The sequence below is a fragment of the Vulpes lagopus genome, chromosome 13, assembly GCF_018345385.1.
Source record: "Vulpes lagopus strain Blue_001 chromosome 13, ASM1834538v1, whole genome shotgun sequence".
Lineage (NCBI taxonomy): Eukaryota > Metazoa > Chordata > Mammalia > Carnivora > Canidae > Vulpes > Vulpes lagopus.
The window spans coordinates 31,548,148-31,836,505 of NC_054836.1; the positions used below are offsets into that span (position 1 = coordinate 31,548,148).

Here is a 288,358-nt window from a genome sequence, read left to right on the forward strand (position 1 = left end):
ATTAACATAATTAGAATTTACCTTGAATTCTAAGTGAGTATCTGTTTTTTGTAGGTATTAATTTCTATTGCCTTTTAAGCCACTTCCCTTCCTTCTAATTGCATCAACGGATGTAAAAAAAAAAAAAATCCAGACTAGCTGTCTTTGAATACTGATGGAGTCATTGTCCTTAGAAGGAGGACGTTTACCTTATTGTCAAGAACTGTGAGTAGTCTGAGAGTTGACCCTACATTCAAGCTAACAAGTGAGCCAGCCACAGTTTTATCACTGCTAGCAGAAGGACATGGCATACCTGTGCCAGAGGCCAAGGACAGTTTATTACTTACAATAGCAGCAGCTGTTCTGTCTGCTGGTTCTCCACAAGAGCAGCAAACCTCTTCACAGGCATTAACAGGAAAGAAACCTGAATGGAGGCAATCCAAATCTTCTTTAATGGTATTAGAGATACCTGACCCTTTGCTCTACAGGAAGACATTACCTGTATCTTCAAAGGCTGCTCACTATACAAACATCTTGAAAAGACTGTTCGAACAAAAGCAGTCAGTGCCTTCTGTAAGAACCACAAGAGACCCACAGAAAATTGTCTCCATCACTTATGACTGGTTCTGATTATTCTTTCAAGCATAACACCTTCCTTGCTTGACTGCCTCCCCATTCTTAACTGCAGAGACAACTGTTTTTTGAGAGGGATAACATGGTAGACCAGAAATATTCTCTATCCTCAAAATACATTAGTCTAAAGCTTCTTGGAAATTGTTTGGAAACCCTGACTTTAACACTCTATTCCAAGTCCCTGTCCTAATGTACTATTCCAGGGTACATTATATTTGAACTCTGGCTCTGCTCCCCTGTTGGATGTATGATATAAAGAGCTCATTTAAATTTTCTGTGCCTTTACTTCCCTTCTCTGTAAAAATAAGGATATACAAAGAATGACTTCACCTTATAGGATCTTTAGGAGAACTAATGAAATAATACACATAAAGTGCTCAGCATAGTCATTGGCTCATGATAATAAGTGTTAAAGAACCGTTAACTCTTATTATTTTTGGAATCTGTATTAGCTATGTTAAAGATGAAGCAGTCTAACAAAAATACCAAAAATGGTAAAAAATAGACTTGGTCTAATATAAGTAGGCTTTGCTCCACAAAGCCACAGATGGGTGGGGCAACCCTTCCATCCTCAATATACTCTAGCCACTACCTCTTCCAACCAGGAAGAAGAAAAGGAAGGAACTTGTCCAGGCCAAGGACCTTTGAGAAAGTAAGTCAGAAATTACACACATCAATTCATCTCACATTCTGTACCCATAATCATAGTTATGTGGTCACACCTGGTAGCAACCATCTGCCCAGCTACAATTCTATTTCTATGTAAACAAAACAAAACAAAACAAAACAAAACAAAACAAAAAAACCCCAGAGTTGGATAAAGTATTTAGGAAAAAATAAATAGCACCTTTTCATTCAAATTTTGAAACTATTGAAAAATAAGAAAAAAATATCAACAGAGAAAAAACTTGTCATCATTAAGCACAAGAGTCAAGCATGGATCACCCACTGTATTCCCCAGTCTCCAATCTCGGCCTTAGAACAGACAATTCTGGGATAATTTGAGTATCCAGTCCATGTCCACTTTTCCATGTCACTGCCTCTTATAGTTCCATAAAGAGAAAAAAGGGAAACGATCAAATCCCTCATGCCCAGGAATATTGACAGATTTGTTTCACATATTGGAAGAATGTGGACAGTGGCTGTCATCCATTTGGCCTTTCTGCTACAGAGAGAATCAAGGGGTAAGGCAAAATAAAATGTTGCCCAATAAAACTTAGGAGCACTTACAGCAGATAAACTGGCTCAGCCAGTTTATTTATTTCTATTTATTTATTTCTATTTCTATTTATTTCTATTACATAGAAGTAATGCCTTACGATAAAGTGATGATGACTATGGATAAGGGCTTCAATCCTGTCTGCCTTTCTAGAGGCTCTGACATTTTCTTCATGATCATTTTATTTAATACTGCTAATATGAAATTACTTGTATTGTCCATGAAGTTTTTTTTGGTTTTGGCCTCTCTAATATTCTCAATCATAGTTGTCTTATATATTCTACTGTTTCCTATCCTACAGATTATCTGTTTTCTTTGCTGGACCAGTGCACAGTGGGAAGACTTGAGAGCTGATGTGTGGAGACATGAGAACATTGCCTTAATACTCCTATAAATAAATGGGTGGCACTGTGGGCCCATTCTTACAGGCTGGTGAGAAAACCCAATTACACAGAGAGATGAGGAAACTGATAGGAAGGAGTGTCTGTTCAGGTCACACAGGCAGTAGGGGATCCAGCATATGGGCTTTGCAGTTTTAAATTAAGAGGACTTTCAAAGAGTAGCATTTTCTAACAGCCATCTTTCAAGGGCTTTGCTGCATTGCCTAATCCAGGTTTTCTCAATGACTCTCTATATTCCATGAGGCAAACATAATTGTTCCTATTTACATATGATATAAGTATTTTATTTTATTTTTAAAATATTTTATTTATTTATTCATGAGAGAGAGAGAGGGAGAGAGACAGAGACACAGGCAGAGAGAGAAGCAGGCTCCATGCAGGGAGCCTGACATGGGACTTGATCCCGGGTCTCCAGGATCACACCCTGGGCTGAAGGCAGATGCTCAACCACTGAGCCACCTGTGCTGCCCAATAAAAGCATTTTAAAAAGCAATCAAAATGACCAAGATGGTTCTAGTAGACAGAATAATGCTGCCCTCCTCCCTGCACCCTACTGAATATTTTCATATTCGAATCCCCAAGCTAAATGGCAAAAATGTCTTCCCAGATGTTATTAAGATCAGGACCTGGGGAAAGGATTATCTCAGTGGAGCCAGTGTCATCAAGAATCTCTGTAAGAGGGAGTTGGGAATGTCAGAGTCAGAGAAAGAGATGTAATAACAGAAGCAGAGGTGAATGAGAGAGAAAGGAGAAAGGGAGAGAGTGTGTGATTTGAAGATCCTCTGCTGCTTGCCTTGAAGATGGAGGTCCACAAGTCAAGGAATAAAGGCGGCTTCTAGAACCTGGAAAAGGCAAGGAAACCAACTCCCCCCCTGGTGTCTTCAGATGGAAGTCAACTCTACTGGCACCTTGATTTTAGGACTTCTGACTTCCAATACTGCGAGATAATACATTTGTGCTGTTTTAAGCCAAGAGAAAACTAATATAGTGATTAAAAATTTTCAGAAGGCAAGAGAGGCAGTGGAAAGAAAATACTGACTCCTCCATTAAATCATATTTAGAGAAGAATAGAAAAGCTGCTCTACCTATCTTTCCCTGGCCTTTGCGGGGGATGCGGATCAGGAAAATCTGGCAGTGTTCTCCATCCTTCCTCTCCACCCTCAGATACATCTGGGCCTACAAAAGGACCTCCACTTTATGAGGATGATAGTGGTGCCTGATGGGCTCCAGGCTTGTGCTGGCACTGCAAGGAAATGTGCAAGAATACAGCCAACTCACAGTTTCATTATAGCTTTGGCTTTTCCAGATGTTTTGCTCGTGTCAGAAGCCAGGAAATACATTGCTTACAGTCCTGCATGTGCTTCTAAAGAAGGGTCCTGATAAATGTGTCTGGTCTTTCCAAATAACCCTAAAAGTTGGCTTAATTCCTAGGAGGAAAATGGCTTTACTTCAGTAAGTTAGACATTACTCAAGTAGAGTCAGATATATGTCCTTACGTGTTTGTTCTGCATTTAAAATTAACAAAACTATTTTGAACATGCCTTTTACAGCTATGTATCTTAAATGCTTATGTGTGAAAAACAATTTTTTTACTTGTACCTAAACCTTTCAAGTCATACAGTCTAAAAAAAGATCATTTTAAGAGAATAAGTGGTAAGATAACATATATTTAAGAAATAGAATTTAAAAAAAAAATAGAGTAAGCAACCCAAAACTGTCAGTAAAGCTCTTTTTTTCTGAACACAGTACAGCATACATTTGTTCGATGCTTTATTTGCATAGCAATTTCACACCCATTTTCAAAATTGATTCTGACTACTATACTATAAGGTGAGTTTTTAAGGGAAAGATAGACTCCAAACAAGATTTTCAGCACACACAGCTACTAACTGGTAGCATCAAAGACTCTGGCTCAAGTCATTTGTCTTCCAACTTCAAACTTTTTTTTTTTCATAAATTGAAACATTAAAAAAATATATATTTTAGGGTGGCCTCTGATAGGATACCATAAGAGTTGAACTACTGGTTTGACTACATGAACCAAGCAGCTACAAGTTCCCTTGAAGGTCAGGTGCTAAACTGGGTTAATTCTCAGATAACAAGACAGGATTACTGCTTTGGAACCTATTTAAGAATTATTATTGAAGGATTATTATTCCTATAGTTGAGGAAACTGAGGTTAGAATAGGCAATAATTAATGCTTGGTCTGCTTAAAGTGTCTTGCAAGTAGCACCAGATTTAAGAATGTTTTGACCATTTGACTCATCCATCATTCAGGAGGTTTCTCACCTTTACTCAAATGAGACATGAACTATAATGTCTCCCACTGAACATTCATATCAGCTAGGAAGTTCAAGATGGCTCTTCACTCTTGATGGAATTTAATCATTCCTGGAAAATTAATGTAGGCCTCTGCACCAAGGCTATTTACAAAATTTATTCTTATATTTGTGTATGTATCAAAGTCCTTAACTGCAAACTGGACACTGAAAAAGTTATGAGAACATTTCAGTTTAAAACAAAAGTATGAAGGACACCTGCGTGGCTTAGCAGTTGGGCGCCTCTCTTTGGCTCAGGGCATGATCCTGGAGTCCCAGGATCGAGTCCCACATCAGGCTCCCTGCATGGAGCCTGCTTCTCCCTCTCCCTATGTCTCTGCCTCTCTCTATCCCTCTGTGTCTCATGAAAAAATAAATAAAATCTTAAAAAAATGAAACAAAATTATGAGAACATTTAGATAGTAGATTCCCATGCTTTCCTTGAATTTACAAATGACAGCATTTAAACATTCATTTAAAAACTCATTTAAAATTTACCTGTTTGGTAAAAACAGATTTTTTTAAATTTTTTTATTGGAGTTCAATTTGCCAACATATAGCATAACACCCAGTGCTCATCCTGCCAAGTGCCCCCCTCAGTGCCCATCACCCAGTCACCCCAACTCCCTGCCCACCTCCCCTACCACTACCACTTGTTCATTTCCTAGAGTTAGGTGTCTCTCATGTTTTGTCACCCTCACTGATATTTTCATTCATTTTCTCTCCTTTCCCTTTATTCCCTTTCACTAATTTTTATATTCCCCAAATGAATGAGACCATATAATGACCAAACAGATTTAATAGTATAGAAAGAAACTCTGACTTCTGGTTTTCTTCCATGTTCTAGATACTCAATATCCAATTTTTCACTAGCCTTTTGGTATTTTGAGGAAGCCATACTTCCATCGTATACTTGTTTGAAGTAGATTTACCAGAATCCTATTCTGGCTGTGGGTGTGCAGGAGCTGTGAGTTAATGTCTATTGTTTAATTTCCTAGAACATTATTCACAATGGCATTTTTAAAGCTATTTTACTCTTAATAGCACACTGAGTCAATGTCTTCTGAAACTACACGATTTTTTTTGATATGCATTTTATAGAATATTAGTCACACAAGATGTTAATATGTGGATTTGATGACCAAGTAAGTTGGAGACATTAGGCAAAGAAAAGTTAATCAGATTTCTGGATTACAGGTCTCTAATGTATTACTGTACATCTTAATTATCTAAGACTTGGAACTGGTGTGTATTATTTTCCAAACTTATTTGACAATAGAACCATTTTCAGAGTTCATCACATGATGCTAACTATTCCAAGGAAAATATTTTGAGAAAAATCTGAGCTGTGGTAAAAGATCCCAGGTTCTTCTCTTGGACTGGTCCTGTGGCTCAGAGTCCTTATTTTATAGATATGATTAGAATACCTATATTGTACTCATTTACATTAAACTTATCTGCCATTTCTCTGCACACAGATTCCCCAATCCATCTTTTCCCTAGTGGGAGAGTTTAATGTTATTTTTGCACCTGAATTACTCATTGTATGGGCTCTTATCTGTATCATATATAAACATATTCTAAATTTTTCTTTTGGTCAAGACTGACCATCAAAAAACTCTTTGTAGTTTAGCCCTACTATTTCCACCATCTGCTGAGAGAATCTAACTGAGTTTTCTTTTGGTGTTTTTGATCTTAGTTTTTGTTGAGGGGTACTAGGGAAAGCAGTTTTAAGAAATATATTATGGCATTTACTGTAGGGGATGTATTTAAGTTCCTTAAAAAGGATCCATATGCTTTCTTTAGTGTTAGAACTAGGAAAACAGCATGTTTTCTCCTCATCAAACTGTAATTGACTTTCTTTTTATTTTGAACACCAGGAAACTTAAAACCAAATCAGAGAACAACAAGGCCAATGATTTATGCCTTTATAGCCTGCACATTTGTGTTACATTTTTACCTCTCCCTAGCTTGCATTAACCTCCTTCTCTGATTTATATTTTTACTGCTGTTATTTATTTTACTGCTATTATTTATTTTTCTTTTCGTGCTATACTATTTTATATGTTCCTATCCTAATCAAATTAATTTTTACTTGTTGGAATGATTGCTTTTAAAAAGAGTGTGAAAAAATAAAGAAAAACAATTCTGACTGACTTAATCACTACATGCTGTGGTACCAGATATAAGTGATACTGGGAGATCATTTAACATTCGTAGTTCAATTTGTAATGAAATTTCAATGATGTTCATGACAGATGATTTTTTTCATGTTTTTATAATGGTGCCAGTGTATGCATTTAAAGTATTCAATTTCTTTAATATTCCTTAATTGCTTTGGTTAAAAATCCATGAGTGTCTAAAGGTTTGACATAAACCATCAAGATATTTATGAATGGGGAGGTCATTCAAGCTGGCAGGAGGCTCTTGAATTCTCCCCACCTCCCCTCTCCCCCCACTCCAGACACATCAAATCTACAGTGATGGAGGAATTACCTACAAAAGAAACCTAGAAATGAATGAACTCCTACACATCAGGCAAATGAGACAATCTCAACATCAAAATGGGTAGGAAAGGTTGAGATACACTCTCGCCATACACTCTACCCCTGACACAGCATCACATATTTGGGAGCGAACTCCAAATCTCTACCTTCTCCCTGAGGAGCACAGGGCTTGGACCCAACATTTAGTACTGAACTTTTAAGACTCCCAACTGAGGGCCAGGCCCCGAAACATGTAGCTCTAAAAGCCAACAATGATTGTGTCCATAAGACAACAGAAAACAAAGGAGCCATTGTTAACAGTGTGCAAGCACTTGCTGTAGGGCACTCCCTCTAGGATTCAATGCAGAGAGAGCAGGAAAAATTGCCCATCTCCTAGTATTTCTCTAAAATGGTCCATCTGCAAACCTTGAAAGCTTCTACCTAAGAGTTAGGCTTCTAATATAGCACACACATAGGGGCTGGCTGTATTCATCCCTAAAGACCAGGGAAACTCTGGTCTCCAGACACCTCTCCTACTACCTGTAGCCTGCTCCAAGTCACCAGTATCTCCCTGGAAGGAGCATGTACACATGTCTGTACTCCAGCTTCTGACTAAGGGATGAGTCCCTGGTATACCTCCTCTAATAGCTAATGGGGCTTCCATTTACAAGTCCAGGTCCAAGTCAGGATCACCTTCCTGTGGCTATATACCTGAGTCCAGAACACGGATAGCAGGATAAAACACCCACCTCCAGGTTTTTCCCTGAAAAAGACTTAACTACATACATCTTCAGCTGCTGCTTGAGGTTTCAGCTTCCATTTAATCTATATCTGGACACTGAAGGCAATCATTTCCTTTGGACATTGATGAGTCTTGGCATACCTTCAACAACTGGGAATCACTAAGAATAAAAAAAAAAGGTACCTTGGACAATCACAAAGCTTAAAAGAAAACTGAGAACTTGGGCCAAGATGCCAAATGAAGTTCATTTCCTACTTCAGACCACTCTGTCCAGACCTGGAAGGTGGCTATTTTACCTAATGCACAGAAACCTATGGAGAGTCAAGCAACATAAAAAAACAAAACTATGTTTTAAATAAATGAACAGGATCAATCTCCAGAAACAGATTTTTAATGAAACAGATATAAGTAATTTACTTGATATGAGAGTGAATTCAAAATAACAGTCATAAAGATGTTCGCCAAGGTCAAAAGAGCAATACACGAGCAAAGGATTTCAACAAAGAAACAGAAAATATTAAAAATTACCAAACAGAAACCATTAAGCTGAAGAATATAATAAATGAATTAAAAATTTCAATAGAGTGGTTCAAAAACGGACTAGATCAAATGAAAGAAAGGCTCAGTAACTTGAAGCTAGAGCAGTAGAATTCATCCAGAGGAGCAAAAAGAAAAATCCATGAGAAACAGTAAAGATAGCTGACAGAACTTATAGGACACAATCCAGTGGATCAACATTCACATAATAGAGTTTCTACAAAGAAAAGAGAAAGAGGCAAAAAGCTTACTCAAAGTAGTGACTAAAATCTTCCCTAATCTAAGGAAAGAAGCAGACACGCAGATCCAGGAATCCCACAGAGTTCCAAATAAAAACAATCTAAAGAGACCTGCACCAGGATACATTATAATTAAATGGTCAAAAGTTAAACAGAAGGAAATAATCTTAAAAACAGAAGTAAAAAAAAGCAACTTTTTCATACAACAGAACCCTCATAAGACTATCAGCAGATTTTTCAGCAGAAACTTTGCAGGCCAGAAGAAAGTGACAAGATATATTCAAAATGCTGAAAGGAAAAACAAAATGCCAACATGAATATTCAACCTTGCAAAGCTGTCCTTCAGAACTGAAAGACAAATCGTTTCCCAAACAAACAAAATCTGAAGGTATTCATCACCACTAGACTGGCCTTACAAGAAAGGTTTAAGGACAATTCTTCAAGCTGAAGCAAAAGAATGCCAATTAGTAGGAGGAAAACATATGATAGTATAAAACTCACTGGTAAATGTAAATATATAATTAAGTTCAGAATACTCTAGTGTTATAAAAGTGGTAGGTAAATCACTTATAACACTAGCATAAAGTAAAAACGTATTAAAATAACTATAACTATAATCATTTGTTAATGGATACACATGGTAAACATGTATAAGTTGTGACATCAAAACATAAAACATACAAAGGGAGAATTAAAATTCAGAGCCTTCGTATACACTCAAAGTTAAGCTGTTATCAACTTAAGATAGACTACCATAAATACGAGATGTTTCATGTAAGCCCTAGGATGACCACAAAGCAAAAACCTAAAGTAAATATACAAAAGATAAAGGAAACTAAGCATACCAGTATAAAAAAAAAAATCACCAAATCACAAAGAGAGCAAGAGAGGAAGAAAGGAATGAATGGTCTATAAAACAACCAGAAAACAGTTAACGAAATGCCAACAGTAAGACCATACCATCGATAATTACTTCATATAAAGAGAGAGAGTGGCAGAATGGATATAAAAATAAGACCCAACTATATGCTGTCTACAAGAGATACACTTTAGCTTTAAGTACACACATAAGTTTAAACTAAAGGGAGAAAGAAGATACCCCCATGCAAATAGAAGCCAAAAGAAAGCAGGAGTAGCTATAATTAATATCAGACAAAAAAGACTTTAATCCAAAGACTATAACAAGAGACAACAAAGATCATTATACAATGATTAAGTGGTCTATCATCTGGAGGATATGCCATTATTAAAGATTTATGCACTCAACATAGGAGAACCTAAATGTACAAAGCAAATATTAACACATCTGAAGGGAGAAATAAATAATAATATAATAATAGTGAGGCACTTTAATATCTTTCAATAATGGATAGAAAATAAAGATTCGGGCAACTGGGTGGCTCAGTCAATCAAGCATCTGACTCTTGATTCAGCTCAAGTCATGATATCATGGTCCTGACATCAAGTCCCATGTCAGCTTCCATCCTCGGAGAGTGTCTGCTCAGGGATCTCTCTTGATTCTCTCTCTCTGCCTCTGTTCCTCACCCTGGCTCACTCTCCCCATCTCTCTAAAATAGACAAATAAATAGAAATAAAGAGAGAAATAAAGAAAGAGAGAAGAAAGAAAGAAAGAAAGAAAGAAAGAAAGAAAAAAAAAGAAAGAAAGAAAGAAAGAAAGAAAGAAAGAAAGAAAGAAAGAAAGAAAGAAAGGAAGGAAGAAAGAAGCTCTATACACTAAAATAGTTAGATCTAATAGATATTTATAGAAAATTCCATTCAAAAGCAAGAGAATACATTCTTGTCAAATGTACATAGAATATTTTCCAGGATAGATCTTATGTGAGGCCATAAAACAAGTATTAATAAATTTAAGGATATTGACATATATCAATCATTTTTTTCCAATCACAATTTTAAGAAACTAGAAATCAATTACAAGAAGAAAACTGAAGGGGTACCTGGTTGGTTCAGTCGACTCTTGGTTTTGGCTTAGGCCATGACCTCACGGTTGAGGGATTGAGTCCTGTATCAGACTCCAAACTTAGGGCAGAGTTTGCTGGAGACTCATTTCCTCTCCCTCCCCCTCTGCCCTTCCTCCTGCTCATACATATCTCTCTCTCTCTCTCTCTCTCTCTCTCTCAAAAAAAAAAAAATCTTAAAAAATTAAAAAATAAATGATGAAAATTCAAAAATTTACAAATACCTAGAAATTAAACGACAGACTCCTAGAAGCCAGTGGGTCAAAAAATAAATCAAAGTGCAATAAGAAATATCTTGAGACAAGTTAAAATGGAGACACAGTATACCAAATTTATCAGTGTAACAAAATCAATTCTAAGAAAGCTCATAGAGACAAATATCTACACTACAAAACAAAACAAAAAAAGATCTCAAATAAGATAATGAAAACATTATCTTGAAGAGATATCTATACTCCTTTGTTCATTGTCTTTCAGTTCTGATTCCTTTACAGTTCAAGGAATTAGAAAAAGAAGGAACAAACTATGCCCAAAGTTGTAGAGGGAAAAAATAATGATCAGAGTGGAAATAAATAAAATAGGGACTAAAGGGACAATAGAAAAGATCAATGACACTAGGAGCTGGGTTATGAGGAGACAAAAAATATATACCAATCTTTACCCAGACCCAACAAAAAGAGAGATAGAGAAAGAGGATTCAAGTAAATACAACTAGAAATGAAAAGGGGAGACATTGCAATGGATCCTATAGAAATACAAGAAACTCTCAAGAGACTACTATGAACATGCCAATAAACTGGACAACCTAGAAGAAATGGATAAATTCCTAGAAATGTATAACCTACTAAGACTAAATCATGAAGAAATAGAAAATCTGAATAGACCAATTATTACCAAGGGAATTAAATCAATAATTAAAAACTTTTCAACAAATAAAAATCCATGACCAGATGGCTTCCCTGGAGAGTTCTATTAAACATTTGAAGAAAAATTACTATCAATCCTTCTCAAACTCTTCCAAAAACCAAAGGAGAATATTTCCAAACTCCTTTTATGAATAGAGCAATACCTTGATTCTAAAGCCAGAACTCTAAGAACATCTTAAGCCAATATCCCTGACAAACATATATATGCAAAAATCCTCAATAAAATATTACCAAATTAAAAAATAAATAAATAAAATAAAATATTACCAAACTGAATTCAACAATACATTAACAGGATCAGACACCATGATCAAGTGGCATTTATTCTAGGGATGCAAAAACTATTTAACATTCATAAATCGGTGTGAAACACCACATTAACAAGATGAAAAATAAAAATCATATGATCATTTCAATAGATGCAGAAAAAGCATTTTATTAAATACAACATCCTTTCATGATACAGTCATTCAACAGTCTGAGTATACACAGAACATATCTGAACATAATAAAGACCATATATTATATGCTCACAACCAACATTATCCTCAATGATGAAAAGCTAAAACTTTTCCCATAAGATCAAGAATAAGACAAGGATGCCTACTCTTGGTACTTTTATCCAATATAGCACTGAAAGTCCTAGACAGAACAATCAGGCAAGAAAAATAAATAAAAGCTACCCAAATTAGAAAATCTGAAGTAAAATTTGCAGAAGACAAGGTATACATATAGAAAACCCTAAAGATTCCACCCCAAAATTGTTTGAATAAACAAATTTAATAAAGTTGTAGGTTATAAAAATCAGTTGCATTTCTATATACTAACAATGAATTATCAAAAAAAGTTAAGAAGTTAAGAAAACAATAAAATTTAAAAAAAGAAGTTAAGAAAACAAAATTTATAATTGCATCAAAATGAATGAAATACTTAGGAATAATCTTAACCAATCAGGTGAAATATCTTAACAATGAAAACTATAAGATATTAATGAAATAAATTAAAGATGACACAAATAAATGTAAAGATATATGTTCATGGATTAAAAGAATTAATATTTTTAAATGCCCATACCACCCAATGTAATCTACAGATTCAATGCAATCTCCATCAAGATCCAAATGGCATTTTTCACAGAAATATATATTAAAAACCTAAAATGTTTATGGAATCGCAATAGATTCTGAAGAGCCAAGAAATCTTAAGAAAGAAAAACAAACCTGGAGGATCATGCTCCCTGACTTCAACCTACATTAAAACCTATAGTCATCAAAATGTATGGCGTTGGTAAAAAACAGACAATAGATCCAGTAGATGAATGGACCAGAATAGAGAGCCCAGAAATAAACCCTTGCGTAAATGGCCAACTAATATTTGATGAGGGTTCTAAGAATACTCAATGGGTAAAGGATAGTGCCTTTAATAAATGGTGCTGGAAAATTCTATATCCACATGCAAATGAATGAAACTGGACCCCTATCTTACACCATACATAAAAATAAACTAAAAATGCATTAAAGATGAAAAGCCCTGAAACCTTAAATATCCTAGCAGAAAACATAGGGAGTAAGTTCAACTCCAGTCTTGACATGATTTTTTGGATTTGACGTCAAAAGCAAAAGCAGCAAGAGTCCAAATGGCTAGTAACAGATGAATGTATAGAGAAAATGTGGTACATATATACATTGGAATATTATCCAGACATCAAAAAGGATGAAATCTTACCATTCACAACAATGTGGATGGAACTGGAGGGTATTATGCTGAGCAAATTAGGGCAATCAGAAAAAGATAATCATATGATTTTACTCATCTGGAATTTAAGAAACAAAATAGAGGATCATAAAGGGAAGGAGGGAGAAATAAAATAAGATGAAATCAGAGAGGGAGACAAACCATTAGAGACTCTTAACTACAGGAAGCAAACTGAGGGTTACTGGAAGTGAGATGGGTTGGGGGGATAGGGTAACTGGGTGATGGATACTAAGGAAGGCATGTGATGCAATGAGCACTGTGTGTTATATTTAACTGATGAGCTACTGAACTCCACATCTAAAACTGATACACTATATGGTAACTAACTGAATTTAAATAAAATAAGTTTTTTAAAAAGAAAAAAAAGCAAAGGCAATAAAAGCAAAATAAACAAGTGAGACTATTTTACACTGAGAAGCTTCTTCTCAGCAAAGGAAACAATCAACAAAATTCAAAGGCAACCTACAGAATGGGAGAAAATATTTGCAAACCCCATATCCAGCAAGGAGCTAATATCCAAAATACATAATAGCAAAAAAGGCAAAAAACTAAATTAAAAAATGGAAAAGGACATGAACAGACATTTTTCCAAAGAAGACACATAGTTGGCCAAGAGGTGCATATAACGATGTTCAACATCACTAATCAGGGAAATGCAAATCAAAAGCATAATGACATCACCTTATATCTGTTAGGATGGTTATTATCAAAAAAACAATAGATAACAAATACAGGCAAAAATGTAGAAAAAAGGAAACCTTTATACACTGTGGGAATGGAAATTGGTACAGTCAGCATGGAAAATAATATGGAGGTTCCTCAAGAAAAAAAAAAAGAAATATCATATGATTCAAAAATCCCACTTCTGAGTATATATCCTAAAGATATGAAAACATTATCTTGAAGAGATATCTATACTCCTTTGTTCATTGTAGAAGGGATCACAATAGCTAAGGTATGGAAACAATCTGTTTGTTGAAGGATGAATGGATCAAGAAAATATGTTCTATTAATACAATGCAATATTATTCAAACTTAAAAAAGGAATCTTGTCCTTTGCAACAACATAGATGACCTGAAGAGCATTATGCTAAGGGAAAAAAAGCCAGACAAAGAAGGATAAATACTGCAATATGTTTCATTTTAAAAAGTCAATCTCAAAAACAAAGAGTAGAAAAGTGGTTGCTAGGGGCTAGAGTGTATGAGAAATAGGGAGAGGTTGATAAAAGGGTCTAAACTTTCAGCTATAAAATAAATAAGTTCTGAGGATATAATGTATGACATGCTGACTAAACCTGATCATAATGTATTCTATAATTGAAATTTGCTAATAAAGTAGAATTTAAGTGTTCTCATTAAAAAGGGGGGGGATCAGGGTAAACACATGAGGTCATGGATGCATTAATTAGCTTAATATGGGAATCTTTTCACAATCCATATATGGATCAAATCTAACATATACTTTAAATATCTTATAATTTTATTGGTAAATTACATCTCAATAAACCTGGGTGGGGGGAAGATAGTTATCAATGGTAGAAGCTGACTTTTATGAGGCTAACATAGAGTTTCCCCAACAACTTAAAATGAATGCCCCTTTTGTCTTGATGTGCAGAAAGTTTTCTCACTTATGGCATTATTGACATTCAGGGACAGATATTTCTTCCTTGTGGGGACAGCTGGTCTGTGTACTCTATGATGCCTAGCAACATCCTGGTCTCTATATAATAGATGCCAATAACAGCCTCATCTCCAAATAGGACAACCAAAAATTTCTCCAGATATAGTCCCCCAAGGGGTTGGGAGGGGGTGGTGTTGGGCAATTGCCCTTAAAACCACTAGTAGATGGAGGAGATTTTCAGAAGGGCACAATGTTGGAGATGGTCCAGAAAATGGAATTAAATTGTAGAATTGCCTGAGAAGTCCAACCTAAATCCTATCTCTGTCTCTTTTCCAACTGGCCACATAAAATTAGAAAAAAACTCTTCGCTCTGTCGATCTTGGCTAGAATAAATCACCTGGCAAAGAGAATGAGTTCAAAGGGAGACAATTACTCATAAAGATACCAAGAAGGGAGGCCATGAGGCAATAAATTATTCACAATGATAATGTTCATTATAAAACAGTAGGATTAGTAATATAATCAGAATTGTTCTTCAGTATTTGCTTTAGGTTACAAAATATATGTGCAATATAAAAGGCCAAACATTAATCATGTTTGTAAGAGTTGTACCTGCTATTGAAATCAGTGAGGGTAACAAAACATGAGAGACACCTAACTCTGGGAAATGAACAAGGGGTAGTGGAAGGGGGTAGTCGAAGGGGTAGTGCGGGTGGTTGGGGTGACTGGGTGATGGGCACTGAGGGGGGCACTTGGTGGGATGAGCAGTGGGTGTTATGCTATATGTTGGCAAATTGAACTCCAATAAAAAAATATATATCAAAAAAAGAAAAAGATTCAGAGTAAAGGACTGCATGAAACATAAGGTAAAAGTATCTTCCTCCCTAACCACTCTTCTAAGAATTCTTTTTATTCATAAGCAATCATTTCCACGTACTGTGCATGTATGTGTGAAGCTTTTTCACTTAACGCATTGTCAACTGCATGATTGTACATATAATTCAATTTTTCCTTTCTAGGAATTTGAGTAGTGATTTATGTTATGCATATGCCACGAATTATCCAATCTGTCCCCTATTAGTGGGAATTTAGGTTTATAATTTTTACTATTTTACTGACAATGTGGAAATAATCATCTTTATGTGTACATCTCTGTATGCTTTTGGAGACATTACTGTTTGATCAATTCTTCATATTGAAATACCAGCATCGGAGGATATGTAAAGTATTGAAAGATAATTGCCAAATTGTTTTCAAAGATTGTAGCAATGCAAATCCTACTACAGTGCTTAAAAATGTACCAAGCATTAATAATTACTGTCTATAATTTTTACCATTATGATAGAAGACAAACTGGGATATGTGGGGTTTTTTTTTCCCATAACACATGGTACATACTTAAAAACAAAACAAAAACAGCCTCAGAGATGTAGAGTTATGTGCCTGAGTTTATAGGGATAGTAAGTGGCAGAGCCACTTGGGTAGTTGGTTTTTTAATTCATGCTTTCTTCCTCCTGTGGGGATTTCCAAGCCAAGCTAAGCACCTGAAACACCCACAGATCTTAAAAAAAAAAAATACAGAAAGGGAGACAGAACATAAAGACTCCTAACTCTGGGAAACGAACTAGGGGTGGTGGAAGGGGAGGTGGGTGGGGGGTGGGGGTGAATGGGTGACGGTCACTGAGTTGGACACTTGACAGGATGAGCATTGGGTGTTATTCTGTATGTTGGCAAATTGAACACCAATAAAAAATAAATTTATTAAAAAAATACAGATTTGCTCCCCTATGGATGCATCTATGTTTTTTAAATTCCCTGTTTGATTCAAGAACAGCTGTTTCTCTGCTTACAGAGTGGGAGAGTGTTCTGAAATTCACATTCTAAGCCGGGCAGTTGGCCCTCCTGGGAATGTAACCTGCATTTTTATCTTTCCTGCATGTGTCCCGTTCACAGAAGGGCATGAGGAGTTGGCTACCGGGTCATGTTAGCAAGGAATAAAAGATAAACTTTCTCCTTCTTGGAGGATAGAAGGGCTAGTTTTTTCAAAGGTCCAACCTCTTCCTTATAGGACAGTAAGAGTAGACTAACCAATCTGTGGAAAGCCCCACAGGCCCAAGGAGGAAGCTGGATGCATCTGGGCTTCAAGGCCAGCCACAATGTGTGTGAGCAGAGCCTGACCTGAGGAACAGCTCCAGGCCTGCAGGAGCCACCCAGCCTGGATGCCAGCCCGGGTCTCCTACCTCACCACCTGCCACAGAAGACACAAGCCCCCTGAGTTCTTGAACCATCTGGGGACAGGATTTAAAACTTGAGGCACCCAGCAGCTGGGCTGAGTTCTCTGTCGATTTGGGAAGTGAAGAAATGCGATATTATTTCCATCTCCAGATCACAGAGCAGTATGTACCTGGCTACCTGCACAATCAACTTTTTTTTCTTTTTTGGTATGAACTAGTTTATAGTCAAAATACATTTTTTCTGCTTTAATTAATTCATCTTTTCCAGAGAAAAAAGTAACTTTGAGGATCCCCCCTGCCAGTACTTCACAGGAATGGAGATGTGGTGGTGGCTGTGATTTGGCTCATGGCTGTGATCTTGCAGTCTCTTGAACTGTGCACACAAAAAAGTAAAATGCCACCTTCTCAAATTACTCTTCCGAGGTAGCCCTGGAAAGAAGCTGAATTGCAGAAACTTTTCATTGTTGTAAGTTGCGCTGAAAGATATTCCTACATCTGTATCCATTCTTTCTGCTCTCAAATGACACTGGCTAGATAAAAGGAACTGGGCCATTTCTGCTTTGGGACTCAAGTGAGGCAACCAGGAACAAGTAGGCATTGCTGACGAGCTCCCCCAGGCAGAGCCTGCTTGTGTGGACAAGGATGGTACTTGGAAATGGATTAATTTATCCACAATGTTCATGCAACCAAGGAGGCAAAAAATCTAGAAAGAGTAGGCCTAAGTGCCAACTAAGAGGCGCACCACCACCCCACTTCAGTAGGCTCAGTTTCAAGGCTAGAGGTGGAATATTTTGCATAAGAATTCAGCGGCTATTAATTAACATGGGTCTGTGCATGTATGGCCAGAAACCCTCTTCTTCTCAAGCTTACACTCACCAGGACAACTCAGTTATAAATTACATTTACAATGGAGGAAATGTGTTTCCTACAATGTCAGAAGTGGAAAAGAACTTACAGACCCTCTCATCCTCCCTCCTTCTTCTTATAAATGAGAACACTACAGCTTAAAAGGTAAACCAGCTTGCCTAATATAACTTGTCATAAACAAATGCCCGCATATTTTGATGAGTCAAATCTATTTTGCTCACATTCTAAAAAAATTAGGGCTTCATTAGCACAAAATGAAGATTGTCTAGCAGTGCTTCTTGATCTTTATGTGGGCAGCAATAACTCCCCACTCCTAGATCTTGTCACAATGCAGATTCTGATTTGGTAGGTCCTGGCTGGGCCTGAGATTCCACATTTCTAACAAGCTCCCAGGTGGCACCCAAGTTGCTGGCCTATGCTTTTGACTATCGAGTGTTTATAGGCAACAGCCTGGCCTGTTGTGTGTGGACCTGAGGTTCTAGCAGAAAGGTCTGCAATACTTTCCCATAGAGAATTATTATCTCCTGATATGGTAAGAAGTTCCCATGAGAGAGTTCGTTAGCTATGGCTAAGGGGAAGAAAATTTCTTGTGAGTGCTCTTTTCAGAAAAAAAGTGAAACTAAGAGGATGGATCATTTAAATGCCTTCTATTTGTGTAAGTACATGAATTGGACTCCTGTGTGTCCTTGGCAGAGGAACCTTCTCATAATTAAGACAGTTCACATCTGCATCTCCCACTCAGTCTGAGCATGCTTTGCTTCCTCTTGAGCAAAAATCAACATTGCAAAACTGCAACTAGGCAACTAGCAAAATGCTGCCAGGAAGTACAAGTGCTAGCTCTCTCTCATAACAAGTTTCTTTCCCCAAGCCACATCATTCTCTCCTACATGCATTCACTTACAGGTTTCTCAACCTCAGCACTGTTGACTTTCTGGGACCCATCATTTGTTATGGGGAGCTGCCCTATGCATTATAGGATGTTTGGCAACATCTCTGGGCTCTAGCCGTGTCTGAGTTTAGGGTTCTATTCTCTAGTATTATAGATCGGATGGCTTAAACACAGCATATTTATTTGTCACAGTTCTAGAGGCCAAAAGACTATGACCAGGGTGCTCCATGACTGAATTTTTGGTAGAGGCCTTCTTGGTTTAAAGACTAATATCTTCTCATTGTGTCCTCACAAGGCAGAAAGAGAATAGGAGCTAGCTCGATTTCTCTTCCTGTAAGGATATTAATCCCATTAGAGGGGTTTCATGACCTTATTACCTCCCATAGATGCATCCCCAAACACCGTCAATCTAATGTGAATGAATGAGGTATGTGAACATATGAATCTTGACAGGATACAGATATGCAGTCCGTGACAGCCCACTCACTAGATGCCTACGGTACCGTATCACCAGTTGTGACAATCATAGATGTCTCCAGATATTGATAAATGTCCCCTAGGAGGCAAAATCACCCCCAGTTGAAAACCACTGCCTTGGGCAGCCCCAGATGGCACAGCGGTTTGGCGCCTCCTGCAGCCTGGGGTGTGATCCTGGAGACCCGGGATCGAGTCCCACATCGGGCTTCCTGCATGGAGCCTGCTTCTCCCTCTGCCTGTGTCTCTGCCTTTCTCTCTCTCTCTGAATAAATAAATAAATCTTAAAAAAAAATTAAAGAAAACCACTGCCTTAAAAAATAACTCTACATTGGAAAAAACAACTAACTTAAAACATAGAGTTATGTGATTTTTAGATCTGAAAGGGTTTTCGATCTGAAAGGCTCTTCTGCATTTTGGGGTCACACACTGGCTTTAGGTTAGAAAGACCATTGTTACCATTAGGCACAATTGTTTCTGGTCAAATGGTGAATTCAAGGTATTTCATTTTTCACTGGCACAAACATCAGCTAAGTAAAATCTCAGATTCCTTATCTAGGTGAGTCTTTGCTGCTGTGGCGGGGTGTGGGAAGAAATCAATACTTTTCTCCATTGTCATCAGTACACATTTAGAAAAGGGGAGATGAGAGCTGTGTGGAGGCTCCAACAGGTCCGTAGATCCGGGACCATCCAGCTGCGTTGTGAAACATCTTCAGCTGTATGTAAAGTGCACATGCACAAGCATCACCTCAGGATAAATTCCCCATTCCCTACTCCATGCTCCTCAGCCATCTGGCTAGCTAAATTCCAGTGACAGTAGGTCAGCTTATGATATGCTCCACATGATTTTGAGAGAGGCTTTCTCACTGCAGTATTAATGAAAATGTTTTACTAATACTCTATTGACAAAAGGGAGAGAGAAAGAGAACACATGGCAGAGTGAGGGCAATTTATCAGGTATATGCCTTTTGGCAAATGCTCAACAACAATAATTTACCAAAGTAACCACTTGTTATTAGATTTGTCATCTCACTGTTAAAAGACCTCTGAGGTAAAACACATATTAAGTACTTAAAAACTCATTTCATGTTCATAGATTCTCTAACATTATTAAAACGTGATGGCCTAGAAGTATATGTCAACCTAAGTTATTTATGGTAGCTAATACTACTAGCTTGAGGCCCTGGCACAGAGCCAGGGTAAAGGGGCCCCCTTACCCCTTCTCTTCTACTGGGGAAAGAGGGAAAGCCTGTCTCTCAGACCTCTATGCTGGGGATGACATCCATCGCCTCCCACTGAATACCATCTGCTGCCCCACAGCTGCCACCACCTCTAATCACACTCAGCTAATATTTCCTGTACACCTACCATGTGCCAGATACTGATTCAGTCACTTCTATATAATTTATCTTAACTTTTGTAATATATTTGGACACTGCAGAATATAAGGAAAAGCTTTGATGTTAATAAGGCCAAACCTATTTTGGAGTTCTTTTAGCTCAAAAAATAAAATTATTTTAATTTTCCAATTTTTGATCTTATTTACTTTTTTAATCATTTCCCCCCTTCCTTGATTTCTTCATGTAATAAATGTACTCCCAACATTTGGAAGCAAATAACAGTTTTCTAAGTTGACTCACTTTTGAAATGTTTAGTATGGCTTACTATTTAAGGCTTGTGAAGTAAATCTGTCCCTGATAAACAAAACATGCCTTGATAATATGACTAGCTACCTTTTATCTTATTTCTAATTTTGAATCTTTAATTAAAGATTGGTATAGCATAATGGTACATAGCAGAAAACCAGAAAAGTCTTCAACATTGGCTAAAAATTAATGCAACAGAATGATGAAGGAAACTTTGTGTTAATCAGGAATTGTGACTAATGAAGGAAACTTTGTGTTAATCAGGAATTGTGACTAATGCCATAAAGCTAAAAAAGTGAAATGGTATAAGTTTATCAATTCTAATGATAGCTGCCAAAAATCAGGACCGGCTAAGCAGCCGCAGAACCCCTAGTGTATCTGAGGCCAGGACTGAGAGGTGGGTTGGGGAGGAGGGAGGAAGAGTGGGATGAAGGCTTTGAAGCAAGCAGCTTTCCCCTCCCTCCCTCCCTCCCCCCTCCTTCCCTTCTCTCCTCCCCAAGGGTCCTCCCCAGTGAATGCAAGTAGGTGAAAGGTGGTTCTAAGAGTTATTCCTAGATCTTAGCAATGCCAACCAAAAAGGAAAACATAAGACTGGAACAACTTCACTTGTTTTAGCTTACTCACTTATCTGTATTTTGGGGGTTTTTTTTGTGTTTGTTTTTTAAAAGATTTTATTTATTTATTCATGAGAGACACACAGAGACAGTCAGAGCCACAGGCAGAGGGAGAAGCAGGCTCTCTGTGGTGAGCCCCATCCCAGAACCCCAGGATCACAACCTGAGCCAAAGGCAGAACTCATCTGTACTTTGGTGGCAAGGGAAGAGGAATGAAGAGGGGAGGATTAGGTCACATCCTGCAATGACAGCCCAGAAGATGAAGATAACGATGCTTATTTGGCAAAGTGTCATTTATCACTAAGAACAGAGTGTTTGCTTCACCTCCATAGGTCCTCAACCTAAAGTGATTTGAAAACATACTTGATGCCAAGTCCCTTCCCAAACTGAAATCAGGATCTCTGGGGGTAAAGCCAAAAAGTAGTTTTTAAAACCACTCAGGTGATTCTAATATGCCAGCAGGTTTGGTTATAATTGCAAGCAAAAGCAGCTGAGGGACACTGTACAGGGACAGGGCTCAGTGGTATGGATTTTTGGCCTTGGCTGGGAGGGGATCTGGCATCCTGGAGCTGGATCTTCTGCTTGCTAGTCCTACAACCGTGGCCTCTGAGCCTCCCACTTTTGTCTTTAAGAAGACATTCATGGTAACACTTACCCCCTATGATTGCTGGGAAGAAGATAATCCATGTAAGCCATGAACTGCTCCTGGTAGTGTTTAAGTGATCCAGGATGAGCTGCTATTAGTATGAGGTTATCTTGGAGATTGACACTGCCATGCATAAAGTTCTTTTGGGTTTTCATGCACTTTGTAGATGTATTTTATTTCAGCTGTATTGCAGTATCCAAACAGCCATGCCAGATTGACCTGCTGTTTATCAGATCTTTCTCAATGTCAGAAAAAGCTGTACTTTGCCGAGTAACTAATGTGTTTCCAGTTTTCTTTTCATTTGGATACTATGAATCTTGCAGTCAATTTCTCTCTTTGCTTTAGCAGTTAGAAAGCTAATGTGACCCATATCTCAGAACTAAATAAAACTGGCTTTACTACTATCTCCCTTTTTCTCCTTCCTTGAAATTTGAGCTTTGACTTTATACTTTTACCTAACGTCTATGTACAACTTAAATATATAACGTTATACACGCTTTTACAACATCTGTTTTTGTAAGTTGACTCAAGAGCTTTGTGCAAATGAAACCAGCTTAAGTTAATTACATTAGAAGCACTCTTCTATAATGAGAGCCAGACTAATAGGTAATTGGTTAATTGAAAAATGCAGTGAAATGCAGAAAGTCATGAAAACATAATGTATATGTAGCTTGTTTTTTTTAACATAAAACATATAAATGTGCATCTTTTAATTGATCTTTTGATATGGAGCCAAGCCCTTGTCTTTGGACATAGAAATTTACCTTCTCAAAAGATGGCACTTGTCACTTTCTTGTACCTATTATATCAACAATTAGTTACTAGACCTATATTTTTTAAAAAGATTTATTTATCTGAGAAAGACACACAGAGAGAGAAAGCAGGAAGAAGCGGGAGGAGCAGAGAGTCTTAAGGAGACTCCTTAAGCATGGAGCCCAAAGCGGGGATTGATCTCACAAACCAGAGATCATGACTAGAGCAGAAACCAAGAGTTGGAACCTTAACCAACTGAGCCACCCAGGTGTCCCAAACCCATTTTTTTAATGGATTGAGAACTCAGAGACACCTTAAAAGAAAGCACAGTGCAGAATCTCTCTAGAAATGTTACTGCTTTCCTCCCTGATCACTAACAACTTTCTTGCTCACCCTCATTCAGAAGTATTTTTTAAATTATTTTTTAAGAGTTTGAATTATTTAAGAGAGAGCAAGCGAGTGTGGGGAGGAAACAGAGGGAGAAGGACAAGCAGAATCTGTGCTGAGCACAGAGCCCCATATGGGGCTCAATTTCACAACCCAGAGACCATAACCTGTGCTGAAACCTAGAGTCACAGGCCTAACGAACTGAGCCACCCAGGCACCACCAAAGTATTTTTTAATGACTCCCTTTCTCAAAGCATTTTAAAAGATTTTTAAAGACTATTTGAGAAAGAGAGTCGGTGAGAAAGAGAGCACCAGCAGTGGGGGGGGGGGGGGGGGCCCCGCTGGGGGCAGGGGCAAAGGAAGAGGGAGAAGCAGACTTCTGCTGAGCAGGGCTGGATCCCAAGACTCCAAGATCATGACTTGAGCCACCTAGGTGCCCCAAAAAGTTTAACCAAATTTTCATATGCCCAGTAAATTTTCTTCCTTATTGTATTAATTTAATTTGTAATATTTGTAATTACAGGTTTAGGACAAATAGAATCAATCTCAGTCAAGACACAACTGGAAGAAATAGAAGTGCATATGGCCTATTAATTGTGACTGGTCTGTGTTCTAGAGCTTCGGTCTGTATATTTTTGACAGAATGAAGAATCCTGTATAAATTGTTGACATAGAGAAATAGCTAAATGAATAGTCCTATACAAAGTATATAGCTAAATTTGGCTAAATGGAGAACATTTAGAAGTATGTGAATATACACACATGCGGAGGAATATGAGTGAGTTATGACGCATTGTGTGTATAGATGCCTGTGTGTGTGTGTGGATGTGCCTTGGTTTTGCCTTCCTTCTCTCCCCCTCATAGCATTGTTCTTACAAGGATATGGCAATACTTTTCATTTGGTTGTCATTTCCAGAATTGATGCAACTTTAGTTTTTATTATTTTTTTCTATTTGCCATAGTTCACAAGGTGTTTCTTAAGCTGATATTTGCTGCTGTTTAATACTTCTGGGAATATTTTAGATTTTTTCTCCAAAGTTAAAAAAACCGAACAAGACATACTTAGTAGAGCACATTCTTTTCTCTTCATGGCTCTCTAAATTTCTTGATCATTGTGCCTCAAATTATAAAATAAATAATTATCCACTTAGGGGATTAACTTCATAAAATAATGGAGCTCTTTAAACTAGCAGGTAGATTTAACTTTGACTGAGCAATGAAAACTACTAAATATTAAGAATTAAAGTTTGAATTCTTTTGTAGCCAAGCATTACCTGAAGCAACATGTCATCTAAAACTTTCCATGACTCTTATATGAAAGGAAATCCATGGGAAGGTGGGAGAAATGGTCCTGGTGACAGGGCTGTGAATTCAAGTGAATTCACAAATGAAAATTGCCCTTACTTTTAAATGCTTTTTACTTAGGATTGTATCTAATGGCCATTAAACCAATTGAATTACATCTATAGAAATGTATAATGTTTTAGGTTTAAATATCATGGAATTTTCCAACTGTCAAGTTTATTAATTTATTTTTTTAACTGTCAAGTTTAAAGAGGTAATTTGGAACAAAGTTATGCAAGGTGTCAGATATTGAAGCATTCTTACATTCTCTCTACCAAACATTAGCACATAGGCTCTCTAATCTCTATCTACGTCCACCACTTCCTGTCTTAATGATTAACATGACAAAGCAAAAAGGAAATTAGTGGAAATATAATTTATTAACCACTTTTATTTAACCATGATTAACCATTGTTTAGCCATATTTAACCATATTAAGTTCAATCATAAAGTTCAACTAAATGAGCATCAGTCTCTTGGCCCCAACCATGTAGTCACACTGAGTACTCTAGGGCTCTGAGAACCACTGGGCAGCGTATCCGTGTTTTGCTCTTTTTGAATCACATAGCTCTTAGTTTAGAGGTTTTATGATAGATAAATCCTAAGAATTATTGCAAAGCACTTTCTTCCAATGCTGCTTTCAATATGCTAATACTCCATGGGTAGTGTATTTCTATTAATAATGTCTATTAATTATACGTTAGTATATATACCCCAAATACTTCCAACATGGGGAGAAACGTGAAGGGTTTAGGCAAACTACATAGGAAATAGCCAAGCATTTTAGTTTTCTTTCCTAGAGACAAAAGGACTAATGTTAAGTATTCATATTAAAGCAGAGTTGATCATTATTCACAGAAGCCATGTCAACCAGATGAATAATTAACATTATTTGCATCAGAGCCTCATAAATCAGTCATGGACTGAAGAGTTGGAATGACTTGATCTTAGATCTTAGAATTTTAAAGGAAGAAAACACCTGAAGAGCATTAGTCAAATACTGTTCTCTCCCAGGTAATGCACCAAAGGATCCAATGTGTTACAGAAAGTTAATACCAGATCTTAAATTTAAGTTTTTATATGAATAGAGAACAACCTACACTTTACTAATATTTGGTCCACTGTTTGACACTGATACCATGGTTCTTAGTGCATTTCTGAAGTCATGAGGCGTGGGTTGCTTGTGAGTGTTCTAGGGAAGGGGAGGGCTCTCCACAGCCCAAACACATTCTTAGTCATTTACTGCCTTTTTTTTTTTTTTTACATTTTTAAAATTTAAATTCAATTTGCCAACATATAGTATAACACCCAGTGCTCATCCCATCAAGTGGCCTTTTCAGTGCCTGCCACCCAGTTACCCCGTCTCCCAACCCATCTCCCTTTCCGAAAGAAACCCTTTGTTTCCCAGAGTTAGGTCACTGCCTTTTACAACTTAGAAACATACTGAAGTTTACCTAAGAAAATTTTTGTTGCAATATTCTTCTAGATGTCAAAAGAGTTTGTCTCAATTTTACTAATCACCGCTTCTGTTTATTATAATAATGTTATCTACATTTCCTCTTAGTTCTTTAATAAACCTGAAGAAGACAAATTAGGATAGTTCAAAAGAGGAGTATGTAGCGTCCCATTTCTTTTATTGAAAGGTTCCAAAAATATTTTCAACTTGTAGTTTAAAACTGTGGATTTGGGCTTTATAAGTTTTCAAAAAAAATTATATCTCGTTTAAGTTTGAAGTTCTCTTGTGTCTTTAAACATGTTCTTAAAAGTTCTCATTACAAAAAAAAAATGATTGTAACAACGTGTGGTGTTGGATGTTAACTAGACTTTCTGTGATCATCTTACAACATGTACAAATATTGAATCACTATTGTATACCTGAGACAAATTCTATGTTTGGAGGTGGTTTTTTCACTTGTGAGATTTAGAGAATGAACCTGCTCACAGACAGATTCTGTGTATTTATTAATTTATTTTAAAGAATGCTGTTTATATGTTTTGGTACAATTACACTATCAAAAGACTAATCATGAATGCAGTTAGTCCTTCAAGCAGAATACAATTGTCCAGAGCTGCTCTGCTGAGTGACTATCAGTGACTTTTCACTGATAGAAGGTCTTCAGTTGGGGGTGGTGTGGGAAAAGAATTATAAATCACTCATAGGGTTGTCTGTTTTAAAAGAAACACACAAGAATCACCAATTCATCAGTGATTTCACATCTAGGGCAGAATCTGCAATAATGGACTCTTATTCGATGTTTAATTTATTCCATTTACTACTTTATTTTGCTCACGTTTTCCAACTATTTTGATTGATTCTTTTAAATTTTTTGGATAATTTACAGTTGTTTTTTGAATAGTGACTTTTCCCTGGTAACTTTTGTAAAAATAGATCCAAATAATCAATTTGTTAAAGGATCCTATGATTGGAATGTTCACTATTTGAAGAACACCACATCTTTATCCTGCCCTCTGAAGGGCAAATCTTTTCCATTTATAATGTATTAACAGCAATGACCCTCTCTGGCACTTCAAAGTCATACTAAATACTTGGTTTCTTTTGTTATTCAGGATGTTAGTCTGATGTATTTTAACTTGATTTACGTGTAATCCAAACTAACAGTTTTCCTTATTACTGTCCTACCCAGACTTTGTGAGGTCCTTTGGTCTACAGAAAAAGCACACAGGTCTGTTTTATAAACTGCTTTAAACCACAGACTCATAATATCTCCTGAGAAGTTAAAAAAAAAAATTTTTTAACAGCAGATGCATCTGAAAGAAAACCAAGTGGACTGACATGTTTAATATAAATGTTCTTACAATCCTTCAATTTTAATTAAAGTTCCTTCCAAGTGAGCCCCTTAGGACTCTAAGTCTATCCTGCTTTTCATTAAAAGGTAAAGTCTGATAGAACTTCAGAGGATCGGATAAATCCTAAAAATCCCTTGGGCAGAGACAAACTAAAGGAAAATTTGCAGAGAGTGATTTCTCCCTCCCTGGTCTTCCTCCAAAACATCATTCTCTCCTTCTACCATATCCCCAAAGGTGTACTTAATCTGAATCCCACACACACTTCATTTTAATTTTGGGGTGCAACTGCTCATAAAAATTTAGCCCTGTAGAGGTCAAAGCCTCTTCCTTCTTTTGCCAAAGAAAGTTTGCAATGTTGACTTTAAATTATTTGCAGAGAAATAGCTTCTTTTTCCATAGACCTTCTGCATCTTTAGTAAATTAACCAGCTGTGTGGCTCTAATCACATTTCTCTCTGCTGCCACAGCAAACAACCAATGTTTAGAGGTTAAATCAAATTGATCGAAATAAAAAGAAACAGAATAACTATATAGTGTGATTTCAAATGTGTATCTTCCCTTGGATTATTTATTAACCTCTTATCAGAAAATGGACCAAAGACCAAAGTGCTTATTTCACTAGGAAGAAATGTGATGATTCAGTGAGTTGCTCCCTACACAATCAATAGAAAGCAGATGTCCTATTTTTTCTTCCTGGCAATTGGTGCTATATGTAAGATCATGTATAGCATGATTAAATGCAGATTCGTGTTATTAGAAGTCATGTGTGAAGGATTGTTGCCCCCATATCTATTTGATTTTAACACTAGGTAAGTGGGATGCTTTTCATTTATCCTAACTTTGAGTCAAAATATATTTGTCCTAGTCTGTGCAGTGCCATCATGAGTGTCTAGATTTAGTTTCTTTAGTAAGTGTGCAACTTTAAATTATCATTATGCTTCCATAGAATACTTACCTAGGTTAAATGAATTCTTCCCAAAAAAAACACCCAGCAGGCCAAGATAAGAAGGATCTATAAAATTGGCTGTTTTAATCATATAGTTGACAAAGCATGTCCCAATTGTTTTTTAGATTAAGACCTTACCTTTGTTACTACAAACAATCATCTTGGAAAACTGCCACCTAATACACATAGATGAAAGTGGTATTTTATTACGTTACCTTTTATTATTTCTTATTAAAGATTAATCCATGTCAATTATAGATTAATATTACAGGTAAGGTAAATACAATAAAAACAAATCTGTAATTCCAACAATAGGAAATAAACATTATTAGCTAACCTTATGCTATACATATTTCTAGAGGTCTAGCTCATTCTGTCCTAAGGCCTTTGTGCTGCTGTTACTTCTGTTTAGAATGTTCTTCCCCACATCTACATGAGCCCACCTGACTCAGGATTCCATTCAAACGTCACTTCTGTAGCTAAGCCTACCTTGACTGGTCTACACAAAGTGGCCCCTCCCCAGGCTTCCAGTCACAATCACATCACCCTGCTTTACCTTCTCTATAGTCCTTAACAGTAGCCCCAAATTTATTTGTGGTAGTATTATGTCTCTCAACACTTTTATATCAGCTGATACATTTGAAGTCTATAAACAATGTCAGGCACATTTCTGTCTTTTAGGAAGAATTTGTTGGTGTGTTCATTGGAACTGACCATACCATGAACATTGTTGCGTGTCAAAAACAGTGTATGTTCTCATTCATTTGGGGAATATGAATAATAGTGAAAGGGAATATAAAGGAAGGGAAAAGAAATGTTGGGAAATATCAGGAAGGGAGACAGAACATAAAGACTCCTAACTCGGGGAAACGAACTAGGGGTGGTGGAAGGGGAGGAGGGCGGGTGTTGGAGGGGAATGGGTGACGGGCACTGAGGTGGACACTTGACGGGATGAGCACTGGGTGTTTTTCTGTATGTTGGTAAATTAAACACCAATAAAAGTTAATTAAAAAAAAAAAAAAGTATTTTCCCAGATTATTATGTGATATAATATTATATGATATATCCATATCCAGGAGCTATGTGTTTCTAGGTATATGCATGTCATAAATTATTTTTAATCATTCTAAGGTTGCGGGACATTTTGGTCTTGTCCAGTTTTTTACTGTGTTAACCATGCAGTGATAAGCATCTTATAGCTACACTGGTGTGAACATCCAGGATTATTTCCTTAGAAAAAATTCCTAGAAGTTGAATGGCTATATTAAAGGATATGCTTGTTCTGAAGCCTCTGGCAATATGTAATTAATTATGCTACAGAAATATGGAACCAATCAACATTCCCACTAATGATGTAGGAAAGTGCTCATTTGCTATACCCTTGCCAATCTCTGAGTATTGTCATTTAAGAATCCTTGCTCATGCTATTTGTAATGTAAAAATTGACTTAAAATTACAAATATTTCATGTGCATATCTGTATCAAGCCAGCATTGAGGGAAAGTGATCAGCAGTAAGCCTCACTATTGTTCTGGGGCATTCATTATGACATGCATTTAATTATCTTCCCACTGTCAAGTGGATCTCTCTTGTTAGTTTTATGTATCTTTCTTTATTAGTTGCAAAACTGAGGATGAATTTAATTGTCTCCAAATGGGTTGCTCTAATTTGCAAATATGCATTTAAGTTCAGTTATATTCTAAATATAGATCTCATTTTACATCTAGAGATTATACAAGGGAAAAAAAATCCTCTGAGTCTAGAAACCAAATTGGTTTGGCTATAGTGTTTGGAAAGTATTACTAAATATCTGAAACTCTTCAATAGGAATTGCAGAAACACTAATATCATCTGAAAATTGTAAGTGTTCAATGAGAAAATTAAGTATATTTCCTGACAGACCTGAGCAGAAACAGAATCAGATAGAGTTCTTCTCATATCGGTGTTGCTTAGTAATCCACCGACTTGATAAAAATAAAAAAGAAGCATCATAATTTTTTTTTGAAGCATCATAATTTAATCTTGAACACAAACATGGGGTTAACTACTAAAAATAATTTCCCAACAAGAATACTGAGTGATCTCAAGGCAGTATAACAGGCAGAACCTGGGGCACCTGGGTGGCTCAGTGGTTGACCGTCTGCCTTTGGCTCAGATCGTGATCCCAGAGTCCTGGGATCAAGTTCTGCATCCGGTTCCTCATGAGGAGCCTGGTTCTCCCTCTGCCTGTGTCTCTGCCTATCTCTCTGTGTCTCTCATGAATAGATAAAATAATAAAAAAAAAAAAACAGGCAGAATTTCTAGGTCTTAAAGAAAGCAAGCATAATTATGGAGGACTGCCCTGACAAAGGTGGAACCAGAAAATGTGCTGGGTATAAAAATCAGCATTACACTCAAAAAGCAAGTGTTAGGTCCAAGGAGTTTCTTGACCAAAGCTGGACAAGAGGGAAGGAATATTTATTCATGAGACAGAGGAGAGACCACCATATGTCGGTACACACAGAGAGAGTTGGGGGAGCTGGATGCTGGCAGACCCCAGAGGATGTTGGCTGCTTGTGTGACCAAGTTCACCAGAGAAGCCTATTCATTGTGAATTATCAAAGGGGTACAGTAATATTTTTTTAATTTTATGGTTAAATATCTTTAGGTAGCAGTTGTTATTTCAACCAGAGTTAAAACCTCATCTATCCTTCTCTAGGTGAAGAAAATTAAATACACTCAATTGTCTTCCAACGTAGTCCCACCTTTTAGCTCATCATTTAGAACTACAACCATGGATTCTAGATAGCCTTTGCATTTTCATCCCTTCAAATATCTTATGTTTCAACCAATCAGAGTCACTTGTCAGCAGTTCTTCCTTTCACATTCCAATTTTTGCTTCATTGTTTTATCATTCTGAAAACTAGATCTTCGCATGTACTAAAACTTAATTCATCTAGGCCTTAGTGAAAGACTACCTTCCCTGTAGGTATCTCTTCCAACCTTGCTGGCTCAGTTCCCTATGGTCTTTTTCTTAGTATTAATTTCAGCCCTAAATGATGGCTCCTCTTATTCTTTACCACAGTCCTCTGTTGAATTCCTAACTTCATGAAGGCAATTACAATGCCCTTCTTTCTTAAATCAAATATTTCAATAGTTTCACCTCTTTTAAAAAACACACAGTGTTAGAAATATCATGTCTACAATGTTAGAAATATAAAGTTAAAGATCACTTATTGTTCTACCAACCAAAGACATCTATTTACAGTGTTTGATGTTTACTTGCTTTCAGCCTCTTTTCCAGGATTTTTTTTTTTTATCATGACCTGGCTAAATATAAACTTTTATATATTTTAAGTGTACTAATAGCTAATATTTTTAAAGTGCTTGCTATGAACCAAGTACTGCTTTAATTGTATTCATGTATTAAAGGTCTTCACAAGAAACATATGAGGCAGTCAGCATTTTCCTCCTCATTTACTGATGAAGAAAATGGCTCAGAGAAGTTATGTCATTTCGCCTTAGGACAAACCACTAACAAGTGGGGATTTGAAAAAGGCAAGCTGCAGATAACTGCGCTTTCTAAAACACTCACAGATCTTTTAATATGTGAAGCAAACTGTTCCATCATGTTGATTCACCATGATTTACTTAACCATCTTCAGACATTGACATTTAAGTTACTTTTCTCTTCGTCATTGAAAATAGCACTGTAATGATCATTTGGTGCCCAGCAATTTTTAAAGATAAAGTATCAATCCAAGTGAATTGCTGGGTCAAAAGACATGATCATTTGAGGGTCTACAATGCATATACCTAATTGTTTTCCAAAAGAGTTTTAAAAACCATGGTTCCTGGAGCAGTCACTGAGAAGTACTCTTGTGACTACATATGACTAAGTCTGAATTCTTTTTTTTTTTTTTTAGCTTTTATTGGTTAATTTCATGGGTAAATATTATCGTGGGTAAACAGCTTAAATGAACAGCTCCAGAACGGAATATAATATGCCCGTCGGAATTGCTACATGCCATGTCTGTGTTTGATAGTTTAGCAATCTATTTCAGTTATTTCCAGAAATACACAAGTTCTTTTTAAGTTTATAAAATTTTAAACTTTTGTTTTTTCCATTGTGATTTCTTCTACACCTTTTAAATCTATGAGTCCTTGTTTCTTCAGTTATCACATATTTCTATTTCTTTCTTTTTTTTAATTTTTATTTTTTTCTATTTCTTTTTTAAAATAAGTATATTTAGTTGTTTTAATATTCCTTATTCTACCTCTACTCAATTTACCAATTTGATATTATAATTGAGAAATCATCATTTGAGAAAAAATGTATTTTCTCTAAATATTTAACCAATTAACACCATGACCTCTTAGTCATATATGTGCATTGTGGGGGAGCTCACGAGCCTTACAGAATCCAGACATAACATAAAAGCTTATTATTCTTGGCCTGGGACTTCTGTTTTCTGCCACTGGCTGTGATTCGATGAACCAAACTAAAGTCACAGTTATCAAGAGTTGTTGCTGCTGGAGCAGGGTCCTATTGATTGTCACATATTTGGCTTTGACTTAAGAGAAAATGGAACATTTCTTTCAAGAGATGAAATACCTGAGGAAATTTTTTTTTTAAGAAAAATAATATGTAATGCAGTGGGCAAGAGTTTTGTTGTCATTCTTTGAGTTTCCTTTTATTATCTCATGCTGTAGCAAATAAATGTTTAGGTTACAGCACTGTTCAGTCACAGTGGCTTCAACATGCATGCTAAACTAGGACAAACTTTTACAACATAAAAGCCACATGACTAATACTGAAACATCGACTTCAGGATTTTAAGAAATATTTAGGTTAAAGTTTAATAATATTCTATTTGGAGCACAGAGGATTTTAAAATCAGCTATGTGTCTAGTTCAAATGTTGTGAGCATTATAAACATTTGTGGACAATATGTAATTTTTACTAATATGGCATATTTTATTAGGTGTGACTATAAAGCAATAGATCATATTTAAATATTTTGAGATGATAGCATCATCTTCAAGTGATTATTTTGAAGGTACAATACTCCCTTGAGTGTAAGTTCTAAAATCTTTGTTATGAAGTTATTTTATACAAAATCACATCACATATACAAAAGAAACTTCCGATAATTAATTTTAGCCCTTAATTATTCCTACCAGTTCTCTAAATATTTTACCCACATTCTTTTATTGGAAAAAGCCATGCAAGGCAAAATATTTTGCCAAAAGTGGATTAACAATTCTGGGTAAGCAAATGAAGGAAAAACCTCATTCCTCATCAACAACAAAACAAAACAAAAAACCTATAATATTTTGAGTCTGAAATCAAAATGATACATACACTCCTAAGAATGGAGGAGAAAATAGATTTCTTATGACCCAGTAAAGTTAGAATTTTATATTAGAATTTCATATTAGATAAAATTAAATCAGAATTTCATATTTAGATACCTAGACAGAGCAGATTATTTTTAATAATGGTGTAAATCATTATGAAAATACTCCCACATAAAACACATGCCCAGGTGCATACCTGTAATGCCCACATAAATACATAAAGACTATGTACTTAGAGAGACAATGGATGAAAGATCAATTTAGTTCTGACATTTGTTGAATGATTTGTAGTCAGCAGTCTTTCTCAAAGAAAGTGCTCTTTAATGGCAGAAAAATTCTATCAGCAATTCGTTGACAGAACTTTTCATTTGAAGTATAAGGTACCAAAATTCATTCTCACAGTATAGCGTGTGACTCATTCTCCTTGTGTGCATTTGTGCTCTATATTTGTAAGACATTCATTTCCAGAGAAATTTATGATTTAAAATGACATGAATTCTTTCTCCATCTTGTTTCCCCTAAAATCTTGCTCTGACTTCCAAATTAAGTTGATTTAGGGCTGGAAGCCCTTTGAGCAATATAGTGGGGCCTGTTGTTTTCTGCTCCCATAGTATATTTACAAGCTTTTTTTAAATTTATGTATCCTGCAATGATACCATCATTTTCCATAATCTTTCTGAAAAATTAATCTTTTGCTGCCATCTTCTGAAGCTTACATTCTATCCTAGAGTTTCACATTCATGTTTTATCCAAATTAATTTTTCCTTCAAAGGTCTCATGATTTCAAATTAACCTGTGTCTTTGTTTACTGTATCATCTGCTCTATAAAGCAGAAAACACGTTCCAATGCTTGACTAATAAACATTTATTCAGTAAATGAAGAAAAAAATACCTTTATTCCAATGATGTAGCATTTTCAAAGCACTGTATATGGATTGTTCTATTTCCATTACCCATTCTTCTCTTAACCATTATCAGAACTCCACTTGGACTGCCTGAACATGGTGCTTCTTCCTCAATCCCAGCCCTTCTTTACCATAGACAAGCAATGTGTAAGTAGGATCAGGGCCCCTGGCAAGTTCCTGAGATACTTTTCAGTAGGTTCATTATGTCAAACTATTTTCATAATACTAAGATGTTATTTACCTTTTTCATTTGTTTTCTCACAAGTGCAAAATGGAGTTTTCCAGAGGCTCCATGACATGTGATAATGTCATTCCTCTGATGTCTAATGAAATATGTGCTTGTATATTTCTTTGTTATAAAAATACTATTTAGTATATTAAATATTAATAACTACAACCCACATTAACAGGGCTTTGAGTCCCTCTCCAGACCTCAGGCATGATGGGTATACATGATTTTAGTGAATACCCTATTTATGCTCCAAATAAGCAACTCATAAGTGGATCATAGAAATACCATTCATAAACGCTTGATCTGTTTATGTATGGAAAAGTAGTTAAATCAGACTTTGTTGTCAAAATTCAGCAGAGATTCCTAAAACCCGTTAAATGCCAAGAAACCCAAGATCTTAAATGGAGAGGCATGACCATCTATACAGCACATGCTAAATTGCACAACTGATAATCTATATCCAGATACAGAGAATGAATCCCTGAATGAAGAAGGCAATGATTAATAACTTTGAATCAAGTAGTAAATGTGTTATTTATTTCTCCCATGGGGGAGAAGAAAGGAATCCTTCCTATTCATCTTAAATCAAGTGAAGTGAACTTTTGTAGAACCACTTGGAGAATCTGTAGTGTTTTTCTTGGAGTGTGGGGCTGGGACACCTCTGTCTGGGGACAAGGACAAGCCTATTCTTGGGACCAGCTTAAGAATAGCCCAGAGCAAAAATTTGGCAGTATTTTGAGAAGGCAAAGAGAGACCAATAGTTAATCAACCAATAATTAATAAAAGACACATATTTTCTGTGGGCTAGATAGGTGGCTGGCTGTAAGCTCTCTTGAAAAGGAAGAGGTCTTTTGGCTGCAAATACAACAAATATCCATTACAGAAACTGAGGACGTGTGTAAGCCCAGAGGGCTCCAGATAAAGGTAGTACAAAGTCTAAGAGGTGAGAGATACAGGGTTCAAGGGACTCTGGTCTCTCATGGAAAAGTCAGCTTTTGTATCTGCCATAACTAGAGGGTATCAGTACTCTACTATGTACTTTCCATCAATTGTACTTCCCTTCATTTTCATCTTCTTTCCCCTGCCCTCCTTTGGCCACTGGCAAATGCAGCTAGAAAGAGGTGTTTCACAAGACAGGAACAGTCAACTGTTCCCTTTCCCCCTGCAAGATTTCCAGCCTATGGGAGATTTGGAGGATGGTGGCCAAAAGATACAAATTTCCAGTTATAAGACAAGTAAATGCTGGGGATGCAATGCACACCATGAAGGCTAAAGTTAACACGGATTGATGTGTGATACATTTGCAACTTGCTAAGTCAAAAGATCCTAAGAGTTCTCATCACAAGAACTATCTGTATGAGATGATGGATGTTAACTTACAGTAGAAATCATTTTGTAATATATATAAGTCAAATCACTATGCTTCACACCTTAAACTTACACAGTGCTGTGTGTCAGTTCTGTTTCAATAAAATTGAAAAAAACAAAACAAAACAAAAAAGCACAAACACCTTTCCTGGAGAAGAAAGTCAGGTATATTTGACCCCAGTGGTGAGTTCTACCAAACAGTTAAGGAAGAAGGTAAACTCTTCCAGAAAATAGAAGAGGAGGACTCCCTCCTCAAATTATTTTTTAAGTCCAGCATTTCCTTTTTGTCAAAACTAGACAAAAACATGATAAGAAAAATAACTTCTAACACTACCTTAAACATATTCATTATATTTTCTAAAATTGAAAATTCTCACACACTGCTGATAGGAATACCAAATGGTAAAGCCACTTTGAAAAATATTTTGGCATTTTCTTACAAAAGTTAAGTATATGCTTTTATGACCCAGCAATTCCACTCTTAGGTATTAAACCAAGAGAACTGAAAACATATTTCTACAAAACACCTAGAGGCAAATGTTCATAGCAGCTTTGTTTTATAATAGCCAAAAACTAGAAACAACTCAAATGTTCATCAACTGGTAAATGCATTAACAAGCTGAAGTACATCATACAGTGGCATACTACTCAGCAATGAGAAGAATCTACTGGTACATACAATAAGTTGGATTCATATCCAAAGCATTAATCTAGAGGAAAAAGTCCAATCAAAAAAAATATATATGAATACATATATATACTCTATAATTTCATTTATAGAACATTGTAGACAAGGCCAAACTATCAAGAGAGGAATCTTATCAGGGGTTGAAAGAGACAGAGAGGGGAAAGACCACAAAGGAGCAAGAAAAAGCTCTTTGTTACAGAGGAAATGTCCTATGAATTTATAATGATGGTTGTTAAAAATCAATGAATTGTATATTTAAGCACAGTAAAATTGATTTTATGTATACATCAATGACCCTGAAATAAAAATCACCCTGGATGAAAATAGGTATATATTAAAAATGGAAAAAAATTCCCCACCCAGCAAAGACAGAACTTATAAACTGGATGACAGGTAGAAATGTCGGAGACATGCTAACTCCTGACATATTTGTCCCAACTTTCTAGTCTTAGCTTTCAAAATGACTCTAACCTCTCTTTCCATCATTATCTCTTTTGAAACACTGCCCCCCCCAATTCTACTACCCCTACCCCCAACCTGCCCCATTCTTCTGTATACCTGTATATGATTTCCTCCTTCTAGAATATTCTTCCTATTTTTACCATTTGAAATCTTTTGTGACTTTCAAGATTAACTTCAAAAGCTCTTTCATAAAGCACCTAAGGAGAAACAGCTGGGATGCCTAATCCTAAAATCGTTTATGAGCTGCTATTGGCATATGACACGATCTTTGCATGATTTCTGAGGGTTGTTTTCATGGGATTCACTTCAAAAAAACAACAAAAAAATTAGGTTTCTGATTTCCAGATATGGATTAATAACAAATCTTGAACTGTCTTGTGCTCTCCACACAGAGTGGGGAGATTTGTGTGGGATCCCACCAACAGCCCCCATCCCTTTATTCTAATACCAAGAGTAAGAGTTACCTCCACTTCCAAAATATCCTATCATAGCTGCTGCTTCAGAACACTGGACACTCCCATAAAGATCATGTCTGTGATAGGAGATGGAAGAGAGCACACAAGAAGATTTAAATTCTTCCATCCTCCCATAGAATGAATGAATGCTCCACTCATTATTATATGATCTTAAGTAAACATGTTTGAGGAATTTGTTTTCTGTCCCATACTCATTGTCATATTATTTTTCTATCTTTGGAGAAGGCGGTTTTATTGATTAATTTGTGTTTTGGTGGTGCTTGTGAGCCGGGGAATAGTTAGCTCTTCCCTGCAGATTACAGAGTGATACTAACAAAGCCTTTTCCTGACCACTACCTGAAAGAGGAATATTCTACTTCTCCTATAAAACTTATTTTGCCTATAGAATTGTTATGGCCACTTGCCTTCATGGGAGGCCATGAGGACATAAATTCTATTAAAGCGGGGTCTGTCTTTTCTACTAATATTTGTATCCTCTGTAGACACCAGAACATAGGAAGTATTCACTAAATATTTATCAATGTTAAAATAATTAAAATATTGCTATATTGCAATCTCTCTTGAATATAACTTAAAACATGATTTTCTTGAACTACATTAAGAGGTTGATTTATTCATGTTTCTAGGGACCTTTCTCTATAAAATAATCTCCCTTTAAGACTCTCTTAATATAAGGCCCTTAAAAGGTTATTGTAGGATTCAGCGTAGTAAGTTGCTTATCACCTCATTACGTACAGCACTTAGAAAGTCTGTTATCCATTGTAAAAGTTCTTGTGAAAGTACATAGGCCAGTTTCATTCTACAACTCTTTTGCCAAGTTCAAAACCACAATATCTTAGCAGCTTTTATTTTTCTTCCAAACACCATAAGTTATTACACTATATGATGCATTGCATACTTGCCAAAGCATTTCAGCCAGATTTTTTTTGTTACATAAGCACAAAAGCATCCAACACTAATAAACTATTTTTCTTTCTACTTTCCTATAAATTCAAAGAACCAGTGCATGTTTCTATACCCTTGGATAGGAAAAAAAAAAAAAGCAATCACTAACATTTGAAAAGCATTCTGCCAAACTAAAATTGTGAAACATGTTCCTTAACTGACATAATTTTCTTCCTAAGTATAATTTACCTATAAGTTCACAAGTTTCATAATAATTAAAAATTTGTTGCTTACACAATGACTATTGTTTCGTTGCTGTTTGTTTTCCAAAATGTAGTACGCTTCATTCAGTCAGTATCTTGCCTTTTGTTTTGTTTGCCCTGCTACAAATTTAATAAACCTATGTGTCTGGCTTTAAGAAACTGAAATATACACTCACTAATGTAAACAATCATTTGGGAATCTTCTCACCCATCTAAAGTAAGATGATGAAAATTTTCTGTTAACAAATGTAGCTTCACAAACTATGCTGTGCTCCAGATTCTGCCTAAAGATTCTGCTTAAGGTTCTACTAGGTTTTTTTGTTTTGTTTTTTGTTTTGTTTTAACTTGCACCATTATTTGGAGAAGTAGGCTTACCACAAGAGAATAATCAATGACTAAGGAACTAGTAATGGTGGGAGACCTGGCAATAGCACAAGCTACAAACTGAGGAAGAGCTAGAAGATGGTGTTAAGGAAAGAGAAGCCATTCAAAGAATGGATCTGCAGTGTATCAAGAGTTGGGTTTTTTTGTTTTGTTTTCCAAAGGCTCACTCAAAAATGTTCACAATGAGCAAGGAATGCTATTTGTGAATTAATATGGCAAATGAAACATGTAAAGTGATCTAACTCACATTTTTCAATGAAGTGATGCAAATATTCTCTACCATTCTTCAGAGCTATATTAAGCTTAAGCAATAGATATTCTTTTCTGGGCCTTAGTAAATAGCAGCCGTCACCGTGAACATCTTGAAACGTGACATTTTAAGAGTGACTTTGTCAAGTATCTAAAGTTAAAGGCAGGATCAATAGGACACCAAAATAATTAGCAAAGAGTGAGGAATTTGGCAAATTGCATCCTGATCTGCACAATACAAACCAACAAATGGACTGATTTCATTTTCTACTTGTGCATTACCAGACTGAGTTGGAGAGCCAATGTAGGTGCCAGTTATGGACAAAATGGTCATCATGGTATAATAAAATGAGAGTTTTAAGATTTGGGCTGATCCTGCCAACCATATCTCAGAAAATCATAATGATGATACTGACCAAAATTTAGAGTTAGAATTCTGAAAAATTGCATTTCTAGTGATGTTTCCTTAGCTTACTGGTTGGTTTTTATTTTTTATTTTTTGGTCTTTTTTTAAAAATAATGAATTTTTTTTAATTTTTTTTATTATTATTTATTTATGATAGTCATACAGAGAGAGAGAGAGGCAGAGACATAGGCAGAGGGAGAAGCAGGCTCCATGCACCGGGAGCCCGACGTGGGATTCGATCCCGGGTCTCCAGGATCGCGCCCTGGGCCAAAGGCAGGCGCCAAACCGCTGCGCCACCCAGGGATCCCTTAAATAATAAATTTATTTTTATTGGTGTTCAATTTGCCAACATACAGTACAACATCCAGTGCTCATCCCGTCAAGTGCCCCCCCAGTGCCCGTTACCCACTCACCCCCACCCCCCGCCCCCCTCCCCTTCCACCACCCCTAGTTTGTTTCCCCGAGTTAGCAGTCTTTATGTTCTGTCTCCCCTTCTGATATTTCCTACCCATTTCTTCTCCCTTCCCTTCTATTCCCTTTCACTATTATTTATAATCCCCAAATGAATGAGAACATATACTGTTTGTCCTTCTCCGATTGACTTATTTCACTCAGCATAATACCCTCCAGTTCCATCCACGTTGAAGCAAATGGTGGGTATTTGTCGCTTCTAATGGCTGAGTAATATTCCATTGTATACATAAACCACATCTTCTTTATCCATTCATCTCGGTGTCCCTCGAAAGATGAATGTTTTTTTGGTCTTATAGGGACACCAGCAGGTGAGACATCTAGTGTTGCCTCACTACATTATAAAATTCACTGTAACTTCAAAGATTCTTGTGAGATATCTAGAGGTAATTGGAGGTGAAATGGAGAATTAGAAGCCAAAACAATTTTTATTTGAAAAAAAAGTAAGTAGCATTACTGTACACACAAATATTCTGCTATCAAATGCAGTGACAGGTTCTGAATATACAATAGAAAATAAAGCAGATATTGATCCTGACTTCTTTCAATTGATTTCTAGCAGAAATACATACTTAATTATTATAAACTAAGAAAACAAGGTATCAGGAAAGAACAGTAGTGAGTAATTCACTTTCAGTTGAAGGGTTAGGGATAGACTTTCTGAAGAAGTAACTTTCTGAAGAGTCATCCATAAAGAAAGATTTCAGGCTGACAAATGGCTCAAAGGCAGTAACCAGCACGGCCTATGGGAAAAACAGCGAGGAAATCAGAGTGGTAAAAGATCACCAGGAAACAGTTGGGTGAAACAACATGAGCTAGAGATAAACAGAGCCAGATAACACCAGACCTCAAAAGTCATAGAGGAGGATTGGTCTTTGATGCTGAGTATAAGTGGAAAGCAAAGAGGGCACAGAATAGGCAAGATACAACTTCTATTTAAGTAATTATTCTGGCTATTGAGTGGTGTATGGTGGAAGCAGAGGACAAGGTCAAAGCGGGAAGATGTAAAAGTGTGCATGTACACATGTCAGCATAGATGTGACATGTACTTTCTGCAATCAGGACGTTAAAATGCTTCACATGTCTTTAAAATATTTATGTGTTGGGACACTTCAAATGGCAAATAAAACGTCAAAAAGTAATTAAAAGAGAGGAAAGCTAGACAAAAGAATTTTAGGGGGTAGTTTGCAGGAATTTCTCCCTTTATAAAGAACTATAATTTTCTCATAATAAGGGTAGGCTGGCTTTCATGCATTATTTGTACTTGTGTGTCATGCACTTGTATGGCCAATTTTAGTGCAATTATTCATTTCTTCTCAGTATACTTTTCATAAAGGAATTCACCCTGCATGTATGTGAATTTTATGGTCTTCTCTCTTGGCTTGTTCCTTGGGGCAACATTTCCCCATTCTTGTTTTTCTAAGGTTAATCAGGTAACATTATTATTTCTTTTCATTACATGTTGTTAGGTAATCCCTGTCATAACATGTGTGGGAATATTTTCTGAGAAGCAGTTGTTCAAAGCACAGTTTTTAGCCATGTTGTGGCTTCCATTGAGGGGCTTTCCAGATTTCCACATTCTTTGACTACCAGAAATGTTAGAAGTCTATAATTTGGAAGTCATCTTTACCGCTGCTTACCACTTTTGAATGTTAAAAAAGAACAGTGACTTCAACACAAAAAAATTAAATGTTTTACAAGTGTTTGTGTATATGTATGTGTGATATATATCATGGAGAGTCAATAGAAGCTGGAACATGTGCGTGCAGGCATATGAGTGTATGAAAAGATAGTCATTGCTATTTCATTATCTAAGGAAAAGGAAAGTCCCTTTTTCTTTCATATAATCATTCATTTCTTAGCCGCCTCAAAGAACATGATATTGTTTTCAAAGTCCACTTACAGAGATATACAAAGCTAAGTTTTGAAACTATGGATTAAGAAACTAGAAATAGAACTCCCTTGTGTCTCTGGCCCATGTCATTTTATCTTGAGGGTAATGATCACATTTCATGACACATCATTTTCAAAGATGTTGAATGACAAGGAGCCTATTCTGGTGTCAGATCCTGTTTGGTTGTCTCCAAAATCCTTTTTAGTTGAGAAGAGAAGGAAGTAAGTGAATATCACAACATAAAACCTTCCCATTTAATTAGAAGAGTGTATGGAATAGCCTTAGGGAAAAAGTAAACATTTTTCAACTTCAAATCTCTTTCTGGACACATGTCTTTAGGAGGAAGCTCTAGTGACAGAATCAAAGTAATATTCCCCACCCCCCACCAAATGACAGTAAATATAACTTTCCCAGAGGAAAATTAGTCCAGTCAATTAAAAGACAAGGCTTTAGGATATACTGCCCATTACTGTACTTTTATAATAAGTATAGGTTTTTAAATTCTAAATACAAAATTGTCTCTATGGTTCCATTTTAAGTTTAATACATGTAAATCAAACAGATCCTTTGAGGCAGAGCTTAAAATCTCAGGTTTAGGGGTCAGGCAACTTCTATTTAAATCATGGCTTAACCACTTATTTGCTGAATGACTGGGCAAATCGTTAAATATCTCAGTGTCTTCAACCTTTAAATGGAGAAAAAAATAGAACTGACCTCAGAGGTCTTAGAGGGACTAATCAAACTATCTCACACATGACATGAAGCACAACTTCATATATCTTATAATCATCTAACAAGTAATATCAGTATACTAACAACTAAAGTGACAAATTAATATGTTCAAAAGAATTATTTCACTCTGTACCGGCATGGCCTAAAAAGTTGATATGATTTCCAAGTATTTTAAATTATTCTTGAGACTGTAATTCTTGTAGTAGATCAGATCAGATACCAGAACTTTTTGCTTCTTCCTTACAGCCCATCTCAGTATCCCATAGCAATCAAAGGGACACCCAGTCCAACATCTACAGACTGCAACTGAAAAGCTGGTTAATTTATGGAAGCATCTTGAAAAATGTCTCTGTCTCTCTCATATATATATATATATATATATATATATATATATACACACACCTATATATATACACCTATATATATACACCATATATATATATATATATATATATATATACCTATTGTTCAACATCTACACAATCCAACACTAGACATAGAAATAAGACCTAGAACCCTGGATGCCAAAGTTAAAATCCATCTCATTAGGTAGGATAAATAGTGAGACTACAATGACTTTTTTTTTTTTTTTTTTGCCTTGAAGCACATTTATTACTATTTACTTCTTGGGTCATTTTCTCCCAAGGCAGACCTTAAACAAAACATAGATATGAAAGAAGTGTCATCATTTTGTTATTTTGTTCTCATATGGAATTTTAAAAAGCTACATGGAAGGTCACTGAATCCTGCCTATCTGCAAAAAAGGGAAATGATAAGCTGTCCTCAAACGCACATCCAGCTTCCTTCCAAAGGGTGCTGCTAAAAGGGCTGCGTACACCCTTCCTGTTGCCCCAGGTGCTGAAGATGAAAATATCTGAACACTTGGCAATGAAGATATTCTCTGAGGCAGCTATAAAAAGGCTGGTCTTGGCTTTTGCCATTACAGTGGCACACATTTGTATTTTATTTCATTTTACCATGAGGAAGTTTCTGGAGTTTCTTCACCCCCATGATACCTCAACTTCTCTTTTCTTATCTGTGTAAATATTTTCTACTTCTGTCTCTCAGGAATAGATTTTTCAGTGGTTCAGTTATTTCCCGTGCTGAATGTGGGCAACCTCAGTAACAGAGGCTCCTGGAAACATCCTTTACCTATTTTTCTCAGAAGATAGGAGAACTGTTGATTGGACTTAGGAGAGGAAGTGGTTGGTTGGGGGAATTGCCAAAATAGTGATGGAAATTTCTTTATTGATTTAAAAATAACAACTCATATTTATCTTTTGACCAGGACAACCTAAAGACTGACATCCCTTTGCTTTCTTTTAACTCAAATAGGAAGTAAGAGAGATGTCGGTTTCTAGGTTCTGGGAAGCCCATAGTTTGGGGTCCTATTTCTTGCTGCCTCTGTCTACATTAGTTATAGATTTAATAATGGCTTTCATCTTTATCATTAGATCTTTTTTCTCAAATGTAGAAATTCTAGTGAGATAATTTCTTTTTATATATACATTAATGTTTCTTTATAATAAGGCATTTAGCAATATTCCATTGTGAGGAGCTTTGCTCTAAACTCAGAATTGAGAGTAAAACCTCAGGGTAAAGAGGAATTTAGAAAATACAAACATTTTTAACTTCTTTACTCAGATGTGAAGGAAACATTTCTCATGTCAGAAAATATTGAAGTTGTGTGGGAAATTACAACTAATGATGATGCAGGATTAGTTAAGTCTTGGCCATTTTTAGGCTTTCCTTAATGTTATGGAGCAGTCTGAAAGAAGTTAGCTAGTGAGAGATTTTACTAAGTGCTGGTGTAAAGAGAATGGACAGCTAACAGGTAGGGAGAGAGTTCACTTTCAGTCATGTTGAATATTAGGTGCTTTTTAAAGGACATAACTTAGAACAATTTGAAATTGAACCTTAAACTCAGATGGGTATCGAAGTTAATAATATACCTGTAGGAGTCCACCAGGGCAAATCTGGTAATTAATGTCAAGATCTCCTCATAAGGTGATCAGATGGTATGAAGAGAGATCATGACTGAACACCTACTGGAGAAGAGTAATATTTAGAGGACAGGAACCAGTGAAGGAGCCTGGATGCAAGGAGTTGGAGAGGAAGGGGAAACAGTATATCTGCTTCTGGTGCAGAGGGGGCTTTCCTCAGCACAGGCCTCATACCAGGTTCTTGCCAAAGGCTAAGGCAGTAAGTACAGATCCTAGTATTTATTCTGATGTTCACTGACATTCTTTCTCTGTGTTTGTGGAAATAAAGGTAACATTTCCAAACAAGTATCATTTAAACATTATCTATAAAATTCTTCTTTTTTTAATTGTCTATAAAATTCCAATTAAAAGGAAATTTTACCACAAAATGTGGAGGGGCAAGTCTCATAGGGATGTTCAGATTGACACAAAGCTATCCTCTTTACTAGTTATTGCTCTATAGTCACCGATGAGCCTGCATCTTGTCTCAGTGATGTGGCTAAAAAGTAGACCTCAACTTGGTCTTCTAGTGGTGAAGTCATTTATAACTCTAGAACCTTCTAGCCTAGTTATTCCAATAGCAGTTTTATTCAAGTTGACATTTATAGCTTCTATAGAATTGGAAAGTTGCCATAAAAATGGCAGATAGCCATTTATCCACGAGTAATTTGAAGCAAATCAATCAACTGTGAAGCAGAAGTACAATAAAATCAGCAAGTAATAGGATTTTAAGCAAGAGGCAAATTCTAAGATGGGCTGGTGCATTTTTAGAATAATAACAGAGCGGTCTTGAGAGACACATGGTTCTTTAAAAAATAATAAGAAATAGAGATGTTGAGATATATGTCCAATACCCACTGGACAGAAAAAGGATTGGGAAATTTTCCCTGCTTTGGTAATATTTCTTGGTAGACTTTATTAGGATAGCGAGCAGTATGGAAAAGAAAATCCTATGGGTTGATAATGGCAAATGCTGAGTTAGTGTGTGTGTGTGTGCATCTGCATGTCTGTGTGTATATGCCTATGTAATAAGAAGGAGCTTCTGATAATATAAGGAAGAAAAATGATTAATGGAGAAAGTGGACAATAGTTTCAAAGGCTACAAGGTGAGAAAAAACCTGATGGGAATTTACTTTATTTAGGAATTATGATGTCACTGGTGACCCGAGCAAGGGTAGATTCTACAAAATGCTAAGGGCAAACCCTGGTTACAGGAAGGTGAAGAGTAGACAGAGACTTCCTTTTCCAACAATATTGGCAGAGTAAATATCCTGAAAAACGATCCTGCTGCAAAGCTCCTAAATGTTTGAGTTGGAGGGAGTATGAGAAACTAGCAGTCATCAGAGGCCAAAAGTTGTGGGAAAAACCAACTCAAAGAGTTGTAAGCAATGAAATCATCTGTTAGTGCCAGTAACTTAGAGCTTTGGTTTTGACCTTGACAAACTCAGGTCTGCACTGGTGGGAGAGTTGGATTCCAGTTGTAAGACCTATAAAGAACTGAATCTCCAGTAAAAGTGTGATTTAGAAAAAAAGAAAAAGCAAACAAAATAAAATATGCCTCGAATAAAGAAATAAACAAAATGTCCTTTGAGAATTCATAAGCCAGAGCTAATCCTCATACAGGTCAGGGTTCCACATCTCGCTGCCTGCACAGTCTGAAAGACTCAGCAGTCCCAGGCTTGAAGCTTCCCCAAGTGCCCGTCAGGAGCAAATAATTTTCTCTAGATGAATCAACCTTCAAATCAAGCCTTGAAGAATTTCCTCATACAAAGCCCTTACATCATCTCAGAATTTAAATGTGCAAAACAAAAAAGGAAACAATGAAGGAGTAAATGTCATCAAAAACAAACATCAAATATAGCAACAGTTCAGATATTTCAGATATTCCAACTGTACATTCAGAAGATCAGTGTGCTTAAAGTAAACATATAGATATAGATATATACAAATATATATAAATAAGGAAGAAGTGATTATAAAGATAACTGGGCAGTTGAAATAAAAATAGAAAATAACTTGTACATATATAAATGAAAATACAATAGTTAAGATAAGAATTCAGTAGGTGGGCTTTAGCCTCAGACATGACAGAGGAGAGAATAAGTAAGCTGGAATATGGATCTGAAGCACCTGGCCCCAAGAGAGGGCAGAGAAGCAACATAAAAACAGTTGAAGGATAAAATGTTAAGATGTTAATGTTAAGATAAGTCAAATCAGAATTCTAAAAAGAAAAAGTAAAGAAACAGAAAAGATAATTTGAAACAAAATCATCTCAGTCTTAACAAACTATAGAATGTAAATGAAAAGATATTTTTTAAAAATCCAGAGAAAGGGATGCCTGAGTGGCTCAGTGGTTGGACATCTGCCTTTGGCTCAGGTTGTGAGCCCAGGGTACTGGGACTGAGTTCCACATCAGGCTCCCCACAGGGAGCCTGTTTCTCCATCTGCCTATCTCTCTGCCTCTCTCTGTATGTCTCTCATGAATAAATAAAGTCTTTTTAAAAAATAAAAAATCCAGAGAGAAAAACACATTACCCCAAAAAAACAACTGGAATGATAACTGAATTCTAATCAATGGAGACCAGAAACTGTGATACCATGTCAAAAATTAAAAAAATATATATAGCTATGTACCTAGAATTGTACATTATAACATCATTTCAAGAAAACAAAATTAAGAGATTCTGAAATACATACTACATATTTCAAGAGTAAGAAAAAATTTTAGAAAAACTGAGTTCAAGAGAATATTAACAAATAAAGTGATAAATGTGAGTGAAATTAAACAAATATTAATGTTGTAAAACAATAACAAAGTGTAAATTTAGAGCATAATAGTTTTCTGTTGCTGTGTAACAAAGTACCACAAATTTACTGGCTTAAAACAACAAACAAGTCTCATCCCTGAGTTTCTAAGGACCATGAGGGTGGGCATAGTTTGGTTGGGTTATCTGACCTGGGGTCTCACAGGGTTCAATCAAGGCACAAATAGGCTATGTTCTCATATGGAGGAGCCACTAAGAAAAGATCCACTTCAAGTTCCTTCACATTATTAGCAGAATTATTTTTCCTGACGCTCTACAACTAAGGACTGAGACCTTTTACTGGTTGTTACCTGGAGGCCATCCCATTTCATAGGCCCTCTCACAATGTGGCAACTAAGTTCTTCAAGTTATTAAAGAAAATCCCTTCAGTCTGTGTAACACAATAACTGATATGTTATCCATAACCTTTGCCATATAATGTAATCTAATCAAGGGAGTGACATCCCACTACTCTTGCAATATTCTATTGGTTAGAAGCAAGTCAAGCTCTACCTACACTCAAGGGGAGAGAATTATGAAAGGGCATGACACAGGTCTGGGTGTTTTCATCAGGAGAGTTTGGGGAAAAAATAACCAAGACAGAACTAAAATAGCAAGTAAGACAGAAAGAGCATGATCAGAGTTAAAACATGCTAATGTCCTTGTATGAAGTACAGAAAGGCACAGATTAATTTTAAACTGTGTCAAACATAAATAGAAACCATAAGAGAGTGGAAATACATCTAAAATATACATTTTCCAGTGAAAGAGTAAATAAAAGTTAATATACCTATATTAATAGCAGATAAAATAGATCTTAGGATAAAAACTCTCAGAGGGTCATTACCTAATGATAAAGAAATCCCATGCACCAGATTTCACAATTCATAATGCTTACAATAAAAATTAGCAGAGAGGGATTGATAAATTATAGTGGGTGATTTTGAGGCATATTACTTAGCAATTGATAGATCAAATAGCATCCCCCTCCTGTAAAAAATCAGTAAGTTGTAAAAGACTCTGGGAATACAAACAGGCTTGAACTAATTGTATTATGTAGAATAAAATACAAAACAATTAGAGACAATACATTATTTTCAAGCACTCATGACACTTGCCTATGGAAAGAAACTATGAAATAGCTTTAAAACTAATTTTAACAAATATGAAACATTTACTATAAATAACATTCTATAACTATAATAAAATTAAGCTTGAAGCCATTGATAAAAAGATTATAAAAATATTTTAGAAACACTTCCAAATAACAAAAAAAAATCAGATAAATATTAGAAGATTTTATAATCATGAAAAATTCTATCAAAACATGTAGGATACAGATAAAATACTTTATAGAGAGAAATTTATAGCCTTGTGTAATAAGGCTTTTATATTAGAAAATTAAGCAGCCATCTCAATTTAGAAGAATATTGACAAAATAAACCCAGAAAGTAGGAAGTGATAAAGATAGAACCAGAAATTAAGTAGAAAATAAAGATATAATAAGGAGAGCAACAAAAACAAATCTGATATTGTAAAAACATATACAGATATCTCAGACAAAATTGATCAAGAAAAAAGGGGGATACAAACAATATTAGCAAAGCTTCAGAAGAAATAAAAGCTAGAATGATCATAAAATGTTGTAGACAATACTAAATTTGATTACTTATATGAAATTGGTCCATTTCTAGAAAATTATCTCTTACATAAATGGATTTATGAACGAACTAGAAGACCTGTGGAATTTTATAAGCATTGAAAAAAATTAAAATTGTTGTCTTTTCACAAAAAAAAGCCCATGTCCACAATGTGGCAACAAATTCTACTAGTTAGGCAAGGAGCAAATAATTCCAGTATCAAATAAACTCTTCCAGAAAATAAAAAAATGACACACCTTTTTACTTGTTTTATGAGATTATTATGATCTTGATTCCAAAACCCAATAAGGAAAGTTTCAAAAGAAAAATTATAGGTTCAGTCTCTATTATAAATATAGATACAAAAATCCTTTAAAATATTGGGAAACTAAATCCAGCAATATATTAAAACACAAATACGGGCAGCCCGGGTGGCTCAGCGGTTTAGCGCCGCCTTCAGCCCAGGGTGTGATCCTGGAGACCTGGGATCGAGTCCCATGTTGGGCTCCCTGCATGGAGCCTGCTTCTCTCTCTGCCTGTGTCTGTTCCTCTCTCTCATTGTGTCTCTCATGAATAAACAAATAAAATCTTTAGAAAATAAATAAAACACAAATACAACTTACTAAGTTGGCTTTATCAAAAAAATAGTCTAGTTAACATTTTTACATTATTAATATAAATGAACAATGAAACAGTAAAAACTCATAAAATCAACTTACTTATTTGCAAATAAGATAGACACAATATTCATTCATATTAGAAATTCTCAGCAAACTTGAAGTTTAAAGAAACTCAAGACAAAGAGTATCTACAAACTTTTCATAGGAAACATACTCATTGGTAAAATGGTAAAATCATTCTCTTTCAAGAGAGGAATAAAAGAAAGATGCCCACTTTTACCATTCTCAACATTGAAATAAGGAGCCAAAAATCACATGAAAATAAGAAAATGAAATAAAATATGTAAGAATAGAAAAGAATAGAAAAAATGTTATTTGCACAAGACATGATTACCTTCTCAAAAGAAAGCTACAAATCATCGAAATTAATAAGAGCTTACTTAGTTCAGTGACTACTTAAAATCAATACACAAAAGTTAAACAGAAAACACAATTTGTAGAATCAAACATAGGTAATTAGAAATTAACAAAAGATGGTCAATCCTTTTACGGAGAAATCTATATTTTTTAAAATGTATTTTGAAATACCTAAGTTGAGAAATATACATATTCATAAATAAAAAGACTGAGTATTTTAAATATGTTAGTTATCCCAAAATTAATATAGTGTCCATGAAATTTCTTTCAAATTCTAAACTGGATTTTCCTTGAAATTTAAAAGACTGATTTGAAATTTAAGTAGAAGGGTTAGAGTCATACAAATGAAGTGTAGAGACTTACCCTAATGTATATCATGTCTTCTTTGGTGCAGAAATAGACAAATAGACCAGTAGAAGTGAAGAGCAGCCCCTGTATTAAACCAAAGCTTGTAAGAAAACTTGATACAGAACAGATTCAACATTGAGATGTGTCAGAAAAGATGAACTACTCAATAGGTAGTGCCCTGAAAATTGGTATCTATGTCTTCTAAAAGTGGATTCCTACTTCATATCATATTCAAAAGTCAGTTCTAAGTGGATTTAAAAATTGCCAAAGTCCAAACTTAAAAATTGTCACATAGCAAAACAGAAATATATCTTCCTGACTGTGGAGCAGGAAAGGATTTCTTTAACAATAACAACAAAAGCTACAGAAAACGATTGGTCAGTTGGACTCCATTAACATCAAGAACGCTATGGTGTTCATCAAAAGACACCCTAAAAATTGAGGAAAAAATATGCCACAACTGGAAAGATACTTTGTAATCTACATCACTGAAAACAATTTAGCATCCAAAGCTTATAGATAATCCTTACTAAACAATTTTTAAGTAGAAAAATGGGACTATTAACACACAGCCAATTCAAATGTGAAAAGTATGCAACCTCATTACAGATCAGGAAAACAAAAAACCAGAACAAGTAAAGCCAATTCTGCCCATAAAAAGCTTGAACAATGCCACTCAATCCTAATAACAGATAAAAAACTGATAAGAATGGAAAATCAACAGTCTTTCTTGGATCAGTAAAAGAGAACGAGGGAGACTATTGCACCCAAGATGGAAGAAGTAGGAAAATAAAAGGTGTAGCTACTTATGATAGTAGAGATTCACTAGTGGAAACCACCATGGGAACCAGGGACAGGGTAGTAAAGCCTGAGCTATAACTGATGAGTTGCTAGAGGTTTAGGGTAGACAACTCTGAGTTAAAAACTCCAAGAAACCCAGTCATGGGGAGGGCCAAAATACTATAACACTTACTTCTCAATGCTCGACCTGGTTCCTACAATAAATATCAGAGAAAAATCGTGCTCTGGCAGCAGGGAGGAGAAAAGGAACCATTTAAAAATAAACCAGTTCATCTGTGTGCTTCTTAACAAAGCCTAACCTCAGGAGCAATTAGTTAACCAAAGCCTAACCTGCTGAGATTGTATCAGAACCCAAGGGACCTGGGGCTGGGGGGGCGGGGATGGTAAATTCCAAGTCCAGTCTTCTGTAGTCATCCTGTATCACTTAAGTGTGGGAGAAAAAAACAGACACATTGTGAATTTTACCGTCCAGAGACATAAGACACGAAAACTCTGAGACCTAATCATAATAAGAAAAAAAACAACCCCACTTAAAATGGGCCAAAGGTGGTTTTTTTTAAAGATTTTATTTATTTATTCATAAGAGATACAGAGAAAGAGGCAGAGACACAGGCAGAGGGAGAAGCAGGCTCCCTGCAGGAAGCCTAATGGAAGACTGAATCCCAGGACCCCGGGATCACGACCTGAGCCAAAGGGAGTCGCTCAATCACTGAGCCAGCCAGGTGCCCTGGCCAAAGGTTTTAATAGACTTCTCACCAAAGAAGATATACAGAGATCAAATAAGCATATAAAAAGATGCTTCACGTCATATGCCATCAGGGAAATGCAGAGGAAAACAATGAGATACCACCACCACACACCTCTGAGGATGGCCAAAGTCTGGAACACTGAAAACCCGAATGCTGGCAAGAATATGGAGAAATTCTCATTCATTGCTCATTGTAATGCAAAATAGTACAGCCACTTTGGAAGGTATTTTGGCAGTTTCCTACAAAATTAAACATATTTCTACTGTATGTCCCAGCAATCACACTCCTTGGTATTTATCCAAATAAGCTGAAAGCTTATTTCCAAACAAAAACCTGCAGGCAGGTGTTTATAGCAGCTTTATTCATAATTGCCCAAACTTGAAAGCAACCAAAGTGTCCTTCAGTGGGTAAATGGACAAACTGAGGTACATCCAGACAGTAGAATACTAACACTAAAAAGAAATGATCTATTGAGCCATAAAAAAATGGAGGAACCTTAACTGCATATTACTAAATGAAAAACGCCAATCTGAAAAGGTGTAGGATCCCAACTATATGACATTCTGGAAAAGGCAAAACTACGGAGACAGTAAAAAGATTGGCGCCTGCCAGGGGCTGGAAAAAGAAGGGACAAATAGGTAGAGAACAGTGGGGTTTTCAGGACAGTGAAAACACTTTGCATGTGTTTCATAATGATGGATACATGTCATTATGCATTTGCCAGGACCCACAGCATATACAAGACCAAGAGCGAAACAAAATATAAACTATAGACTTTGAGTGACTATGGTGTGTCAATGTAGGTTCACTACTTACAACAAATGTACCACTCTGAGGGACAGTGTTAATAATGGAGGAGGGTATCCAAGTGTGGAGATATGGAGTATATGGAAAATCTCTATACCTCCTCTCAGTTCGTTATGAACCTAAAACTGCTGTCAAAAAGTAAAGTCTAGGGGCACCTGGGTGTTTCAGTCGGTTAAGTACCCACCTTTGGCTCAGTCATGAACCTCAGGTCCTGGATCCAGCCCGGAGTTGGGAACCTGCTTTTCCCTCTACCCCTCTCTGTCCCATGCATGCTCTCTCTCTCTAAAATAAGTAAATAGAATATTTTTTAAGTCTTCATAAAAACTTTTTTACAACAATGAACTATAATTTTATACCTAATAGATTTGCAATATTTTCCTGTTATACCATGTGATGTTAAGAATGTGAAACAATAGGGCCATTTAGGCACTGATGGTACTGATACTAACTGGAAAATAAATCTGAAAAATAATTTGACATTATGTAGTAAATATAAAGATGCTTATGCAGCTGGAGATATGAATTCCACATTTACCCTGGCCTAGAAAAACTCTCATGCATGGCCTAGGAAGACATGTACAAGAATGTTTGCAGCAGAACTCTTTGTATAGGATAAACCACAACAAATACTGAAAATCAAAATTTTTAAACTACAAAAACTATAATTTCATGTGGTTCAATGTAATAATAGCTACAACTGGAAATAACATCTCTTTACAGTAAATTCCCATGATATAAAACATTATGAACCACAGCTGCTCTGTTTATCAAAATAGATAAAGTGCACAAAACTAATGTGGAAAAATAAACAGCAAACAAGGCAACTCATAGAGAAATACTAACAGGAAGTATTGTAGATTTTATATAAAATCCAAACATATAAAATCAATCATACATTATGGAGATATATGTAAATCATAGAGAAACAAATGAAAAACAGCAAAAATTTATGATTCTAGTGGTATGGGATGGATTGAGAAGGGAAATGCAAGCTAATTTTAAAGGCATCAGTAATCTTGTATTTCCTAAGCTGAGCTGTGGATACATTTTAATTACCCTTCATATCTTATACATACATATCATTTTTTTTTAACATATCATTTTATACATATAAAATATTTTAAAATAAAAACTGATAAAGGAGAGGTGAGGAAGTGGAAGTTAAGAATGCATGTCACTCTTTTTTGGTGGGCACTTAGGTGTGGAGGGAGAAGGGGGAGAAATAGGATAGAGCAGGAACCATAATCAGAAAGGGGTTTGGTTCTTTACCTGAGAGAAACTTGACTATGTTAATATACTAAAAATGAGAGGCTACCGGAAGAGAGAAGGTGATTGATGAAGGTGCCTGAGGATATAGGCAGAAATGAGACCCAGCTGACGGCAGAGGGAACAGCTTTGGCCAGAGGTGGGTATGTCTCTTCCCACAGAAATGGAAGGGGACAGCTAATGATACATGAAGATGTTGGCCGAAGGACACCAAGAAGTCAAAGCAGTGCTGGTCTGATGGTCACTGTTTACTTATGAATTTGAATTTCAGCAATTTGTTGAAACTAATAAATGAAATAGCAAGTCAGGGCATTGAGAAAACTGGCTGGTAGAAGTTTAAAGTGATTTCTGTGAGGCCGAGAAAGAGAAAGCTTAGCTTTGAGTTTTCCTTAGCAGGTGCTGCAAGAGGCACACATGGGCTCAAGGGAAGAATTAAGAAGTCTTTGGGGTTTAGGCAGACACAAGTCAAGAAAAGAAGAAAGGCTGGAAGGATAGAAAGAAAGTGGAGAGTCAAGTGTCGGTGGTCTTGCTGTAGTCAAATTACTAGAGGGGTGAAAATAAGGGACCGAGAAATCTGAAGCTAAGGAAGGAATTGCCAAGAGTTTAAGAATCCAGAACAAGAAACAGGACAGAGCTGGCCAATTCAGGTGGGAGGGCTCCGCAGTACTCCTCGCTGGAATTGAAGAGTTGGGGGAACCATGCAGAGTTTGTCTACATTGACCTTGAAATTGGTTGGGAAAATGGAGGCAAGAAAGAAAGTGGCCAGAGTGCTAAGGTCCCTGATAAATGTGGAAGTGTGACAAGGGTACTGGTGAACAGCAGCAAGGAGGACTCTGGAAGGTGGTAACCAGATAGCAAGACTCCCAAAGTTAAGGGAGTTTTTTTTTTCTCTCTGAGGAATGTGAATAAATGGTTTGAATCTGAGGAATGAGAATGAATGAGTTGTGTTGTACAGCTAGAAGGCTCTAATAGTCACCTGTGTATGGGTGCACACACTGTAGGAGAATAAACTGACTTCCCTTGAGGATAAAGAAAATCCTTGGTCCCAGCTCTATATGTGGTAGCAAAAGCTCCCTGCCTTCACTCTTATTTTCTATTAAAAAAGTGTTTTCCTAGCTATCCTTCCAGTGCTGATTTACATCTGCACTCTGCACTTAACCTCACTTCTAGCACCTAATCCTGATTCGTTGTAATACTTAGTTATACATCTGTCTTAGCCACTAGACTGCACTTTGCTTAAAGGAAAAGCATGTAATATTTATTTTCACTATATTTATGTGCCCAATATAGGGTGCTTGATAAATGTTTACTGAATAAACAAATGGAAGAAATAGAGTAATATTAACAAAATGAAAGGATTGTGGAAGTGATGGAATGACACCTGTGTGTTTGTATTTATGGATGAGTGTGTGTGTGTGTGTGTGTGTTTCTTGCAAGAGTTGTTAAAGATAAAATAAAGATGCCCCAGAGAGCAATTATGAAGTCTAATCACCTCAGAGGGTTGGAGGTGAGAAATATGTTAGAGTGAAACTCAGAAATAGTCAGGAGAAAAATAATAAAGCATTAGAGAAGTAATAAAACCATTATAATAACTTTCGTGTAGCAATGAAGGGGGAAATGCTAAGAGAATCCCTATTGGTATATTCTGAAATTAATAATGATTCAAATACCTCCTATGAAGTTTTTCATTAAAAACACACTTCCATAATCTAAGTACTGTAGACTTTAAATTCAACAAAAGAAACCTTGTTTTACAGTGTTGGAAATTAGTTCTATGAAATCAAGTTGATCTTTAGAAGTCGGTTTTAAGAAACCTGAAAGGACCTTTAATGGTAAAGTAAATATGGAACAGATGTTGCCTCAAGGAGGTCCTGGATAAATTTGTATTTTGATACGAAGCTAATGAAAAAGTATGGTGTTAATGGTCTGATTTTTGCAAAATTTATACTTTTCTTTCTAATCCGCAAGGTGTAACTTCCTTTTAATTTCATGAATAGCTGAACACTTTTAATAATATTAAGTGTGCTTAGATTTTAGATTTAATAGGCCATATATTTTACAAATATTTTAGAAGTACAAATCTTCCTCTTTGTTCAAAGGAAGCATTTCTTATGAAACAATTTGTTCTAGTCCTTACAGTTAGGTCTGCCAGAAGATATGCCTAGAAAGATGATAAATAATAATCTAATAACATGTGATATGTAAGTTTGTAAACTGTAGGGTATCCCACGATGTCATGACAACATTGGTGTGCTATCTGCCCTGTAAAGATTTAAAGAAAAATAAGGGTATATTAATAGAATATACCCTATTCTCTAATACTTAGGAGATTTATTGAATTGTAGAAATAAACAAAACCTTATAGATACTTTATTTCAATATCCTAACTTTTTATATGAGAAAAAAAGGGAGACTAATGATTGATGGCAGAATTGGGACAAAGGTCAGATCTTCTGCATTTCAGGACTATATTTTCTCCCCTTCTCTTTTGCCTTGTACAATAGACCTCCTAATCTTTGGTTTCACTCATTGAGGTTTCAGTTACTCACAGTCGACTGCGCCCTAAAAACAGATGACTTCTAATGACACACCTCAGCTTAATGTTAAGTCACAATGCCTACACCATTCACCTCACTGTACCTCACCATATAGGCATTTTTATCATCCCACATCCTCACAAAAAGAAGGGTTAGTACAGGATAATCAGGTACTTAGGAGACCACACTCACATAACTTTTATTACAGTAAATTGTTATAATTGTTCTATCTTATCATGAACTATTGTTGTTACTCTCTCACCCTAACTAATTTACAGATCCAATTTTGTCATAAATATGGATGTATAAGAAAAAACAGTATATGTAGGATTCAACACTATCCATAGTTCAGGCATCAACTGGGGGTCTTGGAACATATCTCCAGCATATAGAGGGGGACTACTGTATTTAAAAACTGTTACTTAAATTTTATATCTAAAAACTCTACTTAAATTTGATATCTATACTACAATGCTTTGGCTTTTACACACAAGCAAAGTGATTTTTTTAAATTAAAGGTTAAACTTTATTATAGAGGTATGGACTTTAATAGAACTAACAAGTAAAGAATGAAGAAAAGAAAGTTTCAGGTGGAAAATTGTTTCATTAGAGAAATAGGATCCAGAACCAGAAATCCTATCACAGAAACATAAAATGAAAATAATTGATATCCATAAAGGTTCTCCAATAAAATATTTAATTGATCTGTGTTTTTTCCAAAAACAAAAACAAAATTTTCATAATAAAGGATTCAGATGTGCAGCTATATTCCACTACTATAAATTATTTAAAGTATTGAATGCTAACCCATTTGGCCCAAAATTATACGGGACCAGAATTGACTACTTGGGTTGGGAAAACTGGATATTTAAAAAGAACATGGCTAAAATATATCTATTCTGACTTCCCCTAATGGTCACATACAGCCAGAAACTTCTTTCTCCCTTCTTCCCCAGATTAAAGACCTTCTAGGGTTGAAAGCAGAATTTAGAATGTCAAAACCACAAAAATGTTACAGTTTGAGAGTATTTAATCTTGGTAAACTATTAAAAAGATCTGAGTAGGTATTTGGTTTTATTTGGGACTAACAGTAGACTCCAAGCCAGAAAAACTCATCAAGACACTTAACAACCACTTCAAATAAATTTTGGCTTAAAAAATTTAAAAGCCAGACTTAGAAAAATATGTCAGATGATAAAGCATTATATATATATATATGTATATATATATATATATAAGATTATAATATAATATATATATAATTACTTTCTACCACTGAAATTTTGGAAAACTGAAGAAAGTATCCAATTTCTTCTTTCCCCTAGAAAGAAGATAAAATTTTGTCACTTCTCAGATGGTACCCACACTTGTGGCAAACATAGTATAATGTATACCCTTGTCAAACAACTAGAGTGAACACATGAAACTAAGGCAAGCATTGCGTGTCAATTGTACTTCAACAAAAAATAAAATGAATAGGAATACCAGAGGATATACTATGGTAGAGCACACAAACATCGGAAACAACAATAAAGAAATGACTAGATAAATTAGGAATCAGCTAACATTAAAAAAATACACTTTAGTCAATTCAGCAAAAGAAAACTTCCAGTCTAATGTTTGCTCCTCGATCTCCTTCCTGGTGCAGGAATAATAATTAATCTGTTCTAAGCAAAGTTATATTGCTTTCCTCTCTACCTCCTACTTGACATAATTTGTAATAATCTGGCTTAAAGAAAATGATTTCCAAGCTCTTATCCAATAAGAATCACTAAGTCATTTATTATGTACTCAGTGCCTTAACTGTAGGGCAGAGTGTATTTTATAGCTAGAAAAGTATATAAAATACAGGCAGAAATCTTGATGTCAGAACTATTTTCTATAGGGTTTCATATCAATTGGCTCATCAAACTCCTGTAGGTGAAGTTATGGGCAAAACTTCAGAGAAAATTTCACTGGAATGTTGAGTTCTCTGAGATGATAGCTTACTTTTACTTTATTCAACTGTAAGGAGCCAGCCACAGAGTTGTGCTCAGTAAATAGGAGTGTGGGAGGAATGAAGCCTTCCTGATTATGAATCTGTGGTATCATCTTCAGATGACTGTTCCTATGTAGGACAGGCTCACAAACATCATTCGGTGTTCCTTTCTTTTATTTTCCTTACAGTAGTGGACCACATAATGAAGAAGGTTGGCAGATACTAAATTTGCTATTAGTAACTGGGTTATTGATCTTAACATGATTTTTTTTTTCCTGCAAGGAAAATTACAGGCTGGCTCCTTTTCTCCCCCCACCCTCTTGTTTTTAAGAATACAAGTTCTGCATTCCCTGTCTACTTTTCAACATAGTATGCTTTGTAGTTAATATCATAACCTTTGGCCACCCTGTCAATGGCCACTGTTATTTACTTCGCCCAGGAGGAAGTATATGCCTACCTCGATTTTTCCTGAGGGTTGTCAGTTTCTAATTTTTCTTCCCCTGAGAAAGAGCCATTATTACTCAAAAGCCAGACACTTGGACTGGCTGATCCAATGTGTTTTTCAAATCCATTTCTCCCCTGCCTGTCACTACCACAGGACAGTAAGACTTAAAACTCAATTTCCCAGCCTTTCTTTTGGCTTTGAGGGGTCATGCAACCTGGCTCTGGCCAATGAGATGCAAAACTCATTGAGGCTAGCGCTTTCTGTGTCCTTGCCTTCCCCTCCCTGCCTGGAGCAAGGATGGTAGAGTGGCCATCCTGCAAACATGGAGATTAAAATCTTATACTAAGGTTGGCAAAGCAGAAAGCTGTAGCAAGCCCAGAATATTGACCACATTGTGGAACCACTGTCCCAGCCTTGGAAGACCTATTTGAACTTCTTTTTACGTAAGAAACATTAACGTCTTTCATTGTAATTTTGGTTTTATACTGCTAAACACAATCCTGACTGATACACTGAAATAATGTCTCTTGGGTGTGGAGGTCAACAATGAAAGGATGATTTCCAAAAAATAAATTTTTACAAATGATTTATTTCTCTCTGATAGGTAAGACAACAGAGAAAATGCCTCATTAAGATAATTTTGTTAGAAAAGGCAGTTTCTCTTGTTGAATATAGGTACCAGAAAATTGTTAGTAATTCTCACTCATCTGAACGACACCTGAGGGGCTTATAAACTCACAGCTTTGTAAACCCAATCAGGGATTTATGTGAATAACTTAATTGAGTTATCGTACCTGCTTTAGCACTTAATCTGTTGTGATATGTTATTTTTGTTGAACCATCTAAAGAAAATCCACCTTATATTCAAATGTGGCTGAAAAGGGGAGTATTTCAATAATAGCTTTTTAAAAGTTAATTGCCGTATGGAATCTGAAACTGTCAGTAAACTCTTTCTACTTCATTAGATCAAAGACCATTGGTCTCTGTTGCACTTTGAACGGATCTTTTGCCCATGCATAACTTTGTAGTATGATGTACTGGTCATTTGGAAAATGTTGGTTCAGTGAGTTATGTTGCTTTTCTACATGTTGACCCATTTCATCATATAACATAGAAAAATCTCATTCAGTGATATTAAATTGATTATATCAGGAAAGTCTTTAAGTATTGGGAAGCTGTTAAGCTTATAGTGATGGATACCAGTTTCCCAAAACTCTTCCGCTGGAAAGCTCAGATTTTATCACTGACTAAAATACTGCCATTTGTTTTCCTTGAAGTAACAGGTTCACTTTGATCATTTTCAAGGGAATGTCTGTCGAATATACAGCTCTGTATAATCATAGCCCTTTGTCAGTCGCCCTTTCAAGTAAAAATGGTGTCCCATGACAAGAGTGACAATTCAGCTTAGAATTCAATCAATAGCACAAGTGCTTGTCCTTAAGGCAGTCATCATACTTGGTATGCTTTAGGTTTATTTCCTTTTGTGTTGCAGACAATATTAAAAACACATGCACTCAAGGACTGATATTTAGCAAAGTAATTTTTACTGCTTCCTCAAGGACATTCTAAGGTAAATATTTTTGTCTTCTTTTTCTTTTTTATAGTGAGTATATGGTAGCAAAGAAAACAGAAACAACTGGTACAGTTTGGGGTCACTTCCTTGATTCCCACTAAAGCACCAGGAGTTTTTTCCACTATTGTTTTTGTATCATCAGTGCAAATGTCAATGTAATGGAAAAAAACAAATAATATCTTTGTATTATTATGAAAATACTTTTGAATCCAGGAACTGCCAGGGATACACATCACATTTTGAGTACCCCTGCAATATAAAATATTAAACGGATCAATAATTAAACCAAAAATACAAAATATATATCAAGAAAAGCTATTGCCTCAGAATTCCAAGTTATTCGCAAATCAATAGAAAGTGTCACTGATTCATAATGAATTCTTTAGCTGAAGTAATTGTACTTGTATTCTAGAAACAAGTTATTATATTAAAATATGCTTTTTTTCTAATAGAAGTAATATATGCTAACATTTGGAAAAACATGAAAAAAAAAGATTAGCTGTCTGCTACCACCACCACAGATTAACCGTTGTTGCCATTTGACATATTTTCTCAATATTATATTGTAAGCTTTTAACCTATCATTTAAAATTCCCTCAAAACAGGGCATTAAGGAGGGTGCATGATGCAATGAGCACTGGGTGTTACACGCAACTGATGAATTACTGAACTCTACATCTGCAACTAATGATACACAATATGCTAACTAACTGAATTTAAGCAAAATAAGTTAAAAAAATAAAAAAATTAATAAAAATAAAATTCTCTTAAGACATAACTGCCACTAGCAGTAAAATGCCCTGTTTTGAAGTGATATAATAATTTTCCAAAAATAACTATAGGGCTAGATAGATAATTCCCAATTTTCTTCTATTATCAGCGTTGCTGCCATCATTAAATATAGAGACACATTTGGCCATTATTAGGTGTTGTCAGACATTTTAATTGAGCCATGTTCTCATACTTCATCGTGGCTTTAATTTGCATTTCCTTGGTAAATAATGACACAGCAAATTTTTCATGTATCCACTTACCATTCATATATCCTCTTTTGTATATATATTAACATTTTTGTTACACTTTTCTCTTGTATTTTTATAGTACACGTTTTCTGAAAAGTTTCATTCTGTTGCATATGCTACTTTGTGTCACAGTTCTTTTTCTTTAGCAAATGTGTTGTGACTTATATAACTAAGAAATATTGCTCATGGGAAATAGAGAAAAGAATGAAGAAAACATAAAAGTGCCTCATAATCTGACCACTAAGAGATAACCACTGCCAGCCAATAGTTTATTTTTCCAGTCTTTGCCTTAAATAGTTTTCTATAATTGAATCAATATTGTATGTTCATTTTAGAATCCCATTTCTTTGTCATTTCAATACCTTATCTTGAACATTTTTGTGCACCTTTAAGTATTCTTTCCACATCACTCTCTCTTCCTACACCACCCACAGGAAATTAAAGTTTACCTAGGGCAAATCCATGCAATGTAATAAATAATATAGGGAACTCCATTTTATAAGGTAGGTATTGGGGAATAGGGCAAAGTTGATATGAGTGTTAGGGAAGGTCTCTGAGAGCTGGGTCCATCAGGAAAGTGCAGGGAGGATGAAAGATAAGTTAGGCTTTGAGGGGATGGCAGGTGTGTGAACCAGGAAAGGAGCAAAGATGCAGAAGCAGGAGGGAGCAGGGCTGCATTGTGTTAGGGTCAAGTGAGTCTGGGCAAGGACTCAGTGAAGAGAGCAGTAGGACTGATTTGCTTTAAAAGGTATGGGAGTGGCCACATTTCAGAGATCCTTTGGAGGCTGGCTCTCTATAGAACTGAAATGTGGTTGGAATTATATCAAATTTCATGATCTGGGGATCCCTGGGTGGCGCAGCGGTTTGGCGCCTGCCTTTGGCCCAGGGCACGATCCTGGAGACCCGGGATCGAATCCCATGTCGGGCTCCCGGTGCATGGAGCCTGCTTCTCCCTCTGCCTGTGTCTCTGCCTCTCTCTCTCTCTGTGTGACTATCATAAATAAATAAATAAAAATTAAAAAAAAATTTCATGATCTGTTATGGGAGAAAGACCAACTTAACAACAAGACACTTGTTTATGATCACATGACAAGCAAATACCATGTACACACTGCCACTCTCAGAAAAGAATGGTAACACTGTGCTGTTGCTAGAAATTGTATAAGCCTCCTTTGGTGAATGGCTTGTACATTTTGTAATTTTATGCTAATGACAAATATATGGGATGGGTGTTGTTTTTATTGCTGGTACAACTATGATCATAGCAGTCTGTAAAGTGAATAAACTTAGTCCACATTGATTGAGCTTCAGTCTGTGGGTCTCTGGGCACCTGGGTGGCTCAGTTGGTTAAGCGTCTGACTCCGGGTCGGGTCGTGATCTGGGGTCATGGGATTGAGCCCCACCTCAGGCTAGCTGCTCAGCTGGGAGCCTGCTTCTTTATCTCCCTCTACCCTTCTTCACTGACCGCCCCCCCTCACCTCTGCCCCCCACTTGTCTCTCTCTCTCTCTCTCTCTTTCTGTCTCTCACTCATGTACATGCATGTTCTCAAATAAATCATAAAATATTTAAAAAAAATAAAAGGATGGGTCTCAACCCTGGCTATACATGAAAATCAAATATGGAGCTTTTAAAACTTGCAGTGTCCACATCTACAACTCCTACTCTGATTTCCTGATTTAGTTAATCTGAAATGAGACTTAATCACTGGTGGTTTCAGATGTCCCCCCATAATGCTCATGCTTTTGAGAACCACACTGCTTCACCATCACAGTATTCTTCGGATGATTATGGAAAGCATCAAGACACTTTCTCCAGGACATGTTTACATTTGAATTCTTAATTTGATTACTTTCTTATATACATGTTGAATTTCTCCACGAAATTTATTTTCAAGAAATAAATGTGATGTGTACACATGTGATGTTTTCTGCATCATTCATATGTGAAAATGTCCTTTTTATTTCACACAATAAGGATAATTTAGGTAAATGTAGACTTCGGTGGACCAATATTTCCTAAAATTTTATAGATATTTCTCTGCTCTCTCTTCTGGCATTTAGAGCTGCAGAAGGCAAATCTGATACAATCATTTTTTATCTCTTTAATTAATTTAGAGTGCTTGTTTATTCTTGGAACTTGATCCTTTCAAATGTCATCTCTTCATTTTTTTATTTCTCATTCTTTGATTTTACTAATAAGTTCTGAGACAACATCGCATATTTAAATTCTGATTCAACATTATACATATTTAATTCCTTCAGTGACTCCAATAAAAATTCAGCTACTCCTATTGTATTTAATTCTAAAATCCCCAAGTTTCTTTATCTGACATACCTAGCTTCTTAGTGCAGCCTCTTAACTTCTGGCTCTCGTTTCATGGACTTCATATTCTTTTGCTACTATTGATTATGTCAAGCAGTATAAAAAATTATTTCTTAAGTTCTTGGGATAGTAGTCACTTTCCCATGTTCCAAAATACATTTTCCCCTGTTTTGTTTTCCTTTCTTTACTCTTAATGAAATAAGCTGTGGTCAGACTTAATGTTACCTGATAGGCATATGGATTTTCTTGCATGACATTAAGTGTCTGCTGGAAACTAGCTATAAATCAGCTAGAAGGCAGGTCAAGAAATGTTCCTTCTAGCCCAATCTTAGTTTCTAAGAGGTAGTCTTTAATGTAGTGATTCTGTCTGTATTGGGCTGATCTGGGATATTATCCTTCCTGGGTGATGATATTCCAGACAGGTTTAATAAATGTAAATTTATAACATCCAGTTAGAATTGTTACAAGGGCTTCTTGTGTCTTTACCCCAACTTACACCACTTGTATTTATGGGATCATTATTTCCATAATGCAATGAGATAATGCTATTTTCTCTTCCCTCCCTTTCTTCAGTTGACAGATTAAGTACAAGAAGCCAGTTAAGTTTGAATTTCAGGTAAACAACAAATAATTTTTAAGCATAAATATGTCCCACCAGTGTTTAGGATGTACTTACACTAAAAAAATAAAATTATGTGTAGTCCCTGCTTGCTCTTAGGAACACAGTTATATTAAAATGCTGTTTGTAGTTTATGCAAAATTCAAATTTAACTGGCCATCCTGTTAGTATTGGCTAAATTTGGCAAACCTCCCTTCTCTCAACTTGTTTTCTAGGAGCATCAGTCTCTGATCTGTATAGGAAGAATTGTGTTCATGGTAGTGAGTATACCTGAGGCGTGGAAGGCTCTTTGAACATTTATGTCAAGCAGTACACCCACGCAGGAAACAGCTGCTCACTTTTTTCACTGGTGTAGTTCTAGTGTTTTTGAGCCAAAAGACAAATGGTATGTAAACTTCTTTACTTTCTTCAGGCCGGGCAGCATGCTTTGTTGCAAAGACCTGGCATCAGTGGCTTCCAATTACATTACTCAGTCCCATTCTATCCATCTTGAAATTGAAGAGCTCCCAGATTCAAAACATTCAAGTTTTTGGTAGCTTTTGTTGGTTTTTATCTTTTTGTGTGACAAATCAGGAGAGGCTGACTCTGGGGATATTAGCCAAACATTACTGGAAATCAGACTCCTGGCACTATTTAGTGTGTGTGTGTGTGTTTGCATGCTTGGACTACAGCTTCAGAAGCATTTTTAGAGGCCCAAGATGAAGGAGGCAATTATTTTTGGCTTAATGAACCCTGCCAAAATGGGTTCAATTGTGATATCTAAATTTCTCTCCACAATAGCAAGGCAGCCTTTTCTGGAAAAGCCTATAGTATTGCCGGATACAAGATTATGTTGCCTAACGTATGTATTCCAGGTGGTGGTTCGATTTTTGAGCTTTTATACCTGTTGAGTGTCCACAGATATATATTGTAGCCGTTCAGAGCTGTTTGGCCCAGTATTGTTTTTGTCCTAATAAGGAACAGCCTGTCAAAAAGGTCTTTTGCCTGTCTTAGAACTACCCAACACAACACAGGCATTTGTTTTTTACAAGAATTTCTTCTGGTTTTTCTTGGGAAATAGTCAATCATGCCATCCCTGACGTAATTTAAAATCACACCTAGATGAAGGACCATCTGCCACTGGCTGTTTGGCAATCCTCGGAGCCCATAAAAACAGGAGGAGTATATGAAAATGTCTTCAGAATTGGTCTTGACACTCTTAGTTCAACCAGTTCCTGGCTACCAGATCTTCTTAAATAAGTCATGCATTTAGCTCAGTTCAAAGCCAGACAGAGGTTACAGATCTCACTTTTGTGTAAATGTGCAATGCCTCATATTGTTTCATCCTTCCCAACCACAGGCTGACCCACCTGCTTTGCCTATTTGATTTCCTCCAGCTGGCTTCCCATTTGTCTTGATTTACTCTCAAAGTCTTTGTCTAATTGACTTAGAGAAAAGACCTACTCATTTATTTCCTAAAGCTTATCTTTTCATGGCTGTGTTATTTGGTCAGCAGAACACAAATTTGGTAATAATTATATTCATTTGTAGAATAAGATGATGGATTTCTTTTGTAAGAAAAAAATACAAAAAAATACACTCCTTAAAAGGCAGAGACTGATGAGAACTCATGCAGAAAGAATCCTTTCTTTCGCTAGTGTTTGTCAGGGGTGTTGAGATGAGCTGGGGTGATGCCACATAACCTGCAACCCTGCAAGCCCTTTTTGGAACTTCTCATGAGGACAGGCTGTTTGAGAAAGCAGACCTCTTCAATAGAGCTGTGAAACAGAAGGGTGCTCAATTGCGATTCAGAGGTGGAGAGATTAGAGAGTTTTGAGTGGATCCTGTAGGGACTGGGCCCAGTTGGTTCTGTTCTGCCCCTATTTTAATGGGACTCCTTGTTGTCAGTGGGAATATGCTCTGCTGAACAAGAAGCAGAAGCTGGAAAAATCCTGACATGAGTGACTTGCCCCTGGGAACTTCACTTTTCTTGATCTATGTAATGAAGCCAATAATTATTTATTAGCTGAGATAAGGGCTAGGCATCGGAAAGAAGAGATCTCCAAATATAAAGCTTTTAAAATTACTAAACCTTTTAAAAAGGTTAAACTAAGGTGATGCCTGGATGGCTCAGTGGTTGAGCGTCTGCCTTCACTCAGGGCATGATCCTGGGATCTGGGATCAAGTCCCATATCAGGCTTCTTGCAGGGAGCCTGCTTTTCCCTCTGCCTGTGTCTCTGCCTCTCTTTCCCTGTGTCTCTCATTAAATAAATAAATAAATAAATAAATAAATAAATAAATAAATAATAAGTTAAATTGGAGGTTTGTTTCTCTGCTTTTCATGTAAATGTTTTAAGATGAGCATTGGAAACTGAGTGGGCAGTTTTCCTCCTCACAGCCATTAAGGAGCATGGATATCTTCCATCTTGTTGCTGGATCATTCCGTAGGATATATTCCACAATCATAAGGACAAAGCTGGGTCTCAGTATATCCAGGCAGCCTGCATAGAAGGAGAGAAAGAGGAAGTCCAGGATGAGCAATTTTCTTTAAGAAAGTCTGGCATGCAGAGGTTTGACTGCTACCCTCATAGCCCATTGGTCATGTGACTAAGTTTTCAGCAATGGGACCCAAGGGTAAAAGCATGGAATACTGAGAAATGTAATCTCAAATAGGAAGGTCATATGCTGAGGAAAAAGAGGATGGGGTTTTGAGGACAAAGAGCTACTAACCAGAAATACAAATCTCAAGAGCTAAATGTAAAGGATAAACATTTAGAATAATATTCTTAGAATGCTAAGCACATGGTAATACATTTACCAAGAGCTTAATGCTCAATTAATAAAAACTTTGGTAATTATTTTTTCAAGATTTTATTTATTTATTCATGAGAGACACAGAGAGGGAGAGAGAGAGAGAGAGACAGAGGCAGAGAAACAGGCAGAGGGAGAAGCAGGCTCCATGCAGGGAGCCCAATGTGGGACTTGATCCCAGGTCTCCAGGATCACGCCCTGGGCCAAAGGTGGTGCCAAACCACTGAACCACCCAGGCTGCCCAACTTTGGTAATTATTAGTAAAAAAGAAGGGGATTGGAAATTATATATAGCTCTAAATACAGACAGGAGGAGAATGGGAAGAACTGGGGACACCTGAAATTTAAATAACTCTCATTCTGGAATGGTTTAATTAACTGAGTGTCACAATGGAGGTTGAGTATGGAATAATTCTCCTTAGGGACTTCTCTAAAATTATACCAAGATGAGGAGTCATTCCTTTTGGTTTTAGGGATGATGTCTGATACTTTTTGTTTTTAACACACTTCTTTGGACATTCTAGGTGGTATATAATTGTTAGTTTATTAGTTGCTGTTCAATCATACTCAGCATTGAAAGTCCTAAGGTAATAAGCTTAAGAGCAGAATGGACTCTGACTGGAAACTCGTCAGTTGAACAGTTTATGTATAAATTTCTGAGTAAGGAATTCCCCAGATTTCTCTTTCTGTAACTTTGGAATAATCCAAGGGTTGGGATGGTATAAGCTTGATAATACATGTGAAATGTTTGAATCATATAAAATCCATTTATTGTAAAGTATTACTGTGCCTAAAGATAGAAAAATTGAACATTTATGTAGTTGTTTAACAAAAACAAAGCTTGTGAGAAACAAAATCCACAATAGATTTCTGCTTGTGTAACTGTGCTAAGTTAACATCTCTATTCCATTTGTTATAATTTACACAATTTTAATTCTTATTTCAACAAAATATGTTTACATATTTATATGACTGTAAGGGTACGTGTTGAAAATTAAACACAGGTTATTCTGGTAGATGAAGATCTGGAGGGTTGTTACGTTCTTTATCTTTCTCCAGTATTTTCTATCATCAAGAAGGAGATAATTATTGGGGGGGGAAATGGAGGGTGGAAAGAATAAGGCCTGAGACAATCATACCTTTTAATAGATATTCTGACTGCAAGTGTTCCAAAAGGCGTTTTATGTTGTCTGTAATCAAAACAATCCAGTATCCCCATTAGGTGACTAGGGGAAGTGGGTACAATGTTGGTTGTTTTTTCAAGTGTAATATTAAAGTGTAGAGTTATTATGTATAGTCCCCAAGACAGTGGTGGGAACAGGACTGGAACCTGTAACATGTCCATTCAAGGCCCCAAAACTTATGAAATGTATTGTTCATAGAAACATTATGAGTGCAAAAGACTGACATTTCCTCTGCCATTGTTTCTTTCCTTAATGCTCCCTGGTGCCCCATACTCTTCCAGGAAACAGCTCCCCACTCCTTCCGCTTAGTGAACATCAAAAGGCTTAGAAGCCATTTGTGTATCCATATGTGTTCATTGTGGAGACTGAAACCAAACCAAAGTTTTAAGTTCTCAATTCCAGCAAGTGTAGCAAGGCTACTCTGGGGTATGAAGGGAAGGCTCTTGTATTCATTTTCCATATCTAGCAAAATCTAATGTAATCAATATCCAACAAGAAATTTAAATTTGACTCTTTGTTTCCAGAATAGATTTCATTGTTTTTATGGTTTCTTCAAACATCCTCATACTATAGATTGAAATATCTAGCAATGAATTTTTAATACAAATAACTGAGTAGAGGTGGGGGGGGAGTAGAAATTTCTGGTTGTAAATGAAAAGTAGTTATTTAGGAAGTCATACTACAGAATAGTGTTGCTGTTCTGGCCTAGAGTTCTAGTCTCACTCTTTAGCATTTGCTCTTACCCAAACATTATTTTCTCATTTTTTATTAATTGGTAACAACAGTAATTTTATAATACAGAACCATAAAAGCGGTCATATTGGTTCACAAAAAGAGGATGTGTTATATTCTTGTCCTATATACATATCTGTGATTTAATTTACCTATTATGGAGGGCAGGGGGAGTGGAGTATAGGAAATACTAAGAAACTAAGAAACATACAGCTTATCCTGACAGTTTGAGAAGTTTTTGTTTTATTTGTCTTTAAAACCTTAGGTGAAATATGTTTAATTTCCTATTTCTATTACTTGTCTGTAACTCAGCAATGTGGTAAGACAGGGGGCAATGTATGACTGAAATGTTCTCTAGTAAGGTGAATGTATAGTCCTAATCTCCGTTGTTTAGGGCCCATTTGAATCAATATTTATGAGGGTTCTCCAGTCACAAAAAGTTTACTTTTAATAATGAAATCAAATCTGGGTTAAGAAATCTCAATACTTTCAGTCGAAATATATTTAGTAAACTTATATGTTTTTTTTTCAAAGTATACTTCATGAAACACCTGTTCTGAGGCATTAACAGGTATTATACAAAAACTAGCCAATCTCAAGTTTACAGATGTAAATACACACACACACACACACACACACACACACACACACACACACACATACTTGTGAACATAGTTCAGCAAATGAAACATAAATCCAAGAACAGAGCTATGGACATAAGAAATCAGGTTGAGCAAGGACCAGGAAAACCAATACCTGCTTAAGTAACTGTTGAAAGTAAGGCTGTGCAGCTAAATGCCTGAGTTAAAGGATTCTTTTAAAAGAGGGATACATGAGGGGTACCTGGCTGTCTCAGTTGGAAGAGCATGCAAATCTTGATCTCAGGGTTATGAGTTCAAGCTCCACGTTGGGTATAGAGATTACTTAAATAAATAAAACTGAAAAAAAGAAGAGGGGTACATGGGAACTTATTTCAGAACAAGTTATAATTAGCCTCTATCTACCCTCCTGGCATCTTCAGATTTAAGTAGGAAAATAATATCATGGTGCATCTTACCTAGAAGAAAAATGAGACCAGGAATCTGGGAACCAAGCCCAAAGTTGGAAGTGAGAGGTTGCTGCTAGGTCAACAAGGAGTCATCTATGAATTGTGAGTATGCAAAAACCATACAGAGTAAATTTGGACAATCTAAAGTCATTGTATGTCTTATCTATAACATAAAGAATTAGTTGCTTATTTTCTTGAAAGGGGTTATTACTTTGTAGGGGGGAAATAATCATTTCTTTTCTGGGGAAATGCAGACAGATTGTAGAACATTGCTGTGAATTTTCTAGACCATGCAATAGTCCCAGGGAATGACAAGAATAGTACATGTTATGATATTGGCAGCCTAATAAAAAAGTTCAGTTGAAGCTTATCACCCTTCTCCATTCCCCAAAACACACAAACAGCTGTGTTAGATATATACAGAATTATTGTTTTTGGATAGAGACTTGGTTTCCTCTTTTTTAATACTGTTCTATAGTTAGAAAATTTAGGTTTACAGTTATTCATTTTTTACTTGTGGAAAGGTGAAAATAATGCTTGACTTTGTATTTTAATAAGGAATCATGAAATACACATATACTTTGAAAAATAGTTTCTAAAAAAAAAGAAAAATATTTTCTACCAATATATGGGAAAGAGACAAGAAAGTACACACTAGAAATATTTGCATTGAAACATTTGAAATGTAGACTGAAAAAACTTAGCTGATTTTCTAGTTGTAGCTTTGATAAGACAGGCTTAGGCATGGTTAAGACATGTTAAGATACCTTAAGAAAAAGTGGTATTTTTACAAAAAAACTTTTTCTATTTAATATTACCTACAGTTTTATGCTTCATGGCCTCTTTCTATATCTATGATATTTAAGTAGAAGCTGGTCACTCAAGAATCTGTGTAATCAAAACTATTATCTCTAAATATTTAAGGTGTTCCCTAAATTCAAATGTCTATCTTTTTCTCTCAAAATATGTACAAGGGCATCGTGAATGCCCTGAAATCCTTTTGGTGTGTCATGAAAAAAAAGAAAAAGAAAAACTTATTGCAAGATTGATGCTAAAAATTCATAATGTTGAATAGCTTCCTATGATCCCTGTATGCTTGAGAGAAGATAAGAAGCCAGACATTCACTTTCTCCCCATCAAACACCTTTACACACAGGCAGCTTTACAAGTTTAATATTATAAATGTTAAAACAAGCAATTATAAAGAATATACATACCTTAAACCTTAAAATCTCAAATCTTTAAAGAGCCTTGCCCTTTTCACATCATGACTAAAGGGTAAGGATGAACCCTGTTTGAGGAGTTTGGAACATCATGCCTCCAACCCTGAGATGTTGATGAGATGTTTCCTTTCCATACCTGTGGGAACCCTATCTCTGGCGTGACCTCAGTTATATATCCTTCCCTTCATTCCTTTGAAATTATGAGTCGACACAGACCCCTATAGACTTCCAAGGAAAAGAAACATCTTTCTACATAGCCAATTGTTTATCCATTCACCCTAAGCTTGCCTTCTCTCTCCTCCTTGTGTTCCAGCAATATCATCATCATACACTGAATATCTATGAAAACACTGAGCACTGGGCTTGGTGCTCACATTAGATCTCTCTGTTTTGCATGCTGACACCTTAAATTCTCTTATTTAGCCCTCCTCTCCTAAGAGTACTGCCTTTGGTTTCTATGTCTTAAGAAAATTTTCACTCTCTTATCAAACTACAAAAACCTTCTTGGATAAGATGGAGGTGACAGAAAATATGACACGGTAGAAACAGCATGAGCTCTGCATGAAGGAGACTTATACTTAGGCTTAAAAATTGGCTCCTCTATATACTAGACATGTGAACTTAGATGAACTGCTCTGTGTCAACCTCAGTTTCCCTACCTGTTAGTATACCTGCTTCACAGAGCAGTTAGAGAAATTCAATGATAATATTACATATAATATATATAGTCTTTCACAGTGCCTAGAGCAGGGGAAACAATAACTTGTAGAAATTCTAATGCTAAGATAGAGTTTCCAATTGAGTTGATATTGGCATGTTGAGAATGGTCAAGTGACACTTTGTGTTCTTTTACAGGCACATGCATTATGCAGAGAGCCTACTCAACAAACACTGTTACAGTGAGTAAATAAATGAAGCGCAGTCTACACTAGTGTTTCTCTTCATTGTTTTAAGTGTTATTTAAGAAAAATCTCTCTTTTCCTCTTCTTCTGTTATATAAATTAATTGCTGTTTTGTATCCTCCCAATCCTTTTGTTTGATCTTCTCTGTATATTCTTAAATTGAAAAATGCCAATAAATTTAGATTAGCCATAACTAAATCATGGTTTTCCTTTTGTCATTTCCTTCTTTTTCATCTTCTTGTAATTTAAACTTTCCACATCCTAGAGTGAGAAATAGGAGTTCGCAGTTTTTCCATAGCCTCAGTAAGTGGGCTGGAAAATGTTTTAATGGACTGCATAAACCAATGAATTTTAATGGTTTCCCCACATCCTCCTGAAGAGTTTCACATTTAGCTCTTCTATTTCTCTAACATCCCAACCCTGAGTTGTAATGAGTTGAGCTGTGGCAGCAATACTAGAAGAGCTATTCCTTAGTTTAAATGGTAGCAATGACACTTTGCAGCTAAAAATAATTTTGCATTATTATTTTCACATAGTTCTCTCTCATTCTCCCTTTGTTTCTTGCTTGCTTGTTTTGAAATGAAAACTCCTAAAATATTTCTCTCTTTACTTTTAGTGATATCCAGATGTGACAAGGGATCTAGAATTAATTGTTAACTTGCCTGGGGACCCAGTGAGTACCCAGTTTTAAAGATGTTTGTCCCATAACTAAAGCTTACCCAAAATCTTACTCAAACTCTTCAAGAAAAGTTGCACTCTGGACATGTCATGTTTTTGCCAAAGTGTTTAGGCTTTGTTTTTATCATGTCTGGGATATGACTTGTGAGTTTTCCTTTATCTGTGAGAGAAAGTTGACCTTTTGTGCTAATTCCACTTCCTGGTGAGTCAGCCTTCTTTCTTTTGGGCTTGTCTCTTTGCTCAGTGCCAATAATGTCTCACATTCCACTGATTCAGCACCTACCTCTCCTTATCCAGGTTCTTTAAACCTATTATCTCAGCCCTTCTTGATGCAGTGACTTCTTTGTGTGGCCAGTTACTTAATTTTCCAAAACCTCAATTTCCACTTATGAAAAAGTAAAATGAAAATAAAAATAACATATCACTGATCATCCTACTAGAGCATAATAAGTGGGAAAAAATACAAATGAAATTTACTAGCAATGGCAATCTTCTCCAGGAAGGAGGTAATGATAAAATAATGAGAATTCATTTTATCACAAAAATTCAACCTCCGGGCAGTGACAAATAGGGAGTAATTTCTTTCACACTATCTTTTTCCTCCAGGGATTTGGCCTATATTTATCCAGGTTCCAGTTTTCTTTAGGTATTTCCAGTTCAAAAAAGTAGAATGGAAAGAAGTAAAACATAAATTTTCTTAAGACTTTCAAAAATTACTTATGGATTTAGAGTGGAGGGGGGAAAGCAGTTGCAGGTACTGATTAATTTATTAAGCAAATACTCCCTGAGTGCCATCTCAGTGCTATGTCACTGCTTCTATATGAAAAGGAAGTATTCCTCTGAGACATTCCTTCACCTGGTAGAGGTCAGTTGTTCAAGTTGCAGATTACATTTGTTGCCACAACTAGAGGAAAAGTATACACCAAGGACCCTACGTCTCTGTTCACTGATTCTAAGAGCTGAGCTGACCCCTTTTATAAATAGCAATGGGAAATAATTAGATTATGATTTCAGTAGGAATATTCACTGATTTCACAATCTCCTTTACTATGGTGTATTTTTAATAGGGTCTGTCTTTGAATTAGGTTTGAGCATCAGTGCTAATCATTTTTTAAATGATTTTTACTTCCTTATAGTCTAGAATTATCTGATTTTTTTTCTTTTCATGATTGTAAAGTCTTTGAATGAAACATCTAGTATATCAAGATTTTAGAGTAATGCATGTATCCCTACCTTATTAAATTTTTTTAATAGGAAGATACTTAGAATTAAGTTTTTATGCAGTCTAATTAGGTCTCTTTGCAATCCTTAGAGAAGAATGGCATCATATAAATCATTAGAAGAGGTCCTTACATTCATCTAGAATCCCACATCCCTCAAAAATGAGTTTTCCCTTAAGTGAGAACCATCTTTTTAAACTCAGTGTATTTTCCAGCACTTAATACTTTACCTAAGGTTACTGCAATTCATTTGACCTATGGATCATGATATTTATCTTTTACATGTATTTTTACCTCTTTTAAAGAAGAGCTTTAAGGTACAATTAAATTAATGGAATATATGTGCAAATTTTTACAATTGCAAATTATAATACTATTTTGAAAATATACATAATTTATACTTAAAGAATATGGGGTGGTTTCACATGAAAAGTACTGGATAAAGTTAGGAGACCTGAATTCTACATCCTGTTCTTTGCCACTCACTAGTGGTATGAACTTGGAAAAGTAAATTCAATTTCATTTAAATTCAGTTCTTTATCATAAAGCAATAAGGCTGGGTCCTTTCAGTGTTAATATTCTAAAATAATAAGACAGGCATCTTTCATTTTCCAAGTCAAACTAACCAACTATCCAAATACATTGAGTGATGACTGGGCGCCTGAGTGGCTCAGTCGGTTAGGTGTCTAACTCTTGGTTTCCACTCAGGTCATGATCTTAGGTTCCTGGGATGAAGCCCATGTCAGACTTCATGCTCAGCTTAGCACGGAGTGTGCTTGTGATTCTCTCTCTTTCTCTTCCCTCCGCCCCTGCAATTTGTGCTCTCTCTCTCTCAAATAAATGAATAAATATTTAAAATAAATAAATAAATACATTGAGCGATGAAACTTTGCAAGAGAATCAAAGAAGCACTTAGCATTTTTAAATAATATTTCTGTTTGAGAAAGGAAAATGTATAAAAACAATAAGTTCACTGCTCAGATAATCACTTACAAAAGATACATGCACAGAGTTTAAAAAGAAATCTAGGCATTGGAGGAAATTAATAAAATGAAAAATCAAAGTTTTCATCTCCCCACAATAGCCCCATTCCACTTCCTTGGATATAAATATTGCTAATATTTTGCTCTGGCTCCTTTAAAATCATGGCACACTGGGAAATATATGTATGTGTTACTTAAGTATTTCCTAATAGACACAGATCCTACTGTAAAATTGCATGCATATAATATTTTTAAAAGAGAAATCATTGGTTTAGGGAACATTTCATAATATCAGGGAGTGGCTAAAGAATTTTGACTGAAATTTCTTTAAAAAGCCTAAATATGGGGATCCCTGGGTGGCGCAGCGGTTTAGCGCCTGCCTTTGGCCCAGGGCGCGATCCTGGAGACCCGGGATCGAATCCCACATCGGGCTCCCCGTGCATGGAGCCTGCTTCTCCCTCTGCCTGTGTCTCTGCCTCTCTCTCTCTCTCTCTGTGTGACTATCATAAATAAATAAAAATTAAAAAAAAAAGCCTAAATATGATTGTGAATAGTGTTTTCCTGTTTTATGTACAAAGTAAGGACAAAGGCATGTTTGGAAACAGGCCCACGGGTAACCTCTGATAAACTTCCCTCTTAAATGGGTATAGCACCTGTGGGATTGGGATTTTTTTTAAGCAGGTTTGAATATTATATTCAATTTATTAGTCCAAATAAGTTGGGATGTGATTCTTTTTCTTTAGCAAGTAATTATTTTCTTTAAAGTTTAAATGTAACGTATAAAGGACAACCCAAATAGCCAGAACTGGAACAAGTTTAGTGGTCTCAACATACCACCACCAATTTAACAGTTCAGACAGTTCTCTTGGAAAGATCCCAAATGTTCTCTGAAAAGGCAGTGTAGTTTCCAAAAGCCCCACAGGAAGACCTTAATGGTAACAATAGAACCATCTGTTCTGAAAACAGACTCTGAAATGAATTATACTTAGGATGAGAAGATCAAGCCCTCTTCTATATTTGTGGGTAACCCAAGATATATGTCACAGCTGCTGGGAGCAAATTGCTAGGGCTCCTGGAGGTTATATTTGTGATTGGTGATGGCAAGATGAACTCAATATTTAATCTAAAGGAAGTTAGATTTACCAATATTTGGCAAGCACAGGGTTCACATTCTCAAAACAAAAGAAAATAAAACTTTCCTTAATGTAAGGGAGCAATGAAGAGTATACCAGTAAAGGTAATATAATACTATGAGTCATTTCTCTAGTCAAACCAGCATCAGTACTCAAATATAAGAAAAATCATCTTTAAACACAAAGAAAGCTTCTGCTTGTGTTTATTGAGGACCACTGATAACAAGACACCTTCTATGTAAGGGCCAGTCTATCCCTATACTAATAAATATATGACAGTGTGCCTTGGGAGCATAGATTCTAGGGCTAGACTTCCTGTGTTCAAGCCCCAGTTCTGAACCTCACTTGCTGTGCTATTTTGGCAAGTCTTTAGCCTGTCTGTCCTCAAATTCTTCATCTAAAAAATGGGGATGGATGATGATAGTACCTGGCTCATTAGGTTCTTATGAAGATTAAATATGTTAATACATCTAAAACACCTGCCTGGCACGCAGTAAGTGCTATGTGATAACAGTTATTTTCTTTCTTATTCAGTGGATCTATACCAAGATCATAGTAAAGGTTCAAGGAAAAACAACAAACATATCTTTAAGTTGAAAAATAATTCATCCAGAAAAATGTCATCATTGAGTTAATACATAAAAATGAAAATTTTAGGGGAAGGGAAGGAAAAATGAAATAAGATAAAAACAGAGAGGCAAACCATAAGAGATTCTTAGCTATAGGAAACAAACTGAGGGTTGCTGGAGGGGCGGTGGGTGGGGGGATGAGGTAGCCGGGTGATGGGCATTAAGGAGGGCACCTGATGTAATGAGCACTGGTGTTGTATACAACTGATGAATCACTAACTAAATTGTGTTAACTAAATTGAATTTAAATTTTAAAAAATTTTAAGAAAAAATTTAAAATTACAAAGCCTAATATTCTGCATTTAGATTATGAATGGATGTGCAGGACATTTAAATATATTGCACAGAGGCTTATGTGTCTGAGATTTAAAAATCCGTCAGTTGTGAATCCATTTTCTGCACAAAAAGTGTGTGCATACAAATAGAAGGGTAATTGTTGAATTAATTTTAAAAATAAATTTTATAGCTTCTCCTAAGAATCCCTTAATGAAAAGGAAGCAAGAAGATAATGAGGAGGGACCAAACAGATGTTGGTTTCCCCTAAAATCTGCCAGACTTTTACAACATCGTTATGATAGATTTCCATTTAGGTCTCCACAAGTTTAAAAATAAGTGGGACATTTGGATCTAGAAGAGAGCAGAGAGATGATTAAAGCGTTGGAAACCCAAACTTAAGGGGAAGGGATCACGGAAACGATGTAGGTTGGCCAAAAAAGAAGAGAAGGCTGTGGGTGACTTCACTACAATCTTATTGTACATAATATGCCTTAGAAAGGGGTTGGGGAGCAGATGTTGTTCCCCAATGAAAATAGTACAAGACAGAATGGGAGCATTTTCGGTCTGACTTGATAAATATCTTTTAAGAGTTAACAAAAATTTTCTTGTAAAGAGTTGTCAGACAACTAAATCATTGTTCACTTGACCAATATTTATTCAGTTCCTTAGATCCTGTATTAAGTGCTAAGGATTGATTGATAGACAATAATTCACATGTAGACAGAGATATCGAGTGGGAATTTCCCTTTATGCCAGAATTGTTTTTGTAGCTGACTTGGTGATCTATGTGTACTAGAGAATGAGAAAAAATGGACATCCAGGTGGGGAAGGCAGCAGTGGAACATTTCCCATTCCCTCTTCTGTTGCACAAGAAGGGGTGAGTTTCCTGAGAACACCATAGGGAGAAGGCACCTGGTGGGTGCATTGTTCATATCTCACCCAAAGGGGCGGCCCTGAGAGTAAGAGAAACTAGCAGCAAGATCCCTTGTAATGCATCACAGGAACTGAGAGAGCTTTGGGCCAAAGAGGGAAGCAGAAGGTATGACCCAGGTCTGGGAATTACTCAGCGGGCAGGCTTCCTTTGTCAACCCACCTACCTACCCAAGAGACTTTCTGTCTCAGAAGGCCCATGAGAGAGCCATCATCTAAATGTCTGCCTCCCAGAGACACCAGTAACCAGCCTTGGATTAGCCAGAGAAACAATAGCAACCAAAAAACAAACAATGACACAGAGACCAGTGCAGTGATATTATTAGAATGTAATCCTGTAAGACAAAGCAGTCATCTATTATCTGTCAGTCAGGACATTATTAATCTGCACCGCTGTGCTTCTCCTTGCTAAGAAATCTGTTAAGGTTGTATACATTTTGCATTATTTCTTCTTCCATCTGAGTCAACTGGGAAAAAATTAAATTATCATTCACATAGCTTTGGCTTTACATATATTTGTTGTATTGTAATGATTTGAAACTTGATCATCAAACTACTTTGTCTACTACCACTCAGCATATCTGCCTAACAAAATACTGTGTTCTCTTGCACAGCAGTTTCACACACTGAGCAACATGCATACTTACTGGTGATTGTGGTGGATGCTGCCATGTGTCATCCAGTCCACCAACTAGGGGCAGAGGCTACTGGCTGTTTGGCTCAGAGCCAGCCCTCTATAGGAATTTCCCTGAGTTGGAGGGAACCAGTAAGGTTATGCACCCTCACAGGTGCATCAGCATCTAGCAACTGATTGATACAGGGTGGAAGAACAACCCCCCCTTTGGCCTCAATTAAAAATACCTCTGAAGGACCATCAGCTCCAGAGCTCCTCATGACACTGAGGTCTTTGTTTAAGCCTCTGCACTGCAGTTCAGCCTTCGTGGCTCCCTGCACTCCCTGGTGGTCCTGTTTCCAAACTACAACCCATACAGACCTCTGTCTCTGAGTCCCTGTCCTGGGGAATTTGACCTAAAACAAATGAAAAATATATATATTTAGACATTTATATATGTAGGAAGTAAGCAACAATTAATGATCAATGAAAGGTAATATTTTGGATTTTCAAAAATAAATGATACAAGTTTCTAAAATGAAAGCTGATCTCCATCTTGCCTCAATTCTATTATTGTTAGAATTATTTGATCTAAATGAGGAGGGTAGCAAAGAAATCAACTTCTTTGCCAGCAAACAAATCTGCTGCTGCTCTCTACCACTAGCTCCCAGCTAGGGGGAAATGCGGTCAAGTTACCATTCAACTAATGGCATCAGAAACTAACAAATACAGGAACCACCACCACCACATCTCCTTCTCTCCCACAATTTGCCCAAATGTGTCTGTGAAGCAACTGATAATTCATCAGAATCAGGAGAGGTGGAAAGGCATTGCACACTAAGTCATGAAAGGTGCCTGGAAAAAGTTACACCTTTTATTATGTAGCAAGATGTAGAAATTCTTGTAATAAGCCTATTTCATTTAATTTGAAAAACCTTTCTTTAGAAAAAAAGGTTTGTTTTATTATACAGTCAACTGATATCTATGAAAAATGTGATTCTGCTCAACTGCTCTGGCTTGGATAACTCTTGAAGAAGTTTTCTGAAATGGCATTTGGGCACATTTTCCCATGTAAGTATTTGCATTGTAAGGAACATGCAAATGTGTAATTTGGGGATGGCTGGAAGTATTTTTAGAAAGCTTAATTGAGGCAGCATTTAGGTTACATTCCCCACCAAAATCAGACTCTGAGATAATGAGTCTACAGTTTGAGAAGTGAACTTACAAAGCCCTGGTAGGAGAGGGGAAGAAAGGAAGCCAGTAGAGAATATATTAATGAATAGGTTATCATTCTAGACAACTAGAGCTCAATCCCTCTGGGTAAAACACGCCTCCAGAATTTTACAGCTGAGACAGGAGGAAGCCGGAGTATTTCTCTACCAGTTCCCATCACTGGGTTGTTAAGGGCTGCTTCCAGGGATGTTCGCTCCCCAGAGCCTCCAGACTTCCCCACACATGTATGAGCTGAGCTTGTTCTTCCGACCAGAGAAAGCTCATAGGCAGAGGGTTGCAAAGGTTTACAGTAAGAAGCTAACTATATGAGCACTTAGAGGAAAAGAGTGGGGTACCAACAGTATCTGCTAAAGAAGTCATGCAGTAACATGTCCTAAAACCTTTAGAAAGAAATAGGCCTCAGACAAGAATACTTTAAATACATTTCTTTTGGGAAATAGAGAGGTGATTGTCATATTTATGATTTAAAGATTCCAGGCCTCCAGAAAAATTCTAGTGCCATTGATAAATAAAAGCAAGTCATTATTTGGTTACAAAGAAAAAATTTTATCAGGAACTTATAATTAACATTGAATATTTATAAAAAGTATTATAAAGAATTAATATTATTAACATATCCACACTACCCAAAGCCAACTACAGATCCAGTGCAATCCCTATCAAAATTTAAATGGTATTTTTACAGAAGTAAAAACAAAATCCTAAACTTCAGTTGGAACCACAAAAGACCATGAATAGGTAACGCAATCCTGAGAAGGAAGAACAAAACTGGAGGCATCACACTTCCTGATTTTAAACTATACTACAAAGTTAAAGTAATCAAAATAGTATGGTACTGGCATAAAAACAAACACAGACCAAAGGGACAGACTTGAGATCCCAGAAATAAACCCATGCATATACCAATATTTGACAAAGGAGCCAAGAATACTCATTAGAGAAAAGGTAGTCTCAATAAATGGTGTTGGGAAAATTGGATATTTACATGCAAAATAATGAAACTAGAACCCCATTTTATACCACTCACAAAAATTAACTCAAAATGGGTTAAAGGCCTAAATGTATATCCTAAGACCATAAAAGTCCTAGAAAGAAACAGAAAAAAAAACTTCTTGACATTGATCTTGAAATGATTTTTTAGATAAAATACCTAAAACACAAGCAACAAAAACAAAAATAAAAAAAGACTACATCAAACTAAAAAGCTTCTGTGCAGCATAAAGAAATGATCATTAAAATGAAAAAGCAACCCTAAAGAATTAGTAGTTGTGAACCACATATCTGATAAAAAGTTAGTATACAAATTATGTAAAGAACTCACATAACTCAACAGCAAAGGACAAATGATCTAATTTAAAAATGGGCAAAGGACCTGACTAGACATTTCTCCTAAGAATATATTCAAATGGACAACTGGTCCATGAAAATGTGCTCAACATCGTCAGGGAAATGCAAATCAAAACCATAATGAGATAAAACTTCACACATGTTAAAATGGCTATTATCAAAAAGACAAGAGGTAACAAATGTTAGTAAAGATATGGAATAAAAGGATACTTTGTACACTGTTGGTAGGAAAGTAAACTAGTGCAGCCACTATGGAAACAGCATGGAGGGTCCTCAAAAAATTAAAAATAAAACTACCATATGATCCAGCAATTCCACATTTGGATATATATTTGAAGGAAATAAAATCATTATCTCAAGTACCCCCATGTTCATTGCAGCATTATTTATAATAGTTAAGACATGGAAATGTTTGAAATGTTCATCATGGATAAATGGATAAAGAAAATGTTACACACACACACACACACACACACAGAAGAATAGTATTCAAATATAAAAAAGAAGGAAGTCCTGTCATTTGTGACAACATGTATGAAACTTGAGAACATCATGTTATCTGAACTCAGTCAGACTGAGAAAAACAAATACTGTATGATCCCACTTTTATGTGGAATCTAAAAAAATAAAAAGCTCATAGAAACAGAAACAAACTAGTGGTTGTCAATGGGGTTACAGAGTGGAGAGAATGGATGAAGGTGGTCAAAGAGTATGAACTTCTAGTTATAAGATGAACAAGTTGTGAGGATGTAAAATTTAGCATGTGGGCCGCAGTTAGCAATACCATATTGTACATTTGAAAGTTGTTAAAAGAGTAGGTCTTAAAAGCTCTCATCACAAGAAAAAACTATAACTATGTGAGATGATGGATGTTAACTAACCTTATTGTGGTAATAATTTTGACACATATACATATATCATATTGTAGATCTTAAACTTATGTAATGTTACATGTCAATTATATCTCAATACAGCTGGGCAAAAAGTGTATTGTAAATTATAAATATTACAAGAAATGTATACTCGAAATTGAAGGTAGAAAATGTTCATTTTTGAAATGGGATGATAAAACAAGCTGGGGTCTGGGACACCTGGGTGGCTCAGCAGTTGAGCATCTGCCTTTGGCTCAGGGTGTAAGCCCAGAGTCCTGGGATTAAGTCCCACATCAGGCTTCCTGCCTGAAACCTGCTTCTCCCTCTGCCTGTGACTCTGCCTCTCTCTCTCTCTCTCTCTCTCTGTGTGTGTGTGTGTGTTTCTCATGAATGAGTGAATGAATGAATGAATGAATGAAAAAATAAATAAATAAATAAATAAATAAATAAAATCTTAAAACAAGCCTGTGTCTATTCCATGAATAATTGAATGTACTTATTTAGAAGCTTAACACGAATGTGAGTTTATTTGTCCATTGTTTTTATAATTCCGTCTTAGAAATCAGTCTCAGTAATACATTTGGAATTCCTTTTGTGATATACATATACGCTTTTCTTTCCTTGCCTCGTGTAAAGCCCCCAGTTTTCCTAGCTTTGTAAGTGATGAAATCAAGTTCACCCCCAGAAGAGCATATGCTGTTCTTATCTCTCAGGGTGGCTTCCTCCCCAAGTCACATTTCATACAGAGGGCTACAGACTGAGAAGCCTGGAAGGAGCCAGGGTAAGCCAAGAAGTCTGTGATTGGCCTGCATTTGTCTGGCACCCAAGCCAAATGCCTCCTCAGGAGAGAATGTCTGCACTGCCAAATGGCCGTCCTTCTGCTGATCCAGTACTCTGGGCCTGCTCAGCCTGTACAGAGTCAGCAGCACAGTTTGCACAAAACCTTTATTCAGACAGTGTCTTGTGGTTTACAGAGTTCTTTTACATACACTAATTCATTTAATCCTCAAGACATACAGAGTATGAATTATTACGTTTCTTTGACTGGTGTGGAAACCACAATTTAATGGAGATTAAAATAAATTCCCCATTTGGTAACCAAATAGTAAGTGACAAAGCTGGTGCACCAACTCACTTCTTAGAGGGAGAATCAGCTCTCTTTTCACAGCTGGGTCTTCTTTTCTTCAAATTCCTAGGGCACTATATACATCATTGTGCATTTAAGGCAACAAATCACTGAACAGCAAAATCTGAACTCTGACCTAGCTCTACCTTAAAAGTAAGCTAACAATTGCAAAGTAGACATTTGTTATCAGAAATCTGATGGCAAGTTCCTTTTGTTTTCCAAACCTGAGTCCTCAACTCTTCTCTCCTAAGACCTCCACTCAGATAAAATTTGAAGGACATTTACTAAGTATATTAATCATCGATTGCTGCCTAATACATTACCTCTAAATTTAGGAGCTTAAAATAATAATCCATGTCTCACAGGAGATCATCACTATCTTACTATGTGTTAAGGATCCAGGAGCCTCTGAGCTAGGTGGTTCTGACTCAGGGTTTCTCTTGAGGTTGCAGTTAAGCTGTTGGGCAGGTCTGCAGTCACGTGGGGCTGGCCAACCCACTCCTGGGATCACTCATGTCTCTGGCTATTGTCTGGGCATCTTTGTTCCTTGCTACAACGTACCTCTCCATGTGCTGTGCAGGTGTTCTCGTGGTTCTCATGAAATGGCAGCTGCTTTCCCCAGAGCAAGTGATTAAAAAGAGAGAGAGAGAGAGAGAGCAAGCTCCAGGTGGTGATCACAGTCACCTACAACCTAATCTTGGAATGACATAGCACTTTTTCTGTATTCTGTTGGTCACATGGACTATAATCCTGGTACGATGTTGGGGGAGACCATATGTGGGTGTGAACACCAGGAGTGAGGGGCCACTAGGGACCACTTGGATCCTAGCTATCACACTGAGGAACATACATACAGAGGGGGACATTAGTCTTTTGATTGCTCCTCAGAGGCAGGTCAGAGTATATACACATAAAGCAAAATTCTGTCCTATTATTTGTTATGTCATCTCCATGAGACTGAACTCAAAATAGATACGAATATAGAATTAATAAGACATTACGATTCCACCACTACACTCAAAGAACCCAGCCTAATAGAGAAAATATGCCATATAACATAAGTCAAGAGAAGGTCAATAATGACGAAGCAAGTGGGGTTCAAATAATGATGGAAGTCTGAGACAGCAATGATTTGTTATAAAAGCAGCTATCTGGGAAGCCACTTGCCAGAAGGACTGGAAGAAAGAAAAAAAATGTCAAGATAGACTTGACTTCCTGCTTGAATTTCTTCAGTGGCTCCTATTTGGCACCAGGCCAACTCCTTAGCACAGTTTACAAGACCCCTTAGCAAACAGCCCGCACCCCGGGGGCCGCACTGGCAACCACACTGCCTCAGTCACCCCTTGCAGGGCCCACTAGCAGTGCTCCAGCAGCCTTGTCTCCCTGCCTGTTTATCGCTCCCTGCCTGTCCCAGCTAGACAGGCATGCTTTTTCATTCATTCTATTTCTTGCGTGGAATATCTTGCACATCTTTTGTCTGCATTACTACCTACTCACCTTTACAAGTTCCATTCCGAGGTCAAAGAGTTTTGGATTCTCTTCTTTGTGAATCCTCATCTCAGCCCTAATATCATCACTGTAAATGCTTTTACACATAGCATGGCACTTATTTTATTTAATTGATTCTAATACAGATGATCCTTGACTTAATAATAGTCCAACTTAACAATTTTTCAACATTGCAATGGTACAAATGTGGTATGCATTTAGTAGAAACTGTATTTCAAATTTTGAATTTTGATTTTTTTCCCCCCAGGCTAGCAGTCTCTGGCATGATCCCCTCTTGTGGGGGATCCACAGCTTCCATTCAGCCACACCACCATAGTGGTAAATAATTGATACATTTACAGCCATTCTGTTTTTCACTTTAGGTATCGTATTCAATAAAACATATAAGGTATTCAACACTTCATTACACAAAGGCTTTGTGTTAGATGATTTTGCTCAACTATAGGCTAATGTAAGTGTTTGAAGCACATTTAAGGTAGACTAGACTAAGCTGTTTGGTAGGTTAGGTGTACTAAATGCATTTTCAATCTATGATATTTTCAATTTATGATGTGTTTATTGGAATATAACCCCATAGAAATAAAGGAGGGTCTCTATGCACATTAGAATCTTACAATAGAATGACAGAGTTTATCTGACATCTTATTTTTCTCGGTGATAGATAAAATAATAATACATCCAAAAAACAATTGTTTCTTAAATTTTATGAAATTTATTTGCATTTATTTGCATGTTTATTCCTTCCCTGAGACTAAAAAGACCCTGAAGTCTGAGATAATTTCTTATTTATTTTATATCCCCATTGCCTGTCACATTGCCCTATTTAAGAGGTTTCCCATAGGTGTTTAAGTACATAAATGTAGGGATCCCTGGGTGGCGCAGCGGTTTGGCGCCTGCCTTTGGCCCAGGGCGCGATCCTGGAGACCTGGGATGGAATCCCACGTCGGGCTCCTGGTGCATGGAGCCTGCTTCTCCCTCTGCCTGTGTCTCTGCCTCTCTCTCTCTCTCTCTGTGTGTGTGTGTGTGTGTGACTGTCATAAATAAATTAAAAAATAAAAAAAAATAAGTACATAAATGTAGAGGACAGATTTTTAGGTAGCCAATAAGTAAAGTAAGCTAGTCCCAGGAAAGATGACCCTGATTAGCCTTATCATCACATTTAAAAGGGTCAGCTTAATGTAAATGAATAAAGATTTCATAATCTGTTGAGTCATCATTCGAATTACTACAACTCTCTTCTTTTTATCTCATATATACCTAAGCCTTCTTGGAATTGATGTTGAAAACCCCACATCTCTTGGCAGGACACCATGGTTTCCAATAATGTATTTAGAATGGTAAATATATACAGTTAGTGAAATGTCTGATCAATGGAATCAGATAAACCTGAATTGAAGTTCAGTTTTCAGTATTTATTAGTATGTGACCTTGTTGTTTACCACCAAGTACCTTGGCTTTATCCTCTGTAGAACAGGGATAATATAACTAACTTCTTAGGGTAGTTGTAGGGTTAATTACATTAACAAATATATAAAGCCTGGCACAGGGAGATATTCAGTTAATTTTCAGACCATCGTTAGGTCCCCAGCACCTGGCATGTAACAGAGTAAAAAAAAAATAACGAATGAGAATATTTCACATGGTCAGATGAGAAACATGGGCCTAGAAACCCTTGCAAAATCATATGAATCAGGCTGAGGCAATCGTCCAAATTAGTGATATTAAAACACAATGAACCTCAATTCCTGTAGAGGATTTATTCTGCTTTCCACCCATTTATCTTCATGTATGTTTGGGTCATTTTAAATTTGGATCTGGTTTTACCTCTTGTATTCCTATTCACCAAAACATGTTTTACCATGACAACACAGAACTTATGACAATTAGACTGTATTTTCCCACATACCGTCATTTTAGGGACTAGTCTGCTGGTTTTACTTACATGATATTATAATTCAATAACGTACTGTATAATAATCTTTAGCTCCCATTGGCTCTAGTCTAGGTGATGGCTGTCTCTGTCTCAGTAAAACTACTTTATTTTCTCTAAAGCATTCCCATTGGCTTTGCAACTTTCTTTTGAATTTTCTCCAGTCCCTAAATTGCTTGTTTGTATTTCCCTTTCTCTTCTATCATGTATTTCTCTATGTTGAGAAGTCTTTAGGGAAGCAGGGAGTCCTTGTGCCAACTGACAACTAGGAGAGGCATGAAAAATGATCAGGCCTTTTTAAAAAAAAATTAGAACTATGAGAGCAGGGCAGGTAGCTAGAAGAGATGATGAAAGAGGGAGAAAGGAACTGAGGAGTGGTTAAGCTAAATTGGAGAACAAAAGAGTGGAAAGAGCAATAATTGTGATGATTAGTTGCTGAACAAAGACAAAGAGATTAAGATTAGGAGAGAGGAGTTGTGGCTGATTTCCATTTCAAGAGGATGAAAGGGGGTTGCAGATAGAGACAGAGACGTTTAACTAAGAGCCTGACATAAAATACTGAATCTTCACCAGATAAATCCTGCCACCTTAGCTGGGAAATAAGTTCTAGATATCAGTGCAAAAAGGGATAAAAACCCTTTTATCTCACAGTAATCTAGAAACATAATCCCAGAACAATAAAATAAACAATAAATACTATTTTTGATCTTTTGACTCCTTTTGCCCATTTCATAAACTCAGCTGTTCTGTTGGGGGATAACCCTAGCCCAGCAGTCTATGTGGTTGGATGGCTGCCTGGACTAAGTGCTCCGATCAAGTCAGTCTTTTCAACTCTTCTTATAAGCACAACTTTCAAAGATACTCTCTCTAAAAGCCAAGAGCTTTGATTAACAGGTTTAAGTGCTATAATCACCAGGCATTTGAATGCAGATTAACTCATAGACCCAGATAATGAATCCTGTTCTGTCATGTTGTTTTTAGCCAAAAGTTGAAAGAGAAAGCTTTGAAGAATGTGGAGAAACTCAACTATGAAATTTTGATAGCCTTGGGGCAGAGAAACTTAACACAAAGAAATAATCGTCATTCATTCAAAGAGTATTCTTGGCCATGGTGGAAAGATTAATGCCAAAATTCTGTGATTAATTACAGTTATTGAAGAAGCTAAAAAAAAAAAGGCACCATGAGTTCTTAGGTTAATCAAAGACAGAGCAATTCAAATAAACTGTCCTAGTGTCAGCAGTGAGTTCTTGGTCAAATGCTCATGAGCCTCATTATTATTTTAAATCATAGGACTTCACCTCCAAACAGATTTCACCTTCATCCTGGAAAACAAGGCCTGACTGAACATTACTGATTTGATAGAGAAGATGTCAATGATTTTGCTGCAAAGAAGTGACTAATGAAATCTGAGTTGTGATAGGTTTTCTTGCCTGAGAAATTTCATTTCACAGCATCTTCCTAAAAAAGTAAGGACTATATACTGTGATTAGTAATTTTTCTAGAAGAGAAATCAAGAACAAGGATAAAATAATTGAAAGGAAGGACCACCTAACTCTACCAATAGACCATCTCTGCTTTGGTAATCCAGACAAAGCTGGTCTGGGATGGATTTGCCCCCTGGAGACCTACCAGGAGCCCTGACAGAGAGGGACTGGATACTTGATGACATTTTATCCGAGCAGAGGCAGCTAGCTAGGTTTAGAAAGAACTGCAACTTTTCTTCCTTACATTTCTAGGTAGCCTTTTGGAAGACAGGACTAATATTTCATGAATTGAAAAATCAATTCCTTATTATTAGGCTTCAAGAGGGAACTTGCATTGAATAGTTGTTGTGGCCATGGCTTCCTGTGTGGGGCATGGGAAAAAGATATGCCTTATGTCGAGATTCCTTAGAGTTTGGATTAAATTGAAAGTCAACTCTACAGAATGTTAACTACTAAGTTTGAACTTGCTACCATTCTTGAAATCATCTGTTTCTAACATATTGCCTGTAATGCGTAAAGGAATTAAAACAGTGAACTTTACACATTTAAAACCAATAGTTTCCAGACTTCCTATCACTTAAAGAATGAAAATATTCCTGCTATGTTTCAGTTGCTTTTCTAGCAACATAACTAAAATGATTTGTATGTTATCCTAATTCTTCTCACTTTTCTGAATAATCAAAATGAAGGAAATATATGTATGTATGTAGATAGAACTTGTGAAGCCTTAAAAGGCTGACATACTAGAAGAGACATGCAGTTTCCATTCTAGTAAAACAAACCATATGACTAATTAAATATTTAGGTTTTCTATTGCTCTCTTCACTAATTGCTGAAAATATATGCTATATGACTAGTCATATAGTATAGCAATTAGTTTGGAGTCACTCTCACCTGACATCTTATATACTACATCTTTTTTCACCTGTTAATAAGATTCACTAATAATTTTAAGCTTTTATTTGTAGACTTGAGCTTTTTGTACTTTTTAGACTTACAGGTCCATCAAACGAATAAAAACGTTCCTATACGAAAACACTAAATGTGAAAGTGGTCCTGTAAATATACTATATTCTCCTTTGTTATGTCAGAACAAGGTAGAAAAACTCAGGGCTATATGTCTATTTCTGGAGGAACTGTACATAAAACTGAGATTCTTTCTCACTATGTACTGAGTTCCCACACTGCCAAGCCAAGCCCTGCTCTCCCTCCTAATCACTTCTTCATTCTTTCCTCCTTAAAATTCTCCTCCCAAAAGTGCCCATCATCTCAGACACTGTAACTCTCCTCCTAAAAAAAGGAAGGAAACATGTGGAGGGACAAAGGGTGACCTAGATCTGCTTCATCTAGCACTCTTAGAATAGAACTTTCTGAGAAAAGCAAGAAATTATTTCTACACTTTGTATAGTTATAAATACAATTTGGTACAGAATGAACATTCAATAAATAAATTAGCAAGTTCACTCATTATCAACCAAATGTTGAAACTGAACGTTGGCATATGATTTAGGACAAAGTCAAAAATGAAAGAAGGATACTTGGGCCAAATTTCATTCAACCCCATTTTTGAGTACAGCAATACTATGATCTGACAAAAGAAAAAAATGCTTTCAAAAATAGATGGAAGTTTTACATGAAGACTTAGCAAGAGCTTAAGGTAAACAAATATAAACCCTAGGTTTGTTATTGTTGAGATTATAAAAGCTCAATAACCTCTGCTTGCTTCCAGCCTCTCTTTTAAAAGTAATAATGATTTTATTATAAGGTCTGGTTTGGCTGCAGGCAGAGTTGAACACTTGGAGCAAAGAAGGGTGATGTGTTGGCTCTCGTCACTTTCCCGTAACTCATGAATATTAACTTTTTCCAAAAGATCACCGCCCTTGGGAATTTCAGTTCTTGTTTTCCAAATCTATTGTTACACATATTGTTTTGCCTCTCCTTAAAGGAAGGCAATTGAGACTATTCAAATAAACTCAGGGTTTTAAAAAAAGATGGTAAGAAAAAAGAAAAAAACATTTCCAAGTTTTTCAACCTCACTGAATGTATGCAAGCTTCAACTAAAACAAAACCACTCTTAAATCCAGTATTAATGGCATGACATTATTTTGATAGATTCCAGTAATTGCTTCTAGTGTGTCGTTAATTCTCTTCTTAAAAGATCTTCTAATTTAAGCAGGTTATATTTGTCTCTGTTATCTTCACAGCTGGCATACGCTAAAAACTAATTCCTTTGCTCCGGTGCAAAGACCAGTCAGTGGTTTCTCCACACCTGAAGTTGGACATTATCTGAAACATCAGGTCATTGTCAAAGGGGACCTGAAGGCCCCTCTGTAACTTCTGTATTAATGTTGCTTTCCTGGCAAGCAGACAACTTCATCAGAGAAGTCGGCCAAGGAGAGTCTTTAAAAGGGAAGTTCTGCACATGAGGAGCAAATGCATTAAAAAGTTGCTGACGGGCATGAAATGCTTTGATCTGAAGATGGAAAACTCCAAAGCAGGAAGGATTTGGGGCATTTTGAGTCTGATTGACTCTGTGGTTTCTCTATGCAGTTATTCCATGGGCTAAAATAAATGCAGAAATGGTATTTTGAGACCACAGCTGTGAGGGGAGCATGGTGAATTTCAATAAAAAATCCAGTTGAATCTTTAAGTTTAGATTTTAAAAAAGCAAGGGATTTGAAAGAAGTAATATTGTTTCCTGAAATTTCACTGTTTTTATTTAAGAGGTTAAAAAAAGGAGAAAATCCCATTTATTTATTTTTAGGAAAAACGTTGAATTTTTATTGCCTAGAACCATATGGTAGATGTTCTAAATTTCCCCCCAAAAGAGGATCTTATTTCTTTTATAATTAAAATGTTGGAAAGAGACAATTTAATAAGTAATCTGATTGAGGTAAAGTTCAGAGACAGGCAAGCACACATGAGTAATGATTTCTTACATTATTATCATCTCAAATGAGGTTCTTTCAGTGGCCAATTAATGGCAAATCAATTTCATAGCTTGTTTCAGTAAGCAATGATTTTATATCAATATGGTAGTTATTGATCCTCCTTGATTTATTTTTTTTTTTAATTTTTATTTATTTATTTATTTACGATAGTCAGAGAGAGAGAGAGAGGCAGAGACATAGGCAGAGGTAGAAGCAGGCTCCATGCACCGGGAGCCCGACGTGGGATTCCATCCCGGGTCTCCAGGATCGCGCCCTGGGCCAAAGGCAGGCGCCAAACCGCTGGGCCACCCAGGGATCCCAGTCCTCCTTGATTTATGATGGGGTTACATCCCGATAAACCCATCATAAATTGAAAATGCATTTAACACACATAACCTACCAAACATCATAGCTTAGCCTAGCATACCTTAAATATGCTTAGAACACTTAGCCTACAATTAGGCAAAAATCATTTCACATTAAGCCAATGTTATACTAAAGTGTTGAATACCTCATGTAAGTTATTGAATACTATACTAAAAGTGAAAAACGGAATAGTTGTTAAGTGTACCTTTGTTTATCCTTACGATCGCATGACTGGGAGCTATAGCTACCCAGCATCATGACAGAGGATCATACAGTGTATCACTAGCCCAGGGAATTCAAAATCAAATGTATGATTTCTGCTAAATGCATATCACTTCCACAACATCATAAAGTTGAAAAATCGTAAGTCGAGGACCACCTGTATTTTTACCACCATATGCACAAAAAAGAATAAAACTTAAGAAAACTGAAGCAGAACTTTAAACATAGTGTTTTCTATAAAGAATAACGGTAGGATGTACTGAGGTTAAATGAAATTAGATATGTAATGAGACCTCAAAAATGTAACATGGTTAATTATGCAAATATTCATTTGAAATACAGTCTTAAAGCTTGGAACTAAATGGAATGATAAATAGAACAGCATAGTTAAGAATGTGGCCTCCTGAATCTAAGTACCTCGGTTTTGAACTCCAGCTCTGCAGAAGTTACAGTTATATAACTTTGGACAAGATACTTCAGTGTTCTGGGCCTTGGCTTTCTCAGATGTAAAATGGAGATTTTAATAGAACTTTCTTCATAGGCTTAGTATGATGATTAAATTAATGAATATAAGTAAACTTCTTGGAATAGTACCTGGCACCTAGTAAGCACTCAATAAATGCTAGTTTTTATTAGTGGTGGTGTGGGATAGTAAAACAAACAAACACCCCAGCAAACTGCTAGTCAGGCATCTGGCTCTGTGTCTGAAACTAGTTAAATTCCCCAGACCCCATTTAAGTCATCTATAAAATGAAAGAGTTGAGTTAGATCATCTCTCAAGTTCCAACCTTAAAAACCCATTGCTTTCAAACACGTTGTTTTGTGAAGTAGGCTATAGTCTGCCAAGTTTTTAAGTGGAAGGTGATACTATTTTAACAGACCATATTCTAAACCGCTTACTTTCACAAAGATGTGTTTCTCAGATTCTACTTCCTCATCTTGTATTTTCTCTCTGACCAAATAGTGTGGAAGTTCATTTGCTGCTTCCCCAGGGAAATGGCTCTTCCAAGGTCATGGTGATTTTCACAATGCTAAGACCAGTGGTCACATCTTTGACCTCGTTGTACTCCCAGCTGGATTTTTCCCTTTTCTCCATTCACTGGCCAAATTGTCTTAATAGACAAACATATTCTTCCACTGCCTTGCATAAAATCCTGAAATGGCTTTCCATGTCATTTATAACAAATTAAAAACCTTCTCCCTTGAGTTCCATCATCCTTCATGATCCAAACACATCCAATCTTAATTTCTACCCTAGTCTCCTTGCTCATTACATCCTCTCCAGCCACACTACCTCCATTCTGAACTTTGAACACCCTGAACTGATCTTACATGAGCTGGTGCCCCTGCTTGGAATTCTCTCGCCACAGATCATGGCTGGCTCTTTCTTGAGAGTCAGTGTTCAGCTTAAATGTTTCCTCCTCAGAGAGACCTTCCTTAATAATTAGTACCTAGATCTCTCAGTCTACCTTGTCCTATTTCATATTTTTAAATGAAACCTATTATTATCTGAAACTATTTTTATATTTATCATATCTATCTCCTTCAAAGAAAGTTAACTCTATGAAAGCAGGTGCATTGTCTAGCTGAATGCCAAAATTAAAAAAGGTTCTCAATAAATATTTGCTGAATGAAAGATAATCTATTTTCTCTTATGTCATGACCAAAGTGTTTCTTTGGACACTAATCATCCTTCATGTCAGTTCCACTTATTTGATATCTGTCACAAATTATTCTGTATTATTCTGGATTTTTTTTCTACATGTATGTCTTATTTCTCCAATTATAAAGTGAGATGAGACTGTGTCAGACAACGTGTCTCCTAGGAACTAATAGGCTTTTTTGATACTATCCCACCAAATATTTGTTAACATATTAATTTTAAAGGAAGACAAATTGACTGTTAATTTATACAAACTGAGTTACTCATAGCCAAAAGGAGAAAAACAATACAAAGCAAAAAAGTGCTTAAATGTCCAAAACTGATTCATTTTTTTAAGCAGTGGGAAGGAGGGAGAGATGAACTTCAGTTTTGTTAAGGCCCAATGCAAATTATTTTGATTCTTTGAAAAACTGATTTGTTACTTAAGAACTGATCCATAGTCTAAATATTGAGCAATCTAAGGGAATTCTAGTCTTGGTTGAATGTATTTTACTTTACATTTTACATATCTTATGGTAGCTGGTACTTATGGGCAAAGTCTCCATTGTCTTCATTAACAGAGTCATATTTCTAAATAATAACTTTTTTTTTCTCTCTTCTTAGCTTGACACTCTGTGTTGATCTCTCACCACTGTACACAGCCGTTCAAATTTCTTAGGATGTCTTCATAAGACTTTTCAGGTTTAAGCCTCTATTTAAACCTCAGTCTCACCTCTTACCATTCCTTTGTCCCTCTTTTGAATTCTCTTTTGTCCAATCCCCCGACAAACACACAGTTAGCTCTAGACAATAAAGAATGCAGGTCTCTCAGTGAACTCCACCACTTCCCACTTGACACTGCTTTCTCTGGCAGAAACACCCTGACCTTTTTACCCACCCATTAGTTAGCCTGATTCACTCCAACCATCTGTTGGAGAGCAACCCCTCCAACAGGCCTTCCTTGCCCTTGACCATCTCCTCTCCAGGTAGAATTAGGCCTCTCTGTGTGATTTCATAATGTCTTGTGTTTACCTCCATAGAGCACACATCCCAGACTATCAAATATCTCTTTTTACCAGGCTGTCTCCTGCAGTCAAGGACAAGTTCTCTTCCATTATATCCTCAATACTTTACATATAGTGGGTGCTTAAGAAGTAGTCTTAAAGAAATGAATAAATGGATGGATGAGATTTTTGTCATCCACATGGCTTATTAAAATGAGGATTAAATAATTTATTACTTTCAAATGTAATTTGCTTGTATGGAAAAAAGAATCATAGTAATAGTGTGCCAACTGATTGGAAATTTTATATTCGTATCAGTAATTCACTATCTTTGGAATAAGAATAGTCATAGTTCTTTGCTCAAAACTACCTTCTTCAAAATGCCTAAATAGTTCCAACACAATCTTTTAAACAAATACCTTTACAAACATCCCAGGATTGCCAAATAAACACTGAGATTTCTCTCATTTAGCCAGCTTACCTCTATAGATCTTTAATAAACAATAAGAGACAAAACTAGGCTAGGAGAAATCGAGTAAAAAGCCCTTTTTAGGTCTCTTTTGAGGGCATAGCTATTTGACAAATACTACCTAAGAACATCTTTGAAATAACTACTATAGTTTTTTCTTAAATTTTAAATGCATGCTATGTCCTTCTCCAAGGACACAAAACTTGGGAATGGTTCACAGAAACTATATCTAATATGTCACCTTACTGTTAATTGTACTTTGAGTATTTTAAAGAATAAGTGCCCTTGAAGGTAGAAATAATTGCGTTATTTTTCCAGTTTTATTGAGAATTGACATATAATATTGTATTAGTTTAAGGTGTACAATATAATGATTTATGTATAAGAAATGATTACCACAAGTTTAGTTAACATCTACCACTAAACCATTAATATAATCAATTATTAATCTTATAAGAAATGATTACCACAAGTTTAGTTAACATCTACCACTAAACCATTAATATAATCAATTATTAATCTTAATCAACAACAGATTAACAATTTAATCAATTATTAAAATAATTGCCTTATTTTTAATGCAATTACTTCAGGGGAGATAATATACAGATGCCCCAATACTTGAGTCACACTAATTTATCGGTCTTTGTGATTGTGATGATCATCGTTAACAAATCTGTTATCTTTGGGCCTGTCTAACTGGCAGGGTGCATAAAAGAGAAACAACAAAGGGCCCCAGGAAAAGGAAAAATGAAAATCGAAAGAAAGAAAAAAACATCTGACTGTGAAGATGGGAAGATAAAGTCTTTTTTGGTAGACTTGTAAATCAGATAAAGCAGTAGTTTTAGGCACAATAGAAATCACCTACCACCACCACCACCCCATAACAATTTTCCCTCCTTTTCTTGTCCAGAGTTCTTGTTTACCTTGCTAGTAAAACTCTATGCAGTTGAGGGTCTCCAGTCCTACCATGAGATTTCCTCTTGGAAAAAGGCAGTCATGTGAAGGGAAGAAAGTTCTCTTGGGCAGCCTGGGTGGCTCAGTGGTTTAGTGCCAACTTCGACCCAGGGTGTGATCCTGGAGACCCCAGGATAGAGGCCCACTTGGGGCTCCCTGCATGGAGCCTGCTTCTCCCTCTGCCTGTGTCTCTGCCTCTCTCTGTCTCTGTGTCTCTTATGAATAAATAAAATATTTTTTTTTAAAAAAAGAAAGTTTCTCTCCATTCTCCATAGATGGTGAGAAGCCCTGGAGAATCAGTGGATCTGAGGGATCAACAGCAGCAGACTAGGGAGGGTGCAGAGAAAGGTGAGGTTGACCTAGAGACCAGAGACCAGCTTTAATGCTGAGAACAATAAGGATCACAGGCAGAGGCATGCTGAGTGCAGCGCAGACCAGTGAGTGCTAAGGACCTAGCAAGACCTCTTCCTCCTCTGCCTGTCCCATGCACAAAGACCCCTAGAAAGAGACCTCCAGAAGAAAGCCTGGACTTCCTCCTGATCAAGGGCATATAGCTGAGACAGAGATACTGGGAATTGCTCTGAAGTGGTCTCACTATTTAGGAGCACTTCATATGTCCTGCAGGAGGCAGAGCAGGTCTCCTCCTCTGACTCTGCTGTAGCCCACCTTTCTCACCTATGCCCTGACTCCCTCTCTCCCTCTTTCCAGCAGGTGCCCTCTGGGCAACTAACTCCATTATCTGATTGCCACAAGACAAATTCCTAGTTGCTGTCCAAAGTGAAAACACATCTGACTTTCAGTCAAAACTTGGAATCCTTATCATTTTGAGTTTACAGGTAGCATGATAATTAATAAAAAGAAAAATATTTATCTGATCACTAATGATCATTTTATATAAGATAAACAATGCCTATTTTTGTTAGAAGTTATATTCACATAGTTTTTACTAAATTTAAATATAAGAAGTATTACTAGTTTATCTAATATAGTATAAATAACACATAGGCAATGACAAAGAGAACAGAAATATATTAATCACATTGAAATAATTATTAATCTAATTTCTTTGTTAAGAGTAACCAAACAAGTGTAAAAATAAGACAACAGTCCCAAAATGGAGTCACTTATGCTAAGCCTCACATCACCAAACTGAGGGCTAACTTAATTAAAGTTTCAGCCCTCCCAGAAATGGAGTCTTAAACCGATCAGGAATCTCCTTGAGACACTTCTACTGTCCCCTCAAAAGAAAGTAACTTTGCAACAATAAATTTACTTTCCTATATAGCTTTAAAAAATTCTACTGATGAAGTAATATTTTAGGAAATATTTGAGTAATAGAATAGAGAATGCTTTTCATATTGGAAGACCAAAGAAAGACATGAAGAAAAAAATTGTTATCAGCACAGATAAAGCCTGAGAAAAGTATCTGACGATGGAGTTGGAATTATCAGGCAAAAACCCATAAATATATTTACCTAAAGCAAGTAGACTTTGCAGGTGAATAGGCATAAGGAGTTATGTTGGTTAAAACACTCCAAAACTCCTTATATTTTGAATAGGCTATTTCCATTCCTTTTAGGTTTAACATAGCATTGAAAAACTGGAATGCAAAGAGACATTTGAATTCATTTAACTATCATGAAATGAGGTTTGTAGTGCTTCTAAAAGAAAGACAAGTTTTATAGTATATAAAAGACAGAAAACAAACTCCACAAATAGAAGCATGAAATCCATTTGGAATGGCTAAACCAACCAGAATGTGTGGGTATGTGAATTTGTAACTCGAAATACACTCAATCATTTTGTCAAGCACATATTCTTTTTTTTAGATGGATATTTGGAGAAAGATGTAATCCATATGTTTTTCATTCATTTTCACTTGTATTAAAATGGGGTTCAAATTATGTATTCATGCACCATGAGCCAGTTATTCCTGTTGAAAATGGATCTTTTCTTGATTAAAAAAATTTCACACTAAATTAGAGTCCAAAGTTGTCAATTCATATCATCATTTCCTAGTCTAGAATACAGATATTCTTTTGACATATGAGAAGATGTTCTAAGTTTTACAACCATCTGGCACAATTAAAGGTCAAGTTCTTGCCTTTTCTGTCACCATTAATGACCACTATTCACCATGACAAAATAATCATATAATAACAATAATTTCTATTTGGCATCCTATTTCAAGGTTCAGTACATTTCATTATATCTACCTTGGGGGGATTCCAGATTTAGAAGTTCTTCTTTTATACCTCATTTAATTTTTATAAAGTAATTTCTATTTTCATCAAACAGAGGGAACTTTATCATATATGCCCTAAAAAAAGTCAAACAAAATACAAAACAAAACAACATAAAACAAAAACACACAAAGTTTTACTTTTCATGAGCATAAGATTTCACTTTACATTCAACGGTATCCCTTGGTTTCCAGATCAGCTTCTCTTCTCCATTAACTGATTTATTTCCATTAGTAATGTTTTATGTCATTTCCCCCCTCAATGGACGTCTTCATTGCTGCTTTTTTTGTGAGGGAAAAGACAAAGAAAAAAAGAAGAAAGATCACATCGAAGCACTGGAAGCCAGATGTCACAGCCTTTGCTCTCACCAGGCAGAGGTCCCAGAAACAAAGTGGCACATTGTCTATGAGAGCCTAGATGCAAGGGGCTCCTGTGACCCTAAGAGGGGAAGCTTCTACTGTGGCTGGTTCTATGGTAGCTTTTTAATTCATCCTCCACCATACCCATACCAAATGCCACTTTTGGCGGTAGCCTACTGATGTTGACACTTGTTTTTGTATGCCATAGTTCAAAAGACCACACTATGAAATAGCTCTAGAATGTGCCTTGTAACGTTTATTAACAATAAGGACATTTACATCTTTTTTTTTTTTTTTTGCGTGTGAGAACATTTAAGTTCTTCTCTCTTAGCCAATTTCAATTATATAATACAGTGTTACTAGCTATAGACACCATGTTATACATTAGATCTTCAGACCTTATTCATCTTATAACTAAAAGTTTATACCCTTTTGCCAATCTCCTTCTCTTATCCCCACCTCCCAGTCCTGGCAACCACTTTTCTACTCCTTTTCTGAGTTCAACTTTTCTTTTTTTTAATTTTCTTTTTCTTTTTCAGGATTCCATATGTAAGCAATACCATGAGTATTTGTTTTCCTTGTATGGCTTATTTCAGTTAGCATAATGCCCTCCAGGTTCATTCATGTTATTGCAAATGATAGGATTTCCTTCCTTTTTCTTAAGGCTGACGTTCCATTATATAGATATACCACATTTTCTCCATTCACTCATTTATCAGCACTTAGCCTGTTTCTGTATGTTGAGTATTGTGTGTAATGCTTCTATGAACATGGAAATACAGATATATCTTCAAGATCAATGGCTTCATTTCATCTGGATATATACCCAAAAGTGAGATTTTTGTATCATTGGGTAGTTTTATTTTTAATTTCTTGGGACCCTCCATACTGTTTTCCATGGTAGCTTACATTCCCACCACAGTACACCGGGTTCCCTTTTCTTCACATTCTCCCCAGTGTTTGTTCTCTCTTGGCTTTTTGAGATTAGCCATCTTAACTGGTATGAGGGAGAGGCTCACTGTGGTTTTGATTTGCATTTCTCTGATGATTACTGCTGTTCAGCACCTTTTTTTTTTTTTTACCTATCGGCTATTTGAAGATATTCTTTGGAAAAAATGTCTATTTAGATCCTTGCCCATTTTTTAATTGTGGTGGGGGGTGTTTGTTTTGCTATTGAATTATAGGAATTGCTTGTATGTTTTGGATATTTACTCCTTATCAGATATGTATTTGCAAATATTTTTTCCCATTTCATAGGTTGCCTTTTCATTGAGTTGATGTTTTCCTATGCTGTGCAGAAGCTTTTTAGTTTATTGTAGGTCCTCTCGCTTGTATTTATTTATTTTGAGATGCAACATTGCAGAGGGCTCAAGATATGTTCTTGGTCCTTAGAAGACTTATTCTTTAAAAAAAAAAAAAAGATTGTATTTATTCATGAGAGACAGAGAGAGAGAGAGAGGGGAGGAGACACAGGCAGAGGGAGAAGCAGGCTCCACGTAGGGAGCCAGATGCAGGACTCAATCCCAGGACCCCAGGATCACGCCCTGAGCCGAAGGCAGACTCTTAACCACTGAGCCACCCAGATAACCCGAGAAGACCTATTCTGCTTGTACTCTACAGTTCAGTGAGTTTAATTAAGGTTATCATTTTCTGAGCTGTTTCATAAACTGTGTAAGCCCACTGCCTTCTTTTTGACCATATATTCAATCAGGAGAATATGATGACACTGAAGTGAATTTTCCTGAACCATGTGCCAAAAGTATAACATCTTCTTAATAAGAATAATATAAATAAATAATCAGGTGTTATAGATTGTTGTATCACCTCAAAGATATAGTCAAGTCCTAACCCTTGGTACCCATGAATGAGATCTTATTTGGAAACAGAGTCTTTGCAAATGTAATTAGGTTCAGATGAGAACATACTAAATTTAGGTGGGCTTTCATAAAATATGACTGGTGTCTTTATAAAAGGAGAAAAATAGGACACAAATATAGAAACAGAGACACAGAGAGGAGATTACCGTGGGGAGACAGAAACAGAGATTGTAATTATACTGTCACAAGCCAAAGAATGCCTAGGGCTCCCCAAGCTGCAAGAAACAAAAAAGGATCCTTTGCTAGAGGCTTTAGTGGGACCATGCCCTTTCAATACCTCCCCTCCCCAACACCTTGATTTTGTACTTTCAGCTTCTAGAACTATGAGAGAACAAATTTCCATTGTTTAAGCCACTCAGTTTGTAACACTTTGTGGCACTCCAAGAATTTGGAGATAGAAGTTTTTTAATCATAAAGGGGAGTTCTGGTGGCAAATCACAGTGTACCAGTGTCCACTTCAATGCATTATATTTGTACTCATACAACCAAACCTATGTTTTTTTTGTTGTTTTTTAATTTTTAATTTTTTTTTTAATTTATGATAGTCACAGAGAGAGAGAGAGAGAGGCAGAGACACAGGCAGAGGGAGAAGCAGGCTCCATGCACTGAGAGCCCAACGTGGGATTTGATCCCGGGGCTCCAGGATCGCGCCCTGGGCCAAAGGCAGGAGCCAAACTGCTGCGCCACCCAGGGATCCCCCAAACCTATGTTTTAAAAGAACATGGTTTCTGATGAGCTAAAATTTGCATGTATTATACAGAAGATATCTAGTCAGGGGTGAAGATAGGTCTACCCAAACTCAGTGTTGCAAAGAACCCTCCTCCAGGAATATCCTTCCAGGAAAGGCCATCTCACAAGGTATTATTATATTTATTATATGCTTCACCAGAAGGACTGGCATTATCTGTAGCCCATTGAATTTGAAGATCCTGTGCAAATACCTGGTGTCTATGGACTTGGGGTTAGTGCTTTTTAGGCATGATTTTATAATATGAGCAATGTTGTAACTACTTAGATTAAATAACAAGTCACTTTGGGTTTGGCTACTTGAGGGCACATATCATTTTAGATGAAGCTCGGTATCCCAATGGTCTGGTACAGTATCTGCCAAATAGCGCCAAAAAAGGTTGATGAAGTAATAAGTAAACATTAGGAATATGTATATGCTTGGTTATACACAAAAAGAGATGCGCTTTAATTAATTATTTATTTATTATTTTTTTATAAATTTATTTTTTATTGGTGTTCAACTTGCCAACATATAGAATAACAGCCAGTGCTCATCCCATCAAGTGCCCCCCTCAGTGCCTGTCACCCAGTCACCCCCACCACTCTGCCCACCTCCCCTTCTACCACCCCTAGTTCGTTTCCTAGAGTTAGGAGTCTCTCATGTTCTGTCTCCCTTTCTGATATTTCCCACTCATTTTTTCTCCTTTCCTCTTTATTCCCTTTCACTATTTTTTATATTCCCCAAATGAATGAGACCATATAATGTTTGTCCTTCTCCGATTGACTTATTTCACTCAACATAATACCCTCCAGGTCCATCCACGTCAAAGCAAATGGTGGGTATTTGTCGTTCCTAATGGCTGAGGAATATTCCATTTTATACATAGACCACATCTTTTTTATCCATTCGTCTTTGATGGACACTGAGGCTCCTTCCATAGTTTGACTATTGTGGACATTGCTGCTAGAAACATCGGGGTGCAGGTGTCCTGGCATCTCACTGCCTCTGTATCTTTGGGGTAAACCCCCAGCAGTGCAATTGCTGGGTCGTAGGGCAGATCTATTTTTAACTCTTTGAAGAACCTCCACACAGTTTTCCAGAGTGGCTGCACCAGTTCACATTCCCACCAACAGTGTAAGAGGGTTCCCTTCTCTCCACATCCTCTCCAACATTTGTGGTTTCCTGCCTTGTTAATTTTCCCCATTCTCATTGATGTGAGGTGGTGAGTAGATACGCTTTAAATAAAAACTGAGTAAAAGTGTTAATATTTTACCTTTTTGAAAATATTATAGTACACAAGGCTATTCATACATATTATATAACTTAATTTTCAATACAACTCTATCAAATAGATATCATTTTCCTTGTTTTATGGACAGGAAATGAAAGCTCAGTAACATGCTCAAGATCACACAGCTAGTGAGTGGTATAAAAATGGTATGAGTTATTCATAGTCCAAATCTTGGTGCCAAATTATATTCTTTGTCTCTTATACCTTAATTGCCTTTTGAGGAAACGCCTGCACAGGTCTTGAGACTACAGACTTCACTGTAAATTGTTGCATGACTGGAAACTATTCACTTTAACTCTTTCCATCAAATTTGTCCCCTTTCGGTGGGATTAAAAAAACATCTAAAACGGGTGCCTGACTAGCTCAGTTAGAGCATGTGACTCTTAATCCCAGGGTCATGAGTTTGAGCCCCATGTTGGTTGTAGAGATTACTTAAATTTTTTTTTTTTTAAATTGGGTCAGGGGATCCCTGGGTGGCACAGCGGTTTAGCGCCTGCCTTTGGCCCAGGGCGTGATCCTGGAGACCCGGGATCGAATCCCACTCGGGCTCCCTGCATGGAGCCTGCTTCTCCCTCTGCCTGTGTCTCTGCTTTTCTCTCTCTCTCTCTCTCTCTCTCTCTCTCTGTGACTATCATAAATAAATAAAAAATAAAATAAAATAAAATAAAAATTTGGGTCAGTTAGACTTAAAAAAAAATCTGAAACCCTCTTCTCATTTGAACAATATGAGAGTACATATGTTAATGCTTAACTCACACCAGCAACTGTCAAAGAACAGTCCCTGTTTAAGTCCAAGGAATTAGTCTTATGATTGTACAACAAAGATTTTAGCCAGATGTAGTCTCAAATGAATTATGTTAATTTACCCCCTTCTGTCTTCTAAAGATTATAGAAATTTTATGCTAATTTTATATACACTATAATATTCTAGACATTTGTAGATAAAATACCAACTATCTTAACTCAATATTTTATTTATCATAATCTAATATATAAAGCACACTATATTAGACTGGATTCTTTAACTGCCCAGAGTCACTTTGCATGAAGGAACAGATCCTGAACTTTGCCTCCACCAGCACATCATTCAAAATGATTGCCATGGACTCAGGATTGGAACCATGTAACTAACTGTCTTTTGAACCCAAGCTTGGCGAATCTCAGTCCTATTCTAGAAATCTGAGATTTGGATTCGAGTGTCAGAGAGAGACTGCAGGAATCATTAAAGCTGAATTACATAACTGAAATGCTCTAGGAAGGAGGTACAGGATTTCCAGTAACCAAGAGTAAGCCTGATGTGAAAACAGTTTTAAGAGATTCTGAAAGACCAGCCAGATATAAATCAATCAAAAACTAATTGTGAAATCATAAGCCTGATCAAAATAGAATTTAACCATCTTCTTACAGGTGAAATCATGAACCACTTAAACATTTTATAATCACACTCATCCTTCACCACACAATGGTATAGAAGACAAAAAAAGCAAGTCACATGTAACACTATTTAACTGTACATTTATAAACAGTTAATATGGTAGATTTTATGTTATGTGGGTTTTTTTACACACACCCAGTCACACAGAAGTTAACTTGCTAGTTAAGAATGTCTTATTTATCCAGTTGAGAGTCTCTGTTTCCAACAGATAAGAACTTGGCTAACTTTCTAGGCCGGTAGAAAGAGACGAAGCACTTACTATATCCCTGAATAATGGTAACATTTAGCATTGAAGACATTCATAGACATTATCAGTGTGTGCTGGTGAATGTTTAACCATCAGCTCTCAAACAACAGAACATAACTGATCTGTAGAACTGGTCAGTTTCCCCACTATAATTGCTTCCATGGCCATTTCAAACCACCAAGGTGACTTCCATAAATACAGAGCTAGGGAGACATGGATACTATAATCTACTCTCGTGAGCACCAGGACAACTAGATGGGGGGGGGGGGGGGTTGCAAGAGAGAACAGAGCCACCCCCAAATGCCTCTTGTGCCTTCATTTCATCTGTTTCCAATTCAAAATGGAGTGATGTAGGAACAGTTAAAGGGAACAAATATTGATGAAGTGGCTATTGTGTGCTAAACCCAATTTAAATTGCCTCATTTTAAAATGTTATGTACGCCACTAAATTGTACCCTGAAAAGGGTGACTTTGTGGTATGTGAATTATATCATAATTTTTAAAAGGTGTTAGGTATAACACCTTATAGATTTGACTAAGTTTCCAGATAGATTTTTTTTCCTCTTATAAAGGAATCCTTTTAAATTCTTTCAGATGAAAGATTACATGCAATGAAAAGTCATTATCTTTATCATAATCAAGCTGTTGTTTATCTGAATACTTCTCTAAAATGAATGCTATACCAGCTTACAGTGTTTTCTTTCAGAGCACATGGGACAAATGGGTAAGTTGGAAGTTTCTACTGGCAGCCTAGTGTGGAAGTATGGTCTTTGTACTTGTAGGCTCTTCTGTCTCTCACCAAAAACTGATGTTGGTATTTATAGATTATTGGTCCCAAGATTGATGGTACGGAAAAAAAGGTGATGGTAGACAACTGTGCCAGTTATGTATCAACAGTACCAAAGGTGTTATGGAACATGAGACCTCTACATTTCTATCTGCAGGCCAATTTTAATGTATTCAATACCTCTTTTAGAGAATTATATCCTTATTGTTAAAGTAATCACCTAAGTTAAAATACCAAAATCATAGAATTCTGGAATGAGGACTGCTTATGGATTTCTTGTGATTTACTCCTTTTACAGGTGAGGAGAGAAGAATTTAGTCATAATAATGTTCTTTTCAAAAGAGAAGTCAGTTTACTGATTCCTAAAGGAGTACTTCCATTTCACTGTGCAGCCATGTGACACTAAAATTCTAAATATTTGTTTTACAGAATTCCCACCCTAGTATCTAGTTCCAGAAACAGCAGCTCTCCTCAAAAGAATTACCACTATTTTAAAAAATTTTAGGAACCCCTGAGTGTCTCAGTGGCTGAGCATCTGCCTTTGGCTCAGGGCGTGATCTTGGGACCTGGGATTGAGTCCCACATCAGGCTCCCTGTGGGGAGCCTGTTCTCCCTCTGCCTGTGTCTCTGCCTCTCTCTCTCTGTGTGTCTTTCATGAATAAATAAAAAATCTTTAAAAAAATAAATAAAATTTTAAAAAAATTTAGTACATCCAGGTATTTGAAACAGTACCTGAACTATACTAGATTATCTTTCAACTATTCGTCTCCTACATGGGTGAAACTTAAAAACTGTTATGAGGAATCTAGTGTCTCCAGTTTCATGTTTGATTTTATATTACACATTATATTATTTATAATATATTCATTATATTATTTTATATTATATTAAGTATATAACTCTATTATTTATATTATATATATTATGATACTTATAATATTTATGATATATAGAGAGTAAATGCATTTCCCCAGTCAGTTCTTTTTGCACTGGTTCTGCCTTTCACAGAAATGTAATTGCCTGTTAAGTTATAACAAAGCCAACACTGACTCATGTTGTGTCAGGAAAAGGAACGCTTTCATATTCCAACCACACCATCACCAGCAGGGGTATTGACAATCATATAGCTAAAGTTAATTGAGCACTGTATGATGCGCCCTAAATGAGTTATGACTTAATTATCACAATTTCAAAAGTAGCAGCTATTATTAATCCATCCAGTTAATTGCTAAAGAAAGGGGCTGAGAAGCTACTACTCAGTGTCTCAGATAGGATCTCAAGAGCCTTCAGCAGGTCATTAGGCTACTGCCCTCCATTAGTGACATCTAATGGGTCCCTCCCAAGCTATTATAGTCTCTTGAATTGCTTACTCCTTCCTGCAGGAAAAGGAAGTGCTCTGGGAGAAGAGCAGAGACTCCTACCTTGTCTTCTTTCCCTCCTCTTTCTTCCTCTCCAGGGGTGGCATTAATATATATCTGTACCACCCATGCACTGAGATCATTTCCTGAAATTACAGTGTTAAGGCTCACTATTTAAAAACCCACCTTTACTGGGACACCTGAGTGGCTCCGTTGGTTAAGTGTCAGCCTTCAGCTCAGGTCATGATCTCAGGGTCCTAGGATCGAGCCCCACATTGAGACTGACATTGGACTTCCTGCTCCATGGGGAGCCTGCTTCTCCCTCTCCCAGCTCAGGCTATCTGTAGCTATATCTTTCTCTCTCAAATAAATAAAATCTTAAAAAAAAAAACCCTACCTTCACCTTGTACTGGACAGTTAGTTTGTATTAAATATTTTTAATGCTTTGCTTAATACATTTTAAAATAAATTTAAGAATGTTAAAAACAGAGTTTAAGAAGATTGAGTTTTCTACAAACTAGTGAAACTGAATTATGAATCCCTTCTTTTAGTATCTACTGAAATCAGCCTTTTGTGTTAGGCATAGCACTTTTTGTTAGCACAGCACTAAGAAGTACAGAAAATATTTATAGTGCAGACTATTACAATATTATATTAATGTAATGGAGAATATTTTTGTTCTAGTCATTTTTTCTTCCAGGAAATTGATCATGGCCCACTTGCATCCTGCTCATCACATCCTTCGGGCATGGCAGAGGGTTATGTGTCCTCTCTCCATTTCTTTCCTTGTCTCTATGTTGAGCCTGATTATCAATTGCTCAATATTACTCAAGCCCTGAAAAAGACTTTCAAGTCAGTCTGGAAGACAGCCACTTGAATTCTGACCCATGAGCCACTTTGAAAGCTGGGTCATCTCAGCAATTATCCAGTCTCTCCAAGTCTTCACATCTTCAACTATTTATGACAATAACAACACTCATCTCATCTAGAAGCTGTGTGGGTTAAATGAGGAAACAAGGCACAGAACCTACTGAGTGGCAGGAACTCCCTTACATGTGCCCTTCCCCTTCTCGGTTGAAAGCCTGGAGCAAAGGTTCCTCAGTGACCTTACCATTTTTAAGTAAAGACCCTTTGGGAATCTGAGGAGGTCTATGGACTGCTGTGCAGACAGCAAAAAGACAGACAAAAGCAGGTCCATCCTCACAAATTCGGCATATTATTTCATGGTTTCAAGGACCCCAGGGAAGACTATCCACGGCTTGCCTAGGGCTTCACAGACCAACAGGTAGAAACCCCTAGAACAGTATAGCATCATGAGTGAGTAACAGTAACTTCAATGGGGGAAAAAAAAGCAAGAATAAAGAGAGCAGGAAGTAGATGATCAAAGGAGTTTAAAAATAACTAAAAGAAAAGAAAAAAATGCAAAAAAGGGAAACTTGGTTTGGCAGAGAGAATATGTAAGAAATATAGGTCTATTTGTAGCCACTGTCCACAGCCTAAATCGATAAACTTGTTAGCTGAGGATTTAAGTAATTTGCGGAGTGTTTAAATAGTTAATCATGGCCTTAGAAACATTTGACAACAAAGTGTACACTAATCCAAAATATAATCAAATTTCAAAAGCCAAATGGACCTTCCAGATGTCAAGGATGAATAATTCAGGTCAGTCCTATCCCAGCCCCTCATCTGGCACATTACACTGATGAGGCTTCGCCTTTGTGCCTAGCTTCGCTGCTTTAGAATGATGGGACCAGGTTTTCTGGAGGCTTCTTTGAACCAGTCACAAATAAATGAGCTTAATTATTTACTGCTTCACCAACTCAGATGAAATGATTATGTTAAAAAAAAAAAAAGAAAGAAAAAAAAGAAAAAAATGTGACTCCCAGAGAAGAGCAGAAAATCTCAAGCCAAGGGAGAGCGCTCCTCTGGTGTTTCTGCTACTCTTTCTTGCTCCGTGTCAGCCCTGATTCAAGGGCAGATTCTGACATATGATACTTCCCTGCTCTTCTCCTTTCCCTAAGACTAGGCTTCCAATTAAAAGACCGAGCCTAGTACTTACTTCATCATGCACTCTCAGGGCTGGAGTCAAGCAGGCCTGAACACACTGGAGAGCCCCCTCCAGCTCTCATTTGGCCTTGTTTCCTATTGCTTATATTCCTATTCCTATTCCTTACGTTTTAAGAAAAATTCTCTATCAGCAAAGCCACCAGGATGGGCTTCTACCAAGGTTTATATTTCAACCCAGTGGTTCTTCACCAGGTCCAATTTTGCCACCAAGAGTCATCTGGCAATGTCTGGAAACATTTTTAGTAGTCACAACTGGTAGGGAATTGGGGGAGGGGAGTCTATTACTGGATAGAGCCCAGGGATGATACTAAATATCCTACAGTGCACTGGTTAGCCTCCACAACAACAAATTAGCAGGCCCTAGATGTCTAGTTGAAAAACCCTAAGTGTAACCCCAAAGTTAGAAGATTGGTCTGAAAGGGCAGTTTCCAACTGTGGTTCTCTTTATTCACACCACCACAGTATTTGTCTGTGTGTATTTTTCCTCAACTACACACTCACTTTTCTTATGGATCCAGAAAACAACCTGAGTGGGTTATCTAGTAGGAAAGAGGAAAAACATAGAATATTCCCACTATCCCTCCTGAGTCTGGTGCCCAGGAGAAACATGGCTTGCCTTCTGAGCCTCAGTTTTCTCAGCTGAAAATAGGAAGGAAAACATGTACTTCTTCCATTAGCAGGTGCTCTCAATTAGGTGATTGGTTTGGTCGTTCTGGGATTATCCTCTTTTCTATGTGGCAGACAATACCTATCTATTCTTCCTTTCTTGCCTTTTTTAGGACAATATTTTATTTATTTATTTATTTATTTATTTATTTATTTATTTATTTATTTATTTTTATATTTTATTTATTTATTTGAGAGAGAGTTTGAGCAAGGAGGAGGGGCAGAGGGAGAGGAAGAGAGAGAAGCAGACTGAGCAGGGAACCTAAGGTAGGGCTTGATCCTAGGACCCTGAGGTCATGACCTGAGCCAGAAGCAGATGCTTCATTGATTGAGCCACCCAGGTGCCCCCCACTTCTTGCTGGCTAACAGAATCTCATCATTTGGCAGGAGGCAGCAAATGTACCCAGATAAAGAGCAGCATTCCTCACTCTTGCAGGTAGGAGTAGCTGTGTGACAACACAGTTCTGGTCAATAAGACTCAAGATGAATTTGTTAAGGATTTCTAGGAAAGTATAGCTTCTCTTTCTTCCTTTTCCTTCCTCTGCACTTTTTCTCCTCCCTTCCTTCTCTCCTCCTAGGAATACTCTTTCTACTAACTGGGATGTGTTTGTTACCTGGAGGTGGAGGTTTGTGAGTGGAGGTGGACTGCTTGTTTTCATGAAGATGAAGGTCTGGGCTAAGGATGGTGCAAATGGAAGCTTGGATTTGATGGCATCTTTAAAGCAGCTTCACCAGTCTTAGACTGCCCACATCTGGACTTGATGCTACATGATGAAAATTAGCCTTCTATATTTGGGGCACCTGGGTGGCTAAGTCAGTTAAGCGTCTGCCTTGGGGTCAGGTCATGATCCCATGGTCCTGTAACATCGGGGCTCCCTGCTCAGCAGGGAGTCTACTTTTTCCTTTTCCTCTGCCCCTTCCTCTGCTTGTGAGCACACACACACTCTTTCTCTCAATAAATAAAAAAATAAATAAAATCTTAAAAAAAGAAGCTTTCTGTGTGCTAGACCACTGTCATTAGAGTTTTGCTCTATACACATAATTCTTACCCAAACCAGAAGTGCTTCATCCCAACCAGGAGCTCACTGACAGTAGCAAGATTCAGACGTTCCAGGTTAAACTTCTTGATTTTGTAGCTCCACACTTTGATTGAACCTAACGTGAATTTGCCCTCTGGGATAATCTGCTCCAAATTATAGCCTGTTGGGTATCTGACCTACCATTTGTCCTAAAATCTTTGCTCCATTTTCCTGTCTTCAATTTTTTTTTCCTGGTGTCACTTACCTTCCTAGTTCTGATAACTTTCTTCCATGTTTTCATCCCCTAATGAAATTCCTCTGGCCCTCAGGGCTGGGACTAGGACATGTAGTGACATGCAATGGTGCAACATTTTAGGTGGCACTTACAATTCATGTTCGCGAAGGGTCAGTATATTAGGACAAATACCTCCGTAATACTTGCCTCAGTGGCCCCATTCCCATGGCCCTACTCCCACACTTTCCCAGCCCTACCCCCACTACCAGCTTCTGGGATTGATCTGACCTTCAATTTTAGTGTTTATCAAACTGCAACTTATGACCACTGTCTTGTAATAGATATGACATTTTCAAAGGTGATTGCAACAGAAAACACTGAAAAGAATCTTTTACCTTTCAAAGCATATCTTACATAGTGTTAAGTATAGTTACTCCTTTTTCAGCTATTCATATAAATATGTGTATCTGTATGCATAATACTGGGTCATGAGATAAAATGTAACACTGTGGATTGTGGTCCAATAATTTTGGGAAAAATGTTTTGTTCTTTGCTCCAGGTTTATTATCCCTCTCCATCCAAGTTTCTCACCTTCTACCTACCCACTAGCTAGCTACTAAATTTCACGTGCAAGTTTAACTTATATAAGCTTATAGAATATCTAGCTATATTAACTACGAGTCAATGTATGTGCTATATAATGATTCCCAAAGTCTAACAAAATGAGTCAAAGGGATATGATCCAACTTATCAGGAGTACATAAAAGCTTACCTTTATCCTTTATATTATAAAACATTGTTTACTTTCTTAAGACAATATTCCTACAGGTGTTCCTGTGAAAGAATTGATTTGATCATTTTTAGGGTTTTGTGATCATAGAGTAGGGCCAGCCTGTATTTTTGTCATAGGAGCTGGGGAATATCAATCTAATTTTCCTATTTCTAAAAGGGCCATGTCTCAACTTTTCTAACACTTGAGGCTTTTCAGAGCACTTGTAAAACATAAAAAATATCTGTGATCCTTAGAGTGACTCATAGCAACAGCAACCTCTAGTACTGCTAATGTTTATATCAGCACTCAATCATTCGCAAGTGTTCGTTAGAGTTTATGTGATCTCTTCCACTTAAGAAGTTAAGCGTCATAGAAAGCCAACACAGATTAATGAGACATCTGCTGTAACTCCATATAATGCATGAAACAAACTAAAATACAATTATTTAACATAAAGTCCTTAAGATTACAACCAAAACAAGGAAGAAAAATAAAGTATATGTAATTGCAAATACAACAAATATATCAGAATTATCCAAAGAACTGATGGAAGGTAAACTACATTATTGTCTTGCTTGCATGATGATGACTAATTGAGCTAACATCACTCTAGCATGTTGGCATACAATAGCAGTCATGCCCACACAAAGTAGAGGGACAAGAAGATACAAAGAATTAAGAGAACATTTTTTTTTTTAAATTTGAATGTCAGTGCTTTGAAGCCGGTTGTGTCAGCTCCTAAATAATAAGTGCTTACTGCCTTGACACACCATTGGTTCTCAGTGAATGTGTGCAGAAGCAATGAATGAATGTTTGACCGAGGATATGCAAATTTAGACACATTTTTTGATCTTTTAAAGAGCAGGCTGCTTATAAAACTGTTTGAAGTCATAAAAAAAATGGAAAGATACTAATGAAAGCTCTCTTTTCCCATTCATTTTGAATCAAATGGGAATTCAGAAGACTCAGGCTCATATACTTCATATTCACTAATATTAATTCATTAAACTGTTATTGGTCACTAATTGTTCTGTAGAGATTGGCTGCAATTAAGGTCATTTGAAAAATAAGGCTTTTATCTTTCAAACAAGAAGTTTGATTTTGGCAAGAGTAAAACTTGAGCCCAAACACATTGCAAACGTACTTTCTTTTAATGACATTTCAAATGTGATTCCTTTGCTTGTGATACTTCTATTTTCTATATTTGTATGTATATTGTACCTTATGGAATAAAGCAGAGGTGAGATAAATTTTTCCCTATCCTGTGTATTGTTTCCTTTCTTTGCTTCATGTTAGAGAATTTATGATCATAGATGTTGCAAAAATCACTACCATATGCTAAGTGGCCTGGCATGACTACAACCCCCAAATTTAATTTCACAAACATTTATTAAGCAAATGCTAAATGCTTCAAACAGTAATTAAGAACTGATAGTATTCTAGGTGTTCACAATAAAAATTTCTAAGTTGCTTCCTATTGGTCAGAGTTCAAAATATTGAGACACTGTGCCTACCTTCACAAAGTTCATACTAATTAATCTACCAATATGACCTTTGAAACAAAGTGGTTAAATCTTGCACTACTTCTGGTATGTTTCTATGCTTCCAATTAAATATTAAATAGGTTGGAAGATATTTAATCTTTAGAAACATATTCCATTTGTCTCCAGATTGGATGGTTTGCATTGTCTTCAAAATGTTTTTGAGTTATGATCACGCGAGCCCTACCAAGAAATGAGTTTTTCAGCATTGTCAACATAAAAGACAAGTGATTCTGTATTCAATTTCAATGTGTGAAACCTCAACTGTAAATTTTCTAGTTCCCTAAGTTTCGGTTTCCACCTGTGAAAATGAGGTTAGACGTGATGATCACTTTTCAAATAGAGCTTGTTTGCTCACTGGACATATAAGACTCTACAAAACAAGTTTGCTGGAATCAAATTTCAAAAAGTCACTGTCCTACAACATGCTGTCATGCCTGGAGGAAATAGGTATTCTTTTCTGATCATGAAAAAATTAATGTATTCTCCTTCTTGTCCTCCCCAGTTCACATGCTCTCTGATGACAGTTAAACTATAAAAGCTATCAAAGGATTCCCAGGGAAATATGTCAAGTTGAACAGGGACTATGTAAGAGGCTTAAATCCCATATGTGTGTGGGGTTATGTTAATATCTATTTTTCCATGTACATATATGTCTATATGTATGTCCCTATGCACAGCTCTAGACCTTTATGCTCATATGTATATGTAATTTATTACATACTAAGTGTCAGGGCTGAGTTAAATGTTCTATGTACATTTTTACATATAATCCTCATAACAAGCCTACAAGGCAGACATTGCTGGGCCCATTTTCTAGATTTGAAAAATAGTGTTTAGAAATAGAACATAATTTGTCCAAAGTCAACAGTAAGTAAGTGAACAGAGCTAGAATTGAAACTCCAGTTTGTTCAACTCTGAAGGAAGGACATCTATTTAAATACATAGAGAGAGAGATGTAATGTGACCTACAAATTGCTGGAAACTGAGTTGTCAAAAATGATTGTAGGAATATTTGTCTCAGTAAGAAAATATGCCAAACCTGGAGGCATAAATTTTCCCCAAAAATATTGCAGTGAAACTCTACCATCCTTATGCTGATAGAGAAGTCATCTCTATTAAGGCAAGACTAACCAGAATCAGAATACATTCGTTAGAAAACAACATAAAATATATTGCTCACCCATTAAAAATGTTTCTCCCTAGTAATAAGAATGTTTTAACTAACAAAATAACTGTGGTGTAATGGAAAACTCGCATCTAGACAAGTATTAACCACAACCTTCTTATGAGAGTTCACCCACCCTGTACTTTAGTTAAAATAAGAACAATTTACACTTTACATGTTCAAATGCCAATACATGAAATAATAGCAAAATCTAGGTCTTATGTGAAGTAGAATACATACATTGCTTCTTGGTTATTCTGAAATATATTTATGAAATATATACATACATATATTTGAAATTAGTGGATTATTTTAGGTAATTTGTCTTGTTCATTTCATTTAGCTTGGTATCCCCCAAGAATCTAGAGATATCCAAACAATGCCATTAAATTAACAATAAGCAGATTTGAATTCCGCTACGTAATATTTTATTGACAACCTAGGACTTCCATACTACCCTGCTCAGGTAAGTATGGGTATTTATTGTGGGGCTGGAGATTTCAATGCATCGTTGATGTTAGTCTAAACTACATGTAATATATTCCATGGAATATCTATCAAATGTATTTAATTTTCTATGCAAGTGTATGGGCTATTGACAGAGATTTACCTAGCCATACACATTGTATTAGAACATGTCTTTTTTTAAAGCTGAATGCTTTACTTTACAAATTATTTTTTTTTTTACTTTCCAGATTATTGAACTACTTTTCAAAGGATTTTGCCTTTCAAAAGGATAAAATATTATAAAGGTACATATCGATTTTTTAAATTAAATATAATTTTTTTACCTTTTAAAGTTTTAATTTAAAATCCAGTTAGTTAACATCAGTGTATAGTGACTCAACGCTTCCATACATCACCTGGTGCTTATTGCAAGTGCACTCCTTAACCCCCATCACCTATTTCACCCATCCCCTGCCCATCTCCCTCCTGGTAACCACCAGTTTGTTCTCTATAGTTAAGAATCTGTTTCTTGGTTTGTCTCTCTCTCTCTTTTTTTTCTCTTTTGCCCTTTTATTTTGTTTCCTAAATTCCACATATGAGTGAAATCATATGGTATTTATCCTCCTCTAACTTATTTCACTTGGCATTATATTCTCCAGCACCATTCATGTTGTTGCAAATGGCAATATTTCATTCTTTTTTGTGGCTGAGTTATATCTATCTATCTAAAGACTGAGCACACTGCCAGTAGTCGTCTAACAGAATAGCTGGTAGGGGTAGTCCCATATATATAATATAATATAATATAATATAATATAATATAATATAATATAAATGCACATCTTTTTTATCCATTCATCAATCGATGAACATTTGGGCTGTTTCCATAATTTGGCTATTATAGATGCTGCTGTTATAAATGTCAGGGTGTATGTATCCCTTCAAATTAGTATTTTTGTATTTTTTGGTTAAACACTAGTCGTGTGATTGCTGGACCCTAGGGTAGTTCTATTTTTAACTCTTTGAGGAACCTCCATTCTGTTTTCCACAGTGGCTGCACCAGTTTGCATGCCCACCATTAGTGCAAGAGGGTTCCTTTTTCTCCACTTCCTTGCCAACCCCTGTTGTTTCTTGTATTGCTGATTTTAGCCCTTCTACAGATATATCTCATTATACTTTTGATTTGTATTTTCCTAATTATAAGTGATATTGAGCATGTTTTCATGTGTCTATTGACCATCTGTATGTTTTCTTTGGAAAGATGTTTATTCATGACTTCTGCCCATTTTTCAATTGGACTATTTGGTTTTTTTGGGTGTTAAGTATTATAAGTTCTTTATATATTTTGTACCTTTTTGTACACTAACCTTTTATCAGATATGTTATTTGCAAATATCTTCTCCCATTCCATAGGTTGCCTTTTGGTTTTGTTATTTCCTTCGCTGTGCAGAAACTCCCAATAGTTAATTTTTGTTTCATTTCCCTTGCCTCAGGAGACATATCTAGAAAGAAGTTGCTGTGGCTGATGTCAAAGAAGTTATTGCCTGTGTTCTCTTCTGGGATTTTTATGGATTCAGGTCTCACATTTAGATCTTTAATCCATTTTGCATTTATTTCATCCCTTTGCAAGTTGCTGTTCAGTTTTTCCCAACACCATTTATTGAGGAGACATTCTTTTTTCCCATTGGATATTTTTCTTGTTTTTTCAAAGACTAGTTGACAATTTACTTGTGGGTTCATTTCTGGGGTTTCTATTCCGTTCTGTTGATCTGTGTGTTTATTTTTGTGCCATCTTGTTTTTATTACTACAGCTTTGTAATGTAACTTGAAGTCCAGAATTGTGAGGCTTCCAGCTTTGTTTTTCTTTTTCAAGGTTGCTTTGATTATTCAGGAGCTTTTGTGACTCTATACAAATTTTAGGATTTTTTGTTCTAGGACTGTGAAAAATTCTGTTGGTGTTTTGATAAGGATTGCATTAAATATGTAGATTGCTTTGGGTAGTATTTTAACAATATTTGTTCTTCCAATCCATGAGATTTGTTCTTCAAATCCATAAATGTCTTTACATTTCTTGGTGTCCTCTTCAATTTCTTTCATCATTAAATGTACACAAAAAAATTTTAATATAAAGTCTAGTTTACCAGAGGGTGGTGTTTGTTTCTACAATTAGAAAAGGGCTGCCCCTACTAGCTATTCTGTTAGATGACTACTGGCAGTATGCTCAGTCTTTAGATCATCTTCTCAATGAGCAGTGGAGATGTGAGTAGAAATCTGTCAAATTGCTCTCCATTCCTTCCCAAACATTTAGGATTTTATGGCTAGAGAGAACAGGGCATATATATTCAAGAAGACATATTGAATATTACAATAGATTTTTAAAAACAAAAAATTCTTGCAGTGAAATTACAGATTGCAAAAATGGACAAAAGCTTAACTCAGGTAAATATTCACAGACTTTGTAGTTTCAACTAGGGGGTAGAAGATGTAACATTTCTAGAGACCATCCCATTTCCATTTAGTTTTCCTAGCTATGAACAGACATAGATTTAGCAAGAAGAAACAAATTTTTTGAGAAACATGGTTTGAGATGATTTTCAAATCAGCCTTAAACATTCTTAGTACTGTGACTTATGGTTTATTTAGGCTTTGCACCTTAACTCCTGAATATGCTATTGGATGCCAACTGTACTGTTTTTTTGTTTTTTGTTTTTTGTTTTTTTTACCCTCAGAATTTTGCAGGAATTCTAGGAATACTGGCCAGATGGGAAAATACACTTTACTGGAGATTCCTAAGATGATTCTAAAACCTTCCTGAAATAAACAGCAGTACAGCAATAAATTTTGAAGATAACATCTGCCAGGGAAAATATATCTTTGAGATACCTGTGAGTAGTCAGTCTCTGTGTTATTTGAAAGTGAAAGGAAAATTAGATCTGGAAGCCCAAAAAATCACAAATATTTTGGTAGCTGGTATATAGTGGCGTACTGAGCCTGGGCCTGTTAATAGCAACTTGCAATAGTTTATTGTGAACTTCTCTCCCCAATAGCTTGAGATCAGCCATGATGGGAGTCATTATTGGACAGAAATAACAAATGCTACAAATCAATGCCTGACCCCAACATGATTGTTACACATTTACTAACATTTATGGAAGAGGCAGGGAGTATTGCCTAAGAAGCTTTATTTTTGAGTCTTCCATGTAGTAAGAGTGCCATGGTTTATTGTTCTATTAAGGTTTCTCCATAATGTGTATGGTGGGGATTTTGTTTTCAATCTATCAAAATGATGTCCCTGTAATGTTTCGTGAATGGTTTAAGATGGATCTTGGATCTGTGTTTTTATGCCTGGCAGAGAAAGGTCTTAGGAGATATGAGGTAAGAGTGTTTAACCAGGTATTTACCAGCTGGTTCTAGGCTCTCAGCTTTGAATAATGGCAATGTTTCCCCAGCAGGGGTTTCGTATTCATTGAAATGTGATGGCAATACTCATGCACCCAATCTCCCTCCACCTCTTGATCCTTTCTCTCAGAGATTCATTGTATCTCTTCTCTCACCCTTAGCCTCAAAGCCATGCATCAGAATTTATATATATATATATATATATATATATATATATATATATATATATATTTTTTTTTTTTTTAATAGCCTTATTGAGATATAATTGACATGAAGAAAAGCAATCCCACTTCAGGATATCTAACCAAAAGAATTGAAATTAGGCTCTTGAAGAGATATCTGCACTCCCATGTTCATGCAGCATTATTCACAGTAAACAAGATATGAAAACAACCCAAGTATTCACCAATGGATGAATGGGCTTTAAAAATGTGGTATATAAGGCAGCCCCAGTGGCTCAGCGGTTTAGCGTCGCCTTCAGCTGGGGCGTGATCCAGGAGACCTGGACCGAGTCCCACATCAGGCTCCCTGCATGGAGCCTGCTTCTCCCTCTGCCTGTGTCTCTGCCTCTCTCTCTCTCTCTCTCTCTCTGTCTCTCTGTCTCTCATGAATAAATAAATAAAATCTTTAAAAAATGTGGTATATACACAGAATGGAATATTAATCTACCTCTAAAAAGAAGGAAATTCTACCATTTGTGATATGGATGAACTTGGAGGAAGGTAGGCTAAATGAAATAAGCCAGTCACAGAAGGACAGATATTACATGATTCTACCTACATGAAGAATCTAAAATAGTCAACTTCATAGAAGCAGAAAATATAGTAGTGGTTTCCAGGGGCGGGGAGTTGGGGAAAATGGGGAATTTTTGTTCAATGGTTATAAAGTTTCCGTTATGCTACATGAATATGTTCTAGAGATCTGCTCCAAAACATAGTACCTATGGGTCATGAAAGGGTATTGTGGACTCATCTATCTCTTACACAACCATTCAACTTCATTCTCCTCCTTGGTAAACTGTGACTGTGTCCCATCAGCCATGGGAAAAGGACCATATGGTTACTACTTGGTTAATTTGACTGATCTAAGTAATAGAATTAGGGAAGAATAATCCCTTTTGTCTTTATAGGGTGATGACACTGGACTCTCAGCGACAGCTAGGAAAGGGACCTGGGAGGAATCAATTTGTTTCTGAAATATCCAAAATGCACAACAGAGTAAACCCATGAAAACAAGACCCTATACAAAAGTCAATACAATCCTGGGTACATTAAAAAAGATGTGAGGAATTAATAAGAAGACCATATCCTGGCCTCAGTCAAAACCATCTCTGGAACTGTGTGTAGCTATGCTGCTGCCCTCAGGAAAGCACAGGAGGGAGCGCATCCTCACAGGGGCCATCCACATCATGGAGATATGGGAGGTGTTGGGAGAGGCCTCCTCTGTGGACTAGAATCAAAAAGACAGGAGAGAGATGAAGAACAACAAATTCCTGCCTCACTAGGGTAAGGAAATGGAAAAGTGAGAATTCTACTTCAGATGATAGGTAGCAAATTTACGGGAATTTTTAGTATGAGAGATGACAGAAGTTGAATCAAAAAGCTTTAAATAAATTAAAACGTTGACAAAGATACAAAGGAGGAAAACTCTCAAACATATTCCTTATTTCTGAGGAGAAATTCAAAATAAATTTCATTCTCCTCATAAACTATGCTTCTCTTTTCAGAACAGATCAGATCATGGCCCTTATGCATACAGAAATCCCCATGATACGTACATAGAAATGGACTTCACCCTTTCCTGGAATATAAAATTAAGAAACACCATCCAGAACTAAAAGCAATCTTTATTACCGTTGGACATAACAAATCTAGCACTTCTTCGTAGGTGAGTAATGCATGAATTTCTTCCAAAATCAATAATCAACCACAAACCTTTGGCTGGCCTAGAAAAGGTTTAAAGGCTTGAGAATATTAGGACAGACTTATAATAGCAAGTGTTGCAGCTCACATGCCTTGCACAAGAGCATGCGATGCTTTTAGGGAAAATGACCTATATATGGACAGCGTTTTATTCTACTTGATCTGTCACACAAATCATCTCTTGTGTCTGTTAAATTATGTGCTGTTTATCTCTCTAAAGTAGCTTAATCTGCATCTTGGTGTACTCTATCCATGCAGGAGCTCTTTCTGTTCCATTAAAATCTAAACAGAGAAGAGAATACAACAGTTTTGAATGAAAGTAGGGACACAACAACCTAAATGCCAGAGGGTTATATTTCTAAGGTCTTAGCCCAGAGGAGACAGAATAAAAGATCAGTTAGCTTCTGTTTGCATATGAGAAAGCTAGAGAAAAGTGAGCCAGGCAACAGAGCCACAATGTGTATGTCGGTTCCTAAAATCCAAGGTAGCAAAGCAACTTAATGCCCTGACGCCAAATGTTTCCCGTTCACCCAGTGGCTGATGCCACATTGTCTAGCAGGATAGCAATAGGGAAATGGAATGGAACACTTGAATGCTTCATGTGTTTGATGTCTACCTTTCCGTTCTCCAGTGTCATCTACGGTGTGGTTCTCCAATTTGACTGCACATTGGAATCCCTTGGGGAATTTTAGAAACTAATGATGTCTTGGTCCCACTGACAGAGATTCTGAGGGAATTATTCTGAGGTTGGGCCTAGGCATCAGGATTTTTAAAAGCTCCACATTTCATTATAGCAGGTGGCTAAAGTTGAGAGTCACTGACTTACAGGAACTAAGAGACAGTCTAGGTAGTGCTGCTCAAATCTTAATGTGTGAATCGCCTGTGGGTCTTGTTAAAATGTGAGGTTTTGTTTAGTAGGTCCAGAGTGGGGCCTCACATTCTGCATTTCTAACAAGCTCCCCAGGGATGTTGAGGTTCTTGTGGTCTGGGAAGCAGATTTGGTTTAACAGGACCCCAGATTGTGATCACTAAATTCCTGTGGCAACATCCACTTCACCTGGGAACTTGCTTAGAAATGCAAAACCTCATGCCCAACCCCAGACCTGTTGAATCAGAAACAGCAGGGCGGGGTAGGGCTGAGCAGCAATAGGCACTTTTAACAAGCCCTCCAGGTGGTTTTCAGGGGAGCTAAAATTTGAAACCACTGGTCAGAACTTGCCATTCAACGTGTGGTTATCAGACCAGCAGCATCAGAATGCGCATCACCAAGGACTTTAAGGTGAAGGCAGGATTTCAGACTTACTGAATCAGAGTCTACATTTTTTTGAAGATTAACTTATTTATTATTTATATATAGAGAGAGTATGAGCAGGAGGGGCAGAGGCAGAGGGAGACAGAAACTCAAGTGTTTTCCACACTGAGCACACGGAGCACATGGAGCTCGATCTCAAGTCCTTGAGATGACAACCTGAGCCGAAACCAAGAATCAGACGCTCGACCAACTGTGCCACTCAGGCGCCCCCAGAAGCTGCATTTTAATAACACGTCAGATGATTTCTATGCATATTAAAGAATAAGAAGCACAAGAGCCTTGGCAAATTTCCTCCTCAAGACCCTTGCCCAGAACTATGATAAAATATTCATTTGAAAAAAAAATTAACAGTGTTGATTATAATTGTGATAGTATGTGGCAGGTTTCTTTTTAATTATAAAAAGAATCTTGTTTATAAGGACAGTTTTAAAATCTGGCAAAGCCTAATCAAACAAATGGAAACCACACATGATCCCACCATGTGGAGAAAACTATTAAACACTGTTTATTCTTCCATCAAATAACAGTGTTTCTAAAGAGAGAATAAAAATAAATTATTGTAAGAGATCATTTTATCCTGCTCAAACAGAAACTTGGCGATGGTTTAACTGCAACTTAGACCCAGCAGATCCTGCCCAATGTGGTAAAAATATGAAGCTCTTGTTTAGGATAATGTTGGTTACTAAAGGGGATAACATCACATCCGGTTCCTCTGGTCATCTTGGGAATATGAAACCTCCTTGCCACGATTCAGAATGTTGAAACCAAGCTATTCTGTTCTGCTTCTACGTTAGAAGTTCAGAACTCACAGACTTAAAAATACCAGCTTGTAATGAAAAACAGGGCAGCCTCATTTAAGTTACCAGCAGTGAATAATTCCCAGAAAGTTGAAACACTGATGTGTCCTGGTGACCTTTAAATATATAATGAGTAAATAGTTTGGAAAAACAGTAATTCACATGGGTCTCAAATGTATTCTCTTTCAATCTATAACAGATCAGCTTGTTTTGTGTCAGAGAAGGCAGACTTAATTTTTTTTTTTTTTTAGACTTAAAATTTTAACAGACTGGGCTGCCTAGAACTGCTACAGCTAAGAGCTGTCAAATCAGAAGCCTACCAAAAGAAATGGGGACTTTCACGTAGAAACCAATGTCCCCAACTCTTTCATACTAAGCCAGACCAGGGAAAGCTAAGAACATAAACATTTTTTAGTGACATTTTCTCTAGAAGTGGTTATGGCATCAAACTCTCTTATAGTATCATCGCTGTTATGGTATCAAACCACAGTGTGAAAAAGAAACTACCCTCTCTACCAGCAGTGGAAGAAGCAGCTGGAGCAACAAATCTATTGCTTCTGTGCAAAGAGAAAAACCAAAAGTTGGTGGAAAGTAAGAGAGGTTGAAAACTAAAAGATGAAGAATTTTGGAGAGTCAGGATTGGGCATGATAGTAAGAAGGACATGTCACAGGCAATGCCCCTCAAAGAGAGACAGTTATTCTGGTGCCTTTGGAAAATGTGTGAGACTGTGTTTATTTTTTAGTGAACTAGTGGCTGGCTGTGCATTTACATACCGGTATATGTATGGTTTTGCTATAAGGCACTTTTCTTATAGTTCATGTTTCTTTATATTGTGGTAATCTGTATTAGTTTAAATCAATATATATTAAATCTGTATTAGTTTAAATTATATGTGTGTATATGTATGTGTATATATAGATATAGATTTGTAGATTCCATAAATTTCATTTCAGAAAAGTTAAAGATTACAAAGTAGTTTTAAAGAAAGATCATTGGGTTTGTTAGAACCTGTGAAACTGATTAATTACCTTATAATCATTATAATTACTTGCATAGCAACTTCATTGTCATTACCTCAATACAACAACAATCTTAGTTTTATCCCAAATTTAGAAAATATGTTTGAGATACTCTAATTGAAAACTAGTTCATGTGACATGAATAACACTGTTGGAAACCAAAACTGAGGCAGCACTAGAAGTTTGGAGACAGCCAAATAGTAAAGAAGTGACATTAATATAAAATGTTATGAGCCAAAAAAAACCCCACAAAGAACCACAACATGATTTCAGTACAACTCCAACTTGAAAGTTGCAAGGGTAGATTTGACATACAACTGAGCCCCACCTCACATGTGTAACTTTATCCAGAGAGCTTTAAAGTTAGGATTCTTATTTATTCATTATGGTTAATATGGAGGTTAGCTAGTGTAAAATTAGAGTAGTCTAGAGGAGTATATTTTGCAAATGGAACAGAAATATTACTCTAAGGTTAGTTTCAGAATAGGGAAAAATTTAGCAAGCCCCTTAAGTAATTTTGTCACATTATCCATTTTTCTTTTCATCACTCATATAATTAGGTACCTTAATCATGCAAAATAACAATATGCAAAACAACATCAAACTGTGCTCAAGGTCTAAAGGATTTCTTTCTTTCTTTTTTTTTTACTTTAGAGAGAGAGAGTGCACACAAGCATGGTGAAGGGCAGAGGGAGAGAATCTTCGAGCAGGCTCCCTGTTAAGGGCAGAGCTCAATATCATGAACCATGAGATCATGACCTGAGCAGAAACCAAGAGTCAGATGCTCACCCAGCTGACTGAGCCACCTAGATGCACCTAAAAGAAATTTAAAAAGGGTATGTCACAGCACTGCTTTGCTGACTTCGAGTACATGCAAAATATCAATGTGTGTCCCTGCTAATGGCTAAGCAGCAGAACATGAGGGACTCTGACCCAACATATCAGTTGACTTGGTCTTCACTCACTTTCTTCCACACCTTGGCTTTGTTAGGACAGGAGAATTCTAGAATCCAAGTAGGAGCTCCTCAGGTAGGGAATTGTTAAGGGTCAAAAGAAGAAATGGAATCACCCACTACTTTGGAGATTCCCAACACAGTAGCCCAGCACATTAGCTTTGAGACATAAGAGCAGAAGCAGAGATTCATAAGAAGACCAGAGCAATAGATGAGACTTCCAAGGGCTCCGACCAGCTAACAATGTCATTCACCACATTTTTTTACCCAGTGGTTCTTAGCTGTACATTAGAATCACCCAGAGAGCTTTCAAAATAAAATCTGATGCCCATCTTGTATCCCCAACCAATAGAATAAAAATTTCTGTGATTGGAACCCAGACGTATTTTCAAAGCCCCCTAGATGATTACAGTGTTCACCCAAGGTTGAAAACCATTGCCTTAGCATATCCCAAGAATGAAACTCAACACAAGAATTGTAATAAGCTTCACAAATCATGTGTAGTAATTGTTATCACTATCATCTAGGGCTATCCAATACTGCCCTTAAATTAAGTTCAGAATTGGCTGGCTGGGCCATTGGATCAGATGGGAAAAATCAGCTAAACAAAACACAATTCTTTGATGGAAATTTAGCTTTTTGCCAACCGCATGTTTGAGTATTTGTGGCCCAACTTCAAATGAAAACAGAAGTGGTTTTTTTCTAACTGAATCATGATATTCACAATATAGACCTTGACTGACAGTGCTTGTGGGCAACTGAACAACTTTGGAGATTCCTTTTTGCTTGAAAGTACACTGCGGACATTTATTTTATTCATTTCCAGAACAGGACTCTGAAAGCTGGGCTTGATTCTTGCTTTAAACAATCTGTGGGATTTGGAGCACAACCCAAAACTATCTAGATTTTAAGTTTGTTGACTCTAACTAAAATAAGTTTGGATTGAATGATCTCAAAGATTTTTTCCATCTCTTAATGTTCCGATTCAATAATATATAGTTTTCTCTCCCTTCCCAAGGCATGTGCCCTCAAATCACTTAGATTCATATGGTGATACCATTTATTTTCACTACTTAGGCCACATCTTAATGCAATGAGTTACACAATAACTTGATCATTTTGCACAGTATACAAAAAGTACCCAAAGTACTAAGCTTTTCACAAAAGACAGCACAAAGTTTAAGTGTCATCCATCCATTAAGTGTGAAAAGACATCTCCAGTAGAGACCAAGAGAATATCTGCTTTCTAATATAAACATCACTTTTCTGAAAAAAAAAAAATGTTTTAGGAGGCACTCATTGAAGGGAAATTACTGGCCCTGGAGGCAAAGATGTGATAAGATAATTATTTCTATTCTTTCATTATGGCCAAATGGTAAATAAGTCACAAATGAAATAACTTTGGCACTATTAATTCTCAAAAGCAGATTTAGGCAGAAACTTCAATAAAGCCTGAAATCAGCACTTAATTTTTCATTTTCTCTTTTCTGGGAGCCTTCAATGGAACAGTTTCAATTCTCAATTTAAGATAGGTTGCCAAAAACTGATTGAAAAAACATGGTGCATGAGAAGATGTTTAGGTAAGTTAAAAAAAAAAAAAAACCTGGATACAACCATTGCTTGAAAGTAAAATGACTTCTGCACCATACTTTATCCTTTTAATAGAAAAAGATTTCTTTCTTTAGACTTTGGAACAAATTGATACCTAAAAATATATATATTCTGCTGTTGATTAGATATTTTGAGAAGTGTAGGTCAAAGCTTGGAAGTTTAAGAACTACATTTCACATGGAAATAGTTTGCATAGTTTCCACATTCTCTTTTCTTTTCCCATTTCCCTTAATAATATTGGATTATAAAGTTATGCTGCTTTTTGTCTTCATATTCTCAGACATGGATGATTTTACCTTTAAATTGAGAAATTCGAAGAAATAAGGTTGGAAGAAGTATATATTTTCTAATCTACATTTCTCTAAGATTTCAGATCACCTTTTCCTACTTGAGTGATCAAGCTATTTCATCTGGTGTTTCATGAAATGAAATTACTATCTTAAGCTCAAAATTGATTTTTTAACTATGATAAACTTTTGAGTAAATAATTTTCATAACTACAAGGTCTTAAGGTGCCAAAAGAAGAAAACATTCCTCTCTGATTTATTCCTATTACATATTAAACAGGCTACTTGACCAGAACTGAAACCAGATGAAGAGGAAATGGATCTCCAATTTGAAGTGTGATAGTTGCTTAAAAGGTAAGTTTTAATTATTCTAATCTGATTTGAATCCTTTTGAATGTGGTTTGTTAAATTTAGAACTGGGTTGAATTAATTTATGTTGGATTGAACCGTTTTGACCTATTTTCTCACAGTCTTGCCTTGTTCAGTGCCTGCCTGTCAAATAAGACAATGCGCTGTCTGCAAGAGTGGCACACAGGCATGGAAATATAGACATGATATCAAAAAGAGGGAGAAGGTCAATATTAACTATCATTTTGTAGAGAGATTATGTGAAATGTAAGGGATGACCAGAATTTGGGGACCAAAAGTCAAGTCAGGAAACCAGAGATTGCATGGACCTTTTCTAAACCCTTGACACAATCCAGGTTCATTGAGCAAAGCAGGGACATTACAGGTGACACCTGTAACACTTATAATTCCAGAGGAAGGCTCTGTTCTGCTTCAGGGTATAGAAAACTCTTCCAAGTACTTCCTCTGAAATGAAGACATGAAAAGGAGCCCAGGGTTCAAACAACAGTTTTGAGCATGCTGTACAGCTAAATGCTTCCCATAGGAAGTGTGCTGTTTTGTCTGAGTTCAATAATGTCCTAATAAAGAGTAAGCTGGACCATCATGGTCAGTCTACCACCAGTGTCAAGAACTTGCAATGGAAGGGAATCGGAAATAAATGTTAACAATATCATTCCCCAAAGCACGTAGGAATCAGAAATGCATGTGGTTTCTTAAGCATGCTTGATTCAGAAGCATCTGAGATCCATGTTAACCTGGTTTAGCAAAGTGAGTAGTGACATAGAAGAATGCCAATGTCCCTTCACTATATATTTGAGTTCTGCAGCTCTTTCCAGTAGCTCCAGAGCTCTGCTGGGCAGCTTTGGCAGGGAGTCTATATGGTAGCACCACCATCCCTATTGTTTCCTCAGTTTCACAAAGGTCCACCACTTAGAACAAAGACCTCAAGGGGTACCTGGGTGGCTCAGTCCATTAAGCATCAGGCTTTTGGTTTCCACTCAGATCTGATCTCAGGATCTTGAGCTGAAGTTCCGAGTGGCCCTCTGTGCTCAGCAGGGAGTCTGCTTGGTTTTCTCTTTGCCTCTCTCTCTCTGCCTCTCCCCACTGTGTTCTTTCTTACATGTGCATGTGCGCGCTCTCTCTCTGTCTTTCTCTCTGTCTTTCTCTCTCTCTCTCTTTGGAAGAAATAAATAAATCTTAAAAAAAAAAAAAAACAACAAAGACCTCAAAACCTGTTTAAGTCAGTTAGGACTATTTTGAGATAAGCTCATTCAAAGTTTGAAATGTTGAACTAAAATATTAACTGTAGCTATTTCTTTTTTTTTTAATTTTTATTTATTTATGATAGTCAGAGAGAGAGAGAGAGAGGCAGAGACACAGGCAGAGGGAGAAGCAGGCTCCATGCACCGGGAGCCCGACGTGGGACTCGATCCCGGGTCTCCAGGATCGCGCCCCGGGCCAAAGGCAGGCGCCAAACCGCTGCGCCACCCAGGGATCCCAACTGTAGCTATTTCTTAAAAGACAATCCTAAATCTGTTGTTCTTAAATAAATAACTACTTCTGGGGAGGTATTATAGATTATATTGCTGAAATCTTATCTCAAAGAAGGTAATCATTAATTCAGAAATTAATGAATTGGAGATAATATTAAATGCATAATTCAAATAGCTGCATTTCTGGCCTTCTCCTACTGAACAACAGGACTTATCAAATTTGTTCAAATTTCAAGATCTTTCTAAACCACATTTGTTCTTGTATGTCGCTTTCAATATGATGTTTACCATCTGTTGCCTGTTTATAGGAAATACATGCATGTGGCACTGCTTATGTCCAACACGTAGGCTTACTAAAACAGGTTTCATCAAATGAGAATCAAGTCAAGGTGAAATTTTATTCAAGGACATTTGTTCATTTCCAGTCATATTGCTTGTGACATAATTATAGCAGGTTGATCAAATAAAATGATCTCAAGCTATTCCAAGCAGGAAAAATCTTGGCCATTGTTCATATCTCAGTAATATCAATTCCACTTGAGAAAAGTTCAAGGTTTCTTGCTTAAAGAACTAAAACAAAACCACTGACTTCAAGGCTTAAAATTAGTCATAGATTTTTGAGACCCAAATCAGTGTGTGCCACTTGTGTTACATAGTAGAGATTGGGAGAGAAATCAGATTTTTAAGAACTTCACATATGTGAAATAAACAGCATAACTTTGTAAAATGAACTGGTAATGGCACAGAGATAATTTAAATCTAGTGTACAAATTGGGAGGGTCTATTATGTAGAATGATTTCTCTTTTGAAAATGGGAGTAAGAGCTAATTGTAAACTTTAGGGGCTTTTTCTAAACTGAACTTTCATTGTCTTCTTTCCCTTTGCCCAAAGAAACTAGTGCTAAGTACAAAGAAACTAGCAAATATTTGAGTATGTGTTAAAATAAAGGTTGCATCAGTCATATGTTTGGGAAATTATTGGGTTCACCTTTGCCTGGCTGGAAGTGTCAACTGGGGTCATGATCGGCAGAAAACAGAAGGGAGCTTGATGGCCAAAAACTCAGGTCTCTGCTCTCCTGAAACTATCCATCCGGGAGTCTCAAAGCCCAGAAATCCCACCAACACACTCCCAGCCTAACGAGAAAAATGTAGCCAGGAGCTCAGGGAATGTATGAAGCAGCCTCAGCCCGAAGGGTCCCAGTTAATCCCTGGGTTCTGTCCTCGTATATTATTCTAACCCTTCTTACTATATTCTCTAATCTAATTCATATATTCTATATTATGAATTTAGTTTGTTCCTATGCTACATTATTTTCTTTTAAATGCAAAGTTTTATTTTCTTTCATCTTTTTGTTTCAAATCTTTATTGTCTCATCTCTTTCACCATATTTTTTTTTAAATTAACTTTTATTGGTGTTTAATTTACCAACATACAGAAAAACACCCAGTGCTCATCCCGTCAAGTGTCCACCTCAGTGCCCGTCACCCATTCCCCTCCAACACCCGCCCTCCTCCCCTTCCACCATTTTTTAACCCTGATTTTTATTTTTGCCCCTTTATAGTGCTTACTTCATACCACTTTATCTTACTGTTTCATTTGATTATGTTATCTTGGTTATTTTTATCATCTACTTTAAGATATCATTCTTGTTTTCTTTTAAATATTACCCAACTTTTGTAAGTGGCAAGCAGAAATACTGGCTAAAAGGCTGCAACTAGGAGGTCAATCTAGGCCCCTAAGTAGGGAATGTTGACAGATATTTTTCCCTCTTAGGGGTTTTACAATATCTCTTCCAGATCTCCATGATTAATTCCTGAATTCCCACCCAATATAAATCTTCTGATTGTGAAATCAGTCTGAAAAGAGAGTTTGACTACCATCATGAGCCCTCTATGCTAAGCAACCCAACCAGCATACAAGCCAAAAAATATCCCCTCAGCATCAGGATAATATGCCCCTGTGGACAGTACACATGAAAAACCAAATTACAGTGGTCATCTTCTCTCACAAATTAGCCAATCCATTTGAGGAAACTGAGAAAACTTCATGATTTATATAAAACAGTTGGACTCTGAGTAAATTCTGGGGAAAAACCACAATTTACCATGGAAAAAATGCTGCAGGACTTGAGACCAGAAGGCAGTCAGGCAGTTCCATTCAAGGAAAGAAGCTGGCTCACATTCTTCGGCCTTCATTCCATTTTTCCTCTATAAGTAGAATGGCTTCATTGTTTTTCTCTTACTGCTTCAATAACAGGATCATTTAGAAAAATCCAAATGAGATAAAGTTCTAAGCAAGAAAGTGAAACTCACTTGGTATCCCACCACACTGAAATAATCACCATTAACATTTAGTGTCCATCTTTTCATGGGTCTCCTTATGCACAAATACCCATGGACATACGTCATTTTAGATAAATGATATTATACCTTACATGCTTTTTAAACATGACGTCTGTTTTCTTATTATTTCCTTCTTTTATTTTTTGGTTTGTCTTATCCTTTCCCATTTCATTCTATTCTCCCGACTTCTATACACATTCCTGACCAGCAGCCCATGTTAAAAACTCATTTAAAACTTATATGTTTATATGATCATAAACATATATACACACACGTGTGCATACACATAGACAAACATATATCTCAGGAAAGGCTAGGTTATGCTGCTGTAACAAATGACCCCAAAATATAAATAGCAATGATTTATTTCTTGATCGTGATATATTTCCATTTTAAATCAGCTGCATTCCTACTTGCAGTTATCTGTACTTCTAGATCCTGGCTGATGAAGGAGGTTTTGCAGTTGTGGTGGCAGAAAGAAAAATAATATGGTGATGCCACTGAGCTAAGACATAGGCAAGAGGTACCCTGCTCTCGTCCATGCTCTTTAAGAAGCACTGACCTGGCCCTTCCTGACATGTGCCTTCTAATGGGGCAAGCAGTCTGAAGGGTCAAAGGGCCAGGCGCCCTCTACATTCCTCTGCCTTCCCCCACACCAATCTGGACTGTGCTACAGGCACTAGGATCCCAGAATTCCTGCCCAAATGGGCTCCATGAAGGTCTCTTCCCTGAATTCATCCCTCTAAGGGCAGATAAGATTGCAGGGGAATGTACCTCTTGCCCAGGACATAGCCAAGGATTAGATGTTTGTGAGGAATGACTGGAGTATTCACAGAAATGAACTCAAGTGTGGTATGGAACAGATGGAAATTAAGAGCCCTACTTTATTCTATTTCAAGAGGATAGTCAGTGTGTAGTCCAACTTAATAAATAAACCATATAATTTTCTCTGAGTTAAAATATACTTTTTTACATGTAATGGGGATCACTTCTTGATTCTCTACTCTATTGATCTGTTTTTCTATGTGTATGCCAAAACCACAATAATTTCATAGGTTGTTCTATTCTGTATTCTAATAAGTAGTATGGTAACTCCCTTATCATTAATAATTTTTCCTTTTTCCAAAATATAATTAGCTATTCTTGGGTATTAATTTTTCCACATATTTTTTAAAAATCACTTTATGCAATCTGTTACAAAAAAACTCTGTTGGGATTCTAATAGGAATTACATCATATCTATATACTTGTATAACACTGATGTTTTTATGTTATCAGGAAGGCCTTCCAAGAATAAGTATGCCTTCTACTAAGATTAATTTTTATTCTGAATTTTAATAAAATTCTTTACAACTGGCTCTGAATCTTTCTAGTTAAAGTTACTGCTAAGTATTTTTGTATTTTTCATTACTACTTTGAATGAAATGTTTTCCATTTTTTTTCCACATTGCTAACATAAAGGAAACTTTTTTTAAAACATTTTCTTGTGTTTTTTGTTTTGTTTTGTTTTGTTTTTTACATTTATTAGGGCCATCGATACAATGGCAATAGCTGTCAACCTAGTCTCTGACTTTAATTGAAAAATATTTTAGAAAATCACCATATAGAAAAAATGTTAGTTCTTGGTTTCTGGTGAATGATCTTTATTTCACTCAAATTATTTTTTATTCTTTCTCTACTTTATTTTTTAATAGTTGCTGAATTATAGTCCCTTCTGGTTCTTTTACTGCATTGTATTATATAAGGTCAAGTTCACCTCTGAGGAGCAGATAACCAAAAGTAGTAGTCACCTAAAACATGAAGTTTATTTTTCTGTGTTGTATAAATATGTTAAGTCAAGGACTGATATGAAAAACCCACAATCATTGGGACTTACTTCTATCCTATTATTCTGCACCTCAACACCTGGTGTTACGTTGCCTTAGGGTCAAGCACCATGTTTTAACTCCAGCCATTAGGAAGATAAAGATTCAAAGGGCAAGTTTCCTTCTTTTGATAAGCCTTCTCCAATTTTTTGCTTGCATTACACTAGTCAGAACTTCATCAGATGGGCATACCTAAATGCTAGGAGCCTGGAAAATATAGTCTTCCACTCTGTTTTTCCTGCCTTTTGTGGTTTTAAATGAATATTTTATAGGATTCCATTTTCTCTCCTTTCTTAGCATATCATTTTTTTTCTTTTTACTTTTCTTTACTTTTTTTGGTGGTGGCCCTGCAGTTTGTAACATACATTTAGAACTAACCCAAGTCTACTTTCAAATAGCACAATACCACTTTGCAGGTAATGTGAATGCTTATGATTACAAAATAACCCTAATTCTTGCTGTCTGTTCCTTGTATCATTGCTATTATTCTTTTCACTTACATATAGGACTACAGTAGCATATAAATATATATACACACACAGAAGATATCTACACCAACATACACAATGAAATACATCACTGATATCATTATTTTGAGCAAACTTATTTGTTAGAGCCATTAAAAATAAAAGGTTTCATTTTACCTCCATGTATTTCTTCTTCAGTGCTCATCCTTTATGTAGATATGAGTTTCTGACTTTTATTATTCTTTCTCTAAAAAACTTCTTTTAACATTTCTTGAAAGGTGGGTCTACAGGCAACAAACTCCCTCAATTTTTATTTGAGAAAGTCTCTATTTATCCGTCACTTGTGAATGATAATTTCACAGAATTCTAGGTTGGTGGGGTTTTTTGTTTTATTTTTTTTTCCTCTCTCAACATCTTAAATTTTTCACTTACTCTCTTCTTGTTTGTACTTCTTGCTTCTGAGAAGAAATTGGATATTATTATCTTTGTTCCTCCATAGATAAGGTATCTTTTTTTTCCCTTTCTAGCTTCTTTGGGGATTTTTCTTTCTCTGATTTTCTGTAGGTTGCAACTAGAGTGCAAAATAGGAGTAGTTTTTGGCATTTATCCTACTTGATGTTCTGTAAGCTTCCTGGATCTGTGGTTTGGTCCCTGGCATTCATTTAGGGAAAATCTTAGTCATTATTATATCATATATTTCTTCTGTTTCTTTTTCTCTTCTCCTCTGGTATTCCCATTATGTTACACCTTTTGTAATTGTTCCACAGTTCTTGCCTATTCTGTTCTGTTTCTCAGTCTTTCTTCTCTTTGCTTTCCTACTAACATAACCTCAAGCACAGGGATTCCATCCTCAGCTGTGTCCAGTCTATTAATAAGCCTGTTAAAGGCATTCTTCATTTCGGTGAGTGGTTTGTTTTTTTTTTTTAATCCTGGACTTTTCTTTTTTTTAAAGATTTATTTATTTATTTATTCATGAGAGACACAGAGAGAGAGGCAGAGACACAGCCAGAGAGAGAAGTAGGCTCCTTGCAGGGAGCCCAATGTGGGACCCAATCCTGGATTCCAGGATCACTCCCTGAGCAGAGGGCAGATGCTCAACCACTGAGCCACCCAGGCGTACCTCGATCAGTGGTTTTTTTTTTAATCTTTATAATTTTTGTATTTTCTTATAGTTTCCAGCTCTCTGCTTACACTGTTCATCTGTTCTTACATGCTACTTGTCCAATAGAACCCTTAGCACATTAATCATAATTATTTAAAATTCCAAGCCTGATTTCAACATATGTATCTGCCATGTCTGGTTTTGATGCTTGCTTTGTCTTTTCTAATTACAGGCAGTTTTTGTGTTTGTTTGTTTGCCTTTTGGAATGCCTTATAATTTTTTCTTGAGCCAGAAATACTGAGTAAAAGGAACTATTATAAGTAGGCTTTCAGAAATAAGGGAAGGGGGTAGTGTTCTACAATTCTGTGATTAGGTCTCGGCTACTGTGCCTCTGGGCTGTGAACTTCACAAGTGTATCTTAGTTTTTTTTCTCCTGCTTAGGTGTGTCAGGATGGCCTTAGTGGGCAGGTGTTGGATTTTTCCTCTCTTCCAGATCTGGTAGGCTCTGGTTAACTAGTTTCCTGTGAGTGGAGCCCTTGTTAAGAACAGCGTGCTCTGGGCCACCTGGGTGGCTCAATCGGTTGGGCATCTGACTCTTGGTTTCATGCCATGATCTCATGGGAGGGAGCCCCCCATCAGGTTCTGAGCTCAGTGAGGAGTCTGCTTGAAGGATTCTCTCCCTTTGTCCCTACATCAAGTGCCTTCTCTCTCTCTCTCTCTCTCTCTCTCAAATAAATAAACAAATCTTTAAAAAACCTTTTAAAGAAAGAGTGCTCTGGCCAATTTCAAAATGGTTCCTTTGCTCTTCCCCCTGCCAAAAGCATACGGGAATTTTTCTCTGATATTTACTCTAGGAACCTGGCAAAGCTCCTAGAAGTAAATCTCACAACATTGCCAATGGTGGGGTGGAGGAGCTATAATTCAGTTAACCTGGAGTTTTTTACTCTCAGATATGTCCTCACTGAACCTCTAGCAGTTCTACTATAGCTCAGCACTGGTTCCTGCAGCCAGCTCTACTCGTGAGTCTGCTCAGTTAAGTGGCAGCATCCTTACTCACCTGGCTCTCCAATCAGGGACTGCTGTGTGCTCTGTGACCTCCCATCTCTTATGGATCCAAGTATAGTTGTTAATCTTTTAGCCTGCTACTTGTCAGGATAGAGTAGCAACCATCAAGTTCCTTACATGTGGAAACAGCCATTGGAAGTCTGAAATACATTCTTTATTCTGAGAAACCACATACTCAGCTAAAATTGAGATTTTTTTTATCACCATTGAACTTGTGAAGAACAGGTATTAAGGTACAAATGACAGCTACTTTCACAGTTATTTACTCCATGGCATTTGGATTTCTAGTCTTTAAATTGCTCTATGAAAATTATGAGGATAAAAGTTATTTAGTCATATCATATTATTTTCAATATATCTCCCTAAAATATAAGTACAAAATAGAACCCAAGAGTATAAAGTATGAATATGCCATTCCCCAAAAAGGTGTTGCAATATTTGTTTAAGTTCTTTTATTAAAAAGATACCAGGATGACTTGGTTTTATGATTTAGTTCCACCTATACTTCAAAATATAAAAGCAAACATGTGGCACCTGGGTGGCTCAGTTGGTTGAGTTTGCAGCTCTTGGTTTCAGCTCAGTGTCATGAGACCGAGGGTCATGAGACTGAGGGTCATGAGACCAAACCCTGAGTCAGGCTCATCTCTCCCTCCCACTTTGTCCCTTCTCCCACTCTCCCCTACATGTTCTCTCTAAAATAAATAGATATATAAATAAAATCTTTAGAGATTTTAAAAATTAAAAAATAAAAAACAGACAATTCAATGTCTATGTGTGTTTATATCATTACAGATCATAAAAAATGAAATATTCCCAAATCATTTGATAAAGATATTATTTTAATACTAAAGAAAAGCCTGTGAGAAATTAATAAAAACTGTAGCACTATCTCACTTATAAATTTATATGCAAAACTTTTAAGTAAAATAATTATAATATCCATAAGAAAGGTATTGGTTTAGGAAACATAAGGTGCTCCCACTAGGAATTTGTCAGGTGTAACTTACCATGATTCTTAGAAAACCAGATCACCTGAAGGCTGGAGTGAATATGGAGTAATTTAAGCCATAGCTCCCACTATAGAGCTCCCATTTCTCTAAAAACTTTGGAAAGTGGACCCTACTCCTCAACTTTTAATCATATTACTTAACTGCTGTAAGCCTCAATTTCTCCACTTATAAAATTGGAATAATAATCATATTCTTTGAACAACTTGCTAAGATCATTTATGTAAGGTATCTATTATATATTTGGTTATGATGAGTGATCACTAGTCTCACATGGCAGTTTTCCATTGTCTATACCATAGAGAAATTTGTAATGCAAAGGCCTATCATATTAACCTATCTAAAACCATGTGCCAATAGCAAATTAATTCTATATTTCAGTTTTGAGTTTAATTACTTTTCTGGTTTTATGAGTGAAACACTTGGCAAATTGGGATACCTATTTTTAAAATGTTTTTTTTTACTTCACTTAGGAATTTCTTACCTTTTCCCCAAAATTTCAGGCAGCTTATAAGAGTGTATGAAATGCAATAGCAAAAAAAGTATACATAGAAGTTTTTTTAAATAAAAAAGTGACATTAAAAGGATAAAATAGGGATGCCTGGGTGGCTCAGCGGTTGAGCGTCTACCTTTGACTCAGGGCATGGTCCTGGAGTCCCGGGATTAAGTCCTGCATCAGGCTCCCTGCACGAAGCCTGCTTTTCCTTTTGCCTATGTCTCTGCCTCTCTCTCTCTCTCTCTCTCTCTCTCTCTCTCTCTCTCTCTGTCTCTCATGAATAAATAAATAAAATCTTTTTAAAAACAGGATAATGGGGATCCCTGGATGGCTCAACAGGTTAGTGCCTGCCTTTGGCCCAGAGCCTGGTCCTGGAGTCCTGGGATCAGGTCCCACATCGGGCTCCCTGCGTGGAGCCTGCTTCTCTCTCTGCCTGTGTCTCTGCCTCTCTCTCTCTTTGTCTCTCATGAATAAATAAATAAAATCTTTAAAAAAATAAAATAAAAAAGGATAAAATAAAATCATGAATCATTAAAAATAAAAAGACTGCATACCATAGAGTCCTATGAGCTTGTTGTAGTTGGGCCATGTACTTTGCTACAAAACGTCTTGCAAAAAGTTCTGCAAGTTATTAAGCTTCCGTTCATTTTGAAACTGGATTTTCTACTTCAGTTCCTATTTTTTTATCTTTGTGGGTCCTCAGTCATACATCTCTTATAAAGTATATGATTATGTTGATGTCTGATATCAATTGAAAGGTCTTATAAATTCTGTATATATTCGGTTCCAACCTAATTTTGACTTCTTTTAAATAATCAGAATAGAATTATTAATGACATTTCCCCAAACTACACAAATGATTGGGGTTTAGAGGGTTGTTCTATTGTGGACCATTTTCCTAGGGGTAACTGTGAGTTAACTAGAAAAACATTTAACTACTGAGACTTGGAATTATAGCAATTTGAATGGTAACATTTAACTACTGAGACTTGGAAATATAGCAATTTGAATGGTAACTAATAGAAACCTTATTTATATTTTCAACCAAGACAAATGGGTCACAGAAGGTTTAATAGTGAACTTGTCTTTGCTTACTCTCCCCCTTGATATGTATGTTTCTCAGGCATGTTAAAGTGACTATTGCTCATTCAGTCTGAACTTCACTAAAGCCACCTCCAAGTCTAAGAACATAACTAGAATGCCTAGATTTTTAAGAATTGGGATGTCTCTGATGTGTCAAGGGACCCTCAACAAACCACCTTTGGATGTTGGGTGGATTCCCTGGTGACTTCCTGAGAGAGGTTTCTGCCTTCATCAGTGTTCTACATTAGGATTCAGCAGGTTTTAGGTGCAATTCTCCTATATCTATACTCTTAACCATAAGAACCCTGCCAAGAGCCTCATAAGACTGCTTTCAGCTTTCACTTAACCAACTTTAGCCTTAATTATGGAAACAGAATTTGAATATGGAGTAAGAGAGCTTAATGTAAGATCCAACTCTTTTTTTTTAAGATTTTATTTATTTATTCATGTGAGAAACACACAGAGAGAGGTAGAGACACAGGCAGAGGGAGAAGCAGGCTCCATGCAGGGAGCCCGACGTGGGACTCGATCCCGGGTCTCCAGGATCACGCCCTGGGCTGCAGGCGGCTCTAAACCGCTGTGCCACCAGGGCTGCCCAGAGCCAACTCTTAATGCAGCTGCAAAATTTGCGTTTAAAACCAATGGAAGAATGGCTCAGGCAGAAATGGAATCCAGACATCAAATTTTAAAGATAACTTTGCGTTCACTTTCCTCTTCACCTTATAACTTAAAGAACTAACACTCTAATGTTGTTTTGAAGCAGAAGTTGGCAATTTTTTTTTCTGTAAAAGGATACATAATATTTTAGGTTTTGCAGACAATACTGTCTCTGTTGCAACTACTCAGCTTTACCATTGCAACACGAAGGCAGCTGTAGACAATACCTAGATGAGTGGGCATGGCTGTGTTCCAGTAGAATTTTATTATCAGTTTGGAAGACCAGATTGGACTTGCCAGCAGTAGTTTGTACATCCTGACTTTGGAAAAACTGTGTCTTTACCTTCCAGTCACAAAATTGATTTGTATGTTTTTAATAAGACAGATTTGTCATTCAGAAATATTAGGTGACTTGCAATTATTTGTCACCAACATATTAAATTGTTTAAAATATTAACTCTGAATTCTCTAGACTCCCTAAGCTGGCATGATTACCATTTAATGATATCTGAAACACACTGCAAATTTCATAAGAAAGAAATTATATCAGATAATGTTGAAAAAAGAGGCCTAACTTTTCATACTATAAGGATACAGAAATTCTTCTAATGTAATGTACAGAATGTTTTTTGCACTTCAAGTTCAGGAGAGTAGTTAAAGAATAGTTCAAAACAGTAGTTAAGTACAGCTACAAAATCCAGGTATGGCTGAATTGACACTGAATGATGGGGGCTTCTTCTTTAGCCTGACTGCTCAGGATAGAATATCTAATGGAGCATGTAACCAACATTGGCTGTTACTGTGACATAATTGTGGTAAGGACAAAACAGTTTATAGGTAGACACATGTAAGATCTTACCATACTTTTATTTTACCAGCTCATTTGCTTGCTCCATGCTTTTTTGAGACAAGCAATCTCAGGGGAGAAAAGACAGAGAGCATTACCTAGTTATGAAGCATCTTCAAATGTCACTCTCCCCTTCCATAAACATCTCTAGTAGCACTAGAACCATATTTCCAAAAAGATTTTTCTGTTCATAAGGAATATTTTGTGATTAGATGCCCAATTAATCTATTACAGTATAGCTTTGTGAGGCTCAAATGTCTTTCACTTTGCTGTTATACCTCTGAGTAGGCCAGAGCTTTTTAATATTTAAAGAGTAAGAAGAGACTTGGGATGTACACAGAGGAAACACCATATTCTTTCATATATTGTTGTTGCATGTCAAGTCAAAATGATTAAGACATGATATTCATGAAACAACTTTTCTTCTAAATTCTTGAGTTACATTTTCATTTGCCTTATGGCTCTGCTTCAAGTTGTGCAATTTTTTTCATGTTTTATGTTAAAGATCGCCTTTTCATGACATGTGTACCCTTTGAATATTTATAAACTGCTACTATACTCTCAATTCTTCATCTTTAAGCTGGATTCATATTTTTATGGTATGTATCCTACAATAGAATAGGAACAACTAAATGACATAGTACTAACCTGACTCATTTTTTGTTGCTAGGTTCTAAAATCCTTCATCTCATTCCAACAAGAAAGCTTTTAACTTTCTACCAATTCCTATCCATTAACTCTCTCCTTTAGTTCTTGATCCCCTCAAATACTGACGATTCATGTATTCTGAGGCAGCTTGGAAGAATTACAATATATAAATACTGGAAGAATCAGATTCTATGCCAATAGTTGTAAACTATAGATGCACAGTGATTATTTTCAGAAATAGATGTAGGGAATGTCCACAGATGTTTAGAGTTTGGTCTCTTTGCAAATGTCAGATTTGAGTTATGTTGGAAATAAACAAATATCAGTGCAACCAAGCAATTAAGACATTTTTCTGTTGGTTATGTTAATACCATGCTATTGTCTCCAAATCAGGTGTTTGAAATGTATTATTAACTTCAAGATGGGATATTGGCCAAAATAGTAAGCACAAATTCACTTAGTGAAAAATAATACCAATATGTTGATTGTTAGGTATAAGATAATGCTTATGCTACATTTCAAAAAGCAAGAAAATGATAGCTTTCATTATAAGAAAATAATACTACCTGCAATGAATAATGTCTCTTTTGCATTCTCCCTCAAAATATAAATATAAATTAACAGCCAGGTCTGAGATTAGAAGAATTACATGGACTAAATTTCATAAATCCAAAGTGTACTTATCTCATTTACCAATTTAATGCTTTGCTTCTCTTTTGTGGACTATTTTGATCTTTTCCATGTAGAGTGGATTTTAACATTTTTAAATAGTGTTGTCGGTTGAAATCTCTTTCTTTATAAGTACTCAAATTATTATTCTTTCATAAATATAGTCACTAAACACCTGAGAGATGCAATTATTCATAACTTATTTCTATTTAACTTATTTCTTGACCTCTACTAGATGACATTGACTATGTCAAAGTGAAAATACAGATATATGTAAAAGGAAAAAAAGTTTTGAGGAAGGTAGAAAAGAAGCAAATTTAATCTAGGAAGTTCATTTTTAGCATTAAAATACTGAATAGCCTACTAGAAAAAAAAGTGTCTTTTTTTTCCCTTTATGGTACATAATTTAATATTTTAAAGCAACTTAACTTTGTTGGACTGTGCAAAATAGCACTTGAGCTTTCCAGCTCATCAATTCCTAATTTTTGTATGTGTGAAGATACTGATGTTACACAGTACATATCCAGATGTTGGCACTATTTCCTATTGTTAACATGGACAACTGATTTATAGTTATTTATTGCCATTAATTTGCTACTCAAAGATTTTGTCAATCTAATTGATGACTCAAGATATCTGAACTAAGCTTTTCCCAAGAAAACTGTCTCCTAATTCCTAATGCTTTGACCTCAAGAATAGTTAAGAAAAAGGCTGCTGTGATGTATGCAGGGGATTTACAAGTCTGTTAGATGTCTTCTTCAAAGGGAAGAACTGTCAAAACACAAACCAAAACATAAACATAGGAAATAACAGGAGATTTTTCTGCAACCCAAATGTCTGCTGCACAATGCCCCATTAATTTGATTTACCACTTCACTCCAAACAGATCCATGTATTTTGGAAATAAAAAAGTCCTACCTATATTCTCAAAAAATTTAATGAGCCATGGGGAGAAAGGATGGAGAACTTCATTTTGTAGATCTATAATTCTGCTTTTACACCTGCTATTTCTCTTTAGTCCCAATACAAACTTGAAGTACACCTTTTTTGATTTATACAAAACAAAAGTAAATAATCCAACACAATAAGAATTTGAAGGCATAATAACCTGCTAAATGATTTCTGAAATAGAGAGCAGAAAAGGATATATGTTCCAGCCATAAAATCAATTTAAAATTAAGTAAGTGTCATCTGCATTAAAATTCCCTTTGATTATATCTTAACTAGGGATGGCAGTGACTTTTTACTTTATGTAATCTCAGTTCTCTTCAATTTGTTGAATTCTCTCCATCCTTCATTGTATATATTCTCTCATCTCCTCTTTCCTTCTCTGAACAAGTAACAAAATCTTTCTTGCTCTCCCTTCAATATAGTCATTGTCTGTTTTTTCCCATGAACCTTGGTACAAAGAAATTTCCGTGAACAGAGTTTTGGGATCTAACTTCCTATTCAAAGAGCATTGAAATAACATTGCTAGTTCTCTAAGAATTCCTGGGACAGGCATTATGTTGATGTTAGGAGACACAGATATACAGAGAAATATATGTATCCATCATAAATTATATATAATAGATATAATTCAGAAAATTTAAAAGATTAAGAGTTCACAAGAGCATATTAGAGATTTACTACATAATATGCTACAAAACACATCCTGATAGTTAAGGCAGTGTCAGGATATATTCAGCATGACATGAAGTTTGACCCATAGGTTAAGTCTTGATCTAGAAGGTAGAACTTGAAGGTATGTGTGTAGCTCGTGTGTTGAATTAGCATAATTCATGATTTAATTGAAATAGAAATTTTTTATTCCCACAATTATCCTCTAAACTTTATTCAGTACAGGTGGTTTCCTCTAGCACCAGATGAGAACTCATGTGCTTCCTCTTAGATAATAAACAGTCCTATGGTCACTATAACACAAATAAAAATTGAATTTAGTAATTAGAATGTCTAGTCCAAGATGGTAATCAAAATTTTGAAGTGGATTTAACAATAAGTCTTCCTTCCTCCACCAGTGTGGGCCTGCTTCCCCCAGGTCACTGGTCTGTTTTTGCTTCTTTCAGTAGTTGGTGGTGAGGAAAGAGAACAGGTAAGATTATACTGGGCCATCTTGTTGTTATCAGTCTTCACATCATCTGGACCTGCAAATTTTTAAAGCTGACTCTCTCAAAGAGCATTTTTGATGACGTTTCTGAAGAGTCTCTGAATAGCTGCCTCAACTGTCATTTTTTTGCTCTGAGAGGGTATACCATTACCCCAACTGGTTGTGAATTCTCCATCTTACTGATGGAGTTCAACCCCGCTCCCCTACCTCTCTCTCTTTCTCTTCAGTGGGTATGCTGGAGAGCCAGCTCCTATAGGTTTGCAATAGCAGATTGTGCTCATTTCCTTCCAACTCCATGTTCAATGACGTCATGTGGTTAGCTTGAAATTGGTCGTAATGGTGATATTTACACCACAGAAGTAGACAAATGTTACAAATGGGGAGTCATAGGAGCATTCCTTTTATTTTTGTTTTTGTTTCTGGAGAATCACTTGGCAGCACAGTACTGGGTCCATGGCAAACACTTAAAATCCTTAAATACTTAAATCCCTTGCCCAGGAAACTATAAATGTACAGGAAAATCCCAACATTACTTCTTCTATTTGCTCCCTCACCAGTACAGCAGTTAGTATGGTTTTGCCCTCTGAATATACCTGCTGGGAGCCAGACCACACAAAGCCCCAATGTAGGAGTCAAATATCAAGCTTCATATGTACCCTTGGAAGTCTCCTCACCATCAGGTTTGATGAAGGGGAGCACTCTGCCTCTAAGTGAGTATGACTCACAGCACAGCTTTCTTCAAAGATACCTTCTGCCCTAAATTCACACTCTTCTAAAGTACACTCAGTTATCATCCAACTGGTAGTGGGCCCAAGAGTTGTGGAAGTGGTCAATTCTGCATTTATGATCTGTCTTTTATAATCCACGTTTATTTTTATTTTATTATTGTCTTGGTGTCTTCTTCAAAACTCAATTTTAGCATCCTGTTTCAAGAAGCAAGCACAAATCACAAAAAAGAAGAGGGAATCACATATATTCAGTATAAAAGAATTAGCAGAAATAAGGTCAAATTATAGAATATGCAATCCTGTATTTTGTGATTATAGTTGTTGTTAAATGTAGGAGAGGAGGCAAGTTCATGTGTAAAATTCATATAATTTGAACGGAAGAAAACTACATTAATGTAGCACAATCCCATGCATGGTCTATGCTAGACTGGGCAGTGTTTTTTTTTTTAATTTTTCTTTATTTATGATAGTCACACAGAGAGAGAGGGAGAGAGGCAGAGACACAGGCAGAGGGAGAAGCAGGCTCCATACACCGGGAGCCTGATGTGGGATTCGATCCCGGGTCTCCAGGATCGCACCCTGGGCCAAAGGCAGGCGCCAAACCGCTGCGCCACCCAGGGATCCCTGGGCAGTGTTTTTATACTTAATGTACAAAGGAGCTTTCTAGGAGGCCTTGTTAAAATGCAGATTCTGATTCAGTGAGTCTAGGTGGGACTGGTATTTTGTATTTCTAACCCAGATCCAGGTAATGCAGACAGCAATGATCAAGAACTTCTCTGAACACCAAAGGACCAGAAAAACACACAAACATACTCATGAAATAAAACAATTTTATGAGATGGTTATTATCCCTGTTTTATCTATGAGAAAACTAAAGTTGAGTGAGTTTAACTTGTCCAACTACATTGATAAGTGGCAGATATTTGTTGTCTTCTCTTACTCTTTCCATTGGATGACAAAGTATCACTGAACTTGTTATTATTGTTCTTTTCAACCTATAAACTTTAATCCGATAAAAAACAAATAACAGTGTTGAATTTATTTTCCTCATGATATGATTAACTTCCCATTTTTTAAAGTAATTGTTCAGGCTCATAACTATTTCATAGCCCCAGAGTCATAATGGGTTTAATCGATATCATGTTCAATGCCAGCTACTAATATTTAGTTTACCTATGGAATGAATGTCTTCTAGATAATGTGTCCATATAGAATGGCACAAATGTCTGTATTAAAGAGTTGTATTTTGTACTCTATAGAAATATATGGAGTCTTCAGATTATCCCAGGTATACAGTCTAGTGAAGAGACTTTTTAAAACCTATTTTGTCTCTCATTGAGTTATACTGAATGTGCATAGAATGCTAACCAAAGGGACACAAATCTGATCCATGAGAAAAATGTGATTAATTTGGGCTGCCCTTAGAAAGGTGCTATTAACAACCTCAGCCTACAAATTTCATTTTAAGAGATTACAATCTTTAAGTCCCTGACTGTTTACAAAATACTTTGGTTACATATAATACATTTGTGCAAAAAAACCCCAAAATTATTAGCTAAATGATTCTTTTATTATCAAAGTTTGTAGATTTATTTTTTAATTGTTATCATTGCTGCATAAACAATCCCTTGAACTTTCCTTTTAAGCTTGTTTAAAACCAAATGAAGGAAGGAAGATAGAAGGACGTGAGTCACATGCTAACAAAAATAACAAAACAGCCCTGGCCACAGATAATTTCCTGAAACCAATATGAGAAGGAATAGCTATGTGAAAGAAAAACATTAGCAAGTCATTTTGTAAAACAGTAAAATTTTCAAATATAATTGAAAAGAGAAAAATCTTTCCAAACTAAATATCCATTTCTGAGCCTGAGGCAATAAATAAATAAAGGGGAAAGCTCAGTCTTAATATTAAAAAAAGAATAAACCTGTTTGTTTTCTAGATTTATAATATGATTGAGGGGCTGTTTAATAAAAGTGAAAAACATTTAGGTAAAATTCACTTTTAAAAATATGTAATATTATGATCTTTATTCAAGAAATTTAATAAATTGTTATGTATTCTGGGATTCATTGAGCTTTGACTTTCCAAACATCCCTTTGAATAAATGGAGTTTGATAACTGGGAATGGTTTCATGTGACATATCCTATCATAAGACCCAAGACAAACACACAAAATGTTTATCTCAAAACAGCTGTTAAAAATCCTTTTTGTAGAAGTCAGCCCCATTCTTGTTTTTCAATCTTTTTTAAAAACTGGGGTTAAAGACATTTTTTTATGTGCAAAAATATCAACCTACTTAAAATCAACAGCCATTTCTTTAATAGAGAAATGCTATTAGGAGTCTTCTTATATTAAAATCCAGAATAGACAAAGGATGCTCACAATTTCCAGTAACATTTAGAATTTTCCTAGGTATTTCAGATAATAACATAGAATATGTGGAAGAACTAGAAGTTTCCAGTATGGAAAAAAGAGACAATTCTCTACCCAGGAAATCCAAGGTAATCTATTGAAAAGTTACTGGATTTCATAAGAACGTTCAGTAACTCAGATGGACACAAGATAAAATATGAAAAGCAATCACTCCTTGGCAAATCAGCAGGAGATCATTAGAAAATAAGATGGAGAAACCACAATAACAAAATAATACAAAATATGTGAAAATAGCCTTTAAATACATGTACATCTCTTCTGGGTTATTCATATAAACAGATAGCTAGTGAAATATCCCATGTTCGTAGATGACAAAATAAATTATTAAAATCTTAGTTCTTTTAAAATCAATTTATACATATGAAGCAATCATATCAAAATTTCAAGAGGAGCTTCTTTGGGAACTAAAAAAAATATTTTTAGATTTAATATACAAGAGAATAAATGATTAAAGAGTTAAGAAAATTTTGAAAAAAGAAGAGTAAAGAGTAATGAGTGAAGGGACTTTAAACCTATCAAATATTAAAACATTATATAATAAAGTTTTAATAATGTGAAAAGCATGGTAGCATCAAACATGTAAGAATTAAATATGTAATAAATAAGGCATTCAACATGAATAAAGTGGAATATTTGTTTGATAAATAGTTCTTAAATAATTCTAGAATGATGAAAGTCAAATGCAAGAAAAAGAAGAAAAAACTTGATAATAAATTACATCATAAAAAATAATAAAACTTATGTAAGCAAATTGTCTGATTATGGGATCACCTCCCCTTGAATGGAGTGCCTCTCATGATCCTTAATGAGGAGAGGGAACTTGAAAAGCTGTTGCACCTGGGCCCCCCTTCACCCCTGAAGATGTCTTCTTTATCCTGGGAGTCTAATCTGTTGCAGTCTCTCAGCGTTCTGTCGACCTTGGATGTTGAATTGCCACCTGTTTGCTATGACTTAGATATTTAAATTTCTTAGCACTTAATAGTTTGTGTATTTTGTATTAATAAAGCAATTCTTTAACAGACTCTTAAAAACAAAACAAACAAACAAAAAAGCCTAAGCTCAAAAACAAAGGAACAGTTTACTAGATTTAAAGATCTAAAATGCTCAAAATTCTGCCAATCAAAAAGACAAACAAACCCAGAAATCTTAATAGTAAAAAACAACTAGGTAAAATATTTGTAAGATAAATCAACAAAGAACATGAACTTTGCATTGGCAAAAGTGGAAATATACATGGATAACACTTAAAAATAATGTTCTCCCTTAACAATAAAGTAAAAAAATGTTTAAGAAAACAATTTTTTATTTTTCAAAATAATAGACATTTTAAATGATAGGAAGAGCCAATACAGAATACTTTCTTATGTTTTCTGAAGTCAGTCTGGAAGTTAACCATTTAGCAAAGTGATCTACTAGGTTACAATGAAGGCAAGTCTCCTAAAACATTTTTTCATATTTACAATTATTAAGCAAAATTCATTAACAAGCAGACAACAAAAAACAAAAACAAAAACAGCTGTACTGTAGTTCCACTAAAATGCCACTTCTGTACTTTTTAACTGGTCAGACCACCACATATGTGAAACATTAAGTGAAGGAAGATCTGACAACCTCCAGGAAGCAGGACCTAGTATCCTAGTAGTCAAGTGCAGATAACCTGAAATCTTTAACCAGTGATTGGCCAAAGGACCATTGAGGATGAAGTGTTAGGCATTAGTTTATGGATAAAGAGTATAGGCCTTGCTGGTTTCTTACTCTACATTCATAGAATTGTGCAGAGTGTCCCCAAAACTAAATCATTTTTTGAAAACCTTTAATTTCACTAAGCAGTTTAATTATCAATTATTTACTTATTAATAAGCTGCCAATTTCACCAATAAAAGCTAATTTCTGACAATTATTGTATTAATTCCCTTTTGGTTGTTAACTGAGACATTAAAACAGAAACACCTAGGGGCACCTGGGTAGCTCAGTGGTTGAGGATCTGCCTTCGGCTCAGGTCGTGATCCTGGGGCCCTGGGATTGAGTCTCATATCAGGCTCCCCAACAGGGAGACTGCTTCTCTCTCTGCGTATGTCTCTGCCTTTCTCTCTGTGTCTCTCATGAATACATAAATGAAAAATGTAATAATAAAAAAACACCTGTATTAGCCACTGGTGGAGTGTGGACTTCCTAATCAGCTGGCTTTCTTTGGACTTTTGCACTGTTGATAAGCACCTGGCTTATCACTTAACAAGACCTGCTCTCCCCCGACCTGATATAAAGTATAGACATTTAACACTACATTAAATGTCTCTTTCCATATGACCCCTCCTCTTATTATTGTGTCTTCTATGTGTCCTGTATTCTTAATCTCTGGAGATGATTGGAACTACTACATACTTCAGATTATATTCAGCTTGGGTCCATCAACACGGATTCTGGTAAATCACTATCAATGTCAAATTCTTCAAGCCAAAAGGAAATCTGCAGTTTGTACAGAATGACAACCATTTCTCCCTTTAAAAATTTCTTGCATACTCTGCAAAGAAAGACCATCTTAAGTATCTGATTGTAGCCTAATCTTTCACAACCTTGAACTTACTTCAATAGCCTCACCATCACTCTGGGAGCCCAACAGAGTCAACATATAGTGTTTGGCAAGGTAAACCTGCACTGTTTATGATGCCACAGCTATTTAGCAGTGATGCCTGCCCATTCCCCAACCATTCTCAGACAGTCTGGATCTCTGCCAGCAGCCATCAGTGGAGAGAGGAACTAGTACTTCAAAGGTCTCAGTCCAGCTAATAAAAGTTCAGGAGGAGTGACCCGGCCAAGATGAAGATTGTATATTTGGCAGTTATGTTTGGTTATGATGATGAGATAATCCATAGAAACACAGGATTAACTGAGAGGAAGTCTGGATTTAAAAGTCCCAGAGCGGGCTAAAAATAAATGTAAAAGAGAACTGACAATCCCTGGCGGGAGGGGAGTGACTTAGTATCTCACACCTATCATAGGAAAAAAAAAGGGGGGGGGGGAGACAAAGCAAACAGTACCATTCAAAAGGTACCACTCAGGATTCAAAGTGTTGACCATATATGACAATAACATTAAACAGCCAGAAAATAAAAATGAAGAAATGAGGAAGAGAAATGAAATACTCAAAAGATGTGGTCAGTTAGGTGGTAAAGAACCTAAGGCACTGCAAAATTGTGGGGACAGTGAATACCGAGAGAAACTCTGAAGGAAACCTTAATTCCAAGAAACTAGAAACCAGAAATCAGCTGGAGTCTCAGGACAAGTTTCAAGCCATTTCAAAGAAAAGAGCAAAATTGGATATGGGTTCAAATTACAATTAAACATCCAAAGTCCACTGCCAATCCAACTTGGAACTAACCTCTTTGACACCCTTTGGAGGAGTCTTTTGTAATTTTACACCTGATGAGAAGCTGTTTGAATTCCTGGACGTGAAAGTCTGATTCCAGTAGCCAGAACCTGGCTATGGAAAGAGGGAAAGCCATTATCAGATTTTGTGTTTAAATCCACCTTGTTCCAAAAACAATATGAAAAATCATAATAGAAATAGAAACATTGCAACATGACAGTAAAAATTAGAAGAAACAATCCTGACAAAAAGGAATACAAGGCAAAAATTATTAAACAAAACCAAAAAAGAGCAACACACAAATACATCTTTACAATGAAATCTGGTAAGAATGGTTCCCAACCATTTTTAGGGTGAGATTGGCTTTTCTAAAATTACAAATTTTCATATATTTAAACTACAATCCACCTCCCTTACGACCATGATAACAGTAATTACACAAGTATCCATTGATAAATTATACAACAATGAACTACAGTGAATTCAGTTAAGTGAAATTCTATTTCATGAGTCGGAAATTCTCCATGAGGAAAGTAGTAATACCTAAATGTGTAAGATATTATTTAATCTCATGAAAATATTTGGTACTCAAATCAATTCATGGACCCTTCTGAAAATCTATTTATTTTCTAAAGACCTTTGCATTCCATGTCTACCCAGATACAATGAGGTTTCATTTTTTAATTTTTTCTTGTTCAATTTTCATCTAAACTCCAATTAGTTCACATACAGTGTAATATTTGTTTCTATAGAATATAGTGATTCAGCATTTACATACAACACTCATTGCTCATCACAGCAAGTGCCCTCCTTAAGCCTCATCTCCTATTTAACTTGTCCCTACTGATCTCCCCTCTGGTAACCATCAGTTTGTTCTCTGTACCTAAGAGTCTGTTTCTTGCTTTGCCTCTTTCTTTTTTCCCCCCTATGATCATTTGTTTTGTTTCTTAAATTCCAAATATGAGTGAAATCATATGTTTGTCTTTCTCTGACATTTCATTTAGCATTATATTCTCTACCTCCATCCATGTCATTGCAAATGGCAAGATTTCATTCTTGTTTATGGCTGAGTAATATTCTGTTGTGTGTGTATATATGTATATATACACACACATACACCATAGAGCATATATACCTTTGAATTAGAATTTTTGTCCAAATACAATAGAAGGTTTAAAGGAAATGTAATGTAATAAACTATGGCCATTAAGGCCTATAAGGATTTTTCTTTTGGGTCTGTGGAAAGGCTCTCTATAGTCCCCAATTATCTGTTCTCCATTCTTCCTTCAAAAATAGCTTCCCTCAGCCTCCCCAAATATTAGCAGGTATACCCACACCAATTGCCCTTAGGTATAGTTATGTGACCAAGTTTTAGTCAATAAGATACAATTGAGGGGGAGCAATCCCCACCAAGGAAGGACTATGCACTTCACCTCCATTTTTACCCCTCCTGCCTGGTGGAATAGACACGGTCCTGGCAAGGGGCATATCCTCCCTCAATAGAGCACAGGAAAAGGCTATATGGAGTCTTGAGCTTTGATGAATTCATGGGAATTCTTTAGTAGGACTCTAAGTACTGTACTTGGTTTGTAAAAGAAAACAAAATCTCTTTCTAAGCCACTGTTAATTTTGGATTTTTGCGGTCAAATGCTTTCAAGCGTAATTCTTACTAACACATACCTTTACCTGTCAATAATTTTCATTTCTTGTATTTATTTTTTTTTTCATTTCTTATATTTAGCCTGCATTTAGTCTTAGAAAACCTGCACAATCTGAATAAATTTTAACTTCTCTCCTTCAACTCTTCAGCCTTGTTTTTTGCTGTTGTCTTTAGTTCTTTCTGTACCTTTCCTCTCTCCCTAGGCATTTACTCTGGTTAACAGGCTTGCCAGTCTTTGTTATGATTCTGCCTGACAGCACCTGGGACCAATAGCTTTTTAGATTGTCCATATAATTTATGTACTAGGATTTTTTTTCAAATTATGCCTGGTTAGTTCTTCATTCCACTCCTAATCCCCACCCCTGCCCTCACCCCCACGTGGTGTTTTTCCTTTGCTTAGTTGTCACTTTTGTTTTGCTGGAGCAAATCTTCCAAGTAACCTCCATAGAATTTATAAAAGTTTATAAATTTGGCAAGGTTCAAAAGTAACCTCCTTAGAAGTTTCTGAAAGTCTGAAAATAGCTCTATTTTACCATCACACTCAATTGCCATTGTGACTAAGCCTAGAATTTTTCCTCAGAGCTCCAGATTCATTGTTTCACTGGGTCTAGGACCAAGTGGTGGTGCAATGTCTGACGTCAACGTGATTCATTTTCATGAATCATAAATATGACATGTCCCCTGCATCCCAACTTTTAAGTTCTTTTTTTAATTACTTGTGTTCTGAAAATTTAGGTATGGATTTTTTTTTGTATCATTCTGGAAATTCATTGGGTATTTATAATCTAAAGAATTCTTGTGCTTAAACATTGGAAAGTTCTCTTTGATTTTTTTTTTTTTTCATCATCAACCCTCCCCTCCATTTTTCTCCATGTCCTCTTCTCCCCTCAGAAATCCTACTGGGTCAATGTCAGGCTTCCTGCATTGATCCTCCATGTTCTTTTTTTTTTAATTCTTACCATTTTTAAGATCTTCTATTTTTATGATTTTCTTAATTTCATCTTCATAACTGTTGAATTTTTGCAGACATATCTTCAATAAAAAATTCCTTTTTTGTTTTCCATTATTCCTTGTTTTATAGCTTCTTTTTCTTATTTCTACAAGCAATAGCCTCTGATGTTTTCTAGGATGAGAAATAGCTTATTGTGAAGTTCTCTTCTTTTCCCCTAATAATTTGTGTTTCTTCTAAAGCAAATGTTCTTGTTTGAGTTGCTCTTTCATGCTTCTGGTTTTATTCATAATTTGTTATGATCTCTGGCTGATATTTATAAAGAACAGGGGAGGGTTGAATTTCTAAGATAAAAACTATGAGTTTTTTGTATTCGCATAAGTTATTGTTTGTATATTTTAATTTTATGGGTAGGTCTCCCACACAGTGATAATGCCTGGCTCAAAGAGTGCATATAGGCAGAACTAGTCTACTAACAGGCTTCATATTAGGATGGGCTATAACAGAGAAGGCATTTAAGCTGGGATGAGGATAGAGCTTCTAAATGCCAGCATGAGGAGGGTTTTATACTGGAAAATTTAATGTTATACTTGCAGTTCATTTGATTTCTTTAGAGAAATGGCTTTAGGGTTGCTTTGTTGTTACTGTTTTGTGTCTTTTTGTTTTTTTTTTTTTTTTTCCTTCAAGATATATATTAGGCTGCTTAGAAATGCTGGAGCTCCACCCAGTTGAGGATGAGAAAGGGCAGGCAGGAAGGAATGTTGCAATCCTACTCTTCATTCAATGGTCAGCCTTTCAATTAATCTCCCAGTCTGGTTTTCCATCTCATTTGTGTTTTTATCCCTCCTGCTCAGGGATCCTCTCTGTAGTTCCACTTTACAGTTCAGCCTTCTCTTTATTATGGCATTGCCTCCTGTGTATTCTGGGCTGCAATGATTTACTTTTTAAAAATCTATCAATAGAGTTTTATCTCTCTTGAATCTTCTAGAAATTTACTGGAATCTTTTTCAATAATTTTCTCCTCTCATTCTTTCCATTTTATAAGTTGATTCCTTTGCTATCACACATTGGGATTTCAAGAGGGAAGGGAATAGACATGCTTGTGCTAAGTCTACCATCTTAAACCAGAAGTATTGTTCGGTGTTAAATAAAAGAAGAAAAAAAATTTTGGATGTCTGGCAAAAATCTATCAAAATCATTATTGGATCAAAAACCTAATATTTCTTTTTTATTTCCTTTCTTTGTATTTACATATATATGCATTTATGTATTTATTGTTTATGCCTTTATTTGCTGTATGACTTCTATTTTATCTTTTGATATTAGCACAGTAAAATAAGTTGCAGCTACTTTAAATCCTTGGGCAACAAAAGGGATAACTCAGTTAATATTTTTAAGGAGTTTTGGCACAATTAATTTTATAAAAATTTTGTTCTTGAATTTATTATTTTGCTCCTGAAGGAGAAAAAAATGCTTGAGTGCCTTTCAAGTGTATTTTTAAAAAGTAGTAAGGATGACGTGAATGAAACATGAAAATAAGTATCATCACAGATATAGTTACTAATTCACCTACTCCTGATACCTAAAAGCAAAATCATGTGACTCTATCCAGCGCTGGAGGAGCAACAGCACATGGTAAAACCCAGAGGAAGTCCCAGGTCAATAAGAAAATACTTTAGGACATCAGTCTAGATTGAACATCATGTGTTATAGTTAGGAGCATATTTTAGGCTTTGCTACCTTACAAAAACCCATTAGATTTTCAGAAGCACATTGTTTCCCAAAGCCACTTGAGTACAATATGGAGTGATAGGATTGTCTTGACCTGAATGTAACTTCTTCAAATTGTTTGGAAAGAAGAGTTTACTGCACAAGACATTTTAACTTGTTTTATTACTATGTTATTGTCCTTAAACTACTTGTAGTTTTTAAGACTGATTTATCAAGACTTTTTGGGCTATATTGTATTCTTCCCAAAAAACACAAACACAGAAACAATTATTTCATTGGTTTCCCATATAATTTCCATTCATATACATACAAACCCTGGGAGTTGTGTTACTGTTTAGTTAAGAGTCCACTGTCTATTTTGGGATTCCCTCTATCCCCCAAATTCAATGTGACTCTTTTCTACTTTGGGCAGTGACTCACTTGTAGTCACTGATCAGCCTTCACGGAGAAACATGGTCCTTCTCAGAGTGACTAATGAAAGACTACATTCCTCTTTTTACCCAAATATATTGCATGTCTCCCAGACATTTTCTCTACCCTTGTAAGAAAAAAAAAAAGGAGAGAAGGAGAATCTTATCAATGACCGTTTACTCATGAGTTGAGCAAATGAGAAACTTTCCCTTCCTAGGTGCACTAATAAAGGAACCTCAAACTGATTCCATGATGCCCACCAAACAATCCATCTCTCACTCTTTCTCTCTCTGTCTCAAATAGAGGTATAATTCACATACCATAAAGTTTACTCTGCTGACGTATACAATTCAGTGGATTTTTAAGTAAATTTGCAATGTTGTGCAGTTATCACTAATTCTAGAACATTTTCATTACCCCCAAATGTAGCCACCATTCCCATAACCAGTTACTTCCTAAACACCCCCATATTTCTTCCCACCTCCAACCCTGGCAACTACTAATTTACTTTCTATCTTTATAGACCTCCCTATTATGAATATTTCATCTAAATGGAATCATTCAATACTTTTTGAATGGTTTCACTCATTATAATGGTTCCAAGGTTCATCTATATTATAGCAGGCATGAGTACTATATTCCTTTATATTACCAAATAATATTTCATTGTATGGATATACCACATTTTATCCATGACCAACTGATGGACATTTGTGTTGTTTTTACTTTTTGATTATTATGAATAATGCTGCTATAAACAGCCATGTATAAGTTTTTATGTAGATATATGATTTCTTGGATATATACCTAGCAGTAGACTTGAGGGCCATGTGATAATTATATGTTTAACTTTTGGAGAAACTTCTAATAAATACTTTTCTAATTTCACTATATTGGATAATTTGGAATAATTTTTTGTAGTAATATCACCAAAAAGAAAATAATTATAAGCATAAATCTCATTAAGACAGAATTTTGCAAACAATAATGTTTCTTTATTTTTCTCCAATCTGGACACGAGAATCATGATGAGGCTATGCCAATAGGGTCCATTCTCTTCAAATATCTAGAAGTAATTATACCAGAAAGAGTTCTTTAACATAGGACTTTCTTTTCTTTAAGATTTTATTATTTATTCATGGGATAAACAGAGAGAGAGGCAGAGACATAGGCAGAGGGAGAAGCAGGCTCCCTGCAGTGAGCCTGAGGCAGGACTCCATCCCAGGACCCCAGGATCACCACCTGAGCCAGGGGCAGACGCTCAACTACTGAGCCACCCAGGCATCTCAACATAGGACTTTGTGAAGACAGAAATTGAATCAGTAAAAAATGCTTAAATCCTTATTTAGAATTAGAATCTGAATATATTATCTGGAAATATATTCATCACAAAGTATAAGAAATATACAATTTTCAATGTTCAATTCTTCCCCTCATGGAATGGGTAATAATACTTATTATAGAATAACGCAAAAGTAGTCTCTCTTACTCCTAACTCTGGGAAACGAACTAGGGGTAGTAGAAAGGGAGGTGGGCAGGGGGTGGGGGTGACTGGGTGACGGGCACTGAGGGGGGCACTTGATGGGATGAGCACTGGGTGTTATTCTATGTGTTGGCAAATTGAACACCAATAAAAAATAAATATATAAAAAAATAAAAATAAAAATTAGTTTTAGAAAACAAAAAACAAAACAAAAAGAGTAGTCTCTCTTCTGTCTGGACTTTTTTTTTTCTTCTAGAATCGACAGATAACTTTCACTATTTTGTGTCTCTTCTTCCCTGAGTTATTTTTCATTAACACACAACTTATTTTCAGCAGACTTATTCTCCATGTCTACTTTTATACTTGTTTGGATTTCTTTTTAAGTACAATAATTTTCTAAAGAGGATACTTTTTCCAGAGAGGCCTACAAAATTCTTGCTAACATAAGAAAGACTGTTCACACTCTACTAACATGGCCCCAAAGCTCTGTCTGTTTCTCTTCTTTGAGCTTTCTTCTTTCAGTAGATCTCATCCTTGGCCACCCTGTGATGAAATTTATAGCTTCTTGATGAGAAGAATGACATACGGAATATGGTCTCAGCTGAAAGCATACTCTCCACTCTTATGAAAATACAGGTGCCACATGCTTCCTGGGTAATGTTATTAAATCATGTTATTAAATCCTCTCCCTGGCTATGAAAGTTCAAAGATGGAGTTCCTCATTTATCACTTTGCACTGGGTTTCTTTGACTAAAAGGAGAGGGATCAAAATTTCTACATGACTTAAATTTATAGCTGTCTTTAAAAACAGTGCAGGGGGAAAAATTAATGCTTTTAAAACTGAATGCTGCCCCAGGCACATTTTAAAATGTTTTCTCCACCTTTGTTCTTTCAGAGTCAATGCCTGTGCAATTTTTTTTTCTTTCATAAGGCATCAATATTCTTAGCTTGAGGACACTGTCTCTAATGGTGAAGGAGAAAGGATGTGCCTCTAGCCCTGAAAGAGGTGTCTGTGGGGGAAGAGAGAATGGAGGAGGGCATTTTCCTTCCCTGCTATAAACTAAAGAGTATTGTTGAGTATATTTTCATAGTTTAAAATAAATCACAGCTGTAAAATGGAAGGAAAATTTGCAAACTTTCTGTGACTGTAGTGGTATTTTGCTATGTTGTGTGATGCCATTAATATAACAGCATAGATAGTCTTTACAAAAATAGCATTTTTTACTCTTTTTGTGGGCGTTTTGCACCCCACTATCAAATCAAGGATAAAAGAATCATTTGCTTTAGTGACATCTACAGGCCCTTTCAGAGAAAAACATTCTCAACTCTCTTGAAACTGAAATACTTGCATTGACCTAATCAGGAACCCCTGTATAGATTCAGACTGATAATAAGGAATCTTCATTGTAGTCATGTATAGAAGACAGACCTTATTGTAGTTTCAGTTGAGGCTTAAGTGCATCCATTTGTCTTCAAAACTAATCTTCATCAAATGTTTAGTCATCTTGATTTTGCACACTCCCATCCCATCCATATTTGTCCAACGAAAACTTATTTAGTGTTACATTTTGGGCTTAATATTGTACTAAAACAATGTAAATGTCTCCGATTTGTTTGTGTATGCTTTGTTCCACTCATATAAATTGTACCTTTTATGGGATTTGACTGGATATGGGAGACTGCTGAGCTCTCATACACATACCCCTGCCACCCTTCTATTTCCTAGCCTGGAGAAACTTGTGCCCCTATTTCAAGATACTAATAGATAAAGTTTTTAGAGGAGGGAGACTGGATTACCAGAGTTTGAAGCCTATAGGAGGCCACTGGGTTGAATAACCTTAAGGAGCTTTACCCAAGATAACCTGTCACTTGCCACATTTGAGTCACCCCAGTACAAGTAAAGCTGTGGAATGGAGGGTACAGTAGATGAGGCAAAGATAACAAGATGAAATGGGTTAGCCAGAGAGAACGTGTCTCACAGGAAGAGTCTTTACAGTGTCAGGGATGGGGGAAGGATAGGATACTGATGATAAAAACACCATACACACAATGGTGCCCTATTAAAGTAAGAGCCAGCATTAGAAGGCTGCCATGCCACAGAGGAAGTGACAGCTGAGTAAGATCGCCAAGCAGCAACAGCTAAGTAAAGAAGGCTCTTTTTTTGCCCCATAAGTCTTACTCCTCTGTCCCATACAACCCTGAAGGATCCAGAGGCAAAGGATGGTAAGTTGGGAAGATATGAATCAAAAAAGAGAGAAGAGTCAACACGTCCCTTCCCAGCCTTCTGGGTCAGGACCAAGGGGAAAGGAAAAGCTCTAAGATATGAGGATATGAGAAGATATGAGAAGTTCAATTTAGGTCAGACTGCTCCTTTAATACCTGAAAAATGAAACTGAAAGTGACCAGAAAATACCATGTAGATGTGAGGAAGGAATATCTGACAGAGAAGTTTTCAAAACTGGTAGAAGAAAAATTAAGCTATTTTCTTATCTCATATTACTGCGTCCTGACCATTTAGTTGATCCAGTTGGAATTTTATTTCTACTTTATTTACTTTTTAGCTAATGAGTTTGAATAAAAATGGGGGATATTTTTGTCCATGTTCAAAACTCAGAAAAACATCCCAAAGGTTCTAGTTATTTTAAGGTATATTTTGCGAATTTATAGTTATAAATTTCATAACCTTCATTTAAATTTTTCCTCCTTTTCCTTTTAGATAGTAATACTTTCTAAAGAGTTTTGCTTCTGTCCTATAAGAACAGGAGAGTAAACTTCAGGGACTTCTCTTCAGGACTCTTGTTTGGCTGGACTTAAGCCAGGCTTTTGATCCCCCAACTCTCTCTCACTCTCAAAAGTGAGGCTTGTATTGTCTGATCTCAGTCAAGTTTACTATCAGTGTCTGAAACTCTCTGCTTTCTTTGAAAGTTCTATTATCTTTGCTGAAGATTCTTTTGAGTTCCCTACCCCCCACCTCCATGGGGAAGTTCCCATGGCCAGAAAGTGCTACTGTGTCTCCAGATGGCTTTCTTAGGAGACAGTCTTGCAGACTGACTTACACTGATCAGACCTGAGGATTTTGAAACTTCGCAAATATTTATCAGAAGGATTTACAGATGCTTGGTTTTTATAACTGCCTGTTGATACAAATGCCACATCAGCTGCCTCAAAAATAAAATGGATTACTCATCAGACAGGAACATAGATAATGAAACACAAAAGATCCACTAGTAATTATATAAACCCTCTGTGGACCATGGGACAATGAAGGTAAGGGTCCAAGGAAAAGTTTTCTGGAATTCTTTTTTCATTCCAGACCGCATAGATTACGTTATTCAGGTGAGGGTACTGAAGCAGAGACATAGGGGAGGGAGTCCTTTCAAGAACCAATTTACTGATAATAAAAACCAGGAAGTAGTGGTATGTGTTGCGGGAATATACATTTCCTTGTTCCTTGCTGCATGGGAGGTCCAGCCACACCACTGAGTCATCCAGCAGCAGCCATACTCCTATCTCTCACAACCTCCCATCTTCTCAGCTTCTTCCATTAGAACTCAGACTTGAGACTCAAGGACACAGTACAGAGGGCAGAGAGGTATTTTTGTGTGTCTTTTCTCTGTCCTCCTTTTCTCCAGGCAGATTATTGCCCTACCTAACATCACCTCGGGTCAAGAAAGCAGGAGCCAAACCTGTGCCTGCTGGATAAGTGGTGGAATCTGATTAGGCACCACTAGCTTGCCTACCAAGTAAAGGACTAACAACATGAATAAGCAAATCTCCACGCTTAAGCCTTTCCTCCTCCCATTCTCCCACTTTGGCCTCCTCTACATCCCAGGGGCCTTCCTAAAAGAAAACTCTCCTAGAGAAAAATAACAACCACTACCACCCCACCAACTAAACTCATCAAGAGGAATCTCCTCACACATCACTGTCTAAGGTAGCTAATATGCTCAGGGAAATATGAACTCAGAAAGAAGAGCAATGTGGCATCTTAGGAGCATAATCATTATAAGAAAACTTATGTCTAACGTCTATGAAAGCAGAATTAATAGACTAAACACAAGATTTGACAGTAAGCATATAATATACCCTCAAAGAGACAGAGAAGATAATGGAAACAAGACATGGGGTAGGGGAGTGTTGAGGGGAAAGAGTAGGAGAGGGAGTCGTAAAAAAGTAGAGATGCTACTATGAAAAAGAAAAGATTTTCTAAAAATAATTTAATAGATTTGTTGACCATTATGAAAGACACAGCTGCAGAGCTAGAAGATTAAATAGAGGAACTTGCCCTAATCACAGGTGGTACAGTACATTCCTCACAGTATTGCTTAATCCGTTTTAAATAATCCTCTGTCCATGGCAACCCAACACAATCTTTTTTTTTTTCAGAAGAACATTTCTTCTCCCTATTCAAGTCATAGTTAAACTACCTTCACCTCCACTCATATTGCTAAATTGAAACCATAACATACCAGGCCCCAGTATCTGTATTCAGACAGAATATTTCAGTTTTATTTAAGATCTGGTGGTGGTGAGGGGATCCCTGGGTGGCTTAGAGGTTTAGCGCTGCCTTCGGCCCAGGGTGTGATCCTGGCATCCCGGGATTGAGTCCCGCATCAGGTTCCCTCTATGGAGCCTGCTTCTCTCTCTGCCTGTGTCTCTGCCTCTCTCTCTCTCTCTTTCTCTCTCTCTGTGTGTGTCTGTGTGTCTCTCATGAATAAATAAAATAAAATATTTAAAAAAGTAAAGATCTGGTGGTGGTGGTGGATGCCTGACTACATTTGTGTAAATGAGGTGTCAATCTTGGTGACTGTTTCCAACCCAAGATGGTTTGGCCTCTGGGCTTTCATTTCTAGGAGCTGAAATTGCTAGTGACCAACATCTGTATCCCACCTTTCCCCACCCCCACCAAAAAGATAGCAAATATATTGCTAAGTGGATAAAAAGAGAAATAAATCCTTTTTCACTGGGTACCCTAGTTATATAGAATAAGATTTTTCCATGCTTAAACATTTATGCTGCCATGTAAGGATCATTCATTCAAAAATGATACAAAATGAACAAATTTAAGAATCTGAAATATTTTATTCCTTTTTATATCAGGTGCATGAATTAATTTAAACATATATTAAATGAACATATTCTTTTGGTCTGGGAAAAAGAATTTGAACTAGGACTACATCCAACTTCTACACAGAGCCTCAGTACTAGTTTTGGGATGCCATAACAGGCAGAGTCCCCCAAACCTCAACCCCCTATCTACTACTACAAGTATTGCGAAGAATAACTATATGTTGCAAAATATTTTTCCTGAAATCAAGATTTTGAAATTATGCCTCCAAAATTTATGACATTGGGTAAGATATGTAACATGAATTCCCAGGTCAAAATGGGACATTTATTTTATTCACACTACAAAAAATTAGGTTATTTGGAAGAAAGATCTTACTGGAAGAAAATCACTTGCGTTAGTTGTTTTAAAATCACAACTATAATATATGACAGCATTGGCTTTCAATGTACTAAATTTAGTAGTCCCTAATCCACAGATAATGATAGCACCTTAAACATAGAAATGTTTTCATCTAGAAGAAAGCATGATGTACTGGAAAAGTACTAAAATACATGTCTTATGTAAAGCAATTAATAGGAAATGCTGTGAATTTAACTTAGCTTTAATGCTGTCCTTCTGCTTCTTTTTACTGTAAAATGTAATTTACAATCCATGTATAAAATACTGCTTTTGTTATATATGGGCAAGTGGGTGGAAGAAACCACTTGGTCATATGATGTCCCTAACCATAAGGCCTATAAAATATTTATATACTATATTTAAATGGTTTATATAATTTTGGAAAGAGAAGAAAAGACAAAGAAGATAAGGATTTAATTAGCTTGTGGGTTGAGTAACATCCAAGGGCTAATACCTCTCCTTGCAGAAAGAGATGATTTTCTGATGACATCATCCATTACAACATGCAGGATATAAAGAGGACATTGCAGTCATTAGCCATGCCCTATAAAGTAGAGAGACAAGTGTCTGCTTCATTAGCTCATCATCAAGTTTTGGCCTTTAGTTAAAGATGTCCAATACTGGCTATTTAAGGCATTTACCAGTGCATACTTGGCCTCAAACCCCTTCAGTTGGCCTAACATCTTAAATATCTTCTTTCTGTTAACTAAAAACATTAAATAAGAAATGCAAAAGTCAAAAAGTTCATATAAGGCAAAATTTTGGTACAATGTTAGCTTTCCTAGACTACATTTACATAACATGAAAATGACAAAAAAAAGAAGTCACAAAAAAATTCATTTCTGATAGGGGTAATATCATTTCCCTATGCAGTTATCGGTCTCTACCACTTGAGTGAATTATAAATCAAATTTGCCAAAAACAAACAAAAGCAAACACACTCTGAATCAATACATTTATAGTCAGACCTCAAAGAATTCATTAAAATCAAGGATCATGATTGTAAAATAAAAAAATCACCATGCATATGAAGAAATGGAGCAGCATGAGTGAGAGTTACCAGAAACAATAGATAGCAAAAATTGTGCAAAAATTTCAGACATTGGGGGATCCCTGGGTGGCGCAGCGGTTTGGCGCCTGCCTTTGGCCCAGGGCGTGATCCTGGAGACCCGGGATCGAATCCCACATCGGACTCCCGGTGCATGGAGCCTGCTTCTCCCTCTGCCTGTGTCTCTGCCTCTCTCTCTCTCTCTCTGTGACTATCATAAATAAATAATAAAAATAAAAAATAAAAAAAAAATTTCAGACATTGGAATTATCTGACACCAAATATAAAGTAAGTGTATAAAATAATGTACAAATAAGAAAATAAAAATAGTGTATGATTAAGTAAATAACCAGGCAGTTCTGACAAAGAAATATATAATATTTCCACCAATGAAAAATATATATTTGGATATAAAAACTCAACTTATAGGTTTATTTTTAAAATTTTTTGAAGATTATTTATTTATTCATGAGAGACACACAGAGAGAGAGAAAGAGAGGCAGAGACACAGGCAGAGGGAGAAGCAGGCCCCATGCAGGGAGCCCGATGCGGGACTCGATCCTGGGACTCCCGGATCATGCCCTGGGCCGAAGGCAGGCACTAAACATCTGAGCCACCCAGGGATCCCCAATGTATAAGTTTAAAAACAAATTAAAACTGGAATATGAGGACACAACTGAATTCACAGGAAAATCTAAAGAAATTGTCCAGAAAATAGAATGAGATAGAAAATATGGTGAGAAGTTAAAGGATGTGAGGAATAAAATAAGAAGTCCTAGTATCAATACATATCAGAGTTCCAGTAATACAAAAAAGAGGGAATAGGGTGGAGGTCAGTATTCAAAAAGGTGATGACCGAAAATTTTGCAGAAGTTGGAGAATTTTAGATTTACAAATCCCACTGAACCTCAAGCAAGATAAATAATACTATCATAGTACATTGAGCAAAGAAGAGATCTTAAAGAGTCAGAAACAGAATAATACTCAGCAATGAAAAGAGGCAAACTTGGTACAAAATGGATAAATGTCAAAAAGTTATGTTGAGTTAAATGTAGATATCATTAGTTACATAAAAGTCTAGAAGTTTTATATCTACCTAATGATTTGAATTTATTATTATTATATCAGATCTATTTCTGGTAATGTTTTATATTTAAAATCTATGTTATCTTTTATTACTTTAGCTAATCTACCTTACTTTTGGCTTATGTTTGGCTGATAAATCTACCATTTGCAATTAATATCTGCTGCACCTCCAGGCACAATTTATCTGTGTCTTCCTTGTACAGATTTGCTTTATAGACGTTTTTATATAAATGCAATCATATACTATACAGCTTTTTACATCTGGTTTCTTTTATAAATCAATCAAAATACATCAAGAATCTATAGAACTACAAAATGATATTTAATAAATCTATAACCACAGTGGGAGATTTTTAAAATGTCCTTAGTAATTATTAGATAAAGCAGATAAAAGTATCTAGCTATAGAAGATTTGAACAACATATTTACTTATTTTAATCCAAAGGACAAACAAAATCCATTATACCTAATAAATATTTCACGTATAAAGATAAATCTATAAAACATAAGTCTCAAAAAAATTTTAAAGGATTTATATCATCCAGACCTGACTTCAACACAATAATTCATAAGCAATTAGAAACCATTATATATAAAAAAAAAAAAAAAGAAAAGAAACCATTATATATTGGGAAATTTAAAACCTACTTCCAATAAATTTTTAAAAATCATGATAGAAATTAAAATATTTAGAGCTAAAGATAATAAAATACAGTAGTAGCACAAATCAAATCTTGTGGAACATAGCTAAAGTAGTACTTAGACACTGATTGCCTTAAGAAATTTTATACTAGGGGCACCTGGGTGGCTCAGTGGTTGAGTGTCTGCCCTTGGCTCAGGTCGTGATCCTGGGTACCTGGGATCAAGTCCCACATCGGGCTCCCCACAGGGAGTCTGCTTCTCCCTCTGCCTATGTCTCTGCTTCTCTCTAGGTCTCTCATGAATAAGTAAATTAAATATTTTTAAGAAAAAGAAATTTATCAGAAAGAGAGACAGAACATGAGAGACTCCTAACTCTGGGAAACGAACAAGGGGTGGTGGAAAGGGAGGTGGGCACGGGGTGGGGGTGACTGGGTGATGGGCATTGAGGGGGGCACTTGATGGGATGAGCACTGGGTGTTATGCTATATGTTGGCAAATTGAACTCCAATAAAAAAATAAAAAAAGAAAAAGAAAAAGAATTTTAAAATTATAAATTTTTATTTTTATAAGATATATTTATTTATAAATATATATAAAATATATATATTATATATAAATATATAATAAAAATATATATATAAATATATTTATTATAAGATATATATTTAAATAGAAAAGATATGATAATCAAATGTCTAGAGATTTTTTTTAATAAATGACTAATAAATGGAAAACACTGAGAAGATTCGTCAAGAAAACAAAGGGAAATTCATAAATATTGGAAATGGAAAGAGGGCAGAATGACAGAGATTAAAAGACAAATACCCACCATTTGCTTCAACATGGATGGAACTGGAGGGTATTATGCTGAGGGAAGTAAGTCAATCGGAAAAGGACAAACATTATATGTTCTCATTCATTTGGGGAATATGAATAATAGTGAAAAGGAATATTAGGGAAGGGAGAGGAGGTGTGTGGGAAATGTCAGAAAGGGAGACAGAACATAAAGACTCCTAACTCTGGGAAACAAACTGGGGGTGTTAGAAGGGGAGGAGGGCGGGGGTTGGGGGTGAATGGGTGATGCGCGCTGGTGGGGGCACTTGGCGGGATGAGCACTGGGTGTTGTTCTGTATGTTGGTAAATTGAACACCAATAAAAAATAAATGTATTAAAAAAATAAAAAATAAATAAATTTTTAAAAATAATTCAATACAATCAATTCAAAGAGAAATATTAAAACACTAAAATTAAAAAGTAAGTAATCAGTAGTTTATAGTCATCCCACAAGGAAAACAGCAAGACTAAATGATGTGACAGGCAAGGTCAACAAATTATTTTACAGCCCCTATATATGAATTCAACAAACAGTAGTTCAGAAAACAGAAAAACAAAGAATATTACTCTCCTATCTCTGACACTGGTAAAAAATTGAGATAAAAATAAGTCTCTTAGTGAAAGGAAAATTGGAGGCCAAATTCACTCTTGAACATAGATACACCTAAATAAAATACTAGCAAACCAAATCCAGCAATGAAGATAAAAGTCTGAATATCATGACTAATTTGGACTGAAACGGAAGGTTAGCATAATATAAGAAAATCAATAATTCAATACACTAACAGATTATAGGAGATAAATCATTTAATCATGCCAATAGGTGCAGAAAAAGCATTACATGATATTTAGTGGAATCCATGACTTTGAAAAATTGTAAGCACATTGGACTAGAAAGGAACCTGACAAAGTGTACCTATGGAAGCAATGGCCAGTATGTTGCTTGATGGCAAAACATGAATGCATTCCTTTCATAAGGGCACCAATAGGACAAGTACACAGGCTATCATCCTACAGAGACTAACAATTGCACAATGTTTGTCTTGCACCAAGCAGGGTTTCTACATACTTAATAGTTAGGCAGTGGATAGAGAATGTACTGGGGTTCAAAGGCCCCAATGTTAATATACTTTATCAGAGATACAAATAGCAACTGAAAAATCTTCCAGTGACATGCAAATACTAATAATATCCCTTAATAAAGCTACTTTAAGGGAACAACAACACCCTTCCAACAATCTCAGCCATGCAAAGTAAACCTTGTTTATTGTGCAAGGTTAGCAAAGCAATATTTCTGATAATAGTTTAAACTGTTGGAATTGGCTGGCTCAATATTCTAAAAAGAATGACAAGAATCTACAGTGGAACACTGAGGGAAAAAAAGGCCTGTGTGTGTGGTCAGTGCTTCCTCATCCTCTAAGGAAAAATAGCATATGTACATTGAAATATTTAACAGGTATCTAATTGTACCAGTGGATATTGTACCAGATATTTAACAGTATCTTTAAAAGGATATTGGAGGTCAAGTGTAAACACAACTGGTTAAATTTAAAACAACCAAAGAATCAGTTATTCTGAATTTTTACTACATTCCACTAACTGCCTAACCCCAGAAATGTAGCAATGATTTTTTTTTTTTTTTTTTTTTTTAGGACGTAGGTAGAAGGAAGGAAGGAAGGAAGGAGGTGGGGAGGGAGGGAGGAAATAGAAAGATTGATTCAATTACCTAAGGAAAAGTAAAACCATTTTTCTCCAATTTATTTAAATTTTTATAAGGTGTGATATTAGAGATGCTGAGGAATTTATCATATTTGGTTTGTTTCAATAAATATTTTGAGCACTTAAGATACTTCAGGTGAAGTGCTGGGCACTGGGTATAGAGATAAAAAGGCAAGAACCATTCTCTGAAGGGGTTTTGAATTTAGTGGAAACTGGAAGCATATTGCCCTCTAGGCAACCTTTAAAAAGGCATTTTACAGACATCTGAGTACAGGCCAAGAGACACTTTGAAAAATACTATGAATACTATATGTGAAAAAGTTTAATACCAAAATGAATTTTCAGTCAATATTAATATAATACACCTATGCCTGGTTCCTAATGAAGATAAACATAAAGAAAAACAATTAGAGCACAATGCAAATTAACTGATTTGAAGAAATAATTTTTAAATGATGAATCTGTAGTAGGAAAACATATCTGTATTCACTTAGTTTTTTGTAAATATATGATGCGCTGTCATAGGAGAATGTTTTTGGAAAAGCTGATCCACATTTTTCAAGCTCAGAAGCACATATCAGTGATTTGAGTCTGAGCTTAGCAATGAAGGCTCCAAGGCCTAAAAGTATAATCAATTACCAAGAAAATAATAAAAAAATAAAATAATCAGTAATGACCAAGGAAGTAAGGAAGTTTGGTATGGACTTGCTGTAGGACTTATAGAGAAAATTTTGGTAAGTTAGAGGACTTTATTGTTCTAAGCCTTAAATAGTAATAAGAGACAAAATGTACTGAGCACTTACTATGTTTCAAGCTCTATGTTGAGCCCTTGATATATATCAGTCCATTTTAATCTGATGATTTATTTTTTTTTAATTTTTTTATTGGAGTTCAATTTGCCAACATATAGCATATCACCCAGTGCTCATCCCATCCAGTGCCCTCTTCAGTGACCATCACACAGTCACCCCATCCCCCCACCCACCTCCCCTTCCACCACCCCTTGTTTGTTTCCTAGAGATAGGTGTCTCTCATGTTCTGTCACTCTCACTGATATTTCCCACTCATTTTTTTCTCCTTTCCCCTTTATTTTCTTTCACTATATTTTATATTCCCCAAATGAATGAGACCATATAATGTTTGTCCTTCTCTGGTTGGCTTACTTCACTCAGCATAATACCTTCCAGTTCCATCCACCTCGAGGCAAATGGTGGGTATTTGTCATTTCTAATGGCTGAGTAATATTCCATTGTATACATATACCCCTAATCTGATTATTTAGATTTTGGTTTAATAAATGCCTGTATGTAAATTCCGGTCAAAACATTTTTGCTTCCTGCCCATTGACCATAGCAAAGTCTAGACACTCAATCCTTTGAGTCAAAAGGTGGATTTGAAATTAATGAGATTCTCACAAACCTCTACATATACCTTCTTTGTTCCCCAGATCTCTCCGTGAGTGGACAGACAGTGAAGCCACAGCCTCAGAGATGCTGCTTGATTTTTCCTGTCCTGCTCTGATGGATCTTGTAAGAATGGAGCAAAAGCCAAAAAGTCACTTCAAATAAACTAGGACACATTCTAAGATGGTGCACTCTACTAACAAAAGAGGCATAAAGAAGGGGATATCATACTAGTGGGACTAATAATTAGAATCATCTTTCTACAAAAAAAAAATTGAAAACAGTAGTTAAAGGTACAAAGAATACATTTCCTTTGATCTACCAATTTTCATGTCAAAGAGTTTTTTCTAGTTCCATCTAAACAGAAGTATACACAAATATGTGTGACCAATAATATTCAACAGATTGTTTATAACAGTAAAAAAATGTGGAAGCAGTCAAAATTTCCAATAATGGAACAATGAGTAATTCTATCTTAGGATAGAATAATAGGTAGCTACTTTAAATACTATTATAAATAAGGGTTTCTAAGTCTCAGAATTACTGACATTTTGGACTGCATAATTCTTTGTTGTGAGAGCTGTCCTGTGCACTGTGGTACATTCAGCAGCATCTCTAGCTTCTACCCAGTGGATGCCAGAAGCAAAAATTGTTTTCAGCTGTTACCAAATGTCCTCGGGGGGTAAAAACTGCCTGGTTGGGAATCACTGTTATAGAGCAATATTTATGGTCATGGGAAAATGTCCATAATGAGCTAAAGATGAAAGAAGGAGGCTACAAAGCACTGTGACAAATATTTCTCTTTACATACACAACACACACACACCCACACACACACACACACACATGCATGCATGCATGCAGAGAAAGACAAGAAGAAAAAGAGAGACCGTTTTTTTTAAAAAAAGAAAACTGCAGGGACAGTCACCAAAGTATTAATAAAAATTATTTCTGGCTAGAGAGATTGTAGTCTGTCTCTCTTTCCATTCTTCAGTGTTACCTAAATTTTTGGAGTTGAAGTTTTACTCCTTTTTATAATAAGGAACAAAATGAATAGCCTTTATAAGCATCATTATAAAGGCCTTTATTATCAACATGACAGTGTATCTGCTTCCGAAACAAAGGATTGTCACTGACTAAGGAATGCAATGTAATTAGACATTTTCCAGAAGATCCTCAGCTGCAGGGATTAAGGAAGGTCTAGAGACAACAAGAATGGGTCTTCCTTGGTGGGCATGTCCTCCTCACCAAACCAAGCCCTCAGTCTACTTGCTCAATGTTGTTTGAAATTTTAAGATTCCAGGTGGAATCAGCCCCTGGTCAATTTGCAATAAGTAAACAGAAAACTAACATTCCTGTGATGCTGTGCTTAACAAATTTACTCTCCATGAGTGTTTGTGTGTGAAGAATATGAAAAGGAAAGAAGCCATAGTTACCTATGAAACATCTGGGTGTGAAGATCACAGGCACCAGTCCATTTCCTCACATTTCCCAGGCTTCAATTTTCTCATCTGTATGCACAAACACACACACAAACAGTTCCAGAGAAATCTTTAGTTAGTAATAAAGCCACTTATTACCAGAGGTGGAAGAGGTGGGTCTGAATAATAAAGGTCCAGACTCTGACTTGAAGAAGGGGCATGGCACCCACAGTTATGCTGACAGGATTGTGCTATCCTTCATCTTCTCTCTGGCACTTCAATGTGAAGTTCTTAGATTAGTGTTGAGGTGACAATGTGCTACTAATAAAGAGAAGCAAAAGTATGCACAAAGATGCAGTCAGGGACAAGACCAAACCACATATTTTCCCATTCTACCCTGCCTGGACCAAAAACCGACATACAGCTGGTCCTGCTGTAAATAAGTCTTTCTCAGAAAGGTTCTCCAGAAAGCAACCACTGCATGCAGAAAACCTACCTAAATGTAAAGCTTCAAAGTAATTTCCACAAAACAAATATTTACTCTAAAATACCTAAGTTTCTAGTGAAATAAGTTATACTAGACTGTGATGATTCTTCTCTGAGTAACTTTTAAAACCAGTATGTAGACAAAAGGGAACTCTTGTATACTATCAGTGAGAATATACATCGGTTCAGCCACTATGGAAAACTGTATGAAGATTCCTTAAAAAACTAAAAATAGGACTACCATACAATCCAGCAATTCTACTTCTGAGTAAATATGCAAAGAATTAAAATCAGACTCTTGAAGAGAAATTTGCATTCCCATGTTCACTAAAGCATTAATCACAATGGCCAAAACATGGAAGCAACTTAAATGTCCAACACAAAAATGCAAAAAAAAAAAAAAAAAGATGGTACATATATACAATGTATATGTTTATCCAGCCTTAAGAAGAAAGAAGTTCCACCATTTGTGACAACACAGATGAACTGGAGGACATTAGGCTAAGTGAAATAAGCCAGGCAGAAGGATAATTGCTACATGACCCCACTTATATGTGAAATCTAAAATAGTCAAACTCACAGAAGCAGTGAGTAGAATGGTAGTTTCCAGGGCCTGGAGAAAAGGACAAATGAGCAGTATTAGTAAAAGTATAAAGTTTCAGTTATACAAGATGATACGAGATGCTATATAGACCTACTGTACAGCATAATGCCTATAGTTATCAATGCTGTATTGTATGCTTAAAATTTTGATGAGTGTAGATCTTATGTTAAGTGTTATTATTACAAAATAATATAAACAAATAACTACAGTGGGAGAAAAAGAAACAACCCAGGATTCTTAGACAACATGACCGAACATTTTTCAATGTTGTCAGTTTTTTCCTTTTTAAGGACAAACTTTCTCTGGATCTCTGACTGCAAAAAAAACTATTTTTACTTATTTATATAAAGGTAAAAATATGTTTTACCCATGAGGATAATATATGTGTTTTATATCCTATGTAATTTTTAGAAAACATGCTAGAAGACTATCTTAACTACTAGATTTCTCTTGGAAGACAAATCTTGATAAACCTTAAAGATTGCTCTATAATATTCTTAGGGCAGATTTGAGAATTACGGACTCCTTGAGGCTAGTTCCAAATAAAGCACCGAGGAAGCTTGCCAGGGGTTCTTATAGATAATGCTAAGTGGTACAGGAAGGGGAGAATTGTGTCCCTAGGTCCACTGACCCAGCGTGAAGTGTTCTATCTACGAGGGATATATCTTTGGGTCCATTTTGCAGAAGAGAGAAAGTTCAAAGTAGGATGAAGAAAGACCAAAGCTGAGGAGACTTAGTAGAAAGAATATATTTTTCTTATAATACTGTTAGAAGTGAGGCCAAATGTTTCTCAGGGGAGCCAATTCATTAGTCTGTCCATTCTTGATGAATTCAGTATGAAGATGAACACAGAATGTTCTCCACATTTGCCAAGAGAGACAAAATATTTCCCCTGCTAAGTTTGAAGGGAAGAATTAAACTCATTAAGCATTTCTAAGATCTCACTCTATCTCATTTTGACTTTGCTTCCTTCCCTGGATAGAATGACCTTCTTGAAAGCTTCTATGTACATTGGACAAAGAGGCTGAAGGGAAGCCTAGTTTTATTCTATGGAAAATGAAGTAACCTGTTAAGAGAGAGGTTGGGAGTGGTGACTAGAACCAAGTATACCAGGAAGGCTATAACTTTGTAGGGCTATCAGCTCCTTCTTAATTTGTTCAGAGCCTCACAACTCCTTGGGACCGGCAAGGTAAAACTGTATAGGGTGCTGGTGGCTTAGATCATGGCACACAGGATTTGAAGAAAAAAAAAAAAACTACACACACAGAAACATATGCACCCACTAAGCAAAAGTGTAACTAACCAAGAAAACCATGTAAATATCGAAACTTTGCAAACCACAACGTGGCAGATCACATGTTGAAAGCCAATCATAGTCAAAGACTCAAAAGTCCTAAACAGGTTTTTACTTTCTTCTCTAGCATATTCTACTAGCATTCTCAGGAATGTTGCCATATGGCCAACAACATGCAGCTTGCCAAATCATTCTTGAAGCAAAATAACAAAGAATTCATTAACAATAAAGTGACAAATATTGAATATGAAGATTACCCAGGACTGTAAATTCTCACAAAATTCACATATTTCACTTATGCCTACTTTCCCCATGGCCTCACAAAAAGAGAGAGAGAGAGAGAGAGAGAGAGAGAGAGAGAAATTAATGTCCTATAAACCAGATGTCCCAGAAAACAGGTCATCTATGCCACCAAGTATTGACCTCTGCTGAGTTTCTATCTACTACTGAAGCCTGCCTTCATGTTAGTCCATATATATTCCCCATCCTCTGCCCCAGTAGAATGTTCATCTTAAAAATCCCTTCACTTATTTTTAGCTGCTCTCATCTTTCTTCTGCTATGACATGATATTGATCTCTATGCTTTTTTTCAGCATAAAAAATAACTTTAATTCTGCTATTTACAAGATTTAATGTTTATACTTGGCAAGACTCTCCAATCTTGGCACTTCTTAGTTCTCACTCTCAAAATCACCCTCCCTACTAAGTGATGGTAGCCGTGGCCAGCTCTGTGCATCAGTGCTGCTTCTGTGGGAATCTGCCTAAATATGGCCCACCGCCAATGTGTTTGTTTCAATAGAAAGAACTCAATTAGAAAGTTTAAAACGTTGGACATGCTAGTTAACTTTCTGAGTAACTCTACTTGAATCCTTTAAATGTATTTTAAAAAATACTACATTCTGGCTACGGTTTGGAGATAATTAATTTGCCTAGTTTCCTTTATAAGTGATAAAAATGTAGCAAGAATCTAAACAGATAGATGTTGATCTTTAGGAGTTGATTAGTCTTTAACTAAATTGGTCTGCTTCTCTGTACATGAAGATAATCAGTTTTGTGAGAATTAAATGAGATGTATCTAATGCTCCTAGCACAGGTTATGATTTCTAGCAGGCACTCAAGAATATTAACTTAAATTATCTTAGTTCTTCTTCTGTATCAATTCTAATTTCTTTTCTATCTTCTCTTTTTAAGGTTTAGTCAGTTTCATTTACAGACTGTGATTCTTATCTAGAGGAGGCGTGGGCTGTCTTCTATCTTATCCTCCATGTGGTTTAGTTTTTATTATGGAATCTTTTTAATGTCAGATGTTGCTAGGCGATTTTTTCTGGTTTGATTAATTTAGTTCTAGCACAAACAAAAATATGTCCAAATGGTTTGGTCTTCACTGATGTTGCTTTTCTTCCAAAATAAATAGGTTCTACTTTTGTGTCAAAAGACTTCTGATGTGGTTCCAGACCTTTACAGAGATGTGGCTGATCACAAACTTAGTGGTTTAAGAACTTGATCACTTATTGCTAGTGTAAATACATTGAGAATGAATAACAGTAAGTGATGAAGTACTGTAAAAAAAAATAGGGAAGAAAGAAAGACCTCTAAATTAATTAGAAGGGGAAATGTATGGGCGGCAAAAAGCAGACAAAAGTGTGACTTCTTTTTGGAATTCTTTCTCTATCTATATAGTCCATGGAAAATATGACCCTCCATCTTTAGGGAGAAACTCAGGCTATCATGTAGGCAAAGATGGAAAGAGATTATTGAAATTAACCGTTCTGATAAATAATCTCCTGAGGTTTGACAAATCCACATGATTCTGGACTAAAAATTAGCAAAGCAAAGCATGAACTGCTTTATATTACATACAAAACTGCTGGATTAAGAGTACTGACTTTAGAAGATCTTTTAATATTTAATTTTGAAATGTTTTCTGATTTCCCGATTCCAGTTACCTGAGTTTATTTACATAGGCTGTGGGAAATTGCCAGGATAATAATTTTTGGTAGGAAGGGAACACTATTCAAAGTAATAGAATTTAGAACAATTTTCTTTTATCCAAGGTTAGTTTTTTAGGTAGCTTTCTATAAGTTTCCACTCTATTTTACATTCACATGAAAACGTCAATGGACTTTATGGATTTTCCAATGATGCCAAAGATACAGAAATACCCACCATGGTGGGAAGAAGGGACACAGCAGTGTTATTAAGAATCTTTTGTTATTAATAGGAATATATAAGAGGGGAATTCAGTAAAAATGGCTGGCATCCAAGTATACAGCTAATCTTTTCTTCAGTTTAAGTTGTGGATTCTAATCAGTAGCTCAGAAGGAATGAGGTTGGTGAATCTCACAGAAGAGTTTTTGAGAAACTTTTATTACACAAAAAGCTTTTGAATAAGGAAGTGGGCCTTTAAAGGGACGGCCTCTCTCAGATATTTTACTCATTTCCAGTAAGTCCTTCTCAAAAATGAACACTGCTTCTAACTGAACAATCACAGTATTTCAACACACCCAAAGCAAACTGGGTAGGGAGAGCTGAATTGTGATGAAAGCCTGTACTATTATGACCTTTCTCATGACCATAATTGATGGATGTGCCCCTGAAACACTTTGCAGGGCTGTTGATATATTTAGAAATGTGCCTGTGACTCATTATGCCCATAATTTGGCAGTAAATAGGGGCAGATTACCCCAGTGGCTATGGAGACAACTCATTGCCCAATGATGTGGTTCTTTCATATGTAATCACCTTTTGTAGAATGTACAGTTGTCCCCTTTTTGAAACTGTATAGGCTGGGCTCAGAGTTTCATAAGCTAAACTCTGTTTTTTTATCAATATAAATATCAAAATAATCAAGATAAAAATATTTCAACATCTATTCTGGTTATGAATGCAAATGAAAATACTAAGAAAAATCTTTTACCTAAAAAATTATACTGACCTTTGGCTTCTCTGGGATGTAGAAATGTGAAAAGAGTGTCACTTCTAGTCTATCAACTAGAAGAAGCTGGATAAACTATAAATCTTGACTTTTCTTGAGCCTAGAGAAGTAAGTTCACATGGTATCTAGCTAGCCTAAAGCCTAAAAGGAGTTGGGCATCTTTAAAGAGAAAGGGAATAGAAGCATGGGCTTACTAGTGAGAACAGAAGAAAGCCAGGCCTGCCATACAAGTGGGTGAGAAACATCCAGTTAAATTTTGTAATGAATTCCTAAAATCCAAGAGTAGGCCAAATGAAAATATGGAACTCCTGTAAACTACAGATGCAAGGAGAATTTAATTCCATTTCAGTTATTCTTCTCCATGACTCTATGATTCTCCATGAATAAAACAAAGAACACATTTCTTGCCAAGGGTAGCAAGAACAAAATAAAAAGCAACAGCAGTGTACCACTTTGAGAGTGTCAAGAACGAAGAGGAACCCTCTCTGAAGTGCCAGTACACAGAGAAGGTCAATTGCTAAGGGTGGAACATTAACATTAAGAACAATGAACCAGCAAACGGGACCCCACCCTAAACACAAGGTAATGCAAGAGGAATTTGTAAGCAGGGATACAGTGAATGAATGCATAGCAGCAACCAAACTCAAACCCAGCTCACTTCTGAGTAGGTTGACCTACCATCCCACAATAATAACCTAGGAGAACATAGATAAACCCATTTCCAAGCATAAATACTAATTATTTCACTCTCTACTATTCTATACATGATATGCACGATTCAGTGTAAACTTATAAGACATAGAAAAAGTAAGGACAAAACAACCCACTGATATGAGGAAAAGCAATCAACAGAACCAGAGATGACCCATATGTTGGGCCATAATATAGTGAATTAATTTAAAATCACTATAATAAACATATTAAAGACTCTATCAGGAAAGGTGGTCAACATGCATAAACAAATATTGAATTTCAGTGGGTATATGAAAACTATAAGAAGAATCAAATGGAAATGCTAGAAAGAGATTCACAGAAAGAAATATAAAAGCCCTGAATGGTCACTTATATAGACATCTTGCAGCTAAAGAAAAAACACAACAAATGTTAAGATAATTCAATAAAAATTAAACTGAGAAAGACTAAGAGAGTGAATAAAACCAATGAGAGCATCCCAGAGCTACAAGATGATATAAAATGGTCTAACATACACCAGTTGAAATCCCAAGAGAAGACACAAGAGACTGGGACAGAATAAATATTTGAAGAAATGATTGTCAAGAATTTTCCAAAAATAATGAAGGATATCCAATGTGCAGATCCCAGAGGCTCTGAGGTTTCCAAGCAGAATAAATACAATTTTTAAAAATAGACATATGTACAAGGTGTTAAAAACCAAAAAGAAAAAGAAAATCATGTAATAAGAAAGAAAAGACCACATTACATATAGAGGAACAAAGGTAAAACTGCCAACTTATCTCTCATCTGAAAGTATGAGAACAAGAAGACATGTTGAAAAGAAAATTGCAACTGAAAATTCTATATACAATGAAAGTATCCTTCAAAAATGAAGCCAAACTAAACAGTTTTTCAGACGAAGATAAGCAAATTAATTACCAGTACACAAAGCATTATCAAATATAAATGTAAAAAGTTTTTAGGCAGAAAGACTATTAAGACAGAAATTTAGATTTATACCAAGAACTAAAGATCTCTGAAAATGGTTAAAATGAAAGTAAACACAAAATATTTTTCTTCTTTTTAATATCACTAAAAGAAAATTGACTGTCTAAAGAAAAATAGTACAAATTTATCATGTGTATATAAAATATATAACAGCAAAAATCTATAGCAACAAAAACTCAAAGGCCAGGAGGATGGAAGTCAGAGTGTAATGCTGTTGATAAGGTTCTCAAACCTACACATTAAGAGGTATAACATTATAGGAATATAGACTGTAATTAATTAGAGATGTATATTGCCAAAGCTATAGCATGAGATAAAAAACATTTTTAAATGTAGTATAAATGCAGTTCAATAATGGTGGATATATATAAAATGGAGATTTTAAAAACATTCAGGGTCATGATATCGAGTCCAGCTCAGGCTCCATACCAGCATGGAGCCTGCTTTAGATTCTCTCTCTCTTTCTCCCTCTGCCCTTCTGTGCAATACCACCCACCCCCCACTGCCCTGCTTGTATGCAGGCACACTTTCTCTCTGTTTTGAAAAGAAAAAAAAATACTCCATCCAAAAACATGCAGAAAAAGAAGAAAAATGAAACAATGAAAAAATGAAATATAAAATAGCAAGCAAGATGACAGATTTTAATTCAACTACACGAATGATTATATTAAAGGAAAACGATCAAAACAAACTAAATAAACATCAGGTTCTTAGATTAGAAGAGAAAAAAAAAGCAAGATGTAAATATATATTGATTACAATAAAAATCACTTTAAATTTAAAGATTCAAATAAGTTAAAGCAAAAGTATGGGGGATCCTGGGTGGTTCAGCGGTTTAGCGCCTGCCTTAGGCCCAGGGCATGATCCTGGAGTCCTGGGATCGAGTCCCACATCAGGCTCACTGCATGGAGCCTGCTCCTGCCTCTGCCTATGTCTCTCTCTCTCTCTCTCTCTCTCTCTGTCTGTCTGTCTGTCTCTCATGAATAAAAAAAATAAAATCTTTAATAAAAACATTTTAAAAAGCAAAAGTATGGGGGATGCTGGGTAGCTCAGCAGTAGAGCATTTGCCTTTGGCTCAGGGCATGATCCCGGAGTCCCAGGATCGAGTCCTACATCGGGCTATCCATGTGGAGCCTGCTTCTCCTTCTGCCTCTCTCTCTGTGTCCCTTATGAATAAATTAATAAAATCCTGAAAAAAAAAAGCAAAAGTATGAGAAAGTTATGCCATACAAACACTAAGCAAAAGAAAGATGTAGTGACTCTATTAATGTCAGACAAAATGGATTTCAGAACAAGAATATTTTTAGGGTCAAAGAGTAACATTACAGTCCTAAAAGTTTATGTGTCTAACAACAAAGATTCAAAATGCAAGTGCAAAAATGTATAGACCTGAGAGTAGAAATGGACAGATCCACAATTAGAGCAGGAAATTTAAATATTCCTCTGTCTCTGAAATTGATAAAATGAGTAGCAAGAAAATCAGTGAGAATATGGAACCTGAACAAAACTAGCAACCAACCTGAGTAATTAGTATTTACAAAACAAAGCATCTAACAGCAGCATAATACCTATTCTTCTCAATTTCACAAGGAACATTCAACAAAATAGACCATATTTGGGCTCAGGAAACAATTATCAACTAATTAATAATAATTAAAATCACATGAAGTCTGTCCTATACTAAAGTAATCTAGAAAATAGTAACAAAATTGAAAATTCCCACACATTTGGAAATTAAATAGATATTATAAATAACTCATGGGTCAAAGAGAATGGCATAAGAGAATTTAAAGCATTAAATATCTGTGTAAGAAAAGAAAAAGGGGCTCAAATCAGTTATCTGGCTACTACCTTAAGAAACTAGAAAGAGTGTAAATTAAACCCAAAGCAAGTAGAAGAAAATTATAAACCTGAGAAGAGAAAAAACAGTTAAATTTTGAAAGGAAAATAATGGAACGAACCAATGAAACCAAAAGCTGGATTTTTAAAAGATGAATCAAATTAAGAAATTGTAAGCAAACTGACCAAAAAAGGGAGAGAGGAAGTGATAGAAAGACAAGGAGGAGATATCAGTAATTCAACAATTCAAAAGGAAGGGACAAACTCCTTGAAAGACTAACTGCCAACATTTACTCAAACAGACAATTTAATTATTTTTAAAAGATTTTATTTATTTATTCATGAGAGACACAGAGAGTGAGAGAGAGGCAGAGACACAGGCAGAGGGAGAAGCAGGCTCCATTCAGGGAGCCTGACGTGGGACTCAATCCCAGAACACCAGGATCACACCCTGGACCAAAGGGAGGCACTCAACCACTGAGCCACCCAGGTGTCTCCAGACAATTTAATTATTATACATCTTACGGAAATTAAATTTGTAGTTAGAAGTTTTCAACGAGAAAAACTCTAGGACCAGATGAACTGATTGGGAAGTTCTGCCAAATACTTAGGGAAGAAATAATATGAATTATACCCCAAATATCCCGAACACTAGAGAAGAAGAACATACTTTCTAACTTGTTATGAGGCCAGCATTATCTTGATACCAAAACCAGATGAAGAAATTGAAATGAATAGAAAACAACAAACCAGTATCTTTCATCCGCATAAATGGAAAAGCCCTCAACAAAACTTTAGCAAATAAAATCCAGCCCTATATACAAACTATGATAATGTATCATGACCAAGTGAGGTGATTCTAGGACTACAGAGCTGGTCCAACATTAGAAAATCAGTCAGTGTGATTCATTATATGAACAGACTTAAGAAGAAAACCATGCGACTATCTCAACAGATGCAGAAAAATAATTTGGTAAAATCATCCATTAATCATGAAAATTCTCAGACATCTAGAAATAAAAGAAAATTTCCTCAGTTTGGCAAAGTACACCTACGAAAAGAGTACAGCTAAATGATACTTAATGTAGAAAGACTGAATGTTTTCCAAGACCATGAAAAAGTCAAAGATAACTACTCTTACCAATTCTATTTAACACCATACTGAAGTTGTATTTAGTGAGATAAGGAAAAATAAATAAATAAAAGGTATAAGAACTGAAACAAAAATAAATAAAGCTACTATTTACAGATAACAAAGAAAATCCTAAAAGAGTCCACAAAAACTCTAGCACGGACCCAGGCCAATATATAAATTCAATTTCATTTTGATGTACTTATAATAAACAACTGGAAGTTAAATTACTGTAGTAAAATTTTTCTAAAGTATATTTAGAATAGCACCAAAAAGCATTAAATTATGGTATATAAATCTAATAAAAGCCGATCAACATCCAAATGCTAAAAATTACAAGATCTGACGAAGGAAATGAAATAAGATCTAAATAAATGGAGATATATACCATATTCAGATAATGGAAAACCAAATATTGTTGGGGTGCTCACACTGCCTGAGTTTAGAACTTTCTTTAAAGCAGTAGTAATCAAAAAAGTATGGTATTAATTATACCAAAGGAATAAAATAAAGTCCATAATTTTACCTACACAAATATGGCCAACTAATTTTTTACTAAAGGTACAAAAGGAATTCGAATGAGAAAGATCTGTCTTTTCTACAGATGATGCCGGAAAAAGTGGATATCAATATACAAAAAAATAGTAATCCGTGACCCTTATCTTAACACTATACACAAAAATTAACTTAAAATGGATTACAGAATTCAGTGTAAAACTGCAAACAATAAAATACCTAGAGGAAAACAGGAAAGGATCTGTGACTTGGGGTAGGCAGTGATCTGCACATATGAAACCAGTCATACTATTAAAAAAGGAATTGATAGGGCAGCTCCGGTGGTTTAGCGCCCCCTTCAGCCCAGGCGTGATCCTGGAGATCCAGGCTCGGGTCCCATGTCAGGCTCCCTGCATGGAGCCTGCTTCTCCCTCTGCCTGTGTCTCTGCCTCTCTCTCCCTGTGTCTCTCATGAATAAATAAATAAATAAATAAAATATCTTAAAAAAAGAAATTGATAAATTGAAATTTATCTATAATATAAATTTTTGCTCTTCAAAATACAGTGTTAAGAAAATGAAAATACAACTCAATAAAATATTTTTGAAAGACATGTTAGGTAAAGAACTTGTATCTAGAATATGTAAAGAACTCTCAAAAGTCCATAATAATAAAAAAGCAGTTTTTAAAAGTAAGTTAAATATCTGAACAAAGAAGATACGAAAATAAATGGCAAATAAGCACATGAAAATATGCTCAACATCACTGCTCATTAGGAAAGTACAAATTAAAACAATGTGATAATACTACACACTCTTGCGATAGATTAAAACATAAAAATAATTTTTTTAAAAAAACCCCACAAAACTGACAATACCGACACTGACAAGAATGAGAAGAAAATGAAGTTTCTCATGCATTGTTGGTAGAGTGCAAAATGATACAGTCACTTTGCAAAATGGTTTTGCAGTTTCTTTTGAGTTAAATATATATTTACCACATGATCCAACAATCTTTTTGATTTTTTACCCAAGGGATATAAAAACTCATACTCCCACAAAAATGTATATATAAATATTTATAGTGGCTTTATTCATAATCACCAAAAACAGAGAAAATACCCCAAATGTTGTTCCCCTGGTAAATTCACAAATAAACTGTGTTAAACCCATATAATGGAATAACACTCAAAAAGAAAAAGGAACTACTCATATGTATGACGAGAATGACTTTAAGCACAAAGGAATTTGGAACCCATTAGAACTGTTCTAGATCTTCATTTGGTAGTACACACATTTGTCAAAGCTCATAAAATACTGTACTAAAAAGGGAGAATGTCAGTTTTTACTGTATGTATAATTCCATAAAACTGACCAAACATATGCACGCACATACACAGAGGAATACCTAAAAGGCCTCTGAGACTATTTCAAGCCCAGCCAATCAATGTTAATAAACATGTTCCAGAAGATAGACCCTACACTAACAGAACAAATCTAATATAGGATGTATCCAAAGTGATAAGCACTGAACCAGTCTGATGATGATGAAGATAAAGCTAAGTTTTATTGCCTTTAGAGGCCCCCCTAAAAAATATATTCATAAGAACATTCTTATTCTTCTATTTTTTCTATTAGAATATTCTAATAGAATTTTCTAATAGAATATTCTAATAGAATATCTATTTTCTAATAGAAATTTTCTATTAAATAATTTATTTTCTAATTTTCTAATAGAATATCTTCTATTTTTATTCTTTTAGAATAAAATACCCAGGTCATATAAATACAGAGAACAAAGTGATGGTTGGCAGAGGAGAGGGGTGTGGGGAGATGGGCAAAATGGGTGAAGGGGAGTAGGAGATACAGGCTACCAGTTAAGTCATTAGAATAAAGGCCACAGCATAGGGAATGTAGGCAATGGTATTGTAATAGCCTTATATGATGACAGATGGTAGCTACACTTAAAAGTGAACATAAGGTGTAGAGATGTGGAATCACTATGCTGTACACTAGAAACTAATGTAACATTGTATGCCAACTATACTCAAATTCTAAAAATCACAAATGAAATGAAATCCCCAGGTCATCCATCATTATTCGGATTGTCATTTCCATACGGCTTTGCTTTTCCCCTAATTTGCCCCACTTTTGTAGCTCACACTTAACTTCCTTGATCTTCTCTGTTCTCGGGCACTCCCCATCTGTCATCAGCAAAATTCCCATGTATCCTCAACATCCTAAGTGAATGTTCTCTGCACCTTCTTGCTGCATCGAAATCTGGAGGCCCTTGAGGGCACTGTTCTCACCCTGCTGCTGTTTTATCTTCCAAACCTTTGTGCTACCAGACCAGGAAGTGCAGTAGTTGTAGTCACTGCTTTTAGTGTTGCTTCCGGATCATTGTTCTTTCCATCTCTAGAAAAAGCTTTCAGCAATCTAAGTCATGCCTGCGACTATAGCACTCGGTTATTTCTCCTTGTTGCAATCAACTGCAGAGATCCTCCGGACTGTTCTTCATTTGTTAAAGAGTTTAGCTTCTGCCTCACTATCTCTCTCCACTGTTGGTCTTTTCACAGTTCTTGTGATCTTCATATCCCTGCAGAAATCTCTGTTACCACAGCTTTGCAGTTCCTTGACCCACCGCACCGCCAATGATCTTGTTCTCTATGCCACTCCCTTCCCTGGTCCTACTTCTCATGACCCTTCCCCCTCTCACCATCAGCTGATGACCTTGTTTCCTATTTCACTAAAATTAGAAACAATGAGAAAAGAACTTCCTTATTCTCCATCCACTGGTCTACCCACCTAATTCCATCTTTGCCTATGTTACTCTCCCTTCACTGGTGTTTTTCCAGATAATTTACTATTCTAAGCCACCCTTCCAGTGAAAACTAGCTCAACTAGTTTTTAGCACAGTGCATGGGAACTAGTTTTTAACATGTGCTGAGGGACATCATTCTTGCAACTGACTACTATCATTGTTGGAATTAATCAACATTTCATGAACCATCTGAACATAATCAATTTTCAATTTCCTCTGCATAGATTACACACTTTATGCATTCCTTCTTTTCATTTGGACTATCTCCTTCCCCATGGTCTGCACTCCCCATGGCCTGCCAATTGAAGTAATTTTAGTGTTTCGGTGATCAGGATTAATTGCACCTGTAGATATTTAACTTTCTGGCTGCAGGGTGTACCTTGGCATCCATCCCTATGGGCCATAACAAAGCAGTAGAATATAAACAGATTCTGCGCTGGGATCATTATTTAACCCTATTTACAAAGCAGGCACTTAACTCTCTGACCTCAGAGACTCTGTGCCCTACCCATCTCCATGGATTCCAGAATCGTCCACACTCACTCTGCTTTAGCCAACAGTGCCCTGGCTTGACACACTGCTGTTATTCATCCTTGGCTGGACTCCTGCCAGATCAGTGATAACTCTGTGACAGCTAAGTAGAGTGTGTCCACTTTTCAAAACAAATTAATGAGCATTATGTCACATGAAGAAAGATAAAAATTGGAAAAACAAAAAGCATTTAACAAGTGATCTCTTCCCCTTCCAAGAACCTGCCTATCTAACGCCTTCTGTTTCTCTCAGTTTTATAGAAATTTGTGCAGCCTTGGCAGAAAGAAAAGGCCATCCCAAGAATATTTTGCAGCATACTTCCCAACTATGATTCAGGTCCCACAGACCCGAGATCTGAGACTCCCAACTTGGCATAGGGCAATGTTCTGTACCAACCACCTGTCCTCTCGCCTAGAGCATAAGCCTACTCTTCCAGATACACAAAGAGGAGTTCTGTCCTGAGACAGATGGTTCTGGCAAATAGAATCAGGATGGCCCATTTATTATCAGACCACACACACTGGCATGGAAATCTGGACCCCAATGCTGGGCTATCACGGGCTCTTTTAGCAACCTGCCTTCAGACTCCTTTCCCAGGTGAGCCATTCCATCTCAGTTACTAAGCTACACTTGTCACAATCAGTATTGCACTTTTCCTCATAAACAATATTTTCTAGACTTATCTCCACTTCTTTATTTCCTTTTTACTGCTGCCATTTCCCTTACTTTCCTCATGTATAAAGTGAGAACTCCAGAAAAACTTACTCAGTTTGCCAACTATTTTAAATATGAGATTTTTATTCTTATAAGTCAGGACTCTGAGATTCAAGTAATATGAGTAGCAAAATGTCACAAAAGCACAGACCAGTGCTCAAAAATGCACTTGGAACTCTTGCCTTGAAGTCCTCCTATTTTCATTAGACTATGCCGTTGTCAGTATGGGTGATAAAGGAAGGATTCGGTGTATTATAGTGTATGAGGTCATGGGCACTAAGATTTATAGAATTGCACTTGGCACATAGTAGATGCTTATGCTAAAAAAATTGAATTACTCTATATATTATTCTTTGATTTCCAGATTTAATCGTCTTCATTAAACATATTGCCACAATCCCTACGTTCTTGCTTCCCATCCTTGGCAAGAATGGTCTGCTGTCACATGGTAACTGCTCACATGGTCTAACCGCTCTTGACCAGGGTCTGGTTTTTGTAGGTTTCAGCACACAAAGGTCAGCCAAACCCTGTAGGAAAAATGAGATGGTGATCAAGGGATAAGCACCTCTAAGGACATTGGAGACAGCTGAGTGTGGCTTTGACATTTACAAGAGGTGGAAATATCTCTATTTAGAAAATTTCGATAAAGATACCAAAAGCTATCTATAAAGATAGCTAAAATCTTAAATTCTCACAAAGAAATGAGATTACTACAATATCCGCATAACTTAAAGGATTCAGAGAGAAAAAAATCTGCCTTCAATTTTTTTTAAACTCTGTCTTTAAATTTAGTTTATTATTAATTGAAAAGTACCAGATGTTTTGTTTTTCCTATAGAAAACCACACAATACATTGTCTTGATTAGGTAAGTTGTTTGAAGCCTTCCATTAGTGACATGAGTCAGCTGTTAGTCAGCTCTTCAGATCTCAAGGAGGTTAAGAAAAGTATTTCTAGCATTGCTGATTCATAGTTAGCAAAATAAATAACACGACTGCAGATCATGTGTATTATATTCATCCTGGCTCTCCGGGTTTGGTTCCAACAGTTCAAGGGTGGCCATCTCTGAGGTGTTAGGGTTTAGGTTCAATTCCATGCAGCAAGGATGGACCAGGAGCTCTCTAGAAGGCAGACTCCATGCCTTTCTCTCCTTTCCTTGCAACAGCCAGAGCCATTAGAACATACCCCACAGCCCAATTCAAATCCACTGGGTCCAAAGCCCTATGGAAGGACGCTGATTTCAGAGAGGAACCACAAATGCACAAGGCTTCTTACCCTAAATCCAGTGATATCTGTGAGAGATGAAGAGATGACTTATTGCCTGTACATTTCAACTTAGTTTCAAATGTGGCACTTAAACAAAAACTGATGTTTATCTGGTTCAAATTCAGAGCCAAGTTATAGTGTCAAGAGGGAGTCTTAATTTCTCAGAATATCTTTGGCCCTAGTGTGTGATTTATCAATTAGTGTACCACATTTGATGAATGTGTTTGCTCTAAGTAGGGAACAGGCCATTAAGCATTACACATCCTGAACCTTCCGGAGAGGAAAATAACTTTGATTTCTCTGCTCTTTCATAATCAAGATGAATCACAACTGATAAATAAATTTTCTGTATTGCTTAATACCTCCCAGATATCAGTATTAAGAACTTGGCAAGGCAGGTAAAAAGATTTCCATGAGCAAGAAGCAAATGAGAAAGACTTCCTCTCTGGAATGAACTCTTGGTAATTCCTGTGGGAAGCTTTCTTTTGTCCAAACATCCTTCCTCTTCCTTTGCCTTGGCCTATTCTCCATGTTTTTAAATACACCAAATATGGCTTTCTACTAAAAACTGGTAAATGGAGTTAGGGGAAAAGCCATAGCATACCCCCTCTATTGTAGCCATGTAAATAAAAAGCAAGATATATTGCATAGCCACAGAGGGACACCAAATCTTCCTTCCTCCTAACACAACTTACACAGTCATTAAAAGTGATTAAAGTCTTGGGGACCTAAACACAGTCATATCTATTTTGGTACCACTGGCTTGGTCTATCCCTGCAGCTAGAAGGGAATCACCCTCTTTGTGTAAATGTTTGCTTTGTTGGAGATTGTTAAGCAGAAATTAATAGTATACATGCTTCAGGAGTATTAAATCATCCATGATAAACAATTCCTAGGCAATGTTTAGACAAGCCAAAAGTCACCCTAAGAATTGTGCACATGGACAGAACAACCCATTTGCCATCTATATAGGAGGACCACCTATAACACAAAAAGCAAAGTAGATATCTGTCAATTAACCCATTAATCTAATTAATGTGTTCTATCAGTGTAAGTGGATAACAAATTAATGACTAGACAAGCACTAAATCTCTACTTTGTTTTATTTGGTGTACATACAGTTAATAAATCATAAATATGTGACAATCTTTGCCAGCAGTTCTAGAACATACTTGGAACTTCTCTGGAAATCTGCTTTGATCTTTTGTTTGAAAGCATGTGCCAATATTCTGGACCCCTGTGATATCAATTATCACCACCTCCAGGCTACTAAAGAGCTGAAACTAATCAGGTAGAAATGACACCAAGAAAAGTTTCAATATAACACAGTCATGTGTTTAGGGAACCTTTGTCTAGGTGTTCAGGAGCTCAATAAGGCAGAAAATATTTTTTGAAAATGTATACCAACACACACACAGATAAATACATATATACACATTATAGACAGAGAAAAAGAAACAAAAAAAAAGACTTAGTTTTCCTTAGTCTAAATCAGGATTAAAGCATTAGTTAGAGTATTCTCAGTAAAAACTGGATATTATATTTCTTTATGGGAATCAACAAAATGAAGCAAACTTACCTGAGGGTCCTTCGAGGTTATGTCACTTTCCCCATTGTTCTGACCCAGAAACTTGGAGGATACACAATTACAAAAACAAACAAACAAACAAACAAACAAACCAATTCCATGGGGCAAAAATCTTATTTTGAATAATACCTTATTTCTGACTTTGAGCTAAAAGAAAAATGTGGCTCTGGGCTGGGGTGGGGGGATGTGGGGAAAGAAAGGGGGGAGGAATTTATTCCATTTCTGTTGTCTGATTCACAAGTGTTGTTAAGTATTTACCAGAAATCTGACAGCAGTTTCTTAACATTTGTTAATCATAGATAACATCATCCCATTAACAACTCAATAAACTTCTTTTAGGTTGTGCAAGGTAGGTCTCACTACCTTAACACTGCTAACCCATCCTTGTAGAATAAATATTTGTTTTCTATTTCTCTATGCCAAGTTTTATGGGATCCTGTAATCTAAATCTCCCTTTGTAAATAAGGTATGCCCTCAAGAGGATGAGAGTGCAGAATCTAAAGCCTTGTCTGCATTCTCTCTACAGGTCCTTGAATAAAGGGTTTCATGTCTCCAGAAAAATAGACATAGGGCACTTCTGACAAGTACCCCAGCAGAAATGTCTTTGAGAAATATTTCAATGACAGTTTAAGGCTCCTTTGCACACATTTTCTCACATCTTCCAGCCTGTGTTGTTGTATCTATCAGGGCACCCAATGGCTAAAGATATTATTTTCCATTTTTCTGATTATCATTATTTCTTTGTAACAATCTTTATAGAAGTCCACTCTAATTTCTTTCCCAGAGTCTGCATTCTTATAGATCCTTATTTTCATGATTAATCTTTCCCTGAGTTAGCTGGGAAAGAACTTTGTTGATTGGTCATCCTGTGATGGTTATTTGCTGCTGCCTATACAAACACATCACTGTATGGGACTTGGGGTACAACTTCCATATGCAGAGTAGAAAGCTGCAAGCATGGAGTGACTTCTCCAACCGACCACACACACAAATAACCTTTCCCCACTTACTGGCATTAAATTTCTATATAGAGGATAAGTCATTTCACAAAAAACTCTCATAGCAAAGTATATGTAATAAGCATTGTGACTATTATTATTACTATTATTAGAAATCTACTTCTATACAATACTCTAGGAAAAGAAAAAAATTCTCACTTACATATAAATGAATGGTATCAGGTTCTTCTTGTAAATATATTTTGATAGAGGGAAGGGGAAAGAAGAGAAGATGAATTATATTTATTAAGGAAATACCATGCCACAGACTTTGTACTAGGTGCTTTACATAAATTGTCTCATTTTAATTCCTGCAGCCATGGTAAGCTATAGATAACATCACCTTTATTTTAGAGATGAATGAACTTAGTCTCAGAGGAATTAAGAAGTTTGTCCAAAGTCCCATGCCTGATAAATAGTGAGTTTGGTATTCAAATAAGTCATTTTAGAAAAACAACATTGCTCTAGGCAGGGGAGGAGAGTGTGATGTGCAATTTTAAAAACACATACTCACACATAAAATCTTAACCACTGAGGACCAGGGGTGATGAATCAAAGACCATGAAAAGCAGTCTACCTAAAATTTGAGTAAAGACAGCCTGGAAATGACCATAATATTTGGACAATTTATCCTAAGTCAGACTATACCTAACAGAATTAATCTCTGCCCTTTTCCTCCATTTTATCTAAAATTAAGAATGTGTGTGCGAGTGTGTGTGAGAAAGAGAGAGAAAGACAGAGACAGAGACAGAGACAGAGAGAGACAGAAAGATGGAGGAAAGAAAGAGAAAGAACACTAGACTCTTAGTTCCTTTAAAAAGAATGAGTTGAACTCTTTTTCAAGTCTTCACACTCAGTGGTAAATATTCCAGGAAACAAAGATTCAGAATTAGAAAAGCCTTAAGTGCAATAATTGTCATTTCCAGCATTTAAATCAAGACTAATCACACAGATCTCAGTGTTAGCCCATGTTCCTTCCACCTAGTTTTCCTCTCTTCTTGCCAATGAGCCACTTTTTAATCTATTTCACAAAGGAGTCAGGGCACTATGGACATGAAAATTAACTTTAAAATACTTCCTGAAGCATTACCAGAAATGATGTTTTCAATGTCTAAATGACTTGCATTGTTCTAAGTTTCCAAGCCATGCCCACGACCACAAAGATAAATGGAGCATTGGGACAACCGTGTGAAGGACCATGTTGCAACATGAAATAAGTATACTGTTCAGCCTGAGTCATTTGAAAATAGAAGAAGAATGGCTAGAAAAGATAATGCTTCATGACAACAATACTTCAAATAAGACACAGGAACTTGCCTATATTCACATTCAAGTCAGGAAATATCCCATGACTGAATGTTTGAGAACCAGCTGACTATGGATCACCCTAACTCAACAACTCAATTAATACTATCTTCAGCTCTACAGCATAATTTGTGGTTCTCATCTTTAGCTGCAAAACATTATCACCTGAAGAGGGTTTTTTTGTTTGTTTGTTTGTTTTTAAACAATAATGATGGCTGGGCTCCAAAACCATATATTTGGATTAATTGAAATATGGTGGGGGCCAGGCTCTAATATGTTTTTAAAGCTTCCTAGGTGACACATTGTGAGCCAAGGTTAAGCACTACTATACTAATTATACAAAATTAATAGAAAGTTTACCCACTGCCTTAGGATTGCCAGGACTGCCATCATGAATCCATTACCTGTGAAGAGTTGGACAAGTGACTGACCTGAGACTCAGTTTCAACATCTCTAAAATGGAGATGAGAAGAGCTTTGAGGCCTGTGCTTTATCATGGAGTTCAGATAATCATATTTTCAAAATAAATGCTTATGAGCCTAGATATTTTATTTTTCTTCACTCATATGCCTCTAGAATGAACAGAGAATATAACTGGGATGTGAACATACCTTTTAAATGTAACAACATTATTTCTTTTGCCTATGTAACTTAAACTATGCCTTTAGAATACCCAAACAATTGGCTTGAAAGTAGGAAAATACTATCACCTAATATTTGTTCTATCTCTGTATTCCCAAATTAGAAAAAAAAGTGTTTTTGGTGTGATGTCCATTAATTTTATTTATTTTTTTTAAAATGGACTGGCTAGCCCTATACCTATTTCTTCATATCAAATTTGGTAGTCTTTGGTAACAAAGACTCCAACTTACTGTTTAGATTTTGAATACTCTGTACCCTATATTACTAAGAAATTCATGTCATTTTGTTGTAAGGTTGAAGGATTTAATTTGCATCTCTCATTTCCATTGTACTACCACAGTTCCTGAAACAAAGTGGATGTTTAGTATATATCCGTTCAATTTATTTCCAAAGATTTACTTCAGAATCCTGATGATTAAATGATGTAACACACACATATGACACCAAATCTTGGTATCTGCTCACTGTTAAAGATTTTAGAATTAAGCAAGTGAAAGCACCAATATTTCCTGTACAATTCCTGTGCATATTAAATTTCAGAGTGTTTTTGGCTTTCATGAAAGTTTTATGAAAATTTATATTTATATATTTTGAAGGGTAGGTTTTATTTCCCTTTATTTTGGATCTGCAATCAAATCTTTGACAAATTAGTTAGATTTTCCTCCATGAATGTAAAAGAAACAGAAATTCAATAAATAAAGATACTTCACAGAGGCATTTTGCCATTTGTAAAGAATTTTAAAGTACAGGGTAATTCTTTCCCTCCTTTAAAAAAAAAAAGATTTTATTTTTTTACTTCAGAGAGTGCAAGAGCAAACAAAAGAGAGAACACACAGGGAGAGGGAGAAGCAGACTCCCCGCTGAGTAGAGTCTGATGTGAGGCTCAGTTCTAGGACCCTAAGATCATGAACTGAGCTGAAGGCAGATGCTTAACTGACTGAGCCACCCAGGTACCCCCAGTGTAATTCTTTCTTAGTCAATAAATAGACCTCTGTGTTAAATAGAAGAGCACTCCTTACATCATAGTAATAAAGGATGAAAGCATGCCCCTGTGTGACAGACACTGTCAGTTGCTGCCCAATATTTAGCTCCTACACTTTATTCCTTAGGGTAGAAATGTGCTCAGACTCAGGTGATGGATTATGATTAGACTGAGTCAATCATAACAGTTTTGTTCCTTCATTTCCCAGCCTTCCTTGCAACTAGAGATAATCACATGATCTAGTCCTGGCCATGAGATGTAGTCTGCCAATAGGCTTCTGACATTTTTGTGTACCTGTTAAAAAGGAACAGACACGGAGGCATGGCTCTTTCCTTCAGCTTCTTGACTTGAATAAGGTATCCTTAGTTGATGGAAGCTTCAGAAGCCATCTTGTGACCATAAGGCAGCAATCCTACGGGCAAAAGATAACAAAATAAGAACAATGGAGCTGAACGATAAAAAGATCCTGGATCTTTGATAGGATCATCAAGGAGCTGAATCAATGCCAGCAAACACCTACTTCAGACTTTTATATGTGAAAATTTACTCGGAAGAAAACCGTAATTTCCATGTATGAAATATTATAAAACATCTTCTTCCCATAAAGTTCATAAGATGGCAACATTTCATCTATGAGTGAAAAATAGTTTTTCATAACAAATCAATCATTAGGAAGTATATTTTAAGCCCAATTTCACTGTTGCCCTCATTTTCTTTCCAGATTCCTGGCATTAAAAACAAACTATTACTTCAGACCACTACAATCCCTACTGCCATATAAACAGCTTGTCTCTCTCTGTCTTTCTCAAATATATATGTGTTTATATACACACATAATATATATTCAACTTCCTTGAATAATTCCTTTCTCTTTAAAACATAGTTTGAGTAAGTGATGAATAATGTCAGCAATAGGGCTTTTTGACTGCACAGGATGTATTTCTAACACACTTAATTCCCATGACTAGCCCAATGCCATTGCATTATTTTTTTAAGGAATAGTGAACTGACCACTTAAATCAATTGTGACTAAATTAAGGAGTTGTGAGTAATCTTGGTTTCAAATTAACCAAATGATACACCCAGAGAAATAGCAAAGGAGAGTAAAGATCTCTTAAACATAGCTTTTCACCCATGTGACTCCTCAGAAATCAGGATTGAGAGAATGAATTTACCTGGAAAACCCAAAGGTTATTTTCTAATCTGATTACTTTTATAGACTTGGAAAATTACCTAAATTCATAATTCCCTAGATACCAAATTTATAGAATAGTAGTTCTTCCTATTTACAACATAAAATGTTAAGGAAATTACCAATATCTCATAAGATGTTGAGGAAATTTCCAATAAATTTTAAAGTATTCTACATAACAGTGCTATTAAAATGTTTCTTTCTAGGTCACCTAAGAGTCAGTTAAGCTTCCAATTCTTGATTTTGGCTCAGGTCATGATCTCAGGGTCTTGAGGTCAAGCCCTGTGTCAGGCTTTATGCCCAGTATGGAGTCTACTTAAGATTTTCTCTCTCTCTCTCTCTGCCCTCCTGCATTCTCTCTCTATTTTTCTCTGAAATAAGTAAATAAATATTTTTCTAAAAATAATGAGTAATGCAGGAAATAATATAGAGAGACAGAGGAATGTGGTGAAAATGGTAGGGAGGAAGGAAGAGAGAGAGGGAGAGAGAGAGAGAAACACAAACTACCAAAACAATATGAGTAGGGATATAACCTAAAGACATTAAAAGGATTATAAGGAAAGATTATAAACAACTTTATGGCAATAATTTTGACAACTTTGATGAAATGGTTAAATTCTTGGTCATAAAGCCTGACACAGGGCTTGGCCTACCAAAATTCACTAAAAAAGAGATAACCTAAATAGTCCTATATCATGGGAAATGAATTTATAGTTTCAAAAATTCCTGTAAATGTCCAGACCTAGATAGTTATTACTTATTAATTCTACCAAATACTTAAGAAAGAAAAAAATGCTATGTATACAAATTCTTCTGGAAAAAAAAAATAAAGTGTGTGTGTGTGTGGAGGGGGGTGAGGGCATTGTAGATACATCCCCACTCATTCTATGAGGGCACCATTAACCCAACATCAAAACTAGATAAAGACATTCCATTTAAAAAAGTAAAGACCAATATATTTCATAGACACAAAATTCTTGAACAAAACTTTTAGTAAAATTTAATCCAACTATATATAAAAAGAACAAAACATTATATATTTGTTTTACTCCAGAAACACAGGGCTGCTTTAATATTCAAAAATCCATCAATGTAATTCATTAATCTTAAAGCCTACCAAAGGAAAAACCATATAATTAATTCAATAGATATGGAAAATGGCCTTGACCAAATTTAACATCCTTTCAATTATAAAAACTGTCAGCAAACTGAGAAGAAAACTTCTTGAAGCTAAGAAAGAACATCTATGAAAAACTTACTGCTAATAATCACACTAAATACTGACAGAGTGCATTCTTCCTAAATTCAGGAACAAGACAAGGATGTTTACTCTCACTATTTCCATTCAACACCATCGTAGAGATCTTATCCAGGACAATAAAGTGAAAAAAAAATAAATCAAATGTATACAAAATCTGGGGAAATTATACTTCTTTTTAGTCTCAGAAAATATGACAGTCTATATAGAAAAACTGGCAGGATCTACTCATAAAGAAACTTTATTAAAATCAATGAGTTTACCCAGATTGCAAGATATAAGGTCAACCTATAAAAATCCATTGATTTCTTTATGCTAGCAATAAACAACTGGGAATTAAAATTTAAAGCAAAGAATTACCACTTACCAAAGCACCAGGAAATATTAAACGTTTAGGAATAAACAAATATTTACAAAATGTGTAACTGGCAAATATGAAACATTCCTGAGAGAAATTAAAGAAGACCTAAAGAAATTAAGAAATACATTGTGTTTGGGGCACCTGGGTGGCTCAATGGTTGAGTGTCTTTGGCTCAGGTCATGATCCAGGGGTCCTGGAATCAAGTCCTCCATCAGGCTCCCTGCAGGGAATCTGCTTCTCCCTCTGCCTGTGTGTCTGCTTCTCTGTGCATGAATAAATAAAATCTAATAGATAAATAAATATTTGAAAAAAATAAATGTGTTAATAAAGCAAAAAATTCAGTATTGTGAACATGTCATTTCTTTTCAAGTAGATTTAAAGATTCAGCACAATCCCAATAAAAATCCCAGAAACCTTTTTTCTATAGAAACTTCCAAGCTGATTCTCAAATTTCTATAGAAATGCAAATGATCTAGAATATATATTTTTCCAAAAGACAATCAAAATTGTAGAACTTATACTACCTGATTTCAAGACTTTATTATAAAGCTTAGAATACTCAAGATAGTATATGTTGAATATATACATACAGATGAATGGGACAGAACAGAAAATATGTAAATATAAGTAGATCCTTTTTTATCAATTCATTTTTTTATAAAGATGTCAGAGAAATTCAATAGAGTGGGGATAATCTTTTCAACAAATGGTACTGAACAAAATGAATATCCTTATGCAAAAATAATAATAAATTTCACAGCACACATAAAAATTAACTTAAGTTTAACTCATAGGCCTATATGTAAAGTCTAAAGTTATAAAACTTCTAGAAGAAAATATAGGGAAAAGTTCTTTCTGTCCTTGAGTTAGACAAAGATTTATTCCTAAGGGCACAGGAAGCAAGAACTATAACAGAAAAAAATAATGATTAGATTCCATCAAAATTTAAATATTTAAAAGCCACTATGAAGAAAATGTAAATGCAAGCCAATAGACAGAAAAATGTTTGGAAAATATGTATCTATCAAGAGCTATGAAGGTCTGAGATTTTATACTCCTGGCCAACTGATCCATTAGCTTGCCACAGTTTCATGGATTCTACCAGAAGACCTGAGACTCCTGCATCACAAAGGACTTTATTTCTCACAGCAGAGGAAACACGGGAGTGACATGCAGCTGAGCCCCAGTGGATGCTGCACATGGAGATTTGCATCAAACCTCAGTAACTCCAAGCTTAGAAAAGCCCATTTCTAAAATTTTATTTATTTTTTTAAAGATTGTATTTATTTATTCATGAGAGACACAGAGAGAGAGGGGTAGAGACACATATAGAGGGAGAAGCAGGCTCCATGCAGGGAGCCTGATGTGGACATGATCCCAGAACTCCGAGATCACACCTTGAGCCAAAGGCTCAACCACCGAGCCACCCAGGTGTCCCCAAAAAAGTCCTTTCTTTTTTTTTAAGAGCAGCAAGCGAACCTGAGAGATACTCTTTGCTACTTTAGCAAATTTTCCCTTGTCTAAAGGGAGACACTATCTCAAATGTCTAAGTCTTTTTTGTTATACAATCCACTTTTAAAAAGATAGAAATAATAGGAGTCAGTTTCTTTGCTAATAAAATATGCAGAAACATGAGAATTTCAAAGAGAATTATCTCCCAACAATATCCAATGAGGAAAGTGTGTCCAGAGCATATGAAGAATTCTCAAAACTCAGTAATATGACCAACAACTCACAATTTTTCTTAAAGATTCTATTCATTTATTCATGACAGATACAGAGAGAGAGAGAGAGAGAGAGAGAGAGGCAGAGACACAGGCAGAAGGAGAAGTAGGCTCCATGCAGGCAGCCTGACGTGGACTCCATCCGAGTCTCCAGGATCATACCCCAGGCCAAAGGCGGCACTAAAACACTGGGCCACCGGGGCTGCCCACAACTCACAATTTTAACAAAATAATTGAATGGATACTTCATCCAAAAGAGATATAGATGGAAAAAAGCATATGAAAAATTTTCAACATCATTAGTCATCAGAAAAGAATATATTAAAACTCATAATGCAAAACCCCTACCCAACTTCTAGAAGAGCTAAAGGTTTTAACTAGCAGTTGCTGGTGAGGATGTGGGGCAATGGGAAATCTCAAACACTGCTGTGAGCAATGCAAAATAATACTTTGGAAAATAACCTGGCATTTTCTTATAAAGCCAAACACATCCCAACCACTCAATTCAATTCCACTCCCAGCTATTTCACCAAGATAAATACAAACACATGTCCACACAAAATGTGTGTGCTAATGTCCACGGTAGCTTTATTCACAGTAGACAAAACCAGGATGTTGAGCACTAAAATTCCCCTTGAATCTCCTGTGTTCTTGTGAATAGAGGAGGCAGTGGCTGCCTTTGTTTCCAATGATCTCTGGAACATATAGAACAAACATCTAGAACACATATAGACTCATAAAGAACAAACAGCCTTGAAAGATTTAGTTTCCCCCTCTAAGGAAAGGATGGGTATATTTTGCTATACAATGAATATCATAAATATGGATAAATAATATAAATATAATATTAATAATAATAGGTAAAGATGTCTGCCTCTTGATCAAAATATAGGCAAATAGGCTTACTGCCCATAAAATAGGAGATCTGAATTATCTAAGCTCAGGATTTCCCTATTATAAAGCAACCATTGCCTGGCCCTATACATGTCAACCTGTGGGAATAGTGGCTGAGGAAACAGGCAAAAATGCTAAGATTCTGGCTTGTGCTGTTGCAGTGAGTAACAAATTGTCCTTGCTCTGTGGCCCAGGAATTTCATGTCTTTATTATAAATAAAGGATCCATGAAACAGTGACAGACTAATCAGTTAGCTTGCAAGTAGGGTAAACCATTCACAACTCTTGGTCTTAGAAACAACCCGCATGGCTACTACCAAAATGTGGTATATCCACGAAATGTAATCTTAGTCAACAAAATAGAGCAAACTGATACAGGTACCAATGTGGATGAATTTTATTTTTTTAAAGATTTTATTTATTTATTTATTCATAAGCGACAGAGAGGCAAAGACATAGGCAGATGGAGAAGCAGGCTCCCTGCAGGGGCCCAGAAACATGACCTGAGCCAAAGGCAGATGCTCAACCACTGAGCCACCCAGGTACCCCAAGGGGGATGAATTTTAAAAGCATATATGCTAAGTGACAAGAAACCAAAACAGAATGTATATTATGTAATTCTATCTAGGTGAATTCACACAAGGTACTCCAGTGAGGAAAAGCAGAAGAGTGGTCACCAGGAGGACTGACTGCCATGGGGCACAAGAGTTTGTGTATCACCATTATGGTAGCTGTTGCATGACCATATACTTTAGTCAAAGCTCATCAAATCATACACATCCTTGTACTAGTGATTCTAATTGTACATCAATTGCACCTTAATAAAACTTAAAAAAGGATTTTAATGCTCAGCAAACACTTAACAGGCACACTTATTCTTTTCTAGACACGCTTTGTGTGTGCATGTGTGTGTGTGTGTGTGTGAGAGAGAGAGAGAGAGAGAGAGGGTCCATAGTAATTTTTTATTCCTTTATTAAAGAAGCAGGTAGATATTTACTGAGTGTCTACTATGAGCAAATCACTGGGGGAGGTAGTACCCTGTGTTCATCTTACCACCTTATCAGGTACAAGGTCCCAAATATCTCTCTGCAATTTTCTCCAGCCTTACGATTTTTCTCTGACCTGCAGAAATCGTGGGAATGGTCTGTTTTAGGAAAGAGAAGTTTCTCTGGTATCCCTGATCCCTTTGAACTTCTAAGAAAAAAACAAGCAGCACTGAGCAGAGAAAGTCCTTATTCTCATGGAATTCATGTTCTAGAAGAGGAGTGGGAGACAAGCAGATCATAAACAAATAAGAAAATGTCAGGTAGTGAAAAGTGTCATAATAAAAATAAAATAATGTGTTCTGAAGAGAGAGTGACTTGGGGAAGCACTTTCAGTCAGGTAGCCAGAAAATCCTCTGATTTAAATCGAGACGTGAGGCATCAGTAACAGCACTTGTGTGCTGAGGTGGGAGAAGGTACAAGGTGGGGCTGGGAGATTAGGTGTAAGGGACATCCCAGGAGGGAAACAGATTTACACTTCATTGTATATCCTTTATGGAGTGTTTAAATATTTTCCATATGTTTAGATAAATTTTTCTTTTAATAAGTCAAGTTAAGGGACACCTGGGTGGTACAGTTGGTTAGGTAGCTGACTCTCGGTTTTGGCTCAGGTGATGATATTAAGGCTGTGAGATTAAACCCTGGATTGGGGTCTAGGCTCAGCATGGGGTCTGCTTAGGACTCTCTCTGTCCCTCTCCCCACCATCCTCCTCACGCTCTCTCTCTCTCTCTCTCTGGAATAAATAAATCTTTTTTTTTTTAATTTTAAAGCAAGTTAAATCAAGAAATATATATTAAATCTGGGCATTCTGGAAAACGTAACAGAATCCAGAGGGTTTGTCAAGCTATTGAGCTCAGGGTCCTAAAACCATCTTCTCAACGATGAATTACAGAGAAAAAAAATAACTATTTATTGTTCCTGGGCAGATAAATGATTCTTCACAGCCAGAAACTGAATCTTCACACCTAAGATTGGAACTATTTGGAGAATCAATGTTATAGAATTTTCTCCCTGCTTCCCCATGGATCTATAAGAAACTCAGCAGCAGAAAAAAAATGGTTATGCTTTTTTTCAGAATCTCCAAAAAGTTTGTGCTGTCTACATTCATTCTCCCTTGGAATAGAATTCTATTGATTAAAAAAAGTTTCATCCTGGTGTCTATGACTAATAAGACAAAAAATAACTTTTTGCATGATTCAACTGACATCACTTTGGCATACTAGAAAAATTGGATTAAATTACAAAACCAATGTGGTTAATTCTTTTTTTAAGGACAGAATTTTTTTTGTAAACAATAAATTTGCTACAACTTCGCCCCAAGCACAAATATATCTTCTAATTTGTAAGGAAAATGAGAGGGGAAAAAGTATGTAAAAATCATACTCTACCTGATATCATTAAAATATGTATAATATACATATACCACATGGGTATTATATCTTGCTGAGTATATTATCCAATTTACTTCAAACTAGTTGAACTATTTGCAAAAACTATGTACTGTTACAGAACCTGCAGTCAAATAATTCTGAATAGTTTGAAGTACCTAGTTATAAAGCAGGAATCCCACCATCAGTAGAAGGGGAGCATCTTAATTATCAAGAAAAAAAGTCACTAAGTACTACTTAATGTTTAGGGTAAAAAGTAAGTTGAAAGAACACAAATTGTTCTTCCCCAATTTTTTTCATTAAAGTCCATTTGTTATGATGTAGTTAACTGTTCCATGCAGCTCTACAACCTGCCAATCTCCACAAGAGAGGTCAATACATGTTACGGAAGGAGTCCAGAAAGGGTAGCTGTCATCTCCAACTTAAGAAATCAAGGAAACTGTGACAAAGCAGACATGTGAGCTGATCAGTGAAGGAGAGTCCTCTCTCTGCAGTGCTGTTAGAGACAAAGAGCATTCCAGGCAGTAAGAGCAGTGGGAGCAAAGTCATGAGGCCAGATGTCATGAGTTGATGGTTAGACTGTGGACAACACGGTACAGACTTGTCCTCATCAGCACCCAATTCTATAATTTCATGGTCTATCCATTATAATAAACGGTTTATAACTCAAGAACCAATCTTTCTGAATAGCAAATCAGTTTTATTTAATAATTATCATAATACTTTTTAAATAAATCAAAGTTCTGGTATGTTATTAACAATAATATTATTATTGCCCTATTTAATTTCAAAGCTATTTCTGGATGTTAATGGTTGTCTGAGTCTGGACTGTTATGACAAAGTAACCTAGAGAGTGAGTGGCTTATAGAAAAGAAATGTTTCTCACAGTTCTGGAGACTAGAAGTTTGAGATCAGAGGCCAGGATCCTCTAGCAATACCCTCTACCCTCCTCTAGGTTGTAAACTGCTGACTTCTCGCTATGTTCTCACACTGCAGAAAGAGGACCAAGGAGCACTCTGGAGTCTCTTTACACAGCACTGATTCCATTCATGAGGCTCCTTTGTGACCTAAGTACCTCCCAAAGGCCCCACCTCCTACTACTGTCATTGGGGGGGATAGAATTTCAACATATGAATTTTGAGGAGACACAAATATTTAATCCATTGCAACTACGTTTTTTAAAAAAACGTAGGAGGGGCACCTGCATGACTCAGTTGGTTGGCCAACCAACTCTTGATTTTGGTTCAGGTCATGATCTCAGGGTTGTAAAATCGAGCCCCATGTTGGGCTCCACTCTCAGCACAAAGTCTGCTTGTCCTTCTCCCTTTGCTCCTCCTGCCACTCTCCCTTCCCCACCAATAAATAAATAAAATCTTTAAAAATAAAGAAATAAATAACCTAGGAAAGTGAAAAGCACCATACATGTGTAAGATCATTGGATTATATCAGAAAGAGGGAACTCAGAGACATTCACCTTTACATTTTAGAGATAAGGAACTTGGAAGGTCCAATGAGTTAAACCAATTAACCAATTGGTTAATTATTAAATAACCAATTAAATTATTATTTTTTGCTTAACAGCCACTTACATAGAATCTTTTAGAATATCCATTCATTTAATCCTCCTAACAATCTTGATGTAGGTGCCACTGTGATCTCCATTTTACAGATGAGGAAACTGAGGTACAGAGAAGTTCAGAAACTTCTCATTTTGGGTGGGAAAGCCTAAAATTAGTGTCGAGGCCGGCTCACGTAGACTTTACGTGTTAGGTTACAAACCACTATCTCTCTAAAACAAGCAGCAGGGTCAAGACCAGAACACAGTATTCTTGACTCTAAAATCCCATTTTCTTTCCATTTTAAAATTTCTATTCCTACACAGCCAGGAGAGGTTTTCCCAATCTCTGTCACTGAGGTTCTTTTGTTTTCTCTGTATCGAAATACTTTCTTTTCTCCACAAACTTTAGAGTTGATTGTGTTTCTCATTTTCACAGAAGGAATTTCCCCTCTGCTCAAGCCACACTCACTCTGCCTCTCACTACAAGCAAACCATGCTTAGTGAAGCCACAACAAAAGAGCCCCAGCATTGTGCATTCCTTAAACAAACAAACAGGGAGGGAGAGCAAAAATAGCCACATGCAGTGTCTGCTTTTATTTGTCCTGGAAATGAAGGAGTAGAAAGCAAGCTGCCTGCACCAGTCCTGCACCCCTCCGGAGCACTCAGAGCACAAATACTCGGCGCCCCTTAATTTTATGGTCCCCTCCCTTACAGGGGCCACAGCCAAGGAAAGGAATGAGGCCCTTTTCCATTTCACTTTCAGTACTCAAGGACGTCATTTCATGCTGCACAACAAGAAGCTGAGGGGATTTTTTTTTCCAGAGTGGTGTGCTAGGCTCCACAGCTGGAAACAGGACACTAGTATCCACAATCTAAAAGGACCATCGACACCTCCAGACACCTGTAACACCTGCAACTCTTGCCAGGTCTTATGAAGAGGTGGCAAAACCAGGCTGACCTGTTCATGCTCACTCCTACGTCTAGTCTATGCACAGTGGTGCTCAATGTTGGCTACACATTAGAATCACCTGGAAGCTTGCGAATCTGATGCCTGGATGCCTCCCAGAGACACAATGATTTAATTGGGCTGTGGCACCAACCTAGCCAATTGGCCTTTTTTTTTTTTTTTTTTTTTTTAGTTGCCTGCATGGTTCTAATTGTAGGCAAGTTTGGAATGACTGCTACACAAGAACCAAAGGCAGAGGTGAAGACACTGGCCTTGAACCCAAAGTGAGAAGGAACCCACCCCCTCTTCCAAATGTGGGGGAAGTGCTTTTCTTCTCTAAAGGCTAAGAAGGTGGTGAGGAACTCCAAGAGGGCTTTCTTATAAGAAGGGATTGCTCTTTGTAGGTAAGTTTAGCCTCTGCCTATTTGAGCAAAGGAAAGAAATGGGAATGGCATTATAGTGGAAGGAGGATGCCATTGAAGTGAAAAAGATACTTGATTTCTTCAGTGCCAAAAGGACCATGCAGATATTAGCTGTGCTCCAGCTGTCTTTCATGGAAGCTTCCAAGAAAGCTGTTTACCAAGTGCTGGCTAAGGCTGAATTTTGGCAGCAGGTGCTGATAGGGGTGCAAAGAGGTTTTGGAAAATATGGGATTCCAACATCAGAGAATGAGGTAGTGGGGAGACCACAGAGTTGTGCCCCAAGAAAAGGCTGCCCCATGAGATGCTGCTCCAAAGGGGCACCAAAGGCCAAGAGAGAAACATCATCAACCAAGTGGGAGAAATCTAATGTAGGGTGTCTCCCTTCCCCATTCCAGAACACTGGGGGTCCTCTGGCCTTAGATATGGAGCAAAAAAAAATGTAAGAGTTTGGATTAGACGTGAGCTGGAAAACTGAAAAGCGGGCTGAGTTAGAGTAATCAAAACTGACCAGAAGTATATAGAATCCACCCAAGGTGTTGCCTGGAAGTCTGAAGTCTTCCAATCAACAAAGTTGAAGGCAGGATTGGGGGCGGGGGAGGGAGTCATATGAACTTGTTAATTGAATTTCAACTCCTAACTACACCTGTTGGATTTGCAAGTTCATGCCCACGTTTCCAGGGGCAGTATATTTCTGTGCAAGCAAATGCCTATGTTCACCAAATGATAATCAGTTGATGTTATCTAGTTGCTGTAGCAACAGCATTAGTATGCCATCATAGCACCTTTCATGGACAGATGCCCTGAGTCTGGCTCCTTTATGGTCTGTGGTTTAAGTCACAATACCATGGACTAGCAAGACACACAGATGTGACTTAGCTGAGTGAGAGAGGAAATACGCACCAAGCAGTGATCCTGATCTCCAGCAAAGTATGAAGTCCTCCATCCTCAACTTTCTCATGTAAGATGTATGATTGACATCCACCCGCAGTGGCTGGAACATGACCAACCCAATGGAAGTTCATAGACCGTCAGTCCTGATCAAACACTCTCCTAGAATAAAAATCTACTCAAGAGCCCCCATTTAAGTGGGCATAAGTACCAAAAGGACTTGAGTGAAAGACTGTTTCACAGAGAGCCATCCATATGGCACAGATGTGGGGAATACCCAGTGTTGTACCTCCCTGCAGATGAATGCTTGTGGTTTCCTGAGAAATTTTTAAGCAGAGTTCCTACTAATAACAGCCACATATCCTTTATATAATCTTGTTTAAAAACAGCTTTGTTTGATGATTCTTAAGCGTTCAGATTTAAAAATGTGTGTAGCCCATTTAAAGAAGACAGTTAAATAAACTGAATGAGGCCCTGAATGAGGGAATTAGTAATAAGCCTAGGTCCAAAGCTACCACTTTTCTTTTTAAAAAGCAATTCAGAGCTGGAGAGGGGGAGGGAGAGAGAGAGAGAGAGAGAGAGAGAGAGAGAGAGAGAGAGAGAGAGAACAAATCCAAGAGCTTAGCAGCCAGGCAGCCAGCAACAGCAAGAATGATTAAGGGTTACAGAGCAATGGGGAGCCCTCAGAAGAAAAATCACACCTGTTCTTTGACTAGAAGTTAGGACTAGTTGGAAAGGCACTGTGAAGCCACAAAAGTCTCCAGTAACTGAACACAAATATTAAAGGTCTTCTTTTAAAATAAAATAATAACTCTTAAATTCTCAGAGTTTGTATTAATTACCACGTACAAAGTATATCCTATGCTCTACACTTAGGAATGTGCACTTGTCTGATTCTAACTTGGGTATTCTAAGAAAGTGAAAGAAGTTCATCAATATACCTATAATTTATTCGTAAATAACTACAGAGAAATAGCAAAGTCAAGTGCTTTTTGCTTTCTATCTTTGGTTCCAGTTTTCCTCATCTGAAGAAAACCTATTCTTGCACACCAAGGCTCCAAACCAATGACTTTTACTGAAAATGTACAATATAATCAGCTGGGAACTTTTCCACACAAATTTCATGTGCTTCCCAATTCAAACTATATGAATTAGAGACTTAGAGGGTGGGTAAGGGCCCAGGAATGTGTACTATAATATGGTAAGTCCCCCAGGATACTGATATGCTCCTGCCATTCAACTGGTGCAGCTATTCAAACTGTAGGCACCATCCACCAACGAAGAATTAATCCAATAGTACATCCCTTCTCTTGATAAAGCAGAGAGCTTTCCATTGTTTCACCTACTAACCTCTTGCAAATTAGCTCAACTTTAACCCACATTAGTTAAAATTAAGTAGTCTAAGTGAATCTGAATTGTTTAAAAAATAATAGAATTTGCTCAATAAGGATTTGTTATGAATTAATCAAGGCTAGATTCTAGTCTTCCAGTCACTAGCACTTCTTTACAAATGGCCTACAGCATCTCTACTTTCTGGAAGATCCAGCCACAGCAGATGACAAAATTGGTCTCTTCCTTTTAGGACATTTCTCTGACCCTTGGGATGAGTCAATCGATGACCAGTAATTGAGCACCGGTTATAACAGGGTCCTCTCCAGGTGCTTCGAATGCAACCTAGTCTGTGTTTTTAAGAAACTTAAATGCAGTTTGAGGAGCGAACATATGAGCAAATAGTCATGAGGAACAAAAGGCAAGATATAAGAGAAGGAAGTCAAACTTCAACTTCCAGCAGGGAAGCTATTGGCTGAGCTTACTGAAGAATTTGTGGAGGAAGACTGCGGTGGATTCTAGGGATAGCAATAAGGATGTGAGTAAAAAGAAGTTGAAGAGAGCTTTCAAACTCAATTTTCAGTTCAGGAAATATTTATTGTAGGCCTACTACTTGATCAGTGCTGAGGTTATCAATAACAAACATAACTGGCTCCAAGCCTGTCTGTGAAAGGCTCACATTGCATCACACCAGAGCCCAGGTCTTCCTCATTTACACTAAAAGCTGTCAGAACAAGACAGACTTCATGGAGGCAGTGGCTTTTTGAGATAAGATTTACATAATATAAAGACATTCATAGGAAGAATTTGAGTAAAAGGGCTTTTGAAAGAAAGGCAGCAGACCATATATGCGGAAAAACAAGTAATCTAATCGACAGCATAAAAAACTAAAGCGTCTTATCTAATGTCTTAAAAAGTTTAAATCATATTTTAGAGAATTCAGAACATCAGTTTGTTACATTCCTATTTAACTTAATAGTGTGGAGTCATGTAAATTTATGCTGTAAAGAATTACATAATCAAAGTTGTAATTTAGAAGGAAAATTCTGGCAGCAGCCTGTAGTTTCACTGGGAACAAGGAGAGGAGCACCAGGAAAATCAGAGGCTCATGTAGGAGCCCAAGCAAAAAGTAGTGAGGTGTAACCCAGGCATAGCCTCCCCCGCAGCCACACCCACCTTCGTCCTCCACTCTCAAGACCCTTTTGAGTAAAAAGACATCATGAGACTCTTCCTACTTTAATAAGAAAAAGGATGCTCTTTTTCAACAGAGTAATAAGGATAAAACTAAAGTAGGACAAATGATTACTACTCTAATAATATTTAGTAAAAATTATACCAATGCATTTGTTAGATTATATTACATATATTTATATGTTGAATATATGATTCTGAAAAGAAAAATATTCCCATTTTTTATTCCAACAGGTAATAGTTATGCCTCATAAGCAAATACCCCCCATGTTCATTCACGTCACTCCCTATCTGCCCCCATGTTCCTCCAAAGAGGGATACAAGCATGGAATGAACAGGATAAGTGACTCACTTGCCTTCAATTCTGTGTCTCAAACATATGCAATTCTGACTCAAAATCTTGTGCTTATCCAGTTGAACCACAAAACATGCATTAATAGCAGCATAAAACAAAGGCCCTGGGAAGTGGGAAACATGACCCATGTTTGCTTGTAATTCAGGGAGTGCATGGCAGAGGCAGCATTCGCCTCAAAGTCAGGTAAGGCCACCATCAGCATTGAAGAAGAAAGGTTTGATGAACTACAAGAATCATGTGCTTGCTGCTACTTAACTGTGTCCCATCTTTCAAGAGGTTTGTATAATTTTATATCCTTTTATATTCTGAACAACTCCTTGTGATACCCATTATGTAGAAAAGAAAATCAAGGCAAGGCAAGCTCATCATCTCACAACTAGCTAAACCAGATCTCAGGCTCTAATTTCTAGTTAACTACTCCTTCGATTAAACTTGAGTGGCTCTTTATTCAGGATTTACTGTGACCTTCCACTCTCATATTTGAGCCAAATCCACATCTTCACCAGTGCGTCTCTGCCCTTGAAAACCTGCCTAATGTCTCCTGAAGTCAGAAGGGATCGTCAAGCATATAAGAAAAAATAATCACAAGGTTTGATGGATGCTAAATTGCTCTTATAAAATAACATCTTTGATATGAGTTAATTGCAAATTAATGAAAAACATGAATTTGAATATATTCAAATAAAACTCATTGGTCAAAAAGAAAGAAAGAAGGAAAGAAAGAAAGAAAGAAGAAAGAAAGAAAGAAAGAAAGAAAGAAAGAAAGAAAGAAAGAAAGAAAGAAAGTCTGCTTAGCAGAAAGCACTCTGTCAACTCCCAGATACATAAGCAATAAATCATGATAGCCCAACACATGCTGGACTGGTCTATCTCTGTATTTAAAGAAGGCATTTCCATGAGTGCTCACCAACCAAACCCCTGAAAACCAGATAAAGATTTGGAAACTATACCCTAGTGCTCCATTATTGCTCTAAAGAAGTCCAGGGAATAGCAAAATTCTCCAAAAGAGCTACCTGAACCCCCTGGGCAGTGTACTTGTAAAGACAGTAAACTCTGGCCTTTATCAAATTCGTCTATTTTCTTGTCTGCAACAGCTTGAAATAGAAAAACTTCCAGTATTTCTGAAAGCCCTATCCTCCCCAAGGAAATTCGTGCAGATTGAGCTCCTATGAGTCCAAAATTTAGATTTAGATTCAGCCCAGATGTCATGAATGATGGTAATCACCTCCTACTAGACAACATCAAGAATTCACTCTCAGAGACTAACCTATTACAGTCTTCAAAATGGATTAGGGTGTTCGATGTTCTAATTATTCCTAGGTTGTGCCCTAGATCATTCAGTGTTTTGAAAGTCTGGAAGCTCACCAATAATATTCTTTCTGTCTTTAAAATTTAACCACAGAAATATAGACTCAATACGGAAGGGAATAGGGCCATAGAAGTTTTTGTGAAAAGAAAGGATATTCAGAAACTAGCATTTAAAATACATTTTCCGGGGCCCCTGGGTGGCTCAGTGAATTAAGTGTCTGCCTTCAGCTCAGTTCATGATCCCAGGGCCCACTACATTGGGCTCCCTCCTCAGTGGGGAGTCTGCTTCTCCCTGTCCCTCTGCTCCTCTCCTTCTACTCATGTTCTCACTCACTCCACTCACTCTCTTTCAAATAAATAAATAAACAATCTTAAAAAAAAATTTTTTTCCAGTACCAGTTCACAGCTGAAATGACAGGTAAGAGGTAGGAGTTAGGAAGGACACCTGAGTTAGGACCTATTTTCATTTAAGTGTTTTCATTTAAGTGACAGAGACACAACTCTAAGCAAAAAAGGAAATTGTTGATGTCCACCAGGGCAGGCTCAAGATTGATGAAAAACAGCACACCAATGATTCTTTGTCTCCTGGATTCTCTCTCCATTCATCTCTCATATCTGCTCATTACTATTCCTCCTCATATGCTGGCTTCACTCTCTTTTTCTGGAAGTTGGCTTTTTGTGTTGGCAGGAGGTGTGACTGGTAGTAGCCCTAGCTTCACATGCCCATGGACAAACAAGGCAGGATGCTCATGGACTTTCCTTGTTTCACACATTCTACTGAGACTGGTGATAAGCTGGGGTAGCAGAAGTCACCACAGCTGGCTTACATACTCTGGTAGCTAGAGACAAGACAGCAGGAGAGCTTGCTAGGCACACCAAGAACAGGAACAGCGACAGGAACAGCAACAGTGACAATAATAATGATGACCTCACCAATCTTAAAATTGTCCACTGGGGCCTGATAGACTGTGGAGGTTTTTAGATGTGTGCCTGTGCTGGAGGACAGTTGTAGAAATGTCCTTCCCTCCTCAGTGCCAAACTGAGAAGCACCCTTCCTCTAAAGCCAGATGGATAGCTCACTACCTACCCTCGCTATACTAAAATTTCCATCATACTGCCTTTCCTCCTCGCTACTCTAAAATTTCTAGTCTGTTTTAAGTTAGTTAACATTGAGTTGGTTTTCTAAGATTTTGCTTTACTTCTGAAAATAAAAAAAAAATACATAAAACATACAAATTTAAAAATCTGGAAGTTTCCTTATTTTTATCATTATGATGGGTGTTATTTTATCTTTTAAATCTACAGTAAGTTCAACTCCCTTATGTTCTTTCCACAATAGAAGCAGCTAATTGAGTGACTGTATTCTGTATTAAAACATACATTATTAGGGAAATCTCCCCAATTAAGTAATCCCACAATTCCCTTTTATAAAAACAAATCCTTAAAATCCTTAAAAACTATAGCCCTTAACATATCTAAATATTTGTGTAGTGAAGAGTATACTGGATAGAGACTTAGGATGACTTTATACTACCTTGATTTGATTTTTTTCTTTCTCCACAATAACACTCACCTAATTTAGCTTGAACTGATTTTTTTGCTTACAATATGTTCAACTGATTTGGCTTCTTCGCCTGTTTCTCACCTACTTCTGCATACTGATCGCCCAGGCAGTCAACATGTTTTGGTTATGAAACTGGCTGAAATTATTGGATCATCTCTCCTTGAATTTAATTATTGCTCTTACATTAACCTAGCCTGAGTAAATATAGGGAACTCGTTGTATTGTCCAGGATCCCTTGGATCCAATATGTAACATAGAAATAATAATATTTGTTCTGTGAGTACTTCAAAGTGACTTTATAACATTAGTGAACTGATAACAGCATTTGATTTATTTATGGTACTCAGGGAAACAATAGTTTTGTATGAAATTATATCCTGAATAAATAGATAGCTAATATAAGTTATGACTACTGTTACTGTCACTGTCATAAAACTCATGTAAAGCATCCTCTCCTCATAGCTGTTTATCAAAAGGAAAATAAATATGACTGATTCTACTTAGATTAAAATCAGGGTCGATGTACATTAAAGCAACTGCTGTTAAAACATAAAAGGGATGTGAAAGATAGGATGCTTACTATAACAGAAAACTTCTGGTTATTGTGTGCTGGATTTCCCAAGCTAAGATGGAAATTTTAAATATTTACCTTGACTCACACTTATCTAAAACATCTGTGCTATTCAAATACTACAAGTCTCCTTTGCCTCTCTGACCATGTGTGTACACATGCACACATGCATACACACACATACACACATGCACACCCACATATACACATGCACAGACACAAACGGACTGGCCACATTGTATTTTTAGCTACAGTTAGCTAGTGTGGTTTTCCTTTTCCAATGAAATTCAATGGAGTGAGGAAATCATTATGTACTAAACTTGAAAGATAATAAAGCCCCAAAATGCACAGCCTCGGATTCCCAACCCTCAACTATATAACAAATGTTAATCCTCTTTCTTAATTAAAACAACTCCAGTTTTAATTTGTTATTTGGACCTGATCATAATTTTTAAAATTTAATTATATGCCTTGCAGGAAGGAACAGGAGGTCTTTAACACATTTTTACTAAATTTGAGTCAATTAAAACCATTCTTTAAAATATAATATTGCAGTAACTTCTAATCTTTTCACCATCATCACTAAAGATAAAATATTAACTGAAAAGTTTCTATTTCACTCAGAAATGACTGAAGTGATGGGTCTCAAATTGTGGTCCCCAGACCAGAGCATCAACATCATCTGGGGACTTGTTTGAAAAACAAATTCAGGGCAGCCCAGGTGGCTGGGCAGTTTAGCGCTGCCTTCAGCCCAGGGCCTGATCCTGATGACCTGGGATCGAGTCCCACATTGGGCTCCCTGCATGGAGCCTGGTTCTCCCTCTGCCTGTGTCTCTACCTGAATCTGTGTCTCTTATGAATAAATAAATAAAATCTTAAAAAAAAACAAATTCAGGGATTCTACCTACATGTACTGAATCAAAATCCCTGAAGATGGAGGCTGGTACTTCCATGCTCTATGTCTTGAAGTCCCTCGAGGGGACTTGAGGACTCCTACTTAAAGAATCCTAACAACAGGGCTGATCCCTGAGAAGTGGGCAAATTTTGCTCCTGCCCCATCAGTGCACCCTCCCTGAGCATCCCATTTTTCCTCCAAGAGCCTAGACACTGGGAGTGTATGGGGGGCAGCCTGCCCAGGAAATACATCAGGCCTCAAATCTCCCTTCTTCCGTGAAATGTTGTGATTCTATCACATTTGGTAGGGAACTCAAATTTCCACTGCTATGTTAAAGATTGTTAACAGTTTACCACGTCATGCTCTCAGGCAGATTTTCACTACACACTTAGATATAATCACTGCACATGTCTGGGTTGGGAGATAGAGTGCCTGCAACGATATCCGAGGCAGGATATCACTGTCCAAGGTCCCCTCAGGCGTTGACAAAGACACACAGTGGTGATGTCATCACTCCATTCTCTACTCCCACAGAGTTTCACATCTACCTCTATTTGTTCGTTTTTTTTTCACTCATGCAGCAAATACTTATTGAACATTGCTATGTACCTGGCCTAGTCTAACCATAGGTGCACTTTTTCGTCTTTGTAATAAATTTATGTAGCAAGAAAAAACTACAAAAGGTAGAAGAGGGATAAGTGAAAATCTCTTTAACTTTCCCTAAAATGGATCTCACACTGATACTGCCTCTCCCTGTTTTTCACTGCTAGCCCAAATCAGATTATTTTTTGCATTCCACATTTACAGGGTTGTATTTTTTTTTATTTCCCCATTCTAAAAGACCACAGGAGTAAATATAACTAAATGCTACTGTGAAGTTCACAGGTAACTGACCTGAAATTAATACACATCTAGCCATGAGGCCATTGGCTGTACATTCCTATCCTACCATTTGGCTCTCTTATCCTACCATTTCATTAATGTGGAAATAGTAAAATTCTACACATTTTGCAATTAAGTTTTAGGACTCTCTTACAGGATTATGGTAGGGTTTTACTTTATAACTCAAATTAAAGGAAAAACCTGGCCTCATTGCTAATAAACAATGAAAGCACATATCTCCTCCCTGGATTCATGAAATATGGCTAAATGGCTTCTGATAGCAGCAGTGACTTCCAGCTTTAGAACAGTATATATACTGAGTAAATCCTTGTTTTTTTTTTTTTTTTACCCTAGGCAAATCACTTTTCCTTAAATTATCTCCAATTCTCTTTCACCTGTGTTTTGATAAAAAGTTAGAAATCCTCTAATGAAGCAGTTCTCCAAAAGTAATCAAACATCACTTATCAATATTACCTGGAAATGCCAGTGGTTGGGCCCCACCTAAGACCTACTAAATGAGATTCTGAGGGTGTGGCCCAGCAATCTGTTTTAACAAGGCTTTCAGGTGATAGTAAACACTAAATTTTCAGAACCACTTTTCTAATGCATTAATCACTAAAACCAGCACAATCCAATGGAAGTGGAAAATATGAGGAAATTTTCTCTTTCCCCCAAAAAAAGGAGGAAAGAGGAACATTGAAATATCTGATTAAAAAAAAAAAAAAGAAATATCTGATTAGTCAAGGAATACCCAAAATGACCACCTGAACATCAGGATATTTTGTCAACAGGATCCAAGTGTCAGGACAAGGTAAAGCAAGGTCATAAAACAGGGCTGGGGCTAGATGAACTATGATATTTTCTTATAAACTGAGGAGTGTGGCTCATTACATCAATCCAATTCTGTGCCCCAGAAAGAAAGAGAGAGAAGGTAAAATGCAGTGGGCGAAGAAAAGGGGTGAGGAGAAGAAGAACAAGGAAGAGAAGGACCAATAGCAGAAGTTTGAATACAGCTTTGGCTGGTTTTGTCCATTATATTGCAATGTAATTCAGAAGTTAAGCAGTAGTAATAATGATATTAGCTAGCATATTTAAGAATAAAGGTGAAGATATGGTAAATGACAGCAAAAACAAGGTAAACTATAACATAAAAAAATGTAATGGCATAAAGGTCAAAAGAAGAAAAGAATACATTAATATCTAGCAATAAACACTACTAGGTGTTTACCCAAAGGATACAAAAATACAGATTTGAAGGGGTACATGCACCCCCATGTTTAAAGTAGTATTTTCAACAACAGCCAAACTATGGAGAGAGCCCAAATGTCCATTGACAGATGAATAGAGAGAGAAGATGACTTTGACACACTAACCATTCACTGGGAGAGAAGTGTGCAGCCCAATTCCATATTTTTCAATTGTTAGAGCACCTAGAATACACATATAATGGAATATTATTCAGCCATAAAAAAGAATTAAATCCTACCATTTGCAATGGTATGGATGGAACTAGAGGGTATTATGCTAAGCAAAATTAGACAGTCAGAGAAAGACAAATACCTAATGATTTCACTCATATGTGGAATTGGAACAAAACAATTGAACATGGGGGGAAAAAGAGGCAAACCAAGGAACAGACCTAATGATAGAGAACAGACTGAGGGTTACTGGAGGGGAGAGAGATGAAGGTGGGAGAAATAGGTGATGGGGATTAAGGAGGACACTTGTGATGAGCACCAGGTGTTGTATATAAGTGATCAATCACTAAAATCTACACCTAAAATGATTATTACACTGTGTTAACTACTTGAATTTAAATAAACTTGGGAAAAAAGACAGAGGGATATAAAGTTCCATTTTTCTTATAATCATTAGTATTTTTTAAATAGTAGCATGTGAACAAGAACTGGAAGATATGATAAAATAACACTGTAAACTACAATGGGGTGTTTTTTTCTTTTTCTTAAGAAAAATCCATTCTCATGCTGATGGATTTTCTTTTGAAGTTATGCTGACTAAAGTTTTATTGCCAGGGGCTACTCCCATTCTGAGTTCCTCAGTATTACTTCCTATGGTTGCTCCTGCAGGATCTAGTGGTGCCAGGAGGCTGCTCACGTTGTTGCTGCTTGTGTTGTATAAATTTGAAATATGTTCTCACCCAGCTGGTCAGGTGTCACATTAGATCAGTGAATCTGGCTGATGTGCACACATTCTAAAAGCCTTGTAGTATTTCTGAGAAAGAGCCAGATTGCACATCTCTATTTTTGAAAAATTTTGTTCTGCAGGAGATATAACACCTCGAATCATTTGAAACTTCAAAGTCACATTTACATTGTCAATGATGCGGTCAGCTTAGATAAGGAAATTGGTATTAGGGAAAATGTGTAGCAGAGACATGTGGAAAGGATAAATAAAAAGGCTCAAATAAGAAACCCCTTTGCACTTTCATCACTAGAGTCTCATCAGAAGATGTTACTGGGAATGGAACAGCATTAGGAAACACAAGGAAATATGCAGAATGTGAACAATTAAGAAAATGTCAAGTACAAAGGGCCAACTCTTATAAAGAATAAATAATTGGTGAAGCATTTATGTCTTCAGCACCCAAGGGGAAAATAAATAGAAATGAAAGAAATAGAAAGGAACTTGCTCAAAAGTGGCTTGGCAATCTAAAGAACAGCTGGATTTAATTCAGCTTTCCCAAGAAAAAGAGAGGAAAGATTTGGAGCTAACTCAACTTGTCTGTCCAGATTAATTCAGTATTCATATATTAATTCATTCATCAACAAACCTCTACCAGGAAGCCACCTTATAGAAGGTAGGGAATGTGCCAGGCCCTGGGAAGCAAGTCCCCATTCCAATCATGGGCCTCTTCCCTGAATCTTGCCCTCTCCCATCCCCCTCCTCACTTTGACACACTAACCATTCACTGGGAGAGAAGTGTGCAGCCCAATTCCATATTTTTCAATTGTTAGAGCACCTAGAATAATATTTAGAAGTAGAACCTAAAATTCCAATTTGTAATGCATCAATTGTGTTAAAATAACTTTCTGGACCCAAAATGAGCCACTCTTGCCTGGAAGGCCACAACAGCTAACCAAAACTTATATTACTTTTGTGTCCCTGTAAATGCTCTGCTTGACCAGAAATGCAGAATATCCAATCAACCAATACCCAAACACCAAGCTAACTCTGAGCTCTATACTTATTTTTTTGTTCCCACTCAACCCAAACAGGGTTGACTATATGGCCCCAGACAACCAGATATTTGCTGTTTTTCTCTTCTTTGTTCTTTATTCTTTATCCTTTAAAAGCTTCTTGCCTTCCACTCCATTCTGTAGTTCTCTGAATGGAGACTATTCACTTCTTGAAGTGTTAAATACAGACAGCCCAGGTGGCTCAATAGTTTAGCGCTGCCTTCAGTCCAGGGCATGATCCTGGAGACTCGGGATGGAATCCCACGTCGGGCTCCCGGTGCATGGAGCCTGCTTCTGTCTCTGCCTCTCTCTCTCTCTCTCTCTCTCTCTCTCTCTCTCTCTGTGTGTGTGTGTGTGTGTGTGTGTGTGTATCTCTCATAAATAAATAAAAATCTTTTTAAAAAATTATTGAAGTGTTAAAGTTTATTTGTATTACCTCAATTGTTGTCCTTAATCATTTTTTTAACAGTTGGAAATAAACCCTATTTTTTTAAAGATTTTATTTATTTATTTATTCATGAGAGACAGAGAGAGAGGCAGAGACACAGGCAGAGGGAGAAGCAGGCTCCATGCACCGGGAGCCCGACGTGGGACTCGATTCCGGGTCTCCAGGATCACGCCTTGGGCTAAAGGCGGCACTAAACCGCTAAGTCACCAGAGCTGCACAATAAATTCTATTTCTTAATCAAAAAGTGTGTCTCAAGAGTTTAGTTACTTTACACCTACTGTTGGAGAAGAGCTTTAAGATACAAAAGGACTTAACCTCGTCCCTGTCATTGAAATGCTTCCAGGCTATAGTCTAAACAACTCGGGAACAATACAAGATTGTTTATAATTATGGAAACAAACTGGTGGCCTAGTAAAAGAATTAGAAGAAATCCCAAATTCAATCATTTTTCTCCATTTTTTCCAGTAAGTTTGAGATTGTCAAGGACTAAAAGAGAAAGCTCCTGACATATTTTGGTTACCAATCTTATACACCAAAAGAAATCCTTGGCAATGATTATCTACTATTCTAGTATTCATGTATATCTACCAGGATGTTGGGCACTTCTATATCAGGTATCTTCTTTCTGTGCCATGGGATCAGGATGTCTGTGTCTGTCATTTCAAATCCAGGATCAGAATGGGAATGGAGTGTTGGTAAATTACAGTATCCTGGCCTTTCTGAATGAGTGACTTTCATACTGGCAGATTCAGGGTATAAAGAGCTGCTCCTAGCACCCATTCCCTAGACTCTAGATAACTGCCCTCCCCTATTCATATTCATGCCTTTAATTTTGAGCAAATATCCACATAAACATAACAGTAAAAATGAAGCATCAAATCTGGTAGGGAGACCCCAGCCCGATTCAAAGAGTTGGGTGGCAGCCAGTTAATAATTCCTGATGCTTGAGATAGAAAAATCCCTCTTGTATATCTCTTTGGTGCCAAGCTAGAAACAAACTGCAAAAAAAATAATCCCTGACTTCATGCAAAAGTACCATCTACCCTACCCAACTTTTGGCCAGGATTTGATAACCCTTTTTATGATAAAGCTACATATAGAAGAAAAATATCATACTATGATCTGAAAAAATGCATACTTAGAGCCAAATTTTAAAGTAACAGTTAAGCTGATCTCAGAGGGATTAATTTAGAATACAGATGGAAATGTCTGATTGCCCATGTTTGGGGCTGGTCCTGACACCCAGTCCCACAATGAAGTCAAGATGCTTCACCTATTCTCAAATGAGGACATTGCACTGTGAGTAATTCCAGACTCAGTGTTTTGAAGACAAGATCATAAAAGCATGAATGGGAAGAGTTGGAAGGACACTCAAGTTTCTCGGTTCCAATCCTCTACTTAATGTATCAATTCTCTCTACAATATTCTAGAAAAGGGATGCTTGGGTGGCTCAGTGTTGAGCATCTGCCTTTGGCTCAGGGCATTATCCTGGAGTCCTGGGATCGAGTCCCGCATCAGGCTCCCCACAGGGAGCCTGCTTCTCCCTCTGCCTGTGTCTCTGCCTCTCTTTGTACCTCTCATGAATAAATAAATAAAATCTTTTTTTAAAAATTCTAGAAAAAATGGTCATCAGCATTGTTTGAACAGTCAAATGATTATCTCACAACACAATGTTTTAAGTGACAATGATATTACTAGGTGCCTCAAATGATATGTATCCTCTTGGATTTTTTTCTTATGCTAATGGAAAATAATAATCTCTTTGTTTAAATTTATAGATTCTATATCCCTACATGCCAAGAATTTTATGAGATGATATGAGTTAGTAAACCCTTTGTTTGCTCAGCCTTATCCATTCATACCAAGTAAGGAGAACATTTACAGGAAGAAGATCACAAGTATTAAATTAATGTTCACTTTCTACTTCAAAAGTAAATAAGGAATCCATCTACGTTAAGTTGGAACCATTCATATTGATTGTATATCACCTTGAATATACATTATTCTCCTTTGTTCACACCTCCACTGAAAAGAATTATAAACTGTATATGACTGAAGAATTGGAAGATTCCTTAGAAACCATTTACTCTAGTTTCTGCAGAAGTAAATAGGGTGATCTAAAAAAAATTGTGGAAAATATTTTGGAAGAAAGAAATGGAAAGAAAAAGTGGCTATGTTAGATAAATGTTGGCTTACTATAGAAATGTAAGCCCAGAAAACTGGTAAGTTCTACATTTGCAAATCAGCTACTGTAAACTGAAGGATACAATTAACACCAAAAGAGCTAGTAATCATTTGACAAGCACTAGACTAAGTCTTTCATAAGTATTAATTCATTTAATCCTCAAAATAATCCTATGAGCTAGGCTCCAAATCTACCTCATTTTAGTGATGAGAAAACTAAAACTTAGAGAAATATAACTTCAGAATTTATGACTTAAACTCTATCCATGACCATCCATATATACTGTGGTGCAGTACAAAATTTCATTCTTAGGGCAGCCCCAGTGGCTCAGTGGTTTAGCGCTGCCTTCAGCCCAGGGCGTGATCCTGGAGACCCGGAATCAAGTCCCATGTCAGCCTCCCTGCATGGAGCCTTCTTCTCCCTCTGCCTGTGTCTCTGCCTCTCCTCTCTCTTTCTCTCTCAGGAATAAATAAAATCTTTTTTAAAAATTTCATTCTTAGATCCTGACATCCAATACACACATACACAAAAAAGGCAAAAACAATGTTCGCTTTAACAGTTTGATTATCCAACAAATTAAATAAGTTATTTCTTTGAAAGACAAAAACTTCTGACAGCAAAATTCAGAACAAGTAAATAATGCAGGGCCTTATATAAGAAATAAGGGACATCATAATGGTCAATAGATACTGTACAGCATTTTTTCATAGCTACAATTCTTGTATGAGCCTTCAACCAAAGTGGAGGACACAGTGTTGATCTGGAAGCCAGTAAGATATTCCACAAGTGAAAAGGGCACAAATAATGAAGAGACGAGCACAAGTGTCCTGCTTCTGAAAGAGATTTTTCGTGTCTCATCCAGCTCAGTTGAACTTCAGGAGCAAGTCCAATAGGACAGAGATGGTGCAACTGAAGAAAACATTCCTTGTGCTATCTCCTGTGATACAGTGAGAAGAAACTCTGTGATACAACAACCTGTTGAGGTAGCAACATACAAATTAAACCAAAAATCCTTCCTTGAGTGGCATTCAGCTGCATCTTCATCTGGGATTAGTCCCCTCTTCCTTGCTTCTCTACCCTGTTGCAGTGTCCAGGGCTCTCCCACTTGGCTTCTCCTTCTCCCCCTGGCTTTCTGTTTCAGTGGAAAAAGTTCTCCTGCCAAAGCCCAATTCCCCAAATTTGCATTCTGAATTCCTTCCCCTCCCCTCTCTCAGAAACCTGTTTCATCTACCAGCCCATCTCTGTCACAATCTTCAAGCTCTTCTCTACAGGATCAGGCCCTCAAAGATGCAAACATCATTTTAAAGTCCTGTCTTCACCCTCTTCTTCCAGTTACCCATTTAAGTCTCATCTTCCTGTCCTACCGAAGTTTCTTAAAGAGGTATGTACACACTTTCTTATGCAGTTTTTAATTCAAATCTAAATTACTCTTGCTAAAATCACTGATTGTGGTTGTTATTTTCCAAGGATGGCCCAAATCTGCCAGTTCTTATGCAAGCATGCTGCTCCTCCAGTCAGAAGAAGAGTTTATTAACTCTGATCTGGGCTTATAAAATGCTTTGATCAATGTAACACAGTGGAACAGATGAGTGACACCTTCCCCTGGCAGCTTCTGCTTCTGCCTTTTTCTCTTGGAACACTCCCTTGGAGCACTCTATCTCAGAAACTAGTCACCATGCTACATGGAGAGGCCACCTGCAGGTGCTCACCTACCTCAGGGCCTCCACTTCATCTGTTCACTTTTCTGAGAGGTTTCATCTATTTCCCTGTTCCAACCTTAGCTAACTAGTAAGTAGGCTCTAACATGGCCTCAGATGATTCCCTAACCCCTGGTATTTACACTTTGGTGTAATACTGTCCCTTTAAGTATGGGATAGACCTAATGACTCACTTTAATCAACAAATATGGCCAAAATGATGGAATATCACTTCCATAATTAGGTTGTAAAGACTGATTTGTGTCTTCTTAGCCAATTCTAATAAATTGGTTTCTCAAGTTATAAGCTTTGATGAAGCAAGCCGCCATGTTGGAAAGACCCAAATGGCATGGAACTGGGGGCAACCCCTGGCCAACAGCTACTGAGGAAAAAAAATCCTGCAAATAACTATGTATGGGCTTAGAAGCAAATTTTTCCACAGTTAAGCCTTGGGGAACACCTTGATTGCAACTTGTTACATAGAATACCCATCTAAGCTATACTCTGATTCCTGCCCCACAGAAACTGAAATCATAATTATCTTATAAAATGCCCATCGGCTATTCAAGGTGGAAGAATTATTTGCTTACAGCTGAAGCTGGTAATTTTGGTCAATAAAATGGTCAAATTGACATATCTTGGCTGTAAATCTCATACCACAAATCATGACAAGTGACAGACTCTTCTGCATGATTTCCTTAACTAGACAGTAAATAGTATCAAGTACTTATAATATCTACAGTGTACAGTGGATTAAGGGATACATATTTTATGTCAACCACAGAACCCAAATGGACAGAGAGAGTCCATTACATATCCATTGATTAATTTCATAGAGTTTGCTAACATGCTGAAAATGTTTTGGGCAGCCCAGATGGCTCAGCAGTTTAGCTCTGCCTTCAGCCCAAGGGCCTGATCCTGAAGACCTGGGATCGAGTCCCACATTGTGCTCCCTGCATGGAGCCTGCTTCTCCCTCTTCCTGTGTCTCTGCCTCTCTCTCTCTCTCTCTCTCTCTCATCCTGTGTCTCTCATGAATATTTATTTTATAAATAAAATCTTTAAAAAAAAGAAAATGTTTTAGTAACCCCCAAAATATTAATATTCTTAGTTTGCAGAGTAATGGAGACATTATTTATTCATTCATTTAATATTTAGAGCACCTAAACCAAGCGCTAACTCTAACCCTCACTTAGCTGAGTGATCTTTGGCCATTACTTAATCTTTCTGCCTCAGTTCCCTCATGTGTAAAATTGAGAAAATAATAGCACTTACCTCTTTAGTTGTTGTGATTGTTAAATGAATGAATATATATGAAGTGCTTAGAATGCTGTCTCAAACATGATCAATACTAATACTTACTACTTTGGGTTGTAGGAGACATAATGACTATATTGCTGCATACCAAAAGATCCTGAAATGTAGAGGCTTAAAACAACACGTGTTTATTATCTCACATTTTATAGGATACCTCCTGGTTACCCACTATATGTCCTGCTGTGTAATGCCAACTCCTTCCAGTTTCACACTTGCAAGCTGGGTCATGTGATTCATGCCAGATAATTTCTTTGCTGTGACTTAGGTGTGGTCTCCAAATAAAACAGTTCCAGAATATGGCTTGACTCCAAAGACAAGGACCAGTCTGTTCACACATCTTTACCTTATCCTTATTTGAAGCAAAAATGAATTCCCAACAGTGATCATTTCAAAAGTTTGATCTGAATAAAATAGAAATGGGTAGGACTATATTCTTAAACATTAATCCTATTTTATCTCCTGAGGTTCTGTGGGTGTTCAGGCAGTAATGTAATAACAAATACACTGATATGTGTCTAAAAGGAATGTTACATGACCATGAGTCATTATGCCCATCACTTCAAAGCTGTTTGGGTAGCTGGCAGGAAATAGTGTGTGTCTCTAGAGCGTAAAATTGGCCTCAAAGTAGGTGGGGCCTATGAAAATCTTGATGTAATATAAACATTGTATTTCTTAACTATTTACAAGGTCACCCCCACCCTACATTAGAGGTCAAATCTACCTCTGAGAGGTTCCACATGGATTTCTAGAATATTCTTTCGGTTTCAGCACTTTTGCCATTCGTTTTCTGAAGTGTGTGGGAAAGGCAAGATAAAGTCCTCAAAAGAGCACTTAGCTTAGAGTTCATCTGTGGGACTTTCATTCAAGTCAGCTCACTGAGCTTTAGTTTATTCTAAAATAGGAATAATCTTAGGCCTATTTTCTTTTAGAGTTAGCCTCCTTTCCATAGTTTGATGGAATTCCCAGTGGTGAAGAAAACCTTCCTTTCCAGGATCTCTTCGGGGCAATATCACTCTCAGGGACAAGATCAGAATTATCACCCCTACACTCACTCCAGCTTGCTCAGAGATTTTTTCACTATCCACACCTCCCCTCACATTTACATCCTGGTAACTTCAAACCTTTTGGAAAATAAAATATAAATTCTTTGCTCCAAAAGTTAAAGGACTATTGCTGTTAATAACAAAGACTAGAGAGAAGGATTATCAATTCTTTAAGTATAAATCAGCCCTATCCCTCACCTCTTAGACTACTACTAAGAAAATAGGTTTATTCTTCCTTACAGTGAGGATGATTTAAACTAAGAATTGCCTATAATGGCAACTAATATTTATTAAACAATACTTTTATCTTCACAATAATCCTAGATGTACCCCACTTATCAGATGGGGATTCTGAGACCCAGAGAAGATAAGTCATTTTTTCGAAGGCCATATAACTCATATTAACAGAGTGAATATTTGAGAACTAAAAACAATAGTGCAGAAGTGAGTACAAAAACCTCACCACGTTGAAACAAAGCATCTATAGTTCTTCCCCTCTCCTTTCTGTCTGTTCTGTTACTGCATGAACACTCACTGAGCTTCTATTTTGTGCTAGGCACTGCTCTAGGCATGAGGAGATTGATGGATGAAGGCCCTCCAGAGAGCTTCTATTCTAGTGGTAAGATAAACATATAAACAAATGGAGGAATAACATAAATTCAGATAGTGATAAATGCTATGGAAAAAAAATGCCACAATGGGATAGTTACCAGGGAAAGCTGTTATGAGTTGAATTTTGTCCCCCAAGAACTTAATATTGAAGTCTTAGCCCCTAGTTTGACAGAATGTGATAAGATTTGGAGATAGGATATTTAAAGAGATAGTTAAAATGAGATCCCTATGGTGTGTCCTAACCCAATATGATTGGTATCTTTATAAGAAGAGGAAATCTGGACACAGACACAGACACACAGAGAGAAGACCATGTATAGCCCAAGGAAGAAGACACCCATTTAAGACCCAAAGAGGGAAGCTTCAGAGGAAACCAACCCGGCCAACACCTTGATCTCAGACTTCTAGCCTCTAGGACTGTGAGAAAATAAATTTCTGTTCTTTTTTTTTAAAGATATTATTTATTTATTCATGAGAGACACAGAGAGAATGAGAGGCAGAGACACAGGCAGACAGAGAGGCAGTCACCATGCAGGGGGCCGACATGGGACTTGATCTCGGATCTCCAGGATCACACCCTAGACCAAAGGTGGTGCTAAACCACTGAGCCACCTGGGCTGCCCTAAACTTCTGTTCTTTAAGCTACTCAGTCTGTGGCTCTTCATTATGGCAGTCCTAGCAAATTGATACAGAAGCCTATTTCAGGTACTATGATCAAGGAGGGCTTCTCTGAGGAGGTAACAGATAATATCTGGGCTGAAATCTAAAAGAATACTATCCCTAATAGAGAAAAGGACATATATAAGAGACTTGAGACAGAAATGTCAAAAGACAGAAAGCCAATGTATCTGTGGCACAATGAATGGGAGTATGTGTGATAAATACTGTCTCCCGGAGAGCGCAGACATGCTTTCTCCTATTTCACAGGGATGGTATAGGAGCACAAACAATAGGACCAGGAGTAGGGAGTGTTGTCCTTAGACAGGAACTGAGGACAATTCTCCCATCATAAAAGGAGGGAAGATAAAATATGTGTGAGCAGACACACGTCAGTTTTATCTCTCCTTTTTAAAATAAATTATGAAACAAGGTCATCATCACCTGAGGAAGTTAAAAGAGAAACAATGTCACCTCAGTGGGAGAGAGGAGGTGTTAGAGAAGTGGGTTGCTGGCTGCCCATTTGAGAAGAGTGGTTACAATTTTAAAGGAAGAAAGTCATCACAGTTGCTTAATTTTCTCCAACACTGCTAAGCTATTAGATCAGGTTGAAAGTAGGCAGAGTTTAGTTGACTCAGGCTTCTTATGTGCACATGAGTATGACTGGGGACAAGAGAGTTAAGGGTGTGGGAACCCTGGTTGGCACAGCGGTTTGGCGCCTGCCTTTGGCCCAGGGCGAGATCCTGGAGACCCGGGATCGAATCCCACGTCAGGCTCCCGGTGCATGGAGCCTGCTTCTCCCTCTGCCTGTGTGTCTCTGCCTCTCTCTCTCTCTCTCTCTGTGACTATCATAAATAAAAAATTAAAAAAAAAAGAGAGTTAAGGGTATTAAGAGAGTTGTGTTAATATCAGGCCAAGGAATCTACACATCTCCCTTCTTTCTTCCTATGAGGGTCTGTCCTGCTAAGAGTTCCAGTAGCTGTATAGGATGAGGCCAAATTATTTAAAGTTTGGATGCTCAGAATGGGTAATAGACTTGATCTTGGAGAAAATGAGCATTCATTCATTCATGATATTTTGAACAAAAATTTTAAAAATCTAACGTGATTCATAAAAAAGGGAAAGTAGGAAAAGATCTCTCCCCTCTTGAGATGTCAGGATTTGTAGCGGTTTATTTACACCTGAGTTTATGCAATAGGACAGCAATGCTATCATTAAAAAGCATCTTAGTAAATCCATCTTATCCACTGTGTGAAGTTTAAAGAAAAATCAGTGAAATGTGATTCCCAAATTCTAGGGACTTTTCTTATAAACATGATGACCAGCAATGATGAATTTTCCCAGAAAATTTCAAATTCAAGTATTCTTCCATTGTCCTGAATGATACCCTGTACTTGTTAAACCACATGCCTTCATTGTTGTCTCAGAAAAAAATATGATTACCATAACAACTCGACCAAACACACTGACATTAACAGAACAAAGACAAAATCCAGATTAAAACCTTATGTTAAAGAGATCACAGAATGTGGTTATAGGCAGTTGACTTGTTAAAAAATCCACCATTTCAGAATTCTGAGGTCCCTTCAAAAGAAGGACAATTGACTTTATATGGCCAGACTATTACCCCAAGATTGATTCTGTCTAAAAAGTTAAGAAAGAAAATCATTGCTCAATTGTACAGGGTATTACTGAGGAAGAGTCAAGGTACACAAGCTCAATTTGGGGGACACTGGCTGGCAGTTGAAAGGGAACTATGATTCTAATTACATCCATTAGATCACTATACATCTTTTAGGATATAAGCCAAGGTGCTTTATGAAAGATCCCCAATATCAAGTGTCTCAAACAAAATAGAGATATATCTTCTTTCTTATACCAGTCTGGATGCAGACAGCTGTGTTCTAATGTTTCAGGTTCAGTCCATCATGAGGCTCAGGGGTCTCAAATGTTTTGGTTTCAGAATCCCTTTACACTGAAAAATTATTGAAGACTCCAGATAGATTTGTTTATATCATTAATATCAAATAATAACTACTGTATTTGAAATTAGAACTAAAAAATTATTAAAGCATTTATTAACTCCTTTTTAAAAACCATAATAAATTCATTACATGTTAACATAACTAACTTATGTTATAAAAAAATCACCATCTTGGTCGGGAGAGAAACCCCTGCCACCACCAACACGGAGACCTTGTACCGCGTCCCGTTCTTAGTGCTCGAATGCCCCAACCTGAAGCTGAAGAAGCCGCCCTGGGTGCACATGCCGTCGGCCATGAAGGTGTATGCTCTGGTGGTGGTGTCTTACTTCCTCATCACCGGACGAATAATTTATGATGTTACTGTTGAACCTCCAAGTGTTGGTTCTATGACTGATGAACATGGACATCAGAGACCAGTAGCTTTCTTGGCCTACAGAGTAAATGGACAATATATTATGGAAGGACTTGCATCCAGTTTCCTGTTTACCATGAGAGGTTTAGGTTTCATAATCCTGGACGGATTGAATGCACCAAACATTCCAAAACTCAATAAATTTCTTCTTCTATTCATTGGATTCATCTGTGTCCTATTGAGTTTTTTCATGGCTAGAGTATTCATGAGAATGAAACTGCTGGGCTACCTGATGGGTTAAAAAATGCCTTTTGACAAGAAATCTGTGGATATTGGATTTGCTCCTGTTAATGAAGTTTTAAAGGCTGTACCAATCCTCTGATGTGAAATATGGAAAAAGAGTGAAGCATCAGAAAAGAAGCATCTCGTGAGAAATAGGAATCATATTAAAGCTTGAACTAGAATGTCTTCTTGGTATCAAAGAGACAAACTTCTCACAGTATTTCTCCTGCTGGCCTGTACTGACACACCAATGATGTTTAGTGGCATTTTCTTCTTAGTTTTTCATTTCTTAAAGAAAATATACTCCCATTTCCACAAGAAGAGGCCACAACTATAATATTGAATAAAGTGATTATTTCTTACAGCCCCCTTAACATTTTGTGGAGATGACATTTCTGACTTTCAAAAATTAATGTAAAATCAGGAAGCGAGATCTCATAAGCTGAGAACTCTGATCAGCTTTACCTATGGTGCTTTGCCTTTAAACAGTGTGACAGTACATTATTCAGATATGTGTGAGACTGTTTCTGCACAATAAGATGTATGAAAGGAGCAGAAATAAATAATTTTTCTAATTAAAAAAATCACCATCTTCAAAAAAGTAGTAAAAAAAGCAGCATTATTTGATATGTTTGAAAGTCTCTTCAATGACTGGCTTTATAAGGAGATAGGATGATGATGATGATGATGATGATGATGGTGATACTCTATATTCAATCTAGTGCAGGAGGTTGTTTCAGTTCAAGTACATGAAGAGAATCTAGCTTCAAACAACTATATAGATGAGAAAGAGAGTATTTTAATAGCCTTTTCAGATCACTGTGACTATTGTTCTTTGATACTACACCAAAACTCAAGTAGTAGCTTCTGAAAAGTTGCAATACGACATCTGAAACATCCGTAAACTTTTCATACTCGGTTACATAAAATCAAATCCACTAGTGTTGTGGTAATTATATGACTGAATACATTTACCTAAATTTATCAAACAAGCAAGATTTCTTGTTTAACACATCCCGTGGGTCTTTCATCCATGCATGATTTTGTAATATCATACATTGGCCCTTTAGAAATTATTGGTTCATGAGTTATAAAGAACTTCCAAATGCTGACATATTTTATTACACAATATTAGAAATCATTTTCACTGATATCACCACTGATCTCATCAGAAAAGTTTTTAAAAATTGAGACACTCTTAAGTTCATGGCAGCAGATATCTATTTTCCCAAATGCAAATTATCGCTTGAAAACTCAAACTTTGTAATTGGTAATAAATACTGTCTGTTTTTTTATTACTTGAAGTGACAAGCTGATTTTCAAGGAAATATATGCCAAATGCCTGGATAGACAAAGTTTGTCAATCATTATTTCAAGTAAAAATGGTGTTTAGTTCAACTTGAAACTCAATCCACACAAGTGCTTTCCCTTGAGACGACATATTTTCATATGCATGAGAAGTATTTATGCATACTTCCTATTTTTTTACAAAGAATATTAAAAAGACATGTACTCAAGAGGGATGACTAAAGTGATTATTTGTAATGCTTCTTCAAGGACATTCTTAACTGAAACTGCCTTTTTTTTGTTTTGTTTTGTTTTGTTTGTTGCAACTGCAAGTCTGTGAAGAATGTGATGACTCTTGGTACAGTTGGCCTCAGTGCCTTGATTCATGCTAGGATACCAGTGGTTTCCCATGCCAGTACATTTCCAACATGAATGCAAATGCAAAACAATAAAAAAGACAACACTCAAAAAAAAAAAAAAAAGACAACACTCTAATATTATGAAAATAGTTTTGACTTTCCAGACTTCCTACAAGGGCCTCAGGAATCTCCAGGTGCCTGGAGGACACACTTTGAGTAGTATTGCACTAGAGTTCTCATCACTGTGGATAACATTCCCTAGAGGAAAAGAGGAAAGCTAATGCTCAAGGCAAACACTTTCCTTTCAGGTAAGTAACCAAATACTGGAGCTCTTACATTCCATTGGTGAGAGCTTAGTTCCATGGCCTTAGCTAGCTATAGGGTAGACAAAGAAAAAGTAGTCTCTAAGTAGGCAGTCATAGTATATGGAAGAGTAAAAGAACAGATTTGGGCATGTAACAGTCACTACACTTGCCCCATTAATCTATGAGCAGGTCAAGTGAAAGGGTAGTCATGCTAGAGGGGCTGCAGTCAATTGAGGATAAATATTCTTCTGCTTCATGCCTGGCCACTGGGTGTAACACTCATCAGTGGACCCATGGAGATCATGGAACAGGAGCAGAGGAGTGGCTACAACCACAATGCCAGTCCTGTGGCCAGGCAAACAGAGTGCCAGAAAAACTGTCCTCAAAAGGGCTCCCAAGAGTACGAGTCAGGGGAGGATCACCGGAGAAATAGAGAAAAGGAAGCAGCAGTGAGATCAGCAGGACCCCCGAAGCAAAAACAGACAGATCATCTGTGGGCTTTGGTGAGCAGATTATGGGCAAGCCAGCAACCCCTGCAACTAGGAAAAGCCCTGGCTTACAGCACTATTCCTAATTGTGCTGGGCCAGAAATTGGCTGCTCTGTGATTTTTATTGTGACCTCATTTTTGTCCCCAGGCTGGAGAGGTGGGAGAGTCTAGGTAGTTTTATGCTGTTTTTAGATCTTTACTTGATAGAAACCTATTCCTATTTGAAAGCTGAGTCCAAATGTTTTATTTGTTTTTCTCAACAGCAAGAAGAACAGCAGGGAAGAGCCAATTCTGCAGAAAATATGCCTTGCTACAGAAAACTGACATGAACTTAGTACACAAAGGTAAAGAAAATAGAGGTAAAGGTAGCTCTGGTCACTGAGAACAAAATCGTAATCCCAGCAAGCATACTGGAAGCCAAGGCTGACCTGACAAAGCTTGATAAACGGGAAATATGGGGCCGAAAAAGCTTTTAACTGTTATGCCTCATCTGATATGCCGGCAAATGTACACAAAGACAGAAGGAAAGTACTGGAAGGCATTCATTTTGAGATCAGATCCAGGTCAACCAAGAGATCATAGGTCCTTGAACTTCACTCCATCAGCAGCAAAACAGTCTATCGATACCTGGTAGAAGAGGTTTATGACAACACAGTTGTCCAACACAGTTGTCCATTGACTACCACCCTCAATGCTTCTATTTTTTGTCCCATACTGGCAATTTCTGCCCTACAAAAGAAAGCAGTTTTAAACACTTTATTTTGGCATATGAGCTCAAGTTACAGGACATAGAACGAAAAAAAAAAAAACAAAAAGAATAGAAATGAAAGATATATCAGAACCAAGCAGACAAGAAGGAAAATATTTGCCAACTTCAAGGGTTTATGCATTCCCTGTGACTGGACATGAATTTTGAGTCCAAGACTTTTGGCAGGCTGTGCAAAAAGACAAACATGATTATTCACATAGCTCTCATTGTTGGAAAAGAGGAAGCAAAATTGTTGTTGGCTCTAAATTCTCAAATTTCTCCTGTGAGTCCTTTAGTGAGAGTCACTGAATTACAAAATGGACCTTCTCGTCAGTACCAGTTCTGTGGTCGATGCAGATCAATGCTCACTTAAACATAAGCCCTTGACTTCTGTTACTGACATTTGTGCAGATTTTCCAAGAACCTATAAAAGCATAACAAATTTCACATAAAATGAACTATATGTAGCTTTTAAATTCTTCCAGTTGACCTAAAGGAAGTCTAACCTGGGAATACCCGGCAATGCTGGAAAGACCCAGCTACTTCGGTCAGGAAATGCTACCTCAGAATGAATCAAAAGGTCCAATGACATCACTAGGGTTCTGAGCACCACCACCAGCCTCTGTGACAGATACTTGACTTTACATGGTAGGCTTTGCCATAAAGTTCTGACTCTGCCAGCAGTAACAGTGCTATTTGGAGTAAGTACCTCTTGGTACTGCAATGCCCTCATTTTTAAATGAGTCATAAGGTAACTATCATTTTTTGAGGCCCTCCTCTGTGCCATCCACTATTTAATATCTGTTTTCCCAGCCGGATTAGAAATCCCATGAGGGCAAAGAGAGTATTTCTCTTGCTCACTATTGAATTTCCATCGTCTACACAGGTCTGGCACATAGTAGAGGCTTAATAAAAAAAATAAAATAAATAAAAAAGCTTTTAACTGACCAAATTCCCAATGTCCTAACAACCTGCAAAGCAAGCATAATTCCTATTTTATAATTGAAGAACATGAGGCTCAGAAAGTTTAAGTGACCTACAAAAAGTCACAGAGCTGGTTAAATAGTAGCCTGTCCAGCCCCAGAGCCCAGTTTAGTCCCACAAGGCTGCAGCAGTGCAAACAGACCAGAGCACGTTCCAAGGCTAGTCAGGATCTATAATGCAATGGTTCCTCACAACTAGTGGGCGGCCAGTACCCAGTAGCACAGGGGTGCCTGTTGCTGAAAGAACTCTTGCTTAATGAAATTCCTCAACAATTTTCACTACATCAAACCCTGTGGGCATGGGGGAGGGACAAGAAGAGGCCTTACTCCTCTATCCATGCCATGAGCTTTCTTGTTCCCCCACCAGCCCTCTCTCCTACCAGCCACCAGACACTTGCATGCAGCCCAAACAGAGAAACTGGGTTGTCTGCTGTGGCCTCTGCTATTCTCCACAGGCTCAAGGCACTAGATCCAATACTGAACAGAGGTAGAAAAAGAAAGAACATTGTAGGAAGAAAGAGCAGTAAATACAGAAGCAAAGGCAGCAGAGGGATGGGAGGGAGATACAGAGAGAGAAATGAGGTAGGAAACATTAGACCATGCCAGCATCAATACTCATCTGGTAATAATAATGGTAATAATAATGATAACAACAAGAATATTTATTGAATATTTACTACATACTAGTACTTTGCTAGATGCTACTTTGCATGTGTTATTGTTCATTTACTCACTCACAAATATTTGAGAGACAAAAGCCCTGCCCTCCTGAAGCTGACAGTATGATAAGTTCGTAAAATATTTAGTTGGTTAGAAGGCAAGTGGCATATTGGCAAATTGAATTTAAATAAAATATTAAATAGATAAATAATAAAAAAAGAAAACAGAAAGCAAATGGCAAGGATGAAAATGAAGCAAGGGAGAAGAGTGGTGCTTGTCGGGTGGGAAGAAAGCGAAGTTGCTTTAGTTCAGTGTCCAAAAAAGGCTTGTTGAGAAGGGAACATTCGAGAAAAACTTCAAAGAGAACAGCATCCACTTTGCTCACTCTCAGGCATTTCTGGAACATTTTGAGTTCCCCCAAAATATTTATTTTGTTTTTTGAGCCAGGCATGTCTTTTCTCACTTATTTTCTGTTCTCTTCTCTTACCATATCTTGTCTATCATTTCTAGGCATTTGAGGCAGACAGGATTATCAAAGTGTGAGCCGCCTGCATCATTTTGGCGGTGGTCTTCTCTGTACCAAATATAAAAGGATGAAAGGCTTATCCAAGAAGAGCAAACCTACCTGAAATTTGAAAATCCTGTCCTGAAAAGGAAAGACCAGCGGGTGGTAGTATTCTTCTAGATTTCATCCTGCTGATGTTAACTTAATACAGGGAGCTTCAGGACATGACAAGAAAAACAGAAGATAACTGCATCAGAAAGTTAACCCTATTTCATTATGTCATTAAAAGATCATTTGAATCACCTTACTTGCACCTGGAATCCTGTTCAAATGGTTGGAAGGCCTTGCATAAAATTGTGGGCTGGTATCACATTAGCATAGTTTTGCCCCTTCTGCAAAAAAAAAATCACAGACACTGCAGCCTGTCCTCACCAACAGGAACAGTTTGCACAGGGAAATCTGTGAGGACAGAGTGGGAAAGAAAGTTGAAACTGATGGACTTGTGCTTCAGTTGATTTTATTACCAAGTTCACTACTCAGGAAGCTGAGGAGAGCCAGTTGGACAGACAAAGCTAGAGACCCTTGAAAACAGTAGGAATACATGGTAGGCTCACACCAAAAGCCAGAGCCTAAGACAAACAGAAAAAAAATATATCAATTTACATATGTAAATATAAATATTCTACCATAAATTTATATGTGTATATAAGCACATTCATTCAGGCACAAGTAAGCCCTAAAACAAAACCCTTCTCTTTCAAGGGCATTCAAACTCATAAGTGAAAGAGTTGATAGAGCAATAACTGGAAAACTCAGCAAGGAAGTACTGCAAGAGGAAGCTTTTCATTGCCTTCCCACTGGCCGATATTGTCCGAAGTGAGCCCACACAACTGTATTATTTTATTCAAGGACAGAAGGGGCGAAGCTGGCTCAGACCAGCTCTCGAGAGCTGATTGTACACATCTCTTCCCAACCCCACATTCAGTGGTGTCAGGGTAGTAGCTTCACATAGGCCATGAGGAGAGTATTTACACTATGGAAATCATCAAATGCTACCAGTGTCAGGGCATTGGCTTTTTTTTTCCATGGAGAGCCTGTTATTAAGCCTTCACCAGCACAACACTATGGGAGGGAGAGGCTGTCTGGCTAAACTAGCTTATCTATGTTACCACTCAGAGGCAAGAAGGAGAGAAGTCATTTCTTCATGCATGAAAAGATGCAAAAAGTATAAAATAAATATGTTGATGATAAAGGTGTTCTATGGAATGGAATGCCAAAATATTTTAAGGAAAGAGCATCCCATTCTGGTAAAGGAGATTCCAAAAATCTTTTAAACCAGGATTACTTTGATTTCATTAAACAGAATGAGGATCAAGCAAGCCAGCTCTAGCAGCCTCCCAAAACAAATGGCTGGCTTAATTCTAAGACTTGCGTCATGAAGTCAAGGTCAATTTTTCAGTTTAAACTCAGTTTTAAAGTACGCTTTAATTCCTGAAGGTAGGAAAAGTGAAAAAAAAAATACGTATATGAGAAATCAGGTTAACCCAACAGTTTAGCCATATACATATCACTGCCTAGATCACCAATAAAACCCACAAACATTGCCTAATTAGCCTAACTATTCTCTCTAATCAAAGATCAAAGCTTTTATCAAGACTGAAAGACTTAAACTGAACAAGGTGGAGCAACAGGACAAAAAAACCACAAGAAAACAAATGTCTGTTATCAAGTCTCCATGTTCCCAGCTTCGAAATTTGCCAGCTGGCAGAATTTTTGTAAGTCCTGCATATATATTAAACCTGACATCATTCACTCATTCACTCCAGAAATTGTAAACTTTCTAATCAGTAACTTGGAGCAGGAGGAGACATTTTGTTTATTTGCCTCCTTTATGCAGAACCTAAGAGGCCTTGCCTGCGGTCTCCCAGGCTCCCTCAGCAAAATTTCTCTCTTGAACTCCTGTAACCAGGATAGTAACAAACTGATGCCAAGTAGGGAAAAGTGATAGTTCTTCACTGAGGTAGAGATTTCATTGGTGATATCTGCATTGGTCTCTTCTATAGGCGTGAATTTCCTTGAGTTGTTAGTCAACATGCATTATTACAATACAGAGTGATGGGTAAAAAGAAAGTTTCTGGAGACAGCCAGATCTAGTTTTTTTCTGCTCTGCTACTTGCTGGTGTGGTGACTTTGGACCAGGTAGTTAGAGGAGGTATTTTTCCCCTTTGTATTAATGGGGATAATAATACCTAACCTTCATAGTCGCAGTCAAAATGAAATGAGAGACTGTATGTTAAGTGATTAATTCAAGACGTGGCCCAGAACAAACCCTCCATAAATGTCAGTTACTATAACTCTCTTACTGCATCTCCTCTCAATCATATCACCAGATTAACTGACACATGGATACTGAGCACTTACAGCTGCTACACCCACCTCTGCTACCCGGGCACACTTCTCCTAACTACTGTCTTGTCACTTGTTTATGTTCTCAGAACTGTAAATTCTAATCACACTGGTTATTTTAATCAAGTATGATCAATTAAATTTTATGTAAACCCATGAAATATGAGTGGAAAAGACAGTTGTGTAATAGTGCTATGAAAACTAAAATGCGGGCAGCCCGGGTGGCTCAGTGGTTTAGCACCACCTTCAGCCCAGGGCCTGATCCTGGAGACCCAAGGATCAAGTCCCACATTGGGCTTCCTGAATGGAGCCTGCTTCTCCCTCTGCCTGTGTCTCCCTCTACCTCTGTGTGTGTGTATGTGTGTGTGTGTGTGTGTGTGTGTCTCGTGAATAAATAAAATCTTTAAAAAAAACTAAAATGGTAGCTTTCAAAATACTCAAAAGTGCATGCTACTAGAAAAAGTACTGCTAATACATAAGGTATGGATGAGTTGACTAGGAGTATTGGGGAATTTTTTTTAATGCTTCAAAGACATATCCATAAGGTTGCTTCAAAAGTATCCCCAAATTATCCACCCACATAAAAATAAGTAACTAGAAATATACAATAGGGAAAAAGTCTCCTCAACAAATAGTATTGAGAAAACTGGACAGCTACATGCAAAAGAATGAAACTGGACCCCTTTCTTTCACCACACACAAAAATAAACTCAAAATGGATGAAAGACCTAAATGAAACTATAAAAATCCTAAGAGACTGGCATCTTCGACATCAGCCATAGCAACTTTTTTCTCAATGTCTCCTGAGGTAAGGGAAATCAAAAATAAACTATTGGAATTACATCAAAATAAAAAGTTTCTGCACAGCAAAGGAAACATCAACAAAACTAAAAGGCAACTTTCAGAATGGGAGAATTTACTACAAGTGACATATCTGATAAAAGGTTAGTACCCAAAATACACAAATTGATACAATTCAATACCCCCAAAAAACTCCAAATAATCCAATTTAAAAATGGGCAGGAGACATGAATAGGCATTTCTCCAAAGAAGACCTCCAAATGGCCAACAGATACATGAAAAGATGCTCAACATCACTCATTATTAGGGAAATGCAAATCAAAACCACAATGAGATATCACTTCACGCCTGTCAGAATGGCTAAAATCAACAACACAAGAAACAACAAGTATGGACAAGGATGTGGAGAAAAATGAACCTTTTTGCCCTGCTGGTGGGAATGTAAACTGATGTAGCCACTCTGGAAAACAGTATGGAGGTTCCTAAAAAAAACTGAAAATAGAACTACCCTGTGACCCAGTAGTTGCACTACTGGATATTTACTTTAAAAAAAATGCAAAAATACTGGGATGCCTGATTAGCTTAGTTGATTAATTTTTTGCTTTCTGCTTAGGTCATGATCTCAGGGTTCTAGGAACCAGGCCTGTGTTGGGCTTCCTGCTGAGTGGGGAGTCTGCTTGTCCCTTTCCCTCTGCCTTTCCCCCCTGCTCATTCTCTCTCTCTCTCTCTCTCTCTCTCTCTCTCATAAATAAAATCTTTTAAAAATAATAAAATAAGTTTATAAAAATATAAGAACAGTAATTCAAAGGGATACTTGTACCCCTATGTTTATTGCAGCCTTATTTACAAAAGCCGGTCCAGGTGCCGATCAATAGATGAATAGATAAAGAAGATATAGTATAAACAATGGAATATTATTCAGCCATAAAAAAGAATGAAATCTTGCCATTTGCAATGACATGTATGGAGCTAGAAAGTATAATGCTAAGTAAAATAAGTCACTCAGAGAAAAACAATGATCTCACTCATACATATATGGAATTTAAGAAACAAAACAAATGAGCAAAGGAAAAAATAGGAAGAGAGAGAAAGAGAGAGAGAGAGAGAGAGGTAAATCAAGACCCACACTCTTAACTCTAGAAAATAAACTAATAATTACCAGAGGGGAGGTGGGAGAGGGGGCAGATTAAAGAGGTGATGAGGATTAAGGAGTATATTTATGATGATAAAAAGATAATAAGATGAAATAAGTATCACTAAATTATCCCTCCACTTATAAATGAATAACTAGAAATAGTAGAGGATACACTGAATGTGTGTATGTGTGCATGCATACACAGGTTGAATAAATTAATAAGGTGGAAGAATTTGATCAAGGTTTAGGGGAGAGGAAGTAACGAGCAAAAGGAGGAGACATGGTGTAACTCTCTTCCATGCTCTAGTTCAAAGTCTTTAGGCAAGCCACATAGCCTAAAATGGGGATAAAAAACAAGCTTAAAAGGCATGGATTTAAATCAGAATCTTTTAGGGATCTTTCTAATTCAATGACTCTTGGTAGCATAGATTTTCAGAAAAAGTAATGATGGGTGCAAAAAAAAAAAAAAAAAGAGAAGCTTGGTGTCCTATGCAGATAAACTACTGATCAGAGAACGGATATTCACAATAAGCTCCTTGATTTGCTGATATGAATGCAACAAACACCCAGAGGATGCTGGTCCCTGAGCGGGAATGAATAGGACAAGGCCAGAGCTCTGACTTAAACGTGCTATGGGGTCACAACATGGCCATGCTGCCTCACCTGTCTTGCACTTCCCATGCCATTATGGTGAATTTAAGCAGCTCAAAACAATCTACACTTTTTATTCTGATCTAATTTTTATATATATATATATATATTAAAAACATGTTCAGCAAAAGCATTTATAATCTCATCGTGAGCCAACAAACCCTAGATATGGTAGCAACACTTGGCAGATTTCTTCTCTGTGCAATCAAAAATTAAAGTTAAAAATTTGTGAAAATCGCCCTAAGAGCCCACCTTTTTCTGTCTTTACATCACTAGAATTAACAGAAAGGAGAGAGGATTTTTTCAATGTTAGGTTACTGCCATTTGGTAGAGATTATCGTCTGGGCCCATTAACCAAAGCCTCAAGGCACTGGGCAACCTGCCAAAAGAATGAGATGCAATGCATTAAGATCAATTTGTTAATTTTTAATGAGGCTTCAAAATGCCCTAGTAAATTACTTAATCATTTTAAGCATGTATTGTTGCTTCTTCACTATTCCTACCTCCTATGTATGGAAAAGCTAACTTACTTTTAATCATTTCCATTCTTCCTTTCATCCCCTTGAAGGGTACAATAATTCCCTGCTATTACCATCACTAACCAAAGCAGCCCATAAAACTGAAGATCAAATATACTGAAAGAGCATTAAATAGCATGGCAGGATTTTCAAAGCAACTGGTCTGGATTCTTTGAGTCTGTTTACAAAAAAAAAAAAAGTTAATTCACAGTTTTAACATAGGGAGTTAATACATGTCTTCCTCTTTGGAAGTAATGCTTTAAATTGTACAGAATGTTGCACACTATAATAGTTCCAATGAGTTAGATTATATTACAAAATTTTAATTAATTTTTTTCTTAATCAACTAAATCTTAGAGTGAAGTTAAACATTTAACAAAATGAGGGGGAAAGAGTTTTAAAGTAGCCTGTTGAAAAAGTGCTCTTAATCCATGAGGATACCAGTCCTTGGGTGGTTTGTTCACTGGGTTGGCCCCATGGCTTTGCCCAGGGCTAGCCAGGCACATAAGAGGTGCTCGATGGATAAAATTTTTTAAATAAATGCTTTAAAGGAGATTTATTCTTTCCTAACAGTTGAAAAGATACTCAGGAAGTATAATGGAGGTAGAACACAGAACAGCACAGTTGAAGGTGATACCAAACCCACAACTACTAGAGATGAAACTACTAGGCACAAAATCACAGGTCTCCTGGAATAAAGGCAAGGCTTACAGATCTGATGAGAGCAGACATGACCTACAGAATAAGAGTCAGACTTGTTCATAGCAGCACCATCTTTCCAAGCAGAGAAATATGCATTCCTAGTAGAGAAAGGTCTGTAACTTAAAAGTGAGATGTAGTATTTTCATTAGCTATTGAATACTAAATATTGGAGAACAGACTCTCTTTCTAAAACTCAAAAAAAAAGGAAGGGGAAAAAACCCTAAAACTAGACCTATTTCCATGGTAGTAAACTAAAGATTTATAAAAGCATTTTCACCAAAAAAAAAGTCATTTTAGGGAGCAGTGTGGGGTTTGTGACAATAGTCCTCAAAATCCTCCCTGCTAGGATGTGAGCTCACAAAGGCAGACACAGCACCTATCCATTTGCTTGTTTTCTTAGCACCTAGAGTGACAGAATAAGCAGTGGAATTAAATCAGTAGAAGTGGATTCAAATCACAGCACTACCTCTTTCCAAATATACAATGAATATCTGAGCCTCAGTTTCGTCTCAATAAAAATAAAACAATCCTTCCTTCATGGGGTGTGATGACTCAGGCCCAGGAACCTGCAGTTCATACAAGCAGGTGAAATGATTCTTACCCAGATTGTCTACATAGATACTATGTAGACAGAAACACTGCCTTTATCCCAAACTTCTTGTCCAAATGAGGAAAATGAGCCCCAGGTAGGATGAAATGACTTACTGAAAGACCTTCAATTACTTTGAGGAAGCCTTGGGAGTGGGGGTAGGGTTTACAGAGAGCAGAAGGACGAGTACCAATGGCAGGCAAACAGAAGCATTCTTTTTGTTTCCTATGGATACTGTAGTCAGATTTTCATAGAATCAACATACCACTGCACTTACTAATCTATACATATGATTATTTTTAAGTAAATTTTAGCACTGGAATTGCTAGATCACAGAATATTCATTTTTTAAGGCTCTTTGATGCATGTTTACCAAAATTTTATTCTACGAGACTTATACCAATTTATTCTCCCACCAGCACAGTAAGAGAGATGGGGGGGTTCACTTCCACATTCTACCAAACAATGGCCTAGGACATAATAGAGTGCTATCTGGAACTCCACCTAGACCTTCAGGGTTCTGCAGTTTTGGAATGTTTTTTTAGGCACAACACTTTGCATTTGCAATTGCATCTTGAGCTAACCATATATTTTTTTGTCAGTTGGTCATAACTTTAATCCTTGCCTTTGATTTGGGCTGAAACTAGATTACTTCATAAAAATTGTGGTTTCATATAAGATGAAACCACCAAATCTTGTTTCCATGAGGAGCAAATTAAAAATGTTGATGTGGATGATGAGCCTTAGTTAGTTTCACCACTTGAGCCAGAAGAGAGCCCAAATTCAACATAAAAAGCAATGGAAATGGGAAAATAACCAATTCTAAAGGCCAAATTGAATGAGTCAAATACCAGAATTTAGCCATTTTACATATTTATACCCAATGCTTGCCAAAGAGGGAAATGTGTTTATTCAGTCTGTGATTTTTTTTTCCAATATCCATCACCCAAAATACAGCAATTCACCATTTTCTGCAACTTCTATGTATAGGACTTTATATAGAACCATCTAAATCAGTGTTACTCAACATCTGACATACACACAAATCACCTAGTTATCTAGTTAAAATATAAATACTGATTCAATATGTCTGGGGTGGGGCCTGACATTGTGCATTTCCAACAAAGCTCTAGGTCATGCTGATGTTGCTGGTCCCTGGATCATACCCTGAGTAGCAAGAATCGACACTAAATGTACTAAGGAAATATGAAAGACATCATCCACTTATCTCTTAAGCCAATGGTAGTCGACAATAGTATCACAGTGCACTAGTATGACTCTATCCATGAAAAGGAAAGTGATACTATAAGAACAAGCACCTGGCCTTGAAACAACCCATGTGAACCATAGCCAGTATTATCGATAACTCCACAATTAGTTACTGATGAAGTTACGTTCCCCATAAGAACTTGTGAATGGGTGTATGGGGGCATGAAAAAAAAAGTAAGAATCAGTGCCCTATTAGTCTGCTGCAACATGAGAAATCTACTCATCTCTGCAGCCCTCAAGTCCAGTCCAGAAAGGAAGCCCATCAAGTTGGTATAAACACACATCGGCAGAGCCAGTCACCAGTTAAGTGGGATGGGGCACGAGACGAGATTGTGGATATTTTAACCATACCCTCCTCCATATTGACATTTACGTACAAAATAGAGGGTACCTGGCTTTTTAAGCACCACAGGGATATGCGGTCAGAAAGAAGCAATTTTCTAGTTAATCCTATTGATAACTTAGACATCCAAAGTGAGTTTAAATGAACAGTTCTAGAACTATTTTCAATGATCCAAGGAGTAACACCATACTTCCAAAACAAAATGAATTTTTAAAATAGATACATTTCAATCAGGTTTTAGAAGAAAAGAGGGTGTCACAAAATTGCCACAAGAAATGACAACAATTTCTAAAAAACATTATTATAGGTATAGTTATTCAGTAACTTCCCAGAAGCATTGAATATTAACTAGATTATAGACACAAACAGGCCAAGTGACATTGACTATTTCTACACAGTTTCACTGAAGGATTCAATTTGCAAAGTGACATTAAATTTTACCTACGCAAGGACAAAGTTCTATTTCCAATAATAAAAAAAAATTCTTGAAGCAGTAAATTTTACTAGATAACTTATAATAATCAGATATAGTATATTTTCAAAGTGATATTTATAAAAGGTGTATCTTACCTTATACATGAGCTATGAACACTGTAATTAAGAGAATGACCACAGACAGCCCGTGTTGCTATCATATGGTTGTATTTGAGAACAGTTCCTTATCTCAAGGTTTGACCTCAGATAGACTCTTTTCCAAAGTGCCCCTTTAGAGTTCCTTTCTGAGCCTGTTGCATATTTTTTGGATTTCTTTAATGGAATGGAATCCTTTGAGAATGGTTTGCAATTTTGAAAATAGCCAAAAGTCATTTGAAACCAAAGATAATGAACAAGGCAAGACAACAAATACTGTTTGGAGAAAACAAAAGTAACTGGGACTGCTTTTCTTTTGTGGCCAATAAATGGGTTCTGAGGACGTTGCAAAGCTGGAATCCAGAAATGTTTGGAGCCACAGAAATGTCATTCGAATAGCATCACATTGTGATGACTTGGAAAGTGAACACATAGTTAAAGGTTATTTTGTTGAAAATTGGCTCACTGTTCATAACGTGGTGTCAACACATCCACAGGGGTCCATAGATGAGTTTCAGTGGGTCATGAAATTCCTGCAATCGCATGTAAAATGTGATGTATATGTGCCTTTGTGCTTTTTTTTATCAGAGGGAAGAACTTCATGCTCTTAACAGATCTTCAAAGATTTTCCTAACTGGCAAAATGATACATTGGGATGACAGACAGATGTGTGGGCTCAGGCTATCTCCTTACTTTGAACAAGTTATTTAGTTATTTACTCTGTCTTAGCCTCAGTTTACTCCCCTATAAAATGGTGATAATACCAACCAGAATGATTGTCATGGAAATTAAAGTAGCAGAGTGTGAGACACACAAAAATAACCTAAAAAATGGTCATCTTATTGATACGTAATTATATAGCAATAATGTGATGATTTCTCAAGTGTCCTGATACTAGAGAATGGCCTTGACTCTATTTGTGCCATTTCTTCCTTCTCTCAAGGCTCAGAGGAAGATGGTATCATTTTCCACACTAAGTTCCCAATTTCTCCATATCGTTCCGTCATCTCTCTTCTTGCATTTTATTCCCTGTTGCTTCCTCTAGCACCGTGCATTTCCCTGCCTCCACTGCTGCCCTCTCTCCCTTCCAACTTGCCATTTTCACAAAACCCTCTCTTAATCTTTCAGCTATAATTTTACACATCTTTTTCCTTTTCCTCTTTCTTTTTGACTTGTGGTCTGCTCCAGTGGTCCCAGTTCTTAACACTCGAATAGCTGAATATTACTTCTGCACATGAATGAAAACGAGCTCATCAAAGTCACCAGTTACATCCCCAGGAGCTGACTTCTGTGGCAACAGCAAGTTGTGAAAAGATGATGGTGAGCTGCTGGAATAAGATTCAATGGACATTGTCCTGGATGCAGAGACAGAGATCTATTACGGATCTCCCTGATAAAATATTCTCAACTCCCCGGTTTTATTTGTGGAATCAAAACCAACTCTAATCTTAACTAGACTGTGTGATTTTTTTGCCAATTATACAGCATGACATGCACACCAGAAATGAACAAATATCCAGAAAGAGATGGCTTCAAACAGCTTTAAATGACTTCACATTGCCTTTTCTCAGTCCTCAGCCTCTGTGATCTCTCATGGCATTTGGTGGCATCAGCTACCTGTTTACTTCCATAATATTATTATCTCCCCTGTCTTCCGGATACATCCACTTGAATACACTATCAACTAAGATTCACAATTTCAATAGCTAAATTTTGTTCCCCCCCAAATTGGTTCTTCCATCCCACCTTCTTGGGTTTTCATTTTGTGTCAGTGTTACTACCCATCAAGTTCCCTACTATAAGAACAATCTGACCCTAGGGAGGGGTTGCACATCATAGAAGAGACATTCCAATAAGGAGTGACCAGCAACACATCCCTGCCCCCAGTTGTCCCAAAGCACTTCATCCTCTCTCTTCAGCTTAATCCAAAATTGGCCCAGAGAAGTGACATTCCTGGTACATGGAATTGCAATCTCCTTTCTTGAGGATTCAGTCTTGCCCTGAAGATACCCAGGTATCTTGAGGCCAGAAGTAAGTAAACTTAGAAAAGTTCCAACTATGATGAGGAGGAAATCTCTAATATAATTCAAATCAGGGTTTTAATAGTGCTATGCATAAGTATTCTAATAATGCTATCCATGTTCATAAGCAAACTAGAGCTTCAAAAGGCCATTTTATCTCATTCAGAATCATGTATCTATATATGTTATATATATTCATATGTGTGAATACACATGAATACATATATTATCTACACTTATCTATATGCAGTTATTTATTAGTCAAAGATTTATTGACCAACACCTACACTCAAGTTATGCTTCCAGGCAAATGGAATTCCATAGATGACTAAGACACAATCTCTGTCCTGGCAAAGTTCATTACTAAAGGAGACAAATGTATAGACAAATACTTGTGGCAATGTCAGCTGCAGTGGCTAACGCTTGAGCCATTCCTGTTTGCTACACACTGTCCTAAGTGCTTTGCATGGATATTTTTACTAAGTCACTCACAATAATACTATAGGTAGATACTATTATAGATGGAGACAGAGGCGTTCGGGACACTGAGTGCCTAATCTAAACCTATAAGTCAGCAAAGGGTTCAAACCTAAATCTGTCTAATCTGGAATGCAAACTCTAAACTAGCACATTTTCTTGCATCCATAACTGTTATAGGAGCAGAGAGACAAGGAGAATGTCATGCATCAGGGAAGAAGCAGGGATGGTCTTATCCCATAGTCAGGCATGGCTTACAGAGAAAAGGGAAATTGATCCAGTCCATAGAGCCTAAGGAATAAACAGAAGCAGGGAACTTTCACTTATAAAATAAATAAGTTATTGGGATGAAAAGTACAGCAAAGGGAATGTAGTCAATAATATTCTGAAAACTTTGTATGCTGACAGATGGTAACTACACTTGTGGTATTTCATAATGTATATAATTGTCAAATCATTATGTTGTACACTGAAAATTAATATAATATTGTATATCAACTATAATTTAGTTTAAAAAAAAAAAGAAGAAAGAAGTGGGTAGCAGGGATCCTGCCAAAGTCAGAGCCATGGGTTCTGGGAACTACTCAACACTAGGCCCATGGTGACTCCCCTGCCACCCTTTGTAGTTCTCAGTTAGGTTCACCAATAGATTAGGTATTTTTGATCTGGGTTGTCATTTCTATTTGTCACTACAATGTGAGTCATTGTTTCCCTACACTGCTCCTTTGAAAAGGCAACGTGCGCCACACCCATTTCACCCTAGTCAGCAGCCCTGGAAGGGAACAACAATCAAGGCTAGTTATGTAACCAAATTCTACTCCCTGATATCTGCCTTATAAAACTGTTCTTAGAGAAAATATAATTATCAGATATTTTGAGCTCTTTCAAAAGGGCCTGATGAATACTTAGTGACATTGGTGTACTTCTTATAAACACTTTTTACCAAATGATTTCTTATAAAAGATATTCCAAGTTCTTTACCCATTTAGTCTTTCAAAAGATGTTTCCTGAAGGCCTACCATGCGCCTGGCACTGCTTTAGATAACTGGGGTATAGCTATGAACACACATACACATACACACACACACACACACACACACTATTTGACCTCAGAAAGTTTACATACTTGCAAATATAGTTGGATAAACTTACAGGTTTAGCTTGGTAAGGAACTAGTCCTACAACAAATTACATGGTATAGTAAAAAGAAAAAAGATATATTTTTCCTACAAGTAGAACTTCAAAATGAATTAGGGAATGGATGAAATTATTTTTAAGTTTTGACTTTGTTTTTTATAAAAATAATAGTCTTTTTACTTAAAGAAAGTCAAGCAATACAGAAAATCACAGAGTAAGAAAGCAATAAATCACCCCTATCTCTCTTCCCAAATTAGCCCATGTTATTTTCAGTGAACACAATCCCAGATACCTCCGGACAGCTTTAGAGATACAATACTGTATTATTAGGATCCCACAATATGCATGATTTAAAAATATATAATTTTTAAAATTATAATGGAACTAAAAGAAGAAATGGCAATTGGAATAAAAGATAATGGAACTATTGCAAGCAAGTGTTCTTTTGTTTGTGTTTAAGATTTATTTATTTATTTTAGAGAGAGAGTGCATGGAGGGAGGGGCACGGGAGAGAGAGAGAGAATCTTCAGCAGACTCCCCCATGAGTGCTGAGCCCACCACAGGGCTCCATCTAATAACCCTGAGATCATGACCTGAGCTGAAACCAAGAGTCAGACGCTTGACGAACTGAGCCACCCAGGTACCCCTCAAGTAAGCATTCTTTACATACAGTAACACGAAAACATTCATGGAAGGGAAGGCTGAAAAACACAAAAGTGTTAGGGAGGCCACCAGGTGGAAGGGGAATGACTGAGGGAGGGAAATCAAGAACACAAGTCCATTGTCAGGCAGCCAATTCTTAGGTCTGGGCAGGCTTGAACTGGAGTTCAGTATTTTCAGAACTTGTAATCACTCAAGAAGGTCCAGAAACATGGCTTTTGTTTTGTGTGTGTGTGTGTGTGTGTGTGTGTGTGTGTGTGTGTGTGTGTAAAACTTGGGGTTTTTTAAAGGTCCATTATATGACTTTCAAAAAGTCATATTAAAAAATGGTTACTCACTGCCCACACTTCTGATTCTCTAACCTCAGTGCAAAAACTAAGCACTTTTAATGCTTATATTTTTCCATGTACTTGTTTACACACTTCTAAGAATGGCATGTCTGCTATTTCTTGATTTATCAATTTTAAGCGTAATCTATCCAATTCTCATTATGAAAGAAAACTACTAGCATCCTTACCTGCTGCCTTCATTTTTATTTAAATTACCATGACTGTTTAAACTGTTCACTGTTATTCCAAGTGGTGGGCTGTAATTATTTCCTTCATGTACCACTTTTATTTTTCCAGAAAGTAACACTTAAGAAAAATTTGTTTTTCAAGGAAAAATAGCTTTCTATGTAACTATATCTAATTCTTGCCTCACTCTCATACAGCCTCTCAAAACAATCTTCCAGGTGGTTACATGTACCAAATAGTTTATCTGACCCCATGTTTCCCACCTGGAAATTTCCATCCTGAAGCACCCTATCAGATATTTTGCTACAGTGTGTGCTGTGTTTTCTAGACATGTTTCTTAAATCCCCAATAATGCCTCAGTAAGCCTTTTGGGATAGAAGGAAAGAGAAAGTTATGCTTTCTCAAGAATTATTATTTAAATACATATTTTAAATATTGGTAGTCTTTGTTCTGCTAGAGTTAGGTGAGGCGTTTTTGCTGTTTTTTTGTTGTTTGTTCACTTTTGCTGAAACAATTCTAACTGACCCTTCATCACTCTTGACACATGGATCTATGAGGCAGCCCAAAACCAATCCTCCTCAGTTGCAGTAAGAAATAATCCTTTGGTTTCAATATTTTTCTTGAAGGTGGCTTATTTTAGGGATTCAATTTCTTAAAAGCAAGAAGCAACTGCTTGGTATTTATTTTATTTTCCAATATTAGTTTTGCTTCATGTGTGTAGGTATTCTTGATGCCTGAGGCTTTTTACAGCAGAGTTTTGCTCTCTGAAGTTCAATTTAAACATACTGCAATGGTTGCTGTGTGTGTGTGTGTGTGTGTGTGTGTGTATCTTTTGAGGAGCAGGCCCATGGTTTTCATCAGATTTTTAAAGCAGTTCTTGATGCCAAAAGGCTAAAACCTCTGCTTTGTAGAATAGTTGTGCTTGCAATTTAGAGAATAAAAATAATAAAGTTAGAAGGGACCAGAAGAAACCATCTGGCAGTTAAGCAATTAAACCATCCAAAAGATAGAGTGAATTATCGTTTTCTGGAAGTGGCTCATCCATGACTAAAGGGCACAGCTTTTCACCTGTCAGAACCACTAGGCTTCAAGTCTGCTCCCAGACTACGGAGCACAGTTAGGCTTTCTGGTGGAGAAGACTCTATTGTTCCTTATCACACTGCTTATGAGGCCTCCTTACAGCTTAAGGCTTTTGAAAATGATTATGGGGAAACTGAACAGGACCTGAAAATGTGCCTGGTACAATTTACCACAGTTGATCTTAACAAATGAAATCCACCAAATAGGTTCTTCTGTCAACCAACTCGGTGAGCATCCCCCATGACGCAGGTCACACAAGTTACAACATGCACAGACAGGCATCTCTTACTGCACGCAAAGCTGGGTTTCTCAGAAGTGTGTGAGATTATGAAAAATGCATTAAACAGGACTGAATATTTGGATTCAGTCTTGTTCTGCTTTACACTCACCATGTCCCTCACATGTGACATAAGGTAACTTAAGGGTAAGGAACCAGCAATCTCTTTGAGTACTCACAATGAGTCGGGAAATTAGACATAGATACAGGTATATAGATATGTTCAGTTAATCTTCTCAATATTTGTATGGAATCTATTATTATCTTCATTTTACAGAATAAACACCAAAAACTCAGAGATAAAATAACTCATTCAACACAAATATCAAGTCACAGAACTGAAATTCTAATAAGGCAATTTCTTATTTTTTAAATTAATAAACTGTATATGAGAAGTCTCAGGTTCACACTAATATTGAGTGGGAAGTACAGAGTTCCCATCTACTCCCAGTCCCCACAATCAACATGTCAACCCTGTTTCATAAACACAAAAGCCAGACATTCATTTCCCGCCCTCCAAACGTAATTCTGAGATTCTAAATCCATTCTAAATCATTGTGCCGAATGTGTTAGAGGAACATCACATTCAAGAGGCCCATTATTAATCTTTTTAAGCAGATGTTTTGTAAAGTGAATAATTAATAACCACTTCATCATTTTTTGTTTGAATAAATATAGAGTCTCCTATATAGGATTTTCTTAGAATAGGATAAACTCTTTTAAAATCTAGTCCATATGACAAAATGGACCCTTCTGATACTTAAAATCATTTACTGGGTCACATAAAATCGTATATTTTGAAGAATTACTTGCAACATACTATTTCTCAAATGTATAAGTTCCATGAAAACCAGGAAATGAAAGTACTTGATCTCACTTCCTAGCTGGAGCCATTCAATGGCAAATACTCAGACGAAAAAAGGGAAAGGGAATTTATAGGCAAGAGATATAGAATTCAATAGAATGTTTGGCTTAAAAACCAATTAGTCCAATTTTTAAAAGGCCAGAATAAATTAAGAAGCATTTTTCTAAATAAGACATACAAATAAATGGCCAACAAACACATGAAAAGATGCTCAACATCACTCATCATCAGAGAAATGCAAATCAAAACCACATTGAGATATCACCTCACACCAGCTAATATCAAAAACAAAAGAAATGACAAGTGTTGGTGAGGATGTAGAGAAAAAGGAACCCTCTTGCACTGTTTGGTGGGAATGCAAACTGGTGTGGCCACTGTAAAAAACAGTTAGAGGTTTCTCAAAAAAATTAAATATAGAACTTCCCTAGAACCCAGCAATCACACTAGTGGGTATTCATCCAAAGAATACAAAAAAAACACCAATTCAAAGGGATGCATGCACCTCTGTTTACTGCAGTATTAGTTATAATAACCAAATTATGGAAGGAGCCCAAGTGTCCATGGATAGGTGAAAAGATAGAGAAGATGTGGTGTGTGTACACAAACACAGATACTATGGAACTTATTCAGCCATAGAAAAGAATGCAATCTTGCCATTTATAACAATATGGATATATCTAGAAAGTATTATGCTAGGGAAATAAGGCAGAGAAAGACAAATACTGTATGATCTCACTTGTGTGGAATTTAATAAACAAAACAAACACGCAAAGGAAAAAAGTGAGAGGCAGACCAAGAAATAAGACTATTGACTATGGAGAACAAACTGATGGTCACCAGGGGAGATGGGTGGCAGAAATGGACAAATTCAGTGATGGGGATTAAATACTACACTTACGATAAAATAGTAATAATAATAAAAAGAATGCTTGGTAAATGTAGACTTAAAATTTTTAAAAAGAGGGGCATGTGGGTGGCTCAGTCGGCTGAGCATCTAACCCTTGGTTTCAGCTTGGATCATGATATTGGGGTCATGAGATTGAGCCTTGTATCAGGCTCCTTGCTTGATGTGGAGTCTGCTTGGGATTCTCTCTCTCCCTCACCCTCTGTCCCTCCCACTCATGCCTTCTCTCTCTCCCTCTCTCTATCTCAAGTAAATAAATAAATCTTTCTTAAAAACCTCAAAAATATAAAATGATTGGTAACCTTAGAAGATTTTAAACAAGGTAGTTAATCTCTCAAGCTTCAGTTTCCTCATCTGTAAATCATGGCTAATAATAAGACCTCCTCACCAGGAGCCTATGAGAATTAAAGACAAGGTATGCGGACTACAGAGCCTAGTGAGCCTGGTGAGCTTGGTCATCAGGTACCTACAGGGTTCTAGGTGTGTTAGACACTATCATCGCTATTATTATGTCTGCAGCAGCAGACAGAAAGTCAGACTTTTCTCCTTTTTAGACTGTATGTAGCAGTTGTATTGGTGGAAGGTGGTACCAAAATGTCTGTAATCCTTCAGGTAAAAAAAGAAAAAGAAAATGAAAAAGAAACATAGGTAGATTCATCTTGACTTTTATTACATTTTGCCCAGAGAATTTACTATTCATTTCTTGGAATAACAGTATTTTAAGTTAAAAAGAAAATCTAGGGGCATCTGGGTGGCTCAGTGGTTGAGAATCTGCCTTTGATTCAGGTTGTGATCCCAGGGTCCTAGGATCGAGTCCCACATCAGGATCCCTACAGGAAGCCTGCTTCTCCCTCTGCCTATGTCTCTCTGCCTCTGTATGTCTCCCATGAATAAATAAATAAACAAAATCTAAAAAAAAAAGAGAGAAAAAAATCTATATGAGGCTTCTTTGAAATGCAGAATGGCCTGGTCAGCAACAGCTTTGTATCTGGAGCCAGTGCTTCATTTATCAGAGTCTCATCTTTTCAAACACATTAAAATCACATGGCAAAAATTCTTTGCAATCTAAATGGGGAATCTCTTAGGAGGAGATTAAAAAAAATAACAGAAACAAAACTTCAACTACTTGAGGCTCTATTATCACTTCAAGCCCTGATTGTGGTCTAGAAATTCAGCCCATCTTTGCCCTGTTTTCTTCAATGACAAAGCAGATTGCCAGTATACGTATTAGAATCAAGGTCTCTAAAATATAACACATAAACTGGATTTTAGATGTCACTCAGTTTGACTTTTTTCCCCCCAAAACAAGCTTCAAAAACCCTAGAAGGGATTCCTGAAGAAGAAAATGCAACTAAGGTTTAGCTTTTCTCCAAAAAGTTTTTAAAAGTTCTGTCCGCATTCCTAAGCCTAGAAGAAGGAGGCCTCAACTTGAATTGTGGGAGCCAAGATCACCCAATGAAGCAGAACTAGGTTAAGAACCAAACTCTCCTAACACCCAGCTCAGCACCCTTTCCAGCATGTTGAGCTGACTGACTTGCAAAATAGTTTTTAGAAGCTAGCACTCATTCTCCCCACCCCAGACTGTCTAGGATCATTATGTTTGAGGCTGGAACAAAGTCCAGGAATACCAACAATCCAGCTCCAGCAACTCACCCAGAAGCAGAAAATGAGGGGCTCTCTGCCAAGATTATGTAAGATCTCACCCCAAAGCGGTATCCCACTGACAGGGAAAGGCAGCAGTTAGAACCTTGGCATGTGGCCATGAAGCTCAAAGACCAATCCCATCTTCAAATATGCCTTAAGTTGCTCAGGGAATTCTCCCCAGATGCTTAAATTCAGCAATGGAAAAAGTCTTTAAGTTATATGGAAGTAATTACTCTTATCCTCTTAGAAAATGCTGCCTCTTTGATATATGAATTACACATACCCACTATCTTTAATTTCTCTGATGGACAATGAATGGTAATTGGAATTTGGTTTCCCACTTACTCTGTTTATCACAGGATATATTTATTCTGATGAGTGCCCCTTCAAATCGTCATTCTCGAGTTGATCGCATCATTTTCCTTTATAAGACCAGATGCTTGAGAGGGAGAAAGTTTTAATTAAAAATGGCTATGAAGGAGCAGCACCTAGGTGGCTCAGTTAGTTGAGCATCTGACTCTCGGTTTTGGCTCCGGTCATAATCTCAGGGTTTTAGGATGGAGGTCCCCCCTCATCACCATCAGGCTCTGCGCTCAGTGGGGAGTCCACTTGAAGATTCTCTCCCTCTGCTCCACCTCCTGCAAGTGCACACCCTCACACTCTCTAATAAATAAATCTTTTTAAATGATGGCTAGATAGGATTTGTATAGATCTAAACTTTAAATCATCAGCACTTATTATTATTCTATTTTACTTAACTAGCAATGCAAATGAGCAAATATCTTCCCAGTAGAGTCTTAAAGAAATCTAAGTGCAATGCACTTCATTCCAAGAAGTGCTATTTCAACTTGTAAGCAAGCTATTTACTTTTCTCCCCTTTCTCTTGCTCTTCTCATCTTCTTTTCTTCATTTCCATTGCCACCTCCACCACTGTCACCTCAAAACCTCAAAAGGAATTTCATCCTTTGCGAGATAGTTCCTTCCTATCTTAGGATTTTTTAAACCATGAACAACTCTAGAATTAAATTTGATGGAAGCAAACCAAGGAAATATAATTTGTTATCACCATCATCACTAATTTTCATAACTTTACTAATTTGTAAGTTTAGAATTACACATGTACCTATTTTTAATATCTTCAATGATTTGGGAAGCTAAGTTAAATTCTGTAACATAGCTTTAAAAAGTAGACTTCCCCTCTTCAAGTTCAGAAAACACCATGAATCTGTATATTTTAAATCAGAAAACCAGACATATACCAAAAATTCCATCCAACACCACCACCATAATATATGTTCTTCTTAAGTATACATGGAACATTCTCCAGGATAATTCATATATATACTAGATCACAAAACAAGTCTTAACAAATTGGTTGAAATCATATCAAGTATCTTCTCTTATGACAATGATATGAAACTAAACATCAATAATACCAGGAAAGCTGGAAAATTCACAAGCACGTTGAAGTCAAACAACACACACCTGAACAACCAAGTCAAAGGAGAAATCAAAAGAAAAATTTTAAAAATCTTGAAATGGGCGGCCCAGGTGGCTCAGTGGTTTAATGCTGCCTTCAGCCCAGGGCATGATCCTAGAGACCCGGGATTGAGTCCCACGTTGGGTGCCCTGCATGGGGCCTGCTTCTCCTTCTGCCTGTGTCTCTGCCTCTCTCTCTCTCTCTCCTGTGTATTCTCATGAATAAATAAATAAAATGTTTTTTAAAAAATCTTGAAATAAATGAAAATAAAAACATAACATACCAAAATATATGGAATGTAGCAAAAGCATTTCTGAAAAAAAGTCTGTAGTGATAAACACATTAAGAAAAAAGATCTCAGATAAACAACTTAACCTTATACTTCAATGAACTAAAAATGAGGAATAAATTAATTTCAAAATCAGCAGAAAGAAGGAAATAGCAAAGATCAGATCAGAGATAAGAGAAATTAAGACCAGAGGGGCACCTGTTGGCTCAGTCAGTTAAGCCTCCAATTCTTGACTTCAGCTCCGGTCATGATCTTATGGTGGTGAGATAGAGCCCTGCATCAGACTCCATGCTCAGCAGGGAGTCTGATGTAAATTCTCTCTCTCCCTCCCCTCTGCCTCTCCTCTCTCTCTCTTTCTCTAAAATAAATAAATAAATCTTTTTTTAAAAAAATCTATTAAAAAAAAAAAAAAGACCAGAAAAACAACAGAAAAGATCAGCAAAACTAAGAGATGCTTTAAAAAAAAAATCAAAATTAACAAACCCTTTGCTAGACTCAGGAAAAGGGAGAAAGGATTTAAATAAATAAGAAATGAAAGAGTTGACACTACAAACAATAACACAAAAACACATCATTAAGAAAGGCCTATGAACAATTATATGCCAAGAAATTGGACAACCTAAAACAAATGTATAACCTCCTAGAAGCAAAGACCTATGGAATGGAAAATATATTTGTAAACCACCTACCAATAGGTATTAATATCAAAATATATAAGGAATTTATACAACTCAAAAGCAAAAAACAACCAGATTAACAAATAGGCAAGGGACCTGAATACACATCTCAAAGACATAAAAGTGGCCAAGTACATGAAAAGAAGCTCGACATTATTATTAGGGAAATGCAAATCAAAACCACAATAAGATATCACCTCATACTTGTTAGGATGGCTATTACCAAAACAACAAGAGATAATAAATGCTAATGAGGATGTGAAGAGAGGGGAGGGTAACCCTTGTACACTCTGGAGAGATCTATACTCCTATGTTCATTGCAACATTATTAATAATAGCCAAAACATGGAAACAACCTACGTGTCTGTTGATGGATAAATGGATAAAGAAAATGTAGTGTGTGTGAGTGTGTGTGTGTACACACACATACATGTGTACACACACACACTCACACAATAGAATATTATTCAGCTATAAAAAGATGGAAATCCTGCCATTTGCAGCAACATGAATGAACCTGCAAGGAATTAAGGCACGTGACATAAACCAGAAGCTAAACAGAGAAAGACAAATCCTGTTCAGTATCACTTAAAGTCTAAAACATTTTTTAAAAGTTGAACTCACAGAAACAAAAGAGTAAAACAGTATGTCAGGGTTGGGGGTGGGAAGAACAGAGATATCGATCAACAGATCAAACTTTCAGTTATACGATAAATGAAGTTCTGGGGTTTAATGCATAGCCTGGTGACTACAGTTAATAATACTGTATTGTATACTCAAAATTTGCAGAGAGTAAATAAACATCCTCACTATAAACAACAACAAAAGAAGTGACTATGTAAGGTCATGGATACGTCAACTAAATCATGGTAACCATTTCACAATGTATATGCATATTAAATCATTATGTTGTACACTTTAAATACATACCATTTTGCAAATTATACCTCAATAAAGCTGGAAAAACATTATTACTATATATCTAAGGTGGAAACTAATGAGAATTTAGACTCACATTTATTTACATTATAGCAGATAAGTCACTATGTCTGGGCCTCCCTTTTTGAAAACTTCCCCACCTGCATTTGAGAGTCATGAAATAAGTCAAGCAGTTCACTCTTGCCTTTTTTTTCTTTTTTTTCAATAAGAACCAGCATGTTCTCTCTTTTTTTGCCCATCTGTATTTTCCCTTTGGGGGTCTAGAATCAGTGAGGCTTCTTCATCTTAAATCCCAACCCCCTTGATTCCTACCTATGTGCTTTAGCAACTGTTTCCTCCCCTGCTGCCCTTTTGTACCACAAAGAGCACAGCCATGTTCGTGCTGAGCTGGGCAGCCCAGGAAAGGTTTGGGTGCAAGGCTGTGGCTCTTTGTTCTCTAATTTATACCAAAGGAAAACAATTCTCCCACATTATGGAAAGGCAGGCAAGAATCCCAGGAGTCTCTTTATATTTTTATAAGAACCCCACCCTGGTGAGACTAGAATGAAGTGAATCCAGTACCCAATACACATATCATTGCTACACGCAACAATTCTACTTGCTCTTTTTCAAAAGTCTTGCTAAACAAATCTGACTTACAATGACATCTGCTGGGAGTTTTTGGCACTGGAAGGGGAAAAAAAAAGCCAAATATCTGATATTAACAGTACTGCCCAGGGAAAAAGGAGCTTTAACAGTGTCAAAAGTCAATGTCTTAAATGATCTTTCAAACTGGGAACTGTATTGTGAAAAATAATAATAAAATAAGCCTCAGGTGAACCCATAATAAATACCAGATGTTGCACTATGAAACTAAACCCAAAATGTGAATTTCCCTTCTAATACAGTATTATCCAGTTTTTAAACATCCTTCCAGAAAGAGAAGGATAAAACATGAAACTTCTGCTAGATGTGCTTACGGTTTGGGGAGTTTCTCAGAGCAGAAACTTCAACTGCTTAACCTTCGTTTTCTTTCAAAAATATCAAACTATTAATTTAGCTTGATTATTTAAGGGAAAGCTGCTATAAGTTTAGGTCAGACATCCTCAAAGGCTGGTGAAGAGCATCTCTCTCCTAACCTCAGGCTTGAATTCCAGTTAAGCGTGTAGCCAAGGTATAGAGTAGAAAGACCACCATGATAATGAATCTTCCAGCAAACCACTTATATGTCCAGTGAATTTATTTTCTGGGAGAGACAATGATGCATAGGTCAGGAAGAAACAAATGTTTCCCTGCCAAAATAACCTAAGCTTTAAAGGAGCACGCTGCTGGGATTGAATCTCCTACCATTCTCTTCCCCATGGAGGAGCAAATACCTGAGTGAAGGAGGAATTGAAGGAGTTCACAGATGAATCAGGAAGACAAAAGGCATTATTACATGGACAAGTTATAATTCTATTTAACTGCAGCCACATTAGATACATTAACATTAGATTCAATTAATCTAAGTATGAGTGTAAAGTCTAATCTCCAGCTGTTACTCAGTCAAGAGTCTCACAACCAGATAGAAGCTTTCATGGTTCATTAAGGAAAATTCAAATTGGTCTTACTGTATTTGAAATTATTTTTCCCTGTTTTGTTCATAATAACTGAAGCCATTTTTAACATTTTGATTAAAATGACTGCAGTGAGACTTAAACTAAGTGATTGGAGAGAGACTTAAAATAAGAAATTTCTGAAATTAATAACATTGCACTCTTGGGATTTCCAAAGAGAATTTCAAAAATTACAAGTGAAATTGGACAGTTATTCTGAGAAAAAGCCCCTGAGCCATTAGAAAATCCCATCCTATAGTTTTTATTCAAGTTTTAAAGGTGGCACTTTGTATCTGCGATGCTCAGATATATCTACCTTTCAATTTCATTTTCATATTTAAAGACATGAAGAAACAGTATTGAATCTAATAAACTCGGAATGCTTTGCTTCTAGCAAGATTCAAGTTATTCCCACATGACTGGTATAGGGTCAAAAACATAACGGATTGGTATAGATTCTAAACTTGCTTTTTTTTTTTTTTTTCTTAAAATGACCTCATTTTGAGGCAAGTCTCTGTAAGGGCAAAGACTATTCTAGCTTCATTCAGTGGTATATTTCTGAAATCTGCCTATGAATGTTTGTGGAAATGCACAAGAAGTCTATTTGTATGAAGTAGCTACTTTCATACTTTCCGAACACTTTGTACACTTGGGACCTGACAAGTGTGCATCTGAAAGCAAATTTTTCCAAGGCTGTTCTGACTCTCGTTGCTTCTCTATTCTGCTCCAAGATATCCAGATTCTAGGGTTCCACCCCAGCCAGTCTAAGTCTCCTTACGTCACTCTGGTAGCAGAAGGAGTCCTCTGATTTTTACATAGCCCATCTGCTGCCTTGAGCCAAAGGCCTATGCTGACTGAGTCCTTCAGTGTCAGGACTCTGGGAGTGAGAGAACAGGAGTGAGGAGCAACTGGAGCCATTAATTTGGAGGAGAAGCAAATGAAGGAGCATCCATGGAAAGATTCACCCACAAGGTAATTTTTGAAATGGCTCCTTAAAGACAAGTAGGGGCAGGATGTGAGGAAGCCAGGAAATGCCAGGATCTTTGTCTTTTGAATCTGTGTCAAATACTACTCCGTGTGTATAGAATCATTAAATGTTTGCAAACATTATGCGTAATGGGAAAAAAAAGACTAGTCAAAGAAATTTACAGTTGGGTACATGAGTGGCTCATCAGATGAGCGTCCAACTCCTGATTTCTTCTCAGGTCATGATCTCAGGGTCATGAGATCAAACCCCATATCAGGCTCCATGCTCAGCAGGGAGTCTGCTTGAGATCCTCCCTTTACCTCTGCATCTCACCATTGCTCACATGCACTCTCTTTCTCTCTTTCAAATAAATAAATATTTTTTTCAAAGAGCTTAAAGTTAATTATACTTGTTTTTCTTACCTGCTTATTCATAATATATTCAAATATCTAAATGGTTGTCTGCTTGCTATACAAACAACAAACTAGTGTGACTATACACTCACTAAATTGAAAAAATTTTGCCCATGGACATAATCAAAAATCTCATTAATGCTACATTTAGATGTCTTTGCCAACCATTTAAACAAGCAGTCAATTTGATCAAAGTTATTTTGCAATTGTAAGAGTTATTGGATGCTTTCTGCATGATATGACCTTTCCTTAAACAGAAAATGTCCAAATAAGCTGCAAAGGAAATAGTTTTCTTTTGGCTATTTCTATACGTCTACCAAATCAGTCCTCCTATTCCCCAGCCACTACCCTAGATTAAGCTCCCTCTTCTCACTTTGTATTATGCCACAGCCCTGCCTTGCCAACTTCTGAACACTCTCCCAAAATAAAATGCTAGCACTTTATTCCTGTGTACACACAAAAAATATTTCAATGGTTCCTAAGCTTCTGAAACTTCAAGCTACTTCCCAGACCCCAATTCATTCTGTGCAATTTTACATTCCACTATTTTCCATCATATATGCTTTGCTCGATTAACACACTGTCCCTGAGCATGGAATTCTATTCTCTATCCCAGTCACTTCATTCATTCATTCAGCTCACCCAGAATTCTCTGCACGTAACTCCAGTGCCTATTCAGATTCTACCCATACTTGAAGAGTCTCCTTAAACTGTATGTGAAAGTTTTTACATACTTTGAATGTTAAAGATCTCTCCTGCCCTTCTCACTAGGATATAAGACTATTATAAATATCTACTAATTAAATGCTAATTAGAAGCTAATCATAAAACAGGGAAATTAACAATTTAATCATATTAATCAAATTAATATGATTTCTGTTTAGGCAATTCAGCTTCAATTAGTACTTAAAACCAGGCAATCAGCACTTCTCCCTGTTAGTATAACTCAGATTCTCAAAATTAATTGCTTTTCAGAATTGACTATAAGACTTACATAAGAATGGAGGTCTAGACGTCTCCCTAAGATCATGATTCTGGTCTGGAGAAAACATATTTTCAAGTAGCTCCACAGGTGTTTCTGTTATTCAACCAGGTTCAGGACATTGTTTTTCCAAGGAAGATCTCAGCTGATCACCTGTCAATTGACACCTGAATGACTCACAAGTAATCAAAGAAGCCATACAAATAATGGGAGATGTGGGGCTGATCTGTAGATTAAACAAAGAAGAAAAGAGCTTTCCCTTTACATGCCAAATTCAGCAGACCCTACATAGGTGATCCAACAATTCAGAAAAATTTCTTTGCTGCCACAGTTACACAAACTGGCAGCTGGGGCCAGAGGTTCTCTATCATGATTATGCCTAGAATAATCTGGAAACAAATTAGGTCATACAGGGGCACCTGGGTGGCTTTTTATCTCAGCTCAGGTCTTGATCTCAGGTTTATAAGTTCAAATCCCTGGTTGGGCTTCACACTGGGTATGGAGCCTATTTAAAAAAAAAAAATGTAGGTATCTACTGACCCATTGAAAAAGGAACTCTGGGAATGGGATCTAGGGATCTATACTTTCTTAAATCTCCAGGTGATTCTTTTGAGCAAAAGGTTTTGGGATACTCTTAGGCCATCCCAAATTAGTATCTATATTTTCTTGAAACTAGTCAGATCTTGCCTTAAAAGAGCTGTCTGGTGAGTAAGTCTCATCTCATTCCACCAGAGCTTCCGGATATGAGTTCTTCCCAACAGCATTCCAAAAATCCATATTTGGAGCATTAACAACATAAGGAAGTGATAAAGGATTGCTGTGGAAAAAGACAAAAATTTGGTTTTGGTTAGCTGATATTCTTTTATCTTTACATTGGCCATTACAATAATTGCTAAACTAAGTCATTGGTATGGCATGATTTTTTTTTTTAAGATTTTATTTTTTTATTCATGAGAGACAGAGAGAAAGAGGCAGAGTCACAGGCAGAAGGACAAGCAGGCTCCATGCAGGGAGCCCAATGTGGGGCTCGATCCCGGGACTCCACAATCATGCCCTGGACCAAAGGCAGGCGCTAAACCGCTGAGCCACCCAGGGATCCCTGGCATGATTTTTGTATCTTGTTCTAAAATCTTTCCATTGGCCATGACTCCGGTATATATACCATTCCTCTCACCTTGAGATAACCTTATGTTTTGCTGTTCAGAAGACCAAAACACACACACACACACACACACACACACACACACAGCTAAAAGGTTAACTTTAAGTACTTTATCAAGTAAATATCTCAACTAGATACTCAAATCATGAGCATTCCTCTCTTTAAATACACTTGGACACAGTTTTTTTTTTTTCAGTTGCAAAAATCACCATTATGAAACTTCCCTTTTTATTGTAACACAGTAGATATTTTGATGTACATCAACAAAAAAAGAAAGATTGTGTTTGCCAGTTGGTATGTTGCCCTTATTATATAAAATTGGAAATGGAAATTGTGGCCTTGATGAAAACATTGAAATTCCAGTAAAGAGAATTAGTCATACTTTTGTGTACCAGGGTTAGATTTCAAACAGCAAGTAAAAGTTCCCTGAGCTACTACTAGTAGAAGCAAACGTTCTCAAATTAAAATAAAAAAAGAAGGACTACACATGCTTGCAAGAACCCAAGAGGGGATGAGTAACATTTGACATTTGAAAGACTGGAATCTAAGCAAACGGCTTTCTCCCAGAGGAGAAACTTCTCACCAAATAGTTGGCCCGTTGTGGTATCTAGCTTTCTTTGAAACAGCAAGCCTAAAATCTTCAGGGAGAAGGCAAATTAATGAAACCATTTTGGCTTAACTCCTCACAGCCTGGGAACTGTTGTAATCAAGTCAAGAAGCACTAACCAAGTGAGTTTTAAATTACAGCATGGTCAGAATAAGGGGAAGGGCATCAATTGTAACAACTTGGTGACAGGCCTGGGGCCCCTCCAGCTGCCTCACTCACTTGCTCACTTGAGTGTCTTGGGACTTTTTACTTCCACTCTTTAAAAAAAGATCTCATTGTTTGGGAGGTAATATTTGGATCTCCTTCTTTGTTTTGTACATTGGGATAGTTTCAACTGCAGCAAATTTTTTCAATATAAAAAAAAAAGAGCAAGTAGGTAAAAGGATGAGTCAGGAATCAAAAAATCTACACTGTCACCCACATAATTCAGAGAGAGAGAGAGAGGAGAGACAAATAGGGTAGAGCATTAGAAGTCATAAATATTTAAAATAAGATTTACACATGTTCCATACATTTCATAATGCTTCAGAAGAGCAGAATATAAAATAATCCTATTCCAGGATGATATTAAGTTTCTTAAGTGCCAATGGCAAAATTCTGAGAATTTATGTGTTCTTCTTTCAAACCATCTATGCACTCCAAAAAATCGCTTTTGAAGCCATCAAATCCCCTCAAAACTCACACAGAAAATGAGAGTCTTAGTTACTTCTTCTTCTAAATCACTCACAAACAAGCACAAAATAATAAGCTCTTAGTAAACCTGTGGTTAGGCCTGCAGCCTATCTGCTCAATCTAGGTGGCATTTGTATCCATCCAGACACTGGATAATAACAAGGACTGCTAACCCACCCAATCTAACCATCTACCAGTGTCCAAGGAATTTCATGGTGGTCCACTGCTCTTTGTATGGTTCTTCCTCCTACCAATGGTCACTTTATAATACATAGTTCTGCACAGACTCTTATGTCAGTTTGGTAGGGCTGCTATAAAAAAGCGCCAAACATGGGGTGGCTTAAACAACAGAAATTTATTGTCTCATAGTCCTGGAGACCAGTAATCTGAGATCAAGATATTGGCAGGATGGGTTCCTTCTGAGCATGTAACAGAAGGATCTCTCCCACGCCTCTTTCTTTGCTGCATAGATGGCCCTCTTCCCCTTATGTCTCTTCATATGATCTCTCCTCTATATACCTCTTTGTCCAAACTTTTCCTTTTTATCAGGACACCAGTCATATTGGACTAGGGCCCACCCTAATGACTTCACTTTAACTTGATTACTCTGGAAAAGGGTTATCTCCAAATAAGAACACATATTGGTGTAGTGGGATTAGAACTCCAAAATATAAATTTGGAGGCCAAAATCCAACCGATAATAATCTTCTCTCCAACCTTATTAGATATACACTAATGTCAACATTTAGGGGTGACTAATGTCTCAGAGTCTTTGTACTCTGAGAACAAAGACAAACCCACTGGGCCATGTGTCATCTCAATCATACCTTTTGAAGAAACCTCAAAAAATAATCCTTATAAGCAAGTATCCTATAATGCTAAATAAAATCCACTGCAATCTGTTACCCATAAAACACCTTTTCTTATAAATACATGTGAAGTGGTCTCTATTATATGAAATTATGAAAAAGTAAAAATAAAACCACAACTGGTAATTATCTGTAAATAAAATAGCTTGGATTTTCCTTAATCTTCTGTGGCACTAATTACAAAGTCTAATTCACCATTTTGAGCATTTAACATGAGACAACAATACAGTCTTGTCACTCCATCATAGTTCCCCAAATCCTCCATTTCTTCTTGCAGTCACAACCACAAATCCAACAGCCAACAACATTCACATGTCCTTGGAACATTTTCCTCACAAACAGTTCAACCACAATCCTGCTTAGAGCCCCACCCCAGATCAAAGAGATTGGGTCACAGTGCTTAATTATGCTGCAGAGAACAAGACTGAAGTCTCCTCTTATAAACATCTTGTCTTGGGACAGAACTCAATTGAGCCTATGAGGAAGAAGGATATACTTCTTTAATCAACTATAGACCCAATCAGAGAAAGAGTCCTCCTTTCAAAACAAAAACAAACAAAACAAAAAACACAGATAATCCTAAAAACCCGAAGTTCACAAAGACAAACCCAGAATACTTTGTCTGGAGAATGATGTCAACACAAGTGTCCCAAGATTTCCAGATGCACAATCCCAAACATCATTTAAAACACAAAGAATTCATCCTTGGCTGAGATATCACAGTGAAAATGTATTGCCTCTATTTGAGTCTTGAGTCTGCTCTCCTTGGCTAATCCAATTAGAAATGTATAAAGTGAAACCATATTAGTCATATAAGTTAAAGATTATCCAAATATTATCAATTGTATGTGGTTCAACCTAATTCTTGCCTTCATTGATTGGTTCAACCCTTTTAGATATTCTTTATTAAATGGCTTCCATTGCCAGGTCCCTATAATTGAAGTACATAAAATCTATAAGAGGAGAGCTTCTAATACAGTTAAGGAAAAACTGCTTCTGGCTATAAGGAAGTAACAGAGTCTGGAATTATCCTGCCACTGTAAATAACCAGAAAGCAAAACAAAATATAAGGGATAACTATTTTCAGACCTGGACAACGGGCAACAGAGAACTGTGATCTCAGAGAGAAAAGTAAATAAATGAAATGAGCCTTATGTTTGTCAAGACTTTCTGCCTAAAGGCATTTTCTAAAGTGCTGAGCAGGGGGTATAAATCAAAACTGTAATCTCACTGAGTGGAGGTGACAGGGATCAGAGTTCAGGAGGCCATGATGGGTATAATATGCTCCTAGAATATCTACAAAAAAGGGAGCTACACAGATAAAAAGTTTTAGAAATATGAATAGGTTCTATGATGGAATATCAATATGTACTTACATACCATAAGGCAGAACAAAAAAATAACACCTAAGAATAAAAAATGTACCAGGAGTTAGAAGTTAAACAATTTCTGAAGTTCACATAGGTCCAGGAATAGTTTGACTTCCCACCAGACAGAGTACAGAGACCTCATGGACTACATGAGGTATATGTAGTAGAGACCACTGACAAGCCACACCTTGGAAATTTAAATAAGTTAAATTAGTTCTGGTAAAAAGACTACTCTAGATCTGCTCTTAAAAACTTTTTTAAAAAGACTCATATAGATGAACCTGGTCTACAATCTGATCCAAACAAAAATTACTAGACATGAATATGCAGGAAAATATGAACCATAAACAAGAAAAAAAATAGTAGAGCAGATGAAAAATATCTGAAATAAAAATTTTGTTAGGTGGAATAAGCAGCAGTGTAAACACTGCTTAAGAAAATGATCAGTGAATTTGAAGATAGTAGAAACTAATGAAAAGCATGGAGAAAAAATACTGTAAAAATATGAACAGAACCTAAGTGACCTATGGAACAATACAAAGAGCTTTAACATAAATGTAATTGGAATTCTAAAGAAAAAGGAAGGTGAATGGAAAGAATATTTGAAAAAATAATAGTTGACAATATTCTAAAATTGATAAAATCTATAAACTCACAAATTTAAGAGTTGAACCCAAAAAGGAAAAATATAAAGAAAGTCACATTAAAGGATAACATAATCAAATTTTTCCTTCTTCCTTTTTTTTTAAGATTTTATATATTCATTTTAAGGAAAGAGAGATGGGCAGAGGAAAAAGGAGAAAGAATCTGAAGCAGACTCTGCACCAAATGCAGAGCCCAACGTGGAGCTTGATCCCACAACCACAACATTGTGACCTGAGTCAAAACCAGGAGTTAGACAATTAACCAACTGAGCCATTCAGGCACCTCATCATGATCAAATTTCTTAAAGCCATTAATACAGAAAAAAATCTTAAAAACAGCCTGAGGGGAAAAGACACATTAAATACAAAGAACAAATATAAGAATACCAAAGACTTTTCATCAGAAACTATCAAGCTAGAAGGTAAGAAAGGAGCATCTTAGAGTGTTGAAAGAATAACCAAATGTCCACAAGAAGTAAAAGCAAAAACAGACCGACAGGACTACATCAAACTTAAAAACTTTTGCTCATCAAAGGACAGAACCAACAGAGTGAAGAGGTATCCTACAAAATGGAGAGAATATATGCAAACTGCATGTGTGATAAGGGGTTAATATCCATAATATATAAAGAAGTACAGCTTAACAACAATAAAAATTAAATGACTCAATTAAAAAATAAGAAAAGCCTTGAATGGACATTTCTCCAAAGATAACATACAAATGGCCATTTAGCATATGAGAAGATGCTCAAAATCACTACTTGTCAGAGAAATTCAAATCACAATCACAATGAGATATCACCTCAAACCCATCAGGATAGCTGTTATTAAATAAAACAAAACAAAAAAGAAAGTAACAAGTGCTGGTGGGTATGTGGGAAAGTTGGGCCCCTTGTGCACTTTTGATATGATTTTAAAATTATGAAGTAACTATGAAATACCATATGACAGTTCCTCAAAAAAATAAAATAAGGGACACCTAGGTGTCTCAGCAGTTGAGCATCTGCCTTCAGCTCAGGGCATGATCCCAGGGTCCAGGGATTGAATACTGAATCAGGCTCCTCATGGGGACCCTGCTTCTCCCTCTGCCTATGTCTATGCCTCTCTCTGCAATCCTAGTTCTAGGTACATATCCAAAAGAACTGAAATCAAGGTCTCAAAGAGCAATTTGTGTTTGCACAATTATGTTCAATGCAGCATTATTTATAATAACCATAAGATGGAAGCAACTCAAATGTCCATGGAAAAATAAATAGATAAACCAAATATGGTATACACATACAGTAGGATACTACACCGCCTTAAAGAGGAAAGAAACTCTGCAACATGGTACAACATGGACAAACCTTAAAGACTTTATGCTAAGTGAAATAAGCCAGCCACAAAAGGACAAATACTATATGACTTAACTTATAAAAGATATATAAAGTAGTCAAATTCATAGAAATGGAAAACAAAATGGGCTTGGCTTAGATCTTGGGGGAGGAGGAAAATGAGAAAGAGGAAACTCTTGTTTAATGGGCATACAGTTTAAGATTTGCAAGATGAGAAAGTTCTGGAAATCTGTTTCCAAAAAAATGTAAATATACTTACCACTATTAACTACAAACTTAAAATGGTTAGGATAGTAAATTTAACAATATGTATTTTTACCAAAAAAATTTAAAAGAGTGAACAAATGTTAACCTAGAATTCTATACCCTGTGAAAATTTCTTTTAAAATTAAGGCAATATAAAGGCTTTTCTTGAAAAACAAAAGCTGAGAGAGTCAACACCTAACCTACAGCATAAGAAACATTAAAAGAATGTTTCTCTGGCAGAAGGTAAGTCACACCAGGCAGAAATTGGGATCTACATAAAGGAATGAGAAATGGCAGTAATAGTAAATATATTAGTAAATAAAAAGCTCTCATTTCTCACTTGTTGATTTCTTTAAAAGATAATTGACTATTTGAGCAAAAATAATAATACTGTATATTTTACAGTCTTTAACATATGTAGAAATAGTTTATCACAACAGTAGCATCAAGGATGGAAAAGGAAGGTAATAGTATACTATTATTATGAGTCATACATTATATGTGAAGATATATTATTTGAAATTCAATGGTACTAAGTTAAAGTGTATAAGTCCCAGAATAATTTCTAAAATATAAAAGTGTTATAGGTAAAAAATTAATAGTACAGATAAAATTAAATTCTAAAACATGCTCAATTAACCCAAAAGAAGGCAGAAAAAGAGGAAAGAACAGATGGTACAGATAAAAAGGCAAATAGCAAAATGGTAAATTTAAAACTAGTCATATTGCCATTTACATTAAATGTAAATTATCTAAAAACTAATTAAAAGGCAGAGATTGTCAGATCAGATATAAAAGCAATACTCATCTATATGGCACAAGAAATTCCTTTAAAATATAAGATACAAATGGTGTGAGATAAAAGGAAGGAAATAAAGCTACAATGAAGAACTACCTATGAGGAAACTGGAATTTCTACATTGATATTAGAATGGCCGCCATTGGCTCCATTAGCCAATTATCATCAAGGTTTTTGCCTCATTCTGTCTTATTAGTGTGAGTTTGCATACTCTCCTGCCTCTACTCACACTACAACTAGTCAGCCTGGCCCAGCCACTAAACTACTACACTGAGTTTCTTATCCCCTGGTGGATTTCACTTTGAATTAGAATACATGCCACTGCAGGGTCCTGTAAGATCATTTTGCCTTGTCAGGGTCACACGTCTTCTAGTCAAAAACAGAAGAAATCCCACATTGAGTCAAACCTTTCATATGTTCTCAACCATTCTTTCTTCACTAACCCCAGTTACAGAGCTCTAGATCAAAATCCATGTGGCTTTATCCTGGGTAGCATCTAAGTGCTGCCATACTGTGTAGAAACAGGCTACAGCAGGAAGTTGTTTCACTCCCACAGAAACATATGCAAGACACATGGAAAGGCAGAAGGGCTCCATCTTTTGCCCAGAACTGCTCAAGTTCCCTGCCCAGGAAAATTGACATCACCATTAACTTTTGGAATGAACATTTTTAAAAACTAAGCTATTTCTATTATTGTACCCACATTAGTGACCATGATTTACTTATATCTGTATAGCATGTTGTATTTTTTTAATAGTTTTAGATACTTTATCCTTTCCAGAGTCCTCTTCAGAATAAGACTATAGAGAAAGATTGCCAGGTACAAGGTCCACCATATATTAGGTATGTAAACTTCAGCTAGTTGTTTAAACTCTTTAAGTTTCAGCTATTTGCATAGTGGTAAGTAAGCTGACTTTCAATTAAAAATAGAAAAACAAAACTTAGATGTATTATACAAGGTGCCTGAAGTCACAGACAGAATAGATCATGGGTTACAGCTCCAAGATTTTCTATGTATTTTGCCACAACTTCTCACCAACTCCACTGCTAAAACTCTAGCACTGTCTCTTGCCTAGTTTATTAAGTAGCTTTTCAAATGTCTGGCTATGATCTCCACCTCCTAATTTTCACAGCTTTGTACAATCTCTTCCTCTTGAGTGTGTGCTGGACTAAATGACTTATTTCTAACAAATATGTTATAAAACTAAAGAGTATCATTTAGAGATTAGGTCTGAAAACATTGTACTTTCCATCTCCCTCTCCCCTTGCCCCTCTCCTTCTCTCTTCTTACTTGTTTGCTGTCCTGGAGAGAATCATATGGTCAAGGAGCTCAGGGTATTCTTTGACCAATATCTAGTGAGGAATCAAAGACCACAGTCCAACAATCTACAAGGAACTGATTTCCCTGTGAGTAAAAGTGAGGAAATGAATCCTCTCCTAATCAAGCCTTGAACTGATACCTTGATTGCATTCTTATGGGAAACCCTAAGCCAGAAGACCCAACTTAGCCAAATTCTGACAAACAGAAACTGTGAGATAATAAATGTCTATTGTTTTAAGCTACCCAGTTTGGGGGTAACTAGTTTTACAGTATAACTAAGATATCTAAATTACTATAATTGCCTTATAAATAGTGTCCTTACTTCTACTCTTGGCTGTTCAGAGTACACTCAGACTTCTCCTTTAAACAACTTGATAAAGTTATTCTCCAGCTCAAAATCCTGCAATGGCTCCATTTTCTTTTAGAGTAAAAGTCAAAGCCCTTACATAACCTAAAAGATCCTACAAAAAAAAAATCCTACAACTCAACTCCCCCTCTGTTCTGACCTCAACTCCTATTACTCACTCACTTGCACCCCAGCCCCATAGGCCTCTTAGCTGTTCCTCACACATGCTGGGTATGCTTACACACCGGCCATTTCATTGGCTATTGCCCTTCCCTAAAAATGCTCTTCCCCCAAATATCCACAGGAGTTTCTTTGCCTCCTTCAAACATTTGATCAAATGTCACCTTCTCAATGGAGACCTAATCTGATCATCATACTCTAAATTGCCATACATCTTCCATCCCCATTCCTAATTTCTCTTTCCCTATACTACCTTGTTTTGTCATAGCATTCATCACATAACTTAGTGTATATTTTATTTATTTATCACATCTATTGTCCATCGGCTATTTCCTTCACAAAAATGTAGACTCCAAGGGGGAAGAGATATCTTTTTTCCATTTTGTTGCAAATAACTAATGAACTATGTAGCTCTAAACAATAATCTAGAAGGAATTTATTCCTGTACAAAGGTCATTATAACCTCTTTTAGCAGGTAAAAATAGTTAACATGGACTCAAATCAGATACATTACTCCTTATAATTAGTCTTTATATAACATCACAGTTTCCAAGATATTTCAAGATTTTATAGTGCAAAAACCTACAGAGTTGATGGTGAGATAAATCATGCCTGCTGTAACTACCTCTCCAAGGGGCTTTTATCACCGTACCAGAATTTCAGAGTAAAAAAAGATAGCTTAAAAACCAAAAATACTGATATAAACTAAAAGCTTGAATGGAATTTCCTATTTTAGATATATGAGGCAAAATAAAAGCTCACAAATTCATATATGAGAATATGTGATAAGAAATAAGAGTACTTGATTGCCAAGTGAGTTTTATACTATTACATACTTCTCTTGTGTGTGAAAGTATTGAAGAGATCTGAAGTACTCTCTATATTTATCAAAAACTTGATTATTAAGCACAAATTAAATTTCTTTGTTCAGCCTTTATGAGCATATATCACACCTTTATCATAAAACCAACATCCCTGGTAACAGAAGCAAGATTCAGCCTGTCACATACCCACAAATAAAGACCTCTTTTATTTTGCTCACTTTCTTATTAGTGGAAGGGCCTTCTGTGGTGAGCAACATGATTCTTAAGGCAACCTTTATGTCCAAGTAGAAGTGATATATGCTACTCCCAAGTATGCAAAGTAGAATGATCCTCTATTATGTGTGTTAATAAGCTACAAAGCTTAACAATCCCAACTGAAGCAACAACTTTGTGCTTTGACATTTGAAGCATGGATGCCATAGAGCTTATACCTCCACTTCCTTTTTTTGCCCACTTAGGTGCACAAGCCTGCACACATGCACACCACACATGCATACACACACACACACACACACACACACACACACACACACACTAAAGCAATGTTCTTTACTGCCATTCAACTCTCACAATTTAACAGCTGTGTGAGAGTAACAGAGAACAAAGGAAATTAATGTTGTATACTGAACTATTTTTAAGTCTGATGCAAATGCTTTTTCGGCCCAGCCACAGTAATTAAACACACACACACACACACACACACACACATACACATCTCAAAGCATATTTAGTTTGACAAAAGAACTTGAAGTCTTGTCCCCAGAGAGAGCTATTTATGAAGGACATTAAATAAATACATCATGAGTCAATGGAGTCCAAACATTTCTTGGACTAAACAATTTGTGGGACCCTGTGATGAGATCCAGGACACTGATCTGTGGACACACTGGCCAATGCTGCCAACTCAGAGAACATCAGGGGAATGAGTTACCTAGATGTGTGCACAAATATGTCCTGAGAGGCTTCTTCCAAAGCTGGTCTCTATGAACCCAGAGCAGCCCCTGGCCCCGGCAACCCACGCATCAGTGAGGGGAGGGTAGATGGAACATGAAAGGGGAAGCTCAGGCATGAAGAATGGGAATAGCTTCCACATTGTCTTTGAGAAAAATCACACCTGATTGCTTGAGAATAAAAACCACTCCCAGTAACTTGCCTCAGCCTTGTCTCATTCTTTGATGGCTACCACCCCTGAAGGAGACAGTACTTTCACACTTCAGTTGAACATTAATCTATCCAAAAAAATATGTATTGAAAGCTTACTATGTGTTGGAGGCAGGGAGCAGGAAAAAGGCAGCCAAGCTTCTTTGGTAGGTGGTAGATGTAGATGCTGAAGCCACTCAGCCTGGGTCTGAATCATGGCCCTCTCACTTACCAGTGTTGTGAGTTTTGGGAAACTTGTTTCATTTTTCTAAGCTTTCGTTTCCTCATTTACAAAATGAGAATTGAAATATTGCTTATTTCCAAGGGCTATTTTGAGGAGCGAGTAACATAAATGTCAAGTGCTTTAGAATATTGTCAGGCTCAGTCAGTAAATGTTAGCTATTGTCAACTATTCTTGTCACAACAGTCACTCTGCTAGGTGCTAGGTGTACAGAAGAGAACAAAACACATGGTCCCTGCCACTATGAATTTTATTTTTTACTGAGGATGATATACAATAGACAAATAATCAAGTAAACATATAGTAGGTCAGATAATAGCAAGTAATATGGCTAAGGAATAAAGAAATAATGAAACAAAATTAACATACACTGAGAATAAAAGAAGGGAAACATAATTAACACAAAGCACTTTCTCCTTCCTAACATGTCAGACCCCTTCAAAACTGAGCAGAATCACCCCCATTCTGGCTTCTTTTTCAAACAGAAGAAAATAACCCCCTTGGAAGACATCTCTGCTAAACCTAAAGGTTTCTGAGAATATTTCTCTTATTTATTTTCTCTTTGAAGATGACTATTTTTGTGCCATTCAGCATCTCCAACTATAAATCTACTTGGTATCCTAGCAATTTCAAGCAGTGTAAAAAGTAGTACACAAAACAGAGAGGCACAATTTTTTTCTTTTGACTTTATTCATAATAAAAGGTCTGAAAACACTACGATCAATGAACACCATATACACACATAGCCACATGCCCTTGAAAAGACACGAAATCATATGTTACTCTGACTTTGCAAGAAACAGCACACGAAGTGGATTCAAGTTGACAAGGAAAACCAAGATGTACATCTCATTGCTCTATCAATATGATCCCCAGGGAGTATCTTTAAGTGGCTTCCAAAATTATATTAATTATTAAATGGAAGCCTCAAGGGCAAGGAGAACCTACCAGTCATAGTTTTATTTACCCTCAGCAACTGCTGTTTGCTCAGGGTTTATTTAAACTCATAATCGTGTCCCCTGCAATGGAGGATTTGTGTTGCCTTGCGGTCACATGTGGAAAATGTTATCTGTCCACATCAAATGTGAATGTGGTCTCCCTTCATAGAAACTGATGAATTAAACCATGTTGACCCTGTGGGCATATGAGATTTAACTCTGCAGGGAGTCCTCAAAAAAACCAAAAAATTCCTCAGAGAGGGAAGAATTACTTAGACCTTTAAAAGCACTTTGTAATCATTGCTCATAACAAAAATGAAAAAAAAAAACAAAGAACAAAAATTTAAAGAGCAAAAGAACAAAACATATTGATTTGCAATATTATTTTAGTTCAATAAGTTGTTTTCCTTTATCCATGCAAGAACAGTAAGAGAAATCCTGTTCCACAACACCTGTTAAACACTGAGACTCTCTAAAACCAACCACAAAACAGGTAAAATGCCAAAAAATATATATCTGTCAAAAATTTCTTTGGAATGTAAATGGACTAAATGCTCCGATAAAAAGATATTGGTGATAGAGTAGATTTAAAAAAAAAAACCATCTATATGCTGCCTACAGAGACTCATTTCAGATCTAAAGACACCTGCAGATTGAAAGTGAGGGGATGGAGAAACATTTATGATGCAAATATCAAAAGAAAGCTGGAATAACAATATTTACATCAAACAAACTAGACTTTAAAACAAAACTGTAACAAGAGACAAAGAAGGACACTACATAATCACAAAGAGGACAATCCAGCAAGAAGATATAGCAACTGTAAATATTTATGCACCCAAAATTAGAGCACCTAAATATATAAAATAGTTAATAACAAACATAAAGGAAATAACCAACAGTAATACAATAATAGTAGGAGACTTTAACACCTCATTATACCAATGGACAGATCGTCCAAAAAGAAAATCAACAAGGAAACAGTGGCTTTGAATGACCACTGGACCAGATGGATTTAACAGATATAGTCTGAACATCCCATCCTAAAACAGAATACACATTCTTTTTGAGTGCACATGGAACATTCTCCAGAATAGATCACATATTAGCCCACAAAACAAGTCTCAAAAAAGGTCAGAAAGATTGAAGTCATACCACGCATCTTTTCTAAAATTAGAAGTCAACCACAAGAAAAAGAAAAAAAATCTAAAAAGACCACAAATACATGAAGGTTAAATAACATGTTACTAAACAATGAATGGGTCAACCAGGAAATCAAAGAAGAAATATAAAATTACATGGAAATGAACAAAAATGAAACACAGAATTCAAACACCTTTGGGATGCAGCAAAAGCAATTCTAAGAGGGAGGTTTATAGCAATACAGGCCTACCTCAAGAAGAAAGAAAAATCTCAAACAACCTAACCTTACATCTAAATGAGCTAGAAAGGGGCACCTGTTCAGTTGGTTAAGCATCTACCTTCAGCTCAGGTCATGATCCCAGGGTCCTGGGATCCAGCCCCACTTCAGGTTCCCTATTCAGTGGGGTGTCTGTCCCCTCTTTCCTTCTTCCTCTTTCCCCAGCCTGTGCTCTCTCTGTCTCTCTCTCTCTCTCAAGTAAATAAAGTCTTCTTTAAAAAGAGCTAGAAAAAGAAGAAAAAACAAACCTCAAACCAGCAGAAGGAAATAGTAAAGATTAGAGCAGAAATAAATGATATAGAACAAAAAAACAAAAAACAAAACAAACAAACAAAAAAAACCCCACACAGTAAAACAGACCAATGAAACAGGGACTGGTTCTTTGGGGGGGAAAAAAACAACAAAATTGATTGCTTCTAGCCAGACACATCAAAAAGAGAGCAAGAGAGCAAGAGAAAGAGAGAGAGAGGACCCAAATAAACAAAATCACACATGAAAGAAGAGAAATAACAACTAACACCACCAGAAATACAAATAATTTAAGATAGTATTATGAAAACTACCAAAACTGAAGCAGAAAGAAATAAAAAATTTGAACTGACCAATTACCAGCAATGAAATTGAATCCATAATCAAAAAACTCCCAATAAACAGAAGTCCCGGACCAGATGGCTTCACAGGTGAATTCTACCAAACATTTAATGAGGAATTAATACCAATTCTTCTCAAACTATTCCAAAAAATAGAAGAAGAAGGAAAACTTTCAAATGTATTCTATGAGGTCAGTATTACCCTGATACCAAAACCAGATAAGTCACCACAAAAAAGGGAACTACATGCCAATATCTTTTATGAACTTACATACAAAAATCCTTAACAAAATACTAGCAAACCAAATCCAAAAATATGTTTAAAAAAATCATTCAGCACAATCAAGTGGGATTTATTCCTGGGATGCAAAGGTAGTTTAGTATTCACAAGTTAATTAACATGACACATCACATCAATAAGAGAAAGAAAAAAACCGTATAATCACTTCAATAGATGCAGAAAAAGCACTTGACAAAGTACAATATCCATTCATGATAAAAACTCTCAACAAAGTAGGTCTAGAGGGAACAGACCTCAACATAATAAAGGCCTTGTATGAAAAACCCACAGCTAATATAATACTCAATAGTGAAAAACTGAGAGCTTTTCCCCTAAGGTCGGGAATGGACAAGGATGGCCACTCTCACCACTTTTATTCAGCATGGTACTGGAATCCTAGCCACAGCAATTAGACAACAAAGAAAAATAAAAGAAATAAAATAAAATCTAAATTGGTAGGAAGTAAAACTTTCACTATTTGCAAATGACATGATATTATACAGAGCATACCCTAAAGACTTCACCAAAAAATTGCCAGAAGTGATAAATTCAGTAAAGTTGCAGGATACAAAATCAACGTGTAGAAATCTATTACATTCTTATACACTAATAATGAAGCAACAGGAAATCAAGAAAACAATTCCATTTACATTTGCATCAAAAATACTAAGATACCTAGGAATAAACCTACTCAAAGACAAGAAAGACAGACTTGTACTTTGAAAACTATAAAACATTGATGAAAGAAAATCAAGACAATGCCAAGAAATGGAAAGAGATTCCATGCTCATGGTTTGGAAAAACAAATATTGTTAAAATGTCTATATCACCCAAAGCAATCTACACATTTAACAAAACCCTTGTCAAAATACGAAAAGCATTTTTTACAGAAATAAAACATACAATCCTAAAATTTGGGTGGAACCACAAAAGACCCCAAATAGCCAAAGCAACCTTGAAAAAAGAAAGACAAAAATGGAAATTTTGCAACTCCAGACTTCCAAGTTATATTATAAAGCTATCGTAATCAAAACTGTATGATACTGGCATAAAAATAGATTCATGATCAGGATCTCTGGGTGGCTTAGTGGTTTAGAGCCTGCCTTTGGCCCAGGGAGTGATTCTGGAGTCCTGGGATCGAGTCCCACATCGGGCTCCCTGCATGGAGCTTGCTTCTCCTTCTCCTTCTGCCTGTGTCTCTGTCTCTGTCTCTCTCTCTCTCTCTCTCTCTCTGTGTGTCTCTCATGAATAAATAAATAAAATCTTTTAAAAAAATAGATGCATGATCAATAAAACAGAATAGAAAAACCCAGAAATAAACCCACAATTATATGGTCAATTAATATACCATCAAGGAGGCAAGAATATGTAATGTGAAAAAGATGGTCTCTACAACAAATGGAATTGGGAAAACTGAACAACTACATGCAAAGGAATGAAACTGGACTACTTTCTCTCACCATACACAAAAATAAACTCAAAATGAATGAAAGTCCTAAACGTGAGACCTGAAACCATAGAAATTCTAGAAGAGAACACAGGCAGTCATTTCTCTGACATTGAACGTAGCAGCTTCTTTCTAGATGTGTCTCCTGAGGCAATGGAAATTAAAGCAAAAATGAACAATTGGGACTACATCAAAATAAAAATAATCAACACTAAAAGGGAACTACTGAATGGGAGAAAATATTTGCCAATGATATATCTGATAAAAGGTTAGTATCCAAAACATATAAAGAATTTTCACAACTCAACACCCCAAAACAAATAATTCAATTTAAAAATGGACAGAAGACACAAACAGACATTTCTTTAAAGAAGACATCTAGATGGCCAACAGACACATGAAAAGATTCTCAACATCACTCATCATCAAGGAAATGCAAATCAAAACCACAATTAGATATCACATCACACCTGTCAGAATGGCTAAAATCAACAAAACAAGTAACAAGTGTTGGTGAGGATGTGGAGAAAAAGGAACCCTCTTACACTGGTGGTGGGAATGCAAACTGGTACAGCCACCATGGAAAACGGTATGGAGGTTCCTCAAGAAGTAAAAATAGAACTACCCTATGATCCAGTAATTGCACTACTGGGCATATACCCCAAAATACAAAAACACATGCATGTATCAACGGGATACATGTACCTCTATGTTTAATGCAGCATTATTTACAAGTTATGGAAATAGCCCTGGTGTCCAATGATTGATGAAGGGATAAAGAAGATGCAGTATATAAACACAGTGGAGTATTACTCAACCATAAAAAAGAATAAAATCTTGTAATTTGCAGCAAAATGGATGGAGCTAGAGAATAAAATGCTAAGCAAAATAAATCAGTTCAAGAAAGACAAACATCACATGATTTCACTCATGTGGAATTGAAGAAACAGACAAGGGAAAAGAGAAAGAAACCAAGAAACAGACCCTTAAATACAGAGAACAAGCTGGTGGTTGCCAAAGCGGAGGGGATGGGGACACGGGGGAAATAGGTAAAGCAAATTAAGAGTACACTTACCAGGATTAGCGCTGAGTAATGTACAGGGTTGTGGAATCACTATACTGTACACCTGAAACTAATCTAACACTGTATGTTGACAACCTAAGAAAAGGAAGCAGTTTGTAAATAAAGGTATATCACACATGGAAAAAAAACCTGAGAATCCCAAAGTTCCCTTTGTGCTGCTGAGAGATGACCAAAAAAGATTCAACCCTAGATTCAAAGAAGGCTGCAGGGGCCTGTGACCCATGTGGTCACACAGGGTGCCTTGCTCAAAAGAGCGCAGCATTACCATTTAATGCTCTTACGTCACGAACTTAAATTTCTTAAATTTAGCCTTTAATTTGCTCCAGGAACTTGGAAACTCCGCTCACATGCTCTCTTGTCTCCAGGGGTCCTCACTCCTAATAAAGGAGATGTCCCAACAGAAGGGATGAATACTCAGTCTTTTCCAGAACTTCACTGCTACCCTTTGCCAAACCTGAATTAAAAGCCCCACTGCTATCACAGCCCCCTGCCTACTCCTTTGGAGTCTGGTAGCTTCAAGGAACCATGGGGCAGCTGACGAGGGGAGCACCAAAGGCATGGTTGCTGTGATTTATGTCATTTAAGCAAACTCCTGGGGCAGGTGCATTACTGATCCATCTCAAGTAAGGACATATTTATTAATGCTAACTACATATGAGCCTAGTTACAAATAAGGCAGGACCATTGTGAAGTCAACTCCCAGCACTTGGAAGACTCGTCCCCAAAAACTACAAACCACAGGAGAACCTTGGGGTATTCACGTTTCCCCAACTATTGCAACTGAGTTGAGGTACAATCAGCCACAGGGAATTTTAAATTTTTCCCAAACACTTTCTAGTTAAATGCAAAGATATAGAAATCAACAAGGAAGGGGCAGTGAGCCAAACAATAAGAGAAAACATAATAGTTCTAAAAGAGAAGCTAGTTTCCTCTTTATCAAAGCTTGATGTTTAGACACTTGCAACAGTTCACCAGGAGTAGGGGTAGGTGGGCCACAGGGAAGGATGTTTCTTCCAAATTCAGATCCCTGGCTTCGACCATAGACCTACTGACTCTTAAAATCTGATTGGAGGTCACTGCATCCACATGTGTGCAAGCTCTCTAGTTGCACACCTGTGAAGGGGGGAGGTCATTTTCATATAAGCTTTCTATCATTTGAAACAGCAACTGTCAAACATTCAATATTTATAGAAGTCAGCTGGAGTTCCTATTAAAAATCCAGATTTCAAAAAAAAATAAAATAAAAATAAAAATAAAAATCCAGATTTCTTAAGCATCAAGCCCCCCAGAGTTCTGATTCCACAGTGTGGAATCTGCATTTTCACAAACAGTTTGCCCCACCCACCCCCACTTCACCTCATTGTTCAAATTTTTGACACCAGAAGGTCTCAGACCAGACCTTGAGAAATACAAGATAAAAAAATAAAGCCCCAAATTCTTAGCTTTTATTATTTTAGAACAGCCACAATTAAACTCCAAATCTTTTAAAATCCAACTAATGTTTATTTAATACCTTTTATGTGCTAGGGTCAAGTTTGGGAAGATGATCTTCTAAAGGAGATCAGACTTGAGGAAAGAAAAACAGCCAGGTAAGCAGCTGCCACACACACTTTAAATCTGTAAATGCTGAAAATGTTGAATACTGTTGTTGATTATACACCATGAATATACAACAGAGTGGAACAACCCACGTTCTTACAGTGATAGCAGCTGCCATATACTGAGTTCTTGCCATATGCTAAGCGCTGAGATTGACACTTTTCAAACAGTAACTACTGAACAAACTTGCATAGTTAGTTTTCACGCCCACTTTTTACATATTCGGAAACTGGTTCAGAGGATTTAAGTAACACAGTGCAAGATCTCAAAGTGAGTCAGGAGCAGAGGTGGACTGTGGGTCGAGGATCTGCCACTTGCTAAAAACTGTTTCCCTTCTAGAGAAGCTGCTCCTTATACTCATACATTTTTTTGAGTTGACAATATATTTTCAATTACAATATTCTCATTGCATAGGTGAAAAATTTATTTTTTTGTTCCTGTCTTGCTGATGAGAAAACTAAATTTCTTAGGGGTTAAGGAATATGTCCATAAAACATAACAGATCAAACTTGAAACTAAAACTTTATAAAATGGATGGTATTTCTGTGACACCATATAAATCAATCAGCTAAGGTATGTTTGGTTAAAAACAAAGCAAAAAATGACCAGTCTTTGTGGTTCACAACTACAAAGGTTCAGTTTTTGCTCATGTTAATGTCAGTTGCAGACACTTTTTTTTTTTTTTTTTTGTAGACACATTTTAGTTGAACTCTCCACCTCCTTCGTTGCAGGCCAACCCTTAACCAGGAAGCAAGTGCCACTCTCAGGACAAAGGAGAAAAGCAATGGTGGCAGGCGCAGTAGCTGTCAAAACTTCCATCTGGAAGTGACATATGTCACTTCTTATTGTTCCAATGGACAAAACAAGTCACATGGCCAGGCTGCTGTACAGGTGCTACTGAGAAGTGATGCTTTGTTCCTGAATGAATAGATTGGGCATATCTAAGCACTTCTTTAACCAAACTTCTTTCGGAGCCCAGGTAGATGTCATTCTCTGATAGCAGGAACATCAGCTGTTAAGTTTCATGGCATCCAGCACAAGAGTATCAAAGACACAGGCTAAGAGATGTGAAGAGTTCCTCTAGAGCCCCAACACGGTTAATCACGAGAAAATATGTTGAGGTTGGTAGGTTGCCCTCTGCCCCGGACAGAGGTGCTGGCAGGCTCTTTGAGAACTTTGTATGTGTACATGTATTATTTTGCAGGGCACAGCCTACTGATAGTATTATGAAACCAAGTAGCCATTATTACATAACTCAGCACCTTTCAACTTCTTACTTCTCTGTGGGCAGTCAGTCCTAAAGCCTGTTGCAAGTAATTCATTACCAGTGACAAAGTAACAAAGTATTTGACCAATTGGCATTTTTAAATAAATATGAAGAAATTTAAGGATATTCTTTGAATTCTAGCATGCCGATTCACTTGTGCTCTGATGTTTTCTTAAACAGGGAAGTATGGGTGGGGTTACAGCTACTTCCTAAAGAATTGTGTTTAACCATGATTACACCCATGGGTGTACATCACATCTGTGAACTTCAATTTACGTATATGGTGTGGCAGAAAAACAGGCTGAAAACCACTTACCTAAACCGCAACCACATTTATCACCTCTGTATCACTGCAAATAATTCCACGTGTGTTCTCGCTAGCCAAATGGTAAGCATCCCAGGAACAAGAGCCATATTTCTCCTTTTCCTTGTCTTTTCCCAGCTAAGTCTGACACGATTAGAAGAAATCATCATTTGGCACAGGTAGGAACTCTTTTCCCTATTAAGAGCAAAGGGGATGGAAACACTATAATGAGGAACACAGAATAATGAACAAATTTATTGAGATATGGAAAAACAAAACAATGCTTCATCTACTAATTTTCTAAGTTATAAACAGAGCCCAATGAAAAAGTGAGAATATCCCCTTCCTCTCATCGAGGTCTGCAAACAGAAAGCATTTATGCATAATTAGAGTGGAGCTTACAGACTACGAAGAAAGAATGAGCTGGAGTGAAGCTGATTAGGTCAGAAGAAATAAAGTTGGCAGCATCTAATGATTTGCTTCTTTCCCCACTTTGATCCTGGTGCTGGGGGCAGGCAATAAGTACCCACAGTAATATTTGTGGTCAGGAATTCTGGGGAGCAAAGCAGTAAAAGGCTCCCATCATCCCTAACTTCAGCCCCAAACTTAGACTTCAAAAACAGAAAGTCTTGAGACTTGTTTAATGACCAGAATCAATTTTACCTCTCTTGATTTCAACTCAGTATTTTGGTGGCTACTTACTTACAAAAAGCTTAGGATACAGAAAAAGCATAAGCATATTTTAGGTATTCTGTTTCTTACTTAAAACTATGAGAAATCTGAGTTCCCTCTTATATGTAACTATCCTGAGCAAATGAAAAAACAAAAGTGCTTTTTATCTTCTTTAACAAGCCTCTGAAACTCTCAACACAAAATCTTGACCTACATCATGCTATCATTTTTCCCTTTGAAGTCAGTAGGAATTAAATCCCAAAGATACACAAAGCAAGAAAATACCAGTATTCAGAGCTCTTAGAGAAACAATCAAGCTTCAAGAGAGCTTTGCCCAGGAAAATTAAGCAGATAAACGATTCAAACACAGACTCATTTCCCCATGGCATGGTCTTCTGTTTCATTTTTACATCCCTTATATGCTGTTTGATTGACTCCATGAAATATTTGAATCAGATAAAGCCCTGTCTTTTTTTTTTTTTTTTTTAAGCCCTGTCTTTTTTTAAGTAAATGGTATCTCCTGTGTGAAATCCTTCCTAAAGGCTTTGCCAACAGTGGCACATCTAGTAAGTGAAAATATATGTATAATTGAAAAATAATGATAATTTCTAGGGTAAAAAAAGCTGTTTGATTCTCCCGAGGGAATTAATTTCATATAGATCATTTCAAGCAGAATCAATGCCTGAAATTCACTCAGAAAGGCAGAGGGCCTAGTTTCCCTGGGAGGAAATGGATTCTCAACTTAAGGACAGACTTCCACTTGAAAGAAGGAAAAAACATTCAGGCATTACTGGATACTTACCCTGGGTGAAGCAACACTTTCCATTGTATTTGAATCAAGAAATGTGTCCTCTATCTCAGGATTTGGCTGTAGTGGAAACTAAACCTTCATTTATACCAGTCCTTAAAAAAAATCTTTATGACTTTTTTCACAAATCCTCTAACTAGAAGGGGTTTTGGTTTGAGATGCACAGAATAAGCACAGTTAGTGAACCTTTCTCCAGACATATTCTTCACTGTGAAACTGCACCCAAGGCTGGGAACATGTATTATGTGATTGACATGGGTCAATCATAGGCAATGGGATAAAAAGATCAGAACCTTCCAGTAGCAGTGTGTACAGTTGGAAGACCAGAGTGCTTGTGGGTGAAGCTCACAGATGTCACTCATACCCTTTACCATGACAAGTGCTTCATGTGAATGAAACTGCTAATGCTCCCAGCCAGCCTAGTAGGCAACGTAATCCCCTCTATTTTACAGCAAGGAGCTGAGGCCTAGAGTGTAAGTTGTTTGTCCATGTTTGCTTGTTTTTTGATTCAGATTCAGATCCCCTATCACTAACCACTCATTTTGTTCAAGATGCTATTAGAAGAATACCTCTGAAAGGACAAATAATCGACTGATAACAGCAGTTCCCTTAGGACCAAGGAGCCGGGAACAGAGAGAATGTGGATGTATGAGGATGGAGGAGAAAAGGAGATATGCTCTTCACTTTATGCCCTTTTATACACTTTAAACTTTTTTCTATCCTTGTACAATCTTCCTTATTCAGAATTTCCTACTTGTAGATTTGCCCACTGGCTCAAATTCATTTGCAACACCAAAATCGATATGCACATGCTATGCTGGTCATCCGCAGTACCAGAGGGTGGTGAAAATTTTGGTGGCTCCAACAAGCACATTCCCAGCTGAGGTGAAAGAGGGCAGAGCAACACTCTGCCTGCTGGTTTCAGCTCTCATATGAAGGGATGAGCACAGGGTGGAGAGGATAGGGAGCAGTGCAGTGCAAGAAGCCCAGGCTCTGGGACAGTTGGATGGGGTTTGAATCCCAAATCTAGCACCTATCAGTGAGGTGGCCTCAGGTGAGTCACTTACCACTTCTAAAAACTTGTTTTCTCTTTTGTACCACAAAGAAAACAAAATCTACTGGGATAAGTTGTTTACTGCACTTAAAATTATAATCTATGAAAGCTATGTACATATATATATGCAGATTTCTCCTACTTCGATGGTCCTATATTCAGTAATTCAATGCTCACTGGGACTTTATGGAACATAACTATCCTAATAATGAGCATCAACTACCTATGTATTTTTATTTTTATTTTTATTTATTTTTTTTTTAAATTTTTTTTTTTATTTATTTATGATAGTCACAGAGAGATAGAGAGAGAGGCAGAGACACAGGCAGAGGGAGAAGCAGGCTCCATGCACCGGGAGCCCGATGTGGGATTCGATCCCGGGTCTCCAGGATCGCGCCCTGGGCCAAAGGCAGGCGCCAAACCGCTGCGCCACCCAGGGATCCCTACCTATGTATTTTTATTACAATGTCTGAGAGTGTGTATATGCTTGTATTATATATTTCATTTTTCTGATTCTATGAGCACAGGGATTGGAAGGAACTTAAAAGAGGGGTACATACACTTAAATATTGAGAATGAAAACTAGGTCACAGTCTAGGTTCTCAACCCCACATTTTAGAAAGGAGGACTCCTATGGGATAAGAAAGCGAGAAGAGGTCATAACCGACCAAGTGGATAAGGCAATGGTCAAGATCTAAACATAAAAGTAATCCCATCCTTTGGATATTCTAGAAATTAATACTCAGAGAGGATTCAGAGAGATCTAAGACTGGGAAGTGTCCCTAAGGGGCCCTGAGAAAGGCAAGACATAGGTACTCTTAGCTGCGGTATCTTTCAAGGGAAACTTTATTTGCAGCTGCAAATAAACCCATAAGTCTCTCCCAGAAGGAGGACCAGCAATTGGCAGAAGGAGTCCAAATGTCGTGTACTGGAGAGCCGTAGAGGGGCCACAGTGCAGTTAATGGGAACATAGCCACAGAAAAGCTAGGAATTCAGGAACCTAAGATGAAGGCTCATACTACACCACGGTCTCCTTTCTACATGGGAATTTTTCTAGGGACAGAGAATATCTGAAATCAAGTTCTGAAAGGGTTTCATGATCCCCCCAAAAGAACTTTGCCTATGAAATACACCAATATTTTATCTTTTCTTTTACTTCCATAACCAGTCTTAGTAGTTTTCTTTTTAAGACAACTTTTGAAAAGAAGCAGAACACCCCTGCCAACCTCTAAGTGCAATAGACAAAGTTCCAGCTGCTGTGCCATGAAATCCATTGTCACTTGTGTACCAAGGTCATGCTTCCCACTGGATGCTTTGAGTGGGACAGGGTACCTAGACAGGCCCACTCCTGGGAGGCAGGGGACTTCTGTGACAGCAACTTTGGAGGTAAGACTTCCCTCATGGCCTTCCAAAACCTTCCTTAGAACACTCAGTCTCTAGGCTCTTCCACTCGACCTTCCCTCCTTCTCCCTTTTTCCTGCATTACGATTGCATCCCAGTCTCATGACCTCACCAGCTCCCTCCCCATTTCTCTCCCAAGGGTGGCTCCCTAATATAAATCCTAGCCCGTTTAATCCCATCTTGGCATCTGCTTCTCAAATAGGATTAACAAAAAAAGCAAATTTCAAATGTTTCGTGGAAGTTACTGAGTTATGGGCAAAACCCCGGGAGGCTGCACTGTGCTCTTCACTCTTCCAACTGGCACACTGCCCATACCACTCACTCTACTTCCAAGACAGAAGGCCGCCAAGGTTTTGACCCAAGTCTTGGACAAATTACAGGTTGCTGAACGTTTCAGATTATATGCTTAATTTAAAACCTTTAAAGATCACATGTAAATGAATGTTAAATCCACCAATGCCATGAATCCATTCTACTGAGAACCTATAAAATATTTGGGATACCTCAAAACCACAAATGAGTTTAAAAAGTCTATGTAGCCCTCCTCCACCTAGAAGGGTGCTCCTTGTGTTTCTACTTGGTGGATTTCCACCTGTTCTTTCAAAGGCAATTCAAAGTTGACCTCATCTAGGAAACCTCCCTTCATTTCCTCCGGCCAAGTTACCTCTCTCAACTCTGCATTTCTTTAAGGATTTGTACCTGACTTTAATGAAATATCTATCATTAGGATTTTTTTTCAGGTGCCAGTAATTAATGGCTGTCTAAAAGCTGCTGAAACAATTGGGAGATTGTTACCACGATTACCTTGGAGAACAACAGTCCTGGAGACAGTGGTGCGGCTGGTTTTGCGGTTCCACAGTGTCACCATGGATCTACCCCCTTCCTGATCATGCCCAATATTGGCCTTCCAGCCTAACCACCTTCACCTCAAAAACCACACTCAGAGGCAAGAAGAGAGGGAGAGGCACTCTACCCACTGTCTCTGGGTTTCGATGAGCAAGGGAACCCTTTCCAGATAAGTTTCCCAAGGTTCTGGCGTTTGTCTCATTGGCCAGAACACAGCCACATGGCCATTCCAACTAATCATGGCAGAGAGAAATGGGATTACACAATTGATTTAAACCAATAACGATTCATACTTTGAACAGAGCCCACCCTCTTTGAGGGTATCACTGCCTCCCGACCTAATCTTCTCTTTTTTAAATCGAGGCCCCGTTAGCCAGCGAGATGGAAAGAGCGGCTGCTGAGCGAAGAGCCAGCAGGGCCTGGCACACACCCAACCCAGAGGTTCTGGTTCATTTCTTCTCATTCCCTTTACCACACTCTAAAGTTCATGGAGGGGAGAAATCCTGTCTTGTTCTTTGCATCATCAGTAACTGGCCCATAGCAGCATTCAGTAGTGCAAGGGGCACCTGGGTGGCTCAGTCCTTAAGCGTCTGCTTTTGGCTCAGGTAATGATCCTGTGCAACCCAGAGTCGGCCTCTCCCTCTCCCTCTGCCCCTCCTCATTTGTGTTCTCACTCTCTCTCAAATAAATAAAATATTTTTTAAAAAATTAATTTGTGAAAAATTCATTTGGCAAAAAATAAATGCAGCCCATTTAAAAAAAAAAACTATAGGACTACCCCCCCCCAAAAAAAGCCTCCAAAATAAAAGACTAGATAAACCTTCCAAAACCTCTCCTAAAGATTAATAGGAATGCCACTACAGTTGTAGAGAGTGATAGACTGAGGCTAAAGAGGATAAAGAACCAAGCTGAGGAGACAACATGAACATTCTTACTCCATAGTCCAAGTCCCAGACCCCTCAGCTCTCTGACTTCCCCTCCAAGTGTAGGTTTAGTGTCTCACTCAGGGACACTAACAACTATTTAAATAGTGGCTACAGAATACATGACACACTGAGAGGTGCTCACTCTAGACAAAAAGAACACTAATAAAATTTTACAGGAGGCCACCATCACAACCAAAGAAGGGGGTGTTGATTTTACATATGATCCACCACTCACCAGAAAGCTCTTGCTGACATTGAATCTTTCTGTTTCACGTCCCCACAATAATTCTGATGACACCCACCTGGTAGTTATCTTTGCAATTTCATGTTTAGGTCTCAAAAACGGTAGGTCCAATGAATTTGGGGCATGTAGGGTGAGAAAGGGAATACATAAGGACAACCAAGTTTCTAGCTTGAGCAACCAAGTGGATGGGAAAAAAGCAAATCTGGAGAAAATCCTCTGCCTAGAATGCTCTCCCTGCAAAGAACCCATGACCCTCTCACTTTGCACAAGTCTGGGCTCCAAGGCTCCTCTTCAGGGAAGACTTCCCTGATGTCCCCTAAAATGTGAGCACCATCATTTCCCTATCCCCTCATCCTGCTTTATTTTTCTTCAAAAGGGAGTTGGCCTCCACCACAAAAATGCAAATTCCATGAAAGGAGAAACAGTATTTATCTTGTTCACTCCTGAATTTATAGAGACTGGTGTGTCTGGCACATTCTCTCACAAACTGAATGACAGATATGTTGCATTTTAGGTTTCTGCAGGACCTACCTACTGCAGGACTTACTGGGTAGCTCAGTAAGAAAAGAACATAGGAATCTGCTGCTCAGAAGGAAAACCTGGACTTCATACAGCAGTGTTGGAGTCCCCAGCACAGCGGTGACCATAGCTGGGATGGGTAGGTAGTGAGTAGGGCCCCCCCCAAGGGGAGACATGAGAGTGAAAAGAAAGCAAAGGATGGATTTCTGGGACTGCTGACATTTGAGGCAGAAGAGTGGGAGACAGAAAAGCATCTAGAGCAATTAAAAGAGAACCAGGGGGCAGTGAAGCCATAAAAGCCAGAGAGGAAACCGTTTCAAGGAGATCCAGTGAACAGGGTCAAAAATAGAGAAGAGTTGGGACGCCTGGGTGGTTCAGCAGTTGAACATCTGCCTTTGGATCAGGTCATGATCCTGAGGTCTTGGGATTGAGTTCCCCCTATGGGGGAGCCTACTTCTCCCTCTGCCTATGTCTCTGCCTCTATCTGTGTCATTCATGAATAAATAAATAAAGTCTTAAAAAAATACAGAAGAGCCAAGAGGGTTAGGATAGAAAATGTTCTGTTCCTATAATCTCTCTCTCTCTCTCTCTCTAAAGAATCTAATGAAAAAAAGATAAAATTGGAGAAGCAAGGCATTTTTCATTTGATCTTTAACTATAATTCCACAGAACCAACAATTTTTTACAATGAAATTTGTTTTACTTCTTCTCATTAAAATTCCAGCATATTTCTTAACCATATTTCACAAATAGATATCCATCCATAAATACGTATAACAGACACACACACTCCCACAAGTGGTCAAAACAGCCTAAAAAATTAATCCTAATTAATCTATATTCAAAATCAAGAGCCATTTTAGTTCTAGGTCAGTGTTCCCAGGAGGCCCTGCAAAAAATTCTGAAGGAAAAACCTGGATAACATTCTTGACTCCACAGGCCTCACAAGAACAGCATTCAGAGCATCTGATTCATAACTCCCAGAAGATAACACCAATCCAGCGCTTGTCCCTGTAAGAGCCAAAACCCTTTCCTCAGGATGCCGCGGCCTATCATCACATGACCTCAGCTGACCTAGAGCAGACAGACAAATGGGTGTGGTATTAAAATGTAATACAAAGTTCATGGAGTCCGGGGCGGGGGGAAGGGGGGGACACAGGACACTGGGGAAGGAGGGGGACACTGGGGAAGAACCTGACTCGCTTTAAAGCACACTCACCCATTTGGGGTGCAGAGAGGGAGGGAGGCCTTCGAGCGTGAGGGCGAGCCAGACCAGCTGAAGGCTGACTCCCCTCTCCCTCAGAGGGCTACGCCAAGACTTTGTTTCAGACTGAGCCGGTGACCAGGAGACAGGAAGGAGAGAGGGCACAGAACTGCCATCCTTTTGGCCTCTTACTTGCCTTTGGGTTTGCAGGGGTTCTCAGGCTTGCTGCACGTTAGCATCCCCTGGGGAGCTATTAAAACTTTTCCAGGAATAGGACCCAAAAATATAAGTCTGTGTTTAAGCTCCTCGGGGGATTTCAGTGTGCAACTGAGTCTAGGACTGAACTCTAATACCATCGTCTGGCCTAGAAGCATAGCTAGGAGGACACCTGCCAGACGCCATTCTCCTGGAGCCCCCAGAGAAGGCCAGTGGTCACCGCAGTGTGCCGGAAAACTTCCCAAATTGTCCTAAGTGGTGCAAGCCAAAGCTCCTCCACCTTGCTCACAACCTCTACCTCCCCTGCAGCCGAAAAGGGAATCAGCCACTTCAGCTGCGATGCTGCTTCAGGCACATGAGATTTCCCTTGTAAGTCTTCATGCACCCCAACAGAACACACAGTTGCTGATGCATTCTAAAGAGAGATTTTGCCTTAATGGGAATCTGGCCATTGCTCTACAAAGCCTTAAACGTGTGGTCCCCATTCCCCCTCATAGCAGGATGGGCATCTTTGGGAAGCTTAATAGAAATTCAGAGTCACAGACCCCACCCAAGACCTGCACCAAAAGCTAAACCTTGCTAGATGCCATAGGACATATTGAAATCTGTACTGCATTAAAACAAATAACAGGGATCCCTGGGTGGTGCAGCAGTTTAGCGCCTGCCTTTGGCCCAGGGTGCGATCCTGGAGACCTGGGATCGAATCCCCACGTTGGGCTCCTGGTGCATGGAGCCTGCTTCTCCCTCTGCCTGTGTCTCTGCCTCTCTCTCTCTCTCTCTCTCTGTGTGTGTGTGTGTGTGTGTGTGTGACTATCATAAATAAATAAAAATTTAATAAAAAAAAACAAATAACAGGGGAAGAAGAAGAAATACTCATAAACTGACAAGCCTCTGAGAGAGACTTGAGGCAAGAAGCAAAGAATTTTAAAAAGCATATCAGAAAGGGGAAACGTAATATAGTGTGGGTTCATTTGAGATTGAATTTTGTTAGTTTGTTTTGGTTCTGTTTTATTTTTGCTTTATGATTACTACTAAGGAGTGGCTAAATTTGGTCAGGATTTCTTTCTCTTTTTTAAGTTTTTATTTATTTATTCATGAGAGACACACACACACGCAGAGAGAGAGAGGCAGAAACACAGGCAGAGGAAGAAGCAGGCTCCATGCAGGGAGCCTGATGTGAGACTCGATCCTGGGTCTCCAGGATCACGCCCTGGGCTGAAGGCAGCACTAAACCACTGAGCAACCCCGGCTGCCCAAGGTCAGGATTTCTTAAAAAGTAAGGGAGCAAAACTGAAGGAGTAACCAAAATCTTAAGAGTGAAAAATTAGGGATTTCTGTGAATCAGGAATCACAGGCTGTTTATTTGCCCAATAATTAGTTCGGTTGGGTCTAAAGGTCTCCATTTTCTCAGGCTCAAAATGATACATTTAAACTGAATCATAATCACCATGAAGATCTTGAAATAAAATATCACAATAGTAGTTTCAAGTCAAACGCAGGTTTTAGGATTATTTTGTCACTAGGTGGCAATGTTGACCCAAAAATGCTAGAACTGATGTTACCCTCTTGACTATTTCCTGGTTGATTTTTTTGTCAGTCTTGCAACAGTTAGAACATCCAAAAAAGTTAGAAATTGCAGAACTATGCAGTGAAGACCAAGAACTGAAACGTGGACTTAGTAAACCATCAGTACAGACAATGGGAAGAGAAAGAAAAGGGGCTTCATGAGGTCACAGAGACTCAAAGAGCAGGCCAGGACCAGGAGTTCACTGGATGGACCTATGAGGGAACTCAGTAAGTTGGGACAACCAAAGGATTCTTGATCCTGGTAATGCCCCATGGAGACTGCTAGCCCTGTAGTCCGAATGCAAATATATTACCTTTACCTGGTACCTTGAGAAGGCCCAAGGGAAACACATATCATGAGCTCCTACTGCAGGCAACCAAATCACACATCAAAATTTTTCTGACTTGTCCTATGCCTGATTCCTAGCTATTATCTTCAATGTCTGGCTTTTCCTTTGGACTCCTGATTTTACCATGCTCTAGGGCTTAAAACGTTGGTTCTCCTCTAGGAATTCATGCTACTGACCTCACAGCCTCACCTTGATGTTATCTCCTGGACCTTAGAGAAACTTCACCCTAGCTCGGATGACACTTGCACCCTCTCCATATCCCACTCCTGCCAAATCTTGCCTCACCTTATAACTGCAGACAAGATGTTCGGAGCAAAGAATCATTGACTGTTGGAGCTGGAAGTAATTTAGAGGTGTCATTACATCAATCCTTTTTTATTTTTCAAGAGAAAGTAAGGGGAGAAGGATAGCAATAATCTTAATATTTCATAAATTTCAGGCAGAGGTGGCTTTATCTTCTCATAACAAAAGTTCTGATGTGGGCAGCTCTATGCGTAGTTGATTTCATGACTCAGCAACACTGCCAGATGGGAAGTTGCCTTCACTTTCTCTATTCTATGTACCCCCCTGTGTTAGTTAATATATCTTTGTGGTACCAAGAAAGCTGCTTTGACCCAAACACTGCTTCATCACACACTGAAGCCCAAAAGCATAGGTTTTCCCTGAGCATCTCCTACTAAAGATGAAGACAACCTTCACAGAAACCCACCAGCAGATCTGCATTCACAATCTATTAGCCAGAATCAAGTCACCTGCCCAATCCTCTGAGTCATTGTTGAGGAAATACAACCACCACAGTTGGCTTTGACAAAAAAGGCTCTGACTCACATGGAGGGGCCATGGGCATGGAGGAAAAAAATGGCTGGAAAAAAATGCCAGCATATAAGAAATGGAAAATGTATCTTGAGCAAGTCAACCAGCATTGACTCTCGTATCAGAGGAGGGTAACCAGGCACTAGAATATTCGTGTGTTTGAGAAACAGGAGAGATCAAGAAACAAGGACATCCAGGCAACACAGAGTCAAATACTCCTTTAACATAGGGCCTAAAGCCCTACCATGATTTTCACCTGTCAGCAAATAGGAAGCTAATAGCCTCTGCTACTTTTTACATCATCTTAGCATCAGCATACTTTGCTCAGGTATATGTATCACTGTTCACTTGTCAAGCTACTATAAGCAGTAGTTCCTCACAATGAACCAAATAAGGGTGGGAGGTCAAAGGTAGGCTCTGAACTTATCATCTGTTGATTCATGCACAAAAATGGAGCAAGAATTATTGCATGATCACTTATAAATTTACACTCTATCATTCTGTGACTATAAAAGCTCCTTTTTTTTCCCAGCTGAGCTGAGAAGTGTCAAGACTGAATAGAAGCCCTGTGAGAACTTTCTCTAAGCCAGTGGTTCTCACACTTGGATGTGTATCAAAGTATATGAAGGGCTGGTTGAAACACAGATTGCTGAGTTCAACTCCTAGAGTCTCTGATGTAGTAGGATGGGGAAAGGGCCCAAGAACTGGCGCTACTAACAAGCTCCAAGAGATGCTGATGCTGCTGATCCAGGGACCACAGGTCTAGGCAAGTCTGAGAGACTCAGAATATTCATGAAGCCTAGAATTGCTACAGTCTTTGCTGTAACTATTTTTGCAGTAGAAACTTTCTAAGTCCCAAAGACTGCCATAAGAACTAGCTTACTCACACAAAGTTGATTTAATGTCAATGTATGTCAAAGATACTCCATCTATATCTGGTGGATCCTAAACTCTTCTAACTCTCTCTCTCTCTCTCTCTCTCTCTCTCTCTCTCTCACACACACACACACACACACACACACACACACACACACGTATTCACTTGTTTAAATTACAGAAAATATTTACTGAATGTTACTACATACCATACACTGTGCTAGGCTTTTCTAGAGGAAATTAACATACATATAGGCCCTTCCCAAAAGGCTTTTTATGACATCAGAGAAGATAACCATGTTCACACTTGTAGTTACACAGGTAGCCGCAGGGCAAGCTTGCAATGAAAGCCATAAAAGGGTACAAAGTGAGGTGGAATTTGGATGATGAAACAATGTTTTTAGTTCAGGGGGATAAGAAAAGATTTCAAGAAAATGTAATAGTCAGGCTGGACCTTTAAAGGATGGGTTGAATGGGACCCAGGGGAAGAGAAAAAGGCCATTGCGAAGTGTAAACATGAGTCAGAGAACAACAACAACAACAACAGCAACTACAACAAATCATCAAGTGTGTAAGGAAAATAAGTAGCTCATTATTACTGAAGATTCCTGCAGATAAATTAGGTGGGAGTGTTAGAAAGATTTCCAATACCAGGATAAGGTCATGACTGAAAGTTTTAAAGCAGGAAATTGAGAAACTAAGGAATACTACCCGAGGAGTGGTACCAGAAGGACCCATTGAGTGGTGGGAAGGACCTGGAGCCAGCTGGGAGCTAGCTACTTTTAATAAGTAATCCAGAGGGGCACCTGGGTGGCTCAGGCAGGCGCTTAAGCATCTGCCTTCCGCTCAGGTCATGATCCTGGAGTCCTGAGATCGAGCTCCACATTGGGCTCTCTGCTCAGAGGGGAGCCTATTTCTCCCTCTCCGTTGGCTTCTCCATCCCACTTGTGCTCTCTCACTCACATGTGTGCTCTCTCTTCCTCAAATAAATAAAATCTCTAGAAAGAAACAAAGAAAAAGAAAGAAAGGATCTAGATACAAGATTAAATCAAAAGTTCAACTGAGGGGGCACCTGGGCAGTGCGGAGGGTTAAGCCTCTGACTCTTGGTTTCAGCTCAGGTCATGATCTCAGGGTCATGAGATCAAGCCAGATGTTGGGTTCCTCAGTCAGTGCAGAGTTGGCTTAAGTTTCTCTCTCCCTTTGCCCCTCCCCACCATGCTCTTTTTCTCTAATATAAGTAAATAAATTTTTAAAAAAATAAAAAGTTCAACTCAGAATTTTCCTTGGGATAGGTAAAAAAATCATTCAATGCACCATATCTATTTTGGATGAAAAATTTAATGTGAAAAATCTACAAGTGATTCATACAAGCAAACACAACCTAGACTGCAATATCTCTCACCAAAAAAAGTCAGGG

General features: G+C 36.9%; 1 protein-coding gene and 2 long non-coding RNA genes across 9 annotated transcripts; all 3 read left to right on the forward strand.

Annotated features, from left to right (window-relative positions):
- Positions 1-45,206: 45,206 nt before the first annotated feature.
- LOC121474833 lies at positions 45,207-175,848 on the forward strand. 7 transcript variants are annotated; one of them, XR_005983546.1, is made up of 12 exons: positions 45,207-45,399; positions 61,084-61,161; positions 70,855-70,983; positions 72,960-73,003; positions 114,698-114,820; positions 115,050-115,106; positions 117,531-117,686; positions 119,330-119,705; positions 119,927-120,087; positions 123,906-124,087; positions 126,383-126,456; positions 167,311-175,848. It is a non-coding gene; the product is annotated as an uncharacterized LOC121474833 (long non-coding RNA). The 7 variants fall into 7 exon arrangements; XR_005983550.1 differs by having other exon boundaries at positions 119,932-120,087; XR_005983544.1 differs by lacking the exons at positions 114,698-114,820; positions 119,330-119,705 and adding an exon at positions 73,623-73,679.
- Positions 175,849-223,005: 47,157 nt separating this feature from the next.
- LOC121474560 (oligosaccharyltransferase complex subunit OSTC-like) lies at positions 223,006-224,125 on the forward strand (the record flags this gene model as incomplete). Its single annotated transcript, XM_041727503.1, has 1 exon — positions 223,006-224,125. A coding segment is annotated over one exon (555 nt), but the record flags the coding sequence as incomplete, so codon positions are not given.
- Positions 224,126-253,191: 29,066 nt separating this feature from the next.
- LOC121475086 lies at positions 253,192-275,263 on the forward strand. Its single transcript, XR_005983618.1, has 3 exons — positions 253,192-253,371; positions 273,803-273,864; positions 274,606-275,263. It is a non-coding gene; the product is annotated as an uncharacterized LOC121475086 (long non-coding RNA).
- The last annotated feature ends 13,095 nt before the right edge of the window (positions 275,264-288,358 follow it).